Genomic DNA, 266,689 nt, shown 5'->3' on the forward strand with positions numbered 1-266,689 from the left:
CAGCTCCCGGCAGATGAAATATGGGGCTGGTGAGCCCCTGGAGACCATATGCTTTCAATAAAAGAAGACAAATAGGACCGAGATAGGCCTTGCAGTCAACCTGTTATAAATGGGTGGCAATTGGGCCAATGTACACGGAGGCAGGGCCCCCGGGGGGAGGCCTGCTCGTTGCCAAATCCATGTGTCAGCTTCTGGGACAGGTGTGCCCAGGGGCCAGGGGCCACGTCTCCCCCCTTCTGGGTTTATCACGGCAAAGGTAATATTGTGCTAACTATGAGTAAACAGTCATTGTGAAAACGAGGGAGAGTTTATCAGAGGCAAACTAGTTGGGGGGTGGCTTAACAATAAAGTTGTCCGCCTTGGGAGCAGGTGACGGCTGGCTGCGGGACTCCCGCGGTAGATGTTTTCCAAAGCACTCCACTTTACAATCTCTTGTAATTATTTATTAAACGAAATCTATTTATTATTATTTTAGCAAACACTGGAGACAGGTGGGGCTTTCTTTTCATCGTCTCCTTTTGTTTGAAGGGCTGTTTGAAGTGGCCAGTCTCGGCCCAGGCAGCTCGCTCGCCAGATTTTTGTCTTCCCCTCTTTCAGGGCCGAGGCGAAGGCGAGAGAAAGAAGCCCCCTCCTCCGGCAAGCCATTAGCTATTCAGCTTCCTACGGCCCCCCTCCCTCCCGCTCGTTTCTCAAAGAGCCCCCAGGCACTGCTAAGATTCCCCCCGCCGACAGGAAGGCGGCAGGGTGGACCGCTGCCTTCCTTCTTTTCCAATCTGCCCGCGGTCTCCAGGCGTCAGGCTGTCGCCCGTCTCCTGGGCCCCCTCAGCCTCCGACGTGCGTAGGCCTCAGAGAGTAGAGGCGCGCACGTCTTGGAGGCCTTAGAGGCGGTGGCTGGCCGGGGGCTTCAGGAACAGGCTCTGCTCCCCGCTGGAAGAGCCGTTTCACAAAAACCGCCGGCGCGCACTGAGTTACCACTGCTTTGCGCCTCCGCCACCAAAAGCACAGGGATTAACTTTGGAGAGAGGTCTGTGCGTCCCCTACAGCGGAAAGGGAGGACGTGGACCCTGGATCTCCAATCCCCCAGGACTCTTTGACCTCGGACCCCGCCCTCCTGGCCAGAAGAAGGGCTGCGGAGAGTTGTGGGCGCTCCTCAAGGCGACCGCTACTCCTGGCCGCTGCGCGCTCCTCGCCCTATGTTTTGCGCAAAGCCGTAGTGGTGGCGGCCTGGAGTCCCCGAAGAGCCCTGGGCCAGAGCTGCTCTGGGGGATCTGGATAAGAATCCCACGTGGGTCCCAGAATTCTCTCCCGGTTAAGAAGGTTCCCAAGAATGCCCAGAATCTTGCCTGGTGCAGGAAACTCGCCCTGCGGCTCTTACCAGTATCTATCAGCCGCTTGAGGCAAAACTGAGCCAAGCGAGTCCCTCCTTTGCCCTTTATCTGAGAGCCACTGCCGGGTGAGAGTCCTGGTTTGGAGCTGCTCTTCGGGCCTCCCGGGACCCACAGGGATGTTTGGATCCCTTATCGCCAGGGCAGGCTCCCCCGAGTGGGGCTGGATCCCAGAGCCCTAGGGAAGCATGCTTCGGATTTCCTGTCTGTTCATAATTTGCAGGATGATAGAAACCAAGCAAGGTTCGGGTATAGGGCAGGAAAGTAGCAAGATGAAGCATCGGTCCGTTTCCACTCTGACCCTGTCTCCCCCACAGATACAGGACTTCTCCTACATTCTACACTTTGGGGTGTCTGGTTTTGCCTTGGGGGAAAAAAAATATTTTCTCCCAATCAGGGAGAGGCAGCAGGTGCGAGGGGAGAATCTAGAAGTCCGAGTCTTAGGACCTGAGTTCTACGTGGTTCTGACAGAACTTGCTGTGTGACCTTAGGTGAATCACTTCCCCTTCTGGGCCTTGACGTCTCCATCTGTAAAACGGGCCTCTGGTTCTCATTCTTATGACTAGGAAACAAATTTGGAGCAATCCTGATGTGAGGGAGGAGCAGCAGCAAAATGCAATCCAGGAGTCTCTTCCCTTTGCTCCTCGGGAGCCTGACCCCCAGCTTCAGTTGGAAAGCAGAAAGGGAAGGAACCTCTGCTAACCGCGCACCGGCTGAGATCGGAAGGACAGCGCCCCCACCCCCCGTCCAGTCCTAGAGCCCTCTCTCCCTGGCGCCCAAGCATATCCATCCTCTTCTGCCTTGGAGGTAACTGCGCCCCCGAAGCAGCCTGGGCGGGCGTGGAGAGGCGGTCACTGGGGCAGATAGATACGCAGACCTACCTCCTCCCTTCACCCCATCCCCTCGGTTTCCCAGCCGGGTCCAGCCCCCTCCTCCAGCTTCCGGGAGGCACTGGACCTGCTAGGAAGCACAGCTTTCTCAGCCTGCGGAGACGTAACCGGGGCCCCAGTCTTCCCACCCTCGGCTTCCCCCCCCCCCCCCGCCTCTGCCCCCACCGGACACGTCGCGGTCAAGAGAGAGGAGCGGAAGCCGCGACCCCTCACCCAGAGTGACCGGAAGCAGAAGACCACGGGGTGTCCGAGGCGGGGACAAAAGGGAAGGGCAGGGAAGAAAAGAGGGATGATGTGTTCAAGCTGACTCTGGAAAGATTTCCAGCCGGCGCTAACAGGGGCCCGCGGAGTCCCTGAGCGGTGCTCAGGGCAGGACCCCCGCCTCACACCCGGCTGGAGCTGGGCCAGGTAGTGCTGGCAGCCCTGGCTGTGATTGGACAGGGGGACGAAGGGAAGAAAGAAGTCGTCTGTGTCTCGCAGCGCCAGCGCACCACGGGCATTTAAAAGACAAAGCCTTGCTGCGAACTGCCGGCCCTCTCCCTGACCCCTTCTCACCTGAGCTCTTCCCAGAGCCCCTGGCCCGAATGCTAGGGGACTGTCCGCGATTGGTAGTGGTCGAATGTCCCCTGGAGGTCCCACCATAACCACCCTCCGCCTCTGGGACACGATGGAAACGTCTTAGGTTCCTGATGGGGGATGGATGGGGAGGAGAGGTTCTAAGCGCCTCCCTCTGAGGAGTGTGGAGCCTCGTCTCAGAGCACTGTGGTGGGAGGTAGGGGGGCTCCTCACCTCCAGGGAAGGTCTCTACGTGGCAGGGACCTAGGCAGGATCTGTCTCTGTGGTCGCCCCGCCCCTCCTTCCAGAATGGAGAGGGTCCGTGAAACATCGCTCCATGTGTGTTTCCTAGCCTGACCGGGAGCGCAGAAGAGCAAGGTGGCTTCGGGAGTTCGTGGACGCTCCTCCAAGCTGGTAGTCAGGGCACCTTGCACCTGGTCCCATGTCTCGCCGCGTGATTTGGGGCAAGCCACCTCCTTCTCTGAGCCTCAGTGTCCCCGTGGGCTTCCCAAAGCCCTCTTCGAGGTACCAAAAGAGGGGCTGGACAGATGCCAAGGAAAAACTGAATACGAGCAAAGCGGTCTGGGGCGGCCAGACGCGAGCCAGACGAGGCTCCTCTCCCTGGGCGAGGCTCTTTGAGGAACCGAGAGTTGCTGGGACCGAGCCCGCGGGGAGAAAGCAAACAGAGCGGCGCTCCCCTCCCCCGACCCGGGCCCTTTGTCCGGAATCCAGCTGTGCCCCGCGGGGGAGGAGCGGGCTCGCGTGGCGCGGCCCCCTGGCCCCGGCGCTGATTGGCCGGCGGCTCGGGCAGCAACGGGGCAGGCACGCTCCTGGCCCGGGCCGAGCAGATAAAGCGTGCCAAGGGGCACACGACTTGAGGCTCAGAAAAAAATTCCGAATGGTCTCGCAGCCGCGCCAAAGACAGCAACAGTGGCCCGGGACCCCCTTTGCTCTTCGCTTCTCTTGGGCTGGGGAAACTTCCAGGCTGCGGCTCCTGCATCCTGGCTGGACTTAACAGACGAAAAGGCCAGCTAAGCTCACCACTGCTCTCGTGGCTCGCCGCTTCTACCCTTTTGCGCGCGGGAACAAGGTAACACCTGGAGGTCACAGAGCGACGGGTGGAGGGGGGAAAGGGGTCCTGTGATCCGGCGGGAGCGGAGGGGTGGCTCTTTCTCGTCATTTTTTTTCCCCCTCACTTGACCCGGGGACCGGGAATTGCGCGCGGGTGGCCCACCCACGCTTACCCGGACCTCTCACCCCAGCCTCAGGATGGCGCCTCATCCCTCGGGCGTGCCGGCTGTCCAAGCGACCCACGAGACAGAACAGCCCTTCCAGGGCGCCTCGGACGCCGAAGTGACCTGCGTTGCGTCCTCTCCGCCCAGCCCGGCTCGCGTGCAGGGGGGCTGCGCGGAGGAGGAAGGGGGCGGCTGCCGAGGAGCCTCGAGGAAGCTCCGGCCGAGGCGCGGGGGGCGCAGCCGGCCCAAGAGCGAGTTGGCTCTGAGCAAGCAGCGGCGGAGCCGGCGCAAGAAGGCCAACGACCGCGAGCGCAATCGGATGCACAACCTCAACTCCGCGCTGGACGCGCTTCGCGGCGTCCTGCCCACCTTTCCCGACGATGCCAAGCTCACCAAGATCGAGACGCTACGCTTCGCGCACAACTACATCTGGGCGCTGACGCAGGCGCTGCGCATAGCAGACCACAACCTCTACGGGCTGGAGCCGCCCGCGCCGCCCTGCGAAGAGCTGGGCAGCCAGGACGGCGGCTCCCCGGGAGAATGGGGCTCCCTCTACTCTCCGGTCTCCCAGGCGGGCAGCCTGAGCCCCGCCGCCTCGCTGGAGGAGCGTCCGGGGCTGCAGATGCCTGCCTCTCCTACCGGTCTGCGCCCCGGCTCCCTAGCTTTCTCAGACTTTCTATGAAGGGGCCCGCGGGTCTCTGGGCGGTGGGTGCTCGGGAGAGAGGGAGGGGGCGGTTACGGGGGCCTTCATGCGAACTTGCCCTTCCAGTCTCTGGCTCGCTGACACCCGATGGGCCCAGGCGCCTACGAGGGTGACAGGCTGGATTCAATCCCCCGTCCTCTGCGTCGCGCTAACTTCAGACCACCGCACGCAGGTTGCTGCGCAAGCAGGTGGGCGTTGCAGGCTTCGAGCGTTCCCCTCCCTGCAACCACCCCAAGTCTCCCGAAAAGACGACGACAATGGTAGCACTACGCAGCCGGAGACACTGTCTCCAGCCATCCTACCCTCCCTCAAGTGTGCCAGTCTGTCTCTTACCAACCTTCCAACCAAGGTGACTTAATCCAGTATTTGATCTCTTCCGGTTTGCTCTCCTCGCCCAGCGTCTCTTCTGGAAAGACGCCGCTGACCCTCTCCGTATTAAGCCCTGGTTTCTGGCCGGTCCGCTGCCTTAATCCACGAAGGCGATCCTCCGCCTTCTCTCGGTGCACTTTTCAGAGCCATTGCTCTCCCGGGGGAGGGAGACCAGGCTGTGAACTGCGGCAGAGACCGCCTGGCTCAGGAATGTCTCTCCCGCTTCCCTGCAACTGAAGCTCTCCTGTCTTAAAAAGAAAGAAAGAAAGAAAGAAAGAAAGAAAGAAAGAAAGAGAAGAAGAGAGAAGAAAAAATCAGTTTGTAAATTATATGATATCTTTTGAAATGAATTTTGGTATGGTAAATTATACACCCCCCTCCCCTCCTTTACACGTTTGTATTTATTGATAAGATTTCACAGCAGGGGGGGAGTCTATATTTTGTACATAAGATTATTTAGAGACTGGTGAATGAGATTTGAGCCAATAAAAAAAAAGTACCCTCAAAAAGCCTCAGCTAAGTAACTGGATTGTGCAGAAGGGAGGACCACAGCCTCTGGGGTGCGGGCGGGGGGGGGTGGGGCTCACTCCAAGGAGAGGGATGATACTTTCTGGGGATCTGGGCCTCTCCTCTAGTTTGGGCTAAAAGATTGTGACACTGTGCTCAAAGGCAGAGAAGACTGAGTCCTGACGGCAAGGCAGGTAAACCCACTTGGAAAGTAAGAGCTGGAAAGCTCTTAAGAAATCATTGGTCCAATTCCCTATTTTATTTATGGGGCAGTGACTTGTCTTATTCTAGACAGTGGTTTAGATCAAAGACTCCAACTAAGCCCTCTTGCTGGCCCTTTCCCCAACACCACTAACCTGGATTTAGAGCGACTGCTGCATTTGGTGAGGACAAATAATAGCCTGGCCACAAGGTCAGAGCCCTTGGAGACACGGAACCCGGACTGGGCATCCCAGGAATGTTCCCAAAGTGCTTAGAGATCTCGCACATCTTCTGAGCTCATTTCACAGAGCCGGTTCAGGGGCGGTGGCGTCGCGGCTCAGAACTGAGCAGCGAGGAGCAGAGAGGGTGGAGGTTCCTGCTGAAATCTCTGACACCCTGGACACCCAGCAGTCTTGATTGAAAACTTACCAAGGAACTGTTCAAGGTCTCCAGCCATGCATTCTCTGTTACTCCCAAGGTAGAGTTGGGCTGGTGAGCAGCGGGACCGAAGATTATCCGGGGGGCACTATTGGAGCACCTCTACGTGCCTTGCGGGACCCCCCAGGCCTCCGGAAGCAGGTTGAGCTGTAAGAATCCGAAGAGTCTGCCTGGTGCTCAGGAACGGGAAAATGGAGGGCGGGCACCCTACCCTGTGAATTGAACCCCAGAGGCCTCCTTGGATTGGCCAGGGGAAGAAGCCGGCCAACCCCAGAGAGGCGAGGCACCCGTTAGGGGCTGACAGCCGGAAGGCAGGTAGGTAGCTTTCCCGTTAGAGTGCAAAAGTGGCAGCTTCATCGGAGTCAACGCCTCTTTCGTTTCTCTTTTGCCATCCCCACTTCCAGATGAAATTTTCCTCTAATCCCAGTAAAGGTAGCTCTGAGGAGATAGGTCTCAGTTACCAGGGACCGGAATTGGGGGCGGAGAGAAGGGCCCCAAACAAAAGAATGAATGAAGGTGTTGTTTCATTTCACGGCTTTAATCTGGGAGAAGATTAATGGGTTATTGGTGACTTCTGCAGCAGCCAACTTTCCACCTGGGGCACCACCCAGGGACAGGTGTCTGCAGCTCCTAGTTGCAGGGACCAACCCAGTGCCTGCTACTTGCTGGGCGCTTTGGGGGAAGAGCGTGGACAGACAAAAAGCAGGAAGGTCCATCTCTGTCTTTGCAGGAAAGCAGCAAGTATACAGACAATATTATTCAAGGCCAAAAATATTGGGTGCTGGGTAAAGGTACAAGGCACAGGATGGAGGTAGGATAGCTGGTGCCTGGGGCTGGATTGGGAGACTTGCGAGAGAGGTGGTGTTTGGGCCCAGGACTACAGACTTAGAGAAGTCCTGAAGCAGGAAGATCATTCTTCTTGTGAAAGGCTCTGGAAACTAGTGTTCAAATAGGCGGGGGACTCCCTCAGGTGCAAACGACTCCCTGAGACAGCAAAAGTGTTGACTCCATGTTCTAGGTGGATGGACGCACTGCCCAATCCCCCTCCTGCTTTTGAGGGTGCTCATTAAGGAGCCATTAGTCACTAAACGCACACAGACTGGTCCTCCGCCCCATGAATTACAAAGAAAAAAAAAAGGACGGTTTAACCAACTTGACTGCTGGGCGGCCACCTTGGGTCCGGGTGGGGGTGGGGTGGGGGATTTGACCCCAGAGCTGTCAACTCTACATTCCAAGTCAAGAGGAAGTAAAGAAAGGTTTAGGGTTTGCCAGCATCACTGCAAAGTTTAGGGCTCCCTTGGCCAGGGTGAGCTCCATCACCCTGTATGGAGTTGCTCTGAGGTAAGAAACCTCGTCCACACCTCTTTCCAAGGAGCCACTCATCTAGAAGAGCTTGGAAACATCTCTGTGAGTGGCAGATACAACTAACCAGCCCAGCCTCACCATCACCACGCCTCCCACCCGCCACGGGCATATTGCTTTCAGAGGCTTTGAAAATCACTCAGGCTGCTCTCAGTCTCGGCTGGAAGGCCGCGCCGGCGGACTAAGCCTCAGCTCCTACCGCAGCAGGGCCTCCCGCAGTCTGAAGTCGTCGCCTGTGCCCCAGCTCTCTGAAATCCGGACAGGGTCCCAAGCGGGGCCAGGAAAGACCCTCGGGCCGAAAGACTCTTCCCCCTCTTCTGCCTTTGTCTGAGCCCAAGCTTGACTTCCAGAAAAACAGCACATGAAACTTGCGCCACCACCCCACCCCCATCGGCTCACACTAGCAGGTAGATTTATGGTGCCCTGCCCCCATCCCACTCCATTCCCAAGCCGGCCTTGGTCGAAAGACAAAGCGTCCCGGGGCCATTGGAATGCTAATGTCTGGGAGCCTGGCTGCTGGGCTGGCACAAAGGCTGGCGGGGCGGGGGCGCACTCTGCCCCTCCTCTCCCACCAAGGGCCACTCTACCTGGCTGTGTGACCTTGGACAAGTCCCTGAACCTCAGCTAATTCACTGGAGAATATGGAGGAAGTCCTTAATACCCTTTCACTAGATTTCTGGGTGCCTACGAGAAGGCCATGCTTGCCGTGGACCCAGTTATAGCACCCCCCCCCAACCAGAAGCGGCGGAGAAGACCCTCAGGCCTTAGTAGTGGGGACAGTGTCGGGAGGGTATAAGGGGATTTGGATGAGAATGTGGCACAGAATAAGTGTTGAGTATATTATAACTACAATTTTACATATATGTAATTGATACTCTCTGTTGAGTTTATTTCCCCCTCCTCTTCCTTTTTAAATATCTGCAGGCTGTGCTCAAGAAAAGGAAGGGGGCATTCACTAACCATCCCTGTCTGCTCTGCCTCCAAGGGGCCAAGATTACAGACAGTGGGACACTTGAGACTGGACACTTTTTTAAAAAAAAAGTTTATTTATTTATTTTGAGAGAGAAAAAGCATGAGCAGGGGAGGGGCAGAGAGAGGACCCCAAGTAAGATCCACACTGTCAGCGTATAGCCCAATGGGGGGCTCGATCCCACAAACTGGGAGATCATGACCTGAGTCGAAATCGAGAATTGGACACTTAAACCAACCGAGCCACCCAGGTACTCTGAGGCTGGCACTTCTTGTCTTAGGTCCCTTCCTACAGCAGGCAACGAGGGCAATGATGTTCACACTCATGGAAACTGAGACCCAAAGTCTTGGAAGTAGGTGACTTACACAAGGGCCTCTGTCACTTGGTGAATTACTGGAGCAAACAAGCTAGGATTGTGACCTGGCGCTGGACTCGCAGGTTAGAGCTCTTTGCTCTGTGCTGGGACAGTTTGTAGTTGTTCCTGCTTTGGCTGTAGCTGGGTCTTCTGTGTCTCGCGAGGCCAAACACTGCCTAGCGCCATTGCCTTTGGCCGCCCCACCCCCTCCTCTGAAGAGGTCCCAGGCTGCTCTCTGCCCGCTCTGCTTCAGAGATCTTGAGGGCCAAGGCTGAAGCTGAGGGCGGCTGCCTGGGCTCAGACGACCTGAAAGCGCCGGCGCGCCCCTGACCATGGTGCTGAAAGTACCGTGATGGTTCAGAGAGAGAGACGTTCCTGGGAATTTAGTGTTCTCAACACGGAAAACCAACATCCCTCTGCTCTGCCCACGTTTCTAGAGCGTAGTCCCTAGGAAGACCCCCTGTGGATGTGTAGATCCAGAAGAATGTCAGGTTTCCCTGGTGTAGGGGGGAAAGCATGGACTCTGTTGCTGTTTACTGACCGTGTGACCTCAGAAAGGCCGTATTTTGTCTAGGCCAAAAGACTATCCTTTGTAAATGATGGAGCTAGAATTGAGTGACCACGTTAGGAACTTCGGACAGCATCTGAGAAGTCTGAAGAGGAGCAACTTTGGAAGTTTAGGCTGCAGCACCCCTAACTGGGGAAACTGGTTTGGAACTTGGCCATCAATACGGGTCTTGTTTTCTTTGGGTTACAAAGAACTTTTAGTTATTGCAAGAACAAATGCTTAAGGAAACCCTCAAAATGCATACACAGGATGGCAGAATGGTTGAGAACAGTTACTTCAGAACTACACAGACATTGGTTTGCAGCCTGGCACTTCCATTAGCTAGTGGTTTTCCGTAACTGTGAAGTTGGGACAATAAATAGTAGTACCTAATTGGACTGATTAATGTGCTTGCTTTTAGTACAGTCTAGGCTGCTTTAAATGGCAAGTATTATCGGTAGCATCTTCAACTGTCTCAAAACCTTCTTATTCTCCCAGGAATTTTTAGGAGGAGGTGCTTTTGTAGGAGGTTGAATTTTCTCTCCACCCCTGTACAGTGCAAATTGGTACAAAGGCCAGAGGCCACTTACCCCTTCCTGGTGACCCTCCTCAGCTTTCTGAGTTCCTTTCTGAGTTCCAGGATTATATATCCGAATGTCCCTTGGGCACCCCAATTGAGACATGTCCAAAATAGAATTCCTCTCCCCTAACTCCAAACGAACGCTGCCTTCTGTTCCTGATCTCATTAAGTATCACCACCTAGGCATCCACACTGGAAATCTAGGTTTCATCTTGACTTTTCTCTCTCACCCTGCTGATTTGTCCTTCTCACTATTTCTTGAATCTGGGCTTGCCTTTACTTCCTTATGACCACTGCTTTGTTTAGGCTTTCATCCTTCCCATGGAGAGACTGCCTAACTGATCTCCATATCTCTATTTTTAAAAGTTTATTTATTTATTTTGAGAGACAGTGTGCGTGCATGTGCACAAACAGGAGGAGGGGCAGAGAGGAGAGAGAAAACCCCAAGGGCAGAGCCTAATAGGGGGCCCCAGTGGGGCTCAACTTGGGGCTCGATCCCATGAACCATGAGATCACGACCTGAGCTGAAATCGAGAGTCAAATGCTCAATTGACTGAGTCACCCAGGCACCCCTGATCTCCCTATCTCTAATCTCAACACTTGTCACTCTATCATCCATGCTACGGCCAGAGTAACATGCAAATACAACATTGTCACTCTCCTATTTAAAATCTTCAAGTGGTTTTCAATCATCCCTGGGATAAAGCTCATTTCCAATAAGGAATGATGGTATAATGTGAGTTGTGAAGTGATACGAATCTGTGTTAGTTCTCAGCTGGTTTACTAACCATCAGTATGACCATGAACATATTCCTTAACATTTCTCTCAATTTCTTCATCTGTAAAGTGAAGACAACATTGCTTTATAGGGTTTAAGTTAAAGTCAGTCACCAGTAGTTCAAACTGAGGCGAGTACTCCAGGTGGGTAGAAGCTCTGCTCCCTAACATCATTTGGGGACCTACGTTCCTTCCATCTTCTTCCTCCACCGGTTCCTAAGTCCTTTCCATCCACATGGTTGAGGCTGCATTGTCATGGAAGGGGAAATATGGCATGGAGAAACCTCGCCCACAGTCTTAAAGCTGAGACTCAGAAGTAGCACATTGCACTTCTACTCATATTCCACAGGGAGAAGATGGTCATATCATTGCACCCAACTGAAAGAGTAGTTGTATGCCTAGGAAGAAGTGAAGAATGGATTCTGGTGGTTAATTAGCATTCTGCACCACAGGTTTGTCGTCAGGATTCATTTGGATTATATATGCTATTATTATTTGTTTGTAATCATCACAAATCGCTTACACTTATGGCCAGGGTACTGCTCCACCAGCCTCTTTTTCACAAGTTTTATCTGCCTTGACATTTACCATCCAGAGATACTGCCCTACTTGAAGGTTTCCCTTTCACACACTCAGATATCCCTTCCATGCCTCTCCCACCCCACACTGCTCTCTCTGCCCAAACTCTCCAGCCCCCACCAAATCTCCAACACAGACATCACCTTCTCCAAGAAATTTTCTCTGGACTATTCCTCCATCTTTGGTCCTGCTCCCATAATACCCTGTGCATATGAATATCCTTGTAATTACCTGTTTGTTCATCTATGCCTTCCACTGGTTTGTGGGATCTTCACAAGGGCAGGAACTGTCCTTCATGGCTCCGATAAGTGCCCACCCTCAACCATATGCCGCATGTTTTTAGAATGAATTAATGAGTTAGAACTCATTAATGAGTAAGTGAATTGACTATTGAATGAAAGGCATTTCAATTATTTGTTTAGAAATTTCTACCTTTCCCCAGACTAGCTACCACATAAGGCCAATGAATATTTGAGTAAATAAATAGATTATACGGAGACCCATTATCCTTCCTGTGTCATACCCTCCTCAGCACCAAAATAACCTGTCCTTCATTGCTCCTGGGTCTATTTTAGAAGATGCCCCATCGGATTAGGTGAGACTGGGTTATCACAATGGTATGATTATTTCTGAGCTCACTAGTAACAATGCCATTGGTCAGGTGTGGGAGATCCCTCCTGAGAGAGTCCATTAGAGCATAGGGCTTGATATCTATCGCAACCTCAGTACTTCCTAATTCTATCGCCTTGAGCAAGTTTCTTAGCTTCTCCAACCCTCAGTTTCCCCATCTGTAAAAATGGAGAAAAGCACACCTATCACAGAAGGCTTTATGAGGATTCAAATGAGATGACAATGTGTCCATACCCTTCATGTGCCTGCCAGCAATTTGAAGAAGAACTCGTTATAGTACCCACTCCATCTTTTTCTTATTCCTACAGATGATTAGCCAAGAAGGCATTGATTTTCCCACATTGACTAGGGAAAGGTTATATGACATGCTCAAGCCCTGTTAATTATGGAGACAAACTGAGGCTCCTGCTATCCTAACATTATCACCAGCTATGCTACCTCTATTGTACTACTTAGCTATTGCTCATACGAATCACACAAAAAATTTAACTACTTAAAAAAGAAACATTCATTATGCAGGTCTTCTGTGGGTAAGGAATGCAGGCATGGTTTGGCTGGGTGCCCCTGGCTCAAAGTGTCTCATGACTGTAGTCATGGTGTGTCAACCAGGAATATGGTCTCACTTCACTTCCAAGCTCACTCATTTGGGCTGTTGGCAGGACTCAATTCCTTCAAGGCCATTGGACTAAGGGCCTCAGTTCTTCAGTGGCTCTGGACCAGAGCCTTCCTCAGTTCCTTGTCATGTGGGCTCTCCATAGGGCAGCTTACAACATGGCAACTGGCTGTCTTCAATGCAAGTAAGCAAGAAGATACCAAGACCAAAGCCACAATCTGTTGTAATCTAATCTCAAAAGTGACATCCCATTACCTGTGTCACATTTTATTTACTAGAAAGAAATGATTCAATCCAGCCCAAAGCCAAGGGGAAGAGATTACACAGGACATAGATACCAGAAGGCAGGAGTCATTGGGGGCCCTCTCAGAGGCTGTCCATCATACTGGCAGTAGCAAAATTTTCCTGCCCACTCTTCAAAAAATTTTTTTAACGTTTATTTATTTTTGAGACAGAGAGAGACAGAGTACGAACGGGGGAGGGGCAGAGAGAGAGGGACACAGAATCAGAAGCAGGCTCCAGGCTCTGAGCCATCAGCCCAGAGCCCGACGCGGGGCTCGAACTCACGGACCGTGAGATCGTGACCTGAGCCAAAGTCGGACGCTTAACTGACTGAGCCACCCAGGCGCCCCTGCTGCCCACTTTTCATACCCCAGAGTCAGACAGACACATGTGCATGTCATACACACACACACACACACACACACACACACACTCACCTCCTCAGGGCCAAATACACCAGGATTCAAAAGAAGAAAGCCCAGGTGATTTAACTCCTGGAGCTAAAGCAGATGTCTCTAGTGCTAGGTTGGCTTCCAAGGGCCGAGGGGTGGGGGTGGGGGGCCACTAAGTGCACATTTGAGCCACCCCAGCTGATCTCTGACATCCATTTACTTTCACAGGCCTCCCCACCCCCACTCCTGCAGGCAGAGATTTAGGACGTCTGGGACCTGGACATCGTACCCACTGAAGGGAAATTTACTGCCTCTAGAGAACCAGGGCCTGACTTGGGGTCTTGAATGCATCTTTTTCCCCTTTGCCTCTGCTTTATTAGGTTAATCATTGCTTGAATCGGTTGCCATGGTTTGGGCAAACCCATGGCGACTCTATAATGAAGCCTGAAAGACTCGGACCCCATTTATCATCCCCAGTGTTTGGGAGGCCCAAAGCCTCATTTGCCTCCCCCAGGGTCTGGGCACCACCCTTCTGCCTGGGGCCCCCAGGCCCCTTTTGAATGAGGAATGAACAGGTGGCGACTTGGAAAAGAAGAGGAGACCCACACAGGTGGAGTTAGCGGTACACTGCACGTCCCTCCCACACACACTTCTGTTTTCCACACCAGGAGTCCAGACACAGACCAAACACACAGGCAGCCCTGCCAGGCGTTCTTCTTCCTGGAGAGTGGGAGGCAAAAAGTGATCTTGAGTGAGAAGGGGTCCGTGGCTGTCCTCAGAAAGGGAACTTGTGTCTCAGCAGATCCAGGTGTTATTACGCTCTTTATTTCCTGGGCACAGAGTGAGCAGCGTTGTGATCCTGAAACAGATGGGGCAAGGCCCAGTGGGGAAACCGAGGCAGACAGAGGTTCAGCAAGTTCAAGGTCTCCCAGTGATGGGATAGCCAGGGTAGAACCCAGAGCTAAGAAAACTGATTATGGAAAATTTCAAAACTAGAAAGAAGAGTATAATGAATTCTCATCTTATCTATCACCCAGACTCAACAATTTCCAACTCAGAGCCCAAGTACGTTTTACCCATATATTTACCCACTCCCCCCAGCACTGCCTCTGTAGATTATTTTGAAGCAAATTGTAAACATCACACAACTTTAACCACAAATCCTTCCCCGGTATCCTTTTTGCTCAGCATAAATTGCATACTAGAGTGTAGCAGCTGAGGGCGTTGACTCTGAAAACAAAAATCCTGGGTTCAAATCCAAGCTCTGTCCCTTCCCAGCTGCGTGACCTTCAACCAGTGAACAAATACCTCTGAGCCTCCGTTGTCTCAACTGTAAAATGAAGCACCGTTACCTTTCTCAGAGGACAATTGTCAGGATTGGACGAAAGAAATCAAGACAAGTGCTCAGCACCTGGGCCAGATGCAGAGAAAGTGGTGGCTTTTATTGTTTCCATTCTTGTTACTACTGAACAGCAGCAGTGGCCGTCGCTGGGCAGAAGTTTGGCTTTTGGCCTCCAAAATCCAGGTCTCTTGGTAAAATCTCCTGGCATGGAGGCAAGTGCCTTGTCATTACTCTCTGCCTGACGCTGGACTCAGAGAACAGGTCTCAACAGTGAGCCTGGCTCCAGGTGCTGATGGGCCCCAGACTCTGCTGTTCACAGCCCTGCTCAGCCTTGCAGCATGAACCCCTGCCCCTGACCAGCAAGGCCAGCGACCCCCCCTTCCCTTCTCCTTGCATCTTTAGGCCTTCTTTTTTTGGACATTTTAAAATATTTATTTAAAATATTTATTTATTTTGAGAGAGAGAGAGAGATAGTGCAGGGGAGGGGCAGAGACAGAATCCCAGGCAGGCTCCGTGCTGTCTGTGCAGAGTCCAACTGGGGGCTCCATCTCACGACCGTGAGAATATGACTTGAGCCGAAATAGAGAGTTAGGCGCTTAACCAATGGAGTCACCCAGGGGCTTCCGACCTCTTTGCTGCTGGTCCCACTTGTGAGCAGATGCTAATATACCAGCCTAAAGTCTGCATGTGTGTGCACACATGTGCACATGCTTCTGCGTATGTGTGTGCATGTGTGACTGAGTGTGTGTGCTGTCCCTACATGTGAACTACCATATTCGCACACTTTCTGGGGCTCAGCCTGTGAGGGAGACCCCAGAAGGAGAGTAAGACCTGCCCTCTTGTAGTTCACGGTTGACTGACAAGAGAAACTATCCACACAAAGGCATGAAGACACAAGCATAGACACTAAGACCTGGAGGAGGTGAGGAAAAAACCAATCTCTGCCAAACATATAAGGTTGAAAACAGAAGAGAGGGGTAGGCAGGGGGCTCCACGGAGGCTGAGGGCATGGGAAAGGAGGCAGCCCATCTGGGTTCATTGCTTAGGTAAGGCCTAGCCCCAGTAGTGGACTTCTCCAGGGAAGGTTGATTCCGGGAAATCACACACACACCCCCAGGGAATCAAAGCTCTGAAGCATGAAAGGATGTGTCCCCCCGCCCATAGCTCCCTTTTTTAATGGCAATTAACTTCTGTTGAGTGTTTACACAGTTGAATCACAGTCCTAGCGCTTTCCGTTAGTTAGCCTACGGGAGCAGAATTGATATTCCCATTTTACAGATGATGAAATTGAGGCTGAGGGCAACTCAGTGACATGTTACACGTTAAGAAGTGGAGTTGGACTGAACCCAGGCTCTTCTGACCTAGAGCTGGAGGTCTTGACCGCTGCCACGTTGCATCACTGATGTGCTCTCCCTTTTCTTTCTTTAAATTGTGACTTCAGATATTTTCAACCATGTACAAAGTGAAGAGAGAGAATATGCATGCAGTCACTCAGCTTCCATAGCCACCAATTCAGAGCCAACCTTGTTTCATCTACTTGCCCCAACCTTATCAACCCCAACCCTGCAAACTCATTTTTATTTCGTGTGTGGAATATGGAGTATTTCTAAACACATCCCAGATAGCTATCATCCCACTTGTAAATTCTTCAATATCCATTTCTAAATGATAGAACTTTTTTAAAAGTTTGTATTTTTATTTTATTTTGAGAGAGAAAGAGAGCACGGGGGGGGGGGAGGTGGTTTCAGGAGAGAGAGAGAGAGAGAGAGAGAGAGAGAGAATCCCAAGCAGGCTCCATGCTATCAGTGCAGAGCCCCACCTGGGTCTCAAACCCACGAACCATGAGATCATGACCTGAGCCGAATCAAGAGCCAGAGGTTTAATCGACTGAGCCACCCAGGTGCCCTATGATAGGACATTTAAAAAAAAAAAAAAAACAGAACCACTGAGCCATTTTTATACTTGATGAAATTAACAATTCTGTAATATGATCTAATATCCAGTCATATTCAAATACTTCCAATCGGCTCTTTCACAAATGTACAAACAAAGAACCTCCCATTTTTAAAAATGTTTATTTATTTAGAGAGAAAGATAGAGCATGAGCAGGAAGGGGCAGAGAGAGAGGGAAAGAGAGAACCCCAAGCAGACTCTGCACTGTCAGCGTGGAGTCAGACACGGGGCTCAAACCCACAAACCGTGAGATCATGACCTGAGCTGAAATCAAGAGTCAGATGCCCAACCGACTGAGCCACCCAGGCGCCCTAAGAACCTCCCATTTTGGATTCTCCTCTCTGCCAGCTTGAGCAAATGAGCCGGGTGGCCCGCTGGAGGCCAGGACCAGAGCCAAGGCCAAGACCAGGCCAGCCCTACTCCATGGCTTGGTAGGACTGGCCCTGGGTAGGTCGATTCCTTCCCCCCTCCTCCCAAGCAGCCCCACCTGAAAGTTTGGTGACCAGACATCCTGGTTTGACCAGGACTTTCCCAGTTTGTGCACTGCGAGTCCCTGGCAAACCCAGATGGTTGGTCACCCCATAAGGAGCTGGAAACCTGGTGCTCACCCCAACCCTCCCTCCCACTCCTAGCTCCAGCGTGGTGTTACCACCGAGAGCAGGGGGAGCCTGCCACTGAATTTCAAGGGCCCTCAAAATAACAAATAATTTACCGAAACCTTTGAGGAGAGGGCCCCAAGCCCCCCTGTCGCCAGCAGAGAATCGGGATCTTTTCATACCCAGGGGGCCAAATTCAGCGGTCTCCTCCCTCCGTCTTTTTCCCCTCTCCAGATCTAATGACAATCCAAAGAGTTCCTGATAGGGTTTTAAAAGATGCTCTTCATTCACCGTCCACCAAGCATGAAAATCCAGCTCGTTTGTCTCCATTCTTCACCCTAAAGGCCTGGCCGGCCTCAAGCCTGCAGCCTCAAACTTGTCACTCACTTTCCACGTCCTTTTGTGAGTTCGCCTTTATTTCATTCTCCTGTCTCCTCCTACGCCCTCCTCTCCCCCTCCTCACTCCATCCCGGTCCTTCCCCTCCACCCTCCCCCGGCGTTCCCCAGTTCCTCTGTCCACACAAAAAAGGCAACAGACCAGTCTGAGAATTTCTTTACAGTCCCCAGGCCCCCACCCCCACCCCAGCCTCTCCTCCCTCCCTGCTTTTAAAAAGTGGGAGCCAAAAGCCAGCAGTAGCTCAAAGGGTTCAGGATCCAGGAACAGAATTGCCTCATGCTCTGGCTGGAAATGGCCTCAAGGACCCCTGAGTGCTGACCTTTGGCTTCACAGCTGTGAAAACCAAAGCTCAGGGAGGGGAATAGACTGGCCCAAGGTCACATCCAGAGTTAATGGCAAAGCAGGGCCCAGAGCCAAGTGTCCCAGCTTCTCCACCTGGACTCCTCCATGCAGAATTGATGGCTACTCCTTTGTGCCCATGGCTCTGAATTTATTCCCCTTTTATTTTATGACTCTTAGCTGTCTGGGCCTAGGGGCATAGCTTGAAGGCCAGGGCCATGTCCAGGGCATCACCGTGCCCCTTGAATGCCTAGCATGTGATAGGTGTTTGGTGGTGGCAGTGGTGTATGTGTGTGTGTGTTTTATGTTTATTTATTTATTTTGAGAGAGAGAAAGAGAGGGAGAAAGAGAATCCCATGCAGGCAGGCTCTGTGCCATGCATCCCCCAAGCCGTGAGATCATGACCCAAGCCAAAACCAAGAATCTTGACGCTTAACCGACCGAACCACCCAAGCACTCTGCCCCAGCCGTGGTGTTTCTGATGAAATTGAACTGAAGGAATGTGAGTGCCAGGCTGCTTCCTGTGCTTTGGATCTCTTATCAGCCACCTTCTGGGCTGCGGCTTTGTTGTCAGGCTCAGGGTGTCCCCCTGGGCCCAGGGGAGACGAGAGGGTGAGAACACCCAAGAAAACGGTGTATGTTTCCCAGCCATTTCCCCTCCTAAGAGCAATCTGACAGTGGGTTATGTACTGACAGCAGTTAAGAGAGGGTCTGGCTCTGCCAGTCTCCATGAGTGTCATCTACGTGCCAGACCCCGTGAGCGATAAGAAAAGAGGCTGGCTGTGGAGCCACATGGGCCTTCGAAGGAGGGGAAGGTCAGGCTTGAAAGCTCATCATCAGTAGAGCACGGCCTCTTCTCTGTGACCTTGCCCAGTCTTCTTCCTTGAGCCTCCACTGCAACAGCTCTGCTTAGCCACCGACCTGCCCAAGCTGGAAACCTAGGCGCCAGCCTCACTTCGGCCCTGTGGAACCCACCCTGGCCTGTTCCTCCCAGCTCTCGTCTCTCGCTCTTGACTGCACTGTTGCCCTAGACACACAGAGGCACCTGCCTGGAGCCTCCCTGTCACCTCTCCTGGTCCAGCCCACCACAGCCTCATCTCACTGCGGATCAGGTCTCTCCTCCACACAGAACTTTCCATGGAGGCGAGAGAGCTGCTCGCATCTTCAGTAGGTTGTGGTGGTCAAGGGCATGGCATAGGGGTGAGTCTCCCTGGGTTCAGATTACAGATCTGCCACCTGCCAGCTTGGTGACCTTAAGCAACCTCTTTAAGCCCCAATATCATTTGTGAAATAGAGCTAAGTATAGTACCTCTCCCATAGGGTGGTTATAAACGTTAAATATAGGATCTACAGTATAATATATTAAGTATACACTATATACAATATAATAATCTATAAAAGTAGGAGACTACATGAGACCATCAATGAGTGTCAGTTGTTGCTATTATCATGATTATTGTCCTTCTGGACTTAAACAATTTTTATTATGCCCATATATTACTTCAATTATTTAAAAAATTGACCCATCCTGGGTCACCAGGGTGGCTCAGTTGGTAAGCGTCCGACTTCAGCTCAGGTCATGATCTCACGGTTTGTGAGTTCGAGCCCCGCATCGAGCTCTGTGCTGACAGCTCAGAGCCCGGAGCCTGCTTCAGATTCTGTGCCTCCCTCTCTCTCTGCTCCGCCCCCACTCACGCTCTGTCTCTCTCTCAAAAATAAATAAACGTTAAAAAAAATTTTTTAAAAATTGACCCATCCTTTCTTCTGGGCTGTATTATTAAATGCCTTAAAATAGCCAACTTCTTGGCCCAGAAATTCTTCCTAGAGAAATCATCAGAAATTACATCAGAATGTGTAAACAGAGGTATTCATAACAGCATCTTTCATAACAGTAAAAATAAGATACAAAAGAAATGTCCAACCATAGAAGACAGAGTCAATTATTATATGTTAGTTGTATTAAATATATATTAAATATTTATATTAGATTATTATATATTAAATTAGTAGATTAATATTTATATATAAAATTACATTATATATATATATATATATCTCAAAAAATGAGATATAAAAGAAATGCCCAACCATAGAGGGCAGATTAGATCATTATGTATATCCAGTGGGTCTGTGCCCCATTGAAAACTGTGCTGAACTGCTAGGAATTTACCCAAGGGATACAGGAGTACTGATGCATAGGGGCACTTGTACCCCAATGTTTATAGCAGCACTCTCAACAATAGCCAAATTATGGAAAGAGTCTAAATGTCCATCAACTGATGAATGGATAAAAAAAATTGTGGTTTATATACACAATGGAGTACTACGTGGCAATGAGAAAGAATGAAATATGGCCCTTTGTAGCAACGTGAGTGGAACTGGAGAGTGTGATGCTAAGTGAAATAAGCCATACAGAGAAAGACAGATACCATATGGTTTCACTCTTACGTGGATCCTGAGAAACTTAACAGGAACCCACGGGGGAGGGGAAGGAAAAGAAAAAAAAAAAGAGGTTAGAGTGGGAGAGAGCCAAAGCATAAGAGACTGTTAAAAACTGAGAACAAACGGAGGGTTGATGGGGGGTGGGAGGGAGGGGAGGGTGGGTGATGGGTATTGAGGAGGGCACCTTTTGGGATGAGCACTGGGTGTTGTATGGAAACCAATTTGACAATAAACTTCGTATATTGAAAAAAAAAAGAAAACCGTGCTGAAAAAAATAACACTTGTTAACATGAGGAAGTGTTCACAACATATTGCCAAGTGGAAGACACAAACTGGCTTTTAAGCAAGATGGCAGGCGAGGCAACTTGCAAACTTCTCCACGACAAAATATCTAGAAACTCTGGAGAAGAGCTAATAAGCATTATTTCAGAGGCATAGTATGAAGCTGTTCACACAAAAGGTACATGCATGTTTATGCTTAGGAAAGAATCTGGAAAGACATCCACTGATTTCTTGACTAGACAATGACATTATAGGACTTGCTTTCATTTCCAAATTTTGGTAGTTTTTTGCACGGAGCTTGTATTATTTTCTAATGAGAGGGGAACATTATCGATAATTTTAAAGCTTGAATTAATGAATGCAGCGGTACTTTGATTTAAAAAAAAAGCCTTTGGTGGGATGGCAAAAATGGCTTCTTTTTTTTTTTTTAAGTGTATTTATTTTTGAGAGAGAGAGAGAGTCTTCAGAACTGTGGGAGAATAAATTTCTGTTGTTTTAAGCCACCCCGTGTGTGGTCATTTGTTACGGCAGCCCCAGGGAACTAATAGGTTTTTTAAAAAAAAATATTGCATCTTTCTGTACCTCTTTACTCAGAGCTCACACCCCACGCCAAGTGTGTGGCAAACAGAAAAGTTCAGCAAGTGTTGGCTTCCACCTCACCTGTCGCGATGGTCAGGGAGCTGCGGTCCAGCTCTGGGCACTCCTGGAGCTCCTCAAATGTGCCCAGCCTCTGTCACGCGGCCCCAGGCTGCTGGGAGGACTGAGCTCTTCTCTCCGCTGTCCTGGTTTCTACTGTTTTAGGTTGCCTGGCTCTGGCAGCTGGCCACCCATTTTCTAGCTTGCTGCCCCTGTCACCTATGGCTGGGGAGCCAGTTATCCAAGCTTAGTGGGACCGCATGAAAAGAAGGATAAATGGTATCCAAGTGCAGAGCCATGGAACTTTCCTTTGAATGGCATGCATGAGCTTTGGGTTTCGGACTCGATGTCATCGGGATGATGCCACAGGATGGCATCATCTAGTGGGTGGGGCAAAGACCCCAGGGTACCAGCTGGGGGCTCTCAGAAGTGTAGCTAATTAGTATGAATGCACACTTGCTAAGGTGGGCACGGGGCGCCGGCCTGAAGGGCTTGTCAGAGGGCAGGGTTTCTAGAACGACTGAGATGGCACAAGACAGATTTGGAGAGGAGTCCCAGAAGGCCACCTAGAGGCGGTGGGAATTTGAAGGAGGAAAGGACCTCAGGACAAAGAGGCGAAGACAGACAGTGAAATAAGCATGGGATTTGAGCCCAAGGCCCTGGATCGAATCCCAGCCCAGTCAGTGTTAGCAGTTGGTGGATATTTCACCTATATGCGAAGAATAGAGAGAAAGTAGTCTATAATAGATTATAATTAGTAGAGAGTAGTATATAAGAGCATATAAATACTGCATTTACTGTTGTCATACTGTGCTTAATATATTACGAACACCTCTCAGTCTTGATGAGATACAGATCTACCTTGTCAGTTGAATTGCTTCCATTTTCTCATCTATTAAATGGTGATTACCTGCCTTGCTATGTTCTCGGGCTTAGGGGAGGTTTGAACGAGAAAACTTGCGGCACCGCAGATGTGCGTTGGAAGAGGGGTCTGTGTGTGGTTCCCGGACATTTGTCAGCCAGCCCGCTCCGAGGAACTGCACGGGCCAGGGGAGGTGGGGCGTCAATGGCAGGACAGCAGCCTTCCCGCAGCTCGTCCATCAGCACTGACAAACCTGGCCCCCTGAGGGCTCCGGCCTCAGCTGCTGGGCAACGGCAGGTATGGAGCCGGAGCCCCTCCCTGGGCCCTTGGCACCCTCCTCTTAGGTCAACAGACAGAGTGGGCTCTGTCGGCCAGGTGAGGACAGGGAAGATTAATGGAGCAGGTGCAGGCTGGGGCGGGACAATCACCTGGCCAGACAAGGTCCCCCCTGGAGATTGAGTGCCTGACACAGGCCAAGAACCAAAGCCAATGTCATTCGGTCTGGCTTGAGCTTGCGGGGAGGTGGGCTGGAGCCAGCTACGCTGCCGCCCATCCCTTCCCCCCCCCCCCGCACCCCTCCCCACCCACATCTCGGCTGACCTCAGGTGGCCTCATTCAGTCTCCAACGTGGGGGCCTGGAGAGGCGCCTGGAGCCCACCCTGTGGCCCTCGGCTTTAAAATAAATGTTTTTCTTATTTCTTTAATTTCCCAAGTAACTCACTGCAAAAAAAAAAAGTGTAGATTAGCAAAATGCTATAAATCACCCATTAATCTCACCACCCAGAGATAACCCTGTTAGCATTTAGTTGATATTATATCTCTATCTCTACACACGCGCGCACACACACACACACACACACACAAAGAGAGACACAGAGAATGCACTCCAGCTTTTGTCCTTGAATCTTCTTTTTACACTTAATATATTATGCACATCTTTTGGTGCCAAAGAAATATAAGTCTATTTCATTGTTTTAATGGCTAAACTCTATTTGCTACCTGAGTGTTCAGGTAAAGTATCACAATATATTCAATCAAAAATCCCCAGCTGGATATTTAGGTCATGTCCGATTTTTCCCCTTTATAAATAACATTGAGATGAACATTTTTGTTATTTCTTTAGGAAAATGTCCCAGAAGTACAACTGTTATGCCAGAGGGTATGTGTTTTTTAATGCCTTTGGTGGGTACGGCTAAAGGGTGGTGCCTGTGTTTACTGGAGCTTGTGGATGGTGCCTCCCGCATCGGGTTGAGGGGGAAATGCAGGAGGAAGGCAGCCTGTTAGGCAGAGGTTGGAAATGAGGCCAATCTAGCATGGACCCCACTGTCCAGGGGTTTCTGGTCCAGCCTCCCGCACCGGGGAGAGAAGTCCTTGAAGGAGCAGGTAAGGAGCTTCGTAGGCTTGAGAGTGAGCCCCTAGGTGCAGCCCAGAAATCAGATTGGAGAAGGAGGAAATCTTAAGGGGACACGAAGTCAGAGAAGGCTTCCCGGAGTAGGCAAAATTTCTGACAGGTGAAAAAACCGAGGCTCAGACTATCCAGTAAGTGACCTTGGTGGACACAGCTGGTGGGCAGCCACGACTCAACTCCAGGTCTGTCTGGCCCTGTGGCTCATGAGCCTTCCCTGGGCCAGGTTGCCACCAGAGCTGAGATCACTTTTCAGCATCAGGATAGGAGCCTTTTGGAATACCACTGGGGTCTCCGGGGGCTGGGGAGTGTGGGATCTGAGGCTGTGGAGATAGAAGGCAGGGCCTCCTACAGGCTCCCCCGCCCGCTAACACCACCACCACTGGCCTCCTCTGCAGGGGGCAGCCAGCTGGTGCCCTGACCTTGTGCCTCTGACAATGATTTAACCACATTAGTGGGGGTTGGGGGAGATCTGTAAAGCCGTCAACAAGGGAGGGACTTGAACCCCAGCCTCTTGGCTCAGCTGCAAGTTGGGGGTGGGAGAACGAGGACCCAGGGAGAGGCCAGGGGACCTGGTGTTCTGCCTGCATTTCCTCCATGGGTCCACCAGGGAGCCACTGAGCCTGTGCAGTTCTCTGTCTCTTCCCCCACCCTAAGTCCAGCTTTCCTTAGTGCAACCCCAGGAAGCTCTGAAATATTGTCACTCTCCTCTCCTTCCCACGTACAGAGAGCCTGACTGGCTATAGAAAATAGCAGAAATCACATTGGCAAGGGAATCCAGAGACATGGGTTCATATCACAGCTTCCCTACTGTCTGTGCAGCGGCCCCAGGGCAAGTGTGCTTAGGACAGGCAGGCAACATGCATGAATGGTAGTGACCAAGTGGAGACTGTGGTCACCTGGAGAGGCCACATACCCCTAAAGGGGCCAGCTGGTACCTAAGTCCAGCTTATTATCTCTATGCAACAGTGAAGACTTAGAATTTTTCAAGAGAGCTGGAAATTCAGATTTGTGTTGTGGAATCTTTCCAATGTTGCCAACCAACGGGAAAAATATTCAAACACAGTAGAGGACAAACAAAAAAAAATTGCCAGTGTAGCCTTAGGCTAAAAATCTTTGGCCTAGACACAGAAACAATAAAGGCCAGAGGAGCCATCATTAGATATTGTCTAGCATAACCCTCTTGTTTTAGATGGAGAAACTGAGGCCAGACTGGCCAAGAGTGGCATAACTTGATTAAAGTCACATAGTGAATTAGTGGCCCTGCTGGGCAAGGAATCCAGGCCGTCTGCCCCTGGTTTGTGCCTTTGCCATAACTTGCCTGGCTGAGTGGGGAGTGGGGAGACACTGGGGGTTCTGAGCAGGGAGTGAAGGGAGGAAAGCTGAGCTCCTCCTTCTGTGCCAGGCTCACTTCAGTCCACTATGAGCCCAGGGATCCGGCACCCAGATCCACCATCGCTCCCTCTCTGTTGCAGAACTCTGTGTTCAAGTCCCTGTGGCCAAATACACAAGGCAGGTAGGGGAAGGGTCTAGCACCCTTGCCCTGTCAGGGACTTGACTGACAAGCTGCCCACTGTGGTATATGGCGGGGGCCAGGGACGCAGGGGGGGGGGGTGGTGGTGGTGATCACTTAAGGACTTACAATAGGCTTGCTTCATAGCACTTATCACAGTCGGCCGTCAATGATATGATTCCGTCTCATGGATAATCTAAGAACTTTACAACAGTACACTTCTCTTCTCCCCTGGTATCCTTTAGGCCATTGTTGTCATACATTTTCTGATAGTCTAACCCTCCAAATATAGCATTATTATTTTTGTTTTATACAGCCAACTATCTTCTTCAGAATATTTTATACTTATCCACGTGTTTATCAACCCTTGTTTTCTTCATTCCTTTGTATAGATCCAAGTTTCTACCTGGTATCATTTTCCTAATCCTAAGGAGTTTCCTGTAACCTTTCTTTCTTTCTTTCTTTCTTTCTTTCTTAGAGAGAGAGGGAGAGAGCATGAGTGAGGGAGAGGAGGAGGGGGAGAGTGAGAGAGAGAGAGAGAGAGAGAGAGAGAGAGAGAGAGAGAGAATCTTAAGCAGGTTCTATGCTCAATGTGGAGCTTGACATGGGGCTCAATCCCATGACCCTGGGATCATTGGCCTGAGCCAAAATCAAGAGGTGGACACTCAACTGACTGAGTCACCCAGGTGCCCCCTATAACATTTCTTATAGAGCAGATCTGGCAACAAATTCTGTCACCTTTTAATTTGTATGAAAAAAAAATAATTTCATCTTCATTTTTTGAAAGTATTTTCCCTGGGAGTAGAGTTCTAAATAAACAGGCTTTCCCCCTCGCACCCCCACCCCCCGCAGTTTAAAGATGCTGAGTCACTGCCTCTCAGCTTGCATAGTTTCTGATGAGAAAACTATCTCTGTCCCTGGGTGCATGTTTTGTTGTGGTTTTTGTTTTTTCATTTCTCTGACCACTTTCAAGGTTTTGTCTTTATTACTGGCTTTCAGCAATTTGATTGTAATATTCTTCAGTCTGATTTTACTGGTGTTTATCCTGCTTGGGGTTCATTGAGCTTCATTCGTCTTTGGATTTATAGTTTACCGCAAATTTGAAACTTTTGCCCATTATTTTTATTCTTATTTTTTGAGGTGAGCTCTATGCCCCAATATGGGGCTTGAACTCACAACTTCAAGATCATGAGTTGCATGCTGTACTGACTGAGGCAGCCACACGGCCCAGGGCCCATTATTTTTTCAGTGTTTTTTCTGTCTCCACTCTCTCCTTCTGGAGCTCTAGTTTCATGCATGTCAGACTACTTGATATTGCCCCACAGGTCACTGAGACTCTGTTGATATTTTTCTTGATCACTTTTTCTGTTTGCTTCATTTTGGACAGTTTCTAAGTCTGCCTTCAAGTTCACTGAGCTCACCTTCTGCAGTGTCTAATCAGCTGTTTATCCTATCAGTGAAATTTTCATTTCAGGTACTATATTTCTCATCTCTAGTAGTCTATGTGGGTCTTTTTATCATCTACTTCTTTCCTCATTATGTTTATGTTTTTTCCCAAATCATTGAGCATAAGTGTATCTGTCAGAGTTATTTTAGTAATCCTTGAATACTAATTCCAAGATCTCTGGAATTTCTGAATGTATTTCCATTGATTTATTTTTCTCCTTGTTAAGGGTGACATTGTTCTGCTTCTTTGCACTTCTAGTCATTCTTGATTGGATGCTGTGCGATGTAAATTTATGTTGTTGAGTACTGGATTTGGTTGTAGTCCACTAAAGAGGGCTGGACTTTGTTTTGGCATGCCATTAAAAGACCAGTATGATCTTTCAGAGGCTTGTTTTAAAGCTTTTAAACAGTAAGACTAGAGTAAGTAGCCTTTATTCTACAGCTAGCTTAGTTGCAGTATCAAAATATGACCCTCTGGTATCTCTCATAGGACTTACCTCATTTGTTTCCTTCTCTCAAAGATCACAATCCTGAGTTGCCTGATTTCTAGTGTCTAAAAACTGTCATATCATATTTTTTATTCTTTTTTTAAAGTTTATTATTTTTGAGACAGAGAGAGAGAGAGAGAGAGAGAGAGAGAGAATGAGCAGGGGAGGGGCAGAGAGAGAGGGGGACAGAGGTTCTGAAGTGGGCTCTGCACTGACATCAGTAAGCCTGATGTGGGGCTCAAACTCACAAACCACGACATCATGACCTGAGATGAAATAAGACGCTCAGCCAACTGAGCCACCCAGGTGCCCCTGTTATATCATATATTTTGTCTAGTTTTCTAGGTAAGGCCACCCCTGGTACTCCCTTATGACTGAGAAAAGTCTAGAGAGAAACATTTGGAGCAAGGAAATATCTTTCCATTAACAGTTCCTGTACAAGGGTGCACAACAATGAGGACCTGGACAATTTTAGGATCATACCTGTGCTCTGAGGGATGTTCTATTTGATCATCTAGCTACCAGGCGGTGTGGTGCAGTGGACAGAATCATGGGCCGGGGATACAGTTCTTCCCCTTCACTGTAGTGCATTTTATTTTGGTCTGTTCCACATCATCCCCTTCTCCTGATCATGACATCGGCCTTCCTTTGGAGAACTGCTCCTCCCCTATTTTCTATGGTTCCATTTGGGCTGGCAATCACAGTGCCTTCCCCTCCAGGCAACAGTGATGAGTCTGTGACCCATTCCCGGCCAACCAGAGCTCTTAATCTCCCTTCTTCAGTCACTGGTTTAGGGATGAGTACATGATCCAAGCTGGGCCAATCACAACCCTTCCCTAAGATTTTTACATAGACGCTAAGAGAGATAGATTTTCCCTGAGATATTGCTAGTCTGGATTGATATAAGCCTATAGTTTCCTGTGGACACATCTTACTCCTCTCTTCATTTCCACAGTAGAAGAGCTCAAGGCAGAAGGCCTAAAAAGAGCAGAGGGAGTCCTGGCCACACGAGTGATGTCCATGTAATCCCAGAGGCCAGCTGCACCTCTGCACTTCCTGTTTATATGAACCAATAAATTCCCTTTTCTACTGGTTTGATTCATTTTCTGTCACATTCGACCCGCCACCCCCCCAAATCTGACTGTTTACATCCTGTTTGAGGTCTTGTCCCAGGTGTCTTCAAAGTGCACTATAAATATTCTAAGGAGTGCACAAGATGATCCATTGGTGTATGGGAAGAAAATATAGATCCACTGATGAGTAGGCATTTTCCAGATGGAAAAGGGGATGTCATATGGCAGAATAGCATGTGTGAGCATGAAAACTAGATTCCATCCTCCATGAAGCCAGGGCCAGGATCTGTCTCATCTTTATGTTTCCCAGCACTGAGCACAGGGCCTGGCTGATAATTGACATCAAATAAATATTTGCTGACCTTTCCATAATACCCAGAGAGAGGTCCATACAGCATTGTTCTGGCGTCCTGTCATAACTTAAAGAGCAATTTCACAAGGTCCAGAGCCCTTGACATCTTGCAAATGAAGGAGGAGGATGTCCTCAAACTCCTTGCAGCAGGAACCCACTCACTGGCACCAACCTTGACCTCCAAATGGAACAATACATCTGCAGAAGGAAAAGTGATGGTGTCTACATCATAAATCTGAAGAGAACCTGGCAGAAGCTTCTGCGGGCAGCTCATGCCATTTTTGCCATTGAAAAATGGTGGTGATGTGAGCATCACACCCTCCAGGAATACCAGTCCGTGGGCTGTGCTGAAGTTTGCTGCTGCCACCAGAGCCACTCCTATCGTGGGCCGCTTCACTCCTGGAACCTTCACTAACCAGATGCAGGCAGCCTCCCCGGTGTCTTCTGATGGTTACTGATCCCAGTGTTGACCACCAGCCTCTCTCAGGGGCGTCTTCTGTTAACCCACTTACCACCGCTCTGGGTAACACAGACTCTCCTCTGCACTGTGTGGACATTGCCTTCCCTCGCAACAACAAGAAAGCTCACTCAGTGGGTCGGATGTGGTAGATACCAGCCCAGAAAGTTCTTCACACACGTGACACCATCTCCCGTGAATGTCCATGGGAGGTCTGCCTGATCTCTCCTTCTACAGGCAGCCTGAAGAGACTGAAAAGGAAGAGCAGGCCACTACTGAAAAGGCTGTGACCTGGGGCGCCTGGGTGGCTCAGCGGGTTAAGCATCCAACTCTTGATTTCAGCTCAGGTCACAATCTCATGGTTTGTGAGTTTGAGCCCCACCTCCGGCTTCACATTGCACTGACAGCTGAGAGCCTGCTTAGAATTCTCTCTCTCTCCTTCTTTCTCTGCCCCACCCCCTTCTCTCTCTCTCTCTCTCTCTCTCTCTCTCTCTCTCTCTGTCTCAGAATAAATAAATAAACTTTAAAAAAAAAAAAGGCTGTGACCAGGGAGGAATTTCAGGGTGAAGGGGCTTCCCCAGCTCCCGAATTCACTGCTGTCCAGCCTAAGGTCTCTGGTCTGAAGGCATGCGGGTGCCCTGTGCACCCATCCACCCTGAGAAACACTGGAGCACTCAGCCTTCCACTGATGACAGCTCTGCAGCTCCCACTGCTCAGGCCACTGAATGGGGAGGAACAACCGGAGTGCTCTTAAGCTGTTCTACAGACGCTTAAACAGAAAAGGGAAATATGATCAATGGAAAATAAAATTTCTAAAAGGAATGAATGAATGAATGAATGAATGAATATCTTCAGGGTAAACAAATGAATAAATATGCAGAGACAAGTGGCATTTAGACAAGTGCTTGTAGCGGGGTGTAGGCTACAGAGGCAAGAGCACATGGTAGGTGAAGAACAAAGGTAAGGTTTGGTGAGGGAAGGGCACAGAAATCGTTAGCAGGGAGAGGTCGATGCTAAGATTTGGGTTAGAGGCATCTCTTTGCAGGAGAAAGACTGAGCAGTGACCCTCATTAGGAGCCTGCCTCAGTCAGGTGTGAGATGAGGGAGACGTCGGGAATGGGGTGCTGATTCCAGAGAGACTTAAGAGGCAGACCCACCCTGGTGCCTGGATGTTGGGGCTGTACAACAATGGGCTGGGGTAGGTGTGGGTCAGACAGGGGCGTCAGAGGTGTCAGGACAGAGGTGGATCAATGAAGACCCAGGAGGTTCCACTTTGGGAGCCTGAGACAGCAAGTGAGAAGACAGGTTAGAAGGAACATGAGTTTGGTTGACAGTGTCTTGTGGTTTTGAGCTGGGACATCCAGGTGGATGTGTCCTAGAGGCCATGGGATTTGTGGGGGATGGAAATAAATTTGGGGGTTGTCAGGGAAGAGGTAATATTAAAACAATGAGAAGCCTAAGGAAAGAACCCAAGGCACATTCAATGCATGGGACCAATACTGCAAAATTCCCTCACTCCAGAAGGTATAGTCTTGAGACTCTATACATTACACACACACACACACACACACACACACACACACACACACACCTTGACAGCAGAGGCCTGGGCAAGGTCCATAGGAAGATGCACATGGCATGCTCAGAGAAGTAGGAAGAGGCCAGGGAGACAGCGATTTCCTGGAAACCAAGAAGACAGTATAAAAAGGCAGGGCTTTCCACGGGATCAAATGTCACAAGAAGATGATGAATAGAGACTAGAAATGGGTAGATGGCAAAGAAATACAGGGCAAGCTCTGCCCTGACTAGCTGGTATTCGGGAGCCAGCCCCCTGGCCTCAACTACCTCCTAGAGCAGGTAAATGAGCTGAGCCCTCGGAAATGCCTGGTACGTGCTGAGGAAATGCCGGTGCCTGCCTTATTGGTTATGGTTGTTCTCTTTTCACCTTCCCTAAGTTTCCGTGGCTGCTTCAGCCTGTGCAAACCACCCCCATCTTGGACCTCCCTCCCTGCCTCCCTCTCCAAGCATCCCACGTGACTGGAGATCTCCTTGAAGACTTCGGGGGTGCCCCTGGGTCTCTCATTCAGACCTTATCTCCCCAGTCTCCACTCCGCCTATCATTCTGAAGGTAGAGATGGCCTAGAGGAGCAGATGGGAACAGGAAGTCGCCAAAGCCCAGAGTGCTCCCTGATTGGTCAGTGGCCAGTGGGCAGGGCGTTGTCTAAGCCACGCCCTTAGCATGAGCTGCCCCTCCCCCAGCCTTCCCAGTTTGCCGGATTTTCCCCAGGCTCCTTGTGTTCTGAGCTCTTCTGGAGCTCTTCTGGAGCCAAAACTTTTCAAAATGCCCCCATGGATTAGGAGAAGCAAGCAGTGTTTCCTGTTTGGAGCGGGCATTGGCAAGGACACGTCTAAAATCCTGAATCCTGCACGCTTCCGAGTGTCTGTGCCTCAGGAGACTCCCATCCACGTGTCCTGGGCAAAAGAGTTCAATTAGCCGGGAATGGGAGGAAAGTGGACAGGGGGAGAGCCACAAAGGGGCGCACTGTGTGGACTGGAGGTTGGCTGGCGTCTGCAAGCTGATTTCCTCTGGCTGGGCTAGAGGAACCAAATGCTAATGTCTTCCCGAAGAGGGTCTGCTTTCCTTTCTCCCTAGTCCAAAGGGGAGGGAGACGGGGAGGATTGTCTCCGGGAGGACTTTCTCGCTGCCCTGGGACCAACATCATCCTCCACAACCCCAGGCTCCTCACACCCTCTGAGACCCCAGTGAGCACCGAAAGCGGTTCTATCTCCTTTGTAGTAGCCCCGCTTTGCCCCTATTTCCAGCTCAGCAGTTGGGCAAAGGAAGGTTCAGGGCAGCCAGGCTGAAGCCACCACAGCCTAGCCACTGGGGAGAGAGGAGTTCTTTTTCAGTCCTTTTGACCCTCCTGGATTAGGCCCAGGAGAAGTCTGGGATTGTTGCAAACACTCGCTCACACCCGCCCCCAGAGAGCCTGGGGGTTTCTAGCTCCAAAGCCCTGGGCTGCCCTAGCTGAGGTGCTAACAACATCGGGATATTTGAATGCCGTTTCTTCTTAGAATTAACTTCTACTTTCTCTATTTGCAGTTAGGATATAAACTTTTCCTTTTATGTGCTTTAAGTAACATTAAAGAGAAAGGATTAAAAGTTTAGGTGGACGTGGTGAAGGCAAAAAGTGTGCAGTGGGTCCGTGATAACTCCATTCGGGGAGCCCCCGGAGTGAGGGGCGGAGAATGGGGGTCAGAGAGGCTGGGGCTTCCCCGGAAGGAGCTGGTGGGGGGGTGGTTTGCACCACCCACGCAGCTACAAAATGGAGGCCTAGCTGCGCAGTGACTCCAGGGACCTGAAGCTTCGAGGCAGATCCCCTGGCGGATCGGAATCAATTAAAAGCCCCCAGTTCCACTTTCCTGCCTACTCGCCCCTATACCCCATGCCTCCTAGGCCTGAGGGCTTTGTTTTTTTCCTGGCTTGGATGGGAGCCTCCCTACACACACACACACACACACACACACACACACCCTCTCCCCATCTTCCCCTCCCCTTCTCTCCCTAGGCTGTGAGGCCTGTCCGGGAGCCCCTTTGTAAGGTAATTGGATTTCTCCCCTTGTTAGTTTGCAATGAAAATGTCATCTATTCCAGGCCACCGCCGCCGAGGAGGGGCCAAGCCACCATTCAGCTAGCCTGGCGGAGCTGTGAAGCTATTCAGGAACTCCCTGCCTCCCAGTCGGGCAGCTGGCTGCTTCCCTGACAATGCCCCCCTTCCCCTCCACCCCTACCAGTGTACCCAGCCCACCAGGGAGTGGCCTTGACAGGGCCAGGGCTTGGGACGCTACAGTCTGAGGTTCCTAGGTCACCACCACCCACTTCCAGCAAGCAGGCGCTGGAGGAATTTGATTTTAAGAGTATTCCCCACCCTTAAGTGTGGGCACTTGGGAGGGGGCAAGAGAGAGGGAAGGGGCTAGGGGGAAAATTCCAGAAGTTCGACAGACCAGGCCAGAGCCGACCAATCCAAAGGCCACCGTGGAGCTACCTGACCTCCACTGGAAGTTCCTCGGACACAGCGCTCACTCCTGGCCCTCAGGGCTGCTAGTTGGAAACATAAGCAGGGGAAATGGCTCACACCCCATCCAGGCACCTGCCAGTCCTTCCCCCAGAGCTTGCGGACCAAGTGAAAAACCAGACGGAAATGAGATGCAAAGGCAGTCATATGAATCTGTAACCTGTTCCCCCAAAGGAAGAGAGATAAATCCCCCACCCTCACCGTCACTGTTAAGTGTGGAAACCGAGGTCCATACTGCCTGAGTAACGTGCTCAAAAGGGCACAGGAGACAAATGGCAGAGAGGGGTTCAAACCTGCATCTGTCCCATTTTTAAGCCTACTGTTTAAAAAGCAAACCCAATTTTGGATGGCATTGACCTTCCCTTCCCTGTCCCAGGAGCCACACTGCCCCTTTCATCAGGTCATGCCGGGACTATTGCCCGGGGTGGGGGGGGAGTGGTGGTGGCAACAATAGAGACGTGACCCGTCACCCTCCTGCTTCAAAAGCCATCAGTGGTTCCCATCACCCTCCAGTGCAAATTCCGAGGCGTGACCTAGCCCTGCGTCCTGCTCCAGCCTGTCCACTGTCGCCCCTTCCTTCCATCCTATGCCTCAACCACCCACAAACTCTGAATATGTTCTGGTATTTCTTTTTTTTTAATTTTTTTAATGTTTATTTATTTTTGAGAGAGAGAAAGACAGAGTGTGAAAATGGGGGAGGGGCAGAGAGACAGGGAGACACAGAATCCGAAGCAGGCTCCAGGTTCCGAGCTGTCAGCACAGAGCCTGACGCGGGGCTTGAACCCACAAACCATGAGATCGTGACCCGAGCTGAAGTCGGATGCTCAACCGACTGAGCCACCCAGACTCCCCTGTCCTGGCATTTCTCACTGTCTGCTGTGCTGGAGTGTTCCTTCTCTGCCCAGCCCACTCGTTCTCCTGAAAGACGCCTGCTCAGTGGTCTAGTGAAACTCTCCCAGACTCCCTTCTCTGTCCGAGCAGTGACCTTGGAAGTTATCTGCAGCTCTGACACTTGCTAACTGTGGCTCGGGCAGTTTATTTTCCCTTTCTCTATGTCTCAGTCTCCTCATCTGTAAAGTGGGGCTAACAATAGCTGTTACCTCAAAGGGATTGTTGGAGGATCCAATGAGTTGATGGTAGCTGGTCTCCCAAGATAGCTGCCGATGATCCACGTTCTAGGCAGTCTCCCCCAACATTGAACCTGGGCTGGCCTGGGACTAACAGAACATGGAAGGAGTGTTTCTGTGCCAGTTCTGAGCCTAGTCTTCAAGGTAACTAGCAGCTCCTGCTTTTTCCTTCTCGCAAGGCGTGGCTGTGAGCTGCCTCGGAAGAGGTCTAGATGTCCTGATGGAGCAGAGGCCACCTGACCAGGTCATTGAGAAGAAGTCCTAAGACTTCATGGAGAAGGAGTGAGGACCAGCCATGCCAACATTCAAGAGCTGCACTCCAAACGACCTCAGGTCCAACTGTCACTTGATAGCACCTGCATGAGACACTCCAAGGAAGACCAGAAGGAGAACGGTCCAGCTGAGCCCGCTCATCCCATGGAACTGTGAAGGATCATTAAGCCACTAAATTCTCAGATGGTTTGTCACACAGCTGAAAAGAACCAAAGCGGAGTTAAGCGAGTAGTGTGCTGAGAACGGCATCTGGCCCACAGTAAGCACTGAACGTGTTGGTTCATTGCCACTTATCCTAGAATCCTCATGGCTGTCATCTACACCATGTGTGCTCTTGGGAACAGGTGCAAGAAGCCAAAAGAAGAGAAATGTGGAATCGGAAAATGTACCCTGGTGAAGGTGGTTCTCTTGATATGGGTTTGGCTGGAGAGTTGATGCCTTGATGCTAGATGCCAAACAGCTGGAGTTATCTTCTTCCAAAGTAGAAGTTGGTTTCAAGGTCACTCCCACCCTCACTGGCTACCATGATGCCCTGAGCTTCCCATAATTTCCCTTACTGAGCCCAGTCCACCATATTCACGTAAGCTCAAGACTTTCTCCTCTGGGGACCATATGCTGGGTATCTCTAGGCCTGTGGGTCCTGTGGGACATGTGCCATGCCAGGCTCATGGGGAAAATAGAAGCCCTTACATCATACCAGATATTCTATTTCATCGGCTGGAGTAAGTTTAGAAAGCAATAGTTCCTTTCATTTACTATTTGGTTACTCCATGGTAGTATTCGTATAAGAAAATTGCTATAAATGCTTGATTGTTTCCATTGATTGATCAGGCTTTAAGACAGTGAATTGCTTTTCTGTCATCCTTCAGAAGAAACCAATTAATTGTGTGGGCTTTGTTGTTGTTGTTGTTGTTGTTCAGTATCATTATGAACTCATGGGTCAAACATCCAATAGATCGCAATCCATTATCATTATCAACCTCATTGAAACTCAGATTGTCCCATTTTGGCCAGTGGAGGCCTCTCTCAGCTGGCTCTTGGGTCCCTTTGACGTAACCTCAGCAGCTTGATAAATTTCTCTCTATCTAATATAGCAAGATGTTCCAGACTCATCTGAGCCGCTTCCTGTCCCAAACTAGGAATCTTCTATTTCTCCAAAAGCCTGGTTTCTTTTCACGGGAAGTAGGAAAGATAGTGTAATCTGGGCCCTAGGAATAGTCATTGCTGCTGGGTTAGCCATTGTTCCCAGACGTTTTCAGTGGACAGAGATAGAAAATGTAAATGAGAAATACATTAATACTTTGAGATCAAATACTGCAACCGTTTCATATTGGGTCTTCCAAATCCAAATCCAATATTACACAGCTGTTATTTTAGCCTCTACTGTATTATACCTGTGTCTCCCTTTTCCATATCAAGATTCCTAGTTCCCAGTACTTGGGAGACGAAGAATTAGAATATCCCATAAACATTTGCTTTACCACACTCTCATATGCAACAGTATCAGAATAGTGATACTTATGTTACCACCACCCATATGATTATTGAAAATGGTTTAAAATATCTCTGCATATGCGCTCATATTTCTCCTCCTGCCCCATAATCTGTGGTGGACGGTTGGAGACACAGGATGGAAGGGACATGCAACTTCAAGTTCCAGTGGGAGGCAGCCACCCACCAATGAGGAGCATCTGTTGGGGTCTCTATGTGAGTAAAACATAGACTCCTATTGCGTTCAGCCCCTGGGATTTAAGGAGGGAGGTTACAACAGGTAGTATTGCTTTTAATCTTGTAATTAACAGTCAAATTATCTTTTTGTAAGTTTTACCTTTTTAAATTTATTTTTAGGGAGAGAGGGCACAAGCAAGGGAGGGGCAGAGAGAGGGGGAGAGAGAGAATCCCAAGCAGGCTGACAGTGTGGAGCCCCATGTGGTGCCCGAAGTCACGGACTGTGAGATCATGACCTGAACCGAAATCAAGAGTTGGACACTTAATCGACTGAGCCACCCACGAGCCCCAACAGTAAAATTATCTTGATCTGATGCATTTCTAGTCATACATCTTTTAACAGCTTTTTAAAAAGTTTTTATTTTTGGGGCGCCTGGGTGGCGCAGTCGGTTAAGCGTCCGACTTCAGCCAGGTCACGATCTCGCGGTCCGTGAGTTCGAGCCCCGCGTCGGGCTCTGGGCTGATGGCTCAGAGCCTGGGGCCTGTTTCCGATTCTGTGTCTCCCTCTCTCTCTCTGCCCCTCCCCCGTTCATGCTCTGTCTCTCTCTGTCCCAAAAATAAATAAACGTTGAAAAAAAAAATTTAAAAAAAAAGTTTTTATTTTTAAGCAATCTCTACACCCAATGTGGGGCTCGAACTCACAACCCTGAAATCAAGAGTTTCATGCTCCTCTGATTGAGCCAGGCAGGTGCCCCTAAGAGCTTTATTGAGATGTAATTCACACACTACGCAAATCACTCATTTAAAGTGCACGGTTCAGTTGTTTTCTGTATAGTCACAGGGGCAACCATTATCACAGTCAATTTAGAACATGTTTGTCACCTCATAAAGAAACCTTCTACCCCTTAGCTATCACCCCCCTAATTCCTCTGCCCTCACCCCTAATTCTCAGCAACGATTAATCTACTTTCTGTCTGTATAGATTTTCCTATTCTGGACATTCCGTATTAATCAAATCACATAATTATGTGGTCTTCTGGGACCGGCTTCATTCATTTATTTATTTATTTTTAATGTTTACTTATTTATTTTTGAGGAGGAGGAGGGGCAGAGAGCGAGGGAGAGAGAATCCCAAGCAGGCTTCGTGCTGTCAGCGCAGAGCCCGACGCAAGGCTTAAACTCACCAATCGGGAGATCGTGACCTGAGCCAAAATCAGGAGTCCGATGCGCAACCGACGGAGCCACTCAGGTGCCCCTGGCTTCTTTCATTTAATGTGATGCTCTAAAGGTTTATCCATACTGTAGCCTGCGCCAGAATTTCATTATGTTTTATGGCCAAATAACATTCTATCGCATGGCTGTAACGCATTTTATTCATCCATTCATCCACTGATGGGCATTTGGGGTGTTTCCACCTGTTGGCCATTAGGAATAGCGCTGCCGTAAATATTCGTGTACAAGTTTTTGCGTAGACATATGTTTTCATTTCTCTCGGGTTCATGCGCGGAGTAGCATTGCTGGGTCATATGGCAACTCTGTGTTTAATCATGCGAGGGGAGCTGCCACACTATTTTCCAAAGTGGCTGAAGCATTTTACACCCCCACCAGGAGTGCGTACATGTTCCAGTTTCTCCATATCCTCGCCAACACTGAGCCACCCAGGTGTCCCTTGGCCATTTTTATTTTATTTTTTTCAACATTTATTTATTTTTGGGACAGAGAGAGACAGAGCATGAACGGGGGAGGGGCAGAGAGAGAGGGAGACACAGAATCGGAAACAGGCTCCAGGCTCTGAGCCATCAGCCCAGAGCCCGACGCGGGGCTCGAACTCCCGGACCGCGAGATCGTGACCTGGCTGAAGCCGGACGCTTAACCGACTGCGCCACCCAGGCGCCCCTTTTGGCCATTTTTAAATTAGATGATTTATCTTTTTATTATTGAGTTGTGCTAAGTCATAGATCTTCATTACCTTTTAATCTTGCGTATTGTTATGGGTCTATTTAATTTGGGAGAGGGGATGAGTTGGGTGATTTATCTTCTAAAAAGCTATGCATTTCTCTAGTTCTTTAAATTTATTGCCATACAGTTGTGGATCATATTCACTTGTAATTCTTTTCGTCTCTTTCATGTGTGTGGCTCTATCACCTTTCTTGCTCCTAATATGCGTTTGAGCTTCTCCCCCAATCTGAGTCAGGCTTGTTAGAGGTTAGCTTTTTTATCTTTGTTAAAAGCTAAAGTTTTCTTTCATTAATTGTTTACTGTTTTTCTTCTTACTTATTTATTCCCTCTTGACTTTGTAGATATCCCCAATACTGTCTTTCTATTTTATTTCTTTTACGGTTATTTATCTTGTTTTAAGTCTTTTATTCCGAAAAACAAAAATGTTAAGGCTATGCATTTTCTCTTGTGAAGAGTCTTGAATGTGTCTGGTAAGTTTTATATAATTTGTTAATAATTTAAATTTTGAGTTTTGATTTCATCTTTGACACAGTGTTTATTTTAAAAGTGATTGGGAGCATCTAGGTGGCTTGGTCAGTTGAGCCTCTGACTCCTGATTTCAGCTCAGGATGTGATCCCAGGGTCGTGAGACTGAGCCCCACGTCAGGGTCTGTGCTGAGCATAAAGCCTGTTTAAGACTCTCTCTCTCTCTCTCTCTCTCTCTCCCTCCCTCCCTCCCTCCCTTTCTTTCTCCCTCGCCTTCTCTCTGGGGGCGCCTGGGTGGTTCAGTTGAGCGTCTGACTTCAGCTCAGGTCATGATCTCACAGTTGGTGAGTTTGAGCCCGGGATGGGGCTCGTTGCTGTCAGGCACAGCCTGCTTCGGATCCTCTGTGCCCCTCTCTCTACCCCCTCTACCTGCTCATGCTCTCTCAAAAATGAATAAACATTAAAAAAAATTACAATAATCTTTCCGTTTTTGAGACACCTGGCTGACTCAGTGGAGCATATGACTCTTGATCTCAGGGTTGCGAGTTCAAGTCCCACATTGGATGTGAAAATTACTTCTTAAAAATTCTTAAAAACATTTTTTAATAAAAATAATCTTTTCATCGTTTAATTATCATCCAAACGAATTTAGATCGCGTGAATTTGGCCTATAAAATCTCTACTTTTGGAAATTTATTGTGTATCTTTGTGACCAAGTAAGGAATACATTTTTGTTAGTGTTTCGTATAGTTTTACGTGAAACACAATAATGCAAGATGCATATATATGTACATATAAGGTGCATTTGTATATGATCTTGGTGTTTTAATTATTCAGACCCTCCACTTCCTTGCCTAGTTGTGTCTACTGAATTGTCCAATTCCAAAAGCTTTGTATTTGGATCACCAGCGTGACTGTGGGGCCTTGTCAGTTCCTTATTTTTCAGTTCTGTTTGTATCTCTAGAAGTTTTTGCTGTGCTTATTTAACTGCTGTGTGGTTCAGCACATAAAGGTTTCCAACTGTTTTTACGTTCTTCACGAGAAAGGAATTTCTCTTTTAGAAGTGCGTGTTGAATTTGATCTGCTGACACACGGGAACGGAATCTCCTAACACCGGACCGTCAAGTGAAGCCATCTTGAACGCTGATACATGAGCTTTGGTTCCTTCCTGTTGAGTGCCCTGTGGTATATATCCCACAGCAGGAAGACATCACCAGGTGTCCTCTCACTCTCTCGTGGCGGACACCTAGGAGTTTTCCCATTTTCACTATTACAAACCATGCTGCAAGGAATATCCTTGTAACCACTCCCAGAGCACCTATGTGAGTGTCTCCAGGGCTCGCCCGCGTGTTGTGAGCAGACCACTGGCCTTTGAGATTCTGGTGCCCGAAGCCCAGCACCTGGGTGTCCTTACTCTTTACTCAGGAAACTCATAAATATTATCACTATTAATATTGAAGAAGAAACACTGAAGAGAACTGGGAAGAATTGTCGTAAGGCTTACACATTTGTTTTAACTATTTATTTTCGAGAGAGAGAGAGAGAGAGCACCAGTGGGAGAAGGGCAGAGAGACGGGAAGAGAGGGGGGACAGAGAATCCCAAGCAGGCTCCGCACTGTCAGCATGGAGCCCGATGAGGGGCGCAAGCTCACAAACCGTGAGATGGTGACCTGAGCCGAAGTCTGGCGCTTAACTTACTGAGCCACCGAGGTGCCCCAAGGCTTACACATTTTTAACTCTATTGGATTTTTTCTTTTTTCAATCAAGAGTTTACTTCTTTCATAACTTTACTGCCTATCTCCTTTTCCCAGCTGTCTGTGCGCGCATGCATGTGTTATGTGTATGTGTGCGTGTGTGCATCTGGTGGAAGGCAGGGAATGCCTGTCGCACGGGTGAGCCTTCTGTGGCCCTCAGCTTGTCTGTTCTCAGTGAAGCTGCTGCCCTTACGCTTTTCCTTTGCATCCTGGAAATGTTTCTCCATTTGTATCTTTCAGTGGAAATTTACACTTCCATTCAACTCTCTATTGCCTCCGAGGGGAAGGTACATCAGCCACTGTATTTTTTGTTCATCGCTGTCTCTTACCATGAATTGCCCTTCTTTAATAGAAGCAATGTGTAGTAGAAACCTACTATGTGTTTGTGAGGTGCTACAGCGATGGTGATCATGAGATGCGGCCCTCGCCCTCGTGTCCTCCTTCCCCCTTTGCTGCACTGTTCCCCACTGGCCCATACTTTTCTCCCGAGGACCCCTCCTCTCATGAAGAGTTCTTTCTCTGGCCCTTTGTCGGATGCACGGATTGCCACAGCGTCCGCATAGAACCCTCAGCTCCGATGGAATCTTCCTCACGGATCTAAGGTGGAAGACGTTGGGGTATGTGGTACTCGGCCAGGCCCTGGCCAGTATTCTTCTCATGCTGGCTCCCCTTCCGGGTGTGAGACCCTGTGCTAATCCTCCAGGCAACAGGGGCCATGGGCCGTTGGGTGGGATCTGTCTCCTGCTCCTACCGCCCCCCTCTCTGACTGGGCAGCTCTCCTCGTTGGAGTTCTGAGACCCACGTTTGCTGCCACAGGGTCCACATGGGCCTGAAGGGACCTCTCCTGCCTTGCTCCGGAGGCCCCCCGGCATCGCCCAGGTCAGCGTCAGGAGGACAGCCAAGCCAGTCATAGAACCCCATCCAGGACGCCCAGCCCCCACCCACCCCTCACCAACAGCATCTTAGTCTGGGCCCTTGCTAGAAGCTGCGGCAAGATCTGCCCCGACACAGGCTTGGTCCCTGAAGCTGATACAGATACTGTTCTTATTTGCGGCAAACCCAGGTTTTTCATGAGATATGGGGAAGGGGAGAGGCAGCCGTGACACGTTTACTTTAGAGACGGAGGAAGGGATACAGGAGCGGGGAGTGTCCGGGGACAGCGCGGCCATTGGCAGGGTGACCGGTGGTGTTAAAGAGCATGCTTACATCTGGCATGGCTGCTCCCCGAGCCACCACATGTGGAAACCTTTAGGATGTTCCCTCTGGAGAGGAGAGAGAAGCCCTAAGGGGGACATGGTTTGACCAGGCTGACAGCCCTTGGCCCTTTGGGGCTCGTGGGTGGAATGCCATGCACCCAATGAGTCCCAGGGGAGCTCCTGGCCATTTCCATCCCCTCAGTCAGCACCTCCTAAGGAGCACCCACCAGGACCAGGCACCATTAGCTTAGCACTGGGGGCGACAGAAGCGCATGAAGCCAAGTCAGACGAGGAGACTGAAAACACTCAGATCCGTAAAAGAGGCAATACGCTCAGTGACCGCTATGTTCCGATGGTTGCTTGTTAGCATGGCCTGCTAGGTGCAAGGGGCAGGGGGTGGGGTGGGGTGGGGTGGGGTGGGGTGTTCAGCCCTCACAGGACCATGGCTCTACACAGTGGTCTCAGTCACCCCCCCCCCCCCAGTGACCTGGCCAGCTGAGGGTGCTTGTCCTTTTTTCACAGACCAAGAAACTGCCCTCCAGAGCCCAGGTGCCCGCACGGTCTCATTCTGACAGGTAAGTCCCCGCCACCCTCCCCTGGCACATTCCAGGCCCCTCCGTGGCCGTGTAAAGGTGGAGGCTTTGCAGTTGCTGGATGCCGTGGGTGCTAAGGCCGCGCCGCCCGAGCGGGGGAGGGGCTCTTCACCTGGGGTCCTGTTTGGGGTGGGGGAGGGGAGGCACCGGAACTAACTGGCGACCCTGTTCAGATGCAGGCCGTTCCAAGCCCCGGTTCTTCCCTTCATTCCTCTAACTGGCCTCTCCAAGCCCCGGCGTCCTCACCTGCAAAATGCGCATAATGGAGCACCTGCCTCATTGCTCAAGTGACAGCTAAACAGGATGGAGAAGAAAATACACTAAGCACGGTGGATAGCAATAGTGTTGGCATCTGGCCTCAGCCTCCTAGTCTATAAAGTCGGGTCGGAAAGTCTCGTCTACGCCAGCTTCATAGAATGGTCACTGGTTTAACGACCATTTATTGAGCGCCTACATATGCAGGCATTTATGGTGTTTTGGGCTCCCTCACCCTGTGTCTCACTCCTAGGGGGTAGGGGGTGGGAGGCTCACTGCAACTGCAGCCCCAGCACCCCAGACGCGGGGTGGGGGTGGGGGGTGCAGGCTCGGAGGGGAGGAGAGGTTGGAGGTGGCGTGCTGGACTCCAATCAGCGGTCCACAGCGCCACCTAGTGGCGACAGGCAGCCATGCCAGAAGACTTGTGCCTTCTGTCTTTCCGGGCTCTCAAAGACGACAACCAGGCTCCCTTCAAGGGCTCACAGGCCGTGGGGAGCCAGGACTCGGTGCCAGAGCCAGCGACCCCATAATATTTCTGGGCGCTTCCCAGGCTCCAGGAGGGTGGCAGGCAGAGCAGGGGCTTGGAAGGAGCCAGGCTCTGGGGTTGCTGGCAGGGCTTCTTGGCATACAACTTACCAACTAGTCTGGTCTTGGTTTCCTTTCTCTGCGAAATGCGTGATAGTAAAATACGTCCCTCCACACCCAGAATGGAAGCGAGGCCAGGAGGAGATGGGAAAGGGAAACGTGGAAGAGTTGGCTAGATCTTTCTCATGAGATGGCTAGTTGGCTAGTTGGCTAGATCTTTCTCATGAGATGATGGGTAGTACCGTGTGAGCTAGGAATGAACTGGGTAAGTCCAGGGACCTGCTGACTGAGCCAGGGTCCAGGGGTGAGGTTGGAGCCGTCGATAGGCCTTCCAGGGCCAGGCTGGCACAATGTGTGGGAGCAGGGGCTGCTTGGGGCTGATTTCCCCACAGAGCGTGTCTCCCCAGCTCATCCTTTCTTGCCCTTCATTCAACCAGTCTGAGCTGCCCCTGTGTGTCAGGCACTGGGCTGGGCGCTGGGAACACAGAGGGGACCAGACACCTCTATGCTGCATTCTGTCCAGGACTGCCTTACCTCCAGCCTGCCCTGGGCTCCTCTGAGGCCGAGGGTCTGAAATGCCTGTTTTTGAAACAGCCATAAAAAGCGGTGGTGGGGGGGGGGGGCACCTGTCTGGCTCATTCAGTAGAGCGTTGCAACTCTTGATTTAGAGTTGTGAGTTTGAGCCCCACATTGGGTGGGGTTTTTTATTTAAAAAATAAAATAAAAACTTTAGAAAAGAGGGGCGTGCATCTGGGTGGCTCAGTCGGTTAAGCGTTCAACTTTTGATTTGGGTTCAGGTCAGGATCTCATGGTTGGGATCTCAATGTGGGATTGAGCCCCACATTGGGCTTCTCGCCGAGTGTGGAGCCTGCTTGAGATTCTCTCTCTCCTTCCTTCTCTCTCCTCCTCCCCCGCTCATAAGAATGTCTCTCAATAAATAGATAAACATTTTTTAAAAAGACACAGAGAACAGATTGGTGGTTGACCAAGAGGAAGGTGGGAGTGGGCAAAATGAGTGCAGAGCATCAAAAGGTATAAACTCCAGTTAAAACGAGTAAGTCCTAGGGACGTCCTGTAGAGCACAGTGACGACAGTTAACGGTACTGTATTGCATATTTGAAAGTTGCTGAAAGAGTAGATCTTAAAAGTTCTCATTACAAGAAGAAAAACGTAACTACGTGTTGTGATGGATGTTAACTGGACTTACTGAGGTGATCATTTTGCGATATGTACAAATAGCAAATCATCTTGTACCTCTGAAAATAATGTTGTGTACTGCTATTTGTATACATGGAATAAATGTTATGTGCCAATTATATCTCATTTTCGAAAAAGATAAGTAAGTGGTGATGGACATGTTAATGAACTCAACGGTGGGGATCCTTTCACAGTGTGTATCGTCACATTGTACACTTCAAACACATAATTTTGTCAGTAAAGTTGGGAAGTGAAGTTATTAATAGAATGAAAAAATAATTAAGTGAATCTGAAAAGAAAGAGTGAATCAGAGGAGAGGAATCAGAGACAGAGTATGGACACTCTTTCAAAATGGTTGCAGTGGAAGGAAGGCAAGATATCGGGTGGGGGGCAGGAGGCTATGGAGAAAGTAGGATCAAGAGAGGAGCGCTTGTTTCCAGATAGGAATAGCAAAGCTTGTTTGTATCCTCATGAGAATGACCCAGCTGGTTCTTTGAAGGGATCAATACAGTTGCTAACCCCCTGGCCAGACTCAGTAGCAAAAATAGAGAAAAGTCAAATTACCAATATCAGGAATAAGAAAAATGTGATCAGTACACATTCTGCAGATATTAAAAGGATTAAAAGAGAAATTTCTGAGCAATTTTGTGCCCATAAATTTGACATCTTACATGAAATGGGCAAATGCCTTGCAGGATTAAGCTGCCAAGCTCTCAAGAAGAAAGAGCCTGATTAGCCTAATATTCAGTAAAGAAATTGGAATTATTGGGCAAAATCTTCCTACAAAGAAACCTCCAAGTCCAAGTAGCTCCACTGGTGAATCCTATCAAACTTTTAGGGAAGAAATTACAACTCCACACAAACTCTCCCAGAAAATTGAAAAGGAAGGAATACTTCCCAATGAATTCTATGAAGCCAGCATTACTTTGACACCAAAACCAGACAAAGACATTACAAGAAAACTACAGCCCCAAATCCCTCCTGAACATTAGTGCAAAAATTCTAAACAAAATTCTAGCAAATCAAACCCAACAAATTATTGTCAAAAAAAAAGTGAGGGGCACTTGGATGGCTCTGTCAGTTGAGTGTCCAACTCTTGATTTCAGCTCAGGTCATGGTCCCAGGGCTGTGAGGTGGAGCCCCATGTCAGGCACCATGTCAGGCTTGAGATTCTCCCTCTCCCTCCACCCCCGTCCCTCTGCCCCTCTCCCCTGCTACACGCATGCTCTCTCTCTCTCAAAAATAAAAACAAAATGAGTGGAGCTTATTTGAGGAACGTGAGGTTGACTTAACACTTGAAAATCAATCAATGTAATTAGCCATGTTTAGAAATTTTAAAAGGGGCGCCTGGGTGGCGCAGTCGGTTAAGCGTCCGACTTCAGCCAGGTCACGATCTCGCGGTCCGTGAGTTCGAGCCCCGCGTCAGGCTCTGGGCTGATGGCTCAGAGCCTGGAGCCTGTTTCCGATTCTGTGTCTCCCTCTCTCTCTGCCCCTCCCCCGTTCATGCTCTGTCTCTCTCTGTCCCCCCAAAAAATAAATAAACGTTGGGAAAAAAAAAGAAATTTTAAAAGATGTAGAGAAAGCATTTAACAAAACCCAACATCCATTCTTGATAAAAATTCTCAGTTAAGTAGAAACACAACAGAACTTCCTCAGACTGATGAAGGACATCAATGAAAAACGCACATCTAACATTATATTTAAGGATGAAAGACTGAATGCTTTCCACATGAGATCAGAAGTAAGCTAAGGACAAGGTGCCTGGGTGGCTCAGTCAGTTAGGCATCCAACTTCAGCTCAGGTCATGATCTTGCGGTTTGTGAGTTCGAGCCCCACATCGGGCTCTGTGCTGACAGCCCAGAGTCTGGAGCCTACTTTGGAATCTGTGTCTCCCTCTCTCTGTCTGCCCCTCCCCTGCTCATGCTCTGTCTCTCTCTTTCTCTCAATAATAAATAAACGTTAAATTTTTTTTTTAAAAAAAGTAAGCCAAAGGCATCTATTCTCACACTTTCTGTTCAACATTGAATGAAACAGAATAGAAAATCCAGAATAAACTCACACGTATGTGAACAACTGATTTTCAGCAAAGGCGCAAAGGCAAGTTGGTGGAGAAAGAGCTGTCTCTCAACAAATGATGCAAGTGCAACTGGATATTCATTTACAAAATAACCGAGTTTCGATCCCTACCTCACACCATACAGAAAAAATTAACTCAAAATGGGCCATCGCCCTAAATGGAAAAGCCTTACATCATTATAAAGCTTCAAAAAGAAAATAAAAGAGAAAACCTTGCAGCCCAAGGGTTTCTTAAATGGGATACCAAAAACACAATGCACAAAAGAAAAACAGTGATAAACCAGATTTCGAGTTAAAATCTTCTGCTATGTGAAAAACACTGGTGAGAGAATGGAAAGACAAGCCATAGATGGGGAGAAAAGACTTGGAAATCCGATATGTGATAAAGGACTTATATCTAGACTATGGGAAGAATTCTCAAGCCTCAGTAAGAAAACGAGCAAGACAATTTTTTGAGAAAGATTTGAACAGATACTTCACAGAAATTAGTGCGTGGTGAACACAGCCATGAAAAGGTATCCAACATGGTTAATTATTGAGGAAGTGCAAAGTAAAACCACGATGAGGTATCACCACACACCCACACCAAATCCTGGCAAGGACATGGAAGAACGTGGGGGACCCTACATGGCTGGTGGAGGTGTAGAATCATGCAACCACTTGGGAAAATACGCTGGCAGTTTCTTATAAAGCTGAACATACAGCTTTCCACCCCCCGAGTATTTGCCCAGGAGAAATGCAAGTGTGTGTCCATATGAAGGCATGTACATGAATGTTCATAGCGGCTTTGTTTGTAATAACAACAACAGAAACCTGGAAGTAAGACGAGCGCCCATCAGTAGGTAAATGGATAAGTAAGCTATGGTATATCCATTCAGAGGAATATCGCTGAGCAGTAAAAAGGAACATGCTATTGATACATGCTACAAAATGAGCAAACCTCAAATTAATCATGTTGAATGAAAGCAGCCCAACAAAAAGAAGAGTACATGCTGTATAAACCCACGGATATAAAATGTTAGAAAATACAAAGTCATGTATAGAAATGGACAGCAGATTCACGGTTGCCTGGAGATGGAGCAGGGGTGTGGCGGGGAGGCCGGTAAAGAAGGGATTCCCAAGGCAGGGTGCCTGGGTGGCTCAGTGGGTTAAGCGGCTGACTTCAGCTCAGGTCATGATCTCACGGTTCACGGGTTTGAGCCCCGCATTGGGCTCTGTGCTGACGGCTCAGAGCCTGGAGTCGGCTTCAGATTCTGTGTCTCTGTCTCTCTCTCTGCCCCTCCCCTGTTCACACTCTGTCTCTGTCTCTCTCTCTCTTTCTCTCAAAAATACATTTTAAAAAAACATTAAGGACGGATTCCCAAGGGGCAAGAGGAAATTTTTTCTTAGCATGATGGAAACGTTCATTATCCTGATTGTGGTGATGGTTTCCTTAGTGATGTTTGTCACTTTAAATAGGTGTGAGCCCCTCACACCCACCCCGGGTGGCTCAGTCTGTTAAGCGTCTGACTCTTGATTTCCACCCAGGTCCTGACCTCACAGCTCATGAAACTGAGCCCCATGTTGGGCTCTGCCCTGACAGCACGGAGCCTGCTTGGGACTCTCTCTTCCCCCCTCTCTCTGCCCCTTCCTCTCCCTCTCAAAATAAACAAATAAACTTAAAAAACACGTGGTTTATTTTACCTCAAGTACACCTCAATAAACTGTTAAAAAATAAGTTTGGCGAATATCGTATTTGGAATTTGTATTCCAAGTCAGTCTTCTGGGACACGTGATTGTTTTGTTTCTCTTGGAATTACAGAACAACAACAAAGAAGCCCAACATTAAAGCCTACACACCTCTCCCCGTTCCGCAGCTATTGCGGGCTGCAATAACAAGGTCATTTTCTGTATGTGCCACGGTGAGGCAACAGGATTAGTCTTGAAGGTCATGCTTCCATTCTTGTGAGATGAGGGGCCGAGAGGATGTTGTCGCTTTGAGCACCAAAAGAGGGCAAGAGCAGATCACCCCAACCTCAGGACTGAAAAAGTCCCCTCCTTGTGTCCCGTTTTGCTTTCTAGAGAGGTGAGTGGCTGCGGTTTGGAAGGAAAAGAAGAGTGAAGTGTCAGCTGGAGCTCAGCCCTCTGTGGCCACCCACCCCGCCCCCTGGTCCCCGTAAGCGGCAGTGTCACGTAGAGGGGCGTCTTTGCGCCTGCGCGTGGTGGCAGAGAGAAGGAAGACAAGGTGACCAGAGGTTTTCAGGTTACAGGGTACTATGACTTTGGATAGACACACTCAGGGGGAGTCCCAAACTCGCTCAGTGCCTCTGCCGTCTTGCTGCCCCAAAGACAGCTGCCTCCCACTCAGCACAGAGAGCATCCTCAGAGAATAGCCAGAGCCAGGAGGCCACCAGCCAGATGCAGGGGGTGACCTGGCCTTGCGCGCGTAGGTCAAGATGGGGACCGGGTGGAGGTTCCAGCAACAGCTGCTGTGACCACCCCTTGGGGACAGCTGCAGTATCGGCCATCCGTGCTTTGCACACCCAGGACCATGCATGCGTCCACACCGCGGGGGAGATTGTACCTGGCCTCACATCACGGTTTGGTCACTTACCAGCCCTGTGCTTTGGGCAAGTTACTTGACATGCCCCGGTCTCTCCATCAATAAAATGGAGACAACACAGTTGCAAGACTTAAAGGAGCTAGTAGCTGCCCAAGGTCTAGACGGGCTCCCGACACAGGGCATGCTTGCTGACGCGTTTGCTATTGTTGCGTTATTCTATCCTTTTACACACCCCTCTCCTGCCCTTTTCTACACCCATTGGAACCCAGGCCCGTGTACGTGGCCGACCAAACATCCGACCGCTTCACTCCTGGGTGTGGCGGGCAGTTCCCTAACACAGACCGAGTTCTTCAGGTCTGGGGCTCTTGCTGTTTATATCTACCGCTCTAGCTACTAAGAACCGCACAGGAAACCCGGAACCCACGTCTTGGGGCCGGGAGGCCTGGGCGGGCTGATCCGTGCAGGTCCTGCCATCTCCAGCAGGGGGCGATCGGCACCAAGCTTTGCTGGACATCGAGCGTTGTTCCTCCCGACCCGGAGGTGGGGAGGTGGGGGGGTGGGGGGGGTGGGGGGGGGGGGGGGCCCGGGGCCCGGGAACGACTCGCTGATTACTGTTGGAGGGAGAGCGGCTCAGGTTCGAAAGCTGCGGGTGGATTTGAGGGCACAGCACTTCCCCAGACCCCTGGCTTTCCTAGTTCCCATCTGTCCCCGCTTTCTGGAGGAGGAGCCTCTTGCCATAGGTGGCTTTGCCTCAGTTTCCCAGTGTGTAAAACAGGGGTTGTCATCTCTGCCTCCTCCGAGGTTTCCCGCAGGTGAATGAATCCCTAGCAGGAAGGGCAGGTCCGGGAGGCTCCGGGGGCAGTCCACAAACACAGCTGGGAAAAGCCATTTCCGTAAGAAGCAACACCAGAGAATGGAAGAGGCTGTCCCAAACCCGGAGCAGGTGGCCTCCAGCCAGCTGCTGATGCACCAGCTGCAGTGTCCCCAACTGTCCCAGATCTTGGTCCCATAGTGCCCTGCCCTTCCCCGCGCGCCCCACCCCACCCCCCTCCCCCGCGTCAATCCTTGCACCAAGGAGGGGCTTCTAAGCCCGAGTTGAGGACTTCCCCACCCCCTCCTGATCCAAACAGCACAAATGAAACACCAAAAAAAAAAAAAAAAAAATCAAATTTTATTGTTTGATTAATAAACTGGATTGGAGGGGCAAAAGTGGGGTGTGTGGGGACACACCCAGCTTTGATTAGTCAGAAACTCCTGTTAACCATGTACAAAATGTTACAAAAATCACGTAAAAAAGAGGGTCAGCAAAGCAGCAGCCTTAGGGAGGGCTCAAGGTTCCTGGGAGGCTGGGAAATGGGCCCAGCCTGGCCTCCAGGGTGTGGCCGTGGGACTGGGGGCGCCTGGGGGCCACACGCCCTCTCCACCACCAGGCACCCATGCTCTCCTCCCTCCTCGCGTACAAATTGCTACGAAATCGCCTTCAAATGGGCATAAACACCACAGGCCAAGGCACTGCCAGAAATGCCACGGGCCCTGAGCTGGGCACTGGGCACCCCCTTGCCCGGTGGCCCAGGCCTGGAGAAGGGACGCTCTTGTTGTCCACGCCTAGGAGTGGGGCAGGCACGGGACCCCGGGGCTGGGGAGGGGCTCCACTCCCCAGAGAGGCAGCGGCCGTGGGAGGTCCGAGCAGGCCGCCAGAGCAAAACACAGCCGGGGCTTTGGACAGTGCCAAGTCTGCGGAGAGGACCCGCGGTCCTGTCCGGCCACTGCGGTGTGGCCTGAGTGGTGCTGTCGCGGCACGGTCCTGCGGGAGCTGCTGCCCCAGGCCGGGGCGCTAGTTGGGGTAGCACATGCAGCATCCTGTGCCTGCCGCCTCCACGCTGGCCTTGGCACCAGGTCCCAAGAGCCCGTCGGTGACAGAGTGCTCCATGATGATGTCCTCTACCCGGGTGATGTACAGGACTGTCAGCAGCACCCCCAGGAACTGAAGAGAAAGGGCAGGGTGGGCGAGAGCATGCGGGGCATGTATGGCCCTCTCTGGCAGCCCCCAACCCGGACCCTCCTCTCCCCCTCCCAGGAAATCCCAGAGACCCTCCGTGCGCCCCATCAGCAGAGGCCCCTCCGCTCTGGGACCCCTGTCTCCACCCCGGCCATGCCACTCACTATCCAGGGGACCTCGGGGAAGTCACTCAACCTTGCCAAGCCTCAGTTGCCTCCTCTGTAAAGTGGGCATGATAACAGCATCTACCTCACAGAATTGCAGAAGGCAGTGTCGGCGAAGCACTTGGAAGAGCTTTATAAGCAGAGCTACTGCCATTTGCCCTCCCTTCCAGCCCTTTCCGCCCTCCAGGTGAGCCCAGACTGATGGTACAAGAGTGTTCTTCACCCCACCCCGTTGTACCTTTTCTGCTCTCTGTCACCACCAAGCCATGCTTTCTCCGAACCGACACCTTGCCCGCCACCCTACTTCCAGCTCCCCTCCCTGGGTGGAGGGGGGACCAGCCCACCTGGGGGAGCAGGATGCCCAGCAGGAGGCCCGCCATGATGGTGTAGTTGTCCATGAACCAGATGATCACGGCGTTGGTGCAGCCTCGCACGTAGATGACATCCTGCACGCTGAGGCGCTGCACAGGGAGGAGCCTGGCTGACACCTGACCCGGCAGAGCCCCAGCCCCCACTCTGCTGCTCACTTGACGTCCAGGCAAGTCCCTCCACCTCGGTAAGCCTCAGTTTCTCACATGCACTACGAGCAGGTGGCTCTAACCGGCGGGTCTCAGTGGGCAGCAGTGTTCCTTAGAGAGCACCAAGGACATTCTGGTGGCACTTCTGGGTGTCACAGCAGCTGGGGTTGGGGGCTGAGGGACTACGGAGCTAAGGGCGATCCTATCCCACAAACAACGGCCCTGTCTACCTGCCTCTCAGAAGTCCCCCAGGGGCATCTAGACGGCTGGAAACCCATCCATAATTATCTGAGCCAAAAGCCCAACTTCAGGTACTTATAAAAACCACAGTGTTTTCTGTGTGGTTTTACTGTGCACAAGTACATAGTATACATACATACACACACACACACACACACACGTATGCTATATATAACTTTGCATAAATACTACTATGTAAATTACAGAATGATTATACGGTATTTTGTCTGGAATTTTATCAAGAATTGTTCGCCATATTGGAAAAATAACGCCTGTGGTATACACGTTCCCACTCGCCCTGCCGGGGGTGTCAGCTGCCCCTGTGGTACAAACCCGTGACTGCTTTTTTTGCGTCTTCTGTTGTATCTAATGCCTGAGCATTTCCATGTGAAGTATGCTATAGGATTGTAAGTTGTTCTATTTCTCCTTTTATCTCGGATCCATACCTCGTTCTGAAATTGGGTGTGTCGGTAGGTTATATTATCTGTGGATTTCACTTCGAGATAATAACAAGGGCATTCCCACACGATTTTATAATACCTGGGCATCGGGTCTGATGGCTTGAGAACCTCTGCTAGTCTATGGCTCTCCAGCTGAAGTGTGTGTCAAGCACCTGCTGGGCTCTGCCCCAGGAATGTGTGTTTCTGGCAAGTTCCCAAGGCTGCTGTCACTGCTGGCCCAGGGAACTCACTCCTCACGGGCACCTCAAGCCATCATGATTTTTAGCTCCCTCCCAACACCACCCCAGTGTCTCTCTTAGTCCCCGGAGTTGCAAGGCAGACCGGTGCTGAGCACGGCTGGGCACACGGGCGTGCGGGGGGCACCGGCAAAGGCACGCTGACCTCACACCGAAAACCCACAGTAGGTGCTCAGTAAACACAGGCAGGCAGCCCCTCCCAGCCTGGGGGGTTCTTGGCTCCCTGAGTCCTTCTGTATCTGGGCACAGGTGGAAAATCCTGGCAGCACCTGACTCCTATTCACAGCCAGGAGCCCCACCCCCAGGAACCCTTCCAGTCACCCCGCGGAGGGGACAGGAAGAGCAACCTTTCTCAAGGAAAGAGATCCCAGAGACATTACCTCCTTGTCAATAGTTCTGTAGCCGCACATGGTGTTGACAACTTCTGTCTGAAACAGAAATGTGTATTAGCTGACACATAATGGTTACTGTCCAAGATGCTATCAGTCTCCCCTTTTACTGATGAAAGGACGGAGGCACAGAGTCCGCACGAATGGAGCCGAGATTCCCTCCCAGGCCATCTGGCTAGAGTCTGCATCCTAGCCTCCCCACGCCCCCGCGCCCGCCAAGAGATGCCCAGGAGGAGGGACAGGAAGGTTAGGAACCCGGAGAAAAGCGTGCCATCCCGGGCTCCCTTGCCGCCCCAGGGCCACAGCTTCGCGATATGGCCATACTCGGTCTCAGAGATGAGGGCTGGGCTGTTCTCGCTCCGCGGACTCTTATGAGGCAAAACCTCAGATGGCAGCCAGGACCCTGGCCAGTTGTGGTTTACCTGAGGACAAGGCTGAGGCCGCTGACCACACTTCCCTGCCCCTGCAGACTGCCAGCCCACCAGCCAAGGCACCACCCGGGTGTTCTTCTGGGAAGAGAGTTGCTCTCAGGACAGGGAAAGCTGGGGTCGGCCCTGGACCCCCTCAAGCCCCTTCTCAGCGTCAGGACTGGCAGGGGCACATTCCAGCACTGTCTATGCCCCGTGCGGCCTCCTTCTCATTCTACAAAGTGACAGAAAGCTAGATGCCCCGGCCCCACGCTGTGACATCCAACTGAGAGCTGCTGTCGCTCAGGGCACTGCAGGTGGCAGCAGCGAGAGCAGGAGAGTGGCCTGGGCAGCCTCTGGCATCATGCTACCTGGTCCGGGTCTTGCTCTGCTACTTATGAGCTCTGTGACCCGTCTTAGATGGCGCTCAATCAGTATTTGTTGAATGAATGAATGAGATTCCTTGGTGTCTTTGATGAAGCAATGGTGATCAGTAAACCCACCTCATGGGGCTGTTTTGACCATAAAGTGAGGTACACCCGTCAACGGCTTATCTCAGGGCCAGCCACGTGGAAGAACAAAGGGATGCTGGCTGGAGTGACTTTGGACATGATCCCAGCCCCTGGAAGGCAAGGAAGGCTGTCAACTCCCCTTCCAAAAGAGCAGGTTGGACCGCAGGCCTCATCTCAGATGTCAGGACCTGGTTTGTGGGCAAAATAACCTCCCTCAGTCTAGACTGTACCCCAGGCGCCCTCTGATCCCAAACTGGCCAGCATCCACTTAACACAGGTCAGCATTTGTGTCTCCTCCAGGGGGTGAACATGACCCCCATGGAGAGGGTCAGGCCTGGGAAGCAGGTGCATGATAGAATGACGGGAATGATAGAAAATGGTAGAAAACACCTTACTTGTTCATTCATTCACTGAACAAATATTAACTGAGCACCTATTATGTACCAATCAATGGTCTAGGTGTTGGGAATGTAGAGAACAAAGGAAAGTCCTTGCCTTCATGGAACTTATATTCTAGAAAGGGGGACCCACAATGAACGTAATAAGTAGGTCATCTGCATGGTAACAAGATTAACCACTTTGCACGGTGCTCCCAGCCCTGGAGCCATCGCCCCTGCCCTCAGGGAGCAGACATGCACCTGGCAAGGCCTCCTTTGCACCCACAGCCCCGACCCCTCCTCTGGACACGCCTCCCCTGCCAGGAGAGCCCCCTCCGAGGGGTGGGGGGTAAGAGGCTTTCATGGCTCTTTCCAAAGGTAAAGCCTGTCTAGGTTTGAGCACAGAACGAGTATTCTCCAGAGCCTCTGCTGAAGGTTCGCAGGCCCTGAGACCAGTACGTGGTGGCCTTTTCCATCTGGCACAGGGCCACAGACAGGAGGTCACGAAGGGGGCTTCTGAACAGCCCAAAAATGAACGCAGCAAAGTTCACAAGGGTTCTTCCCAAGTGCCGCCTCTCACTCTGGCACAGGGCTGATGAGCTGGGGTACCTGGGGTCTGAGAGGCCAGGGGGAAGGGGGAGAGAGGCCTTGGGGGACAGGCCCCCTAAGGGTAGCCAAAACTGAGAGGGTGGATATCTATAAACATGGGCCCAAGAGCTCAACAGGCACGGCAGTCTGAGGCCATTTAACGGAGAGGCAGAGTGCCCTCTACGCCAACCCAGGCCTTGGGGACATCACAGCATAACCAAATTTTACCCGAGTGATCCCTGTTGCTGTTTCCAGTCTCCTGTAGGAAGACTTGTATAAGACATTTCTTTTAATGCTGAGAGCTAGGAGGAGAAAGTGACTTTCCCTGAAGAAGCAGCTTGCTTTCCTCCGTTGAACATAACAATGTATATTATGTTCACGTCTCCCCTTTTCCTTTGGCTGCCAGGAAGCTCTCAACCACCAAGCATAAGGCTCTGGCTTCTGATTATTTTCAATTTGAGTTTTTTTCTGTGTATTTCCTGTGTGTCCATTCAGACCCGTGGCTAAATGAAATAGGGTAAAATAAAAAGATCCATACACGAGTTCACACGCAGATTCTAGGAAGGAAGGAAACACCCTCTTTTCTATCGCGAGAGGAAAATCACGTGGGAGACACAAGGTGAGCCCACCAGTGGTTCTGTAATACAGGACCAGAGATAGCCCAGCTGGGTGAGTGTCACCTCCCCACCTCACTGTTCCCGTCCAGATGCGGACTTGACACTTCGCTTCTCTGCAGGGTCCGTGTTGATATGCCCAGCCTGGACTTTTCCCCACACTCCAGACGCCTATATCCACCTGCCTCTTGGACATCCCTGCTGGAATGTCACCCAGCTCCCAAGCTCCGCCTGTCACACTGAACCCCTGATCCCCCAAACCTGCCTCACTGCTGTCCTCCCCTCTCAGGCAACAGTAGCCCCGTCTTTCGTGTGGCTCAAACCAAAACCCGGGAGTCCTCCTTATTTCTCCCTTTCCCCCACCTCCCATATCTGAACTGTCGGCAAATCTTGTGCAATTACGTGCAAAGCAAAGCCAGAAGCTGACCAGGTTTTATCACCTCCGCTACCATCGCCTGACTCTGAGCCTCTGTCTTCTCCCACCTGGTGGGGTGGGTGCTTCCCGGAACCCCTGAAACACTGCGAGCACAATCGGCAGGAGCCTTAGCTGTCAGCCCTTGTGATGATTGTTACGTGTCGTTAATTTTATGTGTCAACTTGACCGGGCCCGGGGTGGGGTGCCCAGATATTTAGTCAAACGTTATTCTGGGTGTTTCTCTGAGGGTGTTTTTCAGGGAGATTAATATGTAAATCAGTACATGGAGTAAGGCAGATTGCTCTCCCTAATGCGGGTGGGCCTCATCCGATCAGTGGAAGGCCTGCACAGAACAAAAAGGCTGCCCTCCCCCAAGTAACTGAGAATTCTTCCCGCCCGACGAACTGCCCACCTGAACTGAGACACTGGCTCTTCCTGGCTCTTGAGCCTCCAGCCCTCGGACAGGAACTACCCCGTCTGCTCTCCTGCTTCTCAGGCTGTTGGACTCAGACTGGAGCTAAACCCTTGGCTCTCCTGGATACCCAGCTTGCTGACTCGTCCTGCAGACCTTGCTCTCGCTAACCAGCATCTCAGAGCCTGCTTCCCGGACAGTCTGACCTGTGACACACGGACCGCCCCTAATCAGACTCCCCATGTTCACCTCTGCCCTCCCAGCAGTCAGCGTGATCCTAGTAAACCTGAAGTCAGATCTGCCACTTAGCCACTCAAGCCCTCCATTTGACTCCTTGTCCCTCCAGGGAAAACCAGAGTCCTGACCATGGTCTTCAGGGCACCCATGACCTCCCCAGCTTGATCTGCTACTGTTCTCCCCCATGCTCACTCTGCTCCAGCCACAGTGGTTTCTGTGCTGTTTCTCAAATGCACCGGGGCAATTCCCACCCCAGGGCCTTTGCATGTGCACTTCTCTGCCAGGAAGTACATCCTCCAGATATGCATGGCTTACTCCTTCACTTCCTTCAGGGCGTTATGAGAACTACCTTCTCAGTATCTAAAATCACAATCTTTCACGCCCCTGCTTTATTTTTCTCCTTAGCATTTACCACCTTTGAGGGTACAATCTGGCCCATACTTTGTTGGTCTAGAATGTCAGTACCGTGCAGGCAGAGTTCTCCACGTGTCTACAGACCCCCAGGACCTCGAATCACATCTGGCACATAGCGGGTCCTCAACAAATATATGCTGAATGAATGAACACACGTAGGGCTTCCAGAGTTTGACGTGGACATTCAGGTGCCACTGCCCTATGTGACAAAGTTCAGGATCACTGCCCCCCCCCACCCCCCCCCCCACACACAAACACAGGCTTCTCTGAAAATGCTGGGCTCTTCTCCAGCGCTCCCCCTTCCCAGAAAGCTACCCTAAAACGGCAGCTAAAATTTCCAAACAAGCCTTCTCTCCTGGTCCAGGCTCTTTTTAGGGCCGGTGCACTTGGCACTGACTCCCTGACTCAAGGGTGAGCCCCCCCCCCCCCCAACGCCCACCGGCAGCTGCTTGGTTTACAGAATCCAGCAGTGGGCACAGAATGGTAGAGATGTTCGAAAAGACATTTTCCATGACTGTTCAGGCATGAGTAGTTGCAAAGCTCTCCACCTCATTCCAATCCAGAAACCGAGCAGTTGGGGGACACGTTAGTCAAACACAGGATTGAAGAAGCCCTTCGTTTATAAGTGGCGACTACACAGGACAGCCTCCCGCGAAGGCAGGCCCCTGATGTTTGGGTGCCTCAATTTCTTCATCTGTACAGTGGGTAAAACAGGACCCACCCCAAGGTGTTGTGGAAAGAGCTGAATAATCCAAGAGAGCCTAGGACCGGCCTGCACGTGAGAAGTGTTCACTAGCTGCTCACGACCACTGCTCTTAAAGACCAGCCTTCCACGCCCCCACCCCCAGATGCACCCCTGTCAGTGGCCCTGGGGACTCGGGAAGCCGTGGCAACGACCACCACCTCCTGCCCCACCCCCACCCCCTTCCTGAAAGACGAGAGGCGCCTGGCCAGCCCGGGAGGCCAGGAGCAGCGGGTACCGTGTTTCTGACGCAGCAGGTGTAAGGCACCCCGCAGGCCAGGGGTCCGGGGGCGTCGCAGGCGTGGTACTGGTTTTTGCTCCAATCCCGGTAGTCTTCCCCACCGCAGCACTTAAACTGAGAGAGAGGCGAGCAGAGGGGTGCCGTGTCACCGCCGAGGCCCCAGGCACGGACCAGGAAGGGGCCCTGCCGGGAGACCCTGCGGCTTATGATGGGTCTCCTGGTAAGGGGAGCACCCGGGGCCGCGGTCGGCAGGTTGTCCTGTGCTCTCCTGGGAGGCAGTGAGCACCCCATCGCCGGAGGGGCATGCAGGCCAAGGCTGGGTAGCCTCCCAGGGTGGGTATGGGGAGGGTACCAAACACTGGAGGGAAAGTTCTCTTCGACCCCCATCTTCACGTCCCCAGTGCAGCAGCTCAACCCTGAAGGTCCCAGAGACTAGGGCTCCATGGATGCCCCCACAGCCCAGTGGCCTTATGCCACAGCCACCCCAGCTCGGCCTGGGGGTGTCCCTCAGCAAAGGGACACACACACGGCCTGCCATGTGGTCTCGGGACCGAGGGTGGGGACAGGGCGGGCCTCCTTTCCCCCTGGCTTAGCTTCTCCGGGCACCAGCCCCTGCACTGGCACAGATCCGAGGAGGCAGTGGCTCCCTGGAGGAGGAGGAGGAGGAGTGAGTGGAGGAGGGGGAGCGGGGGAGGAGCGGCCGTTCGTTGGGAGGTCAGGGAGGCCGCTCTGAAGACATGACACTTAATCTGAAACACGAACAGCAGGGAAGAGCCAGTCACCAGTGCATAGGCCCCACAGAATGAGCCAGTGGTATGTGGGCAGCGGGCACAGAGGCCTGTCAGGAGCAGGGGGAGTGAGAGGGGAGGGATGAAGGGGAGAGGCCGGCCTGGGCCGCACCACGCAGAGCCTACTGAGCCAGAATGAGTAGGGAGCTGAGATCATATTCTGAGTGATGGGGAGTCGCTGCAGGGTTGACTAGGGGAGTGATGATGCCAGAGAGACACAAAGCAGACACCCTTCCGCAGCCCCCCACAGAGCCTTTCCGGCAGTTTTTAGGACCTGGAAGTGCCTCCCCAGGGTGCAGTTAAAGGGCATTTGCTTTGCAGTCCAAGAGACCAGAGTTCAAATCCTCAGGCTACCCCTCCTAGCTGTGTGACTTTGGGCAAGCTGACCAGCCTCTCTGGGCCTCGGATCCTCATCCGCAAAGCAGGAAGAGCTATGCCAGCTTTGCACAGCTGAGCTGAGGGTGACAGAGCCAGGCCATACACGAAGCACTCAGCATGGGGCCTGGCACCGAGCATGAGTCACCCCCACCCCGCCCCACCCGGGGAGAAATGAAATCCCCAAGCCAGTTGAAGGCTGGTTCCAATAAAAACATCATGCTTCACCCGACGGTCAGAGCTGGCCGACACACCCCTGGCAGAGAGGGGCCTCCCGGAGGCTGCACCTGTTGTGACCACAGTGAAGGCCTGAGCCAAGGGAGTGGCCACTGCGGGTGGCCCTGGGTGCGGTGAGATTTGGTTCTCACTGACGGCTAGCACGGGAACCAGGTCCCAAGGCCATGTCCCCAGAAGTGCAACGTCAAGGCACAATGACATCAGGACATCAAGAGCGAGGGGCCGTCCGTATGCCCCCCCCCCACTCCCCGATGCAGATGAGGAACCTGAGGCTCAGGACTAAATGAGACCGAGGTGTAGAAGCCACTGAGGGCTTATCATTGCATTGACAGACTTGGGTAGACGTTGTGGGGAGAAGGACAGTGTCCCAAAATGATAATCGTCGCGTTCACAGAAGTGCTATGGGGGAAAAGGGGATGTCGTGTTCTGTTCCCCAATGCAGGAGGATGTGGGATCAGGGACGAGCTCTTTCCACATCAGGGCTGTCCCTGACTTGACAGGGAGTGAGCTCCCCGTCACTGAACGGACTCTGAACTGGGTGGCTTGGAGGTCACTCCCACCTCAAGGAAGGATGGTCTTTGCCCATCAGAGAAGGGTACCCTGGGACCCTGAAAGGTGGCTTGTAGTTTTACCTGACCTTATTCTTTTTGGGGGGAGGGGAGGGTGGTAACTAAGGAGAGACAAGAGTAAGGACATTCTGGGCCAGGCACATGGGCAGAGGACTGGTTGAGAAGGTCAGGCCCTACACTTGGTGGCTGTCTATGGCACACCATTGCCTCCCAACGTGGCCAGCTACTTGCTTTGGGAGCGGACAAGCCCCTGCTCCGTCACCCTCACCCTCTTGAGCAGGGTCCCGAGTCGGGGGGCAAAGGGCATGGCAGGTGTGTCTGACCACGGCGCCTGGCTCACCTCCTTCTGAACAAAGTCCATGATGTTTTTGAAGTCCAGATCGTCATAGTAGTTCTCGATTCCTCTTCGAATGTTGTCATTCAGAAAGTCGATGGTCTATTTAGATGGAGACAGTATGAAAGAAACAGACCTCCCCTCCCTGAGCCCAACCCAAGGTCTCCTAGGACTCGGGATTGGAACAGAGTGCCCACGTGCCCAAGGAGCTCCCACCCCGCCTGCACGAACGCCCCACCACATCCCTGCTCACACCCTCTCCATGCCCCCCGTGCCCATCTGATGCCTTAGTCCCTCTGCCATGTCTAAGCAGGAGTGATTCACACGCTTTCCCATACAGATCATCAGATAGGCCAGGACCCAAGAGATGGGGCCCTTCCCCAGGGAAGCAGCCACTCCAGGCTGGGACTGGGCTGGCCCTGGTGCCTGCCTGGTGCTCCTTCCACTATCCAAAGACAGGCCTGAAGTGAGTCTTCCTTTTGTCCTCCAGACCTCCTCTCCACTCTCAGCTGCTATCCAAGCTCTTGCGTTATAGATAAGGAAACTGAGGCCCAAAGAGGGGCCTGACTCTGCCAGGGCACAGAGCAGGCAGGCTAGGGGCCTGGCCAGGACTGGAAGTCAGCTCTCCTCACTTCCCCAGCGGTTCATCGCTGCGGGGCTCTGGCCTGAACAAAGGGCCCACCCCCTAGCTCGGACCGGGAGGGGTGCTGGCGCATCGCCCTCTCCCGGTCACACTGGGCCTTCTGGATCAACAGCTCGGCTGTTGTGCTGAAATCCAGGAGCACAAAAGGCCCCACAGCGGGCAGGGGTGGGGGCAGGAGCGTGGGCAGCCCAACCCCAAGCTCAGAGCAACAATCAGGGCTTTCAGAGCGGGGAGGCCCGCATATCACCAGAGATCGTGCTGGCACAAAGGGGGCATTCTTGGCTCTGGAGCCAGACGATCCCCAGGGGAGGCGCCTGTGGGCGCCCCTGGGAAAACCGGGCCCTGGGTCCCAGGCCTGGTCCTGGGCTGCAGGCCCCACCACAGCCCCTTCTCCTCTCTGAGCCTGAGTTACCCACTGGTGAACCAAACCTGCAGGCCCGTCTTTAAGGTAACTTCCAGGTCCGAGGCCCAAAGACTAAGCTGAGAGATGCTGTCGAGGCTCAGAGTCAAGAACAGGCCCCCGCAGCCAGCCAGGCCGCGGACGCTGCATTTAATACCCGAGCCTCCAGTTCCTTACCTGCAAAATGGGGAGGACGGTCCTCTGCCTTGTAGAGATGTGAGTGTAGACGGCCTCCAGAACAAAAGCCAGCGGCTAGCCTGGGACCCCACAAACACCCTGCAGCCCAGGGAGGCCATCTGACCACAGTCACCTCACTGGTCACTGGCAGAGAGATGCTGGAACCAAGGTGGCGAACCCCCAGCCTGACAACACTAAGAAGCCAAAATAAGAACTCAAGGTTCAGTTTGGGGTCATCTCCCCACATCATCTCCAGTATCAGGAAGAGAGGAACAAAGGGTACATCAGCCACGTGCTTCCCGACACTCACTGCTCAAAGCCCAGACAATAAAGGAGACCGGCTCGGGGAAGCCTATCTCTGTGGCCAGAAGGAAAACTCTCTGCTGATGAAGGCCAGCTGCTCAGAAGCAGACCTAGGAGCCGACAACCTTGACGGTGGCCTGCGGGGGACGTGGGGCAAGTCCACTCACAGGCGCGCCAACGACCGTGCTCTCACCAGCCCTCAGCCCCTGCGCTGATCCCGGGGCAGGGGCCGGCTGGCCACACAACCCGCGCAGAGCAGGGACCCGCCTGGCCTCAGGCCCACGCTTCTCAGAGGCCCCAGGCCATGAAACCTTTCCAACCTTGGGTGCCCGCCCCTCTGGGTGATGAAGGGACAGGCCAGCCAGCTGGGACACTGTTGGGGGCACCTAAGAAACAGGACACTAGGGTGGGGCCGGTCTGCCACCCAGGGTAGGGCAAGGGAATGAGCTCATGGCATTGAACGGCACGCTGCAGGGGGCCCCTGGGTGAGCGGAGATGCAGGGGTGATGCCAGGGTCAGGGCCTGTTTCAGTCAACTCTCGAGGCATTGCAGACACAGTCCCCCATGTCCCCCTGGACCTACCCCAGTCCAGTGGCCACCTCCTCGCCCCTCTACTGGGTCACATACTGTTGGGATTCCCCCGGGGCTAGAGCTGGGGGGCAGGGGATGAGGGCAGGAGGCCCGGGGCAGGGTCAGCCGAGGGGAGAAGCCTCTCCCTCCCTCTTTGGTGAGCCGCTCTGACCTTTCTCTCCAAACCGTCTCAGTCTCTGGGCACTTTCCAAACCTGCTGACTCCGAAAAAGGCCTCTGTGAAAATCAGGCCTCCCATCTGGTAAGCTGAGCCGGGCCCCTGCAGGGAAGGGAGGCCCCGCCAGAGGTCCTTGGAATGGGCAGGAGGAACAGATGTCCCAGGCTGCGTGGACCGTCCCCAGGTCCTCAGGGACCTCTTCGGATCACACTTGCTCTTGTGCTCTTGTGTGCATGGGCTGCCTGTGGCACCGTGAATATGTGGCCTCAGGGGCCACGTGGCCCGGGCTAAACTAAGCAAAGAGTAAGCAAACCTCAAAGGCCACAAGATTTTCGGAGCACAGTGTTTAAACCACCAGAGGCAAGCTACAAAGAACTGTCCTTTCTAGTTCTTTCTTTTAAATCTAGTGTTAAAGTTATCCAAAGCCTCCGCAGCAGCTTTCCCAGTAGAGGTGCTTTCTGCTTTTAAATGGAACTGGGGAGCCCGAGGAATCGGGGAGCCTGGGCCGCTCATTTGGTTAAGCGACCGACTCTTGGTCTTAGCTCAAGTCACGATCTCGGCTCAAGTCACGAGCTCATGGTTCGTGAGTTCCAGCCCCACATCAGGCTCTGCGCTGACAGCGTGGAGCCTGCTTGGGGTTCTGTCTCTCCTTCTTTCTGCCCCTCCCCTGCTTGTGCTTTCTCTCTCTCTCTCTCTCAAAATAAATAAATAAACTTTAAAAAACCGAATGAGGAATCAAGGGAGTGGGACCCGTGGCAGCCGCAACCCGGGGCTGGGAGGCTGGGAGGCTGGGAGCAGGCGGAGAAGGGAGGAGGGGCAGGACGTTGGCAGGAGCCTCCTGCCTGGCCTCTGGGGATGGAGCTTCCGCTGCCTTCTCCTCAGCTCCCGAGACCCCAGGCTGCGGCCCCACTGCCACCAGGACCAGCCCGGTTCCCACAGTGTGGAAGGGGGTGCTTGGCCTAGGACTTCCTTCCCTTGCACCTGGGCTGAGCCGGCACCTCCGGGTTTCCCTCAGTGCCCCAGACTGTGGGGACTTGTCCTCTTGCCTCCAGTCCTGAGAGGGGGCCCAAATCTAACAAGCGAGACCAGAAGAGAACCCAGGAAGCAAGAAAAAAGGAGCAGAGAAAGCTACAAGGTTCTCCGGAACACGTGCTAGACCCTTCCTCAGACCTGGCCGGACGTCACGGGTTTGATCCCGAGGGAGAGGAGGCCATGCTTCAGCTTCGCAGGTGTTTGGGGCTCCAGCTGTCCCTCCCACACTCTGTCCACAGCAGGGCACCCCGGCTGTGAGGGTCTGGCCAGATCTCAGCAGAACCTTCTCTACTTGGCTCCAGATGGGAAAGTTATATACGTTTGCGTGCTCAGCCAAGCGGGCCACCGTGCCTTCTCCTTTCTCCCTGCCCCTGAACTTCAAGTGCATGTCCAGAACCAGCTAGTGCCAGGGCCATAATAAAAAAAAAAAACAAAACAGGCTGGGTGCTGTCCACCACTCCCTGGCCCGGTGTTGGGTGTGACCACAGCACCCTCTGGTCAAGGCCAGGAAAGAGGCCACTCTTCACCCCTGCCTTGGTAGCAGAAGGAAGGTAGAGGCAAGGAGGCCTGCGACGGGCATACAGGTGCACCAGCTACAGCCCGGCACCCTCTGGGTGTCCCGCTCAGCTCTGCCTGACTGGGAACACATGGGCAGGAGCTGCCCTCCTCCCACACCCCTACACCCTCGGGAGAGGTCCTGGAACAAGCTGCAGTACTAGGAGGTCAAGGTGAGATGCGAACCATTGTGGAGGTCACTCAGACTCTCCTCCCATTGGCTGGGGTCAGGACACTGCACTTCAGATGCCCGGGCCCTCGGGTCTCGGTGCCACTAGGCTCTGTACAAACAGAGAAGCCACTTCAGTCTGACCACCAGGTCATGCCTGACAGCAGAAACCCCACCCAGGGTCAGGGATGGAGACTTTCTTCCTTATATCCAGGGGCATGTTTATATATTGCTGCCTGGCTGGGGCCATGGCCCGTGCACCTTCCTGGGAACCCAGCGTGAGGTCGTTAGCCTAATTTGTCCTCATTTGTCACCAAGAGCGACTTAGACTTGACTGGTAGCCCGTGGGGCCAGACTTGTTATCAGTGTGTCTCAGAGAAATATGTCTTCTCCTCTTGGTGAGGAGAAATGGAATCGCGAACTCACCTCCTCCCGGAAGCGGACCTTCATGGCTCCTCACCTTTTTCTCCACCTTACACCGCCCCTTCCTACTGCCATCAACAGCCAGGCTGTTTCCCTATCCTCACCATCGGCCAGTCTCATATTTTACATTCAGGTTGGAAGGGACATTGTTTTTTTTAGGTGGTATTTTTCCCCATGATTTTAAGAAAAAGAATATTTGGGAGCTAGGGAAAAAATACAAAGAAGAAATAAAAATCACCCTAGCCCTACCCTTCAGAGGATATAAAAGTTAATATGATAATATTTCTATTATCTTCCAGATTTTTCCAGGCCTAGTTTTTTCATGGTGGAGATCTGACCGCATTTATAATTTCCTATCTCATTTTTCAATGATTTTGAATTCTGCATCACAGGCATATGAGAACGTGGCCCACGATGAGCCTCCAAAGAGCTGAGAGCCCTGACGCTGAGGGTTCTTCCTGGGTTGCACACAGAGACCCTCCCCGACAGGCCCCATGAAGGGACACGCCATCCAATCCTCAGGGTTTGGGGATAATGAGATAATGAGAAACTCTCAGCCCTGACCTTGACCCATGGCGTCCTCAGCTGTGAGGTCTAGGGGGTGGAGGTCCTTCGGTGGAAGAAGGAGTGGTGGGTGTCATGGCCCCTGCTGAGCGACAGGGCACTGGGAAGATGGCTGATCGGGCCGCCTTTGTGAGAGTGCTCTGGAAACCAGAACTGCTGCTCACTTAGGGTACCGTTTATGAAAACAGTCGATGCTGCTGACCACAACCTGGACCTGGCTCTAGCCAGGAAAGCACTATTCCGTAACCTCTGGAAAGCCACAGGCTGGCTGGGAGCCCAGCGGCTGCACAGAAACACATCCCCACGGACGAATGGAATAAACCTCTCTCCCCTCAGGCTGCTGAGAAATGAACCAACACCCCGATCTTCCAGCTCTGAGCAGACAGTCTGAAAAGCAGAAAAGGGGGAAAGGGAGGAGCAGGTAGTAACACCAGATCGAAAAGATAACTGATGAGGCAAAGAAAAAGGGAAATAAAAGAATATTTTGAGACAAACGAAAATGGAAACACAACATACCAAGACTTTGGGGATGCGGCGGAAACAGTCACAAGAAGGAAGTTTATAGTGATAAACATCTACCTTAAGAAAAAAAGAGAACAATGTCAAATAAAAAATCTAACTTTACACCTCCAGGACGCAGAAGGAGAGGAGCGAACCAAGCCCCAAGTTAGTAGAGAGGGAAGGTAATAACAAAGATCTGAGCAGAAATAAATGAAGTAGAGACTAGAAAGTCAATTAAAAAAATATCTACAGGGGCACCTGGGGGCTCAGTCAGTTAAGCATCTGACTTCGGCTCAGGTCATGATCTCACAGCTAGTGGGTTCAAACCTTGCATCGGGCTCCGTGCTGACAGCTCAGGGCCTGGAGCCTGCTCTGGATTCTGTATCTCCCTCTCTCTCTCTGCTCTCTCTCCCTTTCCCAAAAATAAAATAAACATTAAAAAAATTAATAAAAAGACAAAAAATGAAAAAATAAAATTAAAAGTTAAAAAAGAAATAGAAAATCTGAACAGACCAATCACGGGTCAGGAACTAGTAAACTAGTAAATGTCCAGGGCCAGACACTTCACTGGTGAACTCTACCAAACACTTAAGGAATAATTAATACTAATCTTTCTCAAATTCTTCCAAGATATTGAAGAGGAGGAAACACTTTGAAGTCATTACGAGGCCAGCATTCCTCTGATACCAATGCCAAGCAAGAAGACTATAGGAAAAGACAAATACGGGCTAATATCTCTGATGAAGATAGCTACAAAAATCCTCAGAAAAACATCAGCAAACCAAATTCAACAGTACATTAAAAGGATCATACACCATGATCAAATGGGATTCATCCCTGGGATGCAAGAATGGTTCAACATCTGCAAATCAATCCATGTGATAACCACATTAACAATGAAGGATAAAAGTCACAGGATCATTTTAACAGATGCAGAAAAAGTATTTGACAAAATTTGACATCCTTTTCTGATTAAAAAAACACTCGACAAATTAGGTATAGAAAGAATGTACCGCAACATGACAAACACCATACATAATAAGCCCACAGCTGACATCATACTCAATGGTGAAAAGTAAAATCTTCTCCTCTAAGATCAGGAAGAGACAAATGTCCACTCTCACTACTTCTATTCAACATAGTCCCGGAAGTCCTAAGCCAGAGCAAAGAAATTAGGCAAGAAAAAGAAATAAAAGTCATCTAAATCAGAAACAAAGAAGTAAAATTTTCTGTTTGCACACGCCATGATCTTACATATACAAATCTTCAAGACTCCAGCAAAGATCTGTCAAAATTAATAAATGAATCCAGTAAAGTTGCAAGATACAAAAATCAGCATACAAAAATCATTTGCATTTCTATACACTAACAATGAACTATCCAAAAAAAAAAAAGAAATTAACAAACCCATTTACAATAGCATCAAGTTGAATAAACTATTTAGGGAGAAATTTAACCAAGGAAGTGGAAGATCTGTATACTGAAAATCATAAAACACTGATGAAAGAAATTGAAGACAACACAAATAAATGGAAAATTATCCCTTGTTCACAGATTGGGAGAATTAATATTACTAAACTATTCACACTACCCAAGGTGATCTACAGATTTAATGTTATACCTATCAAAATTCCAATGGCCTTTTTTCACAGAAATAGAAAAAAATAATCTTGAAGTTTGTATGGAACCATAACAGACCTCAAACAGCTAAAGCAACCTTGAGCACAAAAAGTAAGCTGGAGGCATCACACTTTCTGATTTCAAACTATATTACAAAGCTATAGGTATCAAAATAGTATGGTATTGGCAAAAAAAAAAAAAAAGACAAGACAAGACATACAGATCGACAAAACAGGATAGAGAGCCTAGAAATAAACCCAGTCATACCCACTAACTTTTGATAAAAGCACCAAGAATACACAACGGGAAAAAGATAGTCTCTTAAATGTTGCTGAGAAAACTAGATATCCACATGCAAAAGAATGAATTTGACCATCAGCTTACATCATACACAAAAGTCAATTCAAAATGGATAAAAGACCTAAACATAAGACCCGAAATTACAAGACTCTTAAAAGAAAACATAGGGGAAAAAGTCCTGCACGTTGGTCATGACAATGATTTTTTGGATCCGACATCAAATGCACAAGCAACAAAGGCAAAAATAAAGAAGTGGGACTACATTACACTAAAAGGTTTCAGGGCGCCTGGGTGGCTCCGTCGGTTAAAATCTGACTCTTGACTTCAGCTCAGGTCATGATCTCACGGCTTGTGGGTTCAAGCTTCACATCAGGCTCTGCGCTGACAGCATGGAGCCTGCTTGGGATTCTCTCTGTCTCCCCCCCGCTCTCTGTCCCTCCCCTGCTCACACTCTCTCTCTTTCAAAATCAATAAACATTTTTTTTTAAGTTTCAACAAAAGAAATAATCAAAAAAAATGCAAAGACAACCAACAGAATGGGAGAAAATATTTGTAAACCATATATCTGATAAGAAGTTAATATCCAAAATGTATAAGGAAACCTTACAACTAAATAGCAAACAACAATGACAACAATTATGATCTGATTAAAAATGGGCAGAGGAACTAAATAGATGTTTTCGTAAAGAAGACATCCAGATGGCCAACGGGTATATGAAGAGACACTCAACATCACTCATCATCAGGGAAATGAGAACTGAAACCTCAGTGAGATACCACCTCATGCCTATTTGAATGGCTATTATCAAAAAGACAGGAGGTAACAAATATTGGAGGGGAGAAAAGGAAACCTTTGTACGCTGTAGGTGGGGATGTAAATTGGCACAACCATTATGGAAAACAGTATGAAAGTTCCTCCAAAAATTAAAAATAATGGTGCAATATATCCTTTGGCTATATACAGTACAGCATTGTTCACAATAGCCAAACTATGGAAACAACCTAAGTACCCATTGACGGATAATGGAGATATATATGTATACGTTTTTTAATTCATACATTTTTATTTTATTTTTTTACAGTTTATTTATTGATTTTTGAGAGAGAGACAGTGAACAAGCATGAGTCAGGGGAGGGCAGAGAGAGAAGGAGACAGAGAATCCCAAGCAAGCTCCCGGCTGTCAGTGCAGAGCCTGACATGGGGCTTGATCTCACAAACTGTGAGATCATGACCTGAGCTGAAATCAAGAGTCAGATGCTTAACCAACTGAGCCACCCAAGAGCCCCTATATATTTTTATTTTTATGTTGTATCGTACGTATATTCATCCATTGCATACACACACAATGAAATATTCTTTAGCCATAAAAAAAAAAAAGAAGGAAATCTTCCATTTGTAACAACACGGATGGACCTAGAGAGCATTATGCCGAGTGAAATAAGCCAGACAGAGAAAGACAAATACTGTATGGTATCACTTACACGTGGAGTCTACAAAAAAGTTGGGCGGGGGGCGGGGAGGGTAGTGGAGCCTGGGTGGCTCAGTCGGTTAAGAGTCTGACTTCAGCTCAGGTCATGATATTATGGTTCGTGAGTTCGAGCTCCGTGTTGGGCTCCGTGCTGGCAGTGCAAAGCCTGCTTAGGATTCTTGCTCTCTCCTCTCTCTCTTCCCCTTCCCTGCTCATGCTTTCTCTCTCTCTTCCCCTTCCCTGCTCATGCTCTCTCTCTCTCTCTCAAAATAAGCAAATAAACAAACAAATAAATAAATAATTTTTTTAAGAAAGGGAAACCCATAGAACCAGGGAGTAGAAAAGGAGTTACCAAGGCCTAGGTAGGAGTGGTGGAAGAGGGAGACGTTGGTCAGGGGTATGAACTCTGAGTTATATGACGAATAAGTTCTCGGGATCTAATGCATGTCGTGGTGACTATAGTTAACAACAGCATATTCTATATGTGAGATCTGCTGAGAATAGGTCTTGAGTATTCTCACTAAAGAAAAAAAAATTACTGTCTGAGGTGATGGATGTGTCATTTAACTGGATTGTGGTAATCACTTCACATTGCACAGTTTGAATATATTACAATTTTACTTGTCTCCTATACCTCAGTGAAGCTGGGGTCGGGGAGGAACAAAGAACTGAAAAAAAAGACTGAGCCGACTCGATCTTGCTGTGTGCTCTCAGTTTTCCCAACCTCTCTGTGCCTCACTGACTCCACTGAGATGGGAATCTCCCCTCCCCTCTCCTGGAGTCCATGAAATGGAAAGAAGGCCCCTGGATTCCGGGGGTGGAGACAAGCCTGTGTTTAAGGCCCATCCCTGCTCCCACCCGGGCCAGGATCCAGCTGCGCGCATGAGGAGCTTGGTAGGAGTCAAACACCGGGTCATTTGAGGGATCTGGGATAGTGATGCTGCCTTGGGCTCCACTTCTGATAAGAGCGACAACCTGGCCGCAGTCCTGATGCAACTGCCCCGCAGCAACGCCCAGGAGCGCCAGGGCCCAAGCTGTCTGGGTGGGGAGGGTGGAGGCAGGGGGTGGACAGACAGGGCAGAGGTTGTGCAAACTTGCCCTGCTCCTCAAGTCCCAGCTCCGACACCAAGGCCAGGATGAAGACAAAGGAATGGGCTCTGGGAGAAATGACAGAGCCTTGAGTTGGAAATCAGCCCTGCACAGCCACCTACTTCTTGCAGGACCATGGGCCAGTCCCTTCTCTTCTCCAGGCTTCAGGACAGAGGAGCTAATGTGTAGCAAGAGTCCAACCGGGGGGGGGGGGGTCAGTGCCACGCCAGTTTCTCACATGCATTCTCTCATCAACTCCTCACCCCACATCCCAAGAGCTAGGAATGATAACGCCTTGAGATCCTGAGGATCTGAGAGGCTAAGTGACTTGCCCAAGGTCACACAGCCCGTGTAAAGTGGCCCCTAAACCATGGCCTACGAGGACCTAGGGGGTCTGTCTTGGTGGCCCTTGCAACTTTTCCTTCCATGCCTCCCCATCAGTTACCCGCTTCAGCCCAGTGGCCCGCACACTGGTCCGCAAACCTGCCAAGCTCCTTTCTGCTTCAGTGGTTCCCTCTGTCTGGACTTCTGTTCCCCCTGCACCTTGCCTACCCCAGACACTCACCTGTCACCTGTTCTGTTTTCTTGTTCTCTGGTTTACTTGTTCAGCGCCCGTCTCCCCAGCAGAATGGACGCTCCACAAGGAATTATCTACCCTACTCTCTGCACACCCCTAGTTTACAGCCCAGGGCACGCACGGTGGGAGCTCAGCATACACATGGCTGATACATGCACCAGAGACCCACCTGGTTCCGGAAGATCAAGGCCACCACGCCACCAATGAGCTCAATTATGAGGCAAATCCCAAGGATATACATAAACTGAAAAACAAAATTCAGAGATTCACTTAGAGGGACAAGAGAAGCATCCTTTGCCCCAAGGTCAAGTGCGATAAGGAGAATCCTCTCTGTTGGAGCTCCTCTGGCTCCCGGGCCTTTTCCTCCTTCCTCCTGTGAGGGCACGGGATGTGGACAGATATTCCCCGGGAAAACCCATCTCTGGGGCCAGTCAGTGGTCAGGAAGTGTGACTCAGCTGTCCAGGCCAGATTGTTATTGAGGTTTATCCCACGGTCCTCAGCAGAGTCCAGGCAGAAAAACACCCCTCCTACTGCCACCGCCACCAGGAGAGCTGACCCAGAGTGGGCAGGCCTGGCTAGATGGGCAGCCGCCACAGCATTTCCAGCTCTGCCCGCAGAGCCCCTCAGAAGTGGCTTCCCAGCCCCCCCCCCAGAGTGGGTGAGAGAATGTCTGAGGCTTGAAGGATATATCTCCCCACCCCTGCCCCATCACAAAGCAGGTATTGTCCAAACTGATGCCAGCAACTTCCAGCCTCAGGCAGCACCAACACACTGCTTATCAGGGCTTTTCGGACCTTCCCACGTGAGAGGTGACGGTGAGGTCAGACACACACGTGGGTACAGAGTGAATGGATCTGCCTACCCACTACCCCCAGCTTTGGGGAGCCATCCCTCACTGTGCAGAAAGGGGGGCAGGTAAGGCTGGCGCCATGGCAGGCACTTACTTGGCCCGGGCAGGCCCATCAGAGTCCTGGGACTTCGGCCATAGGTTACCAGGAAACGCTCTCTCGGATCAAGGGCCATAAACCCTCTATTGGCCTGAGGTGCCTAGTGACAATTGCAAAGAGAGCCTGAGGACCCAGCCTGGCATCCAGCTGGGAGGTGGGGAAAGAGCAGGAGCCCAGGGGTACCATCTAAAGCCCTGGTCTCAGTGTGGGCTTGCTGATTACGTGAGCCAAGGACCCACCACCAACATCTTTGGGGTTTGCTTGCTCTCGTTTGAGTATGGTTTCTCCCACTCGCAGCAGAGAGTCTAGACCAACACAGGGTTTAAGTAAGAAGAATATTCAAGTCAGCCTTTATATACAAAAGTGGAGGTGGCCTGGTCTCTCTTGGGCCAACGTAACAGAGAGGTTGATCCAGGAAACCCTCTAGAGAGTGTGGTTTGAGGCAAGGACGGAAAAAAAAAAAAAACCGGGCTGCCCAAAGGCCCAAGGGCAGTCTCCCCAGTTCTCTAGGGACTCCAAGGACCGCCCCCCACCCACCGGCTGAGGGGTGCGTGGGGCCAACTCACCGCTTGGAGAAGGCACAGGTTGTCACGGAGGGAAGCCAACACTCCAACGAAGGACACGATGAACATGATGACCCCCAGGAGGATGAGGATAATGGCTGGGGCCAGAAAGGCACTTTCAAGGGTTTTATATTTCTGCCGCTCAACTTCTGCGTAGATCCCCACCGACAGGATCAGGCCCCCGATCAGCTGCAGCAAGAAAGCAAGGAGTGAGAGCGAAGGACTGGCAGTCACTTGATTTTCCTACAAAGAGTTCGTCTGGGGGTTATGGTGCCCGTCACTGGGGGGCTCACCCCGGATGACCACAGATGAGGGAACGCGCTATGGGCTGAACTGTATTCCCCCAAAGTTCATACGGGGCACTGCTAACCCCCAGGGCCTCACAATGTGACTATATTTGGAGACAGAGCCTTGAAAGAGGTAATTAAGTTAAAATGGGGTTATACGGGTGGGTCTTAATCCAGTATGACTGTTGTCCTTGTAAAAAGAAGAGATGAGGGACAGACACACACAGAGGGAAGACCACATGAGGCCACAGGGAGAAGGCAGCCACTTACAAACCAGGGAGACAGGCCTCAGAGGAAACCAACCCTGTGAAACCTTCACCTTGGACTTCTAGCCTCCAGAGATGTGAGGAAGTAGACTCCTGTGGTTGAAGCCACACGGTCTGTGGCGTTTTGTTACAGCAGCCGTAGCACGCTGATACAGGCTCTGTTTGGAAATGCCGCGTTAGAGATAAATACTGGTGAGTCGGGAGAAGGGCCACCGGTTGGGGGGTCAGAGGGCCTGGGTTTGAGTCCCAGCTCCGCCGTTGCTAACCGTGGGACTTAGACAGGTATTTGAGCCTACGGTTCCATGTTGCCATCTGAAAAGCGGCAGAATGACACTTGTTTCTGCCCTGCTCACGCCCCAAGTTTCCACAAGGCTTTCGTGAGATAAGGAAAGTGGAGAAACAGAAACCTAAACGCTCGGGGCCGCTGTAAGGACTACTACCCGGGCAGGTCACCCCGAGGACGTTTCAGAGCTGCTCAGGGGGACGGGCACTGCGCAAGCACCGTAAATATGGACTGTATTTGCAGAAGGACCGTCAGGAAGGCCGAAGGTTGGAGCAGGAGGAGTTTTGAGAGGATTTTTAAGTCAAATTCCTTGTTATCAACTTTCCCAACAGTGGAAAGACGACTCTTATAGGACTCCATCCGGAAAATTCAGGTGACAAAGCCCCCTTGGAGGGCTCCTCCTTTCTCTCAGCCTGAAAACTCGCATACTAAATTTTCAGGGATTTTTTTTTTTTTTTTTTACTTATTTTAAAAGAGAGAGAGAGCACGAGTGGGGGAGGGACAGAGAGAGAGAGAGGGAGAGAGAATACCAAGCAGGCTCCACGTGGTCAGCACAGCACCCGATGCAGGGCTTGAACGCTGGAACCGTGAGATCGTGACCTGAGCCGAAACCGAGAGTCGGGCACTTAACCGACTGAGTCACCTGGGCACCCCTAAATTGTCAGGGAGTTTTATCAGCTGACACCACTCCCAACCCTCAGACAAGTCTGGGGTTCTCTCGCCCGGGATCCCGTAGCAGTGTCCTGACTGACCCCCTCCAGCCCATTCTCCACACCAGAGTGACCAGGCAAACCCTCATCAGAGCAGGCTGGTTCTCTGTAAGAATAAAAACATCAACCTCGATCACAGACGATAGGCCCACATGACCTGTCTGAGCTCATCACTTCCTCTCCTCCTTCTCTCTGCTTTAGCAGCACTGGGTAAAACACGCTAGTGTATAATCCCAGGGCCTTTGCCCAGGCTGTTCCCCCTCCCCAGAATGCTCTGCCTCCTGACATCCACATGGCTCACTCCCTCACCTCCCTCTTGTCTTTGCTCAATTGTCAGCTGCTTTGTGAGGCCTTTCCGGGCCATCTGATCTAGAAGGAGAAAATCCCTCCCCCTGAAAGTCCTGACACCATTCTCCCTTTTATTTTCCTCCTTTGCACTTACCAGTATGTAACAGGCAACTTTTTTCTGTTACTTTTTAATTGCTTGTCTTCCCCCGTAAGACTATAAGCTCCAGGTCAGGAGGGATTTTCCAACTCTTTTGGGCATCCCCAGCACCCAGAACAGTCCTGACATTTAGGTACCACCAGTGTTTACAATCCACGTGCATTGAATGGATGCGAACCGGACTTTCCAACCAACCCCCTTGGGTTTGAGGCCAACGCTGTCTACCCAGTCTCCTGTCTGTCCAAGGACCCTGACATTCCATGCTACACACTGCTGGGGGCAAGGACACATCATTAGCTATGCTGCACTTCCCCTCCAAGGAGAAGGTGGTGTGAGAGAGTAACCAGAGCTGAGGTGCAGCCAGCTAAGGTGCCCGGAAAGGAAGTGAGGGATAATACAGACGGGATGTTGGCAAGATATGCCACGAACATGGCTACCCTAGAGTCACATCCAGAACACTGAGGAGGCCGCCCCTCCAGTTACTCACCGGTCTTAAATTGGCTCAATGTGCCTTCAAAATAGATCTCCGTGACTTCCTTCTAAAGAGCACTAAGACTGCATCCTGGGTAAAGGGAGGTGCCTGTTTTCCCCTCACTTTTGACAAGTAGTGAGGATGCCAAAAGTCAAACAGACCAAGCTTATTTAGAACCCCCCCGCCATCACAGAGGATTGCCAGGAAGCCATCTCCCCCTGGGGGTCCACTGTATTTGAAAAGATAATCCAGGATTACTGAGACCCACTTCCCCCCAGCCTGAAAGGAAGAACTTTCCAGCACAGGAGGTGCTAACCCAGCTGACAGACTCAGCCAGGAGTCACTTATTAACAAGTTGACCATATCAGGAAAACCATTAGTGAAATGATGTCATCGAAAGTACCCACTTGGGTAAATGTTTACATTTATAAGGCAGAACACACACACACACACACACACACACACACACACAGAAAAACTTCTATAGGAAATAAAATCTACCTTTAACAGAGCAAGATTATCTGGTCAGTTCACACTCCAAAAGCCAGAACAAGGTAAAATGATTGTTCAAGGCCGTCCTGAGCCCTGTGGGTCCTCTGGGAACAAGAACAATCATTTTAAAAAGCCCAGTCTCCCCCTTCTGAATTACTGGACTGCTAAGGAATCGCCCACTGAACCCTAACCCTGAATCAGACCCAGAGCCCAGAGATCCCTCCACCCCAAAGCTGAAGATCGTGCTTAAAGAAGACTGCACAGGATGGAAGTCTTCACAGCCCAGGCAGGGAGTGAATTAAATATGCAAGGACACAGTGTACTTGAGGGCTTCAGAGGTGGGGTTTTATCCTCTGTCTTGATGAAAACTGAAATTCTCCTACTGTGGCTGACTCAACAAGATAACATCTAAGTATTTTCAGAAGTATTTTCAGATTTTTTTAAGTTTATTTATTTATTTTGAGAGAGAGGGAGAGAGCACACGAGCAGGGGAGGGAGAGAAACAGAGAGAGAGAGAATCCCAAGCAGGCTCTTCGCAGAGCCCGATGCGGGGCTTGAATTCATGAACCGAAAGATCGTTTCCGGAACCGAAACCAAGTATCGGACACCTAACCAACTGAGCCACCCTGACATGCCACTGTTTCCTGTTTTAAAGGAAAACAGGCTCTTCTGGGCTGGGGGGACCCAGGCCCTGACATCTAGGCTGTCCCTCATTCCTGCCTAAGGCCATGCTTCTGGGTTAAGGTAGCCTGCTTTGGAAAACCAGCTCCAAAACAGCAGAGCAGAACTGACCCCAGCCCTCTCCATAAAGGCAGTCAGTGGCTTCTTCTATTTTTACAAGCTCCCTAGAGCCCCGGGACCCACTCCAGAACAGCCTTGCCGGCAGAAAACAAAACTTCCTTTGGTCTGAGCTCCCTCCTGTTGCAAAGCATCGCATTTTCCCTGCCGGTCAGCCTTACATTTCCAGACCACCAAAGCCCTAGGAAAAACTCCTGTGGCAAACTTAACCCAAGCCTCCTGGCTCCACGAGCACTGTGCACTGAGTCGTCACATGCATACTTCTCCTGGCCCACCCGCTTCTCCTGCCACCCCAGCCCCCCTAGTGGCCTGGCAGACAACCCCTGAGGCGGCTCCCAATTCAGCACAGGCCGCTCTGGTTTCCTCATTCAAGTGATCAAGGGGCAGTGGGCCTGGGGAGAGGCAGCCATACCCCCTTTCCAGGAACTTTAAGATTTCCAGTGATATTTACATATCCAATGACATCGGTTTATGTTTGCATTTGCGTATAAAACTAACTGTCATTGTAAGCATGCGATCCCATCCAGTCCTCTCTGCTAATTATAGCCTTTCCCCCAAGGCTGCTGGGGGACCATTCCAGCTCCAGCCAGAAGCAAATGGCCCATCTGTCATGCAGGACATCTTCAGCTACAGACAGCTGGGGGGAGGGCAGGGGGTGACCACATGGCCATGCCTATGTGGGGCCCAAAGCGGGGGGGGGGGGGGGGGGGATGCTGCTGGCAGCCACAGGCCAGGCCCAACGCCCCAGGCTTTGAAAGCCCTGTGGCATCATCAACAGGCTGTGCAGGAGACCCGTGGTCCAGCATCAACTGGGCCTGAAGGTTCCCGCTGAGCCCTGCAGCTTGGAACCAGTTTCCTTCTCGGCAGGGAGAAACCCAGCTTCACACAGCTGCCGGGAAACAGGAGGCCCTGTGACATTCCAGCCCCGGCGTCTCCTCCTTCAGGAAGCATCTGGTCACCAGTCTGCCAGCTCACTCCCAGCTGACGCACGTCTGCACTTACAGACCCGTTTCACCCCCAAAGGCACATACCAGGCACCTAGTATGTCCCAGGTCCTGAGGTCACAGGGGTCACAAGACCAGATAGGGGTCAGATAGGGGTCAGAGAGGTGGGAATTGACCTCTACAGTCCACTGGATGGAATTCAGCGGGTCTTTGAACTGGGGTTGGAGAAAAGGTCATACCTTTACTTTTGTTAACCTCTAGCTGAAATGTTTCTGGCACAAAAAAAGTTGACGATTCCCTGGTCCATGGGAAGCGAGCTGCGATTCTTACCATGGAGAGGCACAGGGGGCTCTGGGAATTCCGTAGAAAGTAATGGGGAGAAACAGAATGTCAGGAAATCAGGATGGGCTTCCTGGAGGAGTCAGTGAGTGTTTCCTGGAAGATCCCAAGAACGGCTCCATTCTGGAACTGTTTCATGAGGCCACTCAAGGCTCCAGAGTTCTCTGTTGGGCCCAAACAAAGCACTTTTCTGCGTTTCCAGCTTTGAAAGGATGTGAAGGGTAGCTAAACCCCAAGGCCCAAGAGAGATTTTAGATAAGATGGGGTGAGCAGGGCCCCTGCATCTGGCCAACCAACCCTGAACCTCACATGTACCAGCCCTTCTGCCCCGGGTCAATCCTGCCTGGCCCTGGCCAGACAGCCCCTTCCTCCACAGGCTTCGTACCAGCTTCTCTCCCGTACAGACAGACGGCGGTGCCGGAAGGAGCGGCAGAGGGGAGACAAGAGGTGGGAGCTGGCGTTCTGGGCCTCCGTTACCAACTCAGTGCTCCTGGCCACGTCACGTCTCCTCTTTAAGCCTCATTTTCCACCGGTAAAATAGCGAAGCCCGCTGCCGCTTACAGAGCGGTTACGCTTACCAGCAGCCTGCATGCGCTATACCAGGTCAAGAAGGCTGGTCTGAGATGTCCTTGCAAAATACACCGGCGCCCATAGCGGGACAGCGCTGCGTTCTAGGATGACGCTACTGTCCAAGATCGTAGCCACTTGTCACGCTCTCGAAGTGTGACTCGTGTGCCTGAGGAACAAATTTTTCATTTTATTTCATTGGGCTTAATTTGAATTTGACCACGTGAAGCTAGTGGCCACCATAGTGGACAGCACAGCCCTAGAGTGTGCCCCTCACCACTCCCCCGCAGTGGTCCTTTCTGAAGTCACAGAGGCCAGCCTTATTTAAAAACCATGTGCCCTAACCATCCAGCCACTAGCTAGAGAAGGTTCAATTAATATTCACTGACCTCACTCAGCAGAAAACAGTCTCTTTGCCCAGTTGCCCCAAGAAAGCTCAGCTCGTGCTGGCCCACTCCTCCTGCCCCTAAGGAAAGCAGGACAAGCAGGATCCAGAAGGTCCTGGCAGTGTCCCCAACCCAAGCTGACATAGGGTCCATTCTGTCTCCTCCGGAAGACTGCCAGCCCCACCCCAGGACCACTGAGCAGTATTCCCCGCCCTTGGGTGCTCGACCCGGTGTCCCGCCCTGGCCCCAGCCCTACCCACAGTCAGCCCGTGCTTGGGGAAACCAAACCAAAGCCAGCCCTTGGGGAAGCAGCAGTGGCTGTCCCCTCCTGCCGCCGAAGGATCCGGTCTCTGGTCTTCATCACCGGACTTTGCTGACAACTCTGCCTTGACCCTGGACAGGACTTCTTTAAAACAAAAAAACTAGACATCAAGTGCAGAGAACCTGGTTAATTGCAATCCTTGGTCCATGACATTCTCTGACACAGCCCGCTTTTGCTTGCAATGTAATAAGCACCACTTATTATCCAGTTCTCCTGTCCCCACTGATTTGTCACGACTCTGTTGTCACACATTAAGGTTCCACATATGCTTAGGTCTGTTTCTGGCTCCTTATCCGGTCCATCGGTCAACCTGGCTATCCGCAAACAAACCTCCCCATCCCAGCGACTCCCGATTGGTAACACATCTGGGCATCTGGTAGGCCAATTGCCTCCTTTATGTCTTCTTCCCAAGTGGCCAGATATCCTTGGACATTAATTCTTCCATACACGTTTGAGAATCACTTTGTCAAATTCCACACACACAAAAAAAAAAAACCTGCTGAGGTTTGACTGGACCACATTGACTCCATAGATCTCTTTGGGGAGGATTGACATCTTTACTCTGTCAGCGCTTCTGGCCCATGGGCATGGTGTATTCCTTCTTTGTGTCTTCTTTATTATGACTTCTCTATTAACAGTGCTCTCCATCCTCCTCCAGGCAGAAATGGGGAAAGGCCTCTAGAAGGCTGGAGGGCCCGCCAGCTAGGTCCAGGGGTGGAAAACACAGAAAACAAACCTCTGGGAAGCAAGGTGGGCACATCAGTCTGTTTTGTGCCCCCTCCCATTCCTAGCAGTCAGGTAGAGGCTCGATTTAGAAGACCCCTCCATGGACACAGAACGTTCCAGGCTACGAGGGAGCTAAGCTGGGAGGTCTGGCAGCCCCAGCTACTAGAGCCAGCTATGGCTGAGAGCGGAATTTCTAATTAAGAACCCCCACATGTACTGAGCACTGTGGGTAAGAGCCGACCCAGCTGGGCCTCTCCTTAGGAAAAGTTGGGGGGCAGACATGTGGGCAGTGGCAAAGCAGATAACCAATAAGGATGTTCTGAGACAAGAGGCACAGCAATCAGGTCCTCCTGGGAAATCAGGAAAGGCCCATTGGGGGTTCCCACTACTGGACCCTCCACGGGGGCAGGGACCACCGGCCCAATGCACCTGTCGGAGGGATGAATCTGAGAAATGACCTTGCTTCGGATGCCCAGAAACCCAAAGAAGAAACCCTGGGGATCCCATTCCAGAACAGAATATTCCACGGCTTACGGATCAGAGTGATTTATGGTTAATCTGAAACCCGGGGAAAGAGCCAAGGCAAAAAAGGAGAGTCCAGGGCAGATCCCCTCCACCCAACACACTCCTCTCCCTAGTTTCCTTTTTCCCTCTCCAGACCTCTCTCTCCCCCCCCCACGCCTTCACTGTGTCAGAACCAAGAGAGCCAGAAGCCACATCCTCCCGGGGCTGTGTTCCCATGACATCTGAGTGATTATCTCAGCCCCAGGTGGGTCCCAGCCAGGCGGGCTCATTAGCAGAAGCCAATCTGAACAGAAGCCACTGAGCCCTGGAATGCACCCTGGATAGGTGGGCCTGGCAGTGGGGACAGGAAGCCCCCCAGCTCTGGCCTCTGCAAGCAGCACCCTGGGCTCAGGGCTGTGGCTGTTGGCGGGAGTGGGTCAGGTGGCCGAGGCCGCCCCACCTCTCAGACCTTTTAAAAGGACACACAGGCTCACAGAGGTGACGAAGGGGCTTTGTCCCAGACGACAGGCCCCAGCAGCCTTTCAGAGCATACACATGTCTACCAGATACTGGGCCAGACATCCCCGATTCTTCCACTGGCCTGGGGCTTTTCCCAGAGACAGCATGGGAATCATCCCTCAGAACCCGAAGCGAAGGCAAGAGGAACTTCAGGGATGGGGTCGGGGAGTAGGCGGGGGTCTCCTGTGACCTCACTTCTCCCTGACTCTCCGGGCTGCTGGAAGGAGAAGCTCCAGTAAAGGAGGCAGCTGCCTGGAAAGGACTGGGCAGGGCAGGGCAGTGGTAGGGGAAGGAAGAGAAGAAAGGCTTCCCAGCATCAGCGCAGAGGGCGTTGAGGCTCCACAGCCAGGCTACCACCTCCCAAGGGTCACGTGGCTGGGTTGGGCATATACAAATTCGGCGTTGTCTCTAGGCTAAGTGTTTCATGCTTCTTATTTTTAACGTGAGGTACAGTTTTATATTGAAGAAAAAAAAATGAATCAAATTGCTTTTTATATACACGTGGCCCTCGGCTCGTTCTTTCCCCCTCTGCCCCTGAACTAGAGTTGGAAGGCGGAGGAGGCATTCAGAACACAAGTGTCAGTGCTGGGTGTGTGCGGGGCCTTCAGAACTGCCTCCACGCCAAGGGCCCGTGACTCCAGAGACACGAGGAGAAAAGGGGAGAGCGTCACACACTGAAAGGAGCACTGGGGGTAAGGGGAGACTATAATCCCAGCTCTGCCGCTGACTCCCATGTGACTTTGGGCAAGCCCCTTCCTATCTCTGGGCCTCAGTTTCCCTGCTCCAAAAAGGAGGGTGTTGGCTACAAGCTCTAGAATCCCTTCACTGCTCTAGAAGTCCATGAAAACTCACAAGAGAATAGCCCCGCCTAGAACCCCGGCCACTAGCAGACAGAATGTGGCCCGAAGTCTCCTCTCCTGGGGTCCCCTGCTCTCCTACCTGGTCCAGGATGTTACATTTGGCATGAGGAAAAAGCCCTGCAGGGACAGAGGTCCCCCCCACCCCAGCCTCCACCAAGACACGCACCCCAGGGCTGTCTCCTACAGCAGCATTGGAAAGGAGATGAAGAGTTGTTTGGAAATAGTAAAGGTGTAAGGGGCTAATTAACACCCATCCTCCAAAACTTAGCTCAACGCCCTCCTCCCCTGGGAAGCCTTTCTGGATCACCCCAGCAATAGGGATCTCTCTCCACTCCCGATCCCCTGTGAAACCAACAGTGGGAAGCCCTCACTAGTCCTGATATTTACAGTATTAATGATGCCCATTGAACAAATAATTCCAGGTGTTTATTCCCTACTGCACACAGGCCACAATGGCAGGACCCCGCAGCACCCATGCCGTCTTTGACCTCGACAGCTTCAGAGTCTTCACACACTACGCCGAATCAGTTCCACAGGTTCGCAGGATGTGTGGTGGCTTAGCTCCCAGACCACACCCTCCCCACAGAAGCCACATGACAAGCGGGTAGGGCCCACACCGGCTCACAGTGGCCTGATGAGCCACAATGTCCCTGAAGCTCCTGACACCCAGCAGGTGTTCAATCAATGTTATTTCTCCTTCCACACTAAAGACATAGGACTGTTCTTTGGTTGCTGTGTTTTTTGTTAAGTTTACTTATTTTGAGAGAGAGAGAGGGAGGGGCAGAAAGAGGGAGAGAGAGAGAATCCCAAGCAGGCTCCTGGCTGTTAAAGCCCAGTCCAAGGCAAGGGGAGGGGCTCAATCCCACCAACTGCGAGATCATAACCTGAGCTGAAATCGAGTCAGCCTCTTAACCGACTGAGCCACCCAGGCTCCCCAAAGGTATAGTACTCGTCTAACACCGACGTTTCAAAACTCAAATCAGATGCCAGAAACCATTTCCCCTTTAGAGGACACTTTGGTTCACGGATAATTCAGGGAAAGGGGTGTCCCTATTCTGAAATCCAAGGCAGCATTCACTGATTCAACATACATTTCTTAAGTACCTATTATGTACCAAGCCCTGGGAATAAAAAGAGAAGACGTAGTTCCTGCCCTCAAGACACCTGCTCACCAATAAATGTAGCAGAGTTAGGGAAATACAATGCGGGAGTCGAGTGTGCAGAGGGGCCAGGGAGGAGCAGATGCTAAATCACAGGCAAGACCGGTGAAATCTAGGAAGGCTTCCCGGAGAAGGTGATGTTAATGGACTGAGTCCACGGAAGGCATGTAATAGACAAGCAAAGATTTCTGAAGTGGATGAGGGGTTTCAGATACCCATGAAGGTGCCATGGAAACAGCAGGTCGGCACAGCTGGAGTCAAGCACGGGTAGCTGGAGGAACAGAGGAGGCCAGGCAAGCCCGCAGCCACCAGGCCACCAAGGCCAGGCCTCTTGGATTAAACCCAAATGTCCATTCACCAACATCTCTTCACTGAGAGGATTTGTAAGCCATTGGTTCTCAACATTTTTCATCACAGGACTCCTTTTCACTCTTTTGGAGTGGAGGCTCCCAGGGCTTTTATTTTTATGTCCATAAAAATCTATCAATCAGTTACTACCTAAGAAATTAAAACACATATTTTAAATATGTATTAGCTCGTTTAGAAATACCAATAGATTTACGTATTAACATACATAGCATGCTTTTTATAAAAGATTTTCCAAAAACAACGGAGGGAGAAGAGGGGCACGGGCTTTACATTTTTGCAAACAACGGGGGCTGATGGGAAGACGGCTGCTCCCCACTCAGTCCGCCGCCACGTCACCACGCTGTGCCCTGAAACGCTCGGCGGAACACCCCCCAGGATGAGGGTGTGGGAGGCCGGCAACATCTCAGCGTCACTATAAAAATGGTTCTGACTTCGCGGACCCCTAGAAAGGGTCCCCGCAAGGATCGCTGGAGGCGACGCTCTGAGAGCAGCTATTTGGGGGACGAGAGGCGGTGGGGGACACAGCTATAGCAGCGACCCAAACACAAAAGTCCCCGCTCTTGGGGGCGGGGGTTCACATTCTAGCTGGGGAGAGACAAATAAGAAAAACGCAGTATGCCATGGTTATAAGTGCTATGGAGAAGAAAACAGGAAAGGCCAGGGAGGCTGGGGGGGGGGGGGGGGGGGGGGGGGGGGGGGAGACTGCCAGTTTAAATAGCTTAGTCAGGGAAAGTGACATTTGAGCAAAGACTTGACATAGGTGGAGGGCTGTCTACCATCCACGGGGATGTATGGATGAAGGGTCAAGCAGCTACCAACACCTTGGAATGTGCTCCCGTGCTCACAGAAGAGCAGCTACGGGGTGACAGAGGGGGAGAGTGTGGGAGAGGAGGTCAGAGGGCAGGGGTGGGGCAAAGCAGCTGCGGGGAGCCTTTGAAGCCCCTAAGAGGACTCTGACTTTTGCTCTGAGTAGGTGGGAGGCACACAGGTTTCTAGAGGAAGGTCTGACTGACTTGATTTTTTTTGAATGATTATTTATTTTTGAGATGGGGGGGAGCGAGGGGGAGGAGGGGCAGAGAGAGGTGGGGACAGAAGATCCCAAGCTGACCCTGTGCTGAGAGGACAGAGCCGGATGTGGGGCTCTGAGTCTGAGCCACGCAGGCACTCCCTGACTTGATTTTTAAATGAGTTACTCTAACTGACTGCTGGGCTGGGAAGAGACGGGGTAGGTAGGGGTGGGGGTTGGGGGGCGTGGGGGGAGGGGTGGAGGTGCAGAGGGAGAACAGTCAGGAATCTCCTGCAGTCACCCCGATGCCAGGCGGCAGTGGCCGGGACCACGGTGGGCAGGGGGAGGTGGCGAGACGCAGGCAGACTCCAGATAGATTTTGAAGTTGCAACAGGGAAATAGCTGAAATAACTTAAGCAAGGAGTCACATGCTCAGATTTGCTTTCAGAAGTTCTCTCACCGAACAGAACATTCACATAGCCCGAAGAGCCACCTCACAGCCCATTTGCCATCGAGGGGGAAATGGGCGTTAGCAATAGAGGGGGGCTGGCGGTCTAGCTTGGCACGGCTGGCGGTGCGGCGGCCAGACATCATATGCCTCTGAACGCAGCATCCCGGACCTTCTGCCACATCCCCTGTGCGGCGCTTATACGGGAAATGTGTGTGGCCTGAGCCCAACGACAAGGAACCTGTGAAACGAATCCAGAACGCTGGTGTTCTGCAGATCACCAGCCTGGAAGGCATCAAAAAGTCAAAAGCAGTGGGGTTGAACTAGATTGGGGGATTCCAGAGACACGCCACAGCCAAGATAATGTGTGAACCTTGAGTGCGTCCTGGTCGAGTCAAATATCTGTCCCAAAGGACATTTGAGGAACAACTGGGACATTTGTGGATATGACCTGCAGATTAGATGAGGTTTTATTTACAGTGATTTTTTTTTTTTCAGATGGAGAGTGGCAGCGTGTGAGAGAATGCCTTTTTTGGAAAGCTGAACGCTGGAGTATCTAAGAGTGAGGTCACAAGGCTGCAGCTTCCTTTCAGCTGGGTTGGCAAAAAAGCATTGCACGGAGAGAGAGAGAGAGAGAGAGATGAGGGAGAGAGAGAAATGTTAAGACAAGATGTAACAATGGTAACCAAAGGCATGCAGGTGTTCTTGAAACTCTTTCAACTTTTCTGTGGGTTTAAAAAAATTGGGGCGGGGGGGGGGGCGGCCCCGGGTGGCTCAGTCGGTTGAGCATCCGCCTTCGTCCAGGCAAGGTCTCGCAGTTTTTGAGTTCAAGCCCTGCGTTCTGAGAGCTCAGAGCCTGGAGCCTACTTCAGATTCTGTGTCTCCCTCTCTCTGCCCCTCCCCGGCTCATGCTCACTCTCTCTCTCGCTCTCGCTCTCGCTCTCTCTAAAAAATAAATAAGTAAACTTCAAAATAAATAAATTTTTAAGTTCATTTCCCCTTTCACAACTCGATTGTGGGACTACTGATTTGAGGCTTCTCTAGCAACCAGGGTTCTCCAGCTTGCAAAGGAGAAAGGGCCTCTCCTGACCCCACCCAACCACGCCCCAGGCATCAGAACCAGGGAACAAAAGAGTGCGCCCTACATGCCCCTGGGCACGCGGACTTCCTGAAAACCTGCTGTATGCTCTGGTTGTTTGCGGAGTGCCCCGTGATGTAGCAGCCAGGGCATGTCGGGTCTGCCCAAGGGGAATGTGGACAGCCAGCCTGGGGTGGGGGGGGGGGGTTTGCAGCAACTTGGAGCCCCTCCCCCAGTGCCTGGCGCAGGGCCCAGCATGTGCAGCTGGTGATTAAGGGTGAACGCTCAGGGAGTCCCCAGCACGGCTTCCAACAGGAAGAGGGCTCACGCAGGCCCCCTCCACCCCTGCATTCCACATCACTACCCAGGCCCAGCAAGCCTTGCCCTAGCTGCTTTGTGAATTTCCCTAAACAAGCAGAGAGCAAGGTCCCAGTAGGTCTTGGTGGATGGGGCAGGCAAGTAACTCACGACCGTCCTGCTGGGATTCCAGAACATACAACCTTCAGGGATTCAGAGGTACTTACCCTCATGTTTCAGGCGCACCGGGAAACTTTTTTTTTTTTTTTTTTTTTTTGGCCAAAATGAGATTGATGCAATGCATGAACTGTGGTGCTGTAGCCTGATTATTTTTAATGCAGTTCTTTGTATCGTTCTTTCACCATCTCTAATGTTTTTAATCTTTTCACTATAACCGTTGAGAAAGCGGGCAAGAGCCTTCTCTGGCCTGGAATGAATGCCCTAACCAAATGTATCAGTAACTGCTAACCAGAGCTAAATATAGGCTATAACAGGAACCTACCTATTATCCCTCCAAGAAAGCTGACTAGAAAACAGGCCCCCGTGGGCTCCGGGACAAGCTCCTGCCTATGTAGGAAGAGAGGCCTGGAGGAAGGGAGAAGGGGGTCACTCTTCACCTTCAGTTCCTCCTCCCCTGAGAGGAGAGGATCACCTCTCTTAGGACCAGAGAACACACACAACGAACCATCACGACGCAATCCTGGCGCTCCAACTGCCAGCTGAGGGAGGAGGTGAAGGTCGCTCACCACTCGATGAGGCTGGCCTGGGGCCACCTGGCAAAGAGCGCAGCCAGCCGGAGGCCCTCGGCCACTCAGAAGCTGTGTGACCTTGGACAGGCCACTTCCCTCTCTGAGCGCCTAAACAGGAATGCTAACACCAACGGTCACTCAGAGGACCCCAGGAGAAAGAGAAACTCCTTGTAAACTGTAAGGTGCTATAACACATCATGAGAACCCCCATTTTTTCTTTAAAAGTCAGCAGATACAAAGACTGTGTTAAGTGCCTTCACCTGACCAGGAGGTACCTACTATATTTCTTTCAAACAACTGCCGTTTCTTATTAAAATAAACACGATCCTGACCTAACCTACCGACATGCATGAAATCATAGACTTGAGATACAAATTATTTTCTTACACACATATTACACTTCAAAATGTTCCCCAGGGACCACCTAAAAACCTCTTGTGAACCACCAGGAATAAGCAGATGGACGCTGTTCTGGCCGAACCGCCTTATTCTGCAGATGGGAATCTGAGGCCCACAGAGAGGTTATCACTCCCATGAGGTCGCACAGCATATTAGCCGCTGGACGGCAGCTGTGACCCGGGTCTCCAGACTCCCAAGCCAGTGCTCTCGCCACCACAAGCTGGCCTCTCTTGTCAGGAAAGAGTTCTCACGCCCTGGCCTACCCTCTCCCGATGGAAAAGTTAAAAGGACAGGGATGGACACTGAAGGATAATGATGCCAGCTCCATTTCTGCCTTCCTGCACTTCCATAACCAATCATGACCTGAGCCTAAATCAAGAGTGGGACACTCAACCGAGCCACCCAGGAGCCCCGATTGCTAGCTTTAAAAAGACAAAACAGTAGGATCCAGAAGAGATGACCGGATTAGACAGCGGGCAGCAAGGGGGACTTCCCGACTGCAAAAAGGAAAGTTCAGTTCTAAGAGAGGCCAGCACCAGAGGAGACCACAGTGGAGACAGAAGACAGAAACAGGCCTTACTCCTACCACAGGGACTGTAGGTCGCTGAACAACCCCCTGTCTCATCTTCTTTCTGCCCTGATCATGAGTCCCCACTCTTGGGATGGAAAGAGTCAAGTGGCCACCACCACCCCTATGGGAGCCCAACTGTTTGTCCACCGCTAAGTGTCCCCGCCAGAGACTCCTGGGAGCCGCTGGCTGGCCCCGCCCCCATCACAGGCTGTCTGCAGCTGCCCTGAGCTCTCTTGCTAGGACTCCGTGAGTGACAGCCTCTCAAGGGACACGGACAGTGCTGGCTCATCTCTCCCCCCAGCCCAGCGCAGGGCCAGCCAAACAGTGAGCCTGGGCCAGCGGCTGGGCAGAACCAAAGTCAGAGGCTGAGTTCCAGGCGGCGGCCTGAGTCCTCTCTGGCCCTGCAGGGACCAGCCTTCCCTGCTGCACACAAGGCCACAAATCAGGCCTCTGTTCCCCGGGCACAGCAGCAGTCCCGTTTACGGTGTGGACACCGGTACCCAGATGGAAAGGGTTAATACCGAGTGAAATCACCGACTGGTGCCCATCGTCCCCTCTGAACGCTCAGCGGAGGTTGTCCCATGGCCGTCAGAGTTTTAGCACCAGAAGCCGTTGCGTGTGGTCTGGTGTATTTCCCTCCCCTTTGAAAAGAGCAGGTCGCACCAGATGTCCTCTCTGGCTGGGCCCCGAGGGGGGAAAACAGAGGAAGACTAAGGTGTCATTTTTCCACCTAGAGGGTCAGCCCTGACAGAGATGGAGCTGACCTCCGGCAGACCACAGCCAGAAGTGATGTGTGGTTTCCTGTCCCACTGGATGGCCTGGACTGTAGAGGAGTTTCGGGGATAACCTTGAGGAGGTAGGAAAGGGGCCTGAAGGACCAGGAGGGGGCGGGGCAGAGAGGAGTGCAGAAGGGAGCCTGCAGGAGGGAGGGCGGGACCCTGCAGAGGGTGACTACTGGGCCTGGACGTGGAGGTCGGACACCCCCTCTGCAAAGGCTCGGCCTGGAGGCAGCACGTTGGGGGAAGAGCGCTTCTCGATGGATGGGAGAGGAGAGAGTCTGATTGGCTGCATGACCACGGACACGTCACCCTCGACTCTCTGTGCTTCAGATTCCTTGTCGGTGGGAAGCGGACACCGTTGTACCTCCCACAGGGGCCTGGTAGGTGGGGGCGGTGCCTGCTGGCTCCGAGTGGAGCGTCTCGTGCACCAGGCATCAGCACAGGTGCCCGGAGCAGGCGTCCCTGGGCAGGAGCCCTGCGCTCACGGGGTATGGCCCAGAGGGAGGGGTGCCATCGTGCGCCCTGCCTCACGAACACTGTTTCACCTCTTTGGATCCTCAGAACAACCGCTGTGAGCCTGGCAGACAGGGGCACTTGTCCCGTTCTAGAGCTGAGGAGACTCAGGCCCCCATGAGGGGAAGTGACCGGCACAACCTACCATTTGTAAATCGCCCCCCTTCCCCACCAGACTATTTCACTGTGGAAAAGTGCCTGCTGTGTCTTCTTTCGTTTTTCCCAAAGGGGACTTTCTCATCAAGGCAGGCATTTGCATCTTGGCCTGCAGGAAATAAACATTTGCTTGGAGGGTAGAAGGGAAACAGCTTTGGCCTGGTCAGGACTCCGGGGGCTCAGAGCCCTCCTCCTTCCTGCTGGGAGAGCCGGAACCACCTACTCTCCCCACTGCTGGAAGCCCCTCCCAGGATGCCATGTGTGGCCTTGGACAAGTCACATCGGCTTTCTGTGCTCCTTCCTGTCCCTTACCAAGGGAAGGGCTGTGCTGGTTGCAGCACAGTGGGGCCACGGAGGTGCTTGGGGTCCCGCAGGTCAGTTCCTGCGCACCCACAGTGAGCTGGGTGCTGTGCTGGGTGCAGTGTGCTTGGCAGAGGGCAGAGGCCAGCCCCCAGGCCCTCCCACTGCAGACGGGGGCCAAGTCCCCTGCTCAAGTGGAGTTGGGTGCTGGCTTCTGGGGCTGGTGCCAAATTCTGAGCCTGGGTCACTTCCTGAGGTCAAAAGGACCTTGTCGATCAGTGGGCCTCATTGACTGTGTCTGGAGGCTTCTGATCCTGGAGGATTTACGAGTACACACCAGGCCCCATCTTCAGAGTTGATGCAGTGCGTAGTACGGGGGGGGGGGGGACCCAGGCACCTATCCTTCTTAAACCTACCCAGGTGATTTGAGCATGCAGGTCGGCGTGGAAGATGCCGCTATGATGGTGCCCCGTGAGGGAATTCTGATGAAAACCAGCCAGGTTCCAAGCCAACACTCTTCTCCGTGTGAATCCAGAGTGACGCGCTGAGCCTTCCCCAGCCTCCTGGACCAATCTGGACAGCGTCTGGGAAGTTAGCGCACCACGCGGTAGAGGCTTGCTGCTTCAAATGGTGAAGGGAGAGCTAGGGGATGTGGGAGATCACCTGGGAGGCCAGGCTTCTCCAGGGGACTGGGATGTGCCCAGGGAGCAGGGGGGTGGTCACTGAGCTCTAGAATTTTGTTTTCCTTTTGGTTATCTTTACAACGTTCTTTTAATCTTTTCTAAAGGTAACCCTTCTCTGTAGCTAACTTTGTAACTTAGAGAAGTTTCTACAGAACCAGACTTGAGGGGTCTTTCTGAGCCGGGAATTCACACTTGGGGAGTCGAGCTATGATTTTTCCCCCCTTAAATTATGTCCTCAGCTTGAGAACTACTGACACCCCGGCATCATGTTGGAACACTGGTTGTGATCTCGCTGACCTGCAGCTCTGTCCCCGGGAGGAGAGATTGTGGCAGGGGGTGGCCTAGCCCCATTTTCCAGATGGGGAAACAATTCCAGATAGGCGAGATGTACTTGGTTGGGGTCATGGTGATTTTAGTTAGTGAAAGGATGGGGACTCCATTTCTGACTCTGACCACTGAGCTCTGCTGTGGATTGAATGCCCCCTCCCCAAACAAGATAGGTTCATGTTTGTGAACGTGACCTTATTTGGAAAAGGGGTCCTGGCAGGTATAATTAGGTTCTGAATCTTGAGATGAAACCATCCTGATCACCTGGGTGTGCCTCAAGTCGAATGACAAGCGTCCTTACAAGAAAGGCAGAGGGAGCTTCGAGACAGAAGAAAGACACAGGCACAGAGGGAAAGACCACGTAAAAGTGGAGGCAGAGGCAGGCAAGCCAACAGAAGCCTGTAGAGGCGGGGAAGGAGTTCCCCCACAGCCTCTGGAGGTAGACGAGCCTTGTGACACGCTGGATTTAGACTTCAGACCTCCAGGATGGCGAGAGCACATATTTCTGTTGCCGTAAGCCACCCAGTTGTTACGGCAGTCCCGAGGGAACTTGTGATTTGCGGAAACAAAACACAAGCCCCTTCTTTCGACTGGCACCAGGCGGTCTCACTAGGGAGAGGCCCAACTGAGCAGACAAAATCTCTTTCCCTTCTAGTGGGCTGTGCTGAAGCCTCAGAAGACCCGGATAGGGTTTGGGGGAGGAGCAAGGCCGGCTTGGGGGTGAGGCCTTTGGTCCTGCCCCTCCCTCGGCCCCGCCCCCTCCCTCGGCCCCGCCCCCTCCAGGTCCCTGCCTGCCCCACAGGCCAATGGCTGGGCTCTCCATCTGCTTTCCTGTAGGGGATTCCGGTCTTCAAGGAAAGCCCTGAAGGAAGGAGGGGAAAACAGGGGAAGGAATGTGAGTTAGCTCTCAGGAAGGACTTCCTGGTTGTAAAAGCAGTTTAATCGAATTGCTTGCCAAGCGGGGCTGTAAAACATTTAGGATTCTCTTACAGACTTTCAGAACAGGAGTGTCACCTGTTACTTGGCAGTTAGAAGGTGACTTGGACTGCCATTTGGGCCAAACTTCCAAGGACCGTGGAGGGCATCTGATGCAACCCCTGCCTTTCAAAGGGGGAGGAAAATACACCAGACCACACAGCAACGGCTTCTGGTGCTAAAACTCTTCAGCCAGTGGGACAACCTCCATTGAGCGTTCAGAGGGGACGATGGGCACCAGTCGGTGATTTCACTCGGTATTACCCTTTCCATCTGGGGTACCGGTGTCCACACCGTAAACGGGACTGCTGCTGTGCCCGGGGACAGAGGCCTGATGTGTGGCCTTGTGTGGCAGCAGGGAAGGCTGGTCCTGCAGGGCCAGAGAGGACTCAGGCCGCCGCCCTGGACTCATGCCTCTGACTTTGGTTCTGCCCAGCCTTGGCCCAGGCTCCAGTTTGGCTGGCCCTGCGCTGGGCTGGGGGGAGAGATGAGCCAGCACTGTCCGTGTCCCTTGAGAGGCTGTCACTCACGGAGTCCTAGCAGAGAGCTCAGGGCAGCTGCAGACAGCCGTGATGGGGACGGGGCCAGCCAGCGGCTCCCAGGAGTCCTCTGGCAGGGACACTTAGCGGTGGACAAACAGTTGGGCTCCCATAGGGGTGGCGGTGGCCACTTGACTCTTCCCATCCCAAGAGTGGGGGACTCATGATCAGGGCAGAAAGAAGATGAAGACAGGAGTTGTTGAGGGACTTTATTAAATCCTAGCTGGTAGTGTGGTTTATATAGGCTGTGAACCTGAGTTCTATCTGCCACCTGCACTGACATTCCCGGGCCGAGGAACGCCCTGCGCCTGGGCTCCTGGAAGTGCTTCTCCCAGCCCCACTTGTCCAGCTCTCAGCCTTGCGGTACACTTCTAGTGACGGCCTGCCTGGACCCACGTGCCCATCAGGTGGCACACGGCTTCTGCCGATAGGTACACCACTATAGCCCAAGAACTAAGGGGTGGGAAGGACCGGGTTCCTGTAAAAGGCCATCTGCACTCCCAGGGGTCAGAACTTCTCCACTAAGAGTATGGCACGTCCATCTGCTCTAAGCAGACAGCGCATCACCAGCAGGAAGTGGCCTCCTCCTAATAAGACAGACTCCGGAAGTTCTCACATCTTCTATCCCAGCCCCCCTGAGCTCTGCTAAGGCCCAGTGGACACCAGGCCCTACAGTGTGTATGGTGCCTTGGCATCTCTCCTCTTGCAGAAGCCTCCCCAAGGCCTCTCGGGTATCCACAGATGAGAAAGTCTAGAGGCTCAGAGAGTCAGTCCTCTCTAGCTAGGGTCACACAGCAGAACGAGCACTTGATCTGTCTCCAACTGGCCCTGCCATTGGGTCCTGACAATGAAACCTCCTTTCAGTCACTCAGACCCCATACTCCTTAGAGAACCAGGAGCCACCCTCTCCACTCACAACCATGGCCCTTCTTAAGCTTCCCCCATCTGCTTCAGCCATACTTGACCACCTCAGGGCTCTTTGTACACACTACTCCCCTCTGTCGGCGATGTTCTCTATAGGCCTTTTCTGTGGCTGGCTCCATCTCATTCCTTGGGCGTCAGCTGAAATGTCAGCTCCTCACAAGGCCTTCCTGGACCATACCATCCCAAGTAGGAACTCCCATCTCCCCCCACTTGCTCCCTAATTTACTTTTTAGTACCAGTCACAAGCGACACTTATTTACTGGTTTGTCTGTCTTCCAAGGCCTGGACTAAGTCTGTCTTGTTCATAGCTGTTTTCCAGTAAACATCACAGTGCCTGGCATAGACACTAGGCATCAAGTGACTATTTGTTGACCGAATAAGCAAAGAATCTTCTTCACCCTGGAGAGAATGCAGGTCAGGACCAGACTCTCCCACCTTCCACTAAGATGGAGGTTCAAACCCACTCACAGCCCAGGTTCTCTCTGGAAAAGGTTAATCTTCTCAATCTTGTGTGTCCTGGGCTAACCCAGAAGACATCTTTCCCCCGTCTGTGGAGCCAGTTGGGTACAGAAATTTCATTATCAGTCTCTTATCTGGTTTACTCTGAGCCCACCCCAGGTTGCATTGTGAGTCACCTGGAGAGAAGAGGCGCCAGGCAGGGGCACGAAGGAGGGCGGGTGGTTACTCCTGCTTCTCAGCTTCTCAGGAACAAACAACCACAGATGCGAGGTCCCAATCCAGTCCCACAATTTAAAACAATGCCTCCTACAGCGAGAGAAGGGCTGGTGCGCCGAAGCCTAAGCTAAGAGCAAAGGAACTTTCTCGAGGCCTTAGTTGCTCATCGGTAAAAGGGAGTGCATTGGAAGGCTCTCCAAATCCCTTCCAGGTCTGCCTTCTTGATTCTCTGGATTTTTAAGGCCCCTCGGCCAGGCCCCTCGGGAGGGGACCCCAGTCCCATTGCTTCCAGGTCTTCTCTGACAGCCTCTTAGGCATGGTGGCTGCTTCTCCAGGGTGAAGTCACTTTCTGCTTGAATTTCCTATTTGCTCTTTGAAATGCTTGCCTAGAACAAGAGGAAAAATGGACGTGCCTGAGGATTCAAGCACAATGATAAGTAATATTCAGGAAATAAAGTAGGTACACTGCGTACGAGGAGATGGTCCAAATGAGTGTTTGCCAGCACGTAACAGTGGTTCTCTCCCAGTGACAGAGCAAAGGTGACGTTTACTGTCTTCGGTGCACTTACCTGAATTGCCTGAAAGGTTTTTAAACTATATGCACATATTATTTTCACAAAAAACAATAAGGCTCTTTTCCAAAGTTGAAATTCTGCTGGAAACTAAATCTCCTTTCTTTTCGTCTCGCTCATCTAGTGCATAACTGGGAGGCCAGGTACACGGCTCCTTCCAGAAATGCTACCCTCCACCCACACCCCGAGCCCCGACAGCAGGGGGAGACCACGGGTGTGGGGGGAAGGGGGGCGGCTGGTGAAGGTCATGGTGACCCAGGAAGAAACTTCAATCAGGCAACTCCGGTCCTGTTCTTGGTCTGTCACGAACTTGCTATGGGGTCTAAAGCAACCTACTTCCTCTCTCCATGCCCCTGTTTTCCTCAGTATAGTGAAAAGCTCACTCTAGAGGTGCCTTTAAGGACCCTTCTATGCTCAGTCTTTGGCTTTTGAGTACCTAAGAAAACAGAGATGGGAAAAGATTGGCTAATCCTTAAGTAGTTGACGTCATGTTTATCACGTGCCAGGCATTGTTCTAAGCTTCTTCCTACATACTCATCCATTTCATGGTCCCAGCAACTCTCTACTATCACCCATTTTACAGATAAAGCAATTGAGGCACATAGAAATTAGTGCCCAAGTCACTCAAATTATAAATGCTAGAATTGGGATTTGAACCCATGCAGCCTGATATAGAGTCCACACTCTTAAACATTAAACTATAGGAAATACAGGGGCGCCTGGATGGCTCAGTCAGCTGAGCATCCGACTTCGGCTCAGGTCCTGATCTCTCAGTTTGTGAGCTCGAGCCCCGCATCGGGCTCTGTGCTGACAGCTCGGAGCCTGGAGCCTGCTTCGGATTCTGTGTCTCCCTCTCTCTCTCTGCCCCTCCCCCGCTCATGCTCTGTCTCTGTCTCTGTCTCTCTCTCTCTCTCTCTCTCTCTCTCTTTCTCTGTCAAAATAAATAAACATTAAAAACGGGAAAAAAATTAAAAAAAAAAAACTATAGGAATATAAAGAATCACAAGCCAAGCTATGATAACGGCGACCATCCTTGGAGAAGGCAAAGAATTAATACTGCCCGTGGCACTTCTTACCTCCCCCACTTAGCCATGCCCACTTCCTTCCCACTCACCCCCCAAGTCCTTTTCTTCCTGGTTAGTCAACATTCCCCAGCCCTGACACCCTTTTGTACCCGACTGGAAATTCTACCGCATTGTCAAGGCAACAGGCTCATGCTTTCTAGATGGCCCGTGTCTCCATGATCAGCCCAGCCCACTCTGCAGATTCAAAGCCTCAGCAATTCTGACCACCGCTGGCTACACACCCAGCTCGCCCCTGATCCAGGTGCCCCCACTTCAGGTCCTTACAAGACACAAGTTCGGACCCTGACCACCTTAATGCAACAAGCTTTCCCCGAGCACTTTCCTGTGTCCCCAGCCCCAAGACCAGCATACGGAAAAGGATATGAATGAGCTGTGCCCCTGACCTCTACGAGCCCACAGTCCAACAGGGAAAAACGTCGTGTAAATGGATCTCTAGGATACCCTGTGGTCAACGCTAAAATTAGAGATGTGTCCCCAGTGGGTTGAGGGCACATGTGTCAGAATGATTCACGCTGCATGGTCGGAAGAGGAGGCTCCAAAGTGCCTCTGGGTGAGCTCATTCCTCACGGAGACATCCTCAGAGACCTACCGGAAGGAGCACTGAACTGAGGATATGGAGATGTGGGGACTCACACCAGCTTTGCGGAGGGACCCTGAAACACGCCCTGGGCCCCGAGGTCCCCACCTGAAAACAAGGGGGACCCCAGGTGTGGGACAGGAGCTCTGTAAGTGATCAAGGTCATATTCACCTTGACTCATAGGCTGAGAAACGTCTTCATGGCTCACTGCCCTTCCATCCTGCCCGCTGCATCCAGGAGCAAATCTGTCTTGGTGTCAGTTTGTCTTTCCGCCTCTCAAACACTTGCCAGCCTGCCTTTTGAACACAGAACTCAGGTCCACAGCCTACATCACCCGAAATATCCAGCCAGGATTTAATAACGTTTGTTTTCCCTGCACTATTTACCATTACAGTTACATGCTATTTTTGATGATGCATTTTGGTTTCCCCATTGGCAGTGATGACATACATAAAGCCTCCTTTGGAAAAAAATTTTAACATTAAAAAGGAGTCAGTTTAAAGTAATATCGTAGATAACACCATAAATTGGTATGAACTCTATGTAGGGCAATTTAACAAACATCAAATTTTAAACACACATACAAAAGCAGGCAAAGCGGTTCTAGGCTATTTGATATTCTGACTGTGATTACCGCCGGAGGGAAGGGGTGGTGACGGGGGTGGGAGCAAGTGGGGGGCTTCTGGCTTCTGCTTCCCGTTCTAGCGGTTGACCTGGGGGCTGATGATACATGTGTGTTCACTTAGTAAAAATCCATCAGGCTGTGTCCACTTATCATCGGTGCATTTCTGTACGTCGATTGTACGTTCACATATACCTCAGGCCAGTTCTCCTTCTAGAAACTACCCTGCAGATAGACACACACGGGTGCAAAATGACACATTCAAAGCTGCTCATTGCACTGCTGTTTGCAGTAACCAAAGATTGGAAACACCCCGAGTTCCCCAGCTGAGGACTGATTGAATGAGTTTAGGCACAGCCTACAGTGAATTCTATCTCGTTATCAGACTGAATGAGGCAACCACTCCCGGATTCGCTCCCGAATTCGCATAGACTTCAATTTAAGTGAGAAGGGAAGGGCAAAACTGTGTATAATGTGCTACCTTGTATGGGGAAAAAAAGAATATATAATACATGCACATGTTCATTGCCTAGGGCATCCCATGGCTAGAGTATTATCTTAGAAGAAGTGACAGGAAACTGACCAGGGCAGAACAGGGGAGAGGGGCGGGAGAGAGGCTTATCACCAATGACTGCTCTTTGATAGTATACAATTTTGCACAGTGTCCTCGCATTTCCTATCTGATAATAAGTTCTAAAGCAAAAAGTCTTACAGAAGGTGCCTGCCTCTGGTGAACTTATGGTCCCTTCCAGACCTAAAGACTGAGTTGAAAGTGTTACTACTTTGAGCTTATAAACAAGTAACCCCTGACCCCACCCACATCCCAAGGGATGGTACCAGAGCTAATGGGCCTTCCTAAATGGGTCTCCGATTAACAGCAAGGCCAGTCTAGGACAAATTACTCACTCACACTGGCCTCCGCCCTGCAGAGAAAATCTGGCACCTGGAGCTGCCCTGGCACAGCCGGCAGGTGGCTGACCTCTTGGCATGGGTGGGGGAGGTTTTAAGCAGAAACACTTCCAGGAATGGGAAGTCAAGGATTTAGTAAGGCAATCTCAGTTGACTAGAGAGGAAAGATTCTGAGTTCTGAGTCCCAGCTGGCCCAAGAGAAGCAAAGCAAGGGCCATTGAGTGGTCTTCTCTCCAGGCTACAGGGACAGAGACAGAACAAGACCTTGAAAATTCGAGTTCTGGAGCGCCTGGGTGGCTCAGTTGGTTAAGCATCTGACTTTGTCCAGGTCATGAGCTTGCAGTTTGTTGAGTTCCAGCCCCATGTTGGGCTCTGTGCTGACAGCTCAGAGCCTGGAGCCTGCTTGGGATTCTGTGTCTCCCTCTCTCTCTGCCCCTCCCCTGCTTGCACTCTCTCTCCTCTCTCTCTTAAAATAAACATTAAAAAAAATTTTTTTAAAGAAAATTCGAGTTCAATTGTACCTGTGTAACTTTCTTTTGTACAGCACTAGTCACACCCACATGTCACTATCTCCCCTATCACTAATCCTAAAAACAATCCAATGAGGTGTGGGGCAGGGTATCAATTGCCCATTTTATAGATAGGAACATGGAGGTGCAAAGGAGGTTAAGAGTAAGAGACTGGTCAATGATTACATCTGGAGGGTGGCAGTGAAGCCAGAAACACAGCCCCCACCTTCTGGCTTTTGATCTTCCCACCTCCCCCCCCACCATCAACCTTAGCCTTCTCTCAACTGTGACCTTCAGAGAGTAGAGCTCCTGTGGCCTGACAAGCAAGGAGCAGGCAAAGAATCCAAGAATCAGAACCGAGGGGCCTATGAGACCATCTGGCCGCGCAGTTTATAACCCTGACTACAAATCAGAATTACCTGGGGAGCTTAAATAGTTTAAATAAATATCTGTGCCATGGCCCAGGTATCCGTAGAGTTTTTAAAAACCTCTGGTTGGTGCTGATGCACCTTTGGGAGAGAATGACCCCCACCCCAATCCCACATACAACCTTCTGCCTCCCTGGAGCTTCCACCTTCCTCTGGCCCCCAAATGTACTGCTCATCTCTCTTCCACATTACCTAGAACCAGGGAACCGGATTGGGAATTAGGCTGAGCCTCGTCCTCCAGACAGGCAAGTATTGAACAGCTGAGACCCAAACGAGGAAGTGACTTGCCTAGATCTCCCAGTGAGTCAATAACAGAACAAGACTAGAATCTGGATCTCTTGACCACCAGGCATCATCATATCCATTGAGGGGTCAAGTGGAAAGCCAGACCTGTTTGCTATCAGGCAGATCTAGCTGTTCCTGCTAGGAGAATAGATCCAGCGAGGGGGCCCCAAGAAGAGAATGGGGTGTGCATATATTTCAGGAGGGATGGGAGTGAGCGATCTCCCCTGCAGTCCCTGTAGCATAGTGTGGGGGGGCGGGGGGCAGGAGACTATCCTAGAAAGGCAATGGTTCAAGCTGGCCTCTAGAAAGAGGTCCTCGTTTCTAGATGAGGGTCCAGCCTAGTCTGAAATCTTCATGAAGAAATCAGTCTCTGGGGACAACTTACCAGGAGGGCCCAGCTTCCCAGGCCACAAGAGTATAATGGCTCACACTTGAGCTTTTCACTGGTCCCTGGGCTCAGCACTATAACTTGGCCTATTTCATTTAATCTCCACGCCCATCCTAAAAGTTAAATATAATTACTGTGTCTGTTTGCAGATGAAGAAACTATGGCCTAGGGAGTTTAAGTAACTTCCCCAAGATCACTCAGCCAGAAAGTGATAGTGGCAGGGTTTGAAGCCTGATTCATGTCCGACCACTAACACCCTGCCTCCCAGCAATACACAGAGGAGGTAAAACTCAGTGGCTGCGGGAAGTTACCCAGCATCCAGGAGCTGCTGGAGACCTCCCCAGACGTGGTCTGGTGGAATCCTCCTAACCACTCCTCACCAAGGACAAGTCACGCCCATTCTACTTCCACCGAAAAAGGAAACCGAGGCACAGTGGGGAAGCATCTCGCTCTGGGCATCTGCAAGAAGCTAGGGCGGACCAGGACCGGGAGTCCAGGTTTCGCGCCCAATCCGGACCACAAGCTGATCGGGAGGCAAAGTCTAACACTGGCGGGGCGGGTGGGCGCGGCCAACCAGCTAACCGAGGCCTAGCGCACCCCATGCGCAACAGACGCGGAAAACCAACGCTCTGGGCAGGTGCACACAGGTGAGCCAGGTAGCGCTCCTTCGTTGTAGTCAACTGTCTCTATCGCTCTGGTCCCACCGGCTGCTGAATTCAGGCTGAGCCGGGTGCCAGAATTTCCTGGTTCCCAGTGAAAGTGAGACGAGAAACTAGGCGTGCCCTCCCCGCGCCCTCCCTGGAGCAGCCAAGTCTGGACCCAACCCCGATTCGGCGTGGGGAGCGATCCAGGGAGTGTCGGCAACCCCTCCTCCATCTCAGGACCCCTGTGGGTCACTCACCCAGAACACCGTGGAGTAGATGACCAGCGAGAACTTGAGCCAGAGGTAGGAGAGGCGCGCGCAGTAGCGCACCTGCTCCGAGTCCCCGCGGGGCATCCTGGATACTGTCCGCGGGGCTGCGGGGCTCCGGGGCTCCCGAGTTAGGTCCCTCGCCGTGAGCAGCCCCACCTGCGGCTGCTAGCCGGGCCGCGCGCCCCGCCACCGGCGCTCGCTCCGGGACTGACATCTGCTAGCCGCAATCACAGCCCCGGCTGGGACCAGCCGGCCCAGCGGCCAATGGGCGCGAGGCCCCGGCCACCGCCCTCTGGAAGGGGGCGGGCAGGGGGCGGGGCTGAGGCCGGGGCCCACCCGAGGCAAAGGGAGCGGAGGGGACGAGGGGTTAGGCCAACCGGGTCCCGTGGCAACTCGGGTGAAGCCTGTGCGAAGTGAGCGGAGGGGGCCGTAGGAGAGCGTGCACGGTTGGACGCTGGGGAGAGACCAGGCGTACCTAATTCGGGGTACAAAGAAATGCATGCTTCCCACTGTTGTCAGGAGAGAAGACTGTACGGAAAGGGCAGGAACTAACCGCGAAGGTGTTAAAAGTGTGCAAATGAATGTGCAAACGCGATGGAATAAGGCAGTGGAGGCGCTCAGCCTGAGTGGGGCGGAGGACAGAAATTAGTTGGGAAGGTGCGGCAAAACCAGGGTGGGACTGAGGGGTCCTCTTGGAGCTGGGGCCACGAGTTCACCTTTGTCACAGATCCCCGACCAGCCTTTTTCCAGCAAAACCTCCGGGAATCACCTTCTCTGAGGCCGGCGGAGTTCCCAACCTTGCCCGAGGGCCCCCCTCCTCTGGGAAGCGCTCCCCCATCCATCCTCAGGCCAGGTCCGAGACCCCTAGCGCAAGCTTGGCCCCGATCTGACCCAGCCTCTTCCCTCCCTGCGTTTCCTCTGCCTGGGGTCAGAATCTGTCTCCCATGGCCCCATCTTGTCTCATCGCTGTTTCCATTGCCAAGCTCAGCCTGGGGCTCGGGAGTCAAGACAACCGTTTGTGGCATTCGGTAATTAAATGTGTGGCCCAGAGGTCACGAGCTCAAGGCAGTGCTGGATGGGGTCCCTGGTGGTGACTGAAGGAATGGCACCCTAGTCCAGGTCCCTTTTTTACACCCCACCCAGAGAGAGACACCAAGCCAGAGCCAGCCCCAGCCCCAGCCCCAGAGCCCCCCAGGCTCTGCCCTAGAAGGAAGAAAGTAAGATTGGGGTGCAGAAGTGTTGGGGAGCAGGAAGGTCCTGTCCCCTTCAAGGTCCTGCTAGCCAGACTAAGAATCAAACTGACATGACACAGATGAACAGGTGAAAATCACATTCGTAGAGAGAACCCACATAGACACGAAAATTCCAAAGACAGGCAAAATGAGATATAGGTGTCGTTCTGAACTAAGGGGAAGGGGGCAGGGGTCTGGGACTTCAAAGAGAAGAAATGCAATTCACAGGAAGATGAAAAAGAGTAAATGTTTGATAAACAAATGTTTTCAGGGCGCCTCAGGGACAAAAGAGGACTTGGATCAAACAGGCCTTGCTAGGTTCCTCCCTGTCTGTCATACCTAGTTTATGTCATAGTGTACTAACCTGTGTCTTCCTGGAGCCGATTCTCCATCCACATTCTTTTTAGGCAGTTGAGGGGGAGGTAAAGAGCTTTTCCTGAACCTGCTGGGCTGCAATGCTTTTAATTCGAAATAATTTCATGCCAAAGTGGCCTATCTTGGGGCAGCCAGCCCTTGGCCCCTACAGGTGGAAGGCAATGCCTTGCCCAGAGAAGTAAAAGGAATTCAGTTTCCTGGTACAATGGGAGCGAGTCCGGCAAGGGTGTTTGTGATGGGTAGGGACCTGGAACCAGGAAGGAATAGCCAGGGGCTACAAAGACGTCTTTTTAAAAAGTTGTCCTTTAAGGAAGAGGAAATTAACTCTTTACCCTTCTTTGGGGGAACCGCCTCCCCCACCAGCCCTGGAGAGCTAGCCTTATACCCTCTCTTTCAGGTCCTGGTCTCATCCCCTACCCCCCTGAGGGATTGTCCTGTCTCCTCTCTCCAGAGGGTTAGCCTCCCCACTGGGGTGTTCTTTCCGGTTGCCCCTGGCCTCTGTCCTGGCATCTGGCTAGCTGCACTTTGTCTCCTATTTTAAGTCTTCCTTCGGGGCATGCATGTCTGCAGCCCCTCTGGGCTCTCCCTGAGCCCCTATAAGTAGCGCCCTCAGTGATGAGACTATGACAACACCACCCAGGGAGCCTGGAGCTCTTTGGGACTAACCAACCCTTTCCTGGGCTCCTAAGCTCTTTCGTTGTCCTTCCCCACCCCTAACCTGCCCCAAGTACTGTGGGCTGCCCGCAGCCACATTGCGAACACTGAGACCCCCGAAGAAGTGACCCCTTATTTTTTAAACTTTTCCATCCTTTTGCCAGGAGCTCTGGGCTGGGGGGTCAGCAGGCCTAGGGCTCGTCCTGGTTTTGCCGTGAACTTTTTGCAAAACTGTTTAGAATGTGGGGCGTAGATTGTGTAACGTACGAGTGTGAGTGTGGCCCTGGCTGCAGCTTTACAACCCCCTGGTGAGGTTTAAATGTATGCTTATATCCAGGCCTCACCCTGGTTCAGTTAAGTCAGAATCTCCACCAACAGCAACCCGGGAATCGGTACTATCTTAAAAGTCCCAAGTGTTTCTAAAGTGCAGCCGGGATGGAGCGTCGCCGGCCTAGCGGTAAGCATGTGGGCGAGGTGGTCATTCATCAGATAGGCCACACTCCAGAGGTCACTCAGCTTATCCAGGAGGTGCTGGTAAAGGTCTAATAAGTGTCTATTGCTGGGGGTGGATGGGAGGACTCCTAGTGCCGGTTTCCAGAGCATAAATACTTCCACCCGTGGACCTGGGCCGTTAAGAAGAGACACGATCACACAAATAGCTCCTAACACCTCTGTAGCTGTCCGCCCCTCGGTGCACTCCTGAAGCTTTACCGATTAGCGCAGAGAACCCCTCCCATAATGACAGAATGCATCCGTGAAATTCATGGCTCATCAGTTTACATGACAGGCATTAGAAATGAGCTCTCCTTGGGTGAAATTAGCAGCCTGTAAGATGCGTAGATTATCTAGAGTGAGACCCCACCGTTTCTTGTTCAGAGCGAAGGAATTTCACTTAGGGATGATGCACAGGGCTCAGTCCTTGAGGAGCCCATGTCCCAAGATATCTGGTTGCCTGATGGGACCATCAGTCTAGGTGATCCTGTCCCTAGAATGTTTTGTCTTCCTTGAGTGGACCCTTCATCGAGGTGATAGAGCACAGAGAGCTGGGCCTTCACTGAGTTTACAGAACGCACCGTACGAACCAATTTTGCGGCTACTTGGTAATAAGTGTTTGTTCTATAGATATTCTTGTGGATGTCACAATTTGTTCTGAGATCTGTTGTCATGATAACCTGGCAGGGAGAGCGTGGGAGGAAATAACTAACTCTCACCTTTTGTGGCTCCTACCGTTTACGAAAAAGAACCTAAGGATATGCATGACCAACCTGGCCTGCACAAGGTTACGTTCATGCCGCTGGCCAAATGATTGTCTGTGCCTCTGGTTCCCCATCTGTGAAACCATAGGTTTCTCTTCTAGCTCTAACAACCTTCGCTATAGTCCTCAGAGTCAAATTGGCGAGCAAATGTAAACTGAGCCTCTCCCGTGAGTCAGGTCCTGCCCCAGGCTCTGAGGATACATCTGGAAACAAGACAGATAAGAATCTCTGTTCTCTTATCTTGGGGAGGGAGTCGTGGGGACATATCGCACAGATGAACAAACACACGAAAGGGAAATTTCAGGCACTGGTATGTGCTAAAGATCTGGAAGAAGAGCTTCCTAATGGAAAAGACAGCAAGTGTGAGGACTGTAAGAGAGGGTCTTGGCTTGGAGAGCTCCCTGGGGCTCGAGCAAGGGACCTCAGGAGGCTAGACGGGGTGATGTCAGATATAGGAAGGGACCTTGCAGCTTTGGTAAGGAGTTTACACTCATTTCCAGTTTCACTGAGGACCACTGGGAGGTTTTCAACAGGAATGTGATACAAAATACATGCGATTTATGCTTTAGAAGGCTGCTGCACGGAGCGAGGACAGGAGGGTGTCGGCATTGGGAGGGAGGAAGGCTGGTGAGGAAGTCATTGTGGCAATCTCGGAGCAAAAAGGTTGCGGCTGGGCTGGGGCACAGCAGTGGAAACGGTGACCAGTGCTGGCAGCGGGGATGCATCTTGGACGTAGAGCCAACAGGACTTGGCTGTGGAATGTGAAGAAAAGAGGAATCAAGGATGATCCCAAGGGTTTTTGCCTTGAGCAGCTAGGTAAATGCTGCTGTCCTTTACAAAGGTGAGGAAGCTCAGGGGGAGTAGGGGTAGGAGGAGGTTGGGTTGGAAATCCATTACTTTGTTTGGCCATTTAATTTTTTGAGATATCTTTTTGAAATCCAGGTGGGGTTGTCCAGGGAACTCAGAGGGGAGGTTTGGGTTGATTAATAGAAATTGAGAGTCATCAGATCAATTAATACCATGGGCCTCTGTGAGGTCATCTAGGGAGAAGACATAGGAAGAGAAGAGAGACAAAGACAGACCCTGGGGCCCTCCAACATTGAGAGGAAGAGGGGCTGGCAAAGGAAACAGAGAAGGTACAGCCACTGAGAAAGAAAATGAGGCCAGTAAGGTGACGGTGATGCCTGGAGAAGAAAGAGCTTCAAGAGGTTAGAAGAAGTATACAACAGGAGTTAGTGTCCTGGGAACTTTCCTTACTACCCTGAGGATTCATCTATGCCTGAGAGGTCAAGTGGGGACAGAACAGAGAACTGACCACCAGCTTTGCAAGATGTGGGTCATTGGTGACTTTGATAAGAGCTCTTTCAATGGAGCGATGGGACCTAATGCCTAAGAGAAGGGAAGAAATGGAGGAGGCCAGTACAGACAACACCGAGAAGTGTAAACTCCCAGGCAGGTGTAAGAAATCATTGGCCCAAGACTGCATACTTCGAACTCTTCCCAGCCCACTACACAGCCTCCTAGGCCTCCTCCTAGGCCAAGGACACAAGAGTTGGCCTCTATGGGGAGAATATATATGGCCATGAATTCTTTACAGCTTCTCCGCCAACAGGTAGAATCTATTTCCCTACCTCTGAATCTACGCCAGCCTTCTGACTTGTTTTCACCAATAGAATGTGACAGCAGTAAGGTTGCTTGAATAGTAAGTCTTGGAATCAAGAGGCCTTGCACCTCCTGCTTGGGCCCCTCTTGCAATGCCACTGTCATGAGAACAAGGCTGAGCTAGTCTGCTGGCGAGACCACAGGAGATAGAACCCAGGCTTCCGGCTGACAGCCACCAGCTATCGGACACGTGGGAGATAGCATCTTAGACCATGCAGATCATCACCCTAACAGCTGACTATACCTACATGAATGAGTCCAGCCCAAATGTGACAATGTAGAGAATCGTGAACTGATATGTGACAGTTGTTTTAAGGTACTAAATTCTGGGCCAGTTTGTTATACAGCAAAAGCTAACCAATACATCCTTAGAGCCGAAAAATTTTAAAAACACAAACTCAAATACTCATGTCTTTCTTTCTCTCTCCTTCCATTTTTATTCCAAAGTATTGCACTTCGGAGTCTATATTTTTATTCTCAAGAGGGAACTTCAGTTGTCCTTTGGGCTTTCCTTGACAGCATTCAGTGCCACCCCCGACTCAGACTTTAGGCCACTTCTCCTCCTCTCAACCCATTTAAATCTAGGTTTCCCATTTATTCTCAATGAGTTGTTTGTTTAGCATCAGGCACTGAGCTGTGGACTCTCACATACTTACCACTGAAGTCCTCAAAATCCATGGGATTTGATGTGATGGATCCCACTTTACAAAGGAGGAAACAAGTTCAGAGAAGTACACTGACTTTTCTCCATTAGGAAGTTCAAGTGTTTCATGACTCAACAAGCAATGTGCCTTCTACTCTAAGGCAATTAGACCCCACCTACGCTGGAATGAACACTCAGCTCAAATACTGAGAGGTCAATACTGGTTAGAGTTTAAACTTTATTATACAGTTAGTATAGGTTTCTGCAAAATGGTAGTTTCGTGAGATTTTAAGAATTTTGTGAAAAAGGATCTATCGGCGCCTGGGTGGCTCAGTTGGTTAAACGTCCAACTCTTGATTTTGGCTCAGGTCATGATCTCATGGTTCCTGGGATCGAGCCCCATGTGGGGTTCTGTGCTGACAGCGCAGAGCCTGCTTGGGATTTCTCTCTCTCTCTCTCTCTCTCAAATAAATAAACATTTAAAGAAAAAAAGGATCTATCAAGTAAGGCTGGGAATGCTGCAGGACTTCAGAGCCTTTATCATGGGAATGGAGGCTTGGCATCTCTAGGAGGAAGGACAGTTTTGCAGCCTCACTCAGCTGCACCTGACTGCACAAGTCGAGTTTCCCCAGACACCAGCTATCACGTCTCAAAGAACCAGGATCCTTCAGAATGTCCTTTGGGAAATGCTGTCCCGTGGGACTGGTTCCTAATTCTCTTAAAGTTGGAAGTGACCTCCTCAAAGTTTATTCTCTATATTTAAGAGGGAAATCAAAAACAGATTATTTTTGTTTTGTGCTTGACCTTGCAAAATAATACAACTTCCGGGGCACCTGGGTGGCTCAGTTGGTTAAGCATCCGACTTCGGCTCAGGTCATGATCCCGCGGTCTGTGGGTTCGAGCCCTGCCTCGGGCTCTGTGCTGACAGCACGGAGCCTGGAGCCCGCTTCAGATTCTTTTTTTTATTTTTTAAAAAAAATTTTTTTTTCAACGTTTATTTATTTTTGGGACAGAGAGAGACAGAGCATGAGCGGGGGAGGGGCAGAGAGAGAGGGAGACACAGAATCGGAAACAGGCTCCAGGCTCTGAGCCATCAGCCCAGAGCCTGTGACGCGGGCTCGAACTCACGGACCGCGAGATCGTGACCTGGCTGAAGTCGGACGCTTAACCGACTGCGCCACCCAGGCGCCCGCCCGCTTCAGATTCTGTGTCTCCCCCAGGCTCTCTCTTCAACTTCCTTTGCCATGATTGTCAGACCACGAGATCCATTTGTGATCACCCCTCTTAGGGACCTGCACGGGGTGAGGGACACACACTTGGGGACCTTGGGGACCAAGAGAATTCCAGACAAGACCCTCCAGGGAAAGCCAAATGCTCATGCTCAGAGGGGCCTGGGTCACTCTAGCAGTTTGCCATTTTGTAAATCCCCTGAAGAGTTGCCTGTTAAGGCTCCCTTCTTCCGGCCCCCTCTCCCCACTCCCCCTAGCTGTCCCCCCGAAGGCTGACTGCCCCAGACCCCCCGCTCCTTTGCATCCCATGGCCTCTCTCCTACCCTGGGTGCCAGACACCCCTCCTTACAGCCCCACCCCAGACTGCTTCTAAGACCTTCAAAAGCCTCAGAGGACTTTCCACCTCCTTCTGGACAAATGGAACCAAATCACAGGTCCTAGAGGCCCACTCTGGTCCTGGAGGCCCACTGTGCTCTGCCCCTCCCCACCCCTCTTTCTGGAGACACAATTCTGGACCAGTTATGCAAATGTTTCCTCCCACAGAGGCCAGCCCAGGCCCTCCCTCCCGCTGTCCCCTCTCGTCCCCTCCTCAAGGAGGCTGTTCCTGACCGGCCAGCTAGAGCAGACACCCTTGGGAGCAGCTGTGCGTGTGGTATGAGTAGTACGGGGCTGGGGGAGAGAGAAGTTAACCTAACTGGTGGATCATAAGGAACTATTACTGAATGATGGCACAGCCACGCCACAGACCCCTGCGCGGACTTGGAAAGTGATGTGGGAACCGTTCTTCGTACTCTGAAGTCCCGTCTATTTGGGGGTGGGAGTGGGGCCTGATCAGGTTCCTCAGCACAGCTTTCTGGGCCTCTCTTCCTGGTGATGGGTGGGGAAACAGAGCAGTGGTATCACAAGAAAGTTTGGGCCTGTGGAGAAACTGTTGTCGGCCTTCAAAAGGGGAATCTTGGGAGTCCTGAGGAGAGGGGCCCCAGCCAGAAACCCAGAGAACCAAGCTAGAGGGTCTAGATCTGGCAGGTGAGTGGGTCCTACAGGGAACGGTCAATCCAGGCTGGCTACCGTGGCTCGGTGAGCCTTTTGGGAGGAGGGGACAGGCTCTGAATGCACACTGCTTCTGGCCGATGGATGGATGAACGAGGTAAGGGCAGTGCAGGGGGCACTCAGTGTCGGGGTGCTGGGCTCCAAGTGGGGTAGGGCCTGTGTGAGGCAGAAGGCCTATATCCTGACATGATTTGCAAGGGGAGGTGGGAGTGGGACAGGTAGAGGAAGCAAGATACCCAAAGGTAAGGTTCAAGATCATCATAGCTTTTCTCCCAAATGTACTGCCGCTCAGCGTGCAGCGTGTGAGGTCTCACCTGCACGAAAAGGGGGCTCTGTTTTAAGAAGAAGGTGGGAGCGGTTCACCTGAATGAGAGGCCAGCAGGTGTCCAGTCCTGTCCATATAACTTGGTTTCTCGGCCTGGGCCCCAAGCGTGTCTGCCCAGCCCTTTGGGACTCCTTCATTCCTCAGCAAGTGACAGGCTACACGTCCTAAGGACGGTGTGAGGCTTGGCCTGTCCAGCTCATCACCTGCAGCTCTCCCAGCAACCTTGACCAGGGGCAAGTGTGAGGCCTCAGCCCCAGATGCAGACGCAGCCAGGCCCTGGCCTCGCACTTGGCTCCCTGGGAACTGGGAGAGAATCTTCCACTGTGGTCCTACCCCAGACACGGAGCGTGTGTGGCCTTCCTTCTTTCCTGATCTCTCGCCCTCTGGAGCCCTCAGGGGGAAAATGGATGCCCCCGGCAAGATCTGTTTCCTTTCTGTTTCCCTTCTTCCTAGGATCATCAGCCATCCTGAGAGCGGTTTCATGGCATGTGGTGCATTAGTCTGAAAACTGGGACAGTCCCTAGAAACCATAACGGTGTGCCTGGGACTGAGGGGCCTCCAGGGGTACAGGACTTTGGTGCTAAAACCAGAAAAGCCCTGTGCCAATGAGGCCCATGTCGGTCCCTTACTTCTTTCCCAGCCTTTCCACCACCGTGTACATGTTCAGAGGGGAATAGCAGGAATGAGAAGGACCTCGACCTGAGCCCTCTGAGGAAAAGTCCTAAGAGTGGGAGGGAAGACCAAGGCTGGGACAGTGTTCTTCAGCTCGCTCCAGACTTGCCTGGGGGAGAGGGAAACACTTCTTCAAGGGACCCCTGGAGTGGGCGTGAGGCTATAGGATACGTGGTGAGCTGGGCGCCGGGAGTGGCACAGGATGGCAGAAAACATTTGATTCAGAGTCAGAATCAAATGGGTGGGTCATATGCCAGCCCCGCCACGTGCAAGCCAACTCTGAATGAAGACCTGGGAATGTTAGGACGACATTGCCATCTGTGAAATGGGACCTTCAAGGCAAGCAAAATGAAATTATCAAGCACCGGGCCTAGGACCAAGCAGGCACTGAATAACCTGTGCGTCCAATCTTCCCGCAGCTGGCACAGTCCAGCCAGTCCAGCCAGTGAGGGCCTCCGAGGGCCACTGGGCATGGAGGGGGCAGGCGGTGGAGACCACAAGAGCCACTTCCCTTGTCACAGCCCAGGCGTCGGCCCTGTGCTTCGCATCCACCTTCCTCGGGCTGGCTTTCTCCGTCGAATTTTTTAGAGCCACCAGTCGGTGCTGGGAGGTGGTGGGTGAGGTGTGTATGCTGATTAGGACTGAGAAGAAAGAGAGGTTAGGGACAGTTTTCCCAGGAAAAATATTCCCCTAGGGGAGTTAGCAATAACCAGAACTGACAGGGGTGGTTCAGGGAGTGCCGGAACTGCGAGGCTCTCTTGGACGTCATTATGTCCAACCCTTTGTGAACAGACAGAAATTAGGCGGACAGAACGCTAGCAGCCTGCTCACGGTGGTTGTAATTACACCTTGTGCCCTTTCCTACATGGGTCCTATTTTGCACAATAAAGCGTTTTTAAAAAGAAAAATGTTGTCTTATTTTAATTTGCATTTCCCTGATAATTCGGAAGGTCGAGTGTCTTTTTATATGTTGATTAGCCATTTGTAGCTCTATAAATTTCCTGTTCTTACCCTTGCACATTTTCCAGTTAAGTAATAGCTTCTTTGAACTGGGCGGTGCCAACGGCTGGCAGGCTAAGAAAATGCCATGCCCACCCCCTTCTTCCCACAGTAAGGGCCCTTCCAGCTGAGGAGAGACTCCAGGCTGGTCTCAAGGAAATTTGAAAGGGGAAGGGTCTTCGAGCCGGCTGCCAGCAGGGGCTGCCTTGTTGGGGCTGAGCCAGGCATTCTGGGAAGGCAGCCTGGGAACACTGGTTGGCGGGGTGTGGGGCCAGGCCTGTATGACTCACGAGGAGTGGCAGGGTGCCCAGGCATCACAGCCGCATAGTAGCCCCACCTGTCACTTGGCGGGGGCAGGGCAGCTGCTCCAGAAGCCTGGCCGCTGCGGGGGGAGGGGAGCCCCAGAGGAACCAGGCTCTCGGGCCGGTCTCAGGATGCCAAGAATGGAGTCTGGTGGACACAGGAGTGGGGTCTAGACTTAACTGTGTAGTATGAAGAAGAGACGAAGGCTTTTACACTCCGAAAACATCTGTGCGTCTGCTGGAGTGGGCCGGGAAAGGGCACAAACCACAGCACGTCCTGCCATGTGCTGCCTGCTGTGGGATCCCCAGCAGCCCTCGAGGGTGGACGTCACAGTTTATAGTTTACAGAGTGCTTTCCACCCACATGTGAGAGAACTCACCACTCCCACGCTTACTTGGATGCTATCCTCCTTCCCCACTGGACTGTCAGCACCATGAAGCAAGGACTGTCTTCTTTTTTTTTTAATGTTTATTTATTTTTGAGAGAAAGAGAGAAAACGCGAGTGGGGGAGGGGGAGAGAGAGGGGGGACAGAGGATCCGAAGCAGGTTCTGTGCTGACAATGCAGAGCCGAAAGCAAGGCTGGAACTCGCAAACCATGAGATCATGACCTAAGCCAAAGTCAGACACTTAACCACCTGAGCCACCCAAGCGCCCCGAGGCAGGGGCCATCTTACCATGGCATCCGGGTGCCTGGCAGAATGCCAGGCATAGGTAGTGCAAACGTGGAAGCCATGAGTCAGCTTGTCCCCTTGGCCACGTGGGCTGACCCTGCTTATAGCCCCACTTCAGACTGCAGAGTTCTGTCCATCCCCAGGAAACCCAATCACTCAGGCATTTGATGACAAACCCGTGGGGTCACCAGGAGGGGTCAATCTTCTTCTCCCTGACTTTTCTTTTTCAATGTTTGTTTATTTGAGAGAGAGAGCACGCGCGGGGGAGGGGGAGAGAGAGGGGAGAGAGAATCCCAAGCAGGTTCCTTGCTGTCAGTGCAGAGCCTGACCCAAGGCTCCATCCCACGAACCATGCGATCATGACCTGAGTGGATAACAAGAGGCCGACCTGAACTGACTGAGCCACCCAGGCGCCCCCTTCTCCCAGACTTTCTGACCCCTTCTCCTACTTCCTATATTTTCCCTCAGGTCATTTCAACTTCCTCTTCCTGTTTTTGGAGCAATTCAACTCAGCTGCCTCGCCTACTGTCTGTCCTTGCCTGCCCACATCGCTCTCTGTCCCGCTCAGAGGGACAAAAGGCCTTCATTAGCAAAATACTGCTCTCTGTCACAAGACGTGTGTTGACTGCACTGTTGTTTTCTTCTCTCCCGTGGGTCGTCAGAATAGCTTTGTGTGGGACACGAGACTGGAAGGGTTCTCTTATTTCACTCGTGAGAAGACAGCCTCAGAGAGCGTGCCCAGAGTCGCCACACAGTCACAGACCTTTAGGACCCACGCAGGGCCTAGAACCCGGCTGCTTTCCGCCTCCTGCTTCACCCCCTCAGGATTCCCTCTCACGCAGAGCTCTCTGCCTGAGCCCTCCTGCCCGGAGCCTTTCATGACGACCGCAGAGAAACCAGGTCTGTACAACATCCGTCTGTACAGAAAGTACCCAGGCATGAAGCGAAAGCAAAACTTTTATAAACCGGCTCAAATGAATACCGAAGGTTCCTCGATTGAGCATTGACTGGCATCCCTTAGTGCCCCTGCCAGCTCACTCACTCTCTGGGGAACAACCAGGAAGCCTGGAGGGGGCACTTGAAGGAGCACCCGAGGCCACGGAGAGCCCCTGTATCTCCAAGGGCAAGGACAAGGACAGTTTGGGGCCTCCACTCTCAAGAATACCAATGGGACATACCGGACCAAAAGCATGAAGTAAGACAAAGTATTTTATTATGTTACGTTGGAGTCAGTGTAAAAGCTGCAAGTAATGTACCAAAGAATATATACATTCAGAGTATATCCAGTACAGAATATAAATACAATATTAAGGTAAAAATTTCTGGGCCCTACAGACAAATTTAATAAAAAGTTATAGTTGGACATATTAATACACTTTAAACAACTTGATGGATCGAGCAAGCAAATAACTATCTCATATACAGAGGATTAAGTAATATAATCAACACGTGCAGTTTAATAGGTGTGTCCAGAATTTTTAACATCAGATTTTTAACATCAGAAATAAAGAATGTAACACCCTTTTCGTATGTCCCTGGAAAGTTTACCAAAATATCATATATTTAGCCACAGTGGAACTAATAAATCATAAAGGCAAAGATTTCACAAACAACGTATGCTGATCATAGGCCAATGAAACTAGAAATCAACAAGGAAAAACTTGACCCCCAAATTCCTCAACTGTCTGAAAAGTGTGATAACATTCTCTAACATAACTCCTAGACATTCGGAGCAGTTGCAACCTCAAGTAACAGATTTTTCTAGAAAATAATTGAAAACCTATGCAGTATAGGTAAACCTGTACTCAAAGGAAAACATTATGACCTCAAGTTCTTTTTTATATAAAATGGAAGACTAAAAATGTATGAACTTCCTTCAATTCGAAAAATTAGAAACAAAAACAAAACCCAAAACCATAACATACATAAGAAGAAACCTAACAAAGAGGTAAAAGATCTGTACTCTGAAAACTATAGAACACTTACGAAGGAAATTGAACAGGACACAAAGAAATGGAAAACACTCCATGCTCATGGGTTGGAAGAATTAACATGTTAAATGTCTACACTACCCAAAGCAATCCACACATTTAATGTAATCCCTATCAAAACGCCCACCAACATTTTTCGCAGAGCTAGAACAAATAATCATTTGGAGTCCCAAAAGACCCTGAATAGCCAAAGCAATCCTGAAAAAGAAGAGAAAAGTTCGAGGCATCACGATTCCAGACTTCAAGCTGTATTGCACAGCTGGTGTGGTACTGGCACAAAAACAGACACATAGATCAATGGAACAGGATAGAAAACCCAGAAATGGATCCACAACTATATGACCCAACTAATCTTCGACAAAACAGGAAAGAATATTCAATGGGAGAAAGTCTTTTCAACAAACGATGTTGGGAAAACCGGACAGCAACATGCAGAAAGATCGAAACTGGACCACTCTCTCATACCGCACACAAAAATAAATCAAAAATGCATGAAAGACCTTGATATGAAAGATATGAGACAGGAAATCATCAAAATCTAGAGGAGAACCACAGGCAGCAACCTCTTTGACCTTAGCCTCAGCAGCTTCTTACTAGACATCTCCGAGTCAAGGGAAACAACAGCAAAAAACGAACTATTGGGACATTATCAAGATAACAAGCTTCTCTGCAGCAAAGGAAACACTACGGAGGTCCTCAAAAAGTTAAAAATAGACTCCCCAACGATCCAGCAATTGCTCTACTAGGGATTTTACCCAAAGGATACAAAATTCAGATTTCAAGTGGCCCATGGACCCCCCATGTTTATAACAGCATTATCAACAATAGCCAAACTATGGAAAGAGCCCAAATGTCCATCGACACAAGCATGGATTAAAGAAGATGTAGTAGAGGGGGCACCTGGGTGGCTCAGTCAGTTAAGATCCGACTTCAGCTCAGGTCATGATCTCATGGTTGTGGGTTCGAGCCCTGCATTGATCTCTGTGCTGACAGCCTCAGAGCCTAGAGCCTGCTTTGGATCCTGTGTCTCCCTCTCTTCTCTGCCCTTCCTCTCTCTCTCTCTCTCTCTCTCTCTCTCTCTCTCTCAAAATTAAACATTAAAATGTAAAAAAAAAAGAAGGTATGGTATATCTAATTTATATATAATGGAATATTACTCAGCCATCAAAAGAATGAAATCTGCCATTTGCAACAACGTGGATGGAACTAGTGTGTGTTATGCTACGCGAAAGGTCAGTCAGAGAAAGACAATCCCATATGATTTCACTCATAGGTAGAATTTAAGAAGCAAAACAGATGAACGTAGGGGAAGGGGGAAAGAGAGAAAAGAAAAAAGAAAGGGAAACAAATTACAAGAGATTCTTAAAGATAGAGAGCAAACAGGGTTGATGGAGGGAGGTGGGAAAGGGTTGGGCTGGATGGGTGATGGGTATTAAGGAGGGCACTTGTGATGAGCACGGGTGTTGTATATAAGTAACTGATGAATCGTTGAATTCTACTCCTGAAACTAATATTGCACTGTATGTTAAATAGAATGTAAATAAAAATTTGAAAAGAAAAAAAAATAAAAATAAATTAAAACTTAGAAAAAAAGATCAGATTCCCTCACTCAAAACAAAACAAAACAAAAAACAAAAACCAAGAGGATAGGGGCACCTGGCTGGTTCAGTCAGTGAAACACGTGACTCTTGATCTCAAGGTTGTGAGTTCGAGCCCCACACTGGATGTAGAGATGACAAAAAAAAAAAAAAAAAAAAAAAAGGAAGAGTTTAATACCTTAAACTTTTTACAGATCAATAAATAGTGTTATTATGTTATGAACACAAGGACATAAATTCCAGAAAATAGCTCAAAGAATTGAAATCAGCTGCTCTGGGGGACCAGAGTTAGGTTAGGGAAGCACTACAGGGAACCACTTTTCGTTGTCTTAAGTTTTATGGCATTGACGGCTTAAACTATATAAATGTATTACTTGGATAAAAATGAAAATTTATAAATAAATTTGATAAAAATGAAATTTAAAAAATACTTCAAGAGTGAAGGGAAAGTGAGCTTGGGAACCTTGGCCCATCCCGACGCGGTGGAAAGAACATGGAGAGTCAGAGAAGGCTGAGTTTGATTCTTGCCTCTGCAGCTTCTCTGGAATAGGGTCCTGGCAATGCATTTTGTCTTTAGGCCAGGATTTCTGCCTTTGTAAAATGGGCCCTGACATGTACATCACTAGAGGAGGGGCGTGCCCTCCCTGCCCCTTCCGTGGCACAGGCAGGACCCCCCGGCTGCAGACCCTTGCAGATGAACTCAGCCCATCGGGTCCCTGGTTTCACTTCTTGGTTAAAATTGTTGTTTTGGTTTCAGTCTTCCACAGCATTTTGGATGTTTTCCATAGTCTCAAGGCCCCTGGCAGGTATCGGCCACAGTTTCTATTTTCAAACAGAACACAGGTAAAAATTGGCTTTAAGGGTATGAGGAACAGATGTCTTTAATTTACAGCCACTTTTGAACGGAAAACGTATCTCTTTACGCATCACACACCCTACGCAGACTAACCGCAAAAATTAAAACCTGGGGCCAACTTCAAAATCGTAAGAATCATAGCACTTAAGTACCTCTTGTGTTGTTGCAGAGATTCATTCCATGCCTGGTTCCACACACCGTGGAGCACCGACCTTTCACTCTGTGCTGAAGGAGGTGGTGGTAACAGAGGGAGGCAGACATTTGGAAAAGCAGTAACTACACAGGATGTTAAGCGTCTGGATGCGGGGGGAGCAGTTGTGGGGATCTGAGTGTGTACTGGGAAGGCTTCCAGGAGGCAGCGATGTTAAATGAGGCCTGCCGGGTGAAGTGGAAGGTGCCCCGGCGAAAGCACGCGGAGGAAGTTCTCCACCCAAGGGAAGAGTTGTTCCTAAATTTGGTGCAAACTGGAACCACCTGGAGATCTTTCACAAGCACTGGTGCCTGGCTCCCAACCCCATACATCCTGACTTAATTGGGCTGCGTTGTAACGAGGCGTCAGTGTTCCAAGCTGCCCAGGGGATTCTAATGTGCAGCAAGGCTGGGAGCCGGTGGCCTGCACCAGGGCCGTGGCTCTCGGTAAACTGAATGGGGAAGCGGAGGAAGCCAGACAGTGGAAATGGAAAGAGCAGATGGGTTAAGATCTGGGGTGTAGAATGGACAGGAGGAGTCAGCCATAGTGGGGAGACAGTGAGGGTGGAAAAGCTGATCATGGGGCGCCGGGGCTCCGCCGGTTAAGCAGCCGACTCTTGATTTTGGCTCAGGTCATGATCTCAGGATTTGTGGGATCAAGCCCCGCTTGATCAGGCTCTGAGCTGATGGTGCGGGATTCTCTCTCTCTCCCTCTCCCTCTGCCGCTCCCCTGCTCACATGCATGCGCATGCTCTCACTCTCTCTCAAAATAAATAAAATAGCCTTAAAAAAAAAAAAAAAGCTGGTCATGCCCAGGTGTCAGACGGGTAACAAGGTAAATGTGGTCCATTTTCTATAATGCAGAACAGAAGAAGAAAGGGCGATGCACAGAATGACCTACCGATTAGGGTGATGCGAGCTTATTACAGGGAAGTTTGGCTCAAAATAGTAACCCTGGCCGTGATCAAGATCACCATCACCATCATCACCATCATCTTCGTCTGATTCAGACGCTTAAAGCCCTTGTCACAAGGATTAAAGCAGTGATGTTGCCCTCTAGTGTCGCCATCTGTGTACTACAGGTTCTCGGGCAGCAGTCCCCACACCTGCAGGGGGACAGCTCCAGGGCAGGACTCCGTCTCCAGGGTGGGCCAGTGTCAAGGAGGGAATTTCAAGGGATGGAAAGTGACATGGGCCTCGCTAGAAGGAGAGGGTAGAGGTAGGAGGTCGGAGACGGGTAAGACGCGGTCTGCTCTTACTGCTCGGGCCAGGATTTCCCAAGTGAGACCCATTCTCAGCCCGACTCTGAGTAAGGGTCTCCTTTGGATGAGCTGCTGTCTTTTCGAAGTGCTCACGTCGTGGAGGAAGCCCTGAAAGAGGAAAGGGCACTGGGCAGGGCGTCTGGAGGCCTGAGCTCCGAGGGAGCGCTCTCTGAGGCTGCCTGACCGCAGGCGAATGCCCTGCTTGGGTATCAGCGTCCCTATCAGGAGTAGGTGTCTCCGGAGGGTTCAGATTGTGTCTGTACTGATGACCACAACCGTGGGCAAGACTGACACTCTCTGCCCTCCAGAGAAGAGACAGGGGGCCTGCCAAGTGCCAGTGAGGAACAGAGAGCAAGTGCCCTGGGAGGCTTCAAGGGGGAGGTGGCGTTCCATCCAGACCCGAAAGGAATTAATAGATAACGTCTGTGGCAAGACACCCACCCTTGGGACAGTCAGGAGAAACTTACCACAGAGAAACCCTGTGGTAAGAGAAGAAAGGGCGTGGGCTCTGGGGTCAGACAGATCGGGCTTTCACCGTTGGCTCCCCTAACTACATGACCTTGGACAAGTTGTTTAACCTTTAGGAGCATATATTCTCATCTGTGGAATGGGGATATAATAAAATAACCACAGCGAACGCTGATTTAGTCCTATGTGCCGAGTACTATTCTACGTATTTGCATGTATTAACTAATTTAATCCCCACGATCATCCTATGAGGTAGTACAATTAGCCCCACTTTACAGATGAGGAAGATGAGGCACGAAGAGGTTGTATAACTGATTCGGTCGCTGGGCACATGGTTGGTGCACATCTCTGCTGTGATCACAGAGAGGACAGTCAAGGCACTGAACTGAAACGGGTGAGCTCGTTGGCAGAACTCAGTCTCCAGGGTGGGCCAGTGTCAAGGAGGGAATTTCAAGGGATGGAAAGTGACATTCTCCAGCAAGCATCAAGAAAACGCATGATATTTGTTTGTGGCCACGTCATGATACCCCACTTTCCACCTGGGACCATATGGGCAAGGAAGGGCAAGAGCTCTTAGAACTAGCTTCATCCCACCATCCACACAGTGAGTGTCAGTGTCAAAACCGAGTTGGGCCCTGAATTACGAAGACGTACTCTCTCCCAACTTCTCATACAGCTAAGGGTGTGATGTGACCTTGTTCTGGCCAATAAATATAAGGGGTATCTGCTGAGAGGGTCCTGGGAAAGATTTTCCTTCTGAACAACAAAAAAAAAACAGAGAGAGAGATATGGAAGAAGAGTTCTCTTTCTTCCTGGGACAGGAAAGCTGTTATGTAGGGATGTGATACTTGGAGCTATTGCAGCCACTTTGCAGGCATGAGGCAAAGGCCAAGAAAAATAAAAATTCCCAAAGAGCTTTGAAATCATTGAGCTGTTTAGTATGGAAACACCTACCTCTAGACTTGTGGTCATGTGAGAAAAATAAGTCCCGATTTGTTTCAGTCACTATTACAGCAAAAAGCACTCCTAATACTATATCCAAGTTGTTTCAATATGTTCATTCACCTGAGCAATCATTTATTTATTTAATCAGCGAATACCACTGAACATACGCTATGTGCTAATTACAATGGAGGGTAGGGAACTATGGCCATAATCAAGACAGACATAATTCCTGGCCTCGTGGATTTCTTAGCCTGGCGGGGAAAACACACTCTCAACAAGTGTGATGGGTCAGGATGTTAACAAAAAGGAAAGCATAGAAACACTAGTAGAGTATAGGACGGGGCCCCTGGGTGACTCAGTCGGTTAAGCGTCTGACTTGGACTCAGGTCATGATCTCATGGTTTGTGAGTTCACGCCCCACCTGGGGCTCTCTGCTGGCAGCACAAGCCTGCTTTGGATCTTCTGTCCCCTTTTCTCTCTGTCTCTCCCCCGCTCATGCACATTCTCTAAATAAATAAATAGACTTCAAAACAAGAAAAAGAGGATCAGATGACTGGAGAAAGCCAGCCAGGAGCTAATTCCCACCAAGAACGTATTACACCTGTGAGACTCTTGGCTCGAGCGAGACGGGAGCCTCCCTCTGGGGAGAGCGAGCGGGGAGCTCTGCTCCTGAAGAAGTGGTCCCTGCACTTCGTGAGATGGCGAGGGATGCCATCAGGGCCGTGCCTGGGGCCCAGCAGAAGGCTCTACAGCAGCTGCAGCTCATGTCCCCAGAGCTATAGACGGAGGCCACCGAGTGGGACTCCAGTGTGTCCCCCTTTGGGAGAGAAGGGTCGGCTTACACGCCACCAGCCGCCTGACAGCAGGTGCCATGATGGCGTCACCGAGGTGTGCACACAGGTGGAGTTTAAGAGGCAAGCCTGCGGGCAGCTGTCCACAGAAGACACTGCCATTTGCAGCCAAAGTGACCGCGGTCCGAGCCTGCATGTCACAGAACCCAATATGCTGTGAAGAAATACGTTTAATTTTTTTAAGAGGCCATTTGGCCCAAAGATCCCATGCTCGATGTGATGTATCCTCGAGAAGTGGCACTGGAGGGGTCCTTACGGGACCGGCAGGGTGACTTCAGACAACGTGTTCCGGAAAGGACATTGTTCAGGGCTCCCCGCATTGGCCCCCACTCCTCCTTTCATCAGGAACAGGGCATATGAATAGTCCAATCATTTTAATATGGAAACTTCGCTTTCGTTTTTCTTACCTTTGTCACCCTTGAAGGATGAAATGCCAATATTTTTCTCGCTTCCTAAGAAGAGCTGAAGATTACAGGTGTCCCGGCCCTTGGGGAAAGCAGAAAGGTTTCTTTGGTGGCTGGTGCTCTGGGCCTTGCCAAAGGTACCGTGAACGAGCGAGAAGGGTGGTGAGGTTTGGAAGAGGCTGTGTTTACAGAAGCAGAACTTCCTTAAGAGGGTGGGGAGGAGGGAGCGCCTGGGTGGCTCAGTCGGTTGAGCGTCTGACTTCGGCTCAGGTCATGATCTCCGGGTTCGTGAGTCTGAGCTCCGCATCGGGCTAGCTGCTGTCAGCACAGAGCCACTTTGGATCCTCTGTCTCTCTCTCTCTGCCCCAAACCCTGCTCACGCCCTCTCAAAAATAAAAATAAAAATAAAATAAAAATAAAATAAAAATAAAAAGAAGTAACAGCCCCTGACCTCAAGGACCCTGCAGAAACAGTGTATGCATTAATGACAATAAGGGCCCCACCCCAGATGCCTTTGGTACTATAGACAGCCTGGGGCGGGACAGTGGGGACCCAGAAGAAATAAGGTTGGATATCCCTGCCAGCTCAACAAGGTGGGGACTCAGAATAAAAATTAAGGTGGTTTTTAGAGAAGTTTTAGAGAATGAGAGAATAAGGAAATGGACATTTCTGGCACCCCTGGGTGTGGGAACTGACATTTACGTTTGCTGTATCTCCTGTTCCTTACGTCCAGCCAGGCTGGTCTGGACTTTCTGTCCGGATCGGGGTTCATTTCGTGCCCCCTCCTCCATTACTTCCAAGGGCCACTCAGGTGAGGCACCGCGTCACTTCCTGTCCCCCAAAGGCATCTCCCTCCCTCCTCGGAAGCTTGAAGCTCATGGTGTCACCCATTTAACAGACGGGTATGGTGAGTTCTCTGGCTATGCTGGTACTTGGCTCCCCAACTGGGCCAGGAGCTCCGTGAAGGTAGAGACAGGACCTTTTCTCCCAACTCTGGGCTGATCGTTGGAGCCCCTGCCCCGTCGAGCGACCCACGGGCCCAGGGCTTGGACCCTTCCGTGGAGGCACCCTTCCTTTGTCAGCCTTTCCTCGCCTCATCCACGCTAGAGCACTTGGCTGCCACATTTGCCGACACCCTGTGTGGACACCAAGTCCCCTCTGTCTGTAATACCCAGGCCGCCTCTGGGGGCCCCTGTTACCCAACCAGCAAGTGGGTGTCGTGATGTCCCCTCCCAGGACAAGCCTTGCCTACCTACGTCCTACTCCACCCGCCATAGATGGGCAGATTTTGCTAGAGCCTGCTCTTGACGAATGACCCCATTCTGTGTTAGGAGCCTCTGAGCTCCGCGAATACCAGGAGCACAGCAGATGTAAACACTGGCGGCCTCTCTTCCCCTGCTACATAAACTTCGGGCTTTCAGGACAAGGCACTACCCCCAGCACACTTACGGTGTTTAAAAAAAAGTGTCAGCTCAGCCCTGGCTCGTGGCGGAGGCCAGCTCTCCCCCTCCCAGCTCAAGTCCCAGATTCTGGGCCACTGATGCAGTGGCCAGGGCGGCAGAGCTCATCTCCTAAAGGGGGGTGGCTTTAGCGGACCCTCTGACTCCATGGACAAAGGGCGGCTCTCTGTGAGGAATAACTCCTTGAAGCCTTTGAAGGACCCCAATGTCCTCCAAAAGTCCTGCCTCACCTACGAGGGACACGTCATTTTCGTTTAAAATTTAGATCCTGTGAAAATAAGAACGCTACTCCCTTCCCGCCTGACACGGTGGTATTTTAAACTTCTTTTCAGGATTAGTCATTCATCAATTCCCCCGACATTTGTTGAGCATCCACTCGGTACTGACTGCCAGGCGTTATACGGCCCCCTCCACTCAGAGCTGCTCCAATCCCACATTGGCATTTGTCCCGTTAGTTTCAGGCTTTCATACCTGCCTGTATGTGCTAGATATCGATAGATAGATGATGTGATTCCTCATCCCTCACTCCTGAGTCATGTTTTAAATCTTACCATCGTTTTCATCGACTAACATTCATAGGGTCTCTGTGACGGTGCTGGCCACTCTCCTAGGACATGGCAATCAGGCACAATCCAGGCCGTGAGGACCTCGCCCACCCATGTGACGGGGAGGTGACCAGGGAGGTGGCTTGCGATAGGCCCTTGTGAGAAAGGAGGCAGGCGGGTCGTAAGGCTGTGCCAGACCGAGGCAATCAGGGATGGGGACCCACCTCACGGGCAATGGGGCCTGGGCAAGTCTTCCCCTCTTGGGGCTCCCAGCCTCGTCTCCCAGTGAGGAACTAGATCGGGGGTCCTCTTGAGTCTCATTGACCAAGAAGAATATCAAAACCTGACTGATGGAACCATAGAGGTCACCAACATTTTATCCACCGAGTAAGGAATTTTAGAGAAAAAGGGAAGCCAGCCTCACAACGGCCACCTGCCGTCACGTTATTTCATAAAAGAAAAGACACACTAGCCCCCAGAGAGGAACGGTTAGTCTCGGAATGAAGGCTGGGCTTGCACACCAGATTCACTTGCGTTGAATAAAAAGCTCACCGTGCTGTCATCGCTGCCTCACTCCTGTCCTGTGCAGGCGAACTGCCCTAGATGACCCATGGCACTAATGCTCCGGGATGCTGCGTGTGACCTGCTGAAGCGATGACCCAAATGGCCCGAAGCCCAGCACGGTTTCCAGACCTGTGGTCAGAAGACGTCTAACGGCGTCTCTCAAACACTGTCGACGCTGTGCTCCAACCCAATCGCCTTCCTGAAACCCCCTTTTCTCTCACCACCATCTTCCCTACACCCCCGAAGCTGTCCCACCTCCTTCTCCCGATCGTCTAGAACGCATTCCTTTCCCCACCCTCTAGCCTTCAAGCCTCCAGCCTGGGGCCAGGGAGAACGAATCCTGAGGAGCACCCGTGAGCACACCCCCCCACCCCCATGTCACGGGAGAGGCTGCTGTTCGCCACGGTGCTTCCCAGACCCCCTTCAAGCCCCTGGCAGGCTCTCATCAGCCGTCACACACTTCGGCCATTGTCTCAGCTGCAGAGAGCTGCCTTGTCCAAGGTCACGCCCCTTCTTGGGGCAGCCCACAGGCAGCCATGGATGGATGGCCACCTCTGCCCAACACAAGGCAATGCCAAAAGGCCACTCCAGTTCAGAGCGACCTGCCCTCGGGGCTGTCCCTAGGCTGTCATCTAACACATCTCAGCTCAGCTCCTCCTCCGCCCGCTCCTGCTCCCCTCCCCTCCGTTCCCAGGCATCGATCCCAAGAGCTTCTTGATAAATACCCTGCCCTCTAAAGTCACAAGTGGAGTCGCTCACCAGGGTCCCCGACCTGTGCCATCAGCTCAGCCCATCGGCCAGAACCAATGGGCAGCCTTTCCCCCTCCACTTCTGGGTGGAGAGAACTTCCCGCACACAAACGTCCGTGAGCAAACTGGAGTCTCCCTGTGTCCACAGGAGCCAAAGAACCTTGGGTCTCTCTTCCTCTTTGAACAAAGCCTAGCCTTCCAGACCTTGTCTGGCGATGGGCTGGTCAGCCGCTCTGAGCAGCAAGCACACGTTGCAAAGCTCCCTCCCTCTGTCCCTCTCCCCGGCTCATGAGTGTTTTCTCTCTCTCTGTCTGTCTCTCTCTCTGTCTGTCTCTCTCTCTGTCTCTCTCTCTGTCTCTCTCTCTCTCTCTCTCCCTAAATTCAAAAAAAATTTAAGCCCCAAAGTGAGTGAATTCTGCTGCTACTGCTGCCTAAGGGGATCAAAGGCAGAGGCCCGTCAGCAAGGGACAGACGTCCAGAGGGTGGTGACCCGCTCCAGAGAGGGAACAGACCTCTGCCCCATAGCCTGGCTATGGCTGGAGCCACTTGGGTCTGGAGCGGAGCCTGGGAGGGTCCCCAAGTGCAAGGCTGGATAGTCTGGAGACCATACACACACACACACAGCACGCACACACACGCACACACACGCACACACACGCAGCGGGGCCACCACGGCTGGCCGATCGAGAGCCCTCCTCTGCTTTAATGTGGGACAGCCGCCCCTGCCCTGCTGAGCCTAGCCCCACTTCAGGGGAGCACACACCTACAGGTGCCCACAGATGCCACCAGTTGTGTGTGACCTTACACACATCAGCCCCACACACGGTCGCTCGGAAACGGCCCATTACCGGCTTCACACAGTGCGCGACACGCATACGCATGGTGGATGACCAGAGCGGGTTCCTTGGACAGACCCAGAGCAGCCCCACCAGCGCTCACCATGGGGGCTCTCTGGGGTTCACAGAAGGGGCGGTGAGCCCCGTCCTCGTACTTAGGGAGTGGGGTCTCTGGACCAGCAGCAGCAGCATCACCTGAGAACCTGTCGAAGTGCTCCGAGTCCTGCCTCTGGGGCCTCCTGCGGGGCTACAACTCCCTGCCGCGCTTTTGACGTGCCAGCCCCTGTGCCCTGGGGAAGTCTGTGCATCATCTCATTTAAAACTCACAAACACACCACCGGACGTCACCTTATTTCTCCCATATTTTTCAGATGAGGAAGCCAAAGTCCAGTGACCTTAAGAGACTTGCCTGGAGCAACCCAGGCGGACCCCAACCCCGCCCAGCCTGCCAGGCGTGTAGCTCCTGGCCTGGGCTAAGTGTGAACGAGCCCCCCCCCCCCCCCCCCAGGACCGCGCCTGCGTGCCAGCCCCCAGCCCTGCCGCCCCTGGTTCCCCCCCTGTCCCCCCCCCCCCCCCCCCCGCAGCCGGTCCTGAATCTTTTCTCAAGAGACAAGGCTGGGCCATCCCAGCAGGGGGTGGGACGAGGGGCGGGAGCCAAAGTCACACCTCGTGAGCAAGCCGCACCTCTGCCAAGGCCCTCGCCTGCCTGCCTGGGGAGCGGCAGGGAGGACAGAGGCTCCTGGGGCTGGCAGATGGCAGCACGGTGAGCATGTCCCGGACCCCAGCCCAGCCCGCACCCCACAGCCCGGAGCAGAGCCTGCTGGGCAGCTGACCTGCGGAATGCCAAGGCCGCCGCTCTGTGCTCACCTCATCCGACCCAGATGATTTACCAGGATGTTTCCTGCTCTGAAACTGTGTCTTAGATTCTAGATTTGCATGGGACATGTGAGAAGTCTGGCCAGGACTTGGGAGTCTGAAATGCGAATGGCTGTGGACCCGGCTCTCTGCTCAGCCTAACCTCATCTCCGCTCGAGGCTTGGGAGTGACCCCCTGTCCTCCCTGACGTGCCTGGCTTTGCACCTACGCCTCTGTCCCCCACATACGCACGCACCCAAGAGGGCTCTTCTTCTCTAGCATATCTGGGCAGGGCGTCAGGGCTCAGGAGGAGCGAGGAGTCAGGCCCCTCATCCCAGACCCAGAGGCCACCATGGCGGCCTGTGATGTTGTGACTGACGCCAACATCTCGCCCGGCCTTGAGAGCAACGCCACGGGCATCACGGCCTTCTCCATGCCCGGCTGGCAGCTGGCGCTGTGGGCCACGGCCTACCTGGCCCTGGTGTTGGTGGCCGTGACGGGCAATGCCACGGTCATCTGGATCATCCTGGCCCACCAGAGGATGCGCACGGTCACCAATTATTTCATTGTCAACCTGGCCCTGGCTGACCTCTGCATGGCCGCCTTCAATGCCGCCTTCAATTTCGTCTACGCCAGCCACAACATCTGGTACTTCGGCCGTGCCTTCTGCCACTTCCAGAACCTCTTCCCCATCACGGCCATGTTCGTCAGCATCTACTCCATGACCGCCATCGCCGCTGACAGGCAAGAGGGGGCTGGCGGGGAGGCCGGGGGAAGCTGTCTCACTTTGTCGGGGCTCAGACAGGGCCGGTGACTTGTCCATGGTCACACAGCAAGTTAACAGTAGAACTCAGGGAATTGCCTCCCAACTCAATCACGACCTTAAAGTGTGCATCTGGGGCACCTGGGTGGCTCAGTCAGTTAAGCATCCGACTTTGGCTCAGGTCACGATCTCGCGGTTCATGGGTTCGAGCCCCAAGTCGGGGCTCTGTGCTGACAGCTCAGAGCCTGGAACCTGCTTTGGATTCTGTGTGTGTCTCTCTCTCTCTGCCCCTCCCCTGCTCATACTCTGTCTCTCTCTGGGTCTAAAAGATGAATAAACCTTAAAAAAAATTTTTTTTTAGTAAAAATGAATAAATAAAATAAATAAAAGTATGCATGTGGGAGACAAAAGAGCATGGAACCAAAGCAGGCAAAGTTAAGGTTAGACCCAAGGAAGAACTTGGCACTGGATGGTTGTTTAAGGCTGTCGGGAGAGAAGGGCTGTGTTTAGGGAACTTCTAGAGTATTCTTCTCTGGAGTTGATCTCTTTTGGCGTCTTTCTTTTACTACAAGGACATGGCTTTTCCTGTTTTCCTATTCCTAGATAGATTATACTGGGAAGGATTTAATATTGCATGCGGTTACCATACAAGTACAATGGGTCCAATTACTTTCCCAATCCTGTTCTCAGGGGGCCGCAGGCTGTGGCCTTCTGCTGAAGGCCGGGAGGGTGGAGGAGTGATCAGTGGAGCCAAACGCAGTCCTTCTGAAGCTGGTTGGGGGCAGGCAGGGCACAGTTTGGCCTCAGAAGGGGACTGTGTGACCCTGGGGAAGAATGGTTGGGACAGATAGCAAACAAAAAGGGACACAGAAAGACAGCAGGTATATGTCCAGGAGGGGCAGGCCTGGGACCCTCAGAGACACAGATCCCTTGTCAGGATGGTCTGAAGGGGCATGAGCCCCGCTGTCCCCCACCACTGCCCCACCCCCCCAGTCTCCATCTCCAGGCGTCTGCCCAGTGACACACAGCAGCTGGCTCTTGTCTGCTCTGGGCTGTTTTTCTATGGAGTTTCCCTAAAGATTTCATTTGAGGAATGTATTTCTACTAATTAAAAATGAAAAGAAAGGTTCGAAAACCATTCGTCTAGGCCACGCTTCTGATTTTGTACCCAGGCCAACAGAGGCCAGAGACAAGCAGGATCGCCAGCAAGTCAGGGTCAGGGCCAGCGGCCCAGAACCCGGACGGCTCAGCTCTCAGGAAGGGGCGTGTCCCTCCTCATCTGACCACACCCCTGCCCCCGCCAAAAGCACCTCAGTACCCCTGGATGTCTCTGCAAGTCCACTAACATGTGCTCCCTCATTCACTCAACAAATACTCGAGTGCTCCCTCTGTTTCAGGCATTGGGGAATATACACCAGAAGGAAAAATAGTCCTTGAAATCAGGCCTCATGGAACTTGCATTTTAAGGTGGGGAGGGGGGGAGTCTGGAGACCAGGCAAGAGGCTGGTGAATAATAATCCAGGTGAGAGAGGATGGTAACTCAGGCCGGGGTGTTAACAGTGAAGCCCCGTCCATTCGTTTCTTCATTCATTCATATGTTCAAGGCCGACTACGTACAGATACTGTTCTGGCCATTGGGGCAAAAAAACAGATAAACCTGGCTGCCCTGGTGAGAATTTAAATAATACACACATGAATAAGTTGTACGTTGTATTTTGAGGTCATGAGGGCTGTGGAAAAATACCAGGGAGAGGCGAGGGGACCCCAGGTGCCGGGCTGTGTGTCGGGGTGGGGGCAGGCTGGAGCGCTAGACCGGGTGTGGGGTCGGCCCCACTGTGGGGTGGGTTTGGAGCCAGGATGGAAGGAGGTGAGAGAGAGAGCCCTGTGAGCGCTGGGGAAAGATCAATCCAGGGAGAGGGCACAGCGGCAGCAAAGGCCCGTGGCAGGGTGGTGCCTGGTGTGCGCGAGGGGCCCCAGGAAAGACCGTCCTCACCGAGACAGGGTAGAAAAGCTCAGGGGGCACGGAGTCAGCACTCCCCGGGTGCCTAGAACACGCGGATGTCAACTTCCCTGCTTAGGGCAAGGTCATCCTATGGTCCAGACCTTGTCTCCAGGTTCAGATTAACCCCAGAGAGGAAGGCCCAGGGGTCATCCAGGACCAAAGTCACCTCTGGTGCATTTAAAGGACACAAATACATAGGAATAATGGCCCTTTCAAGTTGTAAACCCCTGCTGCCTGCAGGCACTTCTCAAGCATCTCATTCCCTTCCCAAGACAACCACAGGGGCTCAAATGACTGTCATCTCACTTTACAGAAGAGGGTGGTTTGAGTCCCTATGGCTGGAAGGTGATGAAGTCAGGGTCCACATTTAGATCAAAGCCGCAGAGCTGCCCCTCAGCTAACAGAGAAAAAGCTCTCCTCTTTCCCACCCCACTTGCCACAACAGCAAGGGAACCCCAGCCCCCCAGTTGGCCCGCTGGTCACCTGCCTCATCTGTGGGGAGGAGGCCCCTGAGGAAATGCCACTCCTCTCGTCCTGCTGAGGCACTCAGCCCAGATCCAGGCCATCTTGGGGTAGAGCTGGCCCAGGGCCCGGCCACAGTAAAGGGGGAAGGTCAGTGTCTCAGACAGAGGAAGGAGGGGTCGACAAGCATCCAATCCAGATGTGCGTAACTTGTGACCACAGACCGTCACAGAAGTCCCAGGGGTCATCAGCTTCTGTGGGGGTGAAAAATCACTGTTCCAAATGGAGGCAACAAACCACATTTTGCTGGGATTCCAGCAGTGCCTGGGGCCACGTCACCGATAGAAATCACAGATACCTCTGTTGCGCAGAAATCTCCAAGCATCGACTACAGTCGTCACTACTTAAAAATTACCACGGGGGCGCCTGGGTGGCTCCGTCAGTTAAGCGTCCTACTTCAACTCAGGTCATGATCTCGCGGTTTGTGAGTTCGAGCCCCGCGTCGGGCTCCGTGCTGACAGCTCAGAGCCCGGAGCCTGCTTCGGATTCTGTGTCTCCCTCTCTGTCTGTCCCTCCCCCACTCATGCTCTGTCTCTCTCTGTCTCTCAATAATAAATAAATGTTTTAAAAAATGTTTTAAAAAGTTACCACGACAGCAGGGGTGGGGGTGGTGCACCTGGGTGGCTCAGTCAGTCGAGCGTCTGACTTTGGCTCAGGTCATGATCTCATAGTTCATGAGTTCTAGTCCTGTGTAAGGCTTGCTGCTGTCAGCTCAGAGCTGGTTTCAGATCCTCTGTCCCCACCACTCTCTGCCCCTCCCCTACTCGTGCTCTCGAAAATAAATAAATATTAAAAACAAATCTATCATCGGTTCCAGACCTGCTGCTAGATCTTGTTTAGTGGGTCGATAAAGAAGCGTGCATATTGTTGTGCCCCAAATCTATTTTATATTTTGCTAACTGTATTCCAGTATAACTGATTGTCTTTGTAATCCTGTGTAATTGATTCACATAAAAACTGTATTCCGAGGAGGGCCCCCCCCCCATCTCGCCCCACACCCTCCCTCTTGTGAGGCGGCAACCAAAGCCCCCGGTCACAGGGCACAGCATAAGAGAAGCAGTGTGGGGTCCCGTGTCTTTGGTGGATGGTGTTCTTTGGATCCTTTGACCTTGGAAGCCGGCGGCTACCCCAGCTCTCCCTTCCTTGGTCAGGGCCGTGACCCACGAGGCCTCAGCCCCACCAGGCTCCAGGACGTTCCCGCAGCGGCTTCCGAGGTCCCGGGAGCAGCGGGGAACTGCACGACTTGGTTCAGGGCCAGCGCTGCCTCTTCCAGCTGGTTCTTCCCCTTCTGCAAGCCTCAGTCTCCTGGTGCAGGAAATGGAGAGAACAACCCCTGCCTGAGATACTCAGGCCAAGCAGCAGCTCAAATCCTCAGAGGTTCCCCAGAGAGAGGCAGGAGCTGAGGAGACAAGCCTGTTTCTGGCCGACTTCTTGGAAGAGGTGACCTTTCACTTGGACTTTAGTGAATCCAGAGTGGAAGGAGAAATTTCAGGCTGAGCGGGAAGAAATGCCCCCTACAGAGGGTCACACAGGCAGGGCTGTTCCTTGACCAGAATGAGCCAGGGAAGGTGCGGGAAGCAGTGGCACAGGAGGTGAGAAAGTAAGTGCGTTGGCCATGTGCAGAGGGCCTTGAATGCCGAGTTTAAAGGTTTGGGCCTGCTGTGTCTGGTAACCTAACCATGTGCCTATTTACATTTGAATCAGTTAAAACTTAAAACTCTGTTCCTCAGTCATATTAGCCACACTTCCAGTGTTCATGGCCATGTGTGGTTATGGCTACTGAACGGGACAGTTTATACATAGGGCATTTCCACCCCTGCAGAAAGCCGACAGGCAGGGCTGGTTTGGGCTGTGTCTGGGAGACTGTCGGGTTCCGCTAAGGTTTCTGAGCAGAAGAGGGACAGCATAGGGCCAAGGGGCCCGGCAGCTTTTGGCAAATGTTTTGAGTGGACTTCCAGTGTGGCCACACCGCTCTCTGGTGGCCATTTGAGAGTAAGTCCGCCCCCAGGGAGGCGATGAGGTGAGGCCTGGCCTGGGGTTTTAGGGCACTGGCGTGCTGTGTGGCTGTGGGAGAGTCACCAGCCCAGGTGGCTCTCTGCGGGGGCCCAGCACGGCGTGGGAAATGGGGCTCTGGCGGGGGGGGAGGGGTGCCCGCCACTCACACAGCACTCTGCTCACAGGTACGTGGCCATCGTCCACCCCTTCCAGCCGCGGCTCTCAGCCCACGGCACCAGAGCGGTTATTGCAGGCATCTGGCTGCTGGCCCTGGCCCTCGCCTTCCCCCAGTGCTTCTACTCCACCATCACCACGGACCAGGGCGCCACCAAGTGTGCGGTGGTCTGGCCCGAAGACAATGGCGGCAAGATGCTCCTTTTGTAAGGCCTGGGCCGTGGGGACCATAGTGTGTGTGTGTGCGCGCGCGCAGGTGCGGGTGCAGGTGTCTGTGAGCGCTTGGGATTACGTGAGTACCTGTCTGTGCTAACAGTTTCACTTGGCACGTACCACGTGTTGGGCTTGACATACATGAAGCCACTTCACTCCCCTAACACTACCGGGGACACATGTAGTATTATTCCCAGGTTTCAAATGAGGACGCTGAAGCCCTAAAAACTAAGTAATAGGCCCAAGGTCCCACAGCCAGCAGGTGGTGAAGCGAGGGTTTAAACCCAGGTAGTCCTGCCTGAGAGCTCACCACTGCCTCCCCGCACAGCTACTTAGACAAGGACACGTGTATCCTCAAATGAGGACACACCCGTGTGCACATGTGCGTGGGACACCGGGTGTGTGGGCACGCGGCTCCCACTGACGTCTGCGCGTGTGTGCGGAAGTGTGTGTGCGCACAGGTGTGTGTTTGGGGGAGGCCACCGCGAATGCTCAGGGTACTGAGGCAGAAAGAAAGGGCAGGTGACCGAGCCGGGGTTGTTTTCCGGGGGATGTCTGGTGCCTGCCTCACGCTGAGTGGGCACCACGGGTGGGGGGGACTAGGAAGAAGAACGCAGGCACGGGCCAGCCATTGTGTGACCCTGAGTAAGTCCTTTCCCTTGCTGGGCCTCAGTGTGCCCAGTTCTCACCGCGTGGACCCCCCCACCCCCATGCGTGGCCTGGCGGTTTAGCAGAGGATAGAGAATTTGCTGAGGTTTTGCAAGTCAGTAGTTGGGGCAGAGTCCTGCCCTGTCCCTCCGAGTCACTTGACCTTTCTGACCCTTTGGCTCCTCCCGTAGGCGGAACTCGGAAGACAACTTGTTGGAAAGTTGCTGTGAGCATGCGCGAGAAAATGTATATGACGCCGTTAGCGCCGCACGTGGCACGGAACTGGCACCCGCTATGTAGTAGTTGAAGCAAGGGACACATGAAAACAAACGTGGAGGTGGCAGATTTAGTCCAACAGAGGCCCAGCTGCCCCAAGCAGGAGGATGCGGAGGCTTTGGCGGAGGGCTGCCAGGTCACCATGGCAACACAGCCCCCACCCTCCGCCTCCTTTAACACCCCTCCCCCATCGCCCGCCCCTGCACGGTTTCCATCTGCCCCAAGCACCAGCCAGAAGCGGGCCTCGCTGTGGCCTTCAGTGCTAGGCAAGAAGCCTGAGACGCCTGTTCCCGGGGACTGACGAGTTTTGAGGGCGGCCTCTGCCCTTACTCTATTCCGCTCCCGGACCCCTGCCCTGCCCCCAAGGGCAAGGTCCCCGTACCGAAGGCTCAGGAAGGGTGGAGAGCAGAATATTTTGTGACTGACCACTGGGGGGCAGTGTTTCTCCGCTTTAACACACGCCTTTCTGCCTAAGAAGGGGCCCGGAGAGGGGACCAGGAATAGTAACTCAGGGCACCCAGCACCGGCTCTCTGGGGATGGTGAGTTCCGACCCTGATTCAGGCGCCAAGAAAAAACAGGAAGGCTACTTCGGTGTTTCTTAGAATTCCGTGAGGATTTGGGCAAAGCCTGGTCTTCTGTGTGAGAATGTAGTCTTTGTTCTTGGGTGGGGACACTTGAGGGCTCCACCCTCACAGGCGCACATCCTGGGTGTATCGGAATCTGGTGAAATTACAGATGCCCCCTCCAGGAAAATGCGCATAGATCCCTAAAATCAACACACACACACAAATCCAGGCAATGAAAGGACGCATTCCTGATCTGGGGCAGGCCCCAGATGACCCCCACAGCCCCTTGGTGCTCCCCTCTGTGTAGGAACCTAGCCCAGGGTGAATTCCTATCCTGAACCGTGTCCCAAGGAAAGGCAACAGAGTGATATCCCTCATACTTGGGAAGGACCTTAGGCATTACAAATGGGGAAACTGAGACTAAGGGAGAGAGCAGACTTGCCTGAGGTCACCCTTAGAAGCTAGAGGCTGACCAAGAACTCAGTTCTGACTTCACAGAGCTGACCTTCAGTGATAGGGAAATCGTTTCTTGGTAGTGATTAAATCTATAGAGCTGTTTCATGTGTCACAGACTTTCTGCGCCTCTCCGGGGCTCCGTTTCCCTCCAGACACCGAGGCAGGTGGCCCTGCTGATCCCCAAGGTCTATCTAGCTCAAACACTCTGTGACCTCACTGCTCCTCCCTGCCCTTACTTGCTCCACAGCAGGACTAGCTGAAGAGCCCGGGGTCTAGAAGTCCCCAAGAGCAAGCAAGCAGAATTCTAAACACAGGCTTTAGGGAAGACATTTGCTGGAGCCACCCGCTCCCCTCCCTCTCGGTGGCAGCACCTCTCGAAACCGGCCGGCGCACGGGTCATGGGGGGTGGGGGCCTTGGGAACACTTCAGCCCTCGCAGAAAAAGGTCACGTGGCAAGACCACGGGTCTCAGGCCCTTTCACGAGGTGCCCCCACCCAGACCCTGTTGGAGACGACCTGCAGCGTCACTCAGACACTGGCGTGGCCAGCACACGTCTCCTTTACACCGTCTTTCCAGAAGGAAGAGACACGGCTCAACACAGCCCGGCTTGCTCTCCACGGGGGCTGGATGAGGAAACGTCAGTGGCATTCGGGGCCACTTGCTCGAAGGTGGTGCGAGAGAAGGTCTGCTGGCATGAGCCATGTTCCCAACCCAATCCTGATGGGCAGGGAGAGATGACCAATGTCGTGTAGTGACTCTGTTGTTGCTGCCCCGTTCCCTGATAAGGATGCCGGTGCAGGGTGGAAGCATGTCAACTCCAGAAAATCTACGTCTCCAGACAGATGCAGATACAGACTATATATATAATCTATCTAATTCAGGTGCACATACACATGTCATATATACACAGGATTCTGGAAGAAAATTGTCCCAAATTATTACCGTGGTGAGGATGCAATGAGTGATTTTACTTCCTCCTTTGTGCTTAATGGCATTTTAAATGTTAAACAAATGTATTATTTGGTTAACTTTTTCATTCCTAGCTATTTCCTTTTTTGGTAGTATTCATCTGTCACCTGGAGGGACGCAGGCGAGAAAACGCTGGTGTCTCTTTTGCAGCAAGGGAAGCCCTCTTTGGGCATAAATGCTAGCCCGTGTTGCCTTTAAAACATTTTTAAGTTAAATCAAGGCTTGGGAGGTGGTCCAGGGTGGCTAGCCCAGAGTTGGCTTAGGGACGCTCGCGGGGTCGGGGGGACTGAGCGCTGACGGATGCCGAAGTCGCCCCCAGGCCGTCCCGTGCCCAGGCCTTTGGCTCTCCCTCCAGGTACCACCTCGTGGTGATCGCCCTCATCTACGTGCTGCCTCTCGTGGTGATGCTCTTCGCCTACAGTGTCATCGGCCTCACGCTCTGGAGACGCGAGGTCCCCAGGCACCAGACGCACGGCGCCAGCCTGCGCCACCTGCAGGCCAAGAAGAAGGTGGGCGCCGGGGGCGGTGCTCGGCGGGGGGCGGTGCCTCTGCCCTCACTCTGTTCCGCTCCCCCGCCCCCACATGTCCGGCCCCCAGAAGGTCTCAAAGCTCCTGTCTGGGCCCCGCCTCGGGGCCTCACCCTTCCGGGCTCGCAGCCCGCCCCTGGGGGGGTGCGGGTGAGAACAGGATCCACCCTAACTTGCCCGGTCCCCAGTCCCTGAACAGAGCCTGAGTTAGTTCTTCCCGGGAGGACAGCTTGCCTTTGGCCTTTGGCCAAATACGAAGTTAAAGGAACTTCCCAGACTGTCACGAGAATCGGAGAATCCTAAAACCCCACGGAATTTCAGATACTCCCAAGAATCTTAGAATAATAGATTCTCAGAAATCTCAGACGTTTCGAGAAATCGTAATGTTGAATTTAAGAAGCCCCACAAAAGCACAGGAGGCTCCCTTATAGAATCACAGGAGAATTCTCAAATGTTGGAACTGGAGACCTCGGAGCTCTTGGAGACGGGGTTGGAGTCCAGCTGTATCCAGTCTGCATTCCATTTCCGACCCAAGTGCCGGCGTGCCCCCTCCTCCTGCCATTCAGGGCCCCCCAAGGAGTCTGTGATTCAGACCTTCTCCCGTCTCTCCCAGTCAAAGCTGATCTTTGCCGTGGCCCCTTCCTGTTAGGCATCCAGGGGGAGGTAATGGTTAATCCCATCATGTATCAGGTCAAAATCTCATGTGTTTGAGGTTTCATGTCTGCTACTAGGCATTTTTCACAGGGCAATTCAGGGAGGTGATGGGATATGGGACACCATCTGAATGTCCCTCCTCATGAAGAGCTGGCCTCCACTTGCCCTCCATTCCCCCTGGGGTACTGGCCCACACTCAGGAGGGCCTGCAGAGACCAGGTCAGGAAGGGAGAAAGGTCAGGGAGCAGGCCCCCGGGCAGAGGCTGGGGTCCCCGACTAGAGTCTCACTACCTACGGATAGAAGGGCTGTGGCAGACACAGATCCCAGGGAGAGGGGCACCTGGGAACCCCTAGCTGGCAGAGGGGAGCCCCCAAGGATGGGGTTAGGAGCTAGAGCTCACCCACTGTCCAGGGAGGGGAGCTGCTCTGAGTCAGGGGTCGGGACACCTGCTAGAGGAGGTGGCCACTGAGCTGGCCCTCAAGGACTTGAGGACAGCAGTGTGGGCAGAGGGGCGGGCCTGAACAAGAGCCCCGAGGTGCAGGGCCCGGGAGTCAAGGCGGCGTGTGCTCCAGGGGACTCCAGGGCTTCCCAGACTGGCCTGAGGGGTGCCCTGCCGCCACCCTTGGAGGGTTGGGGGGGCAGGGGGCTTCCAGGCTGAGGAGTGACCTGAGCCTCTCCCGGCCCAGTTTGTGAAGACCATGGTGCTGGTGGTGGTGACCTTTGCCGTCTGCTGGCTGCCCTACCACTTCTACTTCATCCTGGGCAGCTTCCAGGAGGACATCTACTACCACAAGTTCATCCAGCAGGTCTACCTGGCGCTCTTCTGGCTGGCCATGAGCTCCACCATGTACAATCCCATCATCTACTGCTGCCTCAACCACAGGTGAGCCCTTGGCCCTCTCCTCGGCCCTCAGGGACCCACGGCCTGGCCTGGTCGCCTCTGGGCATCCCTGCGCCCCTCGCCCCCACAGGAGGTTGCCATCCCCGCAGTGAGCCCACCGCTCAAACCTCGCTCGGGTCTGGGCCTGGCTTGAGCCCCACCTCCTCGCCAAAGCCTCGCCGCATTGCCCAGGCCCTAGTTCTTACCGTTGGTCTGCTCCTGCTCTCTCTTCTGAGCCTACATTTGGGATGAGGAGAAGAGAGAAGGGACAGAGAGGGAGGGAGTAGGGTCAGAGAGAGGCCAAAAGGCAGAGAGGGAGGAAGGAGCCGGGTAAAGGAGGTGGGGACTTATTCTGTCCTGACATTTTTAAGAGCTTTCTGCAATGACGAAGAACCAAGGACTTTCCTTGGGCCAGGTGAGCAGCACCAACCCCACAGTAGGAAGAGCTCAGTCGGGGCCCCAGGGCCAGGACTGGAGAGAGAGCAGGCTGCTCCCTGGGAAGGTTACAGTGCATTTCCTGCCCTCAAGGGGCAGGAGGAGTGACCTTGGCAGTCAGCCGGGGAGGAAGGCACCAAGTTCTTACTCCTCCCTCAGACACACCTGGTGCTCCCAGCCGTGTACGTCTGGGGAATTGGAGGTCCACGGAGGGGCTGGTGTTTGCTCTGGGGCCCTAGGGGAGGTGGAAGGCGGTGGCCCAGGTAGGAACCCAGCACCCAGGAGCCCTGCTGCAGAGTGGGCTCGTCAGGCTCAGGAAACCCCGAGGGAGGGTCAGGTAAGAGGAGATGAGAGGTGGACAGGGAGGCCTGGTCTCAACCAGACAGTGACGTCGGGCAAGGTTGGGCCTCTGTGTTCATGCCTTTTACCGCCCGCTGCCCATGTGTCCAGGTCACTCGTGATGCCATCAGGGTCTTTGTTGCTCAGATATCCCACGTGCCTGGGGCGGGCCGGAAGGGAGTGAGAAAATTCTGGGTTTTTAGTGTTTAATGGGTGACAAAACCCTCCACTGTCCACGGAGAGGTAAAAAGTAGATAATAGGAGGAAGGGAGGTGTTATCCCCATTTTACAGATGAGGAAATGGAGCCTCAGAAAGGAAGACTCCTGAACTGTATGCACAAAGCAACAGAGCCAGGATTGCATGTATCTCCAAGGCCTGTAACCTTAACACCACACCACACATTTCCCTTGAGGCAGCTTATAGAAGAGCTTGGAGACAGGGACTGTCACATCAGGGAGGGGCCCCCAGCACCGCGTGTCTGTGCATTGGTCACTCCCCTGTTACCCAGTGACAGTCCCTGAGAGTCTGAACAACTCCCCAGGCTCTACGCATTTCTGAAGTAACCTCAGAATCTTCAGTAGTTGGCGACACTAGCTCCAGAGCAGGACCAGTGCTCCTGGCAGCAGCCTTCATTCATTCACAATACGCTCACAAGTGGCTACATGTGCCCGCACTGTTCCAGGCACCTGGGACACACCGGTGAGCGAAAGCAGATGATTCCTTCCCTCGAGACGCTGACATGCTAGTGGGGAGACAGACAATAAGCAAGCGTAATGAGTCCATGAGTCACACAGTGTATCAGGTGGGAAGTTCTAGGGGAAAGAGGAAAACCAGAGCTGGGAAAGGGACGGCAGGAGGTGCCGGGGGAGAGCCGTGTTACAGGATGGTCAGAGTAGGCCTTATTGAGGCCTAGCTGTCTGGGGAAGGACTCCGAACGGAGGGAACAGCCAAGGCAAGGTCTTGCGGTCGAGATAAGGACTTGGGCCGCTACTCTGCCGAGAGGAGCCCAGCGGAGCTGAGTTGGAGAGACGCGTACTCTGGCTTGCCTTTTAAAAGAATCGGCCTGGCCGCGTGTTGGAACGGGACGACTGCGGGGCGAGCAGAGCAGCAGGGGATGGGGAGGCTGTTGCAGGGATCCAGGTGAGAGACGGGGGTTTCAGACTGGGGTGACAAGTAGTCAGAGTCTGGATGTTACTAAGGTAGAGCCAACAGAATGATGGAGGGGAGGCGGCATGTGAGAGAAGGCAAGGACGGACGGCTCCGGGTTCTGGGCATGAGCAGCCGGAAGGACGGCCACGGGGGCAGGGGTGGGAGGGGAGGAGGGGGAGCTCCGGGTGGGACATGCTGGGTGTGGGCGGAAGGGGCAGAGGCCGAGAAGCTCCCACAATAGAGACATTTATTGGGCCCCCCGCCCCATGGAATCTTATAGAGCTACAAGGTGAGGAACCGAAGTCAGGCCTGCTCTTCTGGAACATGGAACCCTGTGTCTCCTGGGCTGTCCTGCCAGCCCATTTCCTCCATTGTCTGCTCCCCCTTCTTTGTCTTTTTCTTTTTTTTTTTTATGTTTTTATTATTTTTGAGTGATATAGAGACAGAGCACGAGCCGGGGAGGGGCAGAGAGAGAGGGAGACACAGAATCTGAAGCAGGCTCCGGGCTCCGAGCTGTCAGCACAGAGGCTGATGCGGGGCTTGAACTAGGGAACTAGTGAGATCGTGACCCGGGCTGAAGTCGGTCGCTTAACAGACTGAGGCACCCAGGCGCCCCTGTCTGCTTCCCCTTCTAATTTAGATTTTAGTGTGGTCATGGGGAGAATTCTTTTTTAAGCAAATATACCCAAACTGGGATTTTCTTTCAAAGCAACCCCCTTGGGAGAGTGTCTTTACTGCACTCAACACTGCCAAAGCCCAGATCTTAAGACTCCTCTAGAAAACTCCTTTAGGGGCCAATTAACAAATCAAACAAAAAAAAACTCTGTTGTTTCTTTAAATCGTATCTGGTTTCTTTTTGTCTGTAATAACAAATGGTCTGATTTGGCTTCGTCACCCACTTCGGTCACTAGACTTAGCTCCAGATTACTTCTGGATGTTTCCAAAAATCAAATCCGCTGAGGAGTGTGTCTCCCAAGAGATAGTGAACCATGATGGGCAATTAGGAGAGCACAAAATTCCCGCGGGGGACAGCCGCAGGGCAGTTCCTGTAACTGTCCCCTCACCCCTCTGCTCCACGTGACCCTCTGTCTCTCAGGTTTCGCTCCGGATTCCGGCTTGCTTTCCGTTGCTGCCCATGGGTCACGGCGACTGAGGAGGATAAGATTGAGCTGACTCACACTCCATCCCTCTCTGTGAAGGTCAACAGGTGTCACACTAAAGAGACTTTTTTCATGGCTGGGGACACAGCCCCCTCCGAGGCTACCAGCGGGCCGGCCGGGGGCCCCCAAGACGGGCTGCCTACTGAACCCTGAAGCCTTGTGCCTGGCTGCTGGGTCAGGCTTCGCACCCTTCGAGAAGTAGCCAGGTGAGAGGTCCAGATCTGAAAGTCTGACCCACGCCCCAGCCTTCAGCACATCCGTGGAAAGACAAGATGGGGCCAGGAACTCTGCAGTGGGTGCTAACTCTTGAGAGGGCCCAGTCACCCCTGACCGTGCTTCACGGCAGCCGGGAAGAGTCAGAGAAGACCGTGTGAGCTAACGCTGGTCTGATCCAGGTGCGGCACGCCCCGAAGTCTTCCTGGAGCACACAACTTCATGAGTGAACTGGATCTGGTATAAAAGAAACATGGCAACTGTGGTAAAAGGCAACCGACTTCCAGCGTTGGGGTAACAGGGAGTTCCGGGTACCGTGGCAGCTGGAGGGCCAAGGGGACAGCTGCCGATCAGCTCCGGACAAATGTCGCCGTGTGGTAATGGGGGCCCACGGTTGCCAGACCTTCTAAATCTCTCGAGACACGCCAGAAATCCAAACTTGTGGGGCTTCCAGACTTGTATGTACAGTTTGGCTCACGTTTTTATAAATATTGGTTAAACCAAACTGAACACCCGTGGGCAGCACCCACTGATTTGTGATCAGGCTACGGACACAGGGAGGAAGCTTCTTATTTTGCAAAGGCTGTGAGTGGATCCGACCGGGGGCTTCTCCGCTTCAGCATCTGAACGCAGATCCAGCTCAGTGGAGGTGGTGGTTGAGTCAAAAGGAGCCTCAGCTGCGTTGCCTCAGACCAGTCACCGTGAACTAGCATGCCAAACACATGTTAAGTGCTTCATAAACAGTCACCGTGATTTTTATCAACACCAAGCCGGTGATTTCACACGAATGCCTCCAGGAAGTGGGCACCAGCCTTCACCCTCGCTCCAGCAACAAGAAGGTGACGGGCAGAGAACACCGACCGTCTCGACTCCCAGAGAGCTCCAGGCCCGGGCCAGTCCACCCCAAGGACATCCTTCTCCCCGCTTGCCGACTCACCCTGCACACACACCCTGCCCCTCCGGAAGAACCACATAACGCTGTAAATGCACAGCAAGAGAGTTTAATGCTGTGTTGCCCACAAAGATCACTGTGCCATAGGGACTGGCAGCACCAAATAAAGGGACTCTGCTCTTGACATGCCAAGGGAACATGCAGTTAGTCCTGGAGGAAGCCACGTAGGGCTGGAGTCGTGGCTTGGGAGAATCACGTGGCACCTCGATCACCAGGTGCGGACCGATGTGGGATCCGTTGATGAGCCGTGGGGTAGAACAGCAACCTCAAGGTTGAGGTCGGGTAGGGATGGAAGGGTCAGAGGAGGATCAGCTTCCTGGAGAAGGGATTCGTTAGAAGTGGGAGAGGAGGACAATGCGGGCAACCTGCTAGCCCGGGCCTGCTGCGAGACTTCATCTGCGCTGGAACAGGGGGCCTACGTCGTCTGTTCTCTTGGCAGAGGGTGACCAAGGGCGGGGTCTACCTGGGGATGGCAGTAGGGAGACCAGAGTTGCACTGTCCTCTCATTAAAGCCAAACAGCCTCTGGAAGGCCCTGGGGGACAGAGGCTTTCCATCGCTCTACCTTCTTAAAGGTGCGGGCGGGGGTGGGACCCTGGGCTGGGGCAGGAGGTGGCCAGGCAGGTGCTGGAAAAGAAGGGGAGAGGCTAGTTCTGTCACCCTTGCAGAGAGTAGAGGTGGTTGTCCCAGAAGAAGGCTGGGGGCTGAAGAACATGATCTTCACGTCACTGTTCCCCCGACCCAGAATCCCCAGGGTTTGGTGTTCACCGCCTCCCCCACCCCGTGTCCTCCCCGCTCTCCAGCCATCAAGCATCACTCGGGTCTTTGAATTGGTACAAAGTTTACTAGGTCATACAACATGGCTCACAAAAGCAATGGGAAATTCCAATGGGGGCACTGTTTGTCGGTTTGGTTCCTTTTGCCCAAATGGAGACGAGACATTTTCCCGCAGAACTGCCCACCTCCCCCCCCCCCCCCCGCAACAAGACAGACAGAATGCAAGACTGTCACGGCATGGCTCTGACCAGTTCCACGGACACACGATTCAGTGGCACTGACACGTCTTGAGGGCAACCTCGGGACGCCAGACAGCAGTGGGCGCTGGGACGGGAGGAAGCAGCTAAGGTTCCCCCGGGGAGGGAGTCCCGGCAGTGTCTGCTGGTGATAATACGTTTCACACAGGGGATGTGTCCCCAAGGACGGGCTGCGGAGGCCCAGGAGGCCTGCCAGATGGTGCGACTTTTCACCTTGGGCCAATAAATAACTCTGTAGGACGAATGCAGAAACTGGAAACGGACGCCACTAAACTTCACACACGGGGAGCGTACGACCGGGTAGAAATCGGATCATGCAGAGTGGCGGGGGCAGACGAGGAGGGGCCGGAGTGGGGAGAGATTATCGACAGCACGCGCTCTATTTTGTACCCTACGCTATGCGCCATTAGTTGGCTTGGGTCTCCCTCCCCGCTGCGGCGAGGCCGGCCCTGGCGCCGGGGTCTCCCGGCACAGCTCGCTGGGAGGGACAGGGGGTCGCCGCCTGAAGAGAGGAGCGCTGGAAGGACAGCAGGCCGGGGGCCGGTACTCTTAGCTGCTCGATTCTTCCCGGAGCCGGACGCCCACGGCCGTGATGAGGGCAGCCCCCTTGCCACTGCCGTCTTCGGACAGGAGGAAGGACACGTTGCAGTTCGGTGACAGTTCCTGCACGGTTTGGTGCATGATTCTCGAGAAGCTGGAAGAGACAACACACAGAGGAGAAGGGTAGGTGGAGAAGAGGAGAAGGGACGCCGGACCCGCGCGGAGACGCTACGGGACCCTAGCGAGAAGGGGACACGCGAGGTGGCGGGGCTGCCTGGAAGCGGCTGCGGCTCCTTGACAACGGTCGGGACGACCGTGGATTTGCAGCCAATCCCACCACCGCAGTGTTCAGCCGGGAGGAACTTCCGAGAGTCCAAAAATAAGCGACCGTACGTCTCGCCAGGGCCACGGCGTGAATAGCACACTCACACGCCCCCCCCCCCCCAAAGCTTGAGGCGTCTGGGGGACTGGGCACCAAGAAGGCTGTTGGGCCTGGGTGTGGCCCGGCGCCGGGTCAGGAGGCGACATGGAAACAGCCCCTTGAGGTCCCCAGCCCACACCGTCCGGGGCCCCACACTGGCATCTGAGGCCGAGAGCGGCAGCCCCCCCCCCCCCCCGTCCCCATGAAAGACGATCTCTAAATGACAGGCGACTGTGGGTTCCTACGTTTTCGTGCTGACAACGAGACAGTGCCAGGCTGAAGTAGCTCAGGGCAGCGGAGCGCCCAGAGGGGATCCCACTGCCCTCTCTGGAACACCGCCAGGGCCCGTCCGGCACCTTAGCCTCGTGATTTTCAGTCCCGCCGATGGCTGTCACCCCGAGGAAGGTGAGACTTGGCAGAGCGAAGCACTGAAGCACAGCTTCCCGATGACGGGGCCAGGATGACATGCAGACCCCAGCTCTAAGGCACACCGGCGTGCTGCCCCAGGGGATGACGGTGGACAGACACAGGTGCAGATGGAGCAAGTCCCAGGCCGCGGCCACGACGTGAGCGGCTCACGCCTGCCCTGACTCGGACGAGGTTGCTTCTAAGTAGAGTGACACTGCGGCCCAGCTTACCCGGGACGGTCCCAGTGTGATTATCAGCGGCACCCTCTTGGCCGGCGAAAGCACCCCGGTTTAGACAATAAGTAATACGGTCGCTCTGTTCGTAAGAGCCAAGCTTTGGGAAGTGAGGTAGATCGAAGGGCAGGTGAGGCCAAACATCCTCCTTGACCACCGGGTCTCAGACCCGTGACCGTAACGAGGCCGCTCCGCACCCCTCTCTTCCCTACAAAGCCCAGAGCCGACACGAACACCTTCCAAGCCTCTCGAGAAGCTGATCGGGCAGGGGACCGTGACAGTGGGCCCTCCTCCCTCTGTCCTTCACACCCTCTCCCCACTTCCCAAACACGGCCTCCTGGCCAGGCGGCGGCTACCCAGGCTGAGGGGTTACCCCACCCCGACCCTTACCTCACACTCTGCCTGACTGAGGAGGGGCCCCGGAGGAGTGGGGAGAGGGATATGCCATGCCGCTGGCGACAGACCGAGCAAAGCCACTCCTCTCCAAGGATCTCAGTTAAACTTCAAAGCAGCTCGTTACCTGGCCCCAGACAAAGCCGGGTCCCTGGATGCACAGCCCTCAGGTCGGCCGTGTCCTGGCAAGGAACTTTCCCGATGGGACTCACTCACATCCCGGTGTCCCACAACCATCGGGACCACTCACCAGCCCAGGGACCTCTGCCCACCCAACCGGAAAGAAGCCCCACTCACTGCGGATGAAGCTTGTAGAGTGTTCCATCCACCCCCACAGTCACACTGAGATGGTCCAGCCCTCTGTTCTCGCGGATCTTGTCCACCACGGCGGCCATGCCCGCACCGCACAGCTGCGCGGCCCGTTTGGACACCACCCCGCACACGGTCTTGACGAGGATACTGTCGTCACAGGTGCTATTCAGGCCCAGCTGCTGGAGGATGGCCCGGACCTGGAGCAGTGCTAATCGGTCACTGTGGTGGACAAAAGCCAGGGGGGCTGGATGAAGCGGGACCCCCCAGAGCAGCCGGGGAGCCCACTCCAGAGGACCAGCCCCGAGTCACTGTGCTTACCACGAATAGGGTCGTGGGGGCTTTCTTCCTCCAAAATAACTTTTATTTGCTTATTTTTAAATAACAAAAGTATCACACGTGAAACTGTAGAATATTTGGCAAATAGAGAAAAATAAAACTTGGAAAATTAAAACTATCCACCACACCAGGGACAATTCTGTTAACATCTGAACGTATTTCCTTCCTTCCGATCTACTTTTTTTTTTTTAATGTTTATTTACTTTTGAGAGAGACAGACACAGAGTGCGAGTCGTGGGGGGGGCAGGGGCGCAGAGAGAGAGGGAGACACAGAATGGGAAGCAGTCTCCAGGCTCCGAGCTGTCAGCACAGAGCCCGACGCGGGGCTCGAACTCACAGACCGGGAGATCATGACCTGAGCCGAAGTCAGACGCTTAACCGACCGAGCCACCCAGGTGCCCCCCAATCTACTTTTCCTAAATATCACTATCTTTGTTCTTACAATATGCAAAATGGGCTCATCTTTTATATGTGATTTTCTTGCCGACTTTTTTTCCTCCTTCACACATGTGAGCAACTTCCCACATCCTTATCTGAGAACAGGACTGGAAACAGTGCCGTCCGTGGCCTTCCACTCTGGGGACGCACCCTCATTTATTTAGTCAGGTTAGAGAAACTTGACGTTGTTTGCAATTCTCTGCTATCCTGAAGTAACACTCTGACAAAGTTTCCCATTTACAAATCTTTGTGTGCAACTCTGATTTCTCCCTTAGGACACGTTTTTGGGTCAAAGGGATTTTGACACATATTGCCAAGTGCCTTTCAGGAGGTTGCATCAATTTCTTTTTTTTTCTCTCCCTCCAGCTGAGTTTTGGCTGTACTTGTCCCCAGTGGAAGGGATCATTTTTACAAACATGGTAATGGGGGCGCCTGGCTGGCTCAGTCGGAAGAGCACGTGACTCTTGATCTCTGGGTTGTGAATTTGAGCCCCGTGGTGGGTGTAGAGATTACTATAAATAAATAAGCTTTAAAAAAGGTGGTAATGGCATGATACTGTAGTTTGATCTGAGCTCTTCTATTAGAAAGAATGACCGTTTTTTTTTTTTGTTTTTTTTTTAAATTTTTTTTTAACGTTTATTTATTTTTGAGACAGAGAGAGACAGAGCATGAACAGGGGAGGGGCAGAGAGAGAAGGAGACACAGAATCTGAAACAGGCTCCAGACTCCGAGCTGTCAGCACAGAGCCCGACGCGGGGCTCGAACTCACGGACCGTGAGATCATGACCTGAGCCGAAGTCGGACGCTTAACCGACCAAGCCACCCAGGCGCCCCATGACCGTTTTTAAAAATGTGTTTCTTGGTCACATGAACTACCTGTTAGGTCAAGGATAGTTGGGATATTTGTCTTGTTATTATTAAATTGAAAGAGATGACAGTGACCAACAATGATGACAAGGGTGGTAAGAGCAGCCAGCCTTTTTTGAGGACGTAGCACACGACAAATGCTTTACGTGCATCACCTCGTTTTCTCTTAACAACCCACTGACACATGTAGCGTTATTCCTATTTTAAATATGAGGAGGGGCGCCTGGGTGGCTCAGTCGGCAGGGCGTCCGACTTTGGCTCAGATCATGATCTCGCGGTTTGTGAGTTCGAGCCCCACATCGGGCTCTGTGCTGACAGCCTAGAGCCTGGAGCCTGCTTCAGATTCTGTGTCTCCCTCTCTCTCTGCCCCTCCCCCACTCATGCTTTCTCTCTCTCTCTCTCTCTCTCTCTCTCTCTCTCTCTCCCTATCAAAAATAAACATTAAAAAAATTTAAAGATGAGGCAACTGAGGCTGGGTGAAACTGAGTAACTCACTCAAAGCACATATAGCCAGTGCAACACAGCGGGTCTCAAGACCGGTTCTGCCGAAGCTCCCCCCACCACGCCCCCACTCTGCATCTTGTCATTCATGGTACAAATGCGTTCCTTAGTTTGCTCTTTGCCTTTTAAGTTTGGTTGCCATTTTTCTCTTTTTTTGGAGAGGGGGGTGGTGCAAGTGAGCAAAGAGCAGAGAGAGAGGGAGAGAGAGAGAATCCCACGCAGGCTCCACACCGTCAGCATGGAGCCCGAAGCGGGACTCGGGCTCACAAACTGTGAGATCATGACCTGAGCTGAAGTCAGATGCTTAATCGACTGAACCACCCAGGTGCCCCCAATTTTTTTTTTAACTTACAGAAGCTATGTAGCTAAATTCTGCAATTTTTTCTTTACAATTTCTTTCTTTGCTATTGTTCTTTTTTAAATTCTAGTATCATTCATGTTGATATTATCCTTCGAAAGACCTTCCCCACCACTTCCTACCCATTAGGATGGCTATAATTTAAAAAACGGAAAAAAATAACAAGTGTTGACGAAGACGTGGAGAAAGTGGAACCCTTGTGTGTACCGTGGGTGGGAATGTAAAATGGTTCAGCAACTGGAAACTGGAAAACAGTATGGCGGTTCCTCAAGAGTTAAAAATAAAATTATTACATGAAATGTTGCTCACAACAGCCAAAAGTCCAAGCGTCCGCGGACAGATGAATGGATAAACAAAATGTGATCTAAATGTACAATAGAGTATTTTTATCCTTAAAAAAGGAAAGAAGTTCTGACACGGGCTACCACATGAATGAACCTTGAGGACGTTATGCTAAGTAAAATAAGCCAGTCCCAAGAAGACAAACACTGTAGGATTCCACTTTCATGAGGGACCTAGAGCAGTCAGATTCAGAGACACAAAGTAGAAGGGTGAGCGCCGGGGGCTGGGGGCGGGACGAAGGGGGAGGTACTGTTTCATGGGTAGGGAGTTTCAGTTCAGGGTGATGAGAAGGTTCTGGGGATGGACAGGGGTGGTTGCACAACACCGCAAAGGAACTTAATGCCACTGCACTGTGCGCTTCGAAATGGCTGCAATGGTAAATTGCATGTATATTTTACAATTAAAAAATAGTAACAAGGGGCGCCTGGGTGGCTCAGTCGGTTGAGCATCTGGCTCTTGATTTCGGCTCAGGTTGTGATCTCATGGTGGGGAGATGCAGCCCATCGGGCTCGGCGCTGAGAGCGCGGAGCCTGCTTGGGATTCTCTCTCTTTCCCTGTCTCTCTGCCCCTCCCCCGTGCTCTCGTGCTCTCTCTCCCTCTCAAAATAAATAAGTATCTTTTAAAAAATAAAATACAGTAAAAAATGTTAACAAAAGTATTCACAGAGATATTGTTCTGGTTCTTCTAGACTCCTATCTTCCCCACTTAGCTCTTGGCTGCGCTCGGAATGAGAGAGGTGAGAACGGTTTCCCCATCTGTAATGAGCACACGGCACCGGCTGCTGCCTCTCCCTCCCCCACTGCTGTGAAACGCCACCAATCGGTGCGCTGCAGCCCGCCGGCGTCCAGGTTCCAGGGCCTTCCGTCTGCTGCTAGTGCTTCACCGCTTTGGTTCTGGTGGCCAGTGAGTTTGAAGTGCGGGTTACAGATGCAGGCACGGGGGAAAGCAAGGAGCAGGCTCCAGCGCAGCCAACGTTAATGTCGCTTTTGTGGCCATTCTACAAATAAGGTGGCTCTGGCATAACCACCTTTGCAGAGCACCCCGCACCTGTCTCACGGCTCACCACGGGAGAGGGCAAAGGCAGGGACAGAGCGATCACTGCACATGACAAAACGGGAGGAAGGCAGAGCAACTTGCTGGGGGCCGTGCCTACTGGGGGACCAAACTGTGCGATCCCAGGCTGCCTTTCAGATGAATGCGGTGGGACTAGAGCCCTGGTTCCTGGCTCTACTGGACCCCGTGCCCTTCAGCACGGGCTCTAGAATGCACCTTTACTGTCCTGAAATGGAGTCTGTACAACCTCAGACACATGACCTCAGACAAATATATATAAAGCTCCCACATAAAGAATGAATTAAAAGGAAAATCATGGATAATAAAACTTTATGATTTCAATATGCAGCTGCTCAGGGGCTACTACTCCGGAGCGGGGTGAGGGGGGGACCCCCTCACAAATGACAAAATGTCCCCTGAGGTGCCTCCATGCCACACGGACCTCTAGCAGGCCTGCGGGGAAGCCCCTCATCACTCACCTCTCAATCTGGGAGAGATATTTGGTCTGAAAAATGCCGCGAGTCTTCAGCGGCTCAGAGATCTGCCCTCGGAAGAGGAACCCCTTCTTGGTGAAGTCGATCAAGATGTTGCGGACGATCTCACCCAGGTACATACCGCTGATCATCTTCTCAAACCTGAAACAGGAGCCGAGGCGGGTGTCCCTGTGAAGCCTTTGGTCTCCCAGTAGCCCCGGGCATTTTCCTGCCCTTCGGGGGCATCACCAGCCTGTGCACCAGGCCCTGTGCTCCTCAGCAGAGGCAGAGAGAGGCCAGGAAGCGCTGAGAGATCCTCAACCCTCCCCAGGATCAGAAATGAAACCACCAGGGGCGCCTGGATGGCTCAGTCAGTTGAGCGTCTGACTTCGGCTCAGGTGATGATCTCACAGTTGGTGGGTTCGAGCCCCACCCCGGGCTCTGTGCTGACAGCTCAGGGCCTGGAGCCTGCTTCGGATTCTGTGTCTCTCTGTCTCTCTCTCTGCCCCTCCCCCACTCATGCTGTTTCTGTCTCAAAAAAAATAAACATAAAAGCAAATTTTTTTTTAAAGAAACGAAACCACCAGCGTTCGCATCTAGCTGCTGGACAGTCTCCCTCCTCGCCTGCCCTCCTACCTTTGCCTGGCAGAACCCGCTCCAGCTGTCGGCTCAAAACTCTCCTCCCTGAGGCCTGTCCTCCTCCCCCCACCGGGTTCTATCTGCCTCTCTCAGGCTTCCACTTCCGTACACCCTCCCTTCTTCACAAGGTACACGGGCACACTGCACTCATGGTCTGCAGCGAAAGGCTGGAGAGGCTGGAGCATGTGTCCTGCTCAACTTTGAGGCCCAGGGCCTAGCACAGCCCAGTGCTACGCTCTCAGTCAAGTGCTCAATAAATATCTGCAGAATAAGCAACCAACTGGTCTGAGTCTTAAAGGGACAAGAAGACGATGAAGGGAAAATTCCTACTAGATTTTTGGAAGGTTTTGAAAAAGCCCAGAGTACCAGTCAAGCCCCCAGCACAGGGATGAAGCCACACACAGGCTGGAGGGCTCAAACAGCTACCGTACTCCTGAGGGCAACCTGTTCCCGGGGCTTTTAACTCCAGCTCTCACCATGCTCAAGAGCCTCAGAAATGACAAGGGATTTAATGTTTATTTATTGACTTTGGGGTAGGCAGAGAGAGAGGGGGAGAGAATCCCAAGCAGGCTCCGTGCTGACATATAGCGCCCAAAGCGGGGCTCAAACTCATGAACCGTGAGATCATGACCTGAGTTGAAATCAAGAGTCAGACGCTTCACCAACTGAGCCACCCAGGTGCCCCGAAATGACAAAGGATTTAAATGCTTCCATGGCACATGCCCAGTCCCAGTGTCCCCAGACTGGGAACAGTCCACTGGGTCCTCCAAAAGATTTCAGGTGGTTCACAGAAAAAACATGATTGCACTATTATGATCAATTTCCATCCAGTCCTTCTCACACCATCCAGAATGCCATCTCAGTACAGGCTGACGAGGCTTTAACCCCTTCCATCACCTGCTACTTCCCAGCTACCAAAGGGGGGGTCTTCGTTTAGACTCTTTGGTAGGAAACGGGAGCTAGACTCGAATGATGCTGACCTTCCCTGGATTCACTTTATGATTATCATCTATGATAACGCTCGTGTTCCCTTCTTTCTCTAGTTAAACTTACATTAAAAATATAAGCTGACTTAAAGAAAAACATTAAGTAAATAACAGCACAGGTGGTATTTGGAAAAAGCAAGAATCTTGAGGGTAGCTGGAGAACAGCTCCTATTTGGGAGGTGCTGCCCCCTCCCTCCCCCCCCCCCCCCCCCACCATTCCTTCTGTCTGCTCCTGGGGACACGGCTCGGACCAAGTCAATCCTGGTGACGGCAGAGGATGGCCTGAGTCCTGGGAGCCTGAGACAAGGAGTCATCTGTGTCTACGCAGGGAGGACAGACACTGCCATCTCAGGGACAGTCTCTGGGACCCAAGCTCCAAACAGCCACGAGGCAGTGCAGGAGGCTGGGGGAGGATGAACAGAGCCGAAGCCCCTCACCCCCACTGGCCACATCCTAATTTACCTTGACCTTTGACAACTGCAGGTCAAGTGTGTTTTACTTCCACTAAATAAAGCAAAACCCTGCTGACCAAGAGGTTTCTATTAGTCTGCTGGGGAAGAAACACAGAGCAACGGGAAGGCCAGAATGTTCCAGGATGAACATGATCGCTGAGGGAAGCGGTGTGGCCGCTGCCACCTCGTCCTCTGGGCATACTCGGGCAGAGGCGGCAAGACACCAGGACATCAACCTGGGCCCACTCGTATCATGGCGGCGGCCCGTCCTCCTGGTTCTCTGCTCTCCTTGAACCAAAAGCAAAGGTCAGGAGGGAATCTGAGGAACTAGTCTCCATGCCTCTGTCCCAGACTCCTCTCCTACTAGAAACTTCTTCCACTGTAACAGACCGAATGCAGCCTCATGCCCTCACCGTCCCTTCTTCCTCTACCAAGCACCATTACCTTTGTTTTCCAGCGTTTAGAGAATATTCATCCACCAGTCTGTCATAGAGAGTTCTGATGTCATCGAGACACCCGTTGTCCCCAAAGGCACCCCACTCCATGTTGATGCACATTCGCCCCTCGTCCCCCTCCAGCATCTCGACATTCTTCATTTCTTCCATGTAGCAGGCGTTGCTGCCGGTCCCTGCAACACACAAGGAGGGGGATGAATGGCTGTGCCACCGTGCCCGGGGAGGCAGGGAGGCGGGGAGGCTCCGGGGCCTGGGGCTCCCCAGGTACGGGATACATTTTTGAGACGAATAAAGCAACAGCTTCGCTTTCCTCAGGTTTTTCAGGGAAACCTCAAAATACAAAAGGAGAGTCAGAGAGCATCCAATTAGACGTCAACATCAAGAGCCTCGTGTGTTTACCTGCCCAGGCAGGGCCATATATACCTTAATGGCAGACGGTGTTCCAACAGGGCCCTGTGTCTTCAACGGCAAAAGTTTAGGCAATATTCAAGTTGGAGGGACATTGCCTTCTCTCTCCTCTCCGCACACACAACTGTGTACACACGTGCATGTATGTAAAATATTACACTGGAGGTTGTCTACTATCACCCATGGAAGTCTGCTTATCTTTACTGATCAACCATGGTCACGGGCTATGCCTGCCCTGTCCACCCTCCCGTGCGTACCAGAATGAAGCCCACAGTTGGTTCAGGGAAGGCCAGCGTCCTCAGCATGTCAGTGGCACCTTTCTAAAGGTGATACCATTTCAGTGTCACGGCCCTCTTTGAAAATCAGAGGGTTCTTCTGAGAAAAGGAACACTTCTCCAGATGCACACATTCTGCATGCACACAATCTGACTGACATACAGTTTCCGGAGGCTCTGAGCCTCTGGGTCTCCATCCCTGAACTCCCCACAACAGGGCTACTGAGGCTGCGGCCCCGCAAAGACCGGGGTGACACCACAAAGGGTTTGCGGGTCTCGCCCATGAGGAATTAAGTGTAGAAACAGAGAGGAAGACTTCTAAAATTTTCACAGCAGGGGCGCCCGGGTGGCTCAGTCAGTTAAGCGTCCGACTTTAGCTCAGGTCATGATCTCGCAGTTTGTGGGTTCGAGCCCCACATCGGGCTCTGTGCTAACAGCTCAGTGCCTGGAACCTGCTTCAGATTCTGTGTCCCTCTCTCTCTGCCCACCCCTGCTCACGCTCTCTCTCTCACTCAAAACTAAGCATTTTTTAAAAATTCCTTAAAATTTTCACAGCAATTTCAAGTGCCATGACATCCAAGCCTGTGGTCATTGGCCTTGTCTCAGTGAACGGACTAGAAATTTTATTTTATTTACTTTATTTTATTTTTTAATGTTTTTATTTATTTTTCAAAGAGAGAGAGAGGCAGAGTGCGAGCGGGGGAAGGGCAGAGAGAGGGAAACACAGAATCCGAAGCAGGTTCCAGGCTCTGAGCTGTCAGCATACAGCACGACGCAGGGCTCGAACTCATGAACCCTGACATCATGACCTGAGCCAAAGTCACTGAGCCACCCAGGTACACCCCGCCGCACTAGAAATTTTAAAACCAACCAACTAACCAAGGAATACTTCCCACAGACACTTTCATATGCACCTCTGATCACCTGGGGAGCCTGTTAAGATGCAGATTCTGATTCAGAAGGTGGAGCCTGAGACTCTGCATTTCTAACACGCCCCGCCCACAGGCGACTCTGCTGCTGCTGCTGCTGGCCCGAGGTCCACGCTTTCCGTCACAAGTGCCACCAGAGTGCCACCAACCCATCCTAGGTGGGATGCGGACGGACCTTCGACACCCTTGGGGGACACAAGGCCATTCCCACTGGCTAGATCAAAAGGGCTTTGATTGTTTTCATTCCCCTTTAAAGAAACGAGTAGAATTCGCAGATGCTTCTCCCTGGGTAACTGGATTATTCTTAGGTTTTGTTTTCTCTGTGCCCCTTCACCGCAAAGTAGGAAACTGAGAGAAGAGAAGCCCCAGAAATGGCAAGGGGTGCACAGAAAGCCGAAACATATAAATCATACTTCTCGCCAGTGGGTGTCGGAAGACATCGATGGATGAAGAGAGAAAAAAGCAGGTGTGAATGAATGCAGCTGGAGCCGTGGAGAACCTCCACCAGCTCGCTCTGGTGCCAGAAACGGCTAATCGGCGGCCCTGAACTGGGCAGGAAGGCCAGGCCCGGCCGGACAGTGGGAATGTGCTGTGTCACTCTGGATTTACAAGGCACACCTAAGCCCATTCGTAAGCAGAAGAGCAGGGCTGCGTGGGGAAAGAGAGGTCTGCGAAAGAAAGGAAGAAGCAACAGAGCTCCGGAGCCGGGCCCCCACAACCTTTCACCTGCAGCTCCTCCCTGGTTTTCTGAATTTCCTCTGGAGCCGAAAATGGCTTCACAAACGAAAAGGTCTTCGGGCACCAGGAAGGCAGCCTGTGGGGGCCTTATCCCAATCTCCCAGACACTTGGCACCCAGTCTGCCACGGGGCTGCCTGCCACCCCTCCTTGTCCGGGTGGGGCCCGCATCAGTTGGCCAAGAAGCAGGGCCTTCCAGCATCCTGACGCCAGGAGCAGGCTCAAGTGGACAACTGGTCTTCTCTCTCGCAGCGCAAATCAACACGCTTCAGGAACGATGTGCTCTCAAGCCCAGGCCCCTGACGTGTTTGGACTATAAGGGAACAGCACCCTCTCTGCCGCCCACTGAAGTGGCTGGCATTGCTCGCAAACAGTGGCTGCCAAAAGCAACATGGTGCCCGAGGCTCCTCTCTGGCCCTTTCCCACAGTCAGGGGAGAAGGAGGGCTCTGCTGCCTTCCCAATGGCGGGCCCCGACCCCACAGCACCCACCTGCTGGCCCTCTGTACACGCCCGGCATTGCCCTGATGGCCAGGCCAGCCCCGGTGTTCCCACCCTGTCCACCCAAGCCACGTGAGCCATTCAGAGCCTCGTTCCCGGAGAGCTCCGTTTCTGAGCTGAGTCTGGTCATAGCCTTGGGGTGAGTGTTGGGGAGCAGAAAGTCCCCTGGAGAGCTCTGTGACATTGGTCCAAACTCTGAAGGTGGCACGGAGACAACAGTGACAGACAGTGTCCCACGCAGGGACTGAGCTGCTGGCTCAAGGTCCCACAGAACAGGACAACCCAGCCGTCCCTGCCCCAGAGACAGACTTTTTTGGGACACCCACCTACGATGAGTCCAACCTCGCAGGTAGGCTCTTCATAAGCACAGGTCATCATGGTGCCCACCGTGTCATTGACCACAGCCACCACGTCCAGGTCAAATTCCTTCGGAAAGAAAGGGACATAGCTTTAGGGGAGGGACAGCGCCGCCTGATGCATCCTCCAGAATAGTTTCCTTACCAGCCTTTAAAAAGGTAATTAAATGTTGACTAAACACCTACTGTTAGTGCTGTATCTGAAATCTGAGATCTAAAGAAAGTATTCTCCCCATTTCACAGATGATGCTGAGTACTGGCGAGGCAGCCTGGAGGGAACTGCCGTGTGGAGAAAAGCCAAGCGACGGTGGCCAAATAGCTCTCTCTGTCCTAGGGGTGTCGAGTGTGACAGTCTTTCAGAAGGCAAAACAGAAACACCAAATCCATTTCTCAGAATCTGTCCTTCAGATAGAGCCATGCAGGTACTCAAAGATACCGCATGACTTACACGGGCCCAAAAGAGAAACCATCTAAATACAGAATCGAAAGGGGCGACATAAAACACGGGTTCTAGCAAACACCGGCATCCTGTGCGGCCAAGGGAAAGAATGGGGTTGGTCTCTAGGTAGTGACAGGAAAAGATGCCTGTTTCCTATCAGAGGAAATACGCAGGTTGTATATACAGCAGGATTCCCATTACAAAATGTGTGTGTGGTGACATACGCACAGAAAGTAAACTGGAAGAATGCCAACATTCGGGGCTGTGAAATGGGCCCAAGTAGGCCATCAGGTTTCTCTCCAAAGGGATATAGGCTGTCTAGCATATTCTGCCAGGTGTGACCAATCCCTCTTTCAAAAAGCCATTCACGCCAGCCTTCCCCACCACCTGGTCATTTGTCCGCTCTTTTGAACTAAAGTAAGCAAGCCAGGGGGCGCCTGTGTGGCTCAGCCGATTAAGCGTCCGACTTCAGCTCAGGTCATGATCTTGCGGTTTGTGACTTCGAGCCCCACATCCGGCTCTGTGCTTGATGTCTCAGAGCCTGGAGCCCGCTTTTCGGATTCTGCGTCTCCCTCTCTCTCTGCCCCTCCCCCACTCCTGCTCTCTTTCTGTCTCTCTCAAAAAATAAACATTAAAAAAAAATTTAAAGTTAGTTATTTGACTAATCCCTTCATTAATGAGTTCATCTCTAGAATTCTTCATTTTCTGTTTTGCCAATGTCCTCCAGCCAAAGAGCAGAGACACACCTACAGGCAAACAAAGCTGGGTACATCGACTGCTTGCAACACGGGCGGCACATCTTGTGGAGCATCTCAGAACGAGCTAGAAAGCATTCACGGCGGACAGGACTCAAGCCCAGGTTGGGGGCTTTCGGGAGGGTTCAGAGTGGGGCTGGCTCTGGATTGGATGCTGTCTGGAAGCAAGGCGATTCTGGGTGTGTGCGGAGTTCTGACATGGGTATAGACTTGTCTTATTCTTGTGTAATTCGGTCACAGTCATGGAGTGAAACCTCGTGTCCAACAGGAGGGCGCCAAGGCTGACTGACAGCACCAGGCTGGGCCCAGCTGCTTTTCTCTTTTCCAAGCTGTAGGAGGATCGTGATTTCACCTTTCTTGGACTACCCTTCAACAACACAAAACCGTTCACCTCCGCTTTACTGCTGACAGTGTGGGGAATTTCTAACCCAGGTCACACGCTTCTGCATTGTTTGAATTCTTTACGACAAGCAAATACAATTTTTATATCCCCCCAAAAACAGTGAAGATTTTTTTAAACATCCTTTTAATAGTTACCTCTCTCCTTTTGATCGCATCCCTTAGTAAGGTTGCTACATCGTTCCCCACGCAGTCGGTTGCCTTAAAACCCTTCGTCCAGGTGATCAAGATTCCCTGAAACAGGAGAGGCACCAGGAGAATCCTGTGTAGTTAGCCCGTCTGAGTAGGATATAAAATTTCACTCCCTCCCTCCCAAGTATCTCCTGAGTATAGTGACGCTATGCTACGACATCTGAGGCACAAAGCAGTAAAACACAGGCAGTCCTCCACAGGCCCGCCCTCTCCTAACCATCCCCACGGCGGTCTGGTTTATAATCCTCATTTCACAGATGGAGAAACTGAGGCATAGAAGGATAACGGTGCAGCCTCTGGTATAACCAACTAGTTCCCTTAAAGAACAGTTTGCCGACAACATAAATGGAGAAATGCAAATTTTCAGTGACCCTGTTACTGCCTAAAGTAAACTTCAGGTTTGAATGAAGCTATACTTCTGCTGGGTGTGTGCTCGGTACAATGAATACGGGTGACGGTGGAAGTGAATTCCTTAAAAAAACATCAGACCTTTAAAAGCTGCAAAGCACAAGTTTATATGGATCTAACTGCTGAGATCTAAACGAGCTCAAGAGGAAAAAGCCCCAAGTCAGCACAGGGACTTGATTAACTGGCTTCCAGAGGCAGGTGGCCTTCCCTGGCTTCCCTCGTGTTGCCAACCGCCAATCGTAGGCCGTAAACCCTGGCCTAAGGCTCTGTGTGATCTGATGCTCCCTCTAGGGCCTCCTCCCTGGCCACAGTCGCACCTGTGACTCTAGGAGGCCCCCGTGGCTCCTCCAGCATGACTGGCTGGGTCCTGCCTCTGTGACTGCACACTCAGTTCCCTCTGCACCAGGTACCCCCTCCCCACCCAGCCCAGTGCTAAGAGGCAGGTGGAAGGCTGGGGTTCCATTAGACTGTTGGTTCCCTGAGGATGGGAACTGTCACCTTCTGCTCTGTACCCAGCATTTAGTTAGTACTCAGCAGGTGCTCAAGCCCTGACCCTGGACCCTGTTTCATCCCATTTACTGAACATTTATTAAGTATTTCCTCCGATAGAACTCTGTGCCAGGGCACGGGGGTCCTTGCTTAAGGAGCACCCGACATAGCAGAAAAGAAAGACGCAATCCGTAATAATTATGAGAAAAGTACTATCATCGAGGCAACATTCAAAGGATGAGGGAACACTGAGGAGGGTGAGACATTTTTGCCTGGAGGACCAGGAGGCTTTCACGGGAGCGGGGGCTCACTCCACATGATAAAAGATGAGGAGACTCTCAAGATGAACTAGAGGGCGTGACGTAAAGCCTGGGCCAACCCGCTGTGACATGTGAGCTGTTCCCAACATCGAGGGGACAGTGAGCCTGGAGAAAGCCTCAAGAGCCAGCCCACACTGGCTACAGGGTGGTCAGCGCCTCCCTGCTCCTACAGGGAAGAGACTTACCGCATCCAAGCTCGTCTGCTTGCAGGGGAATGAGAACGTGAAGCCGAGAGGCATTCTGGGGCCTTTGATCCCCATGTAGTCCAGGAAGTCGGAGATGCAGGAGACGATGTGGTCAAACAGCTTTAGAAGAAAAGAAGGGATTACCCGAGCTCTCTGGTTTCACGCTTTCAGTGAACACGTACAAGTGCACGTTTGCACACATACACACGCACGCACGCACACACCCTCCTGACACATGCAGGGCAAGTACCCCTCCGGGAACTTCGCAGTCCCCTGAACAGCATAAGCCCAGCATTGCCGAAAGTGCCTGATGCTTCCAGGCTACCAGGATACAACTGTAGAGCTGCACGAGCCATGTGGCAGGTTCTGGGGACCGCCAATGCCACTGGCCGGGTGACACGCGGGTGCCACCGTGGTAGAAAAGCAAAACCGTCTCACCTCTTCCCCAGTGCCCTGCATGATTTCAATGGGAATGGCATAGATCTTGTTGTGCATTTCCACCGTTCTCTTTTTCCCACTGCGGATTTTCACCAGTAAGACACGGAAATTCGTTCCTCCAAGATCAAGGGCCAAGAAGTCACCATGCTCTATTACGGCCAAGAACATAAAGAACATCAAAAACAGCTAAGTGCCTCTTGGCAGCCAGTAACCCAAAGACTCGAGACTTTCGGGGCGGGGGGAGGGCTACATTAAATACGGGGGAGAAGCTGTAAATCCTCCCTCTGGCACATCGCTCAGGCTCAGGGAGGGGCGGGCACTAACTCACTGCCCACCACAACCTTGGAGCCGCGCTAGAAGGACGAGAGACCCATGGATGAACCACCTGTCACAATAAACAAACAGAATTCTCCAGGGTTACTGAAAAGCTTGGCAACGATGACGCGATTTGAGGAAAGCTCGTACAAAAACTAGCAATTTACATCGGTGTGTAGAGGGTTTGCAAAAATGTGCACAGTCATTCTCTTCCCTGTGCTTTTCCTCTGCAAAGTGACTTTGCAGCCCTTCCCATCAAAAGATGGGAGTCTATTTCTGCTCCCCTGGGCTCTGGCCCAGCCTTATGACTGGCTTTGGCCGACCGAGTGTGGCAGAGGCGAAACTGAGCCAGTCCCAGCCTCGGCCTCCAAGAGGCTTTGAAGTCGGTCCTCTCTTTCACAGCCCCTGCTGCTACCACTCGAACAAGCCCGGTGGCCTGCCGGAGGATGAGACACGTGGCCAGGTACGGCTGCGCTCCAGCTGACTGCCAACGGTCGGACGCGGGAGGGAGGCCTCTGAGCTGACCCACCAGTGACTACAGACTCATGAATGAGTCCAGCAGAGACGAGCTGAGCCTGGCCCAGAGGAGCAACAATCGGTGGTTGGTATTTTAGCCTCTAGGTTTGAGGGTGGTTTATAAAGCAATACTATAATGCCATAACAAGGAACTTATACGTAGGACCTAATTCCTATCACAGATACTCATTATTTCCAGGACGCACCCGAGAAGCCCCTCAGAGTCTCCACAGGGCTCAGCCCCAACTCAGGACCGGCAAGGTCGCGTCAAGGGTTAGATTCTGTTCTCCAACCTGCCTGGGTGTGCAAAGCCCCAGGCCTCTGTCTGCCCCCAGCACACCGTGTCAGGACTTAGGAAGGGTGCGCCGGGTACCTTTCCTTCCGCGGCTTAACCTGTGTGCGAGAGAACCCACAACAACCTCGGTGCTGTGGGAGAGGCCCGGTTATGTTCTTTAAAGAACCCTTTCTAATTGTGAGCCGGACTGTGGTTTTCGAGATGGTGCCTGCCTGGGAGGCCAGATCCAGGGAGAGTCAACTGCCCTGAGTCACACACGGGGCAAGTCGGTGGTAAAAATGGAAAACAGAGGTTCTGAGTGAGTTTTCCAGCTCTTGCCAAAATAAACACAACCACTGGAGAGGCCACCCTCCCTCCGCCCCACTCGGTCGCTGGTAGGAGAAGCAGGAGGGGTGTGCTGGTCCCCAGAAGAGGCCCTCACCGGTCCCGTCTGGAGTGCTCCGGACGAAGGAGGGCAGCATCTTGACTACGGCCTTTTCGTGCGTCTGTTTCCTCAGGCCCATGTCCATCTCGGCCCGCATTCTCTTCTTCACCTCCAGCAGCATATCCTTGGTGAGGCGGAAGTGGGCCAGGGTCTCCTCGATCTGCCGGTGCTGCTCGGCCAGGCGGTAGGCCACCGCGGTGACCATGGCGGCCCCCTTGCCGCTGCCGCTCTCCGAGAGGAGGAAGCGCACATCGGAGTCGGGCACCAAGCGCCTCAGAGTCTTGTGGAAACGTCGTGAATACCTGGGGGGGGAGGGGGGCGTGCCACAATAGTTAGACTGCGCCATCTGTCAGGGACCTCTGCTTCCCCTTCCTTTCCCACACCTTAATTCCGTTTTTCTAGAACTGATTTGCTCATGCCCCAAGTCATACACATGCACTGTAGAAAAGCTCTGGCAAATGCAGAGGAGTAAGAAGGAAAAATGAAATAGTCACACGCAGCAACGAGGACTCTCATTATCAGCCCGGTGTTTGGGAATCAGATGCATCAGGAGACAAAGGTGAGCTCTCCAACTTCCACCTCAGGTGACCTTGGGCCTGTGACTTCACCCTGGAGTCCAGGAGGACTGACACTATCTCCAGACAGTGGTGGGGTAGGCACTGACTGACTTCGTCAACAGCTCAGACTGGTTACTGGCGCTGGGGACAGGCTCCACAATCACTCATAATCACTCTTGTTTTTTTTTATTTTTACCTGCCCTTTCCCTCTGCCCCCAAGGGTCTGGACATTCTCTATCGGCTAGAGGACCGGCAAGGTTGCGTCAAGGGTTAGATTCTGTTCTCTAACTTTAGGACAGGACTCAATGAGACAGAGCCTCCGCAAAATTTATGGTCGGTCGTCAGGAAGGAAGGCTGCCTGCCAAGGGAAACAGGGAAACCAGAACCCCAAATATTAGCAGTGATCAATGCCAGGGGGCAGGACTAAACGTAACTTCTACTCTCTTTGTCATTTTGTGATCTAACGTTTCTGTGTACCAAATAGATGATACTTCTAAAACAAAACGCATTTAATCAACATTATCGTTTAAAAGGTGACCCTGGGGGCACCTGGGTGGCTCAGTCGGTTAAGCGTCTGACTTCAGCTCAGGTCATGATCTCACGGTTGTGAGTTCGAGCCCCGCGTCGGGGTCTGTGCTGACCGCTCAGAGCCTGGAGCCTGTTTCGGATTCTGTGTCTCCCTCGTTCTCTCTGACTCTCCCCCGTTCATGCTCTGTCTCTCTCTGTCTCAAAAATAAATAAACGTTAAAAAAAAAAAAAAATTGAAAGGTGACCCTGTCAGTGACGAGTTCTGGGGGTGGCTGGTGGGGCTGGTCGTCCAACAGTGGGAATGTACTTAACACTTCTGAACTGTACGCTCAAAAGCGGTTAAGATAGTAAATTCTAGATTGTGTATTTTCCCACGAATAAAAACAAATTTTTTTAATGTGATGTTACAAATCCCTAAGCTTTCTTGTCCATACATTTGCCGAGAAACCACCCACCCCCCCCAAAAAATGACAGCTAGCTCCATTATCGAAAATTTTACAAATACTTTAAAAATACGAAGGAATAAAATTACGAACCTAACGGACAATAGCATCTGACTAGCTCAAACCCTGCCCCCTCGTGACAATGATTTCCATTTAAGTCAACGTTTATTATTCAACGCCTGCTAGAACTGGAGTGAGGGCGTCACAAGGCCACTCTATGTACACTTCGTATATATGGTGGCCAAGTACCTGAGGTCCTGCGCGAAACTCACGTCAAAGGGAGCTGTTGTTAAAAGCTAGTCTATAATTATAGACGCAGAATTTCACCTTTAGCCTTTAAAAAATGTGCAAGCCGTGTTCTTGGTACCACAAAAGGCTTCTGCAGCTAAGGCGTTCACTACACCAGGAGGCAGCACGGTGACTGCCCCTCATCGTCAACAGGGGCCATTTACAACTTCTAGCTCCCTCCGGCTCTCCGCTCTCAGATGCAAAATGTCAACAAGCTGCCCGTTTAAAAAAGGCACGTCTGAGGGGTGGGGAGCCTTTCACAGGAACCTCTAAAACAAGAATGTGGGCATTGCACCCTTGACCCGAGCTACAGTGAGGATGAAGGTTGTTGACGAAATATGAGTAAGCAAGAGGATTTAAGATACAGACATGTTCCACCCAGCGCTCCTGGCAGCTACAGAAATCCCCAAAAAGACTTATGAAATGAGACTTGACAGTCCAGAAGCAACACCAGGAGAACGGGCTGAGGGCCAGATACTTCTCAAGTGGGCAATTCTGACCTTCCTGCCCAGAACTAGATACACTCTTGTATGCCAAAAACCTTCACTGGGTGCAAAAGTCTGACCTCTGGAGGAGGTCCTTAGCCCAGATGGGCACTGAGCACCAATGATAGCAAAGGGCAGACTCACTGTGGGTGCGTCTTGTAAAGAGACCCGTCGACACCAACCGTGGTCCGCAGCCTGGGTGTGCCCTTGTTATCTCGAAGGCGGTTCAAGATGGCGCCCAGCGTTGCAGCCACCAGGTTGGCAGAGCGAAATGAGACAATGGTACACACGTGCTGGACTGAAATACAGTCGTCATCAGATGGCTCCACTCCCAGGCGGGTCAGGATTTCTTTGGCATTGTGGAGGCCTTCCTTATTCCTGTGAGGTCAGAGGCCAATTAACCGTGGGTTAAGGACCACATCAGGCAGTGCAAAGCACTGAGGTTCGAAAGTGCTGGAAAGGTGAGGGGCGCCTGGGGGGCTCAGTCAGTTAAGCGTCTGACGTTGGCTCAGGTCATGATCTCACAGCTCGTGAGTCTGGGCCCCGCTCTGTCAGCACAGAGCCAGGAGCCTGCTTTGGATTCTGTGTCTTCCTCTCTCTCTGTCCCTCCCCCACTCGTGCCCACTCTCTCTCTCTTCAGATTCTGTGTCTCCCTCTCTCTCTGTACCCACCCCCACCTTGTGCGTGTGCCCGCTCTCTCTCTCTCTCTCTCTCTCTCAAAAATAAGCATTAAAAAAAATTTAAAGAAAAAAAAAGTTGTATGGTATGGAATTAAGACATCAAATGCCTGAGAACAGGAGGAGGAGTCTACTCTGTAAGAAATATCAGGTAATAGGAGAAAAAATAGTAGTAGGTCGGGTTATGACATGCCGGGCACACGGAGAGAGGTGGAGAGGCGAGACATAGCTGCCCACCCCGGAGCTCAGTGCTTAGGAGACCCAGGGAGACCGCCGGCGCTCGGGGTCTGCGAGTTGCCCTGGGAGGCTTACACTCCCTTGAGGTTTTCCAGTCAAGTTTTAATTTTCTACGTACACGTTTTGTTATCTTTTGTTAGATTCGTTCTGAGGTACTTTATAATTTTTTTACTATTACAGACGACATGGTGTAGATGGCATAAATTCACGTGTATATATCTTTTGTTCACTTTGCATAAATTCACGTGTATATATCTTTTGTTCACTTTAACGTAACATAGTAACGTAAGATGTTAATATGGAGTAAACTCAGGCAGCGATATGGGCAAACAGCACCGTCTCTGCAATATTTCTGTAAGTCTAAAAATATTCTAAAATAAAAGGGTTATTTAACATTTTAATTATTGCCAATATATAGAAATATAATTGACTTTGGCATCTCCTCTCCAGATGATTCCCTTACCTCTCATTATTCTATTCACTCCTCTAGATATTGTTGGTGTTCCATACACACAATTAACATCTGCAAATAATGATACTTTTACTTCCTCTTTTTTTTATTCTTAAACCTTTAATTTTTCTTTCTTTTTTTTTTTTTTTTCTTTTTCAACACTGGCTACGACTCCAGACAATGCTAAATAAAAATGGGGGATCCTCTCTTACTCCCGATTTTAAAGAGAATGCTTTGAACGTCTGTCTGCCCTGGTAGGATGCTTAGGTTTTGTTGAGAAAGCCTTTATTACAATACACACGCTTTCCTGAGCTAGCTCAAGTGGGCTTTTGTTTCGTGGTAACCAGTGGGCCAACACCAGAAGCAGGCCAAAAGGAAGGCATTTCCTGACTCTGTCGATGACTTTGAGGGCATGCCACGAGCCTCCTGCCCCCTCCCTTCTCAGTAGCCAGCCCAGAGGCTGGAGGAGAGAGGTGGCTGGGAACTCAGTATCATGGCACCCCGCTGACACCAGCTCTCCCCTGGTAGTTCCCGAAGGAGAGCGATCCTCAGGTAAATGCCCGTACATGGATGTGGCAGAGGAGTACGTCCACATAAACCCTGTCCCATCTCCTCAGCCTCCTTCTCTACCTGCCGACAGCTCATAGGCATCTTCTCCCAGGAGCCAGAGCTAGGAAGCCACTGGTTCGATCGGAGTCTCCAGGACCACCGCAGGGCGGTGGCAATGACAGCTTCGTACAGAGATGAAAGGACTTCTCCAGCACCAAGCTAGCCCTATCTTTCAGCAGGTGGCCTCACCTGGCTACATGTCTCCAAACCAGGAACAGAGCCTGGTGGCACACGGAGGCCGGCCACAAGAAAGGAGTCCTTCAGACTTGGAGGTGCCCAACCACTTCAAACGGCTGTGGGATCAAGTTTACCCTCTTCCCTCTCAGGGTGAAAGCCCGCAAGTAACAGTCAAGGCAGAGAAATCTGGGTTTCTCAAGTTGAGGCCGAAAGGTAGCAGTCAGGTTTCTGGCTGGACTCCTTCCTCCCATGTCGATCTGCCCTGTCTCAGCTGTTAATCGATGTTTCCCCAACTTGTGCCAGGGAACATGTCTGGCGGTTAACAGGTGAGAGAATTGGGGGGAGTAGTGGGAGGGCATTTCAGGCATAAAAGAAGTTTGGGAAATTATAAGTTAGCCAAAGTGAACTGGGCTCTCTTTACCCTGCTAATGAGTACTGTAAATCTCTAAATGGAGGATTTAGTAATTCCTGATTCTTCACGGAATACCTTATCTTGAGATCCCCAGGGTTCCCTGGAACACAGTCTACAGAAGGTCCTACTATGTGCAGGGAGGCTTCCAAGCCCAGGCCCCGGGCTCAGTGAGCGTCTCGTTCACCACTGGAGTCATCTACTCCCTGGGCTGTAATCTCCCCTGTGTGTGCAGGTGGGGATGGGGAGGGGCTGGAGCGAAGGAAAAGAGAAAGCCTTGAGGGGCGGCACCTACTTTTCAATGGCTGACACATCACTAGTCTTGAACTTCCCCCTGGTGAGCAGCTCCGGGGTGATCCGTCCTTCAAATAAGAGGCCCTCCTTGGCCATCTTGACCAGGATCAGTCGAACCAGCTCCCCCAAGTACATGCCACTCACCATCTTCTCAAACCTGCAGGAGAAAAGTGTATGGCGCCTGTCAGGTCCTTCCTACGTGGGTACCCCAGGGGCAGCTCGTGAGGAATAGGACAGACAGAGGGGAGGGAGAGGGAGCCACTGCCTCGGGCTTCTGAGCTCATGGTCCCGCCGGCAGGCAAAACCACACACAACCATGTGACTAAATGGTGACTGACGGGACAGCAGTGGGGGAGGGGTGACTCCTCTAGACCCCACACCTATCCCTAGGTGGACAGAGGAGGTAAGCAGGGACAGGCGGGGAAGGCTGCCTGGAGGTGAGACTGGAGGCCCCCAGACAGAAATGAGAATATGATCATTTCTTATAAAACTCTATGCTCTGCCTTTTATTTTTTATTTTTATTTATTTGTTTTTCTTTTTTAAAGTACGCTCCACGCCCAGCACAGAACCCAACATGGGGCTCAAACCCACGACTCTGAGATCAAGATCCGGGCTGAGATCAAGAGTCAGACGCTTAACCGACGGAGCCACCCAGGCGCCCCTTTGCTATACTTTTTATTTTTATTTTTTATTTAAAAAATTTGTTTAATGTTTATTTATTTTTGACACAGAGAGAGAGAGAGAGAGACACAGTGTCAGCAGGGGAGGGGCCGAGAGAGAGGGAGACACAGAATCCAACGCAGGCTCCAGGCTCTGAGCTGTCAGCACAGAGCCTGACGCGGGGCTCAAACTCATGAACCGTGAGATCATGACCTGAGCCGAGGTCGGACGCTCAACCGACGGAGCCACCCAGGTGCCCCTTTGCTATGCTTTTTAAAGGGTTTTCGTCCCCATCACTCCAGTAGGGAGGCTCCAAGCCCTGAGAGAAGGAGGTGGCTGGGGAACATTCTCTCCATTTCCCAGCTCAGTCAGAACAGGTAAATGCCTTCTCTGAGGGAAGGCTGAGTAGACGATGGGGCTGAAACACAGCCATTTCCCATGGGACTCCTGTCACCGGCCACCTCCCTGGCATCCATGTTCCCCTTCTCTAGCCAAAAGGAGCAAAAATTTGCTTTGGGGTGCCCATTCCTCTCCCACTGACCTCACCCTAAATGCCAGGGGAGGGCTCTGAGTAGCTTAAAGCCAATCAGCTCATCCCGCTGCTCGGGCGGCGCACAGCCACGGGCCAGTCACAGAGCGAATCGCCTCTCTTGTGTCCCTGGGCAGGGGGCACGAGGCGTGGGCTCTGTAACTGCAGCGGCCACCTTGAGCCCAACGCTGCAGAGGAGAGGCTACCACGGACCAGGGCTCCGCGCCACACCTGAGCCAGACTCAGGCCCCGAATGCTGGCTGGGCAGGGCCCAGGAGGAAGCCCTGAGCCGGACAGATCAGAGAGGCAGGTCCACGTCCAGGTGGCCTGCCTCTCCTCCGAGGGAGGCCAGCTGGCACACCCAGAGCTGGCTGTGACACAGCAAAACAATCTGTTCCGTTCAGAGCCAGGCCCGGGAGCCAGGGATGTTGCTGGGACCTGAGCGCCTGGCCCTCCCTCGCCCCGACGAGGGCGCAGAGAAACACCGCTCTCATTGTTCCTGCTCCTGACAGGACCAGACAGGACCGCCCCAGCCACAGCTGTGTCGAGGATCCCTGGCAGGACTCAGGCCTTTCTGAGGCCCGGCTGCCCAGCTGCCGCCCCAGGTACCTGTGGGAACGGCCTCTGCACAGCCCCGAGCCGGAATCTCGAAGCAGGCAGGAGCCAGACTGCCCGGGGCTCAATCCCGGCTCGGCGGCTTCCTGTGCTACTTACTTCTCGATCCCCTCACCCAGAATATGGGGATAACGGCAGGGCCTACCGCTAAGGCCGCTGGGCAGAGGATAGGAGTTAACATGGGCAAAGTGCTAGAATGTCTGCCCTTGCTACGCATCCCACTTTACTAAGCACTTCCCATGTAGTAACTTATTTGATCCTCACTAAAACCCTATGAGGTAGACAATATCACTATCCCCACTTTGCAGATGAGGAAGCTGAGGCATAGAGAGGTTATAAAACGTGCCCATGGTCACCGTCCCAGTTCCACACCAGAGGCTATGCTCTAACCGCTGTGCTGTTCTGCCTCTCTCATGGGCAATGTCATTTAATGTCAGCTATTACTGTCATGCTAGCAGCCCCACCCAGCCCCACCCCCAACCCTGTCTCTTTGTCTACCTTCATCAGCTCACTCCTTCCTGAGGCAGCCTGCCCCCACTGGGCAGCGTGACAACAGAAAAGGTTCCTGCCCTTAGGATGAGCCAAAATCAGCCTCCTGGCACCTTCTGCCCCTTGCTTTTCACTTCGCCCTCTGGAGACACTCACAACGATCTCCCTTTTCTACACGACGTCTCTTCCACACATGGACCCCATCATCCCCTTTTCCTAGAACCCCTGTCAGAGCAGCAAAACCAGGAAAAAGCACCTCTGATGAGCCTCGCTCAGCTCAAGCCAAAGGCTCACGGACACAGCAGGGCTCCTCAACCAACATGCTCAACATGCTCTGCTCAAGTGAAGCCAAGTAACCAGGCAAGCCGTGATTCACCTCCTAGCACTCAGTGCCCACAAACACCAAGGAGCCGCAGCCTTCCCGCCGGCCGGTGGGCACAGGCAGGGCCGACACCCACGTGGCCTGGGGACAGGCTGGCAAGGGCGGGCTGGGGGTCATGTTCACACAAGGGGAGCAAGGACTCGCATGCCGATCGGGAGCTCCCCTGGCAGCCGGGGTCCGCTCCAATGGGCCGCCCGGGACCAGAGAAGTGGGAGAGGTCTGAGGCCACGCTAAGCAGGATTAGAGCTTTGGAGAGGTTCCGTGGAGCCGGCAGAGCAACCATAAGAAAAGGTGTTTGGGGACTGACTTCACTAGCGTTCAGGTCAAAGAATTCTGCAGGTCAAAGCATCCTGCTGTCATGGTCACTGCTGCTGCTCTCTTGGGGGACATGTGGCTCCTTGCATGTTGAAGGATGTGATAAGGAATCACATAGGGCAACGGGATTCAAAATTCCAGACACGACACGGAAAAAGAAGATTAAGGAGTCCAAGAAGACAGGAGGGGACGAGACGGAGAATTAAAAATCACAGAGGGTGGGACCCAAATCTGTAGTAGGAGACAGGCATGTGACCAGAACAGGCCTAGTGTGGAAGGGTGGTAGGGAGGAAGCTGAATATCTGATCCCTTCTAGAGAGACACCTCCTAACTCTGGGGTAAGGCTAGGGTTGCTGGGTACTCAGGGCTGTCCCCTGCTATCCTGAAAGTAGTTATCACCAGTGCAGGCAGGAGCCACAGAGCTACCGTGACAATACCCTTCCTGGCCAAATGTATACAGTTGGTACTCAGTAAACGCAAACTTCAGTCAAAATGAATGAGTGAGTGTGTAGTGGTGTGGAGTCTGTCTGGGTACCGAGGGCCTTTGCACAAATCCCACACACTTACATTTTCAACCCTGGTTAAAAAATGGAATCACCTGGAGAGCTCTTAGGCTCTTAAGGACAGGTCCCGACCCGGGCCAACTGGGTCAGAATTGGGAGGAAGGCGGGTAGGGTGAGGGGATGCCGGGGCTACAATATGTTTTTTAAAGGCCTTTATGGGGGTGCCTAGTTAAGCGTCTGACTCCTGACTTGGGCTCAGGTCATGATCTCGTGGTTCATGAATTCAAGTCCAGTATAAGGCTCTGAGCTGGTGGCAGGGAACCGGCTTGGGATTCTCTCTCTCTCTCTCTGCTTCTTCCCTGTGTGCATGCATGCTCTCTCTCTCCCCCAAAATAAATAAGCTTAAAATAATAATAATAATAATAATAATAATGATATTAATAATAATAATAATAAATAAAAGGCCTTTATGTAAAGGCGATGAGCAATCAGCGATGAAAAACCACTCCTCCAGACCACCACTGATGATGTTGGTCCATAAATGGTAAGAGATGAGTCTTAGATATTCTAGAAGGTCACTCTAAAAACTCAAACTTTCAAATAGGGCAGAAAACCCTAAACCTAAGCCACATCAACCCTCAAGAGAGTCTTGGGCCAGCTTGTCCTATCACACTGCCTTAATTTTCCCACCAGTCAAATGGAGCAGACACCTCTCCCTGACAAGAACCAAATTCTGGCATTTGCACAGAATAAGGAAGACTCCAAAACTTAGGCAAGGTACCTAGGAAAGAGCAAAAATTTGCTTTGGCAAAAAACTCTCTGGCCAATAGCCTCTTTCCAGGAATATGTGATGTAACTCAAGAATCCATCACCTCTTTAGCATTGTTCTTAACAAGACCCGACCTATGGTGACCAGTAAACAGGGAAACACACTGGAGAAGACTGACTTCACCCCACCCTTCACTATTCCACCCAACCACCTGTTTTTTCACCACCCATCTCCTCCCCATCTAGCTACCTCCCCATATACCATCCATCCATCCATCCATCCATCCATCATCCATCCATTCTCCATTTCCCCATCTACCCATTCTCCATTTCCCCATCCACCCCCATCCATCCTTCCATCCATTCTCTATTTCCCCATTCACCCCCATCCATCCATCCATTCATCTATCCATCTATCCATCCATCCACCTTTCCATCCTCACTCCTCCTGCTTAATCCACCATCCATCCATCCATCTCTATCTATGCATCTATCCAACCACCATTCCAAAAATGTTTGTTGCAAGGCAACTGTGAGCCCAGTTCACAGTTCAGCCTGGGGATACAGTTCAGTCCCTTAGAAAATTCAGAAATACTTCAAAATAGACGGCAGAGAAATCCAGGCTTCCACCCAAGCTACATGGGATTCCTGTGCTGAGGCTGAGGATATGGACCAGACATGGGCCTGGGTCACATCTGCTCAGTTATCACAGGTAACTGCCCTGCTCCCTGAGAAGGGCGACTTCTGATTAAACGATTGATAGTAACAACAGGTACGGGTACATAATCTCTGATCTGAAACCCCTGGGGTCACATATGCTTGGGAATGTGGAACCGTGAGAATTTTAGAGATGCACTGTGATACACAGGCACATATTACAGAATATCCCCAGAGGTACCTGAGATAATGATGTGATCAAGCACATCCACAGATCTCCAGTGAACTGTAAAGTAGGCACAGTAAACAGCTTCATGTCACATGGGGTCAGGTTTTAGTGCCGCAAGTTAGGTGAATGGACTGGGGGGAAGAAAAAACCTTTGGAACAGGCTTCCTTTATCTCCAAGCTGGTACCCCAGTCTCTGGATGCAGAGTTGATGTCCAACTCTGGATCTAAGAACCTGGCATTCTCTTTCTGAGAAACCTAGTTTATTCACCACCACCATTACCAGTGGAGGGGGGCCGCCCACTTATGGGATTCCATTAATTCGGGTGGAAAGCCCAATCATCCAGCCTAGGCTATGGAGATTTTTGGGTGATGGGTTTCAAAATGACAAAAGAACTCCCATTTCTCTCTGGCACAAGTTAAGGACTGCTAAGGGGTGCCTGGGTGGCTCAGTCAGTTAAGTGTCCGACCCTTGATTTCAGCTCAGGTCATGATCTCATGGTTTGCGAGTTCAAGCCCCACATCGGACTCTGTGCTGACAGCATGGTGTCTGCTTGAGATTCTCTCTCTCTCCCTCTCTCTCTGCCTTTTCCTTGATCGCATGATCTCTCTCTGTCAAAATAAATAAATTTTTTAAAAATTATTAAAAGAAAAAAAGATAAGGACCGCTAAGCCAACAGGGTTGAACACCTGTCAGCACACTGATAGCATCCGATCCCAGGATAAGGCTGCTGGGGGGTTGATCAGAGTGCTGCTAGCGCAGGGGCATCGCAGAAAAACAGGGGCATATGCACTTCAGGAAGTAAGTAGCTCCTATCCAGAAATGCCCACACTAATGTCTGTCCTGAATAATGTCACTCATACCTCGGCAGCTCTCCAAGGCCAAAAATAACTGACCCAGTAAGTCTGATGCTCTTTATCAACTCTGACCCATCCGCCTATCCATGACATGGAAGAAGTTTCTCCCTTCTCCCGTCTCCCTAAGGTCTATATGACTCAAATGGTTTGCACTCACTCCTCTGCATAACCAACATTTACACGTGGGACATACCTCCCCAACTAGCTCTTAAGTACTGGACAGGAAGGTCCTGCTCTGTCCTCGGAGCCTAGCACAGAGCTCTCAAGAAGTAGCATCGAATGAGTGGACACTCACTCTCTCTGCTCAGCTGATGCCCTGCTTACCTCATGGCCCCGCTCGCTCTGAGTGGCAATGCTAGTTTTCTACAGTGCTTCTGAACCTTAGCTTTCTGCGAGTGCTTCTGTATTTCTAATTTCCAAGATTTTTTATGAGGACGCAATTAAGAGTGTAATTAGACAAAGAGACAATCATTCAAAACGTGCTTTTAAAGCGGCAGTCGCCACAGCTGCGTATCTATCCACAGCAGGAGTGACGGGTTCCGCAAATTTGCTGGGCTTCTCCCTTTGTGACTACCTGCCTTCTGCCCCTATCATCTCACAACCCACACCTTTCGTTAAGTGTCCCCTAAGTCATGTGCACGAGTCGTCAGAAAAGGTGGGACTCACAGCTGCTTCCCAGGGTTGAGAGAGCCACGGTCTATCTCCCGGTCGAACTCGGTGCGGATGTCTTCGAGGGACCCGTCGTCCCCAAAGGCCCCCCACTCCGTGTTGATGCACATCCTGCCCTCGTCGCCTTCCACCAGGTCAATGTGCCTCAGTTCCTCCATGTAGCACGCGTTGGTGCCAGTGCCTGGGAGTGAGAGACACGATCAGAAGGTGTGACCACCACAAAATCAGGAGACGAGGCTGTGCCCTCCGGACACACCAGCCGAAGGGACGGATGAGGAGGAGGTGACGTTACCAATGATGAGGCCGACTTCGCACTGTTGGTCGTCGTAGCCACAGGTCATCATGGTCCCCACCGTGTCGTTCACCACAGCCACAATGTTGGCATCGTAGTCCTGGGGACACATGAGGGGGTGTCACCGTCCACTCTCGCATGGGAGCGGAGGTCACCAACCTTCAAGAGAGCGTGGCAAGAGAGCTCCCGTTTCCACCCCTGCTCCTGGGAGTGGCGCTGCTCTCGTTGCTGCCGGCACTCGAGTCGGCTGGATCAGAGCGCGGTAATTACATTAGGGAAACTGCACAGTCATTTTAATTACCTGGCTTAAGAGTCTTTCCAGAGCGGATCTTGCGCACAGAGCCACAGCCCTCTACAAAGCACCGCACCACATCCGTGCGCTGACTGCCCTCGTTCCGTGCGCACCGGCGGCACCCGACCGCGTCAGCTCCCCGCACGGCCCAGCGCTCCCCCCGCCCAAGGGCCTGGCTCCTTCGGGCGGCACTTCGGAGACCCCTGCTTTGAGCCACCCCAACCTTCGGGGCCGTGGACCCCCACCGTTCATCTGCCTGGGTCTTCGAGACACCCACGTGATGCCTCAGGCCGTGCGCTCCTGCCCCGCGGAAGGGCCTGGTCTGTTTTAGATCACAGACTTCTCCCCACACTCCCCCACCTCCAGGCGGCCCTGAAAGTTACCCCGCGCTTTTTGATGGCTTTGTTAAGCAGCTTCACCACATCCATTCCCTCCACTCCGCTCGCTTTAAATTTCTTTGTCCAGGTGATCAGGATGGCCTGCAAAGGAGAGCAGATGGGGGTTGGACGAGGGCCGGGAGGCCTCCAGAACCCCCAGGTCCCCGGGGAGGCTGCTCAAGACTAGTGACAAAGCAGAGGCCCAGAGAGGACAAGCGGTTCAGCCAGACTCCATTTAAAAAGAGAACAAGAGAAATCCCGTCATTGCCTGATCACCCCTCCCCACCTGCAAGCCAGGTCCCGGCTTCCACAGCCCCAGGGAAAGAGAGGCCGAGCCAAGTTGGGCAGGAAAACAAAATGCCAAGATAATCCTTGGCCACCGAACTTCTAAAGCCAGGTCCTAGAGATTGCAGGGGAATAGCGACTAAATACGATGTATGCCTCGTCCCCAACTTGGGACTTTAACCCCCGTTTGGGAGCAGCAATACAATACGATCCATTTGTGCTTGTGAGACATCAAATGGAGAGACAGCCAGCGGTCATTCACTTGGGAATGGGGAAGGGTCAGAATTGTACTTTTTACTTTGTACCTTCATATTGTTTCGATAGCTTTACGTATTGCTCTCGTATTCTTTTTAATCCAAGATACTGAACAAAAGAATACTTGTGATACTTGAGTGTTGTTCTCTGAAAGGAGAAAGCTGCCATACACGCGGCAGGGCTGGGAAGACTTGTTACTGCTCAGGTCCCGTGGGCCCCTGGGGGCTGGGGTGGGAGTTTGCCCACACACGGGCTGCCCCGGCTCACGGCGAAAGCCATGCGGCCTGTAAGGCGCACAGAAGGGTGCGTGTTTGGGAGAGTTTGTGGTTCTTTGCTCAGCAGCGGCCTGCTGCTAAGCCAGGCATTCCAAAAATCCCTGGACACTGCTTTCTTCCCCTCAATCCCAACCCCCAAGAGGCCTCCGAGAATGTTGTGGAAGGAATGCGGGGCTGGAAATCAGCAGGCGAGTCCTATTCTCACACCTCTGCCCGTTTCCTTGTGGGCAGCTCCCCGAATTCCTCTGAGAGTCACTTTGCTCACCTGTGGGACAAGGCAGCTGGTCTAGATCTGGACAATCTTGAAGATTCCAGGCATCCCTGAGGAGTGGGCACAGGCCCCTTGGATGGCTAATTAGTCTGCGGTCCGCTGGCTTCTTGGCAGGCAGCATGGCCCGGCCTAGGAAGCCCTCCCCGGATGGGGGTCAAGGCCTGTGGGTGGGGGCCCTGCCTCTAGCTCCTCTGCCTGCAAAGCCCCTCTACCGGGCTATCTGCCCTGCTCTGGGGGGCTCTCCTGCTCTGGGGACATTCTCTCCCCCTTCTGCCATGCCTTCTTCCCAGGAAGATTGCACCTTCTGGGGGGCAGGCCCCATCTGCTCCCCATTCTCTCCCAGGGCCTAGCCCCGCATGGGGATAGCACTTGGTCAATAGCCACCGGTGAACAAAGGAGCAAGCAAATGAGTCGCTTCTGAAGCCGTCCCCCACCTCTCACGGTGGGAGGGGATGTCAACACTGTCTCTGCCCAGGGGGTGTGACTGTCACGTCTCCACTCTCAGAAGCAAAGGGAAACTTAGTACCAACAACAGGCTTTGAGAAAAGGTTTGCGAAGACACCCTAGAAGCGAAAGTGACATGAACACCTTGGAGGTGTCGCAGGGCCAGATACCGGAGTCTAGAGTGGCCACCGCGGTCCTTTTGGAGACAGGAGGACAGCAGTGTTTCGAGGTATTTAACTGGGGGGAGCGGTCGGGGGAGCAGGGACTAGGTGAGGGGGTGCCCAGGGACTCTGGTCCTAGATCTGCGATTAATAAGACCTGTGACCTTGGGAGGCTTCCTTTCCCATCTGAGGAAGGAGGGGCTTGGCCTACTGAGCTCTCAAGCCCCTTCTCGCTCTAGCGTGACATAATTACACAAATCGGACAGACGGAAGGGCTCCAGGAGCATGACGCGGTGCCCAGGACAGGGCACTGACCCGACTGATAAAGAGGCACAGGGGAGCTGCCCAGGAGTGCGGAGGGCACCACAATGTTACCATCCTGCACAGGCTCTAGAGCCACACCAGTGGCTCCCCTCAGCTAGCTCTGCCCACAGCTGGTCTGGGCTCTGCTCCCTCCTGGCCGGGTGGTCTTGGGCAGGTTCCTAATCCCTCCACGCCTCAGTTTCCTCAATCTGTAAACCGGGAACCGTAAGCACTTCACTCACGGGGTGTCTGAAGATCACGTGTGTTAACTGTGACGTGCGCCTCAGGACGGAGCCTGGTACCCGATGGCCCCTCCGGAATGTCAACCATCGCGGTCCCTGTTATAGGAGTCTGTTCACAGGTTGCCTGTGTGTGTGTTTTGTCTCTCCATGAAGAAAAGGCACAAGGTCGCATCCACTTATTTTGTATCCCGGCAGTATGCTGAGGTACAATGGGGCCACGGAGTTATGCCGGAGTCCTTCCTCACTAAACAGGTGAGTGAATGAATGAATGGACAGCAAGGGGGGTGCAACGATCCACCTGGAGGTCAGAAGGGGAACCAACAGCGTCTCTGGGGCTGGAGCCAGGCACTGGCAGAAGCTGTGGAGAGGCGGCCCTGGGCCCGAGGCGTGGGATCCTGACCAGATTCCCCGGAACCAGGATGGCCTCCAGGTAAACACCACGCGGTACATCTCTGACAGAAGGCTCGGCAGCCTCTCTCACTGTCACCAAACCTACCTTCCCTTCCTTCACTTGCTTGAGCTTCACAAATGTCTCTCCTTACCTAATGGCCACAAACGCCATGATTCGTCTCTAGAAGTATGTAAATCACTTAAGTAATTGACGGATAAACACAAGATGGTGACCTCACGTTAACTCCTACAAATGTTTCTATTTAAGAAAAATACGAGACATGCAGGCCATCCGGTGAGCAAAAGGGAAAAAGAATCGGGCCGAAGGGCTCATCAGCTTTCCCTCGTTAGGGCTTCTGTGGGGCCCGCCAGTCCCAGCGTGTCCTTACCTCGTCTATTTTGGACTGCCGACAAGGGAAGGAAAACGTGAATCCCACAGGTAATTTCTTGTCCTTGATTTTCTTCTTCTCCATGAAGTCTCCCAGGCACTCGGCGACGTGATCGAAAAGCTAAAGAAAGTGCAAAAGCAGTCAGGACAGGGACAGGGGACAGGGGACCGGGCATTTCAGGGAAAGAGGTAAACAATTCCCTCTGCAAGAGGGAGAAGAGCGCCCCTCTGGGAAAGCCGCACTGGCTGTGAAGGCTAGAGAAAGAGTCCCTTACAAGGAGACCTCCCTGCGGGCCAGCACAGCTCAGGAAGCGGTTCAAACCCTTTCATCGGGACTGGCCCGTGGGCGGTCATGGTCTGCCTAACTGGGCGCCGAAGAAATTTTAAAATAAGAGGAAATCACCTCACCCTCCAGAAGGCACAGGCAGTGGTCTCCATGGCCCCCTCCCAGGTGGGGCATTTTCCGGCCCCTTCCCTGTATCTGTATCCCTATCTCCCGCCGTCTGTGTAAATTCCCAACGCTACGGGAGGGTCACAGCCTCTAGCCCACCTGAGCGATTCAGCAATCTTCAGACGGTCATACTTTTACTCTTTCCTGAAGCGTGATACGCACACGTGGAAAAGCGCACACATCCTTTAGGCGCACGGTTCATGGATTCTCAAAGGCTCGCCCGCCTGTGTCACCAGCACCCAGACGCCTCCCATACATCCCCTGCGGTCACTGCCACCACCTAACCCCACAAGGGCAGTCGGCAGCCACTCTGACTTCCAGCACTCTGGATTCGTTGTGCTGTTTTTCTGTCGCACATAAATGCAACAAGGACATGTTCTTTCACTGGACATTATGTGTCAGAGAATCGTCCGGGCTGAGGTGTGCCTTTAGAGACCATTCGCTCTCCTGCTGCATAGGATTCTGTGGTATGAACACACCACAATTTGTCCAGTGGATTTTAGTCTTAGTTTGTCTGCTCCACAACACATCGCCTGGGGTAAACACACGCATCTTAGAATCCACTGGAAAGAACACAGAACGCTGTTTCCCTAGCCTCTGTATGAATACTGTCCATGATGGAAGGCTCACCACCTCTAAGCCAACCTTTTAGGATCAAATACCTCCCCTTGTCTCAAATGTATCCAGAATCAGGGTGGCTGGGTGGCTCAGTCGGTCAAGCATCCAACTCTTGATTTCAGCTCAGGTCATGATCTCACGGTTCAAGAGTTTGAAACCCGTGTCGGGCACACTGATAGTGTAGAGCCTGCTTGGAATTCTCTCTCTCTCTCTCTCTCTCTCTCTCTCTCTGCCCCTCCCCTGCTCCCTCTCTCTCTCTCTCTCTCTTTCTCTCTCTCACGCGCGCGCGCGCGCGCGCACACACACACACACACTAAATGAATAAACTTTAAAAAAATAAATAAATAAAATACAATGCATCCAGAATTGAATATAATGTTTCATATGTGTTCTGAACACAGGAAAGCTTAGTGGAATGAAGAACCTCCCTTTTCCTTAGCTCTATACCTTCATTAATGTAATCAAAGTATACATACGCTCTTTGGGGCACCATGCCACAGTCTAGGTCACCCTCTGTCTTTTTCACATGGCTGTTATTACACTAGACCTCCCTCATGTACAGGATTGACACAGCTACAGAGCTTCTAGAAGGCCAGAAGAAGGCAGTGTTGGCAGAGCTAACCACATGGTCACAGGAAGCAACCCCAGCCCGTGTACCCAGACAAGGCTATCTTCCCAAAGGCTTTCCTTGCAGGGATATCCTTGAGAGGGGGCCAGAAGTCATTATTCCTATTCCCCAACTTCCCCCAGATGCTCCCGACCTAGCTCTAAATTCTGACTTTCCTGCCAGCGTGAAGGAAAACCTGCCGATTCTGATCTAGGAGCCTCTGTCCCTGAGTCACTATTACTCAGACGATGGCTGCAGCCAGTGAGTCCGACTAAAGAGACACATGACCACCTTCCCTGGAGAAGCCCAGCTAAGCTTCCTGCGACCTACATTTCCAAGTAATATAAACCCATTCCTAAGTCCGTCAGCAAGCCCCGCGTCATCGGCTGTCACAAGCTCCAGGCCCCCCTGTGGCCCTCAACCGAGAGGGCTGGGTGAGAGGAAGGCCAGGCTGCAGGCAGGAAGGAGCAGGGAGAACGCAGGCTGCAGGAACGGATTCGCACGGGGGAGGCGCTGTAACCAGCTCCCAGACCCAAACGGAACACAGCCACCCCCAAGGGCTCTGTCGAGAAGGAAACGCCGCGGTTGTGAAACGCCCACAGTTCCAGGAGCCACAAGCCTGCTCAAAGAGACAGGAAGCCACCGCCACACTAAGTATGCTTGTGACCAACCAGGCGGGGAAGTTACCCGGCCTCGCTGGGCTCAAAATTTCAGGGTCTAAAAAGCACTATTTTCCCCCTCCTAACAACATGATCGTGATTTTAAAAATCCCCACACGGAAATTCAGTTTCTCCGGTTGAAAATGGCAAACGATGACTAAAACAAGAATTTAAACATTTATCATTCAAAATTCCCAAAGCTAACTGATGTTTTAAGAAAGGCTGCATTTATGCTTCCAGACTTATTAAAGCTTAAAGCTGAACTGAGCCTTTGGGATACCGTGTGTGTGTGTGTGTGTGTGTGTGTGTGTGTGTGTGTGTAGAAAAGGGGAAGAAAAATATAAAGCAAATCTGGATGAGGGCATATAGGGGAGCTCTTTGTGCTTATCTTAAAACTTTTCTATAAGTTTACTATTATTCTAGATAAAAGTATAAAACTCTATTTAAATTCCTGCACATTACAGAACGTGGGATCACAGCCCCACGAATTCAGGACTGTTCACAGACTGTGAGTCCGGGCACAGTGGGGCCCCTGGCCTCCACCCTCCAGGCTGGTCAGAGATCTCAGAAAAATGGGCCACTAATACTTATTTCTAACTTCAAACTTCTGGAGGAGAGTTTCCTGTTTCATCCCTATTCTCAACTGCCAACCTTCTTCTTCATCCCCTGGGCCCTCCTCCTTGCCCACAGCCCTCACGTTTCCTCACCATCAAAAACTCTCGATAAAGACAATAAAGACAAGACCCAGCCTGAGGGTGTTCCACGTTGCTAAAACAGAAACATCTGGAGCCGGACTGCCTGGGTGCAGACCTCAGCTCTATCACTTATGAGCTGTGTGACCCAAGGGGCTGGTCACTTAACATCTGAGCCTCAGTTTTCTCATCTGTACAATGGGGAGAATGATGACATCTGCCCCAGAGGGTCACTGCGATGGCTAAAGGAGTCACTCCACGCAAAGTGCTTACAGCAGGGATGTGGACCTAACGAGCATAACGGAAGTATTGCTGTAAGAACACACGACCGTTACCACCATTATCACCATCCTCGTCACCTTTTCTTTGCAGACCGTTTGAAAGGGGAAGAGGAAGAGACAGACAGCAGGAAACAAAGTGATCCTGGAGCTGAGAAGACGAGACAGAGGCTGGGAGAGAGGAGGTCCTGCGGGCGCCGGAAGAAGGAAGTCACTGGGCAAGTGAATATAGCCAGTGGGCACCCTCTTGACAAGCCCTGCTCCTCAAAGGTGAAGTCACACAGCACCGGAATGTCTTGGCCCAGGGAGAGAGTCCTGATGATGAGGGCACCAAGCAGACGCGGCTCGACCCCGGGACGTGGGGAACAGACAGTAAGAGGTCGGTGCTGCCAAGCGCAAAGAGCAGGACCCAAGGCGGGGCTGCGGGCCACCTGCACAAAGGAATAATGAGCAGCCACTGGGCGGGGTTCGGGGACCCAGCAGCTGGCAGCCCTCAGGCCCACCTCGGACGAACGGGCCAGTTTGTGCGGCCTAGTAGGGGAGGCACGGGCAGGGGAACCTCCAGGCATGGCCAGCTGGTGAGTGATACACTCATTTCAGTGGCCAGCTGAGCAGCGGTTCATCTCTTCTGGCGTCTTCTTCAATGCTCTCCCTGACACGGTCGGACAAGCTCTGACCCCAGACCCCCAGGAGCAGATCAATGGCTGGGATTAGCCCTTTTCTCTCAGACCAAAAACAAAACACAACAAAAAAACGGCAGGCAGCTTGCTCTAGGACCCACCCGCGTTAATTCAGAAACAACACGGTCAAGAGGAGTCAAGAGGAGAAGGCTCCTGGGTCTCATCTCAAAGTCCAGCTCAGAACAAATGGGTTTTCTGGAGAACTTAGTCATGAACCTTGACGTGAACACACCCTTCCTAAAGCAAATATTTGGCAAGCTCTGAATACATATCCTGGGCAGCAGCCGTGACTCAGAAGGCAAGCAACAGGCTGCAGGAGCCAGTATATCTACAGGTCCACGGCAGGAGCGGCTCCCGGGGACAGGCTAACGGGACACCGAATGACGGAAAACCGTGACCACGGGGTCCTCGGTGAGCTAGGCCCCACCACTCACCACAACCAGACAGACGGGACAAGGGGAACGGGCCCTTCTGATCATGCCCACAGCCCCTTTGCCAGCTAAGGAAGGCAGCCCTTCCCGGGGGGGCCCCATGAAAAGGAGGGGCCTCAGGTATCAAATGTGAGGGAAGGGGGTGGTGACATTCTGTACCAAGGGCTCTTTAGGAGGCTATTAAATCCGGTAGCCAGGAGCCCCTGACTAGCCCTGGGGCCATGAACTCAAATGCCTGCTGCCGCACAAAGTGACAGCCACACCCGGGGAGGCCTGGGCCCCTGGTGAGCTGGGTGAGGAGGCCAATGCCTTGGAAGAAGGGGCGTTTTCACCCACGGGCTCTGCTAAACCTGCGCTGGGGAGCCAACCCCAGGATCCTTAGAGAATGAACACATTTACCCACAGAGCTGCCGGGCTCCCTCCTCACACCTTCCACACTGTGCAAGTCCCAGTGACCCGAGAGGTGTCAGTCCCAGTTTACCCAGATGGTGGACTCTCTTTAGGTGGTCACACCCTTCCACCCAAGAGCCCCTCTCCACGTGAATCTACAAGGGACTCCTTCCAGGAACTCAGATACCAATGCTTGGGGGTCTGGCTCCTGCATGGGAGCGCACTGGGGCTGATGGGAAGGGAGCGGGGACCCACCTGGCTTCCACTGCCGTGCACGATGTTCTCCGGGGTGTCATAAATCTCGGACTCCATGTGAACATTCTGGTTTTGCTCATGATTCACTTGCACCCTCAGAATTCGAAAGGAAGACCCGCCAAGATCCAGGGCAATGAAATCTCCCTTTTCTGTTTAGGGAGACAACAGGTATCGCATCAGGTTCACGTCACAGGAAGACCCCGCACTTTTGCCAGCTTCTCGACAGGGTCTGCATCCCCCATGCAAACCTCATCCAACCACTGCCCTGGCTGGAAAGTGGGCCAGGGAAACCCTCCCAGCCTGGCATGCAGCAGGCCAGCTCCACGCAGAGGAACACAAGTGCTGAGCTCTGTACAAAGCCTCGCTCCAGCTTCTCTAATTCCCTATCCTTCCTCCCAGACAGCACTGTTACCTATAAAATAAAAATAAAAACATGGGGCACCTGGGTGGCTCAGTCGGTTAAGCATCCGACTTCAGCTCATGTCATGGTTCATGAGTTCGAGCCCCACGTCGGGCTCCGCGCTGTCAGCACAGGGCTTGGGATTCTCTCTCTCTCTCTCTCTCTCTCTCAAAATAAACTTAAAAAGAATTTTTTTTAATTAAAAAAAAAATAAAAACAGCATTTCAACTCAGAGAAAACCCCACATCTGAGGTCCACCCCATGCCTTGAGTTCCTTCCACGTTATGGAGTTCACACCTCCACTTATTCCCCTGGGGGATTTTTTTTTTTTACTTGTGGCAAAATACACGCAACATAAAATTTACCACTGCAACCATCCTTAAGTAGCATTAAATACAATGTTGTGCAACCATCACCTCCATCCATCTCCAAAACTTTTCATCACCCCTAACAGGGTCCTGAAGCTCTAGAACCATTAAACAGTCACTCCCCACTCCCCATCCCCTAGCCCCTGGTCACCACCTCTCTACCTTCTGTCACTACAGATTTGCCTCATCTAAAGATCTCACAGAAGTGGAATCACACAATACTTGTCCTTTTGTGTCCAGCTTATTTCGCTCTGCATAGTGTCTCAAAGGTTCATTTTGTAACAGGTGTCAGAGTTTCCTGCCTTTCTGAGGCTGACATTCCATTGTATGTAGCTACATTTGTTTATCCATTCACCTGGCAGTGGACATTTGTATTGTTTCCACCCAGGGAATGTTTTTAGCAGAAGTCCCTCTTCGTCACTTAAGAGTAACTGGCTTGATATAGTTACATCCCTCAGGTCTGATGTGTGCAGTAACTGGTGTGTGCCTGTCTTACAGATGATAAGACTGTGCACTGAGGCCACCAGACAGCAGCAAGGGACGTGGCATGGGAAGGGTCACAAACCATTAAGCCACCATCTAACTTTCTCCACCTTGTTTCTCATTAGTTATTCTCACACACGCTTCCAAAATATTGGTTAAAATCTGTTAATTTTATTACTGATCCCCACTGTCCTAATGTATATTACACCAGGGGGGACAGCCACCCCTGACATCCTGAGCCCCACTGGTCCCCTAAAGTCTCAGTCCTATAGCAGTATAAACACAAGGCTGCTTGGGATCTCATTTTCCTAGGGAAGCATCCATAATACTCCATTTTTAGGTAACAGCACTATGGAGATATAAATCACCTTACAATTCACCCACTTAAAGTATGCGATTCAGTGGTTTTTATTTTTTTTAATGTTTATTTATTTTTAAGACAGACAGAGAATGAGCAAGGGAGCAGCAGAGAGGGAGACACAGAATCTCAAGTAGGCTCCAGGCTCTGAGCTGTCAGCACAAAGCCTGATGCGGGGCTTGAACTCACAAAATGCAAGATCATGACCTGAGCTGAAGTTGGACACTTAACCGACTGAGCCACCCAGGCGCCCTTTCAGTGTTTTTTAGTATATCCAGTTATACAACCATTGCCACAAACCAGTTTTAGAATGCTTTCATCACCTCAAAAAGAAAATCCTTCACTGCTTCTCAAGCAAGCCCCTCTCTCCCCATTGTCCTTAACAACCATTAATCTATACTCCGTCTCCACAGATTTGTCTTTTCTGGACAGTTCCTGTGAATGGAATCCCCATAGTAGGTGGCCTCTTGTGACCAGCCTCTTACACTTAGCAAAACATTTCTAAGGTTCATCATGTTGTCACATGGCCAAATAATAATCCACCGTATGGATGTACCTCATTTCATTTACCCATTTGTCTGTTGATGGGGTTGTTTCTACCTTTTGGCTATCACAAATAACACTGCCATGAATATTTCTGCACGAGTTCTTGTGTGGCCCTGTCTTTATCTCCTTTGGGTATACACCTAGAAGAAGGGTTGCTCTGTCAAATACTTAACTTTCTGCGGAACCATCACTGGTTTCTGAAGCAGGTCCACCAGCTTCCATCCCACCAGTGATACGTGGTGTTTCCAATTTCTCTACATCCTCAGTACTAATTATCATCTTATTTTATTTTGACTTGCATGTCTCTGGCTAATGACAATGAGCACCTTTTGTCAGGTGCTTCTTGGCCATTTTTCACCTTCTTTGGAGAAATGTCTATTCAGATCCCCTGGCTTGTTTGAAAACTTGGGTTGTCTTTTAAGTGTTGAGTTGTAAGAGTTCTTCGTGTTCTAGACGTGAGCACCTATCAGATACATGACTTGTAAATATGTTCTCTCATTCTGTGGGTTGTCTTTTCACTTTTTTGATAGTGACTTATGAAGCATAAAAGTTGTTCCTTTTAACAAAGTACAACGTATCTATTTTCTTTTGTTGGTTGTGCTTTTGTGGTCATATCTGAGAAGCCACTGCCAAATCCAGGGTCACAGAGATTCGCAACTAGGTTTTCTGCTAAGAGTTTTACAGTTTAAGCTCTTAAATGTAGGGATTTGGCCCATTTTGAGTTGATTTTTCTCTATAGTGTGAGGTAGGGATCCAAGCTACTTCTTTAACATGTGGATATCCAGTTGTCCCAGTGCCATTTGCTGAAAAGATTGTTCTTTCCTTCATTAAACAGTCTTGGCACCTTTGTCAAAGATCAAGAGACCAAAAAAGGGTTTCTGAACTCTCAATTCTTTTTTTTTCCCCAATTTTGAGACATAAATGACATACTGAACTCTCGATTCTGATCCACTGATCTATTATCCTGTGTCAGTACCAAGGTGTTGTGATTAACGTGGCTTTGTAGTAAAATCTGAAACCTGGAAGTAAAAGTCCTCCAACTTGGTTCTTTTTCAAGATTGTTTTGGCTATTCTGGGTCCCTTGGGGTTTTTTATTTTATTTTTTAAGGTAATAGTTAAAAAAAAAAAGCTTGTATTTGATGCACGTTTGTATCTGATTCCACCAACCTGTAAGCTGACACACTGCTCTATTTCTGGAACGTAGAACGGTGTCTGACACTCAACAAATACTTGGACTAATACGGGTGGGAAAGGAGTCAATGAACGAACCAAATGGTTGAATTTTCACCATTCTTACCCTTCCAAGTTCCTGGAGGGAAAAACCTGGGCTTCTGTGCGTCTATCCATGGCACCCAGGGGAGCTCAATAAATGCTTGGTAGCTGCTCAATCATTGGGGGTTGGTGGCCCATTCATTCATTCATTCATTCACTCAAGGCACCCCTGCTTATTGCTCATTAAGCACAAAGCAGTGATGCGCCACTGGTTGGCTGGTTTCTTAAATAACAGAATTACGGAGAATTATTCGTATATATCATACAATTCATCCATTTTCTTTTTTTTTTTTTAAGTTTTTGTTTTCATTCCAGTTCTTTACAAGTCACCCGTTTTAAAGTGTAGAATTCAGGGGCGCCTGGGTGGCGCAGTCGGTTAAGCGTCTGACTTCAGCCAGGTCACGATCTCACGGTCCGTGGGTTCGAGCCCCGCGTCGGGCTCTGGGCTGATGGCCCAGAGCCTGGAGCCTGTTTCCGATTCTGTGTCTCCCTCTCTCTCTGCCCCTCCCCCATTCATGCTCTGTCTCGCTCTGTCCCAAAAATAAATAAAAAACGTTTAAAAAATAAATAAATAAAAAAAATAAAGTGTAGAATCCAGTGGTTTTTAGTATATTTACAGAGTTGTGCAACCATCACCACCATCTAATTTTAGAACATTTTCAGCATCCCCAAAACAAACTCTGTACCCACGAGCAGTCACTCTCCCCTTCCCGCCAACCCGTCTTATCCACCAACAACCATGAATCTGCTGTCTGCCTCTACAGATGTCCCTACTCTGGACATTTCATGTCAACAGGTGGTCACTGGTGGATGCTTCTCTTTCACCTACTACACGTGACTTGCTTTCAAGGCTCAACTGTGTTGCAGCAGGTATCAGCACCTCATCCCTTTCTGTGACTGAATTAGAGTCCATAATGTGAATATACCACACGATGCCACTGGTCTTAAAGTGCTTCTATGGTCCAAAGGCAGCAGACCAAGGGAGAATGTGGGACGTAGGGGGTCACAGATTTGTAGGGAATTCTGACCCTGACTCTGTGGGTTGTTCAAACCAGTTTACAATTTCCTTTGCTTCTTCTTTTTTTTTTTTTAAGGTGTTATTTTTTTTTTAATTTTTTTTTCAACATTTATTTATTTTTGGGACAGAGAGAGACAGAGCATGAACGGGGGAGGGGCAGAGAGAGAGGGAGACACAGAATCGGAAACAGGCTCCAGGCTCTGAGTGAGCCATCAGCCCAGAGCCCAACGTGGGGCTCGAACTCACGGACCGTGAGATCGTGACCTGGCTGAAGTCGGACGCTTAACCGACTGCGCCACCCAGGCGCCCCAAGGTGTTATTTTTAAGTGATTTCTACACCCACCGTGGGGCTCGAACTTACAACCCCGAGATCAAGAGTCACGCGCTCGACCTACTGAACCAGCCAGGTGCCCCTGTTTATAGAGTTGTCTTACAGCTCCCATCAGAACCCTAACCCCCATGGTGCTCACTGCTACCCAATTAAAAAAAACTGGCTCGCCCCTCCCCCATTCATGCTCTGTCTCTCTCTGTCCCCAAAATAAATAAACGTTAAAAAAAAATTAAAAAAAAAAAAAAAAAAACTGGCTCCAGCATGAGGTAGCTCCTCCCTGGAGGATGATCACTAGAATATCGAAAGTACTTTATTTGACCCTCAGTTAACATGCATCGAGCCTTTCCGCACTCCAGGTGTTAAGTGCTTCATATGCATATTTTAAACTCCCTCAAGCGTTTGCGGTGGGTACTGCTGTGATATCCCCATTTTGCAGGTAAGCAAGTAAAGGCTGGGAGGGGTTAGGCGATTAGCCCGAGCACCCAGCCGGTAAGCGGCAGAGCCAGGACGTGAATCCAAAGCTCAGATTCATATCCATTGGTTCAAACCGCCTGCTGGACAGACCTCGTGGACGAGGATCTCCACGGCTGACGACAGTGGAGTGAGGCTTTAGCACGGTAAGAACGGCTACCTTTCTTGCTGGGGTTCCTCAACATCCATGACTCCTTGCAGCTTTTGGTTTTGTTCTGCTTTGTTCTTACACGGATTTTTACATCGTAACTTACAAAAAGAAATAGCATGACCAATTTTTCGGTCGCTGGCCTGGTCAAAAGTCTCATTTTCAGCTGACTCAGAGGCCTACGTGAAGGCAGGTTCTTGCGCTCAAGTTCCAGGTGCCTGTGGGGGGGGGGGGGGGCTCCTGTTTATTGGTGTCAGTGTCAACACAGCAAGTAAGAGCTCTGAGCCTCTGATGCAGGAAGGGGTCAGGTTTCAGGCAGCAGCTCTGCAGGACCCAGACCTGAAGATTTTCAAGCAGGGTAAGTGAAAATGACCTCGCTGCCGATAAGATAATCCGGGAGGAATCTGGTCTTAGGGCACATAGGGCCGGGCCCCACTTCTGCAGCTCTGCCCCATCCCAGCCTCCCACGGTGGTCTGTCCACCCCAGCTCTCCACGGCTCCTTTTTTTAACAAGCACAGGTCAACAGGGCCCCAGGAGGTTAGGGTCAGAGACGGCAACCAGAAAAGGCGGCCTTGAGATGTCAAGACAACACTCAATACTGGACACTCGGCACACCTGCAAGCGGGAGTCGACAGATTCGGTGGGGGGGGGGGCGGGGTGGCCTTTCTCTGAAGGCAGTTTACAAGGGGTCATTGTCAAGCCCAGTGCAGTTCCCGATCCTTCCCTGAGCATGACCCCGGTTCCAGGGTGTGTTTATGATCGCTAAAACAAATGGCAGCCGGCACCTCCTTCTGTAAATCATATTTGCAGCTCAGGCGACACGGGACAAATATTAACTCATCTTCTCGGTGGATGGAGAAGGAAGCTCCAACCCATCCAGCTGAACGACCTGCTCGCAGTTACCCCTCTGGCAAGGCCAGAGCCCCTCCCTTTCCTCCGCGGCTCATACACTTGCAAATATATTTGACGCCCGTTATTTTTTACGTGTATATGTCTTATCTTCCTCAGTTGGGTGATCAGCAACTTGAAGCCAAGGGCAATACTGAACAGGCTAACTTCCTTCCCCCAGTGCTAAGTCTTGCACACAGCAGGCCACCAGCGTTTGCTGCTAGTTCAAAAGAACTGCCTGGGTCAAATGCATGTCTGTTTGGTCCTATTCTCTGCCAGACAAAAGACACCCCGGAAAGACGGCATCAGCTGGGAAGGGCCTTCCCAAAGAACTCTTACAAAGTTACTTAGGAGATGGCAACCGTGTGAAGGAGGACGAGGACCCACTGTTAAGGCTCATGGTGGTTTGCAGTTCCCAAAGCATTTCCACTTGATCCTCCACAGCCCTGTGAGGCAGGGAAAGGAGGCTTATCATGCCCATTTTACAGATGAGGAAACAGGAGGCTTAAAGAAGTTGACTCCTGGAAGGTCAGACAGATAGTGAGCAGCAGAGCCAGAGATTAATCCAGTGTTCTGGACTTCTCCCCCTCTTTAATTTCAAGTTCAGCTTCTTTTCTTTCTTTTTTTTTTTTAATGTTTATTTTCTATTTTTGAGAGAGAGAGAGAGTGCGCGCACCCACACGAGTGAGAGAGGGGCCGAGAGAGAGGGAGACACAGAATCCGAAGCAGGCTACAGGCTCCGAGCTGTCAGCACAGAGCCAGACAGGGACTCGAACCCAGGAACTGTGAGATCATGACCTGAGCCGAAGTCGGACGCTTAACAGACTGAGCCACCCAGGTGCTCCAGTTCAGCTTCTTTTTATAGCACCGGGCTCCACTCCAACTACCTCTTCAAATCTTTGGCCTCAACCTTACTTCCTGCCCCTGCTGCCTCCTACCTGCAACTTCTTCCCACACTTCCCACTCCCACTGAACCCAGGAGAACCACTCTTCCAGAGAAGGCTCATTAAACAAGGCATCTGAAGGGTCCCCTGGCAACTCTCCACTTTATAGTGACTGCCACTATTCCCCGCACATCATGGGAAACAAACATGGGGACAGATGTCTCTCTCGAGCCCAGGCCTGCACTGGATGGAGAACAGGGCAAACAGAAACCCCATCTTCATGAAATGCCCACCTTTGCCCTGCCGAACAAATTGAGCCACTACGTGAGATACAAGGGCTTTCCCTCCTGGTCTGCAATCCAGCTACTTGATGGGAGTTCTACACCTTTATCAAAAACCCACCAGAATGCTACACATGCAGATTTCACAGAGGGAGAGAGTTTCTGAGATGATCCAATCCTCTTTCCAGAGAAGGGAACAGAGACAGAAAGCTAAGCAACGGCCCAAATGCCATGGGAACAGAGAGAGTATTTTCTTTCCTTTGACCAGAGAGTAGTCCTATGTATACCTGGGGGTCCAAAAAATTAACTGTGAACACACCACAAATCAAAGATTTTCTAACTTATCCTTTGGGTAAAGAGCCTGCTTGGAACTAGGAGGCAGAAAGAGGGAAATATATTCAATTCAATTTACCCTCAAAAGCCTTGCAATCAAATTGGTATTTTCCCAGTATCCTTACTAATAAATAAGAAGAGAAAAAGGGGAGGTTTCATGAACGAGACACAGAGTGAGCCAGGTCTTCTGAGGGAAGCTAGACACAGAGGGCCAGCTATCCCCGGGACTGGCAGCTCTGAAAAGGGACTTCTGTTTAGCTAAGTCACCAAAGTAAAAAGGCTCCAACAATATCTTCCTTCTTTTAAAAAAAAAAATTTTTTTTAATGTTTATTTTTATTTTTGAGACAGAGAAAGACAGAGCATGAATGGGGGAGGGGCAGAGAGAGAGGGAGACACAGAATCGGAAGTGGGCTCCAGGCTCTGAGCCATCAGCACAGAGCCCGACGCGGGGCTCGTACCCATCGACCGTGAGATCACGACCTGAGCTGAAGTCGGACGCTCAACCGACTGAGCCACCCAGGCGCCCCAGGATCTTCCTTCTTTTATTTATTATTCATACCTTTTCTATTCCAGAAAGGATACGCGGCAGCTGAAAGCCACTTTAGGGTTTAAAAAAAAAAAAAATTTAACGTATAGATTACTGAAGAGCAATTAAAGAAAAACCACTGCCCATAAAAAGTGTCCAAAGGAGAAACAAATAATAAAAATGTGCTGATACATTTCCAAAAAATCAGCAGAGTTTCGAGACACTGCGTCCAGTCCCCCAGGGTCAAGGTCAGCAGGAAAAGGAAAGGTTTGTTTCTCCCTTTTCTTGGAAGTCACATCACCCTGAACAGACAGGGGTGTCTCTCCACCTCGCTGAGTCCAATTTATCCCTCAGTGGTTTGGGATTACCGCTAATTCTGTCGCTGGCTAATTATACAGATGAAGCAGTGATTAACATTTAAAAAGGGAACAGCGCCGTGGTTTACTATCCAGGAGACCCGCTTTCTGGCTACTCCAAGGGACCTCCTGGTTCTTGGTTGATAAAGGACTGCAAGGGAGGTGACAGCGGAGCACTTCTGTCACAAAGGGGCAAGGAGTGGACTGGGGTCAGGTATGCGAGGCCTTGGCATCAATGTCAACGCTGTGTGGGGCTGTGGGGTCCGTTCCAAATGCAGTGTGGGCCCCGGGGCATATGAACTGAGCCCAACCATGAATATAAGATACAGTTATAAGGAGAAAGGCTATAGGATGTGTTAGGGCTGCACTGTGTCCTCCAAAAAGATACACCGAAGCCCTAACCCTTGGGACCCGGAAATGAGACCTGATTTGGAAACAAGGTCTTTGCAGATGTAATCAGGTTAAGATGAGGTCCTCAGTGTGGGGCCTAATCTGACCGGGATCCCTGTGAGAGGAAAATGCCATGCAGTGCCACAGGCAAGGACTGGAGAGGCACGGCTGCCAGCCCAGGACTTGCAGGTCTGCCCGAAGGACCGCCCGCCACCAGCAGAAGCCAGAAGACAAGGGGTGGGGGCAGGGCTGGACGGGTGAGGCAGGGAGAGGTGCTGAGTGCAAATGGGCAGACGCAGGCCCCACACAGGAAGGGGGGCCTCGTCCCTCAGGACTTTGGTTTCACCTCCTCGTCCTTCGGTTAGCACTTCTCAGAGGCCCTAAACAGTTGGCCCCGTCCACACTGGAGAACAGAGAGACTCAAAGGGAGGTATGGGGCCCAGGCTGCTGGTTCCCGTGGAACAAACCCCAGGACTGCGTCCCCCCGCGTGGCGTACTACCTACCACACATGTCATCGCGCTTAGGACACTGCCATCAGACACATCATTGTTTTACACAGCACGAAGAAAGAATGAACACCGCCAATAATGCTTTCTAAGTTGCAACGACAGCACAATGCACCGCTGGTTTCGGAGACATTCAAATTAAAAAGTGTCTCAAGATAGATGAAATACGGAAGAGAAGATCAAAGGTGAGGGGGAAAGGCAGGTAAGCCAGGTTAAACAGATTGCTTTCCTGCAGGACTGCTCAGGGCCTTAAGCGTCTTGGCAACCATTAGGAGTGTCTGAGAGAGGCCTGCGCAATGTTTTTCCCACCCGTGTCTGAATTCTGGGCCTTATTTTGAAAAGTCGCTGATGGGGGCAAACGGCTAGATCTCGAGCATAGCTGGATCACCCTTTAAAGACCCTCAAGTCCGGAAATGGTTTCTGAAAGGGTGAGGGAGAGCACTGCCTGCTGACATTCGGTCCTGGAATGACATGGTCCTTGGATATGTTAGCCCTGGGCCAGTCACATGGGATCAGGTGCCCTGCGGGCATCAGGTATCCTTCTGAGCTCTCCCAAGCAGAGTCAGAGCAGCAGCCCTCGGGGACTGCCCACACCCCCGTTACCTCCCCTCCCTCTTCTTTTAGCTGGAAGCAGGCACAGCCATGCCTCTCCCACAGCACTCCACTAACCCTGGAAAGGCTCAATGCTCCCAGATGTGGGTGCCATCCGGAGCTGGGAGAAAGCAGGAGCGAACCACAAAGCCAGAGCTATGAGAACAAAACCCAGGGCCTACCACAGTCCCATTACCGAGGACCAGAATTTCTTCAGTCATTATTTAAAGGTCAAAACTGCCGGTACCAATACCTCAAGGAAAACAAGAAGATGGAGGTGGAATGGGATTCAAATAGGAAACGCAAGAGATCCGAATGCCAATGTGTACAGGAAGCAAGCCCCACCTGTGGCCACAGAGCAGAGCACCCGCCCTTCATCAGCAGCCGAATCTCATTCGGGACTTCAAAAGAGCCCTGCAGGCACAGGGGGCCTTTCCCACTGTGGCCAGTCTGCTCCGACAACCTGCGCACCTGCCCGTCCTTTGTGAACAGCAACAGCAGCTTTCCTGACATCCACGTTGCAGGCTGCATACTAGAGGCTCCAAATCGAGGCTTTCAATTCGCCTCCAGGGGCGCCTGGGTGGCTCAGTCAGTTAAGCGTCCGACTTCGGCTCAGGTCATGGTCTCGCGGTCTGTGAGTTCGAGCCCCGCGTCAGGCTCTGTGCTGACAGCTCGGAGCCTGGAGCCTGCTTCGGCTTCTGTGTCTCCCTCTCTCTCTGCCCCTCCCCCACTCACACTGTCTCTCTCTCCTTCAAAAATAAAAAATAAAATAAACATTAAAAAAAAAAAATTCGCCTCCAGAGCAGGGCAGAAACAGCAGGCGTGTGTGAGGGCCACGGTCTCAGGGTGTGTACTCACAACCCCCAGAGAAACTTGACTTCTCCACAATCCCTCTCCCTCTCTCGTACGCAGGAGGTAAGCCCCAGGCTAGAGCACAGAACACCACTCAGAGCAGGATTCCCATGGGTGTGCCAAGCTGGGCCAGGCCCAGCACCCGCCCCTGCCAGACAGAAGAGCCTCCACCGAGCGTGCCAAGCCGTGCCCTCCCAGCCTCCACTCTGCCAAGCACAGGAGTTAAGGCCACTGCTCCGGGGAAGGGGTACTGACAATCCACAGGGAGCTCCCAACTCCCCCTTGTGGGACATGAACCCCACAGATGCACACTGACAGGGGAATTTTTTCCTTCAATTCTACCTCCCCTCGACACTTCTCTGCTTTAGGGGCTCCCTTGATTTAGCATCTAGAAAAATTTTTTAGATGGGGACTTGAATCTCCCCACCTGGCCACTGGGATTGCTACTTCTCTGAAGGGAGGTCTTGGTGCCCCGAGGAAGAGATTTCCCTAAAACGAACTCTTCATTTGTTCTGGAGCCTTTCATGTTCTAGAGACATAAGAGCAACCCACACAGCATCTGTAAGATCCATATACACTATGCCTTCCTATCATAAGCCACTAGACTGTCAGTCCAACAAGGGCAGGCCAGCCTTGTCCAACCACGGTATCCCCAGTGCCTGGCACATGGTAGGTAAGCATATGTTAGATGGATGGATGGACAGATGGATGGATGGATGGATGAACGGATGGGTGGAGGATGGATGGGAGAACAGACGGAGGAATGAACGAATGAATTCGTTAATGAACGACCGAGTGAAGGAGTAAATGAATGAACAAATGAATAAAAGTAGGAAGGATGTCTTCACAGAGAATTCAGCCCTCACAGCCCAATCTCTGGGTGAGAGACTCACCTGAACCATCAGGAATAGACCTTACAAACGTTGGCAACATCTTCACTGTGGCTGTTGGATTAAAATCCCGGGAGAGGCCATTCTTCATCTCCTTCTTGAACCGAGTCATGATATCTATCAGAGTTTCATCGGAGAGCCGCATGGCATAGAGATACTTGTCAATCTGGGGGGAGGATGAGAAGGAAGGAGAGTGAGGTCAAGGCTGAGGTACCCGCCTGTGTAAGACAATCCAGATCCCACAAACTCTGACCACATGATGGGAAGTCATTCAAACGCCATCAGCCATGTTGCTCAGAGCAGTCTTGCAAATGCACTGAGCCCCAGGTCTTCCTCCACATGACTCCTTCCCTCTGTGAAAAGTGGCTGGCTCGTCCTCAAATGGATAGTAGTGTCACAGAGATTAAGAATGAGGGTGCCAGAGCCAGCCACACAGGGTTCAAATCCCAGCACCATCACTGAACGGCTGTGTGAATTTCCATTTCCTCAACTGAAAAACTGAGATGATAAATAGAGCCTCACTCACAGACGTGAGTTTTAAGATCAGATGAAATGGAGGTGCTGTGTTCTGAGAATACAGAGGGTGCCCAGTAAACATCAGCTGTTGGTGTTTATGGGAGACAGTGGTGCTGGTGGGTTTCCTTGGGCATGATTTCTAGGTAGGTGGAAACAGAGGCCAGAGGGCTGGAATCCTTCAGGACATGGGGCAGCAAGCCCAGAGCAGAGAGACCTCAACCCCACCATCCCCAGAAGGTATGGAGACAACCCGCAGGCTCCCATGCCCATGGGCCAGGGCCAACGTGACCATATGCCCAAGTCCTTCCAAGGACTGACCCAACCTGCTGCCCTTCCTGGGCTCCCCATTCTCCTCAAAGTTACAAAGCTCCTAACCTCACGCTCCTTGAAGTGTCTGTCACTGGTTGTTCTTCCTTCATAGTATCTTCCCATTTATTCCCTCAAAAAGTATTTACCGGGCACCTCTGATGTGCTCAGCTCTAAGTCGCCTTATCCCACCATTCATTCTTTCGGTGACTCTTTGGCAATACGAAGCCCTGACAGCCATGTGTCTGGACTCATTCCTGATTCCTGATTCCTCAGTCACTCACCGTAATGGTTTTCCATCCTCAGTCTCCCTCCCTCCCAACCCATCCTGTATGCCACTGCCACATCCACCTTCTTAAAATGCAACCCTGGTTGGTTCATTCTCTTGCTCAAAGCTTTGCAATGTCCTCCCACGTCCAAGGCACCCAACACTCTCCAGGTGTGGCTTCATGCTCTCTCAACTCTGGCCTAAACACCTCCACCATTTCTGGTGGGTCCCTGGGCTTTCCCACTGCAAAGCTATCTAAATCTCTTCCCAGCTATCTAAATCTCACCTATCCTTCCAGGTGCAGATCAAATCTCAGCTCCTCCTGCAGATGTTGGGGTTCCTCGGACTGGCGAGAACCCCTCCCTCGGCACTGATCTCTCTGCAGAGCATAGCCTGGACCCTAGCTTTCTGCACCTGTCACCTTTACAGCGTCTGCTCCATTCACCTTGACCTCCCAGTGCCTTGCACGCAGCCTTGCACACAGAAGGCTTCCGGTGGGTGGAGAGACAAGATTTATGACCCAATGAGGCTGAAAAGACCTTGATGCTTATTTGTTTCTGAGAATGGCATCTCGTGCTCACTTTGCAGGGTGGCTGGAAACGTCCTGACTCAAGGACATGGAGTCCCCAGCCCTAGGTCATTTCTGCATATTTTGGGCCTGGACAGCCTTCTTCTCACTCTGGTCTCCCTGCCTTGTTCTCCCCCAAGCCCTGCCGGTCTCCTGCCTCACGAACAATCAGGACATTGGCAGGAGTCCCCCAGTGTCCTCTGCGGCCAGAGACAACCCTGCCCCCACCCCCACGCCCAAGCTCTTCTACAGCAACCACTTTCTCCTTTCCCCTTTGTGATACAGCAATGCAGGTCGGAGCAATCAGAAACCACAGAGAGCTAAAGTAGAAATTGCCAGAATCCCGGCCCTAGGAGGAGACACACTCTGTTCTAGCCTCAAGGCTGGCACCGGATCGGCAGTCCTTGCTGTCACGGCACCCACAGTCTGGAGGGGGAGAGGCAGTCACGACACAAGTGTGTGTGAGCGGCCACAGGATCACTGGGGGAGGCTACTGAGAAGGCTTCCCGGAGGCGTGATGTCGGAGTGTGCACCCAGGCACAATCAAGGGCATGTGTGCAGGCTAAAGGCAAGGGAGGGGGATTCGTGCAAGGCACAGAAATAAACTCAGTGTGGATCGAGCACAGTGTAAAAAGTGAGGCAACTAGAAAAACTGTCAGGAGCTGAACTGTGCAGGATCTTATAAAGCACGTTAACAAACTTAGACTTGATCCCACAGCACAGCGAGCCTTGGGATGACTTCAACGACTATTCAGCAATGAGATTTGTGTCTCCGAGAGATCAGGCTGCCTGCCGGGGAGAGAATGGGTGAGCGGGAGCAAGACCGTGCAATAATCAATAATCGTTACATTGCTACTCGAGCATTTGGGACACGCTTCAACTCTCACATTCCTCACCCTACACGGTGTTTACTGATGTGTCCACCTCCTCTGATAAAACACGTGAGTTCCCTAGGGAAAGGAACTCACCCAGTTGCCTGGCACAAAAGAGGAATGTAATGAATGCTAAATGCTAGAATAATGCTTTAGACTTATATTATGGCTCACGGTATAACGAGCACTTTCATATCCAAGAATGTCATTTAACCTTCAAAGCAACCCTATCAGGGAGACATTCTTTTTTTTTCTTTTCCCCAAATTTCAGTTTAAATTCTACTTAGTTATCATACGGTACAATATTGGTTTCAGGGGTAGACTTCAGGGATTCATCACTTACATGCAACGCCCAGTGCTCATCCCAACAAGCGCCCTCCTCAATGCCCATCGCGCGTCTAGCCCATCCCCCACCACCTCCCTCTATCAACCCTCAGTTCTCCATCATTAAGAGTTTCTTATGGTCTGTTTCCCTCTCTTTTTTCCCCCTCCCATATGTTCATCAAATTCTGTTTCTTAATTCCTCAGATGAGTGAAATCACATGGTATTTGTCTTTCTCTGACTTATTTCACTTAACATCATACACTAGCTCCATCCATGTCGTTGCAAATGGCAAGACTTCATTCTTTTTGATGGTTGAGTACGATATTCCATTGTGTGTATACACCACATCTTCTGTATCCATTTGAGGGAGACATTCTTAAGCCCTATTTCACAGATGAAGAAACTGAGGCTCCAAAAAGCAAAGTGACTGGTTCAAAGACACAGCCAAGAGTCAGGTCTCATAACTAACTGCAAGTCAACCACTCTTCCTTATAATCATCCCCCATCCCTTGGGAAAGACCAGTTCCCCTAGTCTGTGGAAGACAAGCCCAAGCGAAGTTGCTGAGGTTTTCCAGCCGGACAGGAAGAAGCTTCTACAAACGGCAGGGCTCTCTGCAACTCCACAGCCATCCTGCCTCCGGACTCCAAGTGCAGTTCAGCTCAAGGACACTGATCTGAGAATCCAGATGTTTTAGGACAGTCCCGCCAAACCCAGAAAGAGCCCAGAAGCTCAAAGGAGGAAGCGGGCTAGGGACACGGAAGACAAGCCAGCTCCCAAGCATCAGAGGAGAGAGGGCTTTTCTCCTCTGGTTCAAGTTCATGAATCATATGTGGGACAACCCCTCTCAAAAGAGATGTGGAATCTGGGTCAAAAAGAAGGTACTGTTTAGGGTGGAGCTGGTACTGAGCTCGCAGCCTCCCAGGTCTCATGTGAGTGACACTATGCCAAGGGAAGCCCTTTCCCTTGGTCCCCGTTGGTCCTCGTGAGCTCAAGGGGGGCCTTTGAACCAGCATAGATCCTGGGGCCGGGGGCAGGCTGGCCAGGCACCGGCCACACGGCCCGGCCAGGGAACACAGGGGCAGGACTCAGCAGGGCCACACCACGTGGACTGGGGCCCTTTACACAGCCCAGGAAGCTCAGGTCAACAGACACCTGCAGGATACTCCCCGGGGCCGAGACTGCCCAGCACCTCCCTGAACAGGGGGCCTGTTCCCCTCGTTCAGACCAGCCCTGCCTGGCGGCTGGCTGGGCTGCCCCTGCCCACCTGGGAAAGAGGCCGAGAATGGGTAGTGGGGAGAAGGAGGGAGGGAGGGTGTCAGGACGAGCTCGGTGGGGCCACGCTCTGCACAAAAGCCAGTAAGAGAGCTGCTTTTCTCAGGCGGGGCCAGAAGCCCAGGAGGAGAAGAGGGCAGAGACGTGTGGACTTGGAAAGGGGCAGCTTCTGGCCCTGGGGGGTTTGGCCAGAGTCCGTGGTCTTTTCAACTTTTCTATTTCCATCCCCTCTACACAGCCTCTCCAGATCTTTCCTCTCCTCCTTGCCCCTCTCCTGCTCACTTCCACTTCCACAAAGCCTCCCTCTTCCTTTAGGATGCCGCCTCCAAAGTGGTGTGGCTTTGCTGCTCTGGCCAAATCCAGGGGCCCAAGGAATCCCTCCTGTGCCTCCAACCCCCTCCCCTACATTTTGGTGACGGGAGGACACAGCACAGAACCTCTTCTGGAGGCCACAAGCTGCAAGCCTCAGCCGTCGGAACGTGTGTCACAGGCCAGAGGCTCCCAGGAATCCGTGACAGGAACCCTCGGGCCTCCTGGGGGCTACTCTCACACGTGGTATCTGATGCACGCATGCAGGACTCCAGTCAAACTGGGAAGGAACTGGGGCGGGGGGGGGGGGGGGTGGGGAATGCCAGGATCCCAGACGCTACGCGGTGGGCTGGGTCCTGCAGACGTTAGGCCAACACTGACAAGGACCCCCGTCCAGACCGCAGGCACCTTCCACCATCTCCTGAAGGGAAGGTGCCCTAATAGGATGCAAATACTTGTCCTGGATTATCCTTCATGTAGACCAAGAAGCCTGAAGCTCTCAGCAGCTCCAGAAGCTGGAAATACGGCAGAGGCAGGAGCAGAGGCCAGAAGAGAGAATTCGGCCTTTAGCAAGCCCCTCCGGCCCGGTGCTGTCCGGCTAAGGAAAGAACCCAGTGGCCCCTCACTGGGCTAAACTCAAACATCTCTGTGCCTGACCTCAGCCCCACCTCTGCTCCCAAAAGAACATGCCCATAAAAACAATTCAAGACCAGACATGCCCAAGTGAACAGGCCCTCATAGCAGGAGGCACGGTAACCCCCGGTGACCCGGGTATTCTGACCCCCTGTGGAAGGTGGTATGGCCATGGAAATTTTTCACCCCTTCTCTCGTCTACTCTCCCACAAGAACCAAGCACAAGGCAGAATAACAAGTGTGACTGAAGGCGCCCAGCAGAGGTCCGTAAAATGAACTTTCCGGGGCGCCTCAGTGGCTCAGTCGGTTAAGCGTCCAACTCTTGGTTTCAGCTCAGGTCATGATCTCACGGGCTCGTGAGTTCAAGCCCCACATTGGGTTCCGTGCTGACAGTACAGAGACTGCTTGAGACTCTCTCCCTCTTTCTCCCTCTCTCTCTGCTCCTCCCCTGCTCATTCTCTCTCTCTCTCTCTCAAAATAAATGCATAGACTTAAAAAAAAAAATAAAATAAAATAAAATAACATAAAATAAAATAAAATAATAAAATAAAATAAACTTTCCAAGTGAGACACTCCACTTGCAAAGAAAATAAAGGAGCTGGCGGTGGAGGGTTAAGAAAATTGTTGCTTAAAGACAAGGCCGAGATTTCAACACCAGATTCACTTCTCTTTCTTAGGGAGGCTGACTCAGGAGAGAACCAGCCCGGGTGATTAATGTTATTTTGATAATGGTTCACATTTACAGAGGATTTTGCAATTTATACACAGAACTTTTTTTTTTTTTTTCATAGGCATCCACACCCAGCATGGAGCCCAGCGCGGGGCTTGAACTCATAACCCTGAGATCAACACCTGAGCTGAGATGAAGTCAGACGTTTACCTGTCTTTATACACAGGACTTTCACATACATTATCCCATCTGGATGTCCCAGAAAGAAATGACATGAGCTCACGGATGCCAGGTGCCTGGCATGAGGCAGGCACTTGATGTTACTAGCTCCCCTTCTTCCACAACGGCCCAGGGAAGTGGGCAGGAAGGACGGCATTATCTCCACTTTAGAGTAGAGGAAACTGAGACCATGACTCACACAAAGTCTCATGGTTTGTAAGTGGCAGCCAGGTCTAGATTCCAGGTCTTCTAACCCCTCGTTTTGGGCTTCTCTTTATGCATTTCCATTATTTCTCGTGTGGTATAAAGAACACCTGTGGATGTGTTCTTGGATGTGTGCTGTGGATGAAGAGAACTGCATTTGAACCTAGGCTCTGCCGTTTGTTAGCTGTGTGGCTTTGGACAAGTTACTTAACCTTGCTGGGTCTTTTAAAGGGGGATAATAATGCTTTCACCTCAGAGAGCTACCAGCAGCATTTTAATAATGTGCCAAGAACAAGGTAAACATCAAATAACATTTCCCACCCTCCCGTTCCAATGACCAAAAGGGGGCTGTCTCTCTCCACGCCCTAACGAATTATCACATGTCCCTGACTCCTTTTACCTAAATACCTAGAGAAATGCACTGATTACAAACATTACTGACCCACTCTATAGATGAGAGAACTAATAAAGGTAGAGTGGCCATCCGCCCGAAACCACAACAAATTAAAGACTCTGGCAAAACTCCTCTGAAACATTGTACTGTTGTATTAAACAGTAAGTCATAGTAACAATAAGTAATATACGCTTATTTAAATATTCACACAACACATAAACACATCAATCTTCCCAGAGAAATCCCTGCTAAGAGCTTTATAGACCCAAATGGTTTTTCTACCTAAACACTCATATATACAACGCATGCCTTTTTTATTTCGTTTTACAAAAATGGAATCATAGCTGGGGGGTGGAGTGGGGGTGGGGAATGTAATCACAAACACTTCCTCCCCTGAAATCTTAACCCCACCTTCCTATTTCCTCCAGGACCTGCCTTTGAGACTTTACTAACCAGGGCACCTGGGTGGCTCAGTTGGTTGGGCGTCCAATTCTTGATTTAGGCTCAGGTCATGATCTCATGGGTTCATGGGTTTGAGCCCTGCATCGGGCTCTGTGCTGATGGACCCTACTAGGGATTCTCTCTCTGCCACTCCCCTTCTCACATGCTCTCTCTCTCTCTCTCTCTCTCTCTCTCTCTCTCTCTCAAAATAAATAAGTAAACAGTAAAAATTTTAAAAAAGGGGGCACCTGGGTGGCTCAGTTGGTTAAGTGTCTAACTCTTGACTTTGGCTCAGATCATGATCTCACGGTTCATGAGTTCGAGCCCAGCATTGGGCTCTGTGCTGGCAGCACGAAGCCTGCTTAGGATTCTGTCTCCCTCTCTCTCTGCCCCTCCCCTGCTTGCTCTCTATCTCCCTCTTAAAATAAATACAAACAGGGGCGCCTGGGTGGCGCAGTCGGTTAAGCGTCCGACTTCAGCCAGGTCACGATCTCGCGGTCCGTGAGTTCGAGCCCCGCGTCAGGCTCTGGGCTGATGGCTCAGAGCCTGGAGCCTGCTTCCGATTCTGTGTCTCCCTCTCTCTCTGCCCCTCCCCCGTTCATGCTCTGTCTCTCTCTGTCCCAAAAATAAATAAACGTTGAAAAAAAAAATTAAAAAAAATAAAATAAAATAAAATAAATACAAACAAACTTTAAAAAAAAATTTTTTTTAATATTTATTTTCGTGAGAGAGACAGTGTGAGTGGGGGAGGGGCAGAGAGAGAGAGAGAGAGAGAGAGAGAGAGAGAGACAGAATGTAAAGCAGGCTCCAGGCTCTGAGCTGTCAGCACAGAGCCCAACGCAGGGCTCAAACTCACGAACCGCGAGATCATAACCTGAGCTGAAGTCAGAAACTTAAGTGACTGAGCCACACCCAGGTGCCCCAATAAAAATAAACTTTAAAAAATAAACAAATAAAAATTTAAAAATTAACAATTAAAAAAAAGACGTGTACTAACTAACAGCCATACTTAGATTTTCTCAGGACCCTGCCTGGTTCAGTGATGAGGCACGGCCAAGGCGGTGTGGACACCCATGTCTGCCTCTGGCTTTGATATCCTGTAGGCACCTCGGTTTTTCCGTCCGTAATGTGGGTATGTTCACGTGGCCCTGAACTTTCAAGGCCTACCTCTCTACTCTGCATACGACTTTCACATACTGGCCCTCAAACTATCCTGTCCAGAGAAGCAGGACAGGTGCCATCACTTCCAACACCCTGAGGAAAAATCAGAGGCCAGAGAGGTTCCTCAAATGGCCAGGGTGACCAGTGGTCAACGAGAGAACTGGGGCGGACCACCAAGTTCCCTGGTTCCTGGTCCTGTGCTTCTTCCTCGGTAAGCTTTCGTGCTCCGCCCAGAGAGAACCCCAGCCGGGGTCTTCCCGTAGGGAGACGTGGGAATGTGGGTGGCATTAACGCCACAGCTCTGTCCTCTCAGAAGGAGCGTGGCTCCCTGGCCTTGCATACAGCATGGCCCGTGTCGTCCAGTCTCCACCAGCTACTGGCCGTCTGACCTGCTCTCGTCCGCCTTCACGAGATCCGGGGGAGGGAGTTCTAAACCGCAGTGAGCCCTCAGGTCATCCTCCGCGGCGCTGTGTGCCAGCCTAAGCCCTCCGCCTGCCCTCGGCAGGGTCCCGGCCCCTCAGGGCCCAGCCCCACCTCACCGCTGCGGGTGGCAGCCCAGGGGACCCGCGTGCCTGTCCTGCTCCTGGCAGCTGGGGAGGCGGCTCCGGCTCAGCTCCTCACGGCCGCAGGAGGAGACGCATTCACACTCCGCGTTCCCCACAGGAACCACCTGTCCCAGCGCTGGCCTGCCTGCCCTCAGGCAGCCTGGGCCCCGGTGGCGGTGGTCCCTTCTCTCTTCTCTCGCCCAAAGGCCCTTCCCTCACACTTCCACCGTCCCCTCTGCTTGTTCGGCCCGTAAAGGGCCTCTCGGTGCCTCGCTCCTTCTTTCTCCCCAAGTCCACCTCCAGACTCACCTCCTCCGAGGGGGATGCCACGGTCTGCCCCCCCCAACACCAGCTGCACCAGGTTCTCAACATCCCCTCGGCCGGTGCTGTCCACTACGCAGGAATCCCTCTGCCCTGGCGGACACATCGCAGTGGGAGAGGCTTCCCCAGGAGCGGCAACAACAGGTGCGCACGCTGTGTTTCCGGCTAGACTGTGGGTGCCCGGGGCCCGGGGGCCATGCTTCCAGGCCCTCTGCGTCCTCTGCACAGCCCTCCGCGTGTCTCCTCTGCTGGGCCGGGTGCCCGCTCTGCCTGGCGGGAAGGCCTCCGGTGACGCCTAGTCGGGGAGGTCTCAGAAGGGTTTGCTGGCTCAGATAAGGCCCGAGACTCCTCTCCCCTGAATAGCCCAGCCCTAACTCCCGGCACCGGCCCCTCGCTTCAGACTCATGGGGACCCCGTGGGGCCAACAGCCTCTCCCCGAGGGATGAGGGATGCGCGTTCCAGGCATCCTCTGGTTCTCAACCCCCTCCCCACAACGTCTGTCTCTCCAGGCTGAGGCCCAGAAGGACACAGAGCCCTACAGACAATTGAGATTCTCACTCCACTAGTCAAGCCTCCCAGAGACCGCTAAATACCTGAGAGTCACCAGAGGAAGTTGTGTCTGGGAAAATAAATTCCACCTTCGAGGCTCCCCAGGGAAAGATGCGGGTGAGAGAAGTGTGTGCAAACGTCACCAAAGCAAACAGGACCCCAAAGCAAACAGGCCCCCTTTGGGATGTGAAGACACTTTCCCCGGGCTCTTTTTCAAGGTTCATGCCCTCAGGCAGCCCAGGGCCCTTATCTACCATCTGATGTATGCTTCTGAACGGCTGGTTCCCTTTCAACGGCCCAACACCACAGATTATTCACACACCACTTCTGTTTAGTCACAACAAGTCAGGAGGAGAATGGGATCCCCATTCTTGATGAGGAAACTGAGGTTCGAGAAGCTGAGATGTTAAGCGTGGACAGGGCCCATGCCGGGCACTTCAACCCGCCCCGAGACACCCTACACATCTGCGGGGTGGGCGCATGGATCTCCTCTTACGTAGGAGGAATCTGGGGCCACGAAGTCAAGTGAAAGGCCCCAAGCACCCAGCACCCAGCTGGGCTCCGGCTCAAGATTCCAAACTTGACGCTCCTCCCCGAATTCCCCAGAATCCTCTTGCTAGGAGAATCATGGAAGGCCGTGAGGTCATGTCCAAGGTCTTCCTGGGGACCTCGGTACCCACTAATCCCCAGTAATAGGCGCCTCCCGGCTGCTAAGAGAAACCAAGCTCTGGCCCAGGATGAGAAGAAAGCTGTCACACTGAACTGGCTAAAAATAAAGGAGGTACCCGGTGGCTTCAAGGGGAACAGAACAGCCCTGGAATGTGGCAGGGCAAGAACAACAGGCTTAACGCTCGGCCTCCTGGTTGATGGCTCGGGGCTGGGTCCAGCCTCCAGACTCACAGTCCCCAACATCCCAGGTACCTCCAGACCAGAGAGAAGAGAGGATCCAAAGTGCAGATAGTTTTGCTTTCACTACGAGATGACCAAACCCTCATGCCGTGGGGTTCAAGGCACTGCAGTGGTGTGAGCAGACCTGGCTAGAAATGGCCAGACCTCAGGCCTCCTCCAGCTACCCTGACCCCTCTGTCACCTTGGGCAAGTCACTTCCACCTCTGTGTTTTTCCATCAGTAAAGCAGCAATAATGAAAACTGCCCTCTTGCCCTCCTACCTGGCAGGTACAGGAGCCACACTGCACCGTGGATTACTCAGAACACAGAAACCCCTGCTGGCAAACGCAGCCTGGTACCCAGGACCCTGGCCCCGGCTCAGGGATCCGGCTGCCCATCCTGTATTATGCAGAAAGCAGCACCACCCCCCACCATGCCTCCCAAGGTGCCCACACGTGGGTTGTGTGTGACCGACAAGGATCACAGTTGGCATCTGTACAGTTCTGCACACTTCCCAAGTGTTTCCACACCCACCCTCGAATTGGTGAAATGGGCAGAGAGCAAGGCAGGAGTCATTTACCGCGTCTGACAAATCAGGACACTGAGGCCCAGACAGCTTGATGGCTACCACGGCACTGCTCAAGCTAGGAGAATCTGTTAAAGGCAATGGATTCTAGCCTTCTAGTCTTACAGATGAGGACACTGAGGCCCAAGAACCTATGAGAACCCACTGCTTTAAATGCAGAGTGCCTCTGTCCGAACTTTAGCCATAAACTTCACTGTTTAGCAGAGCGCTGTCCGACACAAATACAATCCATATACGTCATTTTAAGCTTTCTAGTGGCCACATTTTTTAAAAAAGAACAGGTGAAATTAATTTTAATAACATCTTATTTAACCCACTATCTCCAAAATATTACTCCCAAGGTAAACAATGTTTTTAAAATTACTAGTGAGCTGGGGCGCCTGAGTGGCGCAGTCGGTTAAGCGTCCGACTTCAGCCAGGTCACGATCTCGCGGTCCGTGAGTTCGAGCCCTGCGTCAGGCTCTGGGCTGATGGCTCAGAGCCTGGAGCCTGTTTCCGATTCTGTGTCTCCCTCTCTCTCTGCCCCTCCCCCGTTCATGCTCTGTCTCTCTCTGTCCCAAAAATAAATAAATGTTGAAAAAAAAATTAAATTAAAATTACTAGTGAGCTATTTTATGTAACTTCTTGTCACACGAAGTCTCTGAAATCTTGTATTTTACACTTAATCGCACATCTCAAATCAGACTCCCCATATGTCAAGTGCCCAGCAGCCATGCACGGCTGGTGACTACTCTTCTGGGCCACACAGCTCCAGCAGCCCTGTTACGGGAGCCTTGGCCAATGGTTTCTACAGGGGGCTGCTGCAGCGGACTGTTCTGGAAGCGCACAGCCCTGGACCTCAGTCCTGGTTCATGCGTACGTGGTACCATCTGCCCACCGGTGTCAGCCAGACTTGTGTCCTTATCCTGGTCCTCTTGCTTTCTGGCCACCAAGAGCATGTCAACTCCACTTCCTGAGGTTCTCCTGCCCCGGATGCAGTTGCAGGAAGAAATGCCTACACCCAAGCTGGCTGGAGGGACTCAACTAAATCAAGCACGTGAAAGCATGTTGTAAATAGAACAGAACTTTGCAAAGGTGAGGCGGTGCCTTTATCACAGCAGTGGCCTGGGTCTCCTACTCCGCTCATCCCACCCCCCCCACCCAGAAGGCACCAGGAGACATCAGAGAAATGAGGTCAGATTGAATAACATGGCTGAAAGCAAACCCCAGTCAAGGAAGCCAGCTGCTCACAGTGGGGCCAGGCAGAGGCAAGGAGAGAACAATCTTTAGGAGTGCACATTACAGGAGCATTAGGGGGTCCTCTAATGATTAAATGATTAAATTAGATTAAATTAAATCAGATTAAATAAAATTAAATAAATTTTAATAAATTTAAAATATTTAATTTAAAATTTTAATTTTAATTTTAATTTTAAATATTCAATATTTAAAAATAAATTAAATTAAATTAAATTAAATTAACTAAATTAAAATGATTAAATTAGATCTGTGTTACACATCCATGCAAACAAGGATGGGGGAGGAAGATAAATACAAAGGGTACAGGGAGAAATTTGGAAAACAGGGGAAATCCCTAACATTTCACTGTAAATGACTTTATTGGGCCAATTTCCTTCCCCAGCGGAGGGAATCAGTCAACACTCAGCTGGGGAAGGGGGGGAAGGGGAAGGACAAGCAAAGCCAGTTGGAGAGGATGGGGAAGGAGAGACAGGAGTCTGGGGAACCTGGGGGTCCTGTACAGCTCTGACCCATCTCTCTACCTCCTTGGATCCGTTTCCCTAAACAACAAGATTGAGTGTTGGGTGTGGTATGGTGGGAAGAACATGGGTTTCTGAGACAGGAGAACGGGTAGTGTTCCTGTCCCTATTACTAATGAACTGTGTGGTTTTTAGCAAGTCATTTCACCCCTTGGGGTCTTGGTGTTCCTCATTTCTTTCTTTTTTTTTTTTAATAAATTTTTCTTGTGTTTGTTTTCGAGAGAGAGAGGAAAAAAACACAGGTGGGGGAGGGACAGAGAGAGGGGGGACAGAGGATCTGAAGCAGGCTCTGTGCTGACAGCAGAGAACCTGATGCAGGGCTTGAACTCACAAACTGTGAGATCACGACCTGAGCCGAAATCCAATGCTTAACTGCTTAACTGACCCAGGCGCCCCTTGGTTTCCTCATTTCTCAATGCAGACAATGCCTTTTTCAAGGTGGACAAAGTCAGGGGCTCTCCCAGCAATGTTGCTCCTATGCATATGCCCAGGAGAAATGAAAGCCTACGTCCACACAGGGAAAACATGTACACAAATGTTCACAGCAGCATTATTCCAAAGTGGAAGAAACCCAAATGTCCATCAACTGACAAATATTTAATGTCTAAACATACTGTGGTATAATGACACAACTAAATAGTATTCAGCCATGAAATAATGATACATGCTACTGCATGGATGAACCTTGAAAACATACTGCTCAGTGAAAGAAACCAGACACAAAGGCCACATACTGTATGTTTTCATTTATGTGAAATGTCCAGAAGAGGTAAATCCATTTTAAAAAAAGAAAGTAGATTAGTAGGTGCAAGGGGCTGGGGAGTGACTGCTTAATGGGTGTGGGGTTTCTTTGGGGGGTGGTGAGAATATTCTGGAATTAGATGATGGTAATGGTTGTACAACCTTGCGAATATACTCAAGACCACATTGTACACTTAAAAAAATTTTTTTAACATTTATTCATTCTTTGAGAGGCAGAGAGAGACAGAGCGTGAGTGGGGGAGGGGCAGAGAGAGAAGGGAGACACAGAATCCCAAGCAGGCTCCAGGCTCTGAACTGACAACACAGAGCCCGACGTGGGGCTCGAACTCACGGACCGTGAGATCATGACCTGAGCCGAAGTTGGATGCTTAACCGACCGAGCCTCCCAGGCGCTCCCACACTGTACACTTTAAAACGGGGAGTTCGACAGGATGAGAATTTAGCTCAACTTAAAAAATAACGGGGCCCCAGCATCAGGCTGAATGGGTCTGCAGGCTGGCTCTTCTGTTTACTGTCTGAGCCTCAGGGTCTTTACCCAGAAGTGGAGATCATGAACAGCACCCCCCTCACTGGGGCACTGTGGGGACGTAATGCCTTTAGCACCCTCCCCGGCAGGAAGCGTGACAGGCACTCCACGTTGGCTTCCATTAGTATTGTTACTGATGATTAAATTAGATCTGTGTTAGGAAGACAGGCCCCTAGTAGGCATTCAATTCCCTCGAAGGTCCCCCCAAGGTCTCAACGTCTGTGGCCTGTGACCGGGCCCGGAATCAGATGAGCAACGTGATCCGACATTTTCCACCTCAGAGCAGGGACCAGCACTTCTGTTTGCAAAGGGCTGGGCTGCACACCACACATTTCAGTTTTCCTGCCGCGGGGCACTGCCACCCTCTCCTTTTACGGAAGACAGTCCAAGACAGGCTGCAGGCCCGAGCGTTCTCCAGCACAGCCAGCGGAGCCAGCAGCCAGCACGTTTAGGAGACTGATAAGCCAGCCCCGCCTCAGGAAGAGAGGGTGTGCGGGCAGGAGCACATGTGCACTTTTAAATTCCCGGAAAAGTTCACCGGATTCCCACACTGGAACGCGCGGGGCCACAGAGAGTCCTCCCCGCCTTTCCCCGCACCCAGTCCCCCCTCCTCGGGGCCGTGCAGCCGTCAGTGGGGCTGGCACCGCTCACAACCAGAGCTCTCAGCTTCCCTCAGAGACACTCCACGACGAGGGCTCTGCATGATAAGGTAAACTGGGAGACGGCTAATTTTAAACTAAGCTTGAATGCTGCAACGTGAATGGAAATAAATGACTGGGAAGAAACCGACTCTTTAAAAAATGAAACACTCTCCCAAAAAATGTTACAGGTTTAACCGTACGGGGGTTGGTGTGCAACACCAGGAAACCGTACGAACTTCTGACGGGAGTACAAAGTGACAGGACCACCGGGGATGGCGATTTGACAAAATCTTGAAAGTGGGAAGACGCACACACTCCTCTGCCCAGCAATTCCGTCCCAGATACCCAGCCCAGAACCTAGAGAAACGCGCATGTGCACTGAAGGAGCGTGCAGGAGGAGACTCACCGTGGCACTTGTAACGTGAAACATTAGAAACCCAAACACCCATCAAAAGAAGAGATTAAATGATAAATTGTGGTGTGTACAACACACAACGTAAGGACGTGCAGCAGTTTAAGTCGATGAAACAGAGGTGTATGGGGCAACAAGGAAAAATCCCAAGTGTAGAATGTTGAGCTAGAAAAGGCAAGTTGCAGAAGGATACACGCAGTAGAGCATCATTTACCAAAGCTTAAAACCACATAAAGTAACACTATATACTGCTTATAGATACAAGATATATAATGAAAGTATAAAAACAGGGATGGAAATGATAAACATCAAAATCAGGACACAGGCACTCTCTGGAAGGAGAAACAGATGGGACTAAAGATGGAAACATAGGGGTTCCAGCTCAGGGTTTCAGCTCCGTCTCTAATGTACTCCTTCCTGTGTCGGTTGCTTCTCAAGCTGAATGGCGGGTACGCAGGTGGTTGTTGTTACTCTCAACATTTTTATGTACCTCAAATATTTCATAAGACCTGACTCATACGTGTTGACTTGTGGGGGGAGAGAATTAAAATATAGATTCCAAGTTTAATTTATTAAAATCAACAAAGATGGGAGAAAAAAATCAACAGAGATGGGTTTTTCTCCTAAAAGAAAGAAGCAGAGGGAGTAAAAATAGCCCTCTGGAAATGAATGAATGAATGAATGAATGATTATTTTATAAAGAATAACCTTCTGGACTCCATTCCAGATTTCCTTAGTACTATTAGATAGATAGATACATACATAGATAGACAGATAGACAGACACAAACACACACACACACACACACACACACACAAACTGATATCTGATATGACAGCCATAAAGTATTCTAGAATGCTCAGAGATAACAAACCATTAAAAAGAGAGAAAGCAAAACTACGTTTTGAGAACCGTTTGACTCTCCCTCACAAAGTTTCTAAGTAGAATATTCCCATTTGCACATCTACAACCTGGCTTCAAGCCATTCCTAAGCTGGCGATTTCCCACCCATGATCTGATCACCGGCCCCTATATGCTCTCACAGCATTCTGTGCTTTGCACTTATCGTTAAGACAGCAAATCATTATTTATGTTCCAGGAGAAGAGGGAGCATTTTACCGAGTTTAGGGCTGTCACCCTAGCCTAGCACAGCCCTCTGCACATAATAAAGGACTCAAACATTTTCCAGAGAAATCACTGAGTTCCCATGATCGGACTTGATTCTAAGGGTCCTCAAATGAATTAGCAGATGCCAACAGTCTGGCCACCACTGCTTCCTGGACTCTGAGGGGTATTGTTGCCTGGACCCTCAGCGGGGTCCTCGGGCATGCTCAGAGCGGACTCCAGTGGCTGAGTCTATCAAGCAGGAAGCCCTGACTGCAGACACACATGCAGACAGCACCAAATCAGTCTTTTTAGGAGAGAGCTGCCCATGCCATCTCCAGAAAACAGCAGGAGCGTGGGAGGACGGCACGGCATGGCCAGATGTGAAAGTCCTTGTACCCACCCGCTTTCCCAGTTTATTCTCTCACGACAGTCCCAAATTATCAAGCCAAATGAAGAGTTGGGGCTTCTCTTGGGGGGGGGAGGGTGGGGGAGAACTCCAGAGAACACTCCATGTAGAGGGAACAAGGATTATGAGATACAGATGCACCAAGGATGAGGCTCTTACTGGAAATTTGTATAACACCAGGTCGAAAGGTGTCTCAGGTATTATTCATACTTTTCTAACTCTCCTCTCTCTCAGCCCTGAGCAGTAAGGAAAGGGCGGTTTTGTTTTGTTTTGTTTTGTTTTTTAATGCTTGCTTTTGCAGCTGAGAAACTAAACCGTGGGTAGCCTTTTAACTGCTAAGCATACTCTCCCCCACCTTCCTGGGCCAAGCACTCCTGGGGTCGGCTGTTGGACAAATCGCACCTGTTCATTCACCTCAAGGAGACTACTTAGGGTCACGGGGATCCCACTCAGAGAAAACCCACTGGTGTTTGCTCACCTTTCGGACAACGTGGGAGGAAAGAAAGCTACTCCTTTGTTTTTTTTAAGATTTTAAGTAATCTTTACACGCAATGTGGGGCTCAAACTCACAACCCCAAGATCAAGACTCGCATGCTCTGCCGACTGAGCCAGCCAGGTGCCCTGGAAGCTCAGTCCTTCTTAAAAGGCCAAGTTCCCACCTTGCTGGACTCACCTTCCTCTCCCAAACAAAGCACTACGCAAACCTTCACTCTCCTCCAGGCTCCTAATGGCCAAGCCAAGTGGAAGACGCAGGCAGGACCCAGCCTCTGGCTGAAGAACCAGCACATGTCTGGGATTCTGATGAATGGAATCTTTCACGAGCACACACGTGCCTCCTTGCCTCCTAAAAGCACTGGAAGAGTGAAAGGCAAACCTAGGCTTTGTACTTATTTCAGCCCAACACCAGGACATACTTTTCCCAGCACCCCATTAACCAACATCATGCAGGTACAGTCTGGCAAGTGGGGCTCCACACCAGGAGGCCAGGCACTTGGCTCGTTTCGACCCAGTTTGTATTTATGAGACTGAATTAGTGGCGTGTCTCACAGGCAACGAAGAGACCAACGATACCCCCCTTCGTGACCACTTCTGTATCCTGAGCAATCCCGAAAAGCCTTCCCTGGCATCATCCTCATCTGCCCTCCTCTTACCCCCAGGCCAGAAGGCAAGAAAATGAATGAAGGTTAGTGGGGGATGCCAGGGCTGTCTCCAGAGCCCCAGGGGCTGCCTAGGGCTGAAGGGCTGAATCATCCTGGCAACCCACGCTGGCAGGTTAGGCCGGAGCCGGGGGGTGGGGGGGAGGTGTCTGTATTCACTGGGTCCCCACTGGGGTTGCAGGTAGGGCCCAGTTTGGGCAAAAAGAACAGGGCCTGAAGTCCTGCACCCCCACCCAGCCTTTTCACAGTAAGCGGTGGGTAGGAAGGGCTGCTCTCTAACAAGTCTTGAGTCCTGGGAAAGGAGATGCAATCCCCCAGCATCTGCACAGGTGGGGGCGGGGAAAGCTGACTAAGCCACTGGAACCGGCATCTGCTAGGCTCTCAGGAGGCCCAGGAAGCTTCCTGGGGACCACACCCATGGATGGCTGTGCCGCACAGCCCATCACGCAGGCCAAGGTGATCTTCTGGCAAGAATAGACACACACTAGACACACACACACACACACACACACACACACACACACACACATGCCTGGTGTGGGCACCTGGGTGGCTAGAGTAGTTAAGTGTCTGACTCTTGGTTTCCGTTTAGGTCATGATCTCACAGTTCATGAGTTCAAGCCCTACTTAGGGCTCTAGGCTGACAGTGCAGAATGTGCTTGAGATTCTCTCTCCCTCTCTCTCCACCTCTCTCTCTCTCTCAAAACAAATAAATAAACTTAAAAAAAAAAAAGGCATATACACAAACACACACACCCCTAGAAAGCAGTGTAAGATGTCTTAGGTGGGGTGCAAGAAAGCCATCTTGTTTTTAAGACTCTCCTTGGCCAATAATATTATCTGAAGGAGGTTCTGGCCTCAACACCCTCCTCCAGCAATGTTCTGAGGCCAGAGAGGGGAGGCAGGGAATGTCAGCTTGGCAATCGCAGAGCAGGAAGGACTTCTGAGGACCAACTGATTCAGAAATCACACACTCTGACGTCTCCAGGAGCCTGGTGGACAGAATTCGAGGCAGGTCACCACAGCGAGTGGAAGGCCCTGGAGCCACACTCAGCACTGAGTACCCGATAAAACAATCCTTACTGAGTACAGCCCAAACCTCAACCCAGCATAGTCCCCGGAGGCCACGCAGGTGGTGGTGGGTATGCATGATGGAAGCTTACAAGGGTCATCTGGGTCCCCACCCCGGCGGTCTGCAGTCTTGCGCTACAGAGCACCCCACATGCAGGGGGAGGGCAGTGAACTCATCCCCACTGTGAAACGGGAAGAACATCAAGATCGGCACCATCACTGCAGAAAACTTGTGAAACGCACGTGTTGGCATGCACAGCTCCCTGAGCTCGGTGGCCAGAAGGAAGGTCCACGGGGCTGCAGAGCAGCACGCTCGAGCCCTACAGTCTGACAAGTCTAGAGTCACTGTTGCTTAGAGCTATGAGGGACAGCAGCAGATTTCCGGGCCTGTCTCCTAATTACCCTACTCTGGTCCCCGCTGGGCACAGGGCCCAGGATCCAAGCAGCATCCCCAGGGCCTTTGTCTCAGCACCTCCCCCTCAGCTGACTTCTAGGAGGAGCCCCGGTCAAGTTCCCAGCGGAGGGAGGGAGGGAGGGACCCGCCCTGGCTCTGCCTCTAACTCACCGGGTGACCTTGATGAGGTCACTGCCCTCAGCAGGCCTGTTTCCTATTGTGCCTAAGGAGGGGGTTGTCCTAGGTAGATAGGAAGAGAACCGAATGAACATCCTGTGGCTGGCAGGGCAGAAAATCCAGGCTTTACACTCCTGCCTGTCACCTGTAGGCGCTTCCCTTGTTTGAACTCCAAAGTCAGGTTGACTTTGCCTGTCCATCCCAGCTTACTCCAGCAATAATGTCACCCCTGCGGGGCGTGGGTGGGTCAGGAGCCTGTGCCAGGCCTAGCTAGTACTGATAACATGGGTGCTTTTCCCTACAGCCCGGGCTGTTTCTTTAAAACATGGTGGCAAAGCTGGCATCGGGGACAGATACAGCTTTAAGACCTGCCAGTGGACAGTATTTTATGCTAGACAGATGTCAAAGGCAGCAACCCCTCAGGGTTGGGAGATGCGTTCTTGTGCAAGTACACACATGTCACGAGCATACACGTCAAGGCCTCCAACCGACTCAAAAGACCAGTCTCTTACTTAAACTCCCTGGGCTGGCTGGAAATTACAGTTTAAGAGAGCGGTCACGTAGGGGAATAAAAAATTCCATTCAGACATGCCGCTCCGGACCTGAGGCCTATGAGCAAAGTTTCCGGTGTCCTCCGAACCCCTCCCCGTTCCGGGAAGCCGGGCGGGTCACCCTGTCCTCAGATTTAGGGGCAGCCGCAACAGCTGGAAGAGCCGGGGTGAGAGCTCCTCCGGGGCACCCCAAATATGGGATGCCTGGCCTGCAGCCAGCACCCCCGCCTGCCGCGCGCTCACCTCCCTATCATCTCTGTAATCACTCCGCCGCCTACGGCGCTCAGAACCTTCCGAACAGGCCCTACGGACCGACCCACCGGTCCCCACACAGCCACCTCCCCGCATGGCCCGGGGGCCCATCTGACATCCACAGCCCATCTCAAGGACACTGCAGCAAGCAGTCCAGCCCCGGAGGTCTTCCCCCCAACACACACACACACACACACACACACACACACACACACAATCCCGGGGAGAATCGAGGGGCGAAGGCTTCACCGCCCTGCAGTCCAAGCAGTGCCGGCCTGGGGGAGCCTGGGCGCCGGAGGACCGAGGCGGCGGCGGCGGTGGCGGTGGCGGCGGCGGCGGCGGCGAGCGGATGCCGGAATGCAGCGCCGCGCGGGCAGAGCGCCGGGCGGCGGCGCGGGCGGGGGCTCACCTTTTTGACTTGGTCATCCTTCAGCTCGGTGAAGTAATAGGCCAGGAGCTGCGCGGCGATCATGCTGGCGATCGGGGACGCGGGGCGGCAGGCGTGGGGCCGGCGTGGGTGCTCCGCAGCCCGGGCGAGCAGTGGTCCTCGGGCGGCTGCTCGGCGGCTCCTCCTCCTCCTCCAGCCGCGACTCCTCCCCCAAGGCCCGGGAGGCGGTGGCTCGCGCGCTCCCCGGCTCCGCGCTCCCGTCCCCGGCAGGGTGACAGCCACCGGCCGGCCCACCTCCTCGGCGCCCATTGGCTGCCGCCCGCCTCTGCAGCGCCGCGCGGCGGCGTCCGGGCCCGGGCGGGGGGGCGCGGCGGCCGCTCCCTTGCGCGCCGGAAAGGGGGCGGCGACGCTGCGAGATCCCCCACGGTCCGGCTTCTCTCGGCACGTCCCCCACGTAGGGAGCCGGCGCGGGGGCGGGAGGCTCTCTCGGGCGCGCATGGTCGCGCGTGGCGGCGCCCGGCCCGGCGGAGGGGCGCGGGGCGCGGGAAGAGGCACCGCCCGAGCCGGGCGGGACGAACGGCCCCGGAGAGTCCGCTGCCGGCCTGGCGAGGGTGGCCCCCTTCCCGGGAAAATTAGGGCTCGGCCCCGGGAGCTCCGCGGATGGGGAGAGGCCGAAGGAGGGTGCAGAGGTGGGCGTGCAAAGCGAGCCGGGCCTGTGCCGGCGTAAGCGAGAGCCCGCGGGCTTCGCGGTCCTCGCACCCGGTCCCCGCTCCGGCCGGCTCTCGCGGGCCCGGGATGCCGAGTGCCGTGTCCCACCTGCGTCCTCCCGGCAGTGCATCACCCCCACCCCGGCCCGCCCGGCCTAATCTCCGTTGGGCCGATTTGTGTTGCTAAACCGAGAGCGACTCCCCGCAACGCCCGCCCCAGAGGCACTGGCTCCTGGGCTCTCCGGAGGGCGTACACCCGCTGGGCGGGACTTGGGCCCCCCACGCCCCCGCCAGGCCGCATCCCCCGGGCGTCCTCTTCCTCCCGCGCACCCCGGCTCGCTGGCGTCGCGGGCGGGTCCATCAGGCGCCCCCTCCTAGCTGCCACCTTTTTCACTTCCCCAAAGGAAGTTAGCCGGGCTGGGAGGAATCCTGAGAAAAAACGTTCAGCCTTAACGAGGGGAGGGGACATGCGGAATCAGGAGGTTATGCAGCTGCGTTCTTAGATTCATTGCCGGCTGTGTGCAGGAGCCTTACTGCCTTACCAGATGACATGTAATGAGCTCGAAACACAACGAAGTGGTTACTATCCTGATTCAACAGGTAATCAGGTAGAGGCTCAGCGACGCCACGTATCTTGCCAGACTTCATACAACCAGGAAGTTGTAGATCCCAGAATTAGGTCTGTGCGTTTTCAAAGCCAATGTTCACCCCTGCAATTTACTGTCCTTTCTATTGTCTGTATGTAGCCTCTCTGCCTGAATAGGCCATGCTCCTGGGACCAAAGCTGCACCATGGGGTGCCCTGAAATGGACACGGTCCTGCCGCAGAACCTCCATCACGGACCTGGAGCCTGGGGAACCCTGGCCGGGTCTACGGTATGGCGGTATCAAAGGGAGATGGCCAGTCCAGTACGTTCCTCGTGAGCAACGTCAGGAGCCTGACAGCTACCGTCCCCAATTGAAGAGGACCTCAGATGTGGCCCCTGAAGCCAGAGCCCTCAGTCCAGAGCTCAGTCCCCACCTCCTGGCTTTCTGGCTGTGACACTGAGTCCCCTTCCTGAGCTTCCTCATTCATAATATGGAGATACTAATATCTCCCGCCCACCCACCGTCCCTTCCTTGTTGGGGAATACCTGCTTATCACACACACTGAATAAGTGGTGGGTCTTATTACACGATTGGGAAGCTGATGAGGGCTTTGCACTTGCATTCGAATCCCCAGGAAGGCCCTGAGAGGGCCTAGCAACTTTATATTTGTAATTTCGAATCATTTTGCAAAGAGGTTCCCCAAAATCATTTCATCTTCAAACCCCACAAAACCTGAATCCGCCCTCAGGGCAGTAGCGTTATAAACTAGGAACAGAGATTTTCTGGCGTTCATCAAATACCTACACTGCCCACACAGCCATAAAGTAAAATCGGGGGAACGAGAATGATTTGGTTGTTCTCAGCTGCCGTTCGAGTCCTGCCAATATGACGCTGCCAGACTCACAGGCTGGAAGCTCCTTGAGGATCAAGAACTGTGCTTTGGTAATTGCTCTGTCTCCCACACCTAGCACTCGAAGGTGGAATGAGCGCAGTGCAGTGATCAGGAGGGTTAAGAGCCTCAACCTAGGCCCCAGCCATCACTATGGCCCCGTTACATCCATGATCTCTTGTCTGAGCTGGAGCCAGGGAGAAGCGGAGCCTCCCAATTTTCCAAGCTACCCTGAGATGTTCTGTTTGCAGGCAGGGAGGCTGCCAATGCGTTCTCCTCCCTGGCCTCTGAGAAACTGCTTCTCAAGGTGACTCCTGCGTTCCCCACCCCTTGAATGCACTCAGGCCCCAAAGTCTATCAGTATATGCTGAGAAATATTTCTAGGCCTGCCCCACTGCTTCCTTCAACCCCTAGCCCTCATTGTCCCATGCCAGAAATATTACAAGAGTCTTCTAGCTGCCCTCCCTGGTTCCTGGCTTCCTACCATCCAAGTCCTTCTGAAGTCCAGGCCACATTATTCCTGCTAAGAAGCAGCCTAATCACATCATAGCCCTGCCCCAAATCCCTTGATGACCTCCTCCTTCCTGACCCAGCCAATTGAAATATCTTTGCCTGGTGTCTGAGGCCTTCTGTGATCTGACTCTCCATCCTGGGCTGCAGCAAGGCCACCTCCCGCTGTCCTCGGCCCGCCTGAGTCCACTCCGTTTAAGCCCCTGCGCGTATTTCCTTGCTTGCCCTGCCTTCTCTGCTCACCTCCCGCTGACCTGACCAAGTGTCAGTCTCACCGAAGGCCCAGCTCTCCCACCCTCCCCATAAAAGCCTCTCCTGAGCATGGCCACTCACCCCAATCTCCCAGGCCCGCACTTCCACAGGAGAAACTCAGACTATGCTCAGAATCCATCTAGATCTAGACCGAGACTCTTCTTTACAGACTAGGAACCTGCAACGCAACGAGCAAGCCATCTTGTCCAGTGTCAGGCTGTGCTAGAGGTCGGAGCTGGGACTTAAACCCAGTTCTGATGCCCAGCCGGTGCTGCGTCCATCCTTCCCCCCGCCCTCCCAACCTCACTGCCAGGGCCTCGGATAAGTGACACTGACTCATAACAGTCTGCCTGATACTTTTGACTGTCTTCTGGGGGGCCGGTCTCATCTGCCCCAATCAGACAGCTTTCTGAGACCAGAGCCCATGTTACACTGCTATGACTGCTCCTGGGCTCAGAGCTGGGCCTGTGTCCTCTCTTTATCATGCCAGTTGTCACCTCATGTACTTTATTATCCCACTTCTTTTTGCTGTCCTTTAGCTGTTGGAACCCAGCTAAGCCCCTTGCTGATTACTCTCCGGACTCCAAGGAAGAGCAGACAGGACCCTGAGCATTGGAAATCTAGTTTCACACATCTCCCCTCACCCTCCAGATGGCCTTACCCTCTGGCCGAAGTCCCCTGGGTGTCTCTGTTCATTTACTATGCTCCCTCCTGTAGGAGTTGGGGTGGGGGGGAGTGGTCAGACCACGCCAGGCTGCCGCCCACAAAATGCACCTGCCAGTAAGAGAAGGCAGGCCACAGCTAAGTCAGGATGTCACAATTCACATCTGACCCAGGGCCCTAGGAACGCTGCTCCAGAAATTCTCTCCAGTGGACCAAAGCCATACCCCAGCACCTGGAAGTACACTTCTAACAGCAGTGTTTGCATAATACTGATGGTTTACAGAGCATTTATTTTTTCATTTATTGCCTCATTTCTCCTGATAACACGCTGGTGAGGTTAGAAGGGCAAAACAAATATCATTATCCCCACTCAATCAGTCAATGAGGGTTATGGAGGTTATAGAGAACGTTTAAGGTCTGAAAGACAGCAAAAGGGAAAAAAGAAAAGGCTAGCATGTTGGCATCCTGGATGCTCCGGGGAGGGGGGCTGTGGTCACACAAAGCACGTTCCGAGGAGAAGCACCTGGAAGGGATCCTGACCCAACATTTCTATCAGTTAGATCTGTGGTTTTCAACCTGGTTGCACAAAAGGATCACCTGGAGAGCTTTTACAAACGTTGATGCCCAGGCCTCAGCCCCAGATGATGGCTGAACTGACCCGGAGCGGAGTCCGAACCCCAGCTTCTGGAATGAAAAGCACTGACTTGCCATGGGAACATCTGGAGGAAATTTCTGAAATGAGCCTGCCGGCACTATCGTTTGCAGTCTCTCTCGGACAACGCCGAGCGCAGTTCCTCCGGGGCCCTGGTGGCCCTGCGGACGTGGAGCACGCTGAGATGCAAGTTCACGGTGACTTTCTCATCAACTCTGCGGACAGTTTTGCTCCTTTGTGAGAAGGATTCTGGTGAAGAAGCACCAGGGCTCAGCCCCTGGAGTGGCTGGGGACGGAAGGTCACATTCCTGGCCTGTCTCCCTGCCTCTTTCATTTGCCCGAAGTTCTGCCTTCCGGTGGCATCATAACAGAGGTTATAAGGTGGCAACCGCCAGACTAAAACATGGCCTCCAGCGTATGTTATTTGGCCCGCCTAGTATTTTATAAATATGAGGAAGCACTTAAAAGTTAGGAGATTTGCTTTAAAACCCACGTTCCCGGGGCACCTGGGTAGCTCAGCCGGATAAGCATCTGGCTCTTGACTTCGGCTCAGGTCATGATCTCTCAGTTTGTGGGTTGGAGCGCCACATCAGGCTCTGCGCTGGCAGTGTGGAGCCTCCTTGGGATTCTCTCTTTCGCTCTCTCTCTGCCCCTCCCCCGCTTGTGTGCTCTGTTCTGTCCGTCTCTCTCTCTCTCTCTCTCTCTCTCAAAAGAAACTTAAAAAAATAAAATAATACAATACAATACAATCCAGATTCCCCAGCATCTTAGGTCTGCTCACACAGGGCCCAGGTTATCACGTGGCAATGCTCAGCTAGAACTGAGCAGCCACTGCCCCCTTCAGACGGTGCCGGGGTACTGCAGCTGGCCCCAGGCCCCACCCAGTCTGCCCCTTCACTGATACGCGCTAATGTCTGCCCCCACTTAGGCCTTCAAGTTTTTGGCCCTTGATAGCTGGAATTTACAGGCACAAGGCCTCAGGTGTTAGGGCTGGGGTTAAGATGAGGCAAGAGAGGTACCTCGGATGCAAGATTTGAATGCAAGATTTAAATCTTGCACACGTAGGCACCTCTCTTGCTTCACCCAAGTCCCACCCCTTTCAGGATCATAAAGGTCTCCGTCTGGCTGCCCCTTGCTCAACCCTGAGCTGTTTACCTGGCTCAGAAAGGACCTGATGCCCAGAGATACCCGTCTCAGCTTCTGTCCCAAGAAGGTTTCCACTTCCCTGTGGGGATGATAGTCCCTCAGGGGAGCGAGGAAAGCCCAGTCTGGCCCTGTGGCTTGTTGGACATCCCATCCTCATACCATTGTGAGCCCAGTAGGCCTGCTATGCATAAAGGCCTGGAGGAAGGGTTATCCAGACTGCTGAGGCCTGCCTGTCTCCAGCCCTGCTCCTTCCTTCAAGCTAGTTCCTTTTCCAAAGGAAGCCCCTATCTTATTGGAACAGAGCAATCTCCAAAGTCACCTTGCTGGTTAGTCTGAGTTTCCTGGGATAGTTCTCTCCAACGCCCACACACAAGCAGCATGACAGGGCCAACAAAAAGTCTTCAATCCTGCCCTGTTAGAATTAACTCCAAAAGATAGAAGGAAATGTTCACGTAGGAGAGTCCATCTCAGCGTCTAGGCAGGGTTCCTAGGCTGCGGGGTTTCACAGGCCAGCAAATTAAGCACACGTATAAATAAAAACTAGGTACTGACTTTTCATTTTGCTAAGAAAAGATAATTTCTTAGTTACAATTCCCATCTCCTATCACCATAATTTCCCAAAGGAAAAGAGGTTTTAAGCCAGGGAAAGAAAAATAAGGGCTGCTTTTTAAACGAAATACCTCTGGCATTATAATAATGGCTGGTTCTCAGGTCGAACTTACAGTGGACCGGGTTATCGTTCTAAATTCTTTACTGGGGCACCTGGGTGGCGCAGTCGGTTAAGCGTCCGACTTCAGCCAGGTCACGATCTCGCGGTCCGTGAGTTCGAGCCCCGCGTCGGGCTCTGGGCTGATGGCTCGGAGCCTGGAGCCTGTTTCCGATTCTGTGTCTCCCTCTCTCTCTGCCCCTCCCCCGTTCATGCTCTGTCTCTCTCTGTCCCCAAAAAAAAAAATAAACGTTGAAAAAATATATATATAAAAAAATAAATTCTTTACTTAGATTCATTTTTTTGACCCTCAGAACAAACTAATGAGATAAATACTAGTTACATCCCCCATTTTATAGAGATGAGACTCTTGAGTCACAGAGGTTAAGTGACTTGTCTCCAAGGTCACACAGCTACTGCGAAGAGCTGGAATGTGTGCCCAGACAGTCTGGCTCAAGACTGCACTAACGGTGAAATATTCGTCTTATCATATTGTCTATATCTCTCTTATTCTATTCAGGCCCAGCGATGCCTCAGTCACAGAGGGGTCCAGAAACCTGTGTTGGGGAGCTGCTCCCCTGGGGTACCGAGTCATGCTTGGTTAGATTTGTAAGGTGGGGCACGTGGATCCTGGCTCTGCAGGGCCCTCTCTCGTAAAGGGCATCCTCAGACCACATGGTGAGGCAGACTGACCTGACCAGAGGGGCCGTAAGGGAGGTATGGAAGCAGTTGCCCTTCCCAGTGCGGTGGGGACGGGGGCGTGTGGCTTGGTAGATTCAGCTGAGCTGGCTGAGTATGCCCTCCTCCCTCGCTGTCTCCTGTGGGTCCATCCCACTGTGCCCTACCCAAAGAATTGCTCTTTGCATTTTTTTGTAAATTTCTTTTTTTTTTAATGTTTATTTATTTGTTTGGGGAAGGAGGGGCAGAGACAGAGAGGGAGGGAGAGAATCCCAGTCAGGTCTCTGTGCTGTCAGCACAAAGCCCAACGCGGGGCTCGATCTCACGAACCTTGAGACCATGACCTGACCCGAAATCAAGAGTCAGCCTCCCAACCGACTGAGCCACCCAGACACCTCCCCCAAAGAATCACATGTGTCAAGAGTCCAGCCCCCACTTCTCTCCTGAACCCCAGTTCATTTTCCAACTACTGCCCATGAAGGTCAGCTCTGAGACCCCCTGGGCGCCTGAAAGTTGGTATGTCTCACATCCCAGTCCTTTCTTCTTCTTAAACTTACTCTCTCTTCTCACTTCCCCAGCCTGTCATTTATTCCCTCAACAAACATTTGTGAAGCACCTAGTCTGCTTGTCCTTCCTAGTCACTGGAAATGTGCAGGTGAGCAGGACAGAGTCCCTGCCCACACGTTCCGGTGGGGAGGAACAGGCAGTAAACAAGTCACAAATTAAATATACGTCAGCTCAGGGGCTAGGAGGAAAAACAAAGCAGAACGTAGGTGACACATCCTACAATTTCTATTTCCCCTTTGTCTTAACTAATGAATGCTCCAATTTTCAGCTGACTCCAGCCCTCACCCCCCGCCCCCGAGTAAAGACTCCATCTACCGTGCAGCTAGATGTGGCCATGAGAGCAAGTTCTGGCCAAAGAGGTGAAAATGAGGGCATCTCATTCTAGCTTCCTGGAGCCTTCCTTAAGACACAGTGATTATGGTCATTCTTCCTTCCTACTGGCTGAAATAGAGACAGACTGGCTAGAGAACCGGGATGTTTCGGGTTATGAGAGAACCTTGGGAATGGCAGTCCCACAAAACCAAGCAACAACAACAAAAAACAAGCTTGCATCCCTGTCACCAAGATGCCCCACATCAGCCCCCTACGGACTGCCTCATAGATTTCTAGAACCCGAGAGAGAAAGAAAATTCCAATGGGTTAACACAACTGCTGTTGGAGGGTTTTCCATTACTACCAGCCAAATCTAACCCTAACTGATGCCCAGGTTGAACAGCAGAGAGTAAGAGAACCACTGGGGAGACCTCTGACGATACGACACGTGAACAAACACCAGAACAAAATGGAGCGTAGGCTGTGGTCTGCTTATGCATGCCTAAGCTTCCTCTTCCTTCTTGGGAAAAGAATGTCCCAGGTAGGAACCACCTTCCCATCAGCTGGAAACCTGACCGTTACCCTTGAGGCTTTCCCCTCCCAAATGCCTTGCCTCTAATCTGTCACTAAACCCTATTGAGTCTACCTATGTCCGTGCCTCAAGAACAAAAACAAAATACGTCCAACCTAAGAACTCTCCTGAATCCACCCTCTCCTCCCCATTCCTTCTGCTAGAACAGGGCTGTAGAGGACTGAATGGTGCCCGCTAAAAGATATGCCCTAATCCCCATAACCTGTGCACGTGACCGTATTTGCCAAAAAGGGTCTTTGCATACATAATTCAGTTGAGGATCTCAAGATCTTCCTGGATGACCGGTGGTCCCTAAATCCAATGACCTTCCTGATAAGAGGCAGAAGAGAAGACAGTGGGGGAGAATGCCACGTGAAGGCAGAGGCAGAGAAGAGAGAGGGTTCTGCAGCCACAAACCAAGGAGCGCCTGGAGCCACCAGAAGTGAAAGAGGCCAGGAAGGATCCTTGCCTAGAGCCTGGGGAGGGAGCCCTGCCCTGCTGACGCCCTGATTTCAGACTTCTGGCCTACAGAACCGTGAGATAATAAATTCCTGTTATTTTATTTTATTTTTTTTTAATTTTTTTTTCAACGTTTTTTATTTATTTTGGGACAGAGAGAGACAGAGCATGAACGGGGAGGGGCAGAGAGAGAGGGAGACACAGAATCGGAAACAGGCTCCAGGCTCCGAGCCATCAGCCCAGAGCCTGACGCGGGGCTCGAACTCACGGACCGCGAGATCGTGACCTGGCTGAAGTCGGACGCTTAACCGACTGCGCCACCCAGGCGCCCCTAAATTCCTGTTATTTTAAACCACCAACGAGGCACCTGGTGGCTCAGTCGGTTCAGCGTTCGACTTCAGCTCAGGTCATGAACTCACGGGTTTGTGGGCTTGAGCCTCCTGTCGGGCTCTGTGCTGACAGCTGGGGGCCTGGAGCCCGCTTTGGATTCCGTGTCTCCCTCTCTCTCTGCCCCTCCCCTGCTCGTTCTCTCTCTCTCTCCCTCTCTCTTACTTTCTCTTGCTCAAAAATAAAATAACATTAAAATTTTTAAATTTTCAATTAATTAAAATTAAAAAATTTTATTCATTAAAAATTAAAGTTGTTTAATTAATTTAAATTAAAATAACATTAAAAATTAAACATTAAAATAACATTAAAAAAAATTAAGGGCGCCTGGGTGGCTCAGTCGGTTGAGCGTCCAACTTCAGCTCAGGTCATGGTCTCAGGGTCCGTGAGTTCGAGCCCCGCATCGGGCTCTGTGCTGACGGCTCAGATCCTGGAACCTGCTTCGGATTCTGTGTCTCCCTCTCTCTCTGCCCCTCCCCTGCTCATGCTCTGTCTCTGTCTCACTCTCTTCAAAAATAAAAAATAAACATTAAAAAAAATTAATATAGTAAAAAAAAAAATTAAACCACCAGTTTGTGGCAATTTGCTATTGCACTCTTATAAAACTAATGCAAAACCTTTAGCCATATCAAGTCTCTCCTAGTCCCAGGCCACAGAACTGGTCTATTTAGAATCCTCTGTAGTAAAAATGTTTTGATCATGTATCTGAGCAATCTGTATATTTACTTTTTTTTTATGTTTATTTATTTATTTTGAGAGAGAGAATGAGCAGGGGAGGGTCAGAGGGGGAGAGAGAATCCCAAACAGTCTCAGCACAGAGCCTGACATGGGGCTTGATCTCATGAACTGTAGATCAGGACCTGAGCCAAAATCCAGAGTTGGTTGCTCAACGGGCTGAGCCACCCAGGCGCCCCTGTATATTTATTTATAACTATCAATGCATACGACTGCACTAATGTATTATTTATGTTATAAAATGTACCTAGGGGTGCCTAGGTGGCTCAATCGGTTAAGCATCCAACTCTTGATTTCGGTTCAGGTCATGATCTCAGCATTGTGAGATTGAGCCCCACATAGGGCTCTGCACTAGGTGTGGAGCCTGGTTAAGATTCTCTCTCTCCCTCTCCCACTGCCCCTCCCCTCTTGTGCTCTCTCTCATTCTCTCTCTCTATCAAAAAAAAAAAAAATACCTGCAACAGACATGAAAATAAATGGGACAGATGAGAGTGTAAAATGACACTACTTTGGAACTGTTTGGTTGTTCTTAATATTTTTTTTAATGTTTACTAATTTTTGAGAGAGAGTGAGAGAGAAAGAGAGACAGAGTACAGAAGGAGAGGGAGACACAGAATCCAAAACAGGCTCCAGGCTCTGAGCTGTCAGTACAGAGCCCAATGTGGGGCTAGAACTCACAAACTATGAGATCATGAGCTCAGCCCAAGTCAGATGCTTAACTGACTGAGCCACCCAGGTGCTCTTGGCTCTTCCTAAAAAAGTTTAATATATACCTACCCCATGATCTGGAGATTCCACTCCTGGGTATTTACCCAAGAGAAATTAAAGCATATGTCCATATTTGGACATTTGCACACAAATGTTCACAGCACTTTATTAATAATAGCCCAAACTAGAAACAACCCAAATGTCTATGAGAAAGTGAGAGGATAAAAAAAATCATATTAGATCTCTACATAACTCATTCTTCTCAGGTAAAAAAAATGGAACGCTTTCTCCCCCTTTGGTAACAGTTTTACTGAGATATAATTCACATACCATATAATTCACCCATTTAAAGTGTACAGTTCAATGATTTTTAACATAATTGCAGAGTTGTGACATCCTCACCACAATCATTTTTAGAACATTTTTATGATCCCAAAACGAAACATCGTACCCATTAGCTGTCATCCCCCAAGCTCCCATGCTCCCTGGCCCTAGGCAACTACCAATCTACTTCCCATCTCTGCAGATTTGCCTATTCTGGACATTTCATAGACATGGAATCACACAGTATGTGGTCTTTGGTGACTGGCTTCTTTCATTCAGCAAGTTTTTAAAGTTCATTCACATTGTAGTACATATCTGAACTTCAGTCCTTTTTATTTCTGAATAATATTCTATTGTGTGGATATACCACCATTTGTTAATTCATTCAACAATTGATGGGTCTTTGGTTGTTTCCACTTTTGGGGTTCTTTTGGTGTTGCATTAATTTACTAGCGTTGTCGTAAAATACCACAGACTAGGTGCCTTAAACAACAGGAATGTATCTTCTCACAGTTCTGGAGGCTAGAAGTCCAAGATCAACACGTGGGAAGGTTTGGTTTCTTCTAAGGACTCTTTCCTCAGCTTGCAGATAGCCCCCATCCTCACCTGGTCTTCTCCCTATGTGCACTCATCTGTGATGTCTCTTCATGTGTCCAAATTTCCTCTTCTTGAAAATATGCCAGTCAGATTGGAATAGGGTCCATTCTAAAGACCTCATTTTAAATTACCTCTTTAAATATCTCCAAATATGACTACATTCTGAAGTCCTAAGAGTTAAAATTTTTTTTTCAACGTTTTTATTTTTTATTTTTGGGACAGACAGAGACAGAGCATGAACGGGGGAGGGGCAGAGAGAGAGGGAGACACAGAATCGGAAACAGGCTCCAGGCTCCGAGCCATCAGCCCAGAGCCCAACGCGGGGCTCGAACTCACGGACCGCGAGATCGTGACCTGGCTGAAGTCGGACGCTTAACCGACTGCGCCACCCAGGCGCCCCATGAAGTCCTAAGAGTTAAAACTTCAACATATAAATTAGGGAGTGGAGGGACACAATCCAGCCCATAACAGGTATCGTATTAAGAAACCATTGCCAAATCCAAAGTCATAAAGATTCATATCGATGTGTTCTCCTAAGAGTTTTATAATTTTAGCTATTGCATTTAGGTCTTTGATCCATTGTGAATTAATTTTTGTATATGGTATGAGGTAGGGATTCAACGTCATTCTTTTGCATGTGGATATCCAATTGTCATAGCACCATTTGTTGAAGAGATTACCCTTACACCATTGAATTTTTTTCATACCCCTGTGAAAACCAAATGACTGTAAATGTAAAGGTTTATCTCTGGACTCTCAATTCTATTCCGTTGATCTATAGGTCTATCCTTATACTGGTACAATGCTGTCTTGATTACCGTAGCTTTATAAGTTTTGCAAACAGGAAACGTGAATTCCTTGACTTTCTTCTTATTCAAGATGTTTTGGCTAACTTGAGTACCTTCCATTTCCATATGGATTTTAGGATTAATTTACCAATTTCTGCAAAGAAGCCACCTAGTTTTTTTTAATTTTTTTTTAGTGTTTATTCATTTTTCAGAGAGAGAGAGAGAGAGAGTGAGAGCAGGGGAGGGGCAGAGAGAGAGGGAGAGACAGAATCTGAAGGAGGTTCCAGGCTCTGAGCTATCAGCACAGAGCCCGATGCGGGGCTCGAACTCATGAACTGTGAGATCATGACCTGAGACAAAGTCAGACACTTAACTGACTGAGCCACCTAGGTGCCCGCCAGCTGTGTTTTTGATAGGGATTGTGTTGAATCTGTAGATCAATTTGGGGAGTATTGCTAACTTAATATTAAGTCTTCCGATTCATGAACACGAATGTCTTTCCATTTATTTAGATTTCTTCAATTTTCTTCAACAATGTTTTGTAGTTTTCAGAGTATAAGTCTTGGACTTCTTTTAAGTTTATTCCTAAGTATTGTGTTCTTTCTGATGCTATTATAAATGAAACTGTTTTCTTAGTTTCATTTTTTGATAGTTCCTTGCAAATGTATGGAAGAACAATTGATTTTCATATATCGATTTTGTATTCTACAACCTTGCTGAATGTGTTTATTCTACATGTGCATGTGTGCACGCATATGTGTGTGTGTGTGTGTGTGTGTGAGTATACCTTAGGATTTTCTATATACAAGATCATGTAGGAATGAATTCAATACATGCAGCAAATAAAAATATAGAAAGCCAGGTACAAAAGAGCACACATGTATGATTACATTTAAATGAGGTTCAAGAACAGGAAAACTAACCTATGGTGATAGAAGTCAGAACAATGATATCCTCAGGACAGGGGATGGGAAAGTAGTGGCTGGAAAGGGACATGAGATTTTGGGGGGTGATGAAAATATTCTATATCTTGAACTGGGTGGTAGTCATATAGGTATATACATGTGTTCAAACTTCTTGAGCCAACACTTAGGCTTTATGCATTTGACTGCTAGCAAATTATACTTCAATTTTAAAAAAAGACACAAGGATGAAATTAACTATTTTAAAATGTAGTGGCCTAATAGTATCATTACCTAATTATCTCAAGCCCTTTGTATACATAGAGATTAGTTTATCATTAGTGATATACAGAATAAAGCCAGAATTCAAATAGCCTGGCCCATTTTCTTTTTCTGACTACTTATTATATCTGATCAGATCTTTTATTTCTTTTAACCCCAAGATGTGGCTGATGAGGAGCTTGTACCAGGGATAGGAAATGAATCAGTGCTCTTATGTTCTCCTTGTTCATTAGATTGTTTCGTTTTTAAGTTTATTTATTTTTAGTAATCTCTATACCCAGCATGAGGCTCAAACTCATGACCTTGAGATCAAGAGTTGTTCTCTCGCTTTCTCTTCCGACTGATCCAACCAGGAGCTCCATTGTTCATTAGCTTTAATCCATAGTTTCTGTGCAGAAACCTCTCTAATCCACTTGCTTATTTTGTGAGGGTCTTCCTAGTTAATATGATATGTATTATAGATATCATATATCTATCATATATCCAGATAATACGATATATAAAACTTCCTCAACCAGGGGGTTATAAGACGGTGCTGCCTCACAATACGCTAAAAATAGCCCTGGAAACAAAGGTAGGGACCCCTATCAGGCTCTCCTCATTGTGAGAGACCCTGAGTACAAGATGATACAAGTAGCCATCTAGAAGGTTCACCAAGCAAGGCTACCATGCTGATTGGTCTTTAAAAATTGGTAACAATGGAACTGGTAGTACTTTGTTTTTTCCACTCTGAGGTGCACCATTTTGCACACACACCACCTCTCGAGATGTCTCTACTCTCAGCCCCACTAACCCCCCGTCTGGTTTCCTGGAGGCTCAAGGCTCATGCTCCTTGCTGCTTCCAGACAGAACACAATTTTTTTTTATGTTTATTTATTTTTGAGAGACAGGGAGACAGAGTGTGAGCAGGCAAGGGGCAGAGAGAGAGGGAGACACAGAATCCGAAGCAGGCTCCAGGCTCCGAGCGTCAGCACAGAGCCCGATGCGGGGCTCGAACCCACGAACCGCGAGATCACGACCTGAGCCGAAGTCGGCCACTTAAGCGACTGAGCCACCCAGGCGCCCCAGACAGAACACAATTTAATCACATGATTCCTCAGCCTAAAGATCTTTTGGGCCTCCTCCATAGAGCTCCTTACCCGGACATCCAGTGCCAGCCCCACCCAATGTCATTAGCCTCCCTTCCTGCCTCCCCTACCAGCACCACACCAGGCAGCCTCCAGGCTTTTTTCCATCTTTCACAGGCTCTGCGTTTGCCCTTGCTGCTGTTTGCCGCTGGAATGTCCTTCCTGACCCACAGATTGCTTCCTCTGCTTCGAGAATGTCTGTAAATCTCACCTCCTCTCTCCAACCTTCTTTCTCTCCCCAAGACAGGGCAGATCCCTCCCTCATCTGCTCCTAAGACACACACTGCAACTTTTTCCTTTTTTGCATGTTGAACTTCGCTTCTCAGCCATAAGTCCTCAAAGGCTGGAGTCTCTTCTTCATTTTTGAAAGAACAAGAATATGGCTGCTTGATGGTGGAATAAGAAGCAAGGCAGAGGGGACTGTGATTCCAGGCCCAGCCTCGGACCTCACCTTGGACTAGATGCAGGAGGACCCAGGTGCAGGAGAAATCAAAAGTTACTGCCTTTTTCTCCCAGCAAACTGACTCTTTCAATACTCCACCTCCCCACCTTCCCATGAAGCAACGCCCCTCAGATTCACTCTACTGCAACTCTAAAGGCACAGCCAAGTGCCCGCGTGGGGAATGAGAGGGCAGGCGGTAGGCCATCACAAATAGCACAGAAACTTCTCTGACTTGGAACCATCTGGGCTGTGTCAATAGGAAAGAACTGAAACTTGTCCGTGTTCAAGTGCAGAGGGGACGGGTACCAAGTTCCTGGTGTGCCTGATTCTACACACTGGGAAAAGACAAGAGAGGGGAGAGACCCTTGTATTCTCTCTCTCCGGAGCCTCTCCCACAGTCGGTATGCCATGTAGCTCCAAGTGCAGGAAGGTCCTGTGTTTAGCTCTGACACTCAGTATTTTGCTCCCAAGAAAGGGCTAGGAGAACAACCTAGTAGCAAAGGCCCCCTCACAAAGCACCTGTCCTGTGGGGTGGGCTGGGCCCGGGGAGGAACAGGTTAGAGGTAGATGCTCTCCCCACCCCCAGCACAGCCCCCGGGGCAATCCATTATAGGGCTGCTTGGCTCACTGGAACCGGGGTCAGAATGCCCAAAGGGAATTGCCACAGACTCTCTCTCTTTTACAGAAAATGTTACAGGAAATGGAAAGAACATTTAAGCTTCTTACCTTAACTTCAGTAAGTGGGGGCTTGATGGGCTTTTCAGATGCTTCTTCACTCTTAAAGAAACACAGGACAAAATAACGTGTTACAAAGGCATCTTAGCAACTTGCACTCAAAACATATTGATGCTCATAACTTATCAGTCGTGCTCAGAAAGCGACAGTAACTCTAAGTAACCCCGAAATCGCTGAGTAAATTCTAAGATGATTAGCCCTAATCTGGATGGAGCACAGCAGAGCTCAGAAATGTCTTATTCGTGAATTTATTCACATCAGCATGGGTTAGGTGCTTACAAATGTGCAGGTTCTGTGCTAGGAAGTGGGGGGGTTCAAAGATGAAAAACAATGGTGGCTCCGCCTGCAGGGAGCCCACAGTCCACCAGGGAAGACGGATGAGTCAATCAACAGTGAAGGCGCAGTGCTGAGCTGCTGGAGAGGTGTGTGGGGGAGCTATGGGAGCACAGGGGTCTGTCCCTGCTGAACCACTGGCCACACCGTGTCCCCAAGATTGCAGGACGCAATACTTGCCAGAAGAACACGGTGAGAATGTGGCCATCAAGTAGCAGCCAGCTGGATGAGTTAGCATCCTGCCGTTTCATACCCCTCTTACAACTTCCCATGCCTCACAGGTTTTGGAAGCTGCTGCCAGTAAGAGAGAGGCCCATGTGGGGCGCCTGGGTGGCGCAGTCGGTTAAGCGTCCGACTTCAGCCAGGTCACGATCTCGCGGTCCGTGAGTTCGAGCCCCGCGTCAGGCTCTGGGCTGATGGCTCGGAGCCTGGAGCCTGTTTCCGATTCTGTGTCTCCCTCTCTCTCTGCCCCTCGCCCGTTCATGCTCTGGCTCTCTCTGTCCCAAAAATAAATAAACGTTGAAAAAAAAATTAAAAAAAAAAAAGAGAGAGGCCCATGTAGATTTCTTCATGATGGCGGCTGAAGGGATAAGGAAGATGTAGGAAATTGTTTGCGGAAAACAGCCATAATGGTTCTCCTCCCTGTACCCATACTATTCTCTGTCGTCTCCTCCCACGGCGACTCTGGGTTTGGCTGTGTGACTGGCTTTAGCCAGTGGGACGGTAACAGCACGACACAAGCAGTAGCTTCAGCCACGCTTGTGCTCAGGCCAGCCCTCTCTTGCTGCTCTTGGGACTCTTGCAACCACCACTCTGGGGGGTGGGGTGGTGAGAAGGCAAGGAATGCTAAGTGACAGAGCACAAGAGGCAACCCCACTTTATAAGGAAGGGGCCTGGGGCTTCTAGAAGGTTGCGCAGCGGCCCACAGACATGCAGCCAGTCCCCGTAAGAATCTGGGTCATAAAGGCGGGGGGTAACCCATGGATCCTCCCTGAAGGGCAGAGACCATCTTTTCAGCACTTCCTGCCTTGCCTCACCTAGAGCAGGTGCTCGGTAAATGATTACTGTTCATGAACTGAAAAAACTGTGCCCTCTTCTGAGTAGGCTGCTAATCAGAGAAGCTCTGTAGAAATCATGGTCCTAGGGAAGCAAGAAAAGGCATCCCAGAGGCAACCCAAGTGACCAGGACAATCTAGGCAAGTTTTCCACTTGGCTGAAAACCAAACAGTCTAGGCTTTACACTGATACCCATGAGAGCAGACTAGCTACTGAAAGGGCTCGAAAGAAGCCTTGCAGATATTTACAGGCTGTCGTGAGAATTGAGCGTAAGGAAACAACGCAAAATACTCTCTGTAGCTTGGAACAACCAAGGAGCCAAGGAGAAAGGAACTGAATGGACCGTATCATTTTTGGCCCTTCCTTAGATTAAGAGTGGGAATTCAGGAGCGCCTGGGTGGCTCAGTCCGTTAAGTGTCTGACTTCGGCTCAGGTCATGATCTCGCGGTCCGTGAGTTCGAGCCCCGCGTCGGGCTCTGTGCTGACAGCTCAGAGCCTGGAACCTGTTTCGGATTCTGTGTCTCCCTCTCTCTCTGACCCTCCCCCGCTCATGCTCTGTGTCTCTCTGTCTCAAAAATAAATAAACGTTAAAAAAAAATTTTTTTTTTAAAAGAGTGGGAATTCAATATCCAGAGCACAACACTTCTAAACCTGGGCCAACTCAAAATAGGAAGTAGGAATGTCCTTCGGCAGTTACGGTTGGCATCACACGCCTCACCTGCAGCCTTGAGTTTGTCGTGGAGGCAGAAAGAGCACGGACTTGGAGCCAGAGGGACCGGAGTTGAAGTTCTAGATCTGTCACTGATGAGCTGTGTAAAATTAGGCAAGGAATTTCCCTTTCCTAAGCCTCTGGGTTCCCATCTGAGAGATGAGAATGCTGCCTACTTCATTGGAACTTTGTCAACATTTAAGGAGTCCGTGAGAAGGGGCTGGCACAGAGCCGTTGCTCTTAGAAAGTTACAGTAAAGACCACAGACTCCTAGAGACACGGGGCAGTAACTACAACTCACACGCGCCACTTGAGACTCAAACCAATTTCCAACTCCTGGGTTTCTACTCGTGTCTGAGATCCCCGAGCCTCTGCTCCCCTCTCTGGACCCCCAAGGACCACAGAGGACCCACCGGACATTCCACAGATTGACACTGAACTCCAAGTGCCGGTGCCCAAGCCTGCTGACCGCCATGTGGAGCCTGTGACACTGGCTGCTTTGTGCCACCTCTCCTAAGCAGGCCTGGCCTCCTTTAAACCCTCAGTGGCATCCTGCCTGAGGCTTGCGAGGCCAGGTGGGGGCACAGGAAGGGGACAGTGGGGACCACGAGAGGTGGCGATGGCAACCCAGAAAAATCTCCTGGGCTGGAGGTACTCCTTTCCCAGAGCAGGCAAAGCTTTGTTCACCCTGACTGTGGAGTAGAGAGGAGAGAAGGAGGAGAGAAGGAACAGGCATTGCGGGACGGGGACCTAAGGAGTTTTCAGGTTTATGTATTTAGTGGCCGCCCCTGCTCACTGTAACCGGTCAGGTTTCAAAGGTGACACTGAGTTTCCACTTGGGTGTGAGAAGCGGGGTCAAATTCAGTTCTCTCAAAGCCCTGCGAGGTAGGAAGGATGTGGGGCTGGACATTGCAAAGCCCTCCTTAGAGGTGATGAAGGGGGCCTTTTCAAGCCGGGCCCGGAGGACTGAGGGAAAGTTGCCTGCCCCCCCCTCCCCCCCGCCACCTCACATGGAGGGGAACAGCAGCTGCTTGAGTTTGTGGTCCCTCCTCCCCACTCTCACATGCTATCTGGGAGCTAATTTGTCACCCACGCACTGACCAGGGAAGTCTTCTCAGCAGTGACTGACATGCTGCTCTGGGGGAATTCTGTCCCCGGGGCATTCCTTAAGGCCCAGCTGTGTGTTTGTCGCTGGGCTTAAACCACATTGTACCTCGATTTCCCAGACTGTAAAAGGGGGAGCATTGGTAGTCCTTGCCCCAGAGGGACCCTCTGCAGCACAGGTTAACTGAAAATGAGCCAGCTACTCAGAACATCATTTGTCCCATAAACATTTTCCAAGGTTTGTTTCAACATCCAGGGGAGGAGCTGGGCTCTCTGTAAGAGGCAAGTATGGGTTTCTGCTTTTACAGGGCCATGGAGGGCTTCTCTTAGAAAAGGCCGCACTCCTGTTCTCGACACACATTCATGACTTTGCAGCGTAACGATCTAAGAAGTGATTAACCGAGGGGTTACGTGAATGACCCCCTGGGCTCCCCTTGGTCAGGACCTATCTGGCCCAGGTAAAAATTAAACTGCACAGAGAGTCAGAGCCTGGATCCGAGGGCCTCCTGCCTCATCCCATAACATGTCTCTGCTGTGCTCCTGGTCTGGGTTTCCATCCTATAAAGTGGACCCCGACCTAACAGCCTGCGGGAGGGTGGGCCGGGCTGCGCGGTGCAAGTGGCCACGTGAAGTTAGAGAAAAGCAAGGGGAGAGCTTACGCATCCTCGCTGGCAGCTCTGCCCCATGGTGGGCACCTGCTATGCCCGGGTTCTTCCTTCTCTTCTGGTTCTTTCTTCTCTTCTGCTCTCAGCAGCCCGGGCTAGGAGGCCTGGAGAAAAGCAAACCCAAAGGAGGAAGAGTCAAGGGTTCGTCAGTCTCATTCCTCTCCTCACCAGCCGGGAGGCCAAACACGCCGCTACTGAGGACCGGGGGTAGGTTCAGGCCCCTGTTTCCAGAAGGATCCGTAATCCGAAGTAAAATGTCAGGATACTATTCTAGAAGAAATTCACTGGAGCCCTGTCTGGAGGTGGTGTCTCCTCACCAACTACAGCCTTGTCTACTCTCAAAGAGATCTGAGGGGTTCTTGGGTGGCTCAGTCGGTCGAGCGTCCGACTTCGGCTCAGGTCATGAACTTGCGGCTGTGAGTTCCAACCCCGCGTCGGGCTCTGTGCTGACAGCTCGGAGCCTGGAGCCTGCTTCAGATTCTGTGTCTCCCTCTCTCTCTGTTCCTCCCTCACTTGCACTCTGTCTCTCTCTGTCTCTCTCTTTCTCTCTCTCAAAAGTAAATAAAGATTTAAAAATTTTAAAAATTAAAAATTAAAAAACAAAGAGATCTGAAAGTAGGGTCATGCTGTAGGGCGGAAATCCAATAGAAATGGACATTAGCCAAGGCAACTCCAAAGCCCAAATTTCAGAAGTGCAATATTCACCACAGTGTCATTCTTTTCCCCTAATTTAAACAGGGTAGGGTGTAGCTCTGGGTAAAAAATCACTTCTCTAATTATAAAAGCAATGCACACTCATCATACCAAGAAAGTCACAAAATACAGGCAAGTAGTTTAAAAATTAAAATCACTTTTACTCCTATAGAAATAAGATCTTTTTAAAAATATTTATTTTTATTCATTTATTTTTTAAGTTTATGTTGAGAGAGAATGCACACACAAACGGGGGAGGGGCAGAGAGAGAGGGACAGAATCCCAAGCAGGCTCTGTGCGGTCAGCACAGAGCCCAACATTGGACTCGATCCCATGAACCATGAGATCATGACCTGAGCCAAAACCGAGATTCAGACTCTTAACTGACAGAGCCACCCAAGTGCCCCAGAAATGAATTCGGTTAACATTCTGGCCCATATCCTTCCTTATATTTTTGTCCAGATAACCGCAGGCCAGAAACAACATAAAAATGGAATCATGCTCTTATACTCTTTTTAAATCTTCTTTTTTCCATGGAAGAAAATATTATGAAATCTTTTCATGTCAATTAATAAAGACCGCATTACTTTTTTATTGGTTACGCTGGGTAGAGATCTTATAGTTCATATTCAGAAAGGCTTACTCAGGAATGATATAGTAATAATTCAATAAGTGTCAGATAACCTCAGTCAAAATTCATAACAATTTTATTAAGTCTCTACCATACCCCGAACAGCTTAGAAATATTATGTGATTTGCCTAACAATTAGCGTGCTGCAGCAAATCCAAAAAGTTCCCTATTTGAGGCCTTTTTAGTTCTAAGAGGGTAAGCCAAGAGTCCAGACTTCTAACCATTGGCGTAACACTGGGCCTCCAGCCACTGAATCCCGATGGCTCACGGTTGGTGAATTGTGCCCGAGTTGGTCTCGGTGGGACAACTGGTACCCCTGACATCCCAAACCCTCCCTGGCCCAGGTCAGAGGCATAAACAAAATGTGTCGGGTTTCTTTGTTATTTGTTTACATAAACAAAGTTACACTTAAAGCTCTTAATTCCTTCATCCCGCATGTTTCTGGGGGCAGAAGGCACACAGAACTTGGCTATGATATGTTCTTCCAAGAGCCTGGAAATATCCGTACTTGTCTTATATTTACTCGATAATTACCCGCCTCTTCCATTACAGGATAAACCCCCAGGGTGCACACACTTTGTGTGTCCCTCAGTGCTCAGCACATAGTTAAGTGTGGGATATGGCGTTGAGGTCAGGCTGTTTGGTTTGAAGCCCCACTCAGCCATGTAATAGCTTTGACTCTGGAAAAGTTACTTAACCTAACTGACCCTCAGTTTTCTCAGCTGTAAAATGGTGACATTAACAGACATTAATATAGCTGCATAGGAACATGAGGTATGCGTATGTAAACAGGGCACTTAGGATAGTGTTTTGCATCTAGCAAGTATTCAATATATACCTGTTAACTATTATTGTTGTTGATTGATTAGCAATGTTTTTGAAATTCGAAACAGTTGTGAAAGCAAAAACGGCTTTTACTAGGGGCCATAAATGGCTTATAATTTGTGAGAAGGGAGATGATTCATTTTCAGCAATACCAAATAAAAGCTGTGCTGTCTAGTTAACAATAGGTTTACAACTCATTGGAAATATGTATGAACTCTCCCCGCCCTCCCCACACACACACACAATGGAATCCCAAACCCTCAGACCCTTCCTTTCCTTGTTGTTCTTCTCTCCATTTCACAGGCTTATTTTCACGGGCTTTGCAATGAGCAGGGGCCAAAGCACAAAGGGAGGAGGGGCTGAAAGTCTCTGCATCACCTCAGGGAATGTCTGTTCCAGACTACTTTTTGTCTTACAGGGGCATAAACGATGTCCAGGCAAGGCTGTAACCTCTGTAGTGCTCGGCCAATGAGGAACCAGGGGAGGGACTTGCACGCTAGGAGATAAATTGTCTGCTGTAACTGCCCCAAGTATGCCTGTCCGTCAGACACCAGTTCTTGCAAGAAGGTTGATTAAAGCCTGGCTTCACTGTGCTCCGAGTCTCTACGTCCCTCCTTTGATTGGGTTGATGGGCTTATTTCTAACATAATTGAGACACAGCCTGTCTCAATTATGGGGGTGGGGGGAGGGGGTTGGTTTAAAGCAGTGAGTCCAGAGGTGACTGGGTGACTCAGTCGGTTAAACGTCCAACTCTTGATTTAGGCTAAGGTCATGATCTCATGGGTTGTGAGATTGAGCCCTAAATCAGGCTTTGTACTGACAGCACAGAGCCTGCTTGGGATTCTCTCTCTCTCTCTCTCTCTCTCTCTCTCTGCCCTTCCCCTGCTCATGTGAACTCTCTCTCTCTCTCTCTCAATATAAATACATAAACTGTAAAGCAGTGAGTCCATACGGAGAGCATAAGACAGTTTGTTGGGGTGACAGAAGACAACAGAACTTTTATTTATGACTTTTTAAATTTCACCGTATGATTTTTTTTAGGCTATTCTTTGTATTGTACATATTATTTCAGGACATGATTTTTTTCTAATTGAGATAAAATTCGTATGCCAAAATATTCACCCCCTTAAAATATATATATAATTCAGTGGGTTTTAGTATATTCATAAGGTTGTGCAATCACCACTATCTAATTCCAGGACATTTCCATCACCCCAAAAAGAAACCTTGCATCCATCAGCAGTCACTTCTCACTCTATCCACCCTCCCACCCCTCCTTCCCAACAACAGCTCATCTACTTTCTTTCTCTATGGATTTGCCTGTTCTGGATATTTCACATACATGGAATCATAAATGCATAAATCCCCAAATAACTAAAATACATGTATTGGGGAATGTGTCTGCAAAAATATTTTACGGAGAGAGCACATGACCGAGAAGATGTGGAGAGCCCCGGCTGAGAGTGTCAAACCTTCTTGGTTTTGTCCCCAGCTCCTTTATGAACTTCCAACACAGACACTGACAGGAGGTCACAGCCTCCATCAACCTCTGCCAATTACAACCCAATGGCTGACACAGGCCAAAGCAAAAGGCAATGTAAAGATAATGTACATTCTGCTTTATAATGTGTGATTTAACTTTGTTTCTACAAAAAGATGTTCCCCTAATAATGCTAGATAAGCTAACAGTTAAAGCAGCAGTGTGGCCTGGGACCCAGGTTCGAATCCTTGCTCTGCCACTTACTGAAGCATGAGTTTCCGTGTCTATAAAATGAGGGCGATAATAGGTGAGAATAAAGAACTCTTTTCCCTTCTGCATTAGAATTTGGCCTCGGGTTAACATTCTAGTTCCATTCCCCCCCAGTTACCTGGCAATGTCACCAGCTAGACCCCACGACCTGACCTTTATTACTCAGCTGCTTGCACTCACCAACCTTTGTCCTACAGGTTTTCTTAAAGCTCTTTCTGGCTTATCTTTTAACCCAGGCAAGAGACTTGCAGCCATAGCATCACCGCTAGAAACTGAAATTACCCCCCAAGTGATAAAGGCTGCCCTGAAGGAGACCTTACGCCAGTTTGGACTCCCACCTGCGACAGATGGACCATGCTGCAACCCGTGCAGTGACCAAAAGTCAACTTTACCTCATTATGATACTAAAATCTCCGGCCACGGGGGAGCACGAGCCTCATTTACAGAACATACAGTGTATGTGTAGGCGTGTTTCCTTAAGGCACATGTGTGACCTTATGCCCGCCCGCCTCTACATCCGACGACAAGGCTCCCCTTTCTAAATATTCATCCTCACCCTAAATTTAAAAAACAACAACATCCACCCTTGCTTGGAGAGTCACAGCTTTGGAAGTTATCCTCCGTGGTTTCTTTATTTGCTGCAAATAAAGTTTCTTTTGTGTGACAACTGTCCCTGTAGCTTCTATCTGTGACTCACCAAGGGACAAACTCATGCTAGTTCCGTTACAACAAGGATAGAATGTCACATATGTTTCTCAGTAACATTTCTTTTTCTCCCCCTTTTTTTTTTTTAAAGTTTATTTATTTATTTTAAGAGAGAGAACAGGGGAGCAGCAGAGAGAGAATCCCAAACAGGCTCCGCACAGAGCCTGATGCGGGCGCTCAAACTAACAAACCATGAGATCATGACCTGAGCCAAAACCAAGAGCTGGGTTCTCAACTGACTGAGCCACCCAGGCGCCCCCTCCAAGTGACATTTCTTGTGATAAGGATGATCCCTTGTTGCTAGGTTGCTCCTGGGTTGGGAGAACTGTAAATACTAGATGGGATCCCATAGCGCAGGCTTCCCTGAGTGAGATGACTCTTGTTCTGTCCCATACAGAGACTCTGGAAAATGTCCCTATGGGGTTGTAACAAGAGAATTTGGCTGCTGCCACGCAGGAGGCTTTTTTTTTTTTTAAGCCAGGAGGAGTCCTGCACTTGCCCAGTGGGATCTCGTCTTCTCCCATCTGTGGACCGCTGCACACCATCCCTCAGAAAAGAAAAGGTTGGCACTGCCCTGACAGCAGCCTGTGGTTCCTGTCTTACGGCCCGACAGGCAGAATGGGGCCAGGTGTGGCCTGTGGCAGTCTTTGAATCTGGAGGTTTAGGAGAGTCTAGAACACTTCCGATGAGCGTTACAGATTAAGTCACGCAGAGAGCCTGGCATACGGTAAGTACTTAAGTGATAACTGTAAGTGCTAAATATGTGATTATTGTTCTTACTGATGTATCGTTTTATCTACATTCACCAACTCATAGTGGGCAAGAGATGATTCTAACCCTGAGAAGCCCGTGGCGGGGGGAGGTATCAGACTGCCAGATATAGCCCCATGACGAAACATGAGAAAACACCTTTCTGTAACTCGAAAAGGAGAAAGTATACAAATGTCCATATGATGAGGGAGCATCAGGCAAGTTGAGGGCTAAGCACAAGTAGCACCCCACCCCCACCCCAGGTGGGACGTGTGATATTCCTCGGGCACTTCAAGCTCCCAAGAACAAAGGAAAGGACAGAAAACAAATGGTTAAACTGGGAAGTGTCTCCAGCAGTTTACAAGTATCTTAGAAGGACTACCAAAAAAGGGCAATCTTATCAATAGCCTAAAGTCCAGGAACTCCCCACTGTCTTAACGTTAATGCTTTGCTAGAGGGAAAAACAACCTTAGCCTGACAACAGCTAGGCCTCCAGTAATCTGTGAGAAACTTCCTCTTGACTTTACCTCCCCCAACTCCTTAGTATACAACGAGCCCCTCTTTGCAACCGGGGGCAGCTCTTTCTGCCCAAGGGTCCCATCCCCGTGCTTTAATATAAAATCACATTTTTGCACCAAAGACGTCTCAAGAATTCTTTCTTGGCCTTCAGCTCCAGATCTCACCATCACTCCGAAACAGGGGGAAGAGTGGGGAACTCTATTTTGAACTACGTGTATTTGGGAATCCAAGAAGACTTCTCAGAGTAAGAAACCAGCCTTTGGCCCATGGCACAGGATCGCGGGTTGGATGATTGGAAGGTAAGACTGGAGCTTCCCTTCTTCCCCTGCTCACTGTACACATGGCAGATCGCTGCAACCATGGGCATGCCTCTCTCTATCCATGCCCCTGGGTAGTTCTCATCCACAAACACCTGACCTTGAGCCAATGACTTGCTTTGACCAACTGGACAAAGGGTCACAAGAAACAGAAATTGAAAAATGCTTACACATGAGGGGCTTCCTCTCTCTTGTTGCTCTCGGGACCCCTGCCACTGCTGCCATGGGAAGAAGTCCCGGCTAACCCTACTGGGTGATGGGAGGCACCGGGAGGTAGAAACTGCCATCCCAGCTGAGTATCTTAGGCCAGCCAGCCCGCAGCCAACCAGGAAGCCCACTAAGATGCAAGAGTGAGCCCATCCCAGGCCAGCCGCACCTAGCTCAGATCTGCAGAGCCACAGGGATACTGTGATTTATTATAAGAAATCGATATTTGGTCTTTGTCCCTATTCCTGGCACACAGCTCCTAAAACCCTTGGAATCTCCTAAATTTTTACAGCCAATGAAAGAATCTTGTGTTATAATGGTCTATCTTTTGTCCTCAAATAGCTCCAGTTCTGAAATAGGTCCGGTGATAAAGGTGAAAGGAGGGTCTTGTTATTCCTAACAAGCCACTTTCAATAACAATGAATTTATGTTGATGAGGATGGGGCTGGTTGCCTGGGGAACCAACCCTGTGACTCCATTGGAACCTGCAGCCCACCTTTCTCCAAGGAAGGGGCAGGGTCTGGGAGGATAAATCCACTTTTTGCCTTACAGGGGCATAGGCGACATCCGGGTCAGGCTGTAACCTCTGTAGTACTCGGCCAATGAGGAACCAGGGGACGGACTTGCATGCTAGGAGATAAGTTGTCTGCTGGAACTGCCCCGAGTGTGCCTGCCCATCAGACACCTGCTTTTGCAAGAACATTGATTAAAGTCTTGCTTCACCGGGCTCTGGGTCTCCGAATTCCTCCTCTGGTTGGGTCAATGGGCTTATTTCTAACAACGGAGGCCAACACCCGGAAGACGGTGGACCAATGTCTCAAAGACCACCTAGAAAGTACTGAAAATACTTCTAGGTTTATCTAAGGAAAATGTGGGACAAAGGTCAGTAGGTACATGTAGGCTGGCAGTAAAGGTCAGGTCGATCATTGCTTTGGGGTCAACCTCACAGAGTCCTACTGGCTCAGGGCAGCATGAGGGGGTCATTTTAGCTCCAATCACTTGGGATGCTTTGCCCCCAGGGTCTTCTGCCTGAGTTAAGAGATAAGCTTGAAAGAAGAATTTAAGCATTAGAAAGTACAGACTAAGGTCAAAATGGAGGTGTTGACGTCCTCTTTTATCTCCGGGTAGATGGTGTCAGGATTGAGTTAAACCATAGGACGGTCTATAATTCTGGTGTTGCAGACTTGTTGAGATTGGGAAGAAACCCCACACATTGGTAACCAGAATGGTTCAGTGTGAGCAGTGAGGAGACTCACAAGTGGAGTGTTTCCTCCTTTACGACCACCCAGCTGAACTCAACCCAAATTGCTGAAACAGAATCGTGAGCCTATTCTTTTAAGCCACTGAGTCTGGGGGTGGTTTTTTATGTGGCACCAGACAACTGAGCCCCAGGGAGTTGGTCCCTGCCCTTCGGAAGCACTGGAAGAGCCCTGAACTAGGAGGGAGGGAGGGAGGTGTCTCTGGCCCAGGGTCCACCACCTGTTCCCTCAGTGGGTCTCAGGGAAGATGCTTAACCTTTCCAAGCCTCAGCATGTCACCGGAAAACTGCTCTCCTGTCTCACTCGCTGGGTCATTGTGAGGATCACATATAGCTATGCGGGGGCGCCAGGGTGGCTTAGTTGGTTAAGGTCCAACTTCGGCTCAGGGCATGATTTGACGGTTCATGGATTCAAACCCTGCATCAGGCTCTTTGCTGTCCACACAGAGCCCACTTGGATCTTCTGTCTCCCTCTCTCTCTGCCCCTTCCTGCTCGCCCTCTTTCCTCCCCACCCCCCGTCTTAAAAAATAAAAAATTAAATAAATAATAAACACATATAGCTACACAGATCCCTCAAGGGAGCTATTAGCATGGCCTGAGTGGAAGCTGGAAGAAACTTTGTCGCCCAGTAACTATTAATAATGCCACAAGAAGAAAGCGTGGCATCACAGAGTACTAACTGCATCACACTTCTTGCCCATTTTCCCATTTGATCCTGGCACACCATTACAAGGGGGATAATAAGATCCTAATTTAGGGATGAGGATCCTGACACTCAGAGAGTGTCATTTTCTCAAAATTGCACAGCAGAGCCTGGGGAGACAAGCATGGGCACAGATCCTCCAGACTCCAGAGCCCTCTTCCCACCCCACACGCTGCCTCTCCTCCCACCCCACACGCCCTCGGCCTCCTGAATGCTGGAGTGGAGTGAATCCTAGGCTTCCCGGCCCCCGGGCCCTCTGCAAGGAGAGCCTGCCAGAGCCAGGAGCAGAGCTGCCCACGAGCATTCAAAGCGGTTCTTCAACAAATTCCACATACACTCTTGCCTTCCTTTCTGATACCCAGGCAACTTCCCAAATCTAGTTCAAACACTGCTCCGGGTCACCAAAGCAACCTTACTGAGAATGAAGGTTACATCTTCCCTATTAGCATTTATTTCTTAAGTTCCCATGGGTCTGTCGAAAGACAGAGAGGATTATGCTATCATCCTCTTCTTCCATGGCTTCCTATCTGCTGTTACCCAGGAGATGGGAGCGGAAAGGAAAAAGGAGCCCTCGTGACTGGCCCAGGGCACTCAGTTTGAAGGCCATTCAAAGCAGCCTTGCTTTTTGTCAAGAGTCTGCGTGGTCTAGAGTTCGTGTAGAAACGCATGGCATTTCCAGTGGCCCGCCATGGTTCCATGGGAGCCGGCCTTCCCCTATCACCCCATTACCCTGGGACCCATCAGTCTTCTCCGAGACTTGCGCAGATTTCTCTAGAACTCCCTTCTCAGATTCTAAAGCATCTGTGCAAACGAAGTGTTGCCTTTCCCAAACAGCAGGCCTAGGCACCTTCATAACACACTTTCAAAACAGTTGCTTCATTTGTTGTATCATTTACCTGAATTTAGGAGTCTTGATATCCCAGCCTTTTAATAACAGAAAACTCCACGATTCATTTGTGTCTCCTAATGGCAGGATTCCTTCTTCATTTCCAGCTGTGGTTAGCCTTGTTTCTTTATATCGTTTTAGCCTTGTCTTTAGACACCGTGAACCCCCGAATCGATTGACTTCCCATCTTTCTCGTAAGCGACCCACGTAGAGGTCATCATAGCTAGCATTTGTGAAGTGTATTATTTGTCAGGCGCTGCTACAAATAACTCAAGGCATTAAATTGCAAGAACCCCTCATAAGTAATATTATTCTATGTTATACATTTTATTTTATTTTTTAATTTTAGAGAGAAAGAGAGACCACACTTGTGCACAAGTGCAAGAAGGGCAGAGGCAGAAAGAGAGAGAGAAAGAGAGAGACAGAGAGTGAATCCCAAGTAGGCTCCATGCTCAGTGAGGAGCCCGACCCAGGGCTCGATCCCAGGACCCCAGGATCATAAGGTGAGCCGAAATCTAGACTCAGGTGTTCAACCAGCTGAGCCACCCAGGTGCCCCTATCCTATTTTATAGATGAGGACACTGAGGCTCATCGAGGTTGAGGAACTTCCCAACCTCATATAGTGGGTCAGTAGCAAAGTTAAGCTTGGAGATCAGGCTGGCTGCAGCTCTCGGCTATTCTATTACAGCCTCCCTTAAGTATGTGGCATCAGTTTAGACACAGAGGTCAACAGAGAGGAGCAAGTGAGACTCAGGGGAGAGCGGCCCTTTACAGTTTACCAAGCCATGAGCAATAAAAGCATTTGCCTTAAAAACAAAACAAAACAAAACAAAACAAAAACACTGTAGATGACATTAGCCCCAGTACATCAAACAAAAAGACCTAACCGTAGTAAGTTTTGGTCCAGTTACAAATCACGGTGTAATCTTGGGAAAGTGTTTGTCCCTCTCTGGGCCTGTGTAACCTTGGGAAAGTGTTTGTCCCTCTCTGGGCCTCAGCAGTACAATAAGTGGGTCTCAACTCCAGGATCTACCCTTTGAGATCATGAGACTGGAGTATTCTTTTATTCGTCTTACTTACAGAGAAGGACAGGAAGGGAGGTCCTGCAAAGGGCCAGGGAGGGTCTAGCTCAGGGAGGAGTGAGACCACACAGCATGGCCACCCGCTCACTTGCCTTGAGATGGCTTGAGACACCTCTGCTGCCTCTTCACGCGGTCTCACTCTCATTTTCCAAAAGGACAACATATGCTGCTTGGCAAACCCAACTGTAGATTCTTGGCACAAAGCAGTTGTGGGTGTGTGCTTAGCTCTTTTCTTCCTCGGGAACAATGCTCTGGGCAACAGCTCTTTAGTTGGTTAGTTGGAGTCCTGAGAACAGAAAGGGACAAAAGATGCATTTGTCATAATATCAAGAGCCACCAAAGGACTGGAAGGGGTAGAGCGTGGCCTTGTGTCCAATGAAGAGGGTGCTCCAGTGGTCTTGTGGGCAGGGGTTGGGGCATTTGGTGCCCTAGACATTCAGAGGATGCTTTCTGGTTATTAAGTTTGTTATCCCGCTCATAGGAACCTCACAAAAACCTTGGGTGAGGCGGACAGGAATGGGGACAACAGTGAAGAGGACGGTGGTGATGGTGATGAAAGGGCAGCCCGGGTGCACTGAGCCCTCCCGTGTGCCAGGCATTGTGCTAAAGATTTCCCATGCATTGACTCTGGAAGCTTCCCCAAAATGCCAGGAAGCAGAAACCATTTCTTATGCCCAGAGAAGCCGAAGCTTACCGAAGCTAAGTCAGGTGCTCAAAGAAATGCAGCGGTATGTACATGAAAATGTAGCAGAACTGGGTTTTTAACTCAGATCTCTCCCACCCTGGGGCTCTAACTCTTTATTTTATGGGTGCAATAGCTGAGGCTTAGAGCTAGCAAGTAGCTCAGAGCTAGAAAAAATCAACTCAACTTTTAAAATCTGAAGAGAGGGGCGCCTGGGTAGCTCAGTTGGTTAAGCATCCGACTTCAGCTCAGGCCATGATCTCATGGTTTGTGAGTTCAAGCCCCACATTGGCTTTTCTGCTGTCAGCACAGAGCCTGCTTCAGATCCTCTGTCTCCCTCTCTCTCTGCCCCTCCTCCACTCATGCTTTCAATCTCTCTCAAAAATAAACACTTAAAAGAGTTGTTAAGTGTCAGCTTTTTTTTTTAATGTTTGTTTATTCTTGAGAAAGAGAGAGAGCATGAGCAGGGGAGGGGCAGAGAGAGAGAGGGAGACAGAGAATCCTAAGCAGGCTCCACACTGTCAGCACAGAGCCCAGTCTGGGGCTTGAACTCATGAACCATGAGATCACGACCTGAGCTGAAATCAAGACTTGGACGCTTAAATGACTGAGCCACCCAGGTGCCCCTAATTTTTTTTTAACTTTTTTTTTAATTTTTTAAAGTTAATTTATTTTTTTAAAGAGACAGAGACAGAGACAGAGAGCAAGGAAGGGAGAGAGAAAGGGGGAGACACAGAATCTGAAGCAGGCTCCAGGCTCTGAGCTGTCAACACAGAGCCCAATGCAGGGCTCAAACTCACAAACCATGAGATCATGACCTGAGCCGAAGGCAGATGCTCAATCGACTGAGCCACCCAGGCACCCCCTTTTTTTTAATCTTTATTTTTGAGAGAGAGACAGAGACAGAGACAGAGTATGAGTGGGGGTGGGGCAGAGAGAGAGAAGGAGACACAGAAACCAAAGCAGGCTCCAGGCTCTGAGCTGTCAGCACAGAGCCTGACGCAAGGCTCGAACCCATGGACCACGAGATCATGACTTGAGCTGAAGTAGGACACTGAACCAACTGAGTCACCCAGGTGCCCCGTAAAATAAATAAACATTTTTTAAAATTTGATTAAAAATAAAATCTGCAGAGAGGTGAAATACTCAGATTGGTGGGGAAAACAGAGAAGACAAATGTCTGACTGGTGCCAGACAGAGCTGGGGCAGACCTGAGCCAAAAATCCTCGTGAATGTCACCTCCTTCCTTCCTCTTCCCTTCAGGAGGCACTTTTTTGGGAACAAAATCCCCTGTTCTTTCATTCTTTTCCATAATCCTGGGGATGACCCACCGCTCTTCCCCCATCCAGCTGCCTTACCTCTTTTCTACCTTTTTTTAAAGATTTCTTTAACTTTTTTTTAAATGTTTTTTATTTTTTTGAGAGACAGACAGACAGAACATGAGCAGGGGAGGGGGAGAGAAAGAGGGAGACACAGAATCCATCTGAAGCAGGCTCCGGGTTCTAAGCTGTCAGCACAGAGCCCGACATGGGGCTCGAACTCACCAACCATGAGATCATGACCTGAGCTGAAGTCGGACGCTTAAGTGACTGAGCCACCCAGGTGCCCCTCTTTCCTATTTTTCTTCAATCCTACCTTCATAGAGCTTTCTTTATAGTCTCTTGGGGAAAGAGATGTTAATTAAGAAATCACATGAATTATCATTACAAATTGTGACTTGTGTCTGGTTACTATCATGGGGAAGTATAGTGAGCCACAACATCTAATCCTGGGGACTCATGGAAGGCTTCCCAGAGGAAGTGACTTTGGATCTGGGACACGCTGGTCTGGGTCAGTGTTTTCTTTCAAGCCAGTGGGGCAGGGACAAGTGATCCTTAATGAAAGAGGAGGAGAATGTGGTGGAGGAGGAAGATGTGCCCTGAAATTTATTAACTCAGCCCTTGCAGATTTGGGACTTACTGAGAGTAGGCTGGCTGAGGTCTCTACCCTCCAGGGCGGTGGTTCTCCAAGTGTGGTCCCTGCACAAGTGGCAACAGCTAACAATGTACATCCTGAGGCCCTGCCACAGACCTATCAAATTGAAAACTTTGGGGAAGAAGCCAACAATCTGTGTTTAATAAGCCCTCTTGACCATTCCACAACCTGCTCAAGTTGAGAGCCATGTTCTCGATGTCTACAGTCAAGTGCATTCATTCACTCAAAGTATAATAGACCCTGCTTCTCTTCCACTCTCTAGGCTCTCCACATGCTCTTCCTGAAAGAGGAATTCATAGATGATATTTTGAGAGAATGCCTGATAGGAGTTTATAGCTGTAGAGAGAAATGTGACCAGTTGTTTGATGGGGTTGCAAGTGGGGATAAAATACAAGGATTTTAGCAATTCAGAGGTTAATTTCCCAGGGGATAAGACTCCAAGGGGTGAAAGCATATTCTATGAGAGCTGGAAAGAAACTAGTACATCATGTTTCCCACCCCCATGCAAAAGAAGATGTCACCCTTTATTATTGTTTTTTATTATGTTTAAATTATGTTTTATTATGTTTATTATGTTTTTATTATGTTTTAATTATGTTTATTACATTTAAACATAATTAAATTATTTTAATTAAATTAAACATAATTAAATTAATTTTAATTAAATTAAAATTAATAAGTTTATTTATTTTGAGAGGGAAAGAGACAGAGTGAGTGGGGAGGGGCAGGGAGAGAGAGAGAATCCCAAGCAGGTTCCCTGCTGCCAGCGCAGTGCCCAATGTGAGGCTTGAACTCCCAAAACTGTGAGATCATGACCTGAGCCGAAACCAAGAGTTGGATGGTTAGCCAACTGAGCCACCCAGGCGTCCCAGTACCTCACCCTTTAAAGCAGCCTTTTCCATGGTTGGCTGGTGGTATCTGAGATGAAACCTGCCTCCCCCTGACTTCCTTCTACTGGCCTTAGTTCTCTAGACTCTTACAGAAAATCTTTTCCTCCTTCCCCACAACCTTCCAAGAGTGACAGTCATGCTAATATGTGATCCTTAGTAAAGAAAGACACAATCACTGACCAACCAAATAGAAGACCCCAAACTTCTAAATGCTTTTATTGAAGCAAAAGTGAACATGATAGAAACTTCAAGTACATATGCCCTTCAGCTGGGCCAGCTAACACGAGAGGGTGGCTGTGCAGACTGGCCCACTTTCTGAAGAATGTTAAATAAAGGTCACAGGATCTAATTCCTAACCCTGGCCCAAGCCTCCGATGCTCCCCAGCTCACTGATACCTCTCCCATGTGGTTTTTCTTAAGCCCTGCATTCATGACTTGGACCATATATTTAAACTGCCAGTGCTTATGTGTATTAACTACTTCACAGCCAGGATCTACTTAGTTTCTGGAGGAAACAGTCCTCAGAACATGTGTCTTGTGTCATTCTGAGGTTCCTCGTCACATCCAACCAATTGTCCGTTCATTCACACATTCATTTAACCATCCTGCACATTCAATGCCGGTCTCCTTGCAGTTGGGCACTGTCCAATTTCTTCTCCAAATTGAGAAACCGAAGCCTAGACAAGTCCTGCTCCAAAGAATATGCTAACAAAAGAGCCAACTTTGAGAAGACAAACTTTGGCAGAGTATAACAAAGCAACTTAAATTCTCCTTCAAACTTGTACTCTCACTCTCTCCCAACAGCCTGGGAAGAAGGCAGAGAGATGATTAGTACATCTCAGACAGAGCCAGACTGAGGCCCAGGAGAAAATACAACACAGGGGACCTGCCTTTCAGCCTGGTGTTCCCACCACCGGTCAGTACCTCCCAGGCTTGGGAAGGCTCTCAGGGACACCACTATCTGGAGATGATGTCAGCCGTTAAGTGATGAGAGGGAACTTATCATTAACCAAAGCAAAACCTCAGAAGAAACTTACTATGAAATGGGCCTCTGACATTTCTTGAATAAAGACGGTCTTTGGAGAGTCACACCGAGATAAATTCTCACTCCTCTGGGTCTGGAATCACAGCTTCTCTATGCTCTCTATGATGTCGGACAAAAATGTGACCGCAAGCTCTTAAACTTGCTTTCCACCAAAGGCTGGAGAGAGAGCTCATCTGCCCACCACCTCGTAACAACTGGAGCCAAATCTCTGTTTCATTTTTACCAAGAAAAAGACTCCATCCTACCACAACAGTCCTTTGAATTCAAGCCTCTTCACAGAGGAAGCAAAAGACTTCCTAATCTCAAGCAAAAAAAATGCCAGCTATGTGCTCCCACAGGGTTCCAGTGCCCTGCAGGCACAGGGCACCAGGGCTATCACAATAACCTCCCAGCTGATCTACAATTCAATTCTCTTTTGTATAAAACTCCAGACACTGTCGCAGTTCAGATCCCAAGCTTCAGTCCCAGGACAGTCCACTCTGTCCTTTCTACCAGAAGCATCTCCTGATTCAGAAATCTAGACAGACTAGGATCTGGGGCCCAGAGACGACCACATACATAGCTCTAACTCTTTCAGAGGAAAGATGAATTCCCAGTCTGACCCAGTAAGTGCTGCCTTCTGTGTACCAGGCACAGGGGAGAAAGGATGTGGGTGAGCGGTGGGGGATGGGAGCAGAGTAGAAGTAGGAAGCCCTCAAACACACATATACCCAAGAAAAATGAGCCAGGCAGCCATCGTGTCAGTAGTGAGGGTTTTATAGTAAGTGCTTTGGGTGTCAGAGGAAATGGATTTGACCTGGGACATCGGCTAACCTGCCAGTTTCCCAGAGAAATGTCAATCTCCTTCCCTCTGGCCCCTCAGGCCTAATCCCACCATCAGATTTATTTTTGCATCCGGCCCTGTCCTCTGTCCCTCCACAGTTGACTATAAAATATACTGTGCTTTTATCAGCACCAGGGTACCTGGTGAATAGTATGTCATTTAGGCCTATAAGGAGCTGTAAAAAAGAAAAAAGAAAAAGAAAAGAAAAGAAAAAAAAAGAAAAGAAAAAATAAACATAAATCATAACGGTTATCCATGATGTATTGTTAAGTCAAAAAAGTTAGATGCAGAGTAATGTGTAGAGTAGAGTCCCATTTTTCTTACCACTGCCACAAACAAAAACAAGCATACCCACGTGTATCAACTGCACCATGGGACATGTCTGATTGGGTAGGCGAAAAATGGTGAAGGTTAGAGAGAAGTGTTATAAAATCTACTCCTGCCTCTCCCTGCATATAACCTGAGATAATCGCTTCCTGTTCCTTCACTAGGGGCAAGAATGTCTCAGACCCCAATATAGGGGCCCATGGAGTAAGACCAAGGCATAAGTCCTACTTGAGTAAAAAGCCAGAAAAGCAAATGAGGCTTGACTAGCCTCAGGTATTATTCACTCACCCTCAAGGGCTGGTAGATGATAACCCAGTGAGATATTCCCTCCCAGCACCACTTCTGCATAACAGACTAAAGGTCAGTCCCTAAAACCTCACCAAGGGAAATATTTGGGGCTAACAGGAACGTTGAACAGTGGATTTGGGGGCTCAGGATTCTACATTCTAGAGCTCTGCCTCTCCCTTCTCCATGAATTCACTGGGACTGACTCAGAGCAGGCTCTAGCCTCAGGGCCTAACCCAACACACTTTCCAAGACAGAGAAGTGGATAACCCTTAAGTGACGAAGTTCACCGTGCAACTACCTAGATATCTGAGGACCAGAATGCCTGCAAAGAACAACGACAAACTAGGAACAGATACCATTTGAAGCAGAAATAGAACAGGCAGACCAAGAAGGTAAAATAAGTATGGATGATGGATATACTTAATGAGATAAAGAACAGCATGAAATAAGATATGAAAGTATTTTAAAAAAAGATATGAGGGGCGCCTGGGTGGCGCAGTCGGTTAAGCGTCCGACTTCAGCCAGGTCACGATCTTGCGGTCCGTGAGTTCGAGCCCCGCGTCAGGCTCTGGGCTGGGCTGATGGCTCAGAGCCTGGAGCCTGTTTCCGATTCTGTGTCTCCCTCTCTCTCTGCCCCTCCCCCGTTCATGCTCTGTCTCTCTCTGTCCCAAAAATAAATAAACGTTGAAAAAAAAATTTTTTTTAAAAATAAAAAAATAAAAAAATAAAAAAAGATATGAAATTATTTAAAATATAGAGGCATTATATATGAAAAACATAACACAGAGTTGAAAAACAACATAATGGAAAATTAGGCATATATACATACACACATGTATATACAAGTGTGTGCATATATATTTGATATATTACATATACATGTAGGACACCTAAAGCATAAGCCATGAAAGAAAAAAGTAATAAACTTCTTGAAATTAAAAACTTTTGCTTTTTGGGAAACACTCTTAAGAAAATAAGAGGCAAAACATAATAGATGGACACATCTATTAGAATGGATATAGCTGAAGAATGAATTGCTGAGTTAAAAGATTAGATGAGAAACTCTCCTAGTAGGAAGCAGAGAAAGAAAAATAGAAAAGTTAAATAATATGAAGAATAAAAGTAGATGTGCCAAAAAAAAGTAGAAGTATCAACATTTGGATAATAGGAATTCCAGAAAAAGAGAAAAATAAAATAGAAAATATTTGAAAATAAAACAGATACATTTCCTACAACTAAGTAAAAATGAAGGACCTCAGAATGAAAAGGCTGTAGAGTCTTTTTTTTTAAGTTTATTTATTTATGAGAGATAGAGATAGCATGAGTGGGCTCCCTCCTGGCAGAGAAAGGAGGAGACACAAAATCCGAAGAAGTCTCCAGGCTCTGAGCTGTCAGCACAGGGCCCTTCATGGGGCTCGAACTCACGAACCTCGAACTCACGAACTGTGAGATCATGACCTGAGCCGAAGTTCGATGTTTAACCGACTGAGCCACCCAGGTGCCCCGGCTATAGAGTCCTAAACAAAAGATATAAGGGAAAATCCATCCCACATTACAGAATACCATAGACAAAACAAAGAAAAACATTCTAAAAGCTTCTAGAGAGACACCAAATCATAAGAACTAGATTGACATTAGGCTTCTCAACAGCAACAATGAGATAAGAAAACAATAATTTAATGAATTGAAGGAAAGGATTCTTGAATCTAGAATTTTATATCCAGCCAAATTATCACTCAAATATGAGGGCATTATAAAAAATATATTGAGGCATATAAATCCTCAACTTGCCACATAAAGTCTCTCCTTGAAAATACTTTTTTTTGAGTTTATTTATTTATTTTTAGAGAGAAAGAGAGCATGAGTGGGAAGGTGCAGAGAGAGAAGAAGAAAGAGATGGAGAGAGAAAGAATCCCAAGCAGGCTCCACACTATTGGTACAGGGTCCAGTGTGGGGCTTGAACCATGAGATCATGACCCAAGCTGAAATCAAGAGTTGGACACTTAACCTACTGAGGCAGCAGCAGATCACTATAATAACTGGGGGAAAAAATGGATAAGCTAAAAAAAAATCACATTTCTTTTTAGAGACACTGGAAAGCTAGAGATACAAAGAAATCTAATGAAATTAAATTCTAGGGCAGAAAGAACTCTTCTAAGGCGAATGGAGATTAGTGACTACTTTCCTCTCCGAGGGCATTTGCTGAGTCTAGGCAGGGACTGATAGGAATTGGACTTGTCAGAGCAAAGACAAACCTGCTGAGAGAAAGAATGAGAAAAAAAAAATCCAGCTTTTAATGGCCATGTGGGTTGGCTTGACAAAGTAGAACTTTACAAAGCCTCAAGTGTACAGCTGGTTTTCCCCACTGGTTTGTGTTCCACCACAGCAATTTTACTATGTTCTGGGCAATAGAGGAGTCTAAGGGTTAGAATGGAAATTCAGGGAGAGATTTCCTGAAATATTATGTTTGAGAAAGAGAAGTGTACTTGAAAAGAGGGCCTGCAATAAAGACAAGATTAACATTAATCTTAAAGATACTTGAAATTAAAAGTAAGCTGATCCAGCTCAATATCAAACTGGATTGAAGTAATGAGTCCATCATTTCAGCTGTCTCAGAGAAGAAAGAGTTGTTCTCGCTCTGGGAAAAAATAACATTACTTCAGATTCTGTGGCTATTAATATATGAGAGAGAGAGAGAGAGAGAGAGAGAGAGAGAGAGAGAGGGGGGTGGGGGGGAATAATGTGAAGAATTAGAAAAATGTGACCTATAAGCAAAAGGAAAAAATAAGCAACAGAAACAGTCGTATGGGTGATCCAGAACTGGAGTTAGAATTAGCAGACAAAGACTTTTAAAAACTATTATAAATATGTTAAAGAAAAGATGTACAAAATGGATGAAAAGATAAAGAATGCCAACAGAGGAATTGAATCTATTGAATCGCTAAAAAAAAAAAAAATGGATATTCTACAATTGAAAAAATACAATATTTTAAGTTAAGAATTCATTAATCCATCTTTACACTTTCCCTGTGCCTCACTCCAGGTTGCCAGTGTCTCCCAGAAGGGAGCTTGTGCACATATCTGGTGCCCTAGGTTTTGTAACTGCCACCCACAGGATATGCCTTGCTTATGTGGCTCTGGTGGCCAATGGGACTTACATTCCAGGGTCTCAGAACTGTAACAAACAAACAAATATTTTTAACTGCCTATCCCCCCCGGACACAGTGCAGAGGCAGTAGACTGAAAAACCATTTTTCCTCACAAGGCCTACTTGAAGATCTTAAAACAGCAGTCTGAGGTTCAGGCTCTTAATGTAACACGTAGCTAGGGGCCAGTGGCAATCCCCTTCAAAAAAAGACGAGGCTGGCAGGTACCATCTTTACACTTTCTCTCTACCCTGCCCCGGGTCTCTTGTGTCTCCAGAAAAGGAGTGTGTAAGTCTGGCACCCTGGCTTTTGTGGCTGTGGCCCAGGAGATACAACTCTTGACAGCCTGGCTCTGGTGGCCAGTATGGCTTGTGTTCATGGGTTTGACAGGACTGTAGCAAACCCAGAAACAGTTCTCAATTGGCTGTCTTCCCAGGGATCAGTGCAGAGGAAACAAAGAGCATGTCCATCTCCCAGTGTTTCCCCGAAAGAGGTATAGTTGCATACTTTAAAAGCTGTTGCCTGAGAGTCTAGCTTCCAGTCGGCCTACATCTAGGTGCTGACTGAAATTCTTTCTTCTGGGACACTGACATGCCTTGGCACATGCTCAACTACTGGGAACCACCAAGAACAAAGAAGGCTGCTTGGACAATTACAAAGGCTTGAGAGAGAACCAAGAGCTAGGGCAGGGTTAAATGATAAAGTTCAGGGGCACCTGGGTGACTCAGTCAGTTAAGCATCCGACTTCGGCTCAGGTCATGATCTCGTGGTTTATGAGTTCGAGCGCCGCCTCGGGCTCTGTGCTGACAGCTCAGAGCCTGGAGCCTGCTTCAGATTCTGTGTCTCCCTCTCCCTCAGCCCCTCCCCTGCTCATGCTCTGACTCTCTGTCTTTCAATAATAAATAAACATTTAAAAAAATGATAAAGTTCATCTTCTACTCTTTCAAGACTGGGAGAGGTGGCTGTTTTATCTAATGCATAGAAACCAACTTAGTCAAGGAAAATAAAGAAACAGAGGAATATGTTCCAAATTAAATAATAAGATAAAACTCTAGTAAAGGACCTTAATGAAACAGAGATAAGGGATTTACCTGATAAATAATTCAAAACAACATTCACAAAGATGCTCACAAAGGTCAGGAGAATGATGTATAAACAAAATGAGAATTTCAACTAGGAGGTTTAAAATATAAGAAAAAAAAACAAACAGACAGAAATCATACAGCTGAAGAATACAACTAACCTGAAAAATTCAGTAAAATGGCTCAACATCAGACTAGATGAAACAGAAGAAAGCAGCAGCAAACTGAAAGACAGGGCAATGGAATGCATCCAATCAGAGGAGCGAAAAGAAAAAAAAAAATGAAAAAGAATGACTTTACAGCCATATAGAGAACATTCCATCTGAAAGCAACAGAAAACATATTTTTGAGTGCACGTGGAACATTCTCCAGGATAGATCATATATTAGACCACAAAACAAGTCTCAATAAATTTAAGAAGAGTGAAATCATACCAAGCATCTTTTCTGACCACAATGGTATAAAACTAGAAATAAATTACAAGAAGAAAACTGGAAAATCCACAAATGTGTGGAGAATAAACAAAATGTTACTGAACAACCAATATGTGAAAGAAGAAATCAAAAGAGAAGTCAAAAAATATCTTGAGACAAAGGAAGATGGAAATACAACCTACCAAAACTAAGGGGATGTAGCCAAAAGCAGTTCTAAGTTCATAGTGATAAGCACTGAATTAAGAAAGAAGAGAGATCTCAAACAACCTAACTTTACACCTAAAGGAAGTAGAAAAAGAGCCCAAAGTTAGTAGAAGGAAGGAATAACAAAGATCAGAGTGGAAACAAATGAAATAGAGACCTAAAAGACAATAGAAAAGATCAATGAAACTAAGAGCTGTGTTTTTTTCTTTTGAAAAGATAAACTAAAAATTTTGGCTAGATTCTTCAAGAAAAAAGTAGAAAGGAATCAAATAAAATCAAATCATAAATGAAAGAGATGCTACAACAGATACCACAGAAATACAAAGTAAAATTCTACTATGAACAATTATATGCCAACAAATTGGACAGCCTAGAAGATATAAAGTTCTTAGAAACACAAAACTGTCAAGACTAAACCATGAAAAAATATAAAATCTGAACAGACCAATAAATAAGCCCATACATTTATGGTCAATTAATTTTCAACAAAGCAGCCAAGGCTATACAATGGGAAAAGGATAGTATCTTCAATAAATGGTGTTGGGAAAACAGCCATGTGCAAAAGAATGAAACTGGATTCTTACACCATACAAAAAAATGAACTCAAAATGTATTAAAGACTTAAAACATAATAGCCGAAACCATAGAACTCCTAGAAGAAAATAAGCACTAAGCTCTTTGACATTATTGGTCTTGGCAAAGATTTTTTTTTTATTTGACACTAAAAGCAAAGACAACAAAAGCAAAAATAAACAAGTGAGACTATATCAAACTAAAATTCTTCTGTACAGCAAAGGGAACCATTAAGAAAATGAAAAGTCAACTTATAAAGAATGAAAGAAAATATTTTTAAATCATGTATCTGACAAGAGGTTAACATCCAAAATATTATGGGCAAAAATTAAAAATGGGCAGGGGCACCTGCCAGTCGGTTAAATGTCAGATTCTTGATTTCAGCTTAGGTCATGATCTCACAGTTCATGAGATTGAGCCCCATGTCAGGCTCCGTGCTGTCAGGTTGGGATTTTCTGTCTTCCTCTCTCTCTGCTCCTCCCCTGCTCACACACATACACACACACACACACACACACACACACACACACACACACATACATACACTGGCACTCTCTCTGTGTCTCAAAAAATAAATAAACATTTTTAAGTGTTTTTAAAAAATTGGGCAGAGTATTTGAATAGATATTTTTCCAGAGAAGACCTACAAATGGCCAACAGGTTCATGAAAAGGTGCTCAACATCACTAATCATTAGGGAAATGCAAATCAAATCCACAGTGAGATATCACCTCCTATCTGTTAAGCTGGTTATTATCAAAAAGACAAGATATAACAAGTGTTGGAGAGGATACAGAGAAAAGGGAACCCTGTGCACTGTTGATGGGAATATAAATTGATTCGGCTACTTGGAAAACAGTATAGAGGTTCCTCAAAAAATTAAAACTGAAACTATCATATGACCCAGCATTTCCACTGCTGGATATTAATCCAAAAGAATTGGGGGGCGCCTGGGTGGCGCAGTCGGTTGGGCGTCCGACTTCAGCCAGGTCACGATCTCACGGTCTGTGAGTTCGAGCCCCGCGTCAGGCTCTGGGCTGATGGCTCAGAGCCTGGAGCCTGTTTCCGATTCTGTGTCTCCCTCTCTCTCTGCCCCTCCCCCGTTCATGCTCTGTCTCTCTCTGTCCCAAATAAATAAATAAACGTTGAAAAAAAAATTAAAAAAAAAAAAAGAATTGGAATTACTGGGGTACCTGGGTGGCTCAGTCGGTTAAGCATCTGACTCTTGGTTTGGGCTCAGGTCATGATGTCACAGTTCACCAGTTAAATCCCCACATCGGGCTCTGTGCTTTCAGACTGAAGCCTGTTTGGGATTATCTCTCTCCCTCTCTCTCTGCCTCTCCCCTGCTCTCTCTTTCTCAAAATAAATAAACTTAAAAAAAATTTTTTAAGAAGGAGTGGAATTACTCTCTCAAAGAGATATCCATATCTCCATGTTCATTGCAGCATCATTTACAACATGTCAGCATCATTTACAACCTGTGTCCATCAGTGAAGGAATGGATAAAGAAAATGTGGTATCCGTAAATAATGGAATATTATTCAGCCATAAAAACAGGAAATTCTGCCATTTGCAAAAACACGGAAGGACATGGAGGGTATTATGTTAAACTACATAAGTCAGACAGAGAAAGACAAATGCCATATGATCGCAATCATATGTGGAATATAAAAAAAACCTGAATTCATAGATACAAAGAACAGATAAGATGTTGCTAAAGATGGAGGGGGAAGAGGGTGGGCACCATGGGTAAAGGTTGCCAAAAGGTACAAACTTCCAGTTATAAGATAAGTCCTGGGGATATAATGCACAATATGGTGACTATGGTTAACAAATACTATGTTGTATATTTGAAAGCTGCCAAGACAGTATATTTTAAAAGTTCTCATAAGAAACTTTTGAAGAAAAGAAACTATGAAGAAAAAAGTTCTTCATAAGAAAAAATTGTTAACTGTGTGAGGTGATGGATTTTAACTAAACGTATTGTGGCAGTCACTTTGCAACATATACCTGTATCAGATTGTTATATGTTATTTTTTAATGTTTATTTATTTATTTTTGAGAGAGAGTGGGGGAGGAGCAGAGAGAGAGAGAGAGAGAGAGAGAGAAAATACCAAGCAGACTCCATGCTCAGCACAGAACCCAACATGGGGCTCAATCCCATTAACCATGAGATGAAATCTAGAGTCAGATGCTAAACTGACTGAGCCACCCAAGCACCCCCAGATCATTACACCTAAAACAATGTTATATGTCAATTATATCTCATTAAAACTTTTTTAAGTACCAGTGTGTTTTATTTTCTTATACTCTAGAAGACATTCTCTCACCATTACCCAATAAAACTGGATATCAATATAAAAATAGCAAAAAACATTTTCTCTTAATCCCATGCTGATGATAATAATTTATTGTGTGCACTCTCCCTAGTCATTTCCTCTGCTAAGCATTTCTCATGCAGTATTTTGTTAAAAATATCTTCAAAATAAAAAAGAATTCATTGGCTGAGCTTATTGCAGATTGAATACAACAGAAGAAAGCTCAGTGAACTTAAAGGCTGGTGAGTGGAAACTCTGCAAAGTGAAGCATGGAGGGAAAAATTGATGAAAACAAAACAGAATATGAAAGACGTGTGAGATGTGAAAAAATAATCTCACACATGTACATCAGAATCCTAGGAGGAGACAGAAGAAATAATGGGTCTCAAGCCAACAATTTTCAAAGTCCAACAAAGACAGCAACTCACAGGTTAAAGAAGCTCTCAGCAAATCTCAAGCAGAACAAATAAAAAGAAAGCCACCCCTACGCACATTATAATTAAACTGCTAAAAACTGAAGATAAAAGGAACCCCTTAGGGGCACCTGGGTGGCGCAGTTGGTTAAGCGTCCGACTTCAGCCAGGTCACGATCTCGCGGTCCGTGAGTTCGAGCCCCGCGTCAGGCTCTGGGCTGATGGCTCAGAGCCTGGAGCCTGTTTCTGATTCTGTGTCTCCCTCTCTCTGCCCCTCCCCCCGTTCATGCTCTGTCTCTCTCTGTCTCAAAAATAAATAAACATTAAAAAAAAAAATTTAAAAAAAAAAAAAGGAACCCCTTAAAAACAGCCACAATAAAAAGACACACTACTTGCAGGAGAAAAACAATAAGAATGATGATGGACTTCTCAACAAAAACTATGGAAGCCAGAAGAATATGAAATACCATCCTTAAAATACTGGAAGAAAAGAACCCTGCCAGACTAGAATTCTATATCCTGCCAAAATGAGGCAAAAAAAAAAAAAAAAAGATATTTTCAGACAAATAAATGTTGAGAGAATTTACCATCAGTAGTACTGTATTACAAGAAATGCTAACTGAAGTTTTCCAGATTGAAGGAAAATGATCCTAGATGGAATCACAGAACTGCAAAATGAAAGAAAACGTAGCCAAGTGGATTAATATAACACAGTTCTTAATATAAAAAGACTATCAACTATTCAAAACAACAGTAACTGTGTATTATAGGAATTGTAACATATATGTATACTGTATGTCAAAAACAGCATAAAGGGCAGGGGGAAGGTAAAGAGATTACAATAAGGTTCTTACATTGTTCATGAAATGGTAAAACACTAAGTCAAGGTAGGCTGAGATACATTAAAAATCCATACTGTAATCCCTAAAGTACCACCTTGAACAAGGTAACTTTTCCAGGGTGAAGATAATGTTGTCTATTTAAGTTGTACCAGGAAATGCATTTTGTTGAAACTTACCAGGGGCACCTGGGTGGCTCAGTCGGTTAAACATCCGACTCATCTGGCTCAGGTCATGATCTCACTGTTCATGGGTTCGAGCCCTGCATCTGGCTCTGTGCTGACAGCTGGGAACCTGGAGCCTCCTTCAGATTCTGTGTCTCCCTCTCTCTCTGTCCCTATCCCCCTCACATTCGGTCTCTCTTTCCAAAAATAATTAAATGAACATTAAAGGGCACCTGGTTGGTTCAGTTGGTTAAGCGATCAACTTCGGCTCAGGTCATGATCTCACAGTTCATGAGTTCAAGCCCCGCATCAGGCTCTGTACTGACAGCTCAGGGCCTGGAGTCTGCTTCGGATTCTGTGTCTCCCTCTCTCTCTGCCCCTCCCCCACTTTCTCTCTCTCTCCCTCTCTCTCTCCCTCTCTCTCTCTCTCAAAAATAAATAAACATTAAAAAAATTAGAAGCCAACAGATGAAATCGGATGGAATAATAAAACTACTTTGATTAATCCAAAGGAAGTCAGGAAAACATAAAGAAACATATAACCGATAAGACAAATAAAAAACAAAGCATTAAGGTGGTAGGATTAAAGCCATCCATAACTATAATTACACTAAATGTAAATAGAATAAATTGCTTCATTTAGAGAACAGAAATGATCATACAACATAAAACAAGACAAAATAAGATCCAACTAAACGTTGTTTGCAAGAGATGCTCTTTAAATACAAGGGTACAGATTGTTGAAAATAAAAGGACAGAAAATAATACAACATGCAAACATTAACCATAAAACAGCTGATGCAAATATCTTAGTGTCAAACAAGGTAGACATAAATAAATAACAACAGAAAAGTCTCTGGCGAAATTGATGAACAAAGGAGAGAAGGCTTAGAACAATGTAATGAATGAATGTGGGCACATAACTACAGATACACACTTCATGTCACAAGGATAGACATATAGATCAATAGAATAGAATTGAGAGTCTAGAAATAGACCCACGTATTTATGATCAATTGATTACTGACAAGAGTGCCAGGACCTATCAATGGAGAGAGAATAGTCCTTTCAACAAATGGTGCTGGGATTTGACAATGGATAGCCAAATGCAAAAGAATGAGGTTGGACCTCTACTTCACACCATATACAAAAATTACATCAAAATGGGTAAAAGGCCTAAATGTAAAAACTAAAACTATAAAACTCAGAGAACAAAACATAGGGGTAAATCTTGACCTTGTGTTAGACAAAAGTTTTCTAAATATAATGCCAACAGCACAAACAAAAGAAAAAATGAATTGGACTTTATGAAAAGTATAACTTGTATGCTTCAAAGGATACTATCAAGAAAATGAAAAGACAAGCCACCAAAATGGGAGAAATTGTTTGTAAATCATACATCCAAAAAGGGTCTAATATCTAGAATATATAAAGAACACATAAAGAAAGCTCAACAATAAAAAGAGAAATAGCCAATTTTTAATATGGGCTAAGGACTTTAGTAGATATGTCGCCAAAGAAGATATACAAATGAGCAATAAGCATATAAAAAGATGCTCAATATCAGGGGCACCTGGGTGGCTCAGTCGGTTGAGCAACCAGCTCTTGATTTATGCCTAGGTCATGATTTCACAGTTATGAGATCGAGCCCCATGTCAGGCTCTGAGCTGGGCGTGGAGCCTGCTTGGGTCTCGGTCTCTCTCTCTCTCTCTCTCTCTCTTTCTCTATCCCTTCCCCACTTGCACTTGTGTGCGTGCATGCATGCACTCTCTCCAAATAAATAAACATTAAAAAAAAAAGACTGCCAATAACAAATGTTGATGAGGATGTGGTGGTGTGATTCTCCACTACACCACACACACACACACACACACACACACACACACACTGCTGTGGTGGGAATGTAAATGATGCAGCCACTTGGGAAACAATTTGGCAGTTCCCCCAAAAGTTAAAACATAGATTACCATATGGGCCAGCAATTTCATTCCTAGATACGCATCCAAGAGGATTAAAATCATATGTTTACATAAAAACTAGTTCACAAAAGGTTCACAGCAGTACCATTCATAATAACCAAATGTAAAAACAAGCAAATACCCATGAACTTATGAAGGGATAAACAAAATGCAGTATATCCCTACAATGGAATATTATTTGGCATTTACCAGAAGTAAGCTTTGACACATGCTACAACATGAATGAACCTTGAAAACATTAAGTGAGTGATGCCAGACAAAAGGGCACATATAGCATGAGTGTATCATATGGAATGTTCAGAATAGGCAATCCATAGAGACAGCTGATCAGGGTTTGCCTGGGGTAGGGCTCAGGAGGAATGGAGAGTGACTACTAATGGGTATAAAGGTTCCTTAGGGGCAATGAAAACATTCTGGGATTAGATGGTAGTAACAGATGCATAACTTGCTAATATTTTTCAAAAACACTGAATTTTATACTTTAAAAAGGTAAATTTTATGTTGTTTGAATTATATCTAAATCTAAAAAAAAGTTAGGTCGTTGTATTTGAAAAATTAGACAAAATGGATAAATTCTTGGAAAAATATAACCTGCCAATCTGATTCAAGAAACAATGGAAAGCCTGGATAGTATGATTATTCAAAAAAAAAAAAAAAAATTGAAGCGGTAGTTAAAATCTTATCCCAAAGAAAATACAAGGCTCAAATGGCTTTTGAAGCCACGAAACTGTCAATGAATTCTTTCAGAGAATAAAAATTCATATCATGAGACACGTATACCCATACAAAAACTAGACAATGACTATATGAAGAAGAAAATTATAAGCTTGTCATTCATAAATATAGATGCAGAAATTCTACATAAAATATTAGCATATCAAATCCAACAGTTATAAAAATGGTAACAAACCATGGATGGGTTTATCCAGCATTGCAGTGATGCTTTAATATTATTAAATAGAAGTTACTCACTTTTATAAGTAAATGAGAAAAAAATGTACACTATTTCAACAGTGTAGTAAAAGAATTTGACAAAATTCAATACCTGTTCGTGGGAAAACAAAATGTCTTAGTAGACTATGACTAAAGGAGAACTTATTTAAGCTGATAAAAGGCACTCCCAAAAACACATAAAAATCATTCTAGGTCGATGGAGCAGGTGCTCAGCCTTCAAGATCCGCAGGGGGAGGTGGCCGCTGAGCACGGGAGGAAGCCCCGCTTTTCATGGGGTGCTCGTTTCAGGCTGGTCCAGCAGTGGGCAGGGCCCGTGGAAAGCAGCGAGAACTTGCCATCAGGAAAACATGAAGAAATCCGAGGAAATTAACAAGGGAAAAAGAAAAGAGTATAACTTAACTACCTTTCAGAGAAGCAGAGGGACTCTGAGATCACACAGCAAAAGCAGAAGGCAGCTAATGAGAAGTCTGTGCAGATGAAGAGGAAATGCTGAGTGACTGTCTGGAAAACCTGGTGCTACCACCTAGTAGGTATATTATAAGCTCTGTGATCAAGACTTTGTAGAGTAAACAGTCATTACCTGTCCGGTAACAGATCCTTATAAAACTATTTTAAACGTTACCTCTCAGCTTGTCTTCGTGTGATGTTTTAGAGCCATTCTCCAAAAATAAAACACTAACCGTGCATGTGAAAAAAAAAATTATTCTAAATGAAGAATGTGTAGTTATATACTTTAAATCAGGAATAAGACAGAGATACTCACTACTGCCATTTCACTTCAACATCGTACTGTGTGATTTAGGGAACATAGACAAAAAACAAAATTAAAAGCATAGGAATAGAAAAAAAAAGAAATAAAACCGACAATATTGGTGGATTGTATAATTGTCTAGACATAAAATCCAGAGTCATTTAAATAACTGGAAATAAGAGGAGATTCCTAAATTTGATAATTTCACCGTGGTTGTGTAAGAGACTGTCCTTGTTCTCAATAGATACATGATGAATTATGTAAAGGTAAAGGGTCGTGGTCTCTGCAATTCATTTTTAAATGATTCTGCAAACCTAGAATCATTTTAATGGTAAAAGGTAAGTAACCTCGATTATATTACATTATATATATATATATATATATATATATATATATACACACACACACACACCCAGAGAGGGAGATAAAACAAATCTGGCAATATTATCAATGAGTGAATTTAGGTGAAGGATAATGGGAGTTCATTGCAACAGTTTTGCCAGTTTTTTGTAGATTCCAGATTTTTTTCAAACTGACAAGGTTAATGACAGTCATAGAAAAGTCTAGTAAGGTGATTGGATATAAGATTAATAATAAAAGTCCATTGCGTTTCATTGCATCAGCAACCAAAGACTTGGGAACTAAATTTTTTTAAAGGACTAAATTTATAATCACAAAACTGTATCACAAAGCTATAAACTACTTAAGAATAAATCTAAGAGCAAAAGAATGCAAGACTGATGTAGGAAATCACAAAGTTTGTTGAAACATTAGGAAAGACCTAAATCAATGGAGAAACAATCCATGTTAATGGCGAGGAAGAATTAATATCCTAAAGAGAATATTCTCCCCAAATTGATCTACAAATGCAGTACAACGTAAATACCAAAAGCGTTTTCTTAGTTTGCTTTTTGTAGAATTGAAAAGCTGCCATGTCATGTCAGTGGAGAAAGCAGAGGCTAGTCAAGAAACAGAGCTTATAGGGGTGCCCGGGTGGCTCAGTTGGTTAAGCGTCTGACTCCTGATTTCAGCTCAGGTCATGATCTCGTGGTTGTGAGATTGAGCCCCATGTTGGGCTCTATGCTGGGCACAGAGCCTGCTTGGGATTCTCTCTCTCCCTCTCTGTCTCCCCCTCCCCCCCTACACTTTCTCTCTCAAAATAAATAAATAAACTTAAAAAAAATAAACAGAGCCTATAAAATTAGTTACCTAACTGAGGGGAAAATAAAATTGGTTTGAGGGCACCTGGGTGGTTCAGTCAGTTAAGCATCTGACTCTTGGTTTCGGCTCAGATCTGATCTCACAGTTCGTGAGCTTAAGCCCCACATCAGGCTCTGCACTGACAGCAAAGAACCTGCATGGGATTCTCTCTCTCCCCTCTCTCTCTGCCCCTTCCCCACTCACACTCTTCCTCTTTTCTCTCTCTCTCCAAATAAATAATGAACTTTAAAAAAATTGCTAGTGTCATTCTAAGTAAGAAAATTTTTTAATTTAAAAGTAAAAAAATTAAAAATAAAATTGGTGTTGTAACTCATCCATACATAAAAATCATTTCCACCTATATTAGAATAAATGTCAAAAGCAAAACCTTATAATTTTATTTTTTTAAGTAATATCTGCACCCAACATAGGGATCAAACCCACGAGCCTGAGATCAAGAGTCACAAGTTCCACTGACTAAGCCAACCAGTGCCCCTCAAGAGCAAAATTTTTAAATGTTTTAGAAGACAATACTGTTGAAAATCTTTCTGACCTTGAGGATAAAGAAAGATTGGTTCAGAAACAAAAAATGCTACTTTTTTTAAAAGATTAAAAAATTTGACAATATTAAATTTAGCACTATGTTCATCAAAACCTTAAAATGAAAGGATGAGAAGATATTTGTAATGCCTAAAACTGACAAAGCACTACATCCATGATATATAAAGAATTCTTACAAATCAATAAAAAAGGAACCAACAGCTCAATTTAAAAATAGGCAAAAATAATAAATAAATAAATAAATAAATAATTAAAGCATTTCATGGAAGAAGGAAAAGGAAAACATTTGGTCCATACAATGGATTGTTAAATATCAGGGAATACAAATTAAAAGCACAATTATATACCACTATACACCTATTAGAATGTTAATAGACCAACCAATCCAAGTGTTGGCAAAGATGTGGAAAAACTCAAACTCTCATAAACTGCTGATGGGAATATAAAAGGGTTCCACTACTTTGGAAAATAGTTTGGCTTTGCCTAAAACTTAATCAAATGACCTAGCTATTCTAGTCCTAGGTATTGCCCAAGAGAAATGGAAGCATGTCCATACAAAGACTTGTATACAATGTTCTAGCTGCCTTATTGTAATAGCCAAAAACTGGAGACAATCCAATATCCCATGACTAGATGAATGGATAAACAAACTGTGTGTATCCACAGAATAGAATACTCAGCAAAAGAAAGGAATGATTCCGGATACTGGCAACAACCTGAATGAGTTTCAAACTAAGTACACTGGGTGAAGAAAGCTGGATTTTAAAAGTTATACCACCTGTATGCTTCCACTTATATAAAATTCTGAAAAATGAAAACTAAACTATATACCTAGAAACAGAAAGTAAATCAGTAGTTAACTGAGTAAGGGGAAAGAGGCGCAGGGCAGAAAAGAGGTGTTACAAAGGGTCACAAAGAAACTTTTGGTGGTGATGGATATGCTTATTATCTTGATTGTGGTATGATGTCATCAAAAGATCAAATTATACACTTGAAATATGAGCGGTTTGCTGGGTGTCGAGGGAAAAAAGCTTGCCATAGCTTGACTCTAGAGAACAGAATATGTCTTTTAGAGAGAAAATGCTTCTTTTTATGCAAATACCTCAATGGGCCTTTTTGGCTGGGAAAGTTGAAATACCTTGGGCTGGCATGGGGGTGGGTTGAGACTATAGAAGAGTCCTTAGCTCTATAAAAGAGAAATTTTTCACTTTAGGGAAAGAGTCCAGAATTCAGAGAAGAGAAGGATATGAGAAAGAAGCCTCCAGAGAAGTTGGAAGAGTCCCTAATAACCTACTGCTAGCAGAGACTATGGAGAACGATGGCCAATGAGAAATTCCCTGGGGTGGAGACAGTCATAGAACTTTGATACCTAATATTCACATGTAAATGGTTTCCTATTCTATGAAGTATTTCCCCTTCACCATCCCCAAACCTTTAGCTCAGTCTGTTCCAGACACTGGCCTTGAGTTCATGGTGTTAGGGGAATCCAAGAGGAAGGGACAGTTCTGCACATCGGAAGCAGAGAGAGAGAGAGGGCAGCAGGAATGTGACATCAGCTAAGATGAGTGGGAGCACACTGGAGGCAGCAATAAGAGGAGTAACTGGAAGGTAGAAGCATTCCACTCGAGAATGTTGAACTGGGGCGCCTGGGTGGCTCAGTCGGTTAAGCGTCCGACTTCGGCTCAGGTCATGATCTCACGGTTCGTGGGTTCGAGCCCCACATCGGGCTCTGTGCTGACAGCTCAGAGCCCGGAGCCTGTTTCAGATTTCTGTGTCTCCCTCTCTCTATGCCCCTCCCCAAACTCATGTTCTGTCTCCCTCTGTCTCAAAATAAGTCAACATTAAAAAAAAAATTTTTAAAAAAAAGAATGTTGAACTATTGAAGCACCTGTGTGGCTCGGTCGGTATTGAGAGTCCCGACTTTGGCTCGGGTCATGATCTCGCAGTCTGTGAGTTCAAGCCCCACATCTGGCTCTGTGCTGACAGCTCGGAGCCTGGAGCCTGCTTCAGATACCTATGTCTCCCTCTCTCTCTGCTCCTCCCCTACTCATGCTCTGTTTCTCTCTCATGCTGTCTCAAAAATAAATAAACATTAAGAGAGAAAAGAGAAAAAAAAAACTTAAAAAAAAAAAAAGAAACGTTGAAATATTAGGGCAGGGGACAGGACTTTCTGCAGCATGTGGGATAAGGAATGAAACATTTTCTTTGAGGATTAAAGGAAAGACTGACCCTAAACTAGCTGACTTTGTGAAGACCACTCTAGGACCATGCTAGCCATCACAGAAGTGACTCAGTAGGAACGGGGGGGTCACAGACAGACAATGACATGAATGGCACCCCCTGGAATTGTGCCTTGTGCTGTTAGTGCATCCTTTAGGTGCACTAGCTCTTTAGGTCAATAGCTCAAACCATTCTGAGTCCCTAAATTATCAATACCTACCTTACTCCCTGTCTCTCTTCTTTCTTATATGTATGTACAAAAAAAGGGAAGATTTTTAGTTTCATTTTCTTCACAGCATCATTCTTCCATGGCTGGACCAGAAAGGAACTCAACTCCTCTTCTCTAATTTCCCCTTAGTTCACCCCAAATAGAAGCCAACCAGATCCTTGTATTATCCCTGACTTGACCAAGTCCCATCCTTCCTCCAATAAAATATCGTTCCGAGGAGTTTCAACTGTGAACTAACAAGAGAAGGAATATATCAAGACAGTGTAGGTGGAAGGAAGGGGTTGGAGAAATGCATTTTCCCAGTTGCCATTCACTACCCCTCCGCATGGCTGGGCAGTAGGCTTGGAAGGACCTTTAGGTTGATATGTTCATGTTGATCACACCAATAGACAAGCCCCGTAACAATAGGAAGAAGCAATAACACAAGTAACTCCACACGTGTGCTGAGTGGCTCACAGCTTAGCCCCATGTCTACATACTTACCCTTGTGTACTTCCCTAACCTTTGTTAGGCTGTTATATTATCTTCGATCTTTTTTTAAATATTTAGTTATTTGTGAGAGAGAGAAATGAGAGGATAGAGAGAGTATAAGCAGGAGAGGTGTAGAGGAGGGAGGGAGACACCAGAATCTGAAGCAGGCTCCAGGCTCTGAGCTGTCAGCCCAGAGCCCAATGCGGGGCTCGAACCAACAAACTGTGAGATCATGACCTGAGCCAAAGTCAGAAGCTTAGCTGACTGAGCCACCCAGGTGCCCCTATCTTCCATTCTTACAAAAGGAAAATGAAACTTAGAAAGGTTAAATAGCGTGCCCAATTCTTCTGAGTCCAAACCACAATGCCTTTCTGCCATCTGAGATGCTATCCCAAACAAGTGCCAGGTCTAGTAGGACGTTTCAGTCAGGGATTATTAACCTAGGTCCCAAGGGGGAGACCCCCAAAGTGGGGAGTCCATGAACTTCTTTAGGATTTATTCAATCACCTCTAATTGAAATTTAGGGGGCGCCTCGCCTGGTGGCTCAGTCAATTAAGCGTCCGACTTGGGCTCAGGTCATGATCTCACGGTTCGTGGGTTCTAGCCCCGTGCTGACAGCTCAGAGCCTGGAACCTGCTTGGATTCTGTCTCCCTCTATCTCTGCTCCTACCCTGCTCACGCTGTGTCTCTGTCTCAAAAATAAATAAACATTAAAAAAACTGAAATTTAGCATTTCCTTCCATTTAGAATGTGGACAACAAACCACAGTAGTGGTAAGCAATACCTTGGACTTTGTCTCCAGGAGAAACCATGGACATTTTCATATCTTTGCTGTTGTTGCAAAATGCCTCAAAATACTGTTACATTCATCGGGATTTCAGAATTATGATTATTAAGTTCCTGCTGGATCTCATTACAGTGCATTAAAAAATAATCACATATGTTACTCTATCGCCACTTTTGTAACTGTGATTCATAAGTATCTTACGCATTTAAAAGCATTATGAGGGGAGTCTGGGTGGCTCAGGTCATGATCGTGCAGTTCCGTGAGTTCAAGGCCCGCGTTAGGCTCTCTGCTGTCAGCGTGGAGCCTGCTTTGGATCATCTTACCCTCTCTCTCACCGCCTTTCTCCTGCTTGTGGCTCTCTCTCTCTCTCTTTAAAAAATAACTTTAAATAATAAATAAATAAATAAATAAATAAATAAATAAATAATAATCAAGCGTTATGAGAAAGTACCTGTAGGTTCCTCATACTTGTCAAAGGGGTTTATAGTGCACACATACACTCATGCCAATGCACACACACACATACACACATATTTCCACACAGGTTGAAGGATGCGGCAAACGGTCAGCAATTGTGTTCTCCTCTTGTTCCTGTTTACGACCATATTGTACTGCAGATATTTATATGTCTTTCCTTCCTTGCTAGCGTGTGAGTTCTAATAAAGCAGGAGTGGTATCTTCTATTCCTTTGAGCCTTCAGTGCCTAGAATGGGGCTTGGCATTCGCTGAACAATCATTTATAGAGTATCTACTGTGGCATAAGGCTCAGGTCCCATTGGGGGTGGCTGAATAATGGAAAGACTCAAAGGGAGCAATGAATTCATTCACAAACTTGTTTGAGCATTCATTCATTCGTCCGCTTACAGGATTATCTAATGGCTACTCAACGCCAGCCACTGAGGTAGGCTCTGGGGAAAATAGGAAAATGAGATCTGAGTCCTTGTTCTCACAGGGCACCCATTCTAGCTAACGAAAAACAAGACTTCTGAAGACAGACAGGACAAATAGGAATGAGGTCACTCGTTCTGGAGTCAGAGTCGTAGGGAAAATCTAAGTTCTCAAGTCTATGTTTATTAGATCTTTTTAGCCAAAAGGTTACTGGGAGAAAACTAACCACAGGGTAGAAAACGTAGACTAAGATGCCCTTCATAAGAGGAAAAGTCTGTGGGGTCCACAGGAGGACAATTTACCTTGTTGTGTGGTTGCTGGGCTTGCCTAGCAAACCTTGTGGAGAAGTTAGTCTTCCCATTGCCCCCGGTGTTTCAGGGGCCGGCCTGTCCAAAGACAGCAAGATGGATGCGTGCCCTCTCTGCAGTTCTGCTCTGCTTCAAAGATTCTATGATGCTATCAATTAGTCAGAATGTGCAAGGTTGCCTAGATACCTTGGGGCTTCTTTTTCTTGTAGGAGGCCAGAGCTGGGTGACCTCCTCAAACCTGCCAAATGTGTGGTGAGAGACCAGGTGTGGGAGAATGTGGTGCACAACTGCCTGGATATCTGGGCCAGATCATCCGTCCAGGCAGGAGGGCAAGGGAGAGACACCCAGCAGACTAGGAGAGAAAGGGATGGGGGGCTGGGTGTGTCTTTAACACCGAAAAGGAGAGCTGCGAAAAGATAACAAGGACAG

General features: G+C 50.3%; 4 protein-coding genes across 5 annotated transcripts; 2 read left to right on the forward strand and 2 right to left on the reverse strand.

The window, feature by feature from the left end:
* The first annotated feature begins 4,099 nt into the window (after positions 1 to 4,099).
* Positions 4,100 to 4,747, forward strand: NEUROG3 (neurogenin 3). Its single transcript, XM_030334552.1, has one exon. It carries the CDS (start codon positions 4,100 to 4,102, stop codon positions 4,745 to 4,747), a length of 648 nt encoding a protein of 215 aa, XP_030190412.1.
* A 45,119-nt stretch (positions 4,748 to 49,866) lies between these two features.
* Positions 49,867 to 99,396, reverse strand: TSPAN15 (tetraspanin 15). Its single transcript, XM_030334901.1, has 8 exons — positions 99,214 to 99,396; positions 72,072 to 72,257; positions 70,727 to 70,801; positions 59,995 to 60,090; positions 57,683 to 57,799; positions 52,718 to 52,765; positions 51,227 to 51,343; positions 49,867 to 50,703 (listed from the first exon to the last, which is right to left on the reverse strand). The coding sequence occupies exons 1-8, from the start codon at positions 99,307 to 99,309 to the stop codon at positions 50,554 to 50,556; spliced, it is 885 nt and encodes a 294-aa protein (XP_030190761.1). The 5' UTR covers positions 99,310 to 99,396; the 3' UTR covers positions 49,867 to 50,553.
* A 24,826-nt stretch (positions 99,397 to 124,222) lies between these two features.
* On the forward strand, positions 124,223 to 138,199 carry TACR2 (tachykinin receptor 2). The gene is made up of 5 exons (XM_030334165.1): positions 124,223 to 124,614; positions 129,338 to 129,532; positions 132,811 to 132,964; positions 134,324 to 134,520; positions 137,538 to 138,199. The coding sequence occupies exons 1-5, from the start codon at positions 124,223 to 124,225 to the stop codon at positions 137,752 to 137,754; spliced, it is 1,155 nt and encodes a 384-aa protein (XP_030190025.1). The 3' UTR covers positions 137,755 to 138,199.
* Positions 138,200 to 139,588: 1,389 nt separating this feature from the next.
* On the reverse strand, positions 139,589 to 210,982 carry HK1 (hexokinase 1). 2 transcript variants are annotated; one of them, XM_030334162.1, is made up of 18 exons: positions 210,812 to 210,982; positions 190,145 to 190,307; positions 178,247 to 178,395; positions 173,187 to 173,306; positions 170,178 to 170,273; positions 169,503 to 169,602; positions 169,208 to 169,391; positions 162,540 to 162,695; positions 159,829 to 160,062; positions 157,381 to 157,685; positions 155,834 to 155,982; positions 155,396 to 155,515; positions 153,940 to 154,035; positions 152,179 to 152,278; positions 148,995 to 149,178; positions 146,480 to 146,635; positions 142,091 to 142,324; positions 139,589 to 140,492 (listed from the first exon to the last, which is right to left on the reverse strand). In XM_030334162.1, the coding sequence occupies exons 1-18, from the start codon at positions 210,872 to 210,874 to the stop codon at positions 140,348 to 140,350; spliced, it is 2,754 nt and encodes a 917-aa protein (XP_030190022.1). In that variant the 5' UTR covers positions 210,875 to 210,982; the 3' UTR covers positions 139,589 to 140,347. The 2 variants fall into 2 exon arrangements, with proteins under 2 accessions (XP_030190022.1, XP_030190023.1); XM_030334163.1 differs by lacking the exons at positions 178,247 to 178,395; positions 210,812 to 210,982 and having other exon boundaries at positions 190,145 to 190,232.
* Between the last annotated feature and the right edge of the window lie 55,707 nt (positions 210,983 to 266,689).

The sequence above is a fragment of the Lynx canadensis genome, chromosome D2, assembly GCF_007474595.2.
Source record: "Lynx canadensis isolate LIC74 chromosome D2, mLynCan4.pri.v2, whole genome shotgun sequence".
NCBI lineage: Eukaryota > Metazoa > Chordata > Mammalia > Carnivora > Felidae > Lynx > Lynx canadensis.

What these genes read in the sequence shown, in the direction of transcription:
- TACR2 (XM_030334165.1), top strand. Translation starts at nt 124,223, where the DNA reads ATGGCGGCCTGTGATGTTGTGACTGACGCCAACATCTCGCCCGGCCTT. An exon ending in GGCGGCAAGATGCTCCTTTT is followed by an intron (nt 129,533 to 132,810) that starts GTAAGGCCTGGG and finishes CTCTCCCTCCAG; the next exon opens with GTACCACCTCGTGGTGATCG. An exon ending in TACTGCTGCCTCAACCACAG is followed by an intron (nt 134,521 to 137,537) that starts GTGAGCCCTTGG and finishes TCTGTCTCTCAG; the next exon opens with GTTTCGCTCCGGATTCCGGC.
- NEUROG3 (XM_030334552.1), top strand. Translation starts at nt 4,100, where the DNA reads ATGGCGCCTCATCCCTCGGGCGTGCCGGCTGTCCAAGCGACCCACGAG.
- TSPAN15 (XM_030334901.1), bottom strand. Translation starts at nt 99,309, where the DNA reads ATGCCCCGCGGGGACTCGGAGCAGGTGCGCTACTGCGCGCGCCTCTCC. An exon ending in ACCTGTGCCTTCTCCAAGCG is followed by an intron (nt 70,802 to 72,071) that starts GTGAGTTGGCCC and finishes TTTGTTTTTCAG; the next exon opens with TTTATGTATATCCTTGGGAT. An exon ending in TGGACTTTGTTCAGAAGGAG is followed by an intron (nt 57,800 to 59,994) that starts GTGAGCCAGGCG and finishes CCTCTCTCTCAG; the next exon opens with TTTAAGTGCTGCGGTGGGGA.
- HK1 (XM_030334162.1), bottom strand. Translation starts at nt 210,874, where the DNA reads ATGATCGCCGCGCAGCTCCTGGCCTATTACTTCACCGAGCTGAAGGAT. An exon ending in CGAAGTCGGCCTCATCATTG is followed by an intron (nt 169,392 to 169,502) that starts GTAACGTCACCT and finishes TCTCACTCCCAG; the next exon opens with GCACTGGCACCAACGCGTGC. An exon ending in CTAAACGCTGGAAAACAAAG is followed by an intron (nt 146,636 to 148,994) that starts GTAATGGTGCTT and finishes CTCCTGTTTCAG; the next exon opens with GTTTGAGAAGATGATCAGCG.